This window comes from Oncorhynchus masou, chromosome 24, assembly GCF_036934945.1.
Source record: "Oncorhynchus masou masou isolate Uvic2021 chromosome 24, UVic_Omas_1.1, whole genome shotgun sequence".
NCBI classification, from domain to species: Eukaryota; Metazoa; Chordata; class Actinopteri; order Salmoniformes; family Salmonidae; genus Oncorhynchus; species Oncorhynchus masou.
In genome coordinates, this window is record NC_088235.1 from 82,575,526 (window position 1) to 82,809,454 (window position 233,929).

The following is a 233,929-nucleotide window of genomic DNA, read 5'->3' on the forward strand; positions in this document are numbered from 1 at the left end:
ATATGTGGGATCTCCTTCAAGACTGTTGGAAAAGCATCCCAGGTGAAGTTGGTTGAGAGAATGCCAAGAGTGTGCAATGCTGTCATCAAGGCAAAGGGTGGCTACTTTGAAGAATCTAAAATCTAAAATATATTTTGATTTGTTAAACAATTTTTTGATTACTACATGATTCCATATGTGTTATTCCATAGTTTTGATGTCTTCACTATTATTCTACAATGTAGAAAATAGTAAAAAATAAAGAAAAACCCTGGAATGAGTAGATGTTTCCAAACTTCTGACTGGTACTGTATTGTAGCTCAAATATTTTTTGAGCTATTGAAGTTTGAATGTCCGAATATCAAAACGCATACCAATTTTACCACGGTATGGCTGTCTTCTACATTATCCTTCCTCCATCTCCTGTTTCTTCAACTCCTCCTCTCCTGCTCTCGTGTAGGGTACATCATTACTCTGCACAAGCCCCTGTCTGCATGCCTCCATTCCCCACTTCCTCATTCTCCCCATCCCTCTGTATTTCCATTCTTTTCCCATTCCTCCTCTCTGACTGACTGTTTATTGGATGGTGTAGCTGCAGCAGCAGCAGGGTTCTCTAAGTACCATGAAGTCATCAGTGACATCAGTTTCAGTCCCAGCTGCAGACAGACAGACACCCAGCCAATCTCACTCTCTGACTAAACTCAGCCCTCTGCTTATTTGCATAAGTGTGAAGCCACCTGTTGATGTTTTCATTCCTGATTGAAATGTTCTAATGAGTGTACAATACCATTAACCCTGTAGTTGGATGGATGTTTCTGATGAAAGATGTCTGGACAGGAGTACTAAGTAGAAATGTCTGTCTGTCCATTGTGCTGAGCAAGGTCAATCTCCTAGCTCCCTCTAGTGTGCCTATAGAGACAGTAGCAGAGGTTGAATCCATCCATGTTCCTTCACACAGTAGCCTAACATGCTGACCACACCCCTCACGTCACGTGCGCGAGCGTTGCAAAATAAATGTACACATACATGTTATTCAATCATTGCACCCAATGCGCGTCTGCATAGCCAGGCACTAAAATAGAACTTGGTTCTATTTGTGACCAATGACGCTTCTGCAAGTCCCAGTTGGTAGAGGTAATGCACCTTAAAGGTGGTTGCCAACCGCCATATAAATTCCAAAGAAGAAGAAGAGATCACTTGCTGTTGCTAGCTAATTTGTCCTAGGATATAAACATTGGGTTGTTATTTTACCTAAAATGCACAAGGTCCTCTACTCCGACAATTAATCCACAGATAAAAGGGTCAAAGTTTGTTTCTAGTAATCTCTCCTCCTTCCGGCTTCTTCTTCGGACTTTATATGGCACTTTGATTTTTGGTTGCGATGGAGAGGTAAATCCAACATGTTAATTATTAACCTGAATATTAAATTAGAAATCAACCTAAGCTTGAAACCCTAAGCCTATATGTAGTATATTTTTAGTTGAACCCTGGGTTGAATTTAAAACAAACGCTGTTGATGACTTTGCTATATATAAATGCTATATAGACTTAAATAGTATCATTGATGATATGACGTATGAAGTATGGTTACATTTAATTTGCTCTGTTAAACCTACCGTTGGAATTACTTTGATAGTAACGGTGAATCTATTTAGTTATGAGATTCCTCAATAACTTTCACGATAGAACATGGGTAGTAGTCAGTGACAAATATCAAAGCCACGGATGGGAGAACAAAATGGATAACTGAACCCCCCCAAGCAGGTGCTGCCCAGCCTACCTTTTTTTCTGATAGTGGATATATATCGTTGTAGATCTGACATTGTTTCAAAAGGTACAAATTCAACATACAGTATGTTAAACAAGGTTTATTATCTATGTTGAAAATTGATGACCATGAGGACATAATCCTGTGGTTGAAATTTCACCCTGAAAACAGTTGATGACCTTTATCAAATCCAATGTATTTTCCACGTCACAATACTTTGACAAATGATGTTGAAACAACACTGACACAACCAGTTTGTGCCCAGTGGGATACCTCCCAGCCTACTCTGAAATGTTACCATATGGTCTCAATTTCACCCCAAAGCATTTCCTTTGTAATTGTGGTTACTTACATACAGTGCCCACAGAAAGTATTCAGACCCCTTGACTTTTTCCACATTTTGTTACATTACAGCCTTATTCGATAATTAATGAAATTGTTTTTTCACCCTCAATCTACACACAATACCCCATAATGTCAAAGCAAAAACAGTTTTAGTAAATGTTGCACATTTATTTCAAATAAAAAGCTGAAATAACATTTACACAAGTATTCAAGTATTCAGACCCTTTACTCAGTACAATGTTGAAGCATCTTTGGCAGCGATTACAGACTAGAGTCTTCTTGGGTATGACACTACAAGCTCGGAACAGCTATATTTGGAGAGTTTCTACCATTCTTCTCTGCAGACCCTCTCAAGCTCTGTCCGGTTGGATGGGTAGCATTGCTGCACAGCTATTTTCAAGTCTCTCCAGAGATGTTCGATCAGGTTCAAGTCCGGACTCTGGCTGGGCCACTCAAGGATGTTCAGAGACTTGTCCCGAAGACACTCCTGTGTTGTCTTGGCTGTGTGCTTCAGGTCATTGTCCTGTTGGAAGGATAACCTTCGCCCCAGTCTGAGGTCTTGAGCAGGTTTTCATCAAGGATCTCTCTGTACTTTGCTATGTTCATCTTTGCCTCGATCCTGAATAGTCACCCAGTCCCAGCCGCTGAAAAACATTCCCATAGCAAAATGCTGCCACCACCATGTTTCCCCATAGGAAGGTTTCCTCCAGACGTGACGCTTGGTATTCAGGCCAAAGAGTTCAATCTTGGTTTCATCAGACCAGAGAATCTTGTTTCTCATGGTCTGAGAGTCTTTAGGTGCCTTTTGGAAAACTTCAAGCGGGCTGTCATGTGCCTTTTACTGAATAGTGGCTCCCGTCTGGCCACTACCATGAAGACCTGATTGGTGGAGAGCTACAGAGATCAGAGTTCCTCTGTGGAGATGGGATAAACTTCCAGAAGGACAACAGAGGTCTGTCAGAGTGACCATCAGGTTCTTGGTCACCTCTCTGACCAAGGCCCTTCTCCCCCGATTGCTCAGTTTGGCCGGGCGGCCAGCTCTAGGAAGAGCCTTGGTGGTTTCAAACTTCTTTCATTTAAGAATGATGGAGGCCACTGTGTTCTTGGGGACCTTCAATGCTGCAGACATTTTTTCGTACCCTTCCCCAGATGTGTCTTGACAAAATCCGGTCTCGGGGATCTACGGACAATACCTTTGACTTCATGGCTTGGTTTTTGCTCTGACATGCACTGTCAACTATGGGACCTTATATAAACAGGTGTGTGCCTTTCCGAATCATGTCCAATCAATTGAATTTACCACAGGTGGACTCCAATCAAGTTGTATAAACATCAAGGATGATCAATGGAAACAGGATGCACCTGAGCTCAATTTCCAGTCTCATAGCAAAGGGTCCAAATACTTACGTAAATAAAGTATTTATAGTTATTATTTTTAATACATTTGCTAAAATAGATTACTTTGTCATTATGGGGTAGTGTGTGTAGATTGCTGGGGATTTTTAAAATTAATCAATTTTAGAATAAGGCTGTAACATAACAACATTTTGAAAAAGTCAAGGGGTCTGAATACTTTCCGAAGGCACAGTACTTCACATGCAATCCATTGTCCTTTTCAGCCTTTGTAAATGCAGAGCTGCATTAACGGCTGTCATTTCACTTCTGTTTGGGATAAATGCATAGTTCCATTTTGTCTGGAAGGGAGACTAATTCTAACTTGCATGCTCCATCCTGACTCCTGCCAAGTTTATGATGTTCTAAACTGTGGTCAAAACCAGAATTTCAGAGCCACTCAAAATAGCAGGGTAGATTCTCATAGCTTTGTAAATGTAATTAATGGATGGTTAGAAGTTGGCATGGTAGTAATGTGCCTTATTTCCCTAAAATAAATCTCATGTTTCCTTTGGAAGGAAACAGCACAATTCTGCAAGAGCACTGAATATTGTAAGTCTACAAACATTAGCATTCAGTCAACATGACTCACACAATTGAGTGCAAACCAAGTGATTTCAGTAGACAGGCATGTAGTGTGATTATAAAACCAATGAGCTGGGTTATATAAATCTCTCTGTGTGGTTGAGAGGAGAACCGTCTTCCTGCCTGTCCATCAGAGTGATGGAGCCACTAGAACAGGGGGGAGAGGAGAGGAATTATGCACATCCAACCATTGCTCACAAGCTGGACAGAAAAATATGCCCACAGAAACAGGATAAAATGTCTGTTCTCTGTTTCCCGGCTTCCAAGTGTGTTTTATGAAAGATCACTGGAGCAGGCTGTCCAGCAGAAGGAGCTCTCGGTGTGGCCGGTGCACACAGAAAGAGGGGGAGGGAGAAGGGGGGGGGGGGATCTGAAGTCCCATTCTTTCAATCTTCCAGGGCTCTCAGCCACAGATGGTGGAAGAAAACACTCCATGTGGTCAGAGGGCAGAGGAGAGACTCAGACACAAGTAGCCTGTCACGTACAGCCTCCTCTCCTCTCACAGCTGTACATACAGTAGGGCCTATGTGCACTATATTAAAGTGGATGTTACAACTCCCTCCTTAATCATTTTAAAGTAGATACAGTACTTGTATGACAGGGACTATTCCCAGGAGAATGCTACTGATACATACTGGCAGTGTATGACGCAAGTTCTCTGACATCCCATGTGAAGAGCATTGAATACTTGGAGAGGCCCTCTGAATGACAATGCATATCAATCCATTATAGTGCATCTGTAACTGTGGCTCCTCTGATTGGAAGGGTGTTGGCCTTGGTAGTCATATGGATCAGCATCACAAAGTTTCACAAACAAATAGAGAGACAGTTGGAGAGGCAGAGACAGCTACTGCAATGGAGATGGAGCCAGGAACTAAGAGCTGCCTGCGGGTGTGTAAGTTGGGTTGAAGGAGAGAAATGGAGAGAAAGGCAGAGTTAGAAGCTGCTGGATTGAGTTAAGAGTAATAGCTGAGTGAAGTCAGACTGGCAGAGCGTTGACTAGACGGAGCCAGCAGTCTCACTGGGAGAGACTAGCCAATGGGGACAGAGCTAGAGCCTGCCAGTCATCATAAAGCCCCTCCCCTAGCCAGGCACCACTCCATCACTTACTTCCACTAGGATCTCACAGTGGCTCACAGAACCAGTAGCCCCTTGTCCACACACCATTCCAGAAGATAAACCTCCAGTAACTGTGTGTGTGTGTGTGTGTGTGTGAGACACACTGCAAACTGGGGCTCAAACCTCTCAGCCAGACTGCTAGAACATGCTGTACCCTAATGAGAGCACACTCACACGGGAAGGGAGGGGTTTATTGGGTCCTTACCTCATTGTGGAAATAACAATGTCTTGCCCATATTCCTGTCTGGGGTTAACAGGAAACATCAGTCTCTGTCACTCCCTCTCTCTCCTTGGCTGGCTGTAGGAACTAGGCCCACTGGGACACTCTGTGCTGCTGTACAGTGGCTGCTCATTATTATTATTATTATTATATGTGCCCCTGTGAGCGAGAATATGAATGTGAGTGTGTGCACTATAAACTAACACTCAAAACCTGTGCTGGTTTCCAAATTAAACAAATCCATTTGTGACCCACTAATGACCCAAGGTAAATTGAAAGATCTCTATCGATAGTTGTGAGTATACAGTGGTGATTGGAGGGGGGGCATTTTTGACAATATACACAGTGGCAAGAAGAAGTATGTGAACCCTTTGGCAATACCTGGATTTCTGCATAAATTGGTCATAAAATGTGATCTTCATCAAGATCACAACAATAGACAAACAGTCTGCTTAAACTAACAACACAAACAATTATACGTTTTCATGTATTTATTGTACACAACGTGTAAAACATTCAGATTGCAGGGTGGGAAAAGTATGTGAACCCTTGGATTTAATAACTGGCTGACCATGCTTTGGCAGCAATAACCTCAACCAAACTGTAGCTGCGGATCAGACCTGCACAACGGGTCAGGAGGAATTCTGGACCATTCCGCCTTAGAAAACTGTTTCAGTTCAGCAATATTCTTGGGATGTCTGGTGTGAATTGCTCGAGGTCATGCCACAGCATCTCATTTGGGTTGAGGTCAGGACTCCAGAAGGCGTAGTTTCTTCTGTTGAAGCCATTCAGTTGTTGATTTACTTGTGTTTTGGGTCGTCGTCATGTTGCATCACCCAAATTCTGTTGAGCTTCAATTGGCAGACAGCCTAACAGTCTCCTGAAAAATGTCTTGATACACTTGGGAATTCATTTTTCCATTAATGATAGCAAGCAGTCCAGGCCCTGAGGCAGCAAAGTAGCCCCAAACCATGATGCTCCCTCCACCAAACTTTACCTTTGGGATGAGATTTTGATGTTGGTGTGCTGTGATTTTCCTTCTCCAGTGTTGCGTGTTCCTTCCAAACGTCTCAAATGTAGTTCCATCTGTCCACAGAATATTTTGCCAGTAGTGCTGTGGAACATCCAGGTGCACTTTGGCAAACTTCAGACTGTTTTTTTTTGGACAGCAGTGCCTTCTTCTGTGCTTCTTCATGAACACCATTCTTGTTTAGTGTTTTACGTATCGCAAACTCGTCAGAGACATTAACATGTTCCAGTGATTTCTGTAAGTCATTAGCTGACACAGTAGGATTCTTCTTAACCTCATTGCGCATTCTGCGCTTTACTCTTGCAGTCATCTTTGCAGGACAGACACTCCCAGGGAGAGTAGCAACAGTCCTGAACTTTCTCCATTTATAGACTATTTGTCTTATCGTGGACCAATGAACATCAAGGCTTTTAGAGATACTTTTGTAACCCTTTCCAGCTTTATGTAAGTCAGGGCTCTGTTCTAGGCCCTCTCCTATTCTCGCTATACACCAAGTCACTTGGCTCTGTCATAACCTCACATGGTCTCTCCTATCATTGCTATGCAGACGACACACAATTAATCTTCTCCTTTCCCCCTTCTGATGACCAGGTGGCGAATCGCATCTCTGCATGTCTGGCAGACATATCAGTGTGGATGACGGATCACCACCTCAAGCTGAACCTCGGCAAGACGGAGCTGCTCTTCCTCCCGGGGAAGGACTGCCCGTTCCATGATCTCGCCATCACGGTTGACAACTCCATTGTGTCCTCCTCCCAGAGCGCTAAGAACCTTGGCGTGATCCTGGACAACACCCTGTCGTTCTCAACCAACATCATGGCGGTGGCCCGTTCCTGTAGGTTCATGCTCTACAACATCCGCAGAGTACGACCCTGCCTCACACAGGAAGCGGCGCAGGTCCTAATCCAGGCACTTGTCATCTCCCGTCTGGATTACTGCAACTCGCTGTTGGCTGGGCTCCCTGCCTGTGCCATTAAACCCCTACAACTCATCCAGAACGCCGCAGCCCGTCTGGTGTTCAACCTTCCCAAGTTCTCTCACGTCACCCCGCTCCTCCGCTCTCTCCACTGGCTTCCAGTTGAAGCTCGCATCCGCTACAAGACCATGGTGCTTGCCTACGGAGCTGTGAGGGGAACGGCACCGCAGTACCTCCAGGCTCTGATCAGGCCCTACACCCAAGCAAGGGCACTGCGTTCATCCACCTCTGGCCTGCTCGCCTCCCTACCATTGAGGAAGTACAGTTCCCGCTCAGCCCAGTCAAAACTGTTCGCTGCTCTGGCCCCCAATGGTGGAACAAACTCCCTCACGACGCCAGGACAGCGGAGTCAATCACCACCTTCCGGAGACACCTGAAACCCCACCTCTTCAAGGAATACCTAGGATAAGATAAGTAATCCTTCTCACCACCCCCCCCCCTTAATGATTTAGATGCACTATTGTAAAGTGGCTGTTCCACTGGATGTCAGAAGGTGAATTCACCAATTTGTAAGTCGCTCTGGATAAGAGCGTCTGCTAAATGACTTAAATGTAAAATGTAAATGTCAACAATTCCATTTCTTTTGTTCGAGGCATGGTTCACTTCAGGCAATTCTTCTTGTGAATAGCAAACTCAAATTTTGTTATTATTTTTTTATAGGGCAAGGCAGCTCTAAGCAACATCTCCAATCTCATTGATTGGACTCCAGGTTAGCTGACTCCTGACAATTAGCTTTTGGAGAAGTCTTTCGCCTAGGGGTTCACATACTTTTTCTAACCTACAGTGTAAATGTTTAAATGATGTATTCAATATAGACAAACTAATAACACACATTGTTGTTTTTCTTAAGCACTTTGTCTATTGTTGTGACCTAGATAAAGATCAGATCAAATTTGATGAGCAATTTCTGCAGAAATCCAGATAATTCCAAAAGGTTCACATACTTTTTCGTGCCACTGTATATTGTATTGTCTTGACAATATCGCATTCATTTTGCGCTGGTTGGCTGTTCCTGCACGAAAGTTCCAGTAATTTTCCTTCATAGCTTGTTGTCCAAATGTTTTTCAACACTTTTATTTCAATGACTGATCAAAACTTGTTTGCGCATGGGTCTCTCGCCTCTCTGCAGCAGACATGAGCCATATGTTTGGGACATCAAATCGCAATAAAAATCACAGTATCAAATCACAATACATATAGAACCACAATACATATCGGCACCTAAGTATCTGTGATAATATCGTATCGTATGTTCCCCCAGCCCTATTGAATAGGCTTTGTAATTCATGACGCCTCAGGTGCAATTCTGATATTCAACCACCAGATGGCACAAAGAATCAGTCTGGACCAGAAGGTGTCTACACTCCACATGCACCATGGCTTTGGGAACAGTACCCGAGGAAAATCTACTGACTCTTCAAGCCAACAGTGATGTCAGCATGAAACGACTTTCCTTACTCTGTTAACCACATACCACCTTAGAGTCACACAGACACCAGTGGTTAAAAGTACTAAAGTAGGTTTTTGGTATCCGTACTTTCCTATTTATATTTTTGACAACATTTACTTCACTACATTCCTGAAGGAAATAATGTACTTTTTACTCCTTACAATTTCCCCCTGACAAAGGTATTTCTTACATTTGGGATGCTTAGCAGGACAGAAAATGGTAAAATTCACACTTATCAACAGAACCTCCCTGGTCATCCCTACTGCCTCTGATCTGGCGGACTCACTAAACACAAATGCATCGTTTGCAAATTATGTCTGACTGTTGGGAGTGTGCCCCTGGCTATCTGTAAATAAAAAAACTGTGCAGTCTGGGTTGCTTAATATAAGTTAATATAAGTTAAGTTAATATAAGTTTCGGGGCGGCAGGGTAGCCTAGTGGTTAGTGTTGGACTAGTAACAGAAAGGTTACAAGTTCAAATCCCCGAGCTGACAAGGTACAAATCTGTCGTTCTGCCCCTGAACAGGCAGTTAACCCACTGTCCCTAGGCCGTCATTGAAAATAAGAATTTGTTCTTAACTGACTTGCCTAGTTAAATAAAGGTAAAATAAAAATAAAAAGTTAATTATTCATACTTTTACTTTTGATGCCTAAGTATGTTTAAAACCAAATACTTTTACTCAAGTAGTAATTTACTGGGTGACTCACTTAAGTGAGTCATTTTCTATTAAGGTATCTTTACTTTTACTCAAGTATGACAATTGGGTACTTATTCCACCACTGATAGATACACACAGCAGATGAACAGCTCCTGTGTTTTTATTTTTAATAGAAAAACAAAAAGTACTGAATCAAATGAAAAAGGAACGATTGAGTAATGACAGAATAACGTTGAGGGCTGTGTCTCCCAAGCAACCACACCTCTTTTCCTTTAAATCTCACTTTCACTCCATGAAAAGGCGGTGTGTGTGTGTGTGTGTGTCAACAGAGTGTGACTCCACGCTGCCAGTAAGCGTCAATACTGCTGAGTTGAAGAGAAGTGGAGGCTGGGCTACCAATGCAGAGGAGAGAGTAATAAACACTAGAAGTGCACATGAATAAGTCCAGCAGCAGAAACCCATAGCTGCTGCTTCCAACATTCACCCAAAACATCACAGTCATAACACGTGGCTAAAGAATGACAGGAATACAATGGCATATATATATATATATATATATATATATACACACACACACACACACACATACAAGTCTATCTGCATTGGTCTGTCTGTATGAGCGTGTGTCTGTATGTATGAGTGTGCACTTTGTGTCTGCATCTATGCATATGAAGTTGAGTGTGTTTCACATAGCCAGGGTCTGGTATATTAGCGTTGAGGATATATTTAAGAGGACAGGTTGTGTAGTGACACAGGAACTCTGACCTATAGAGCTGTAGCCTGCAGGAGGTGATGCACTAGGATAGAAGACAAAAACAAAACAAACTAAAAACATTTTAAAAAACTAAAAATAATGAACTGGATCAACATAATAAAAAAGTCCTTCAAAAAGGCAGGAGTTCAGAGTTTCAAAATAAGCCACTCACTGACTCTTCTTTCTCTTATTAAAATATCTAGGTTTTTCTTTACCCCCCTCCCCTCCCCTCTCGCAGGTCCTCTGGCCCACTGCAGCAGCGAGCCTCCGTTGTCTGATGGGGGTTATGGAAGTGCCTCCCCCTCCCCAGCACCTCTCTTTCTCTATCCACATCTCTGCTCCTCACAAGCAAAGCACAATAGTCAGGGCCATGGAAACCAGGAGGGTGTCTCCCAGACTCCCATAATGCTCATTCTTCCTCTGTTCGTGCTCCTTCTCCATGTTGTAGTCATGGGGTGGTATACACAAAGCTGGACCAGGGACCACAGTACAGTTCACTGGGGTGGTAGTTGCGGTAGAGGGGAGGGTCCCACCATAGTCCTGCAGGGCAGTGAGTCCACATGTCGGTTTGCATGTCCGTCTCTCCACAGTCCTGCAGGGCAGTGAGTCCACATGTCTGTCTGTATGTCTCCTCGTTCGTCTCTCCCTACAGTAATCCACTCAGGGGCCCAATGGGACGACAGCCAAGAGGGGGGCAACAGTCTTTGAGAATAGCTATCCATCTCGCTTTCACACACAAAAAACCTACATGCTCACACAGACACATACAGAATCACATACAAAGGCAGTGGAACATACATACACTGATTCAGACAAACATGCACTCGCGCACACACTCTGGGAGGCTCTGTTGGGGGTTGAGTCAGGCCTTGTTTGCTATGTCCCATCCTCTGCCTCTTCTTCCTCTGAACAGTAGTCCTGTCCCTGTGGGCACACCACAGATGAGAGAGATGAGACAGAAGAGAGTGATGAGAGGCAGGACAGATAGCATCTCCGTAGGATAAATGGAAAAGTTAGATAAGACAGGGGTGAGTTGATAGGACTAAAGTAGTCTTTTAAAGTCCTAATCTGAATGCATCTCAATTTGAAGTATTTCCTGCCTGTCAGAGTTGGCTTTTAGCAGCCCCCAATCTCACAGGAGACGGTCTCTTTAAAATGTTCAGGTCCTGCTGGCTGGTCCCCCCCCCCCTCACCTTCTCAATCTTCTCATCCAACATCCTGAAGAACTCCTGCTGGCTCTCTGATGTGTGGATACTGAGAGCGAGGGAGGGAGAGAAAGTGAGAGCGAGGGAGGGAGAGAAAGTGAGAGAGAAAATGAAGGAGGAAGTTAGAGGGAGAGGAAACAGGAGGCAACAAACACACCACTAGAATTTTCCATTACACCCCCCACACACACACACACACACACACACAGTTCTAAATCCCCGCTTCGGCAAGAGCCTTCGTGGTTGTGGAGGAATTTGAATAATCATTTTATGGAGTACTCCCAACAAAGGTCTATAATCCAAACGCAAACTAAATACAGCTCCAGCACCCATGCTAATCCACTCACAATGTCACCAAACAGAAACAGAGCCACAATACATGTCTGGAAACAAAAGACACTAGCCACTCAGCTCCACTAGTGATAACACTGATTTAATCACACTGCCTGAAACCATTTATGAATACATATAAAAAGCGCAGTAACACCAATGACTAGCCGATAACATGTGCACACATACTCAGTGGTATTACACACATTTTATTATTACACTCACTTTGTCACAAACAAACATGTTATTACTCACTTTGTCCTGTTGGCGTTGGCTCCAGAGCCTTCTTTGTGCATTTTCCCCCTGTACTGTAAAGAGGTCTTCTCCTGAAACACACAGATCAGCTCATAGTTCTGACCCACGACACTGCACACAGAGCCCCCACGAACCCCAATCTGCCCATGTAGTAGGCCTGGGGGGATAGAATCTCTGACCCACCAGCCAGGGCCATAAGGTTGGAAACATCCGTACCCTGCTGTGTTGTGTGTCCTTATGGTTAGGGGACTGACAGGTCTGTGGCTGGAGGTTAAGAGTTACCAGGCCCAGCTGTGGCCCTGGTGCTGGGAAGAGACAGGCTGCCCTACCCCTGGTGCTGGGAAGAGACAGGCTGCCCTACCCCTGGTGCTGGGAAGAGACAGGCTGCCCTACCCCTGCTACTGGAGCCTTGGTGCTGGGAAGAGACAGGCTGCCCTGTAGATCTCGTGCATGAGAGCCTGGTCTGCCCTGTATATCTCGTGCATGAGAGCCTGGTCTGCCCTGTAGATCTCGTGCATGAGAGCCTGGTCTGCCCTGTAGATCTCGTGCATGAGAGCCTGGTCTGCCCTGTAGATCTCGTGCATGAGAGCCTGGTCTGCCCTGTAGATCTCGTGCATGAGAGCCTGGTCTGCCCTGTAGATCTCGTGCATGAGAGCCTGGTCTGCCCTGTAGATCTCGTGCATGAGAGCCTGGTCTGCCCTGTAGATCTCGTGCATGAGAGCCTGGTCTGCCCTGTAGATCTCGTGCATGAGAGCCTGGTCTGCCCTGTAGATCTCGTGCATGAGAGCCTGGTCTGCCCTGTAGATCTCGTGCATGAGAGCCTGGTCTGCCCTGTAGATCTCGTGCATGAGAGCCTGGTCTGCCCTGTAGATCTCGTGCATGAGAGCCTGGTCTGCCCTGTAGATCTCGTGCATGAGAGCCTGGTCTGCCCTGTAGATCTCGTGCATGAGAGCCTGGTCTGCCCTGTAGATCTCGTGCATGAGAGCCTGGTCTGCCCTGTAGATCTCGTGCATGAGAGCCTGGTCTGCCCTGCTCTTGCCTGGACCCAGACACTGGCTGAGATGCTAAAAGGGACTGACCAGGGGAAAAAACCTCCTCACTGGCCTGGATCTTTAAAGGTGCTGGCTGTGCTTTGGAGGAGCATGGCATGCCAAGGGTTTAGCATGTTTTAAACTAGGAGCTGCCCTCTCCACAGCCTTCAGATCACTCTGCTACTGCGTATGCTCACTACAGGCATTTCATGGATATGCAGCGTCACAAATAAATCTATTTGTTGGTGTGTGCGCACTTTGACTCTGCAGGATTAAAATGTGCGTCTGTGAGAAACAGTCCCCTGTGAGTAGTTCCCATTAAGCTTTCTAAAAATAGTAAAAGTCACTTCTGAAAATGACATTTGTTCTGCTGCATGTTTTAAGCCAGCTGTCGCATATGTCGAAACTAATGCGACTATGACGACGGCAGCACATTCACAACACTGGTGGAATAAAGAGACACTGAAATGACAAATCAACAGTAGGGTAGGAGTTTCATTCCTCTCGAGTTTTGATTCCTTTCCTTCAATCGTTACCTCATCCAAAAGGGTGTGCACTTTTTCCTGGTTATTTTACAGTGTTTGTAGGAAAGAATAAATCGTATCTATTGCTCACAAAATATAGGCCATGGAGGAAGGGGTTAAAACAGCCTTTAATGAAACTGCCACATTCCAACACGTTGTCTCTACCTGCTCGGGAGGCACCATGGCTGTGTGTGTTGGGGGGGGGGCTTCTGTGGACATGTGCATTTAGCACAAACACTGTCTGTTTGCATGTGTTGATAGAATGTCAAAGAGGACTGTTTTCTGTGTGTTGATGAACAGTCAGACTGCGTGTGTGTGTGTGTGTGTGTGTCTCCTCACCAGGTTCTCCTGGTTGCGTGCGTTCACCCGGTCCTCCTCTCCACGCATGTACTTCACCTCCTCCACTCCTTTCATCTTGTACTCGTCTGTATGGAGAGAGAAAAACCAGAGAGAACAGTTAGATAAATAAAACTACTCCTGTATACGAGTGGCACTGCACATACACAGAGAAACCCCACCCAACAGTGGACACAAAAACAGGTAACTATATTCCTGAGGAGATATCCACAGTTTTCTGAGAAAGCAACACAAGCCATGTATTATCAGCTCGATTCTGTGTATTTGGCCCTTTCTTTGAAATAGACTCATATGACTGATGGGAAGGAGTGGGAGGGTAGGATGTGCAGTCAGTCTATTTGAATTGTCTCTGCAGCCTGTATGCTGTTCTACTCCTTATCCTCTCACCGTCCCACACACTCTATTCATCGCTCTCTCCTCACACGGTCTCGCTCACTCCATCCTCTCGTCGTCTGTCTGTGCTTCAGTCCCTCAGACGCAGCATCCTCCCTGACACCTGTATCACCTGTGTGTGTCACACTGTGCGTCATCAGTGTGTGAAAGACATCAACATCAGATCAGACACCCTAGAGGGCAGACAGGACTAACTATGAGGAGAGACGGGGGATGGAGAGAGAGAGAGGGAGGATAAAGAACACGTCGTTTTCTCTTCTGCTGCCTGGGGAATGTAAACATGCCAGAGCAAAGCAGCCCGCCTGAACACGCCTACACACACTACCTCAAACACACAGTGAATCAACCATCAGTCACTGTGGCTTAGTAACAGAGACAGGTAACAGGAGAAAAAAAACAGCTAACACTGAGCAGACATTAAAAGGCACATGAATACATGAAGAATGAACCTATAAGGACGGAGGAAAATGACTATATTGCATGGATAATGTTTTTATCTATTCCCATCAGTCTTTTAGCCTGGTCCCAGATCTGTCAAGGTATGTCCTTGTATGGCATGACAATAACAACAACAGGCAGTTGGCTAAAGCACAGAGATCTGGGACCAGGTTGCCTACATTTGTCCATGTTGGAGTGGATGTGTATCAGTGAGTGTGCGTCTCAACTGGCACTGACTGTGACAGACGACGGGGTGAAACAGAGGCGACAGGGCTGCTTGCTTCGTCTTGATGATGATAGGGCCATTTTAGGGACAATGACAGAGAAAGCGATTCTATTTTGAGAAAAACTGATTCTCTAATGTGGACATCTTTCTCATTAGGAGCTGGAGCTCTGTGTCGACCTTTAAGAGCTGACTGAGTGGCTTTGTGTGAGTTGGAACTAGTGTGTGTGTCAGTTTGAGCATGAGTGTGTGTCCATTCCCAGTCAGGCTGAGTGGTCAGGGAAGGCTGTCACTCTCTCCTTTCTGCAGTCTGCCAGTCAGAGCCCCCTGCCTGGTCAGGCTCCCTCCCAGCTCAAACTGGGTCTCCATTGGACTGAAGCAGACATGACATTTACACTAACCCTGCCCTGTCTGATAGAGAACGACCGATTATCGTCCGAGCCGATATATCGGGACGCCTTTGGCCTTTTCTTCTCTATCAGCCCTTCTCGATCGTCCATCTACATAGCAAAACTGCTGCTATGCCAGTCACCACTCACTGCCTGAGCCACGAACACTGCACAATGCTGTGGAATGTCTCTGGGTCTAGGACCAAAAGGCTACTCAACAGCTTTTACCCCCAAGCCATAAGAGTCCTGAACAGGTAATCAAATGGCTACCCGGACTATTTTCATTTTGTCCCACCCACCCCCACCCTCTTTTATACTACTGCTGCTCTCTGTTTATCATATATGCATAGTCACTTTAACCATATCGACATGTACATACTACCTCAATCAGCCTGACTAACCAGTGCCTGTATTATAGCCTCGCTACTGTATTATAGCCTCGCTACTGTATTATAGCCTCGCTACTGTATTATAGCCTCGCTACTGTATTATAGCCTCGCTACTGTATTATAGCCTCGCTACTGTATTATAGCCTCGCTACTGTATTATAGCCTCGCTACTGTATTATAGCCTCGCTACTGTATTATAGCCTCGCTACTGTATTATTGCCTCGCCTGTATTATAGCCTCGCTACTGTATTATAGCCTCGCTACTGTATTATAGCCTCGCTACTGTATTATAGCCTCGCTACTGTATTATAGCCTCGCTACTGTATTATAGCCTCACTACTGTATTATAGCCTCACTACTGTATTATAGCCTCACTACTGTATTATAGCCTCGCTACTGTTATTTTTCACCGCCTTTATTTCTTTACTTACCCATTGTTCACCTAATACCTATTTTTAACTTAAAAATTGCTCTTTTGGTTATGGCCTGTAAGTAAGCATTTTACTGTAAGGTGTATTCAGCGCAGGCAACAAATAAACTTTGATTTGATGAGGGAAAAACCAGCAGCAGCAAGCTAGCTCATTCTCCAGTAGAAAGGTGCAGTACTGAGAAACGGATTAACAGACTGACTAAAATCGAACTCCTGTTGCAAGTATCACTTTAGTTTAATCCACTAATAATAAGGCTCACGCTGACGTGCCTGGACATGCAATAAGCAAGCTAGCTAGCTAAGCAGAAAGCTATGTGACCTGTTAGCAAAGATTACAGATAACTAACCCTTTCATCTGATGTGTTCGCTACTGTGCTAGCAAGCTGACTAGATGAGTCGTTTTGAATTTCATCCTGGCTGTTACTTTTTCCAGATCACAGATGACTGAAAATAAGCATCCATGATCACAAATCATGACATTGGACCCACTTGCACTGAATAGATGTTCATTTAGATTGTCAAACTAACTGTGCCTATACGATGTCCTTCCATACAGTTGTGACATGTTGGAGTGATGCTTCTATGCAAATGTTGTTGATCAGTACACTAATATACACAAGAGTGTACAAAACAGTAGGAGCACCTTGCTAATATTGAGTTGCACCCCCTTCTGCCCTCAGAACAGCCTATATTCGTCGGAGCACGGACTTCAAGGTGTCGAAAACGCTCCACAGGGATGCTGAACCATGTTGACTCCAATGCTTCCCACTGTTGTGTCTAGATGGCTGGATGTCCTTTGGTTGGTGGACCATTCTTGATACACACAGAAAACTGTTGAGCGTGAACAACCCAGCAGCGTTGCAGTTCTTGACACTCAAACCAGTCCGTCTGGTTCCTACTACCATACCCTGTTCAAAAGGCACTTAAATATTTTGTCTTGGCCATTAACCATCTGCCTGGCACAGACACAAGCCATGTCTCAATTGTCTCAAGGCTTAAAAATCCTTCTTCAACCGGCCGCCTCACCTTCATCTACACTGACTGAAGTGGATGGAACAGGTGACATCAATATTTTTTATTTTTTTAAATTCTACCTTTATTTTACTAGGCAAGTCAGTTAAGAACAAATTCTTATTTTCAATGACGGCCTAGGAACAGTGGGTTAACTGCCTGTTCAGGGGCAGAACGACAGATTTGTACCTTGTCAGCTCGGGGATTTGAACTTGCAACCTTTCAGTTACTAGTCCAACACTCTAACCACTAGGCTACACTGCCACCCCAATAAGGGTTCATAGCTTTCACCTAGTCAGTCTATCATGGAAAGGTGTCCCTGAAGTTGCGTCCACTCAGTGTAAGTCCCACATTGAAGACAAACAGATTGTTTGTCATGTGTAGCACCATTGACTCCACTGATCAGTCAGAATAAGCTCAATAACTCAATGTAATGCACACACTCCTATTGAATATGCAATCACCTGTATTGTGAGAGTAGGCTTATGCCATCTTAAATCTCTTGATAAACTGGGTGAATTTATCATTCAAAAATAAAATTACAATTATTACCATTATGTAGTTAGATTGTTTTTACCAAAAATTGATGTCACTGGGACATTTTGTCACCAACATTTTCCAATTTAATGATATTGAATATCGGCCATCGGCCTCCTTGACCCTAAAAAAAACTGCCTGGGTTGGTTCCCTAACAATATACTATGTCAGACCACGAGTCCTTATTACTGCCCTGCAAGCCCGCCTGGCCAGGTAACAACACTATATTCCACTATTTTCCTAGCCGTTTTGAAATGAAAGGGGCTTATGGGATCTCATACTAGGAGAGACTATTACTCTCATATTACTTACAGCTCAAGTCTAAAGAGGATGTTTCTTAAACACACAATCTATACTGAACAAAAATGTAAACGCAACATGTAAATTGTTGGTCCCATGTTTCATGGGCTGAAATAAACGATGCCAGAGATTTTCCATACCCACAAAAGCTTATTATTTCGCTCAAAATTTGCACATTTGTTTACGTCCCTGTTAGTGAGCATTTCTTCTTTGCCAAGATAATCCATACACCTGACAGGTGTGGCATATCAAGAAGCTGATTAAACAGCAAGATCATGACACAGGTGCACCTTGTGCGGGGGACAATAAAAGTCGACTATAAAATGTGCCGTTGTGTCACACAACACAATGCCACGATGTCTCAAGTTGAGGGAGCGTGCAATTGGCATGCTGACTGTAGGAATGTCCACCAGACAATTAACATAAACTGCCCCTAACATTGTTTGAGAGAATTTCGCAGTACAATCAACTGGCCTCAACCGCAGACCACATGTAACCACGCCAGCCAAGGACCTCCACATCTGGCTTCTTCACCTGCAGGATCATCGGAGATCAGCGACCCAGAAATTTGATGAAATTGTGGGTTTGCAAAACTGAAGAATTTCTGCACAAACTGTCAGAAACTCATCTGCACGCCCATTGTCCTCACCAGGGTATTGACCTGACTGCAGTTCGGTGTTGTAACCGACTTCCGTGGACAAATGCTCACCTTCAATGGCCACTGGCACAGAAGTGTGTTCTTCACGGATGAATCCAGACTGTACCGGCCAGATAGCTCTGAAGCAACGAGTACAACAGCATGTTCCAGTTCCCGCCAATATCCAGCAACTTCGCCTAGCCATTGTAGAGGAGTGGAACAAAATTCCACAGGCGACAATCAACAGCCTGATCAACTCTATGCGAAGGAGATGTGTTGTGCTGCATGGGGCAAATGGTGGTCACCAGATACAGACTTTTTTATGCACACACCTTTTAAGGTAGCGTGCATTCGGACAGTATTCAGACCCTTTGACTTTTTCCACATTTTGTTACGTTACAGCTTTATTCTAAAATGGATTAAATAATTTCCCCCCTCATCAATCTACACACAATACCCCATAATGCAAAAACAGGTTAAGACATTTTTGCAAATGTATAATAAAAATGTACTGCGTTGAAGCACCTTTGGCATCGATTACAGCCTCGAGTCTTCGGTATGACGCTACAAGCTTGTCACACCTCTGCAGATCCTCTCAAGCTCTGTCAGGTTGGATGGGGAGTGTTGCAGCACAGCTATTTTCAGGTCTCCAGAGATGTTCGATCGGGTTCAAGTCAGGGTTCTGACAAGGCCACTGAAGGACATTCAGAGATTTGTCCCAAAGCCACTCCTGTGTCGTTTTGGCTGTGTGCTTAGGGTCGTTGTCCTGTTAGAAAGTGAACCTTCACCCCAGTCTGAGGTGCTGAGCAGGTTTTCATCAAGAATCTCTTTACTTTGCTCCGTTCATCTTATCCTCAATTCTGACTAGTCTTCCAGTCCCTACCGCTGAAAAACATCCCCACAGCATGATGCTGCCACCATCATGCTTCACCATAGGGATGGTGCCAGGTTTCCTCCCGACTTGACACTGGGAATTCAGGCCAAAGAGTTCGATCTTGGTTTCATCAGACCAGAGAATCTTGTTTCTCATGGTCAGAGTATTTTAGGTGCCTTTTGGAAAACGCCAGGCGGGCTGTTATGTGCCTTTTACTGAGGAGTGGCCTCTGTCTGGCCACTCCACCATAAAGGCCTGATTGGTGGAGTGCTGCAGATATGGGAGAACCTTCTAGAAGGACAACCATTTCCACAGAGGAACTTCCTTAGCTCTGTCAAAGTGACCATCGGGTTCTTGGTCACCTCCGTGACCAAGGCCCTTCTCCCGCGATTGCTCAGTTTGACCGGGCAGCCAGCTCTAGGAAGAGTGTCGGTGGTTCCAAACTTATTCCATTTAAGAATGAGAGGCAAACGTGTTCTTGGAGACCTTCAATGTTGCAAAAATGTTTTGGTACCCTTCCCCAGATCTGTGCCTCAACACAATCCTATCTCGAAGCTCTACTGACAATTCCTTCGACCTCATGGCTTGGTTTTTGTTCTGAAATGCACTGTCAACTGGGCGTGCCTTTCCAAATCATGTCCAATCAATGGAATTTACCACAGGAGGACTCCAATCAAGGTGTAGAAACAACTCAATGATGATCAATGGAAAGAGGATGAACCTCCTAGCAAAGGGTCTGAATACTTATGTAAATAAGGTATTTCTGTTATCACTCATTAAGGGGTATTTTATTTGTAATAAAATAGAAAACATGACTAAAAACCTAATTTCACTGTATGGGTTATTGTGTGTAGATTGTTTTCTTCATCAATGTATTTAATCAGTTTTAGAATACGGTTGTAACGTAACAAAATGTGGAGGAAGGGATCTGAATACACTATCTGTGACCATCAGATGCATATCTGTATTCCCAGGCATGTGAATTCCATAGATTAGGACCTAATTAGTTGATTTAAAGTTCAGTGATTTCATTATATGAACTCTAACTCAGTAAAATCTTTGAAATTGTTGCGTTTATATTTTTGTTCAGTGTAAAATCAGTTAGATACGTCCTGAATTACATCATGTAGTGAGTTGCGTGAGGCTACATATTGCATTCGCAGTTCTGAATGTCCATTCAACAAAAGCCCCATAGTGACTATATATAAACTACAATACAACCAACACACCCACTCACAACAGTCTGGCCAACTACAAATCAAATCGTAAAACTGCAACAAGACAACAAGTGACGTGCTAAAACAAACAAGGCAACACAATTAATCAGAAAGTGTTGCTATTTTCTCTCATTCCCCCAGTGTTTGTGTAAAGGAGCTCAGCCTTTCCTGTTGTGCGAGTAAGGTATCGATGGATGGAGGAGGGCAGGGAGCCGTGAGCCAATGCTGCGATAAGGGAGAGAGGAAGGAAAGGGAGGGGGAGCGGAAGAGGGAGTCGTTGAACAGCCGGGGAGGACACGGAGAAGAAGGGAGATGTTTTAATACGGAGAGGAAGGAAGGAAGACAAGAAAGTGAGGCCCTGTAGAGGAAAGGGAGGAGGAGATAGATGAACCGAGAAGGGGAAAAAAGAGAATCTTTCATCCACGTCATCTTCCTCTCGAGGAATATTTCCCTTACTCCTCCAATCAAGTGTCACGATGCAGCCATTCCTTAAAAGAAAAAGAGGAGTGACTAATAGAGGGAGGGACAGAGTGATAGGGGAGGGTCAGAAATAGTCAAAAGGAGAGAGAGGCACAAAGGTCAGACCAATAACTATGGGTCCAACAGAGAGAGGGAGGGCGTAGAGAGTAATAGAGGGAGGGAAAGAGTGATAGAGAGCTAGGGAGGGAGGAATATAGTGATAGAAAGGGAGAACAGACCGATGCCGCCTGTGGCTCGTCATCTGCCATTTCCGGTGTGGGTATTCCAGCGTGTTGCTCCTAATTCTTAATCTGTCTCTAATCCCATCTCTCTAATCCTATACACAGCACCCAACCTGCCCAGCAAGCAGCTAGAATTGATGCTGTTAACTAGATACACTTTCTTAACCCTCTCTCTCTCCATGTCCAAGCTCTAAAACATGAAGTACTAAGAGGACAGAACACCCAAACCACTCAGCCATCCTAGAGGCTACTGCACCAAGTAGCATTCACACAGGGTAGGAGGGAGGAAGAGAAATAGAATGGGTAACATGACACATATTGACGTTTTCTGAAATCTGCACTGCCCGTGTCAGCAACTTGGCATTCATTAATAAAATATATAGCCTGATGTACTCATTTAAAAACGTCAGACTAAAAAGGTGGAATAGTCAAGCTGCCCTTGTAGAATAGAGATTGGGTATAGAGTGAGACTAGAGGAGCGGTAATACAGATAACATAGCCAACAGGCCAGTGTGTGTGGAGTGGACATGCTACAGATGTGTAATTCTACGGGACATGCTACAGATGTGTAATTCTACGGGACATGCTACAGATGTGTAATTCTACGGGACATGCTACAGATGGGGACGATGTTCTACAGGTAAAGGAAGCCTGGTCAGCAGCTGGCATAGAGTGGAGAGAGATTAGACAGGCAGGTGTGTATAGAGACGGCTACAGGTGCGGCTGGAATGTAGATGGTGTACTTTATGATACCGTGTACTGACCGGTGAACAGGTCTCCGTTGCTGTAGGCCTTGCCCCGGCCCTCCTCGTCGCTGGGCACGGCCGACACCTGCTTAGCAGAGGTGCAGCCCATCGCCTCACTCTCTGGCTCCTCTCCTCATCGCACTCTCACCTAGAGATGGAGAGGAGAGAGTGGTGGAGGTGGGTGGGAGGAGAGAGTGGAGAGAGAAAGTTAGAGTCCATAGCAGCTGTTGACAGATAATTACATTGGTTGACACAGGCATTGTATTTTAATGATGACTGGGAGAAAGCTACACAATCCCAACCTCTGAGCCTGTCACTGAGGAGAAGGGGTGTCAGTCACACGCACAATGTCACAGGCACAGAGTATCAGACTGTCAGTCACGGGCAATATACTGTCACAGACAGACTGTCAGGAACACACACACTACTGGCACAGGCATAAAGGAAAATACTGTCAGAGACACAGCATGGCAGCATCAGCCACCACCAACACCTAGAAACCAACAGCCAGTCAAATAAAGAGAGAGATACTTGTCTCTCGCTCTGTGGCTCTCCCTCTCTGTGTGCATTCTCTCTCTCCCTCTCTGTGTGTGTGTGTCCCTCCCTTCCCCCTCTCTGTGTGCGTGTCCCTTCTCTCTGTGTCACCCCCGTTGCTGTCCCTCTCTCTCTGTGTGTCTCAGAGACAGAGACACAGAGCGGTCCGACAGAGAATTAAAAGAGGGTCGGCTAGGAAGAAAAAGGAGAGAGGTAGAGGAAAAAGGAGAGAGGGAAACAGGTTGGAGAGAGGTAGAGGAAAAAGGAGAGAGGTAGAGGAAAAAGGAGAGAGGTAGAGGAAAAAGGAGAGAGGGAAAAAGGAGAGAGGGAAACAGGTTGGAGAGAGGTAGAGGAAAAAGGAGAGAGGTAGAGGAAAAAGGAGAGAGGTAGAGGAAAAAGGAGAGAGGTAGAGGAAAAAGGAGAGAGGGAAAAAGGAGAGAGGGAAACAGGTTGGAGAGAGGTAGAGGAAAAAGGAGAGAGGTAGAGGAAAAAGGAGAGAGGTAGAGGAAAAAGGAGAGAGGGAAACAGGTTGGAGAGAGGTAGAGGAAAAAGGAGAGAGGTAGAGGAAAAAGGAGAGAGGGAAACAGGTTGGAGAGAGGTAGAGGAAAAAGGAGAGAGGTAGAGGAAAAAGGAGAGAGGTAGAGGAAAAAGGAGAGAGGTAGAGGAAAAAGGAGAGAGGTAGAGGAAAAAGGAGAGAGGGAAACAGGTTGGAGAGAGGTAGAGGAAAAAGGAGAGAGGTAGAGGAAAAAGGAGAGAGGGAAACAGGTTGGAGAGAGGTAGAGGAAAAAGGAGAGAGGGAAACAGGTTGGAGAGAGGTAGAGGAAAAAGGAGAGAGGTAGAGGAAAAAGGAGAGAGGTAGAGGAAAAAGGAGAGAGGGAAACAGGTTGGAGAGAGGTAGAGGAAAAAGGAGAGAGGTAGAGGAAAAAGGAGAGAGGTAGAGGAAAAAGGAGAGAGGTAGAGAGAAACAGGTTGGAGAGAGAAACAGGTTGGAGAGAGGTAGAGGAAAAAGGAGAGTGTAATGGGAGGCCAGAGAATAGATCAGTAGAGAGAAATGGTCCAGAGCATCAAAAGGCTGTTGACACTCCTCTGTGTCCCACCCCTCATTTGAAGCTGACAGGAGGACATTGTTTAATTCAGACCCAGCCTTCCTCCAGCCAGCTGTCTGACCACTGCACAAAGCACCAGGTGTGCAGAGAGGAGTGTGTGTGTGTGTGTGTGCAGACTGAATAGCGTGAGCGTATGTTGTTTACATGCGTGTTTGAGAATTGTGTGTGTGTACGTGTCTTTCACAGCTTTCTTGGCTAAATAGCATTCATCTTCTGAGGTTGAGGGGAGCTTACACAGGTCTTTGTTAAAGGTCCAGAGAGTGAGAGGGATGATTCTTCGAGGGGGGGGGGGGGGCTAGAGTCACAAACAAACAGCTCTCTCATTGGCAGCAGCCCAATTCTGCCTGACTACAGAGGATGGGTTGGTAGCCAACAGAGTCACCTGTGGCCTGGTGGCGAGGCCCACCTCAGATAGTCCCTTATCACTGCAGCCCAGGTTGCTCAGGCACTGAGAACTGCATGTTCGTGTCTGAGCTGGAGCAACTCAATTATGGCTCAGACCATGGAGTCTGGCTGGGCACATTTCTTAAGCGTGCAGACGGGTGTGAGGTAAGAGAGAGAGAGAGAGAACCTCTAGCTCTCTTCCTGACTGAATCGTATGCCATAAGTGTGTGAAAATTCCAGTTCCAATGAATGGATGTCTAGTTAGGAATCTCACTGTCCTCGATGTGCCATCATAGCCAGGTCAATAGTGTTTGGGCTGTGTGTTAGTAGAGCAGAGCGTTGAGTTTGCAGAGGGGATGTGGACAATGCAGGCCTGTCAGCTAGGAACAGATGCGGAAGGGTGTCAATGGGACAAGCTTACGCTGCCAGCTAAGACCCTGACACCAGCCAGATCCAGCACTCACACACACACACACACACACATCTGATATCAATACACACACACGTTGCAAGGGCAGAGATAGTTAGGCCTAACAAATATGCAGGTTGCAAACCCACTTCCAGTATTTTGCCGTTAGGCCTCTCTCTGCATTATACCAAAGGTCTACAACTACTGTACACCTGCTTACATCATGCTTTTTACTCAAGGATCAACAAAAAGCTACAAGCCACATTCTAGTGTTTTACCACACACACACACAGTCTCAGTCTACCTGCAGGTCTGTGAGTAGTGGAGCTGAGGGGTATGTGTACATGAACAAGCAAGCTTGCATAAACACGTGCACACAAGCTCCCTGTTTTTAGCCTCGCTATTGTTGTCATTTTCTTACTTTCATATTACATTGTTTACTTTAGTTAATTTAGTAAATATTTTCTTATCTCTATTTCTTGAACTGCATTGATGGTTAAGGGCTTGTAAGTAAACATTTCACGGTAAGTTCTACTACACCTGTTGTATTCGGCAAATGTGACAAATATAATGTGATTTGATTAGTGAAGCTTGTGTGCACGTGTTTATGCAAGTGCACTTCTACACATATCCCCTCAGCTCCACTACTCACAGACCTGCAGGTAGAGTAATGCTCTGTGTGTGTGTGTTGTAAAATGCCATGTTCGAAGAGACACACGCTCAGTAGTGTGTGTGAACCTTCTCAAATGCACAGCTGTGCCAGGAGCTTTCAGCCACCATAGAGCCTGAAAAACTGGCTGGGCGGGCCCGCCTATCCTGGAAAGGGAAGGAGCGAAAGGAGGGCCTCAGAGTATGGTTAAAGGCCCGGTCTCTGAGGCCTATCGTCAGCCATGATGACAGTGACAGGGACAGAGTCAGCGGTGGGACCTGGGCTGAAACTAAGAAACCCTGCGTTCTGTCTCTCTCTGACACAAAAGGACAACTCCTGAGCCAAATCACCATAATATTTACACTAGCCAACAGCAAACCCATGTACCTCGCCGCTTTCTCGTCTCAGTTTAAACACTACATCAGCCTGACAAGCCGGCAAGCTGTGCCAACACACACACACACACACACACGTAACCTTGTACACCCTCAGAGAAAGAATACCTCTGAGTGTGGTGTTATTGTTCTTTGTGCACGTCTCCATTCTCATGTTCTGCTTGGAGCACCTCTTCTCATTCTCTCTCCATTGTAGTGGGCACAAGAAGAAGTGGCTGTGAGGGAGGGAGGACGATGTACAAATAACAGATCCTCTGTTTGGGAGAACTGTCATGTGACAATGAGAGAGAGAGAGAGAGAGAGAGTCAGTCAGTCAGATACAGAAAGGAAACGGAAAAGTTTCAAGACATATTGTTGCGTACACGTTGGCACCAGGACAGGAGTATTTTTTGGTTTGGCCAATAAAACCAGCCAAATTGAAAATGAGATGGCTGTATGGCTCACTGTATTTCCTGTGCTGTCTGCTCTGTGGCTTAGGGCATGACAGAGAGAGGGGGAGAGAAGGAAAGAGAGAGAGGAGTGAATGACCAGAGCTCAGAGGCCACTGTTAATAACCTCATTAATCAGAAGAGTCATTGAAATCTAATGTCGAGTTAAAGTTCAGATTCATTTGACCTAGTGTTCAGTCACAGCCCGGAGGAGCGAAAGGAAATATGGACAATTTCTTAGGAGAGAGAGAGGTTCAGAAAAAGGAAAACGTACAGTTAAGAAAGGAACGAGGTACAGATTGGCGAGGAGGACTAGCTCCGCGGACTCTTAATGTCCAGAAGTCATTTTACCATTGGGATCTGTACAGTTGCTTTTTTCCCTTCACAAGTTTGTGTCAAATTAACTCGTGACATTCCTGGATTACTCATATTAATAAAGTCTGATTTAAATCACCAAATATGATAGTCAGTTGAAAAAAGGTTATGGGCACAAGAATGCGTACATATCTGGCTATGTTGGAAAAATCACTACATATTCCATTGAGCCAAGAGGGGAGATGCTACCCATTGTCACAGTTCCAAGACCAGTCAGAAATGTCCAGCCAATGACGCCGGTGGTTCTTAAAACTGAACTTGGATCCGCTTTAAGTAGCAATGATATCAGTCTCGATCCATTCACGACTATACAACAAAACAATACAGAAATGTAAGTTTCTTTCCAGCTCATTTTTTGTTACATGATTGTATAGCTAGCATGAGCTTTGAAGGGTACAGTATTTATAAAGTTTGGCAATGAGGACAAAAACTAGCATAGTTCAGCTAGCAGGCTAGTTTAGCCAGGGAAAATGGTAGACATGTTTGTGTGTGCGCCAGCTGGGTACACATGCACACAAGGCCAGTTCAGGAAACAGATTGTAGGTTCTATGTCCTGATATCAGGAACTGGCGGCGAAAAGTTAGATGAAACAATTCAGAGATTGAAACAAATAAAATCAGATGGCATATTTAAGGAGAGCAAATCGATATACAATCCCAAAATCAGCTGTAACTGCCAATAGTAAAACAAAGCTTAAAACAATGTTTGAGTGAACCTTGTAAACAGAAAATGAATGGTGAATTTGGTTCCGGACACACTATAGGGAGTCAACAACTGATCATATTCACCGGAACGAGCAAAAAACCCCTGACGGCGCGGTCCTAAAAAATGTCATACCGCGTTCCCTCCTTCAGGGAACAGGGGTTATATTCACGTTCCCTTTCAGTCGGTCACTCTGTAACATACTATGGGGACATACAATCATGCTGCAAGACGGCTGAGAGGGTACCAGGATAGGAGGCCCACGGTAGCCCAAGCACACAGGCTCCAAAATGGCGTCAGAGCCTCATGACACTTGAATTGTCAGAGCACCATACAGGGAACCAGAACCTGCTGCAACTTGGCTATGCACACTGACCCGTTGCCACTGCAGCCCATGTCCAGAGACCCCATGGATCCAAAAACAACACTTACCTTGCGAGCCTGAAATGTCAGCGCTCAGACAAGGAACCGCAAGTCCAAAACAACAGGACATCTGGTCGTGACTTAGTAAAAGGTGCACATCTTCTGCATAGCATTGACCAGTCTATTGTCCACGGCATAAACCCACAGGTTCCAGCAATAACCTGGAAACTGTGTTATCACGCTCAGCCACGAGAGTAGGGCCGTCAATCGGGACATGCCGAAATGGCAGCCATATAAATCTGCAATGTGGAAAAAGAAAGGCCCTGTTGGAAAAGCAAAAGCAACAAAATGTCTACCAAAGAACTCTGAAAAGGATAAACCAACCCTGAAACGCACGCGACTTAGACATATACAACCCTCTCGTAGAAGACACACGCACCGACTGTATCGTCGTAATCACGGTCGAGGGTAAACCCCTAGCCGTCAAAATTCAACCTTTCAGGGGCTAAACACAGCTCTCGTCTGCCGTCGTGAGTGGCAAACACTCCCTCCCGTACGCCTGGGATAATAGATCACCGACATGGAACCCACCACGGGTCCCCGACCAAACGCTCCCGTACGCCTGGGATAATAGATCACCGACATGGAACCCACCACGGGTCCCCGACCAAACGCTCCCGTACGCCTGGGATAATAGATCACCGACATGGAACCCACCACGGGTCCCCGACCAAACGCTCCCGTACGCCTGGGATAATAGATCACCGACATGGAACCCACCACGGGTCCCCGACCAAACGCTCCCGTACGCCTGGGATAATAGATAAACGACATGGAACCCGCCACCACGACCAAACGCTCACCGGGATAATAGATCACAATGGAACCCGCCACGGGTCCCGTCCCGTACGCCTGGGATAATAGATCACCGACATGGAACCCACCACGGGTCCCCGACCAAACGCTCCCGTACGCCTGGGATAATAGATCACCGACATGGAACCCGCCACGGGTCCCCAACCAACAGAGGGACGGTCTCCGGGAACCAGGGTTGTCACTGCTCTTAACGGGGAGCCACCAGCCACCTTTTGTCAATCTTTATGTCCTACCACCGGCACTGGGTTAAGTCTGTGTGTGCCGATGCCACAACACTATACACGTCAGCTACCACAGCAAGTGAAATCACTGCAACAGAAGAGCTGCAGTCAGTTTTAGAATTGGTGGCAAGAAGTGAAATATTTTGGACTAGTTTAAACACTAAAAGTATTGTATTTGGGACAAATCATCCACTAAACCTCAAAAAGAAATATTGTAATGAATAATGTGGAAGTTGAGCAAATTGAGATTAAACTGATTGGTAAATCCCTGCATTGTAATGCTGTCATGGTCAAAACATATTGATGCAACAGTAGCTAAGATGGGGAGAGGTCTGTCCGTAATAAAGCGCTGCTTTGCTTTCTTGACATTGTTATCAACAAAACAAATTCGTTTTGTCCCACCTGAACTACTGCCCAGTCATATGGTCCAGTGCCACAAAGAGGGAGAGAGGCAAATTATAGTTGGCCCAGAACAGAGCAGCACAGCTAGGCCTTAAATATACACGAGATAGTTAACTTCAATAACATGCATCTCAATCCCTCTAAGCTCAAAGTTGAGGAGAGATTGTCTGCATCACTACCGGTCTTTGTGAGAGGTACTGACATGTTGAAAGAACTGAACTTCCTGTTCAAACGACGAGCACACAACTCAGACACCCATGTACACCCCACAAGACATGCCACCAGAGGTCTCTTCACAGTCCACAAGTCCCAAACAGACTATGGAAGACGCACAGTACTACATAGAGCCATGGCTACATGGAACTCTATTCCACATCAAGTAACTCATGCAACCAGTAAAATGTGAACAAAACCACTGAATAAAACTAAACCTTATGGAACAGCGTGGACTGTGAAGAGACACTGAGGCACACACACGCAAGCTAGCATACACTCTACACACAGGCACACTAACATTGTTATACTGCTGTATTATGGATTCTGGATTGTAGATATGTTGTGGTAGAGTAGTGTGTAATGTGTTGTGTGATGGTTTATTTTGTTTATAAGGCGAGCTGAAGCCACAGAATGAATGCGAGCCCCAGTGTTCCCAATGGGGCAGTTTTGAGGATTAGGGACAGGAGTTTTACAGTAGGGCCAGAGATCTCTCATGTCATGTGGTCAGGGTTACACTCTTGACCCTATTTATGGACTTATTATCACAGTGGCCTGGCCTGTGTATCAGACTGTATCACCGTCCTGGTACAGTAGTGTTTTAACTCATTTACCATGTTATCACCTTCTCTAGAGTGGCTCCCTGCTCCCTCCTAGACATGCCCTCCCAGATCAACAAACAGCAGAGCTCAGGTCAACCCCTCGTTGCTCTCTTTCACTCAGCTGCTCCAGGTCCGTTCGAATCACTCTGACAAGTCTGGGCGGACAAACACAGTATGGCCATGAATGTTCATTAGAAATCATTACCACTGCATCAGATACAGTATATTTCAATCTGGATCTAATGGAGTCTCTGCAGCAGGATAATTGGTGAACCAGCTTCCTGTGTGTGACTGACCAGGGTGGGTTTGTATGGTAATTATTATTTCATTTACAGGGTGGAAAACCTGAATAATAGAATAGAGTTGGAAGATGGGCTCCCTTTAAGTAGGTGCAAGCAAGCAGAATCATGTCTCAAAATGGTGTTGCATATTTCCTGTCAAATTATAATAACATTTTGTGAGAAGATCATGTCACTATCTTGTGTTGTTGCACTGCAAACTAGTAGGCTCTCTGTGTCCCATCTGCTTATACTCTGAGATCCATATATAGCGTGTGGTCCAGGTTATCTGGCCTGCAACAGAGCAACACCCATTTTCTGTTCTGGGGCCCTGTTCTGCAACGCCTCCAGGCTCCAGCACTACTCTGCACTGCTGGTGTACATATTACCTCAACTAACATGTACATTGACTCGGAATATAGCCTTGTTATTGTTACGCTTTTCTTACTTTAGTTTATATTTTCTTAACTCTAATTTTTCTTAAAACTGCATTGTTGGTTAAGGGCTTGTAAGTAAGCATTTCACGGTAAAGTCTACACCTGTTGTATTCGACACGTGACGAATAAAAGGTGAATTGGTCTCTTGCTACAGCAACAAGCAATATGTGCAAAGTCCCTCTGCCTAGGGTTGGGTGACATCCAGATGTCCATACCGTTTCTGTACCATACCAGGGTATACGGTATTATCGAATGTGCACACAAGGAGCACTATAAATAAAATACCTGGATCTTGAACCAGGAGGGGATTGAATGTCTCTGCTGTAACCACGAGGCTTGATCTGGACATCTAGACACTTAGCAAACCAAATGCATATCCCTGAGCTGGATATAATTCATTTATGTTAAACTTATCGTACCTAAGAAATCTAAGTTATAAGCAGTAGCTTGGCACGCACCACAGCAGACCCCGCAAGGCAAAAATCATACCATATATTTTGATATATACCGTTTATAGAGGTCGACCGACTATGATTTTTCAACGCCGATACCGATTATTGGAGGACCAAAAAAGCCAATACCGATTAAAAATCGGGCAATTTATAATAAAACAAATTTGTAATAATGGCAATTACAACAATACTGAATGAACACTTATTTTAACTTAATATAATACATCAATAAAATCTATTTACCCTCAAGTAAATAATGAAATATGTTCAATTTGGTTTAAATAATGCAAAAACAAGTGTTGGAGAAGAAAGTAAAAGTGCAATATGTGCTATGTAAGAAAGCTAACGTTTAAGTTCCTTGCTGAGAACATATGAAAGCTGGTGGTTCCTTTTAACATGAGTCTTTAATATTCCCAGTTAAGAAGTTTTAGGTTGTAGTTATTATAGGAATTATAGGACTATTTCCCTCTATTCCATTTGTATTTCATTAACCTTTGACTATTGGATGTTCTTATAGGCACTTTAGTATTGCCAGAGTAACAGTATAGCTTCCGTCCCTCTCCTCGCTCCTCCCTTGGCTCGAACCAGCAACACAACGACCATTAGCGCGCGCTAACTAGCCAGCCATATCACTTCGGTTACACCAGCCTCATCTCAGGACTTGATAGGCTTGAAGTCATAAACAGCGCAATGCTTGACGCACAATGAAGAGCTGCTGTCAAAACGCACGAAAGTGCTGTTTGAACGAATGTTTACGCGCCTGCTTCTGCCTACTACCGCTCAGTCAGATACTTGTATGCTCAGTCAGATTACATGCAACGTAGGACATGCTAGATAATATCTAGTAATAGCGTCAACCATGTATAGTTAACTAGTGATTATGATTGATTGTTTTTCGCGTAACAGGCAGTCTCCTTGTGGAGTGCAACGAGAGAGAGGCAGGCCGTTATTGCATTGGACTAGTTAACTGTAAGGTTGCAAGATTGGATCCCTCGAGCCGACAAGGTGAAAATCTGTCGTTCTGCCCCTGAACAAGGCAGTTAACCCACTGTTCCTAGGCCGTCATTGAAAATAAGAGTGTGTTATTAACTGACTTGCCTAGTTAAAAAGGTTTTAAAATAAATAATAAATTGGCGCCCAAAAACACCGATTTCCGATTGTTATGAAAACTTGAAATTGGCCCTAATTAAATCGGCCATTCCGATTAATCGGTCGACCTCTAGTTTATACCAGGTAGGCTTGGGTGTTGCTCAATCCTACCTCTGTCCAAAAGGAAGAGACATACATGGGGCAGGCCAGGGTACCACTGGACTCTATACACACACCGACTCAAGAGTGGGGGGAGAGACAAACACTCACAGCAATATGCATCATGCAGTGCCTGAGCTTTGTGAGTCAGTACCTAGAGGGATCCGGTTGTGCTGGCCTAGTGCTTTCTGTACTGCAATACACCTAACTTGAAACCAAATGCCACTCAGCAATGCCAATGACCGACTACCACAAATAGCATGTGCAGAGGTACTAACACACATGCAGTCAGGACACACAGAACCCCAATAATAACAGTATGTACCACCTACTGTATGTACCACATTAATTGATTGTGCGCAAGTACAATAGCTTTGGTCCAGTTTTCCACAAATACTCATTTTTGCTAGTGGTTGTACCAAATTATTCTCCAATTAATAAAGTTGCTTTTGTTTACAATGTGAACCTAGCTAGTCAATGTAGCTGGCTAGATAGCTAGTAGTAGCAGCTTATTGACTTCATAAATCTTAGTAAAATGCCCAGTGGTGTATAATCGAGGCCATATGCAACCAAAATCAACTTGATTTCATTATTCCAATTCACAAGATAGAATGAATGCGAGTGTCAGCCATCAAGAATTGAACCTCGCGATTCTTTGACCCTGGCCATTGGACGTGAAGCAGCTTTCATTGACTTCAAAGGAAGAGTTTCCTCAACGGATGAGGACCAGGGGCATATGGGCTTTTCGGTGAGCGCTGATGCCGCCCGGTGATAAACAGTGCCCACTGTCAAAAGCAGGGGTGCAAAGTATTTTGCTTGTCCATTCCCAGCACTCCTCTCCAGGGTGCTGTTGGAGAGATTTTGCTGCTGCGCTCCACCAACGTTCTGGCAAAAAGAAACATAAATCATGTCGCAGATATAAGGTATGGTAGAAAGAGTATGTGGACTTTTCTGTAGCCTACAGGCTAGAGATAAATGTACGACAACGCAATGAGACGGGCACTTTTTACATCATGCAGGTTTCGCCAATCAAATAGCAGAACCTAAATGGTGCACAATTAAATAAAAAAAACTGCTGTGTGTTATTATGTTACAATTAAGTCTATGATTTGATAGAGCAGTCTGACTGATCAATGGTAGGCACCAGCAGGCTCGTAAGCATTCATTCAAACAGCACTTTCATGTGTTTTGCCAGCAGCTCTTCTCAGTGATTCAAGCACAGCCCTGTTTATGACTTCAAGCCCATCAACTCCCGAGATTAGGCTGGTGTAACCGATGTGAAATGGCTAGCTAGTTAGCGGGATGCGCGCTAATAGCGTTTCAAACATCACTCGCTCTGAGACTTGGAGTAGTTATTCCCCTTGCTCTGCATGGGTAACGCTGCTTCGAGGGTGGCTGTTGTCGATGTGTTCCTGGTTCGAGCCCAGGTAGGGGCGAGGAGAGGGGTGGAAGCTATACTGTTAAAGTGCCTATAAGAACATCCAATAGTCAACGGTATATGAAATACAAATGGTATTGAGAGAAATAGTCTTACAATTACTACAACCTAAAAAAACTTCTTACCTGGGAATATTGAAGACTCATGTTAAAAGGAACCACCAGCTTTCATATGTTCTGAGCAAGGAACTTAACCTGTTACATCTATGGGGGCGCTATTTAATTTTTGGATAAAAAGACGTGCCCGTTTTAAGCGCAATTTTGTCACAAAAAGATGCTTGACTATGCATATAATTGATAGCTTTGAAAAAAAAAAACACTCTGACGTTTCCAGAACTGCAAAGATATTGTCTGTGAGTGCCCCAGAACAGATGCTACAGGCAAAACCAAGATGAAACTTCAACCCGGAAATGAGTAGGATTTTTGAGGCTCTGTTTGTCATTGTCTCCTTATATGGCTGTGATTGCGCAAGGAATGAGCCTGCCCGATCTATCGTTTTCTCAAGGTGTCTGCAGCATATCATTGGAAGATTGACCATAAGAGACTACATTTGCCAGGTGTCCGCCCGGTGTCCTCCGTCGAATTTGGTGTGTCATCTTTAACTGCACCTCTTTTTACAAGCGATTCACCGGAGAAAGGAGACTACCACGAACGATATATCAATGAAAAGATATGTGAAAAACACATTGAGGATTGATTCTAAACAGCGTTTGCCGTGTTTCAGTCGATATTATGGAGTTAATTTGGAAAACCGTTCGCCGTTTTGATGACTGAATTTGTTTGTTTTTTTGGTACCCAAACGTGATGTACAAAACAGAGCGATTTCTCCTACACAAAGAATCTTTCAGGAAAAACTGAACATTTGCTATGTAACTGAGAGTCTCTTCATTGAAAACATCCAAAGTTCTTCAAAGGTAAATGATTTTATTTGAATCCATTTTTTTTGTGCAAATGTTGCCCGCTAAATGCTACGCTAGCTATCACAAATGCTTGTTTTGTTATGGTTCAAAAGCATATTTTGAAAATCTGAGATGACAGTGTTGTTAAGAAAAGGCTAAGCTTGAGAGCAAGCACATTCATTTCATTTCCGATTTTCATAAATAGTTAACGTTACGTTATGCTAATGAGCTTGAGGCTATAACTGGATACAGGTTTTTTTCATAGCCAAACGTGAACAAAACGGAGCGATTTGTCCTACACAAATAATATTTTTTTGAAAAACTGAACATTTGCTATCTAACTGAGAGTCTCCTCATTGAAAACATTGAAGTTCTTCAAAGGTAAATTATTTTATTTGAATGATTTTCTTGTTTTTGTGAAAATGTTGCTGGCTGAATTCTAGGTTTATAGCTATGCTAGCTATCAACACTCTTACACAAATGCTTGTTTAGCTATGGTTGAAAAGCATATTTTGAAAATCTGAGATGACAGTGTTGTTAACAAAAGTCTAAGCTTGAGAGCAAATATATTTATTTCATTTCATTTGTGATTTTCATGAATAGTTAACGTTGCGTTATGCTAATGAGCATGAGGCTATAAATAGAATCCCAGATCCGGGATTGCTCGACGCAAGAAGTTAAACGTTAGCTTTCTTACATGGCACATATTGCACTTTTACTTTCTTCTCCAACACTGTTTTTGCATTATTTAAACCAAATTTAACAGGTTTTTTTATTTACTTGAGGCTAAATTGATTTTATTGATGTATTATATTAAGTTACAATAAGTGTTCATTCAGTATTGTTGTAATTGTCATAATTACAAATAAAACAAATGCTTTTAAAAATCGTCCGATTAATCGGTATCGGCTTTTTTTGGTCCTCCAATAATCGTTATCGGTATTGAAAAATCATAAAATCGGTCAACCTCTAGTCTGGACAGGCCTTGATTTGGTCCAAACATAAGCATCTATAAATTACACAAAAAAAACCTTCATTCAGAAACAAAAATACACCTGATGTCAACATCTGGAAAATATGTATTTTCAACATCCTGGAAAATATGTATTTTCACCTTTTATTCAGAGTCTGAATTGAACCAAACTTCAATGTCTGGAAAATAAAAAAATTCAATGGCGACACATCATTCATGTTTAGCAAAAAAATGTAATATATTTTAAATATTATTTTGGCATTAATAGTTGTCATAACAGTTTGCAAACAATTTAAAAAAACACATCTTTGAGTTAATAAAGTTACATACAAACATGGTCTCTTTTCTGCTTTCTTGAGTAAGGCAGATCCAAAACGCAGGTGTTTCAGCCTGGCTCAGTGCTTTATGTGGGGGTGGGGCAGCAAGCTGAAAATATGGAGTGTAGGGGTTGGTAATGTTCTCTAGTTGCACCGTGATTGACTCAGTATTCTGTCACTTATGGGGACCCTACGTCACCGCAAAAGCTAGGGGGAGAGGTTAGGCCATTTGATCTGAAAGTGGTTGGGCTCAAAATCTAGGGGGGAGAGCTAAAACAATTCAGGCCACTTGGGTGCTGCCATAAAGTTACATTAGAAGTGTACATCAAAGAAGGTTCAAGGGCATTGGCCACAGATATAACATGATTTGAAATCATTGTATCTACAGTAGCTTACATTGGACTGATCATTTTCAAAATCTTAGTCATCATAATGAATAAAGTTGACACTATACTGGCAAACCCTTTTCAATCGAAGAGAAATGATAGATAAAACGTATCGGTACTCATCGGCCATTGGACATAAACATTAAATAAGTTGGTAACGGACATAAACATTAAATAAGTTGGTAACCGCAAATTCAACAATGAGCGGTTTAGAAGGAATCAGTGACTAACTGCAAGCACTGCAAAGCAATCACTAGCCTGCTATTAATTTGAGTGGGTGTGTGGTTTAAGTCTGGGTTTAAGCGTCTCTTCTACAAGCTTAAAAGGATAAACACGCAACACCATGGGTCAGAAAAGGTTGAATACATTGGCCATGCTATCAATCCAGCATGACTTCTGCCGTGTTCAAAACAACTGGAAACTCGGAAATCTCAGACTCTAGCGAGTTCAAGACAACCTGGAAAAAGTCAGGAACTCGGGCCTCTTTCTAGAGCTCTGACTGACTTGAAGATCACCGACGTCATGATTCAACCTTGTTTATTTCCAGTTGTCTTGACAGCACTTATAAATACAGAGAACGACAGACTTTGATGACAAAGTTTGGTGACAAAATTTGCCCACAAGGACCGCCACACCACCTTCCTGTTCAAGTGAGGACAGCACAACAAGGTGAGTCCAAAAATGAAAGCAGCTGCATTAATGATGTAATATACATATTTTTATTTCACCAGGTAGGCTAGTTGAGAACAAGTCTCATTTACAACTGCGACCTGGCCAAGATAAAGCAAAGCAGTGCGACACAAACAACACAGTTACACATGGAATAAACAAACGTACAGTCAATAACACAATAGAAAAGTCTATATACAGTGTGTGCAAATGTAGTAAGATTAGGGAGGTAAGGCAATAAATAGGCCATAGTGGCAAAATAATTACAATTTAGAAATTAAACACTGGAGTGATAGATGTGCAGAAGACAAATGTGCAAGTAGAGATGCTGGGGTGCAAAGGAGAAAAAATAATATGGGGATGAGGTAGTTAGGTGGGCTATTTACAGATGGGCGATGTACAGGTGCAATGATCGATAAGCTGCTCTGACAGCTGATGCTTAGTTAGTGAGGGAGATGAGTCTCCAGCTTCAGTGATTTTTGCAATTCATTGGCAGCAGAGAACTGGAAGGAAAGGCAGCCAAAGGAAAAGTTGGCTTTGGGGGTGAACAGTGAAATATACCCGCTGGAGCGCGTGCTACGGGTGGGTGCTGCAATGGTGACCAGTGAACTGAGATAAGGCAGGGCTTTACCTCGCAAAGACTTATAGATGACCTGGAGCCAGTGGGTCTGATGACGAATATGAAGCGAGGGCCAGCCAATGAGTGCATACAGGTCGCAATGGTGGGTAGTATATGGGGCTTTGGTGACAATATGGAAGGCACTGTGACTGCATCCAATTTGCTGAGTAGAGTGAAGCTATTTTGTAAATGACATCGCCGAAGTCAAGGATCGGTAGGATAGTCAGTTTTATGAGGGTATGTTTGGCAGCATGAGTGAAGGATGCTTGTTGTGAAATAGGAAACCAATTCTAGATTTAATTTTGGATTGGAGATGCTTAATGTGAGGCTGGAAGGAGAGTTCAGTCTAACCAGACACCTAGGTATTTGTAGTAGTCCACGTATTCTAAGTCAGAGCCCTCCAGAGCAGCAATCGGTTGAAGGTAATGCATTTAGTTTTGCTTGCATTTAAGAGCAGCTGGAGGCCACGAAAGGAGTGTTGTATGGCACTGAAGCGCATCTGGAGGTTAGTTAACACAGTGTCCAAAGAAGGGCCAGAAGTATACAGAATGGTGTCATCTGCATAGAGGTGTACCAGAGAATCACCAGCAGCAAGAGCGACATCATTGATGTATACAGAGAAAAGAGTCAGCCCGAGAATTGAACCCTGTGACAACCCCATAGAGACTGCCAGAGGTCCTGACAACAGGCCCTCCGATTTGACACATTGAACTCTATCTGAGAAGTAGTTGGTGAACCAGGCAAGGCAGTCATTTGAGAAACCAAGGCTGTTTCCGAAATGGTCGGTGATCTGTTTGTTAACTTGGCTTTCAAAGGACTATAGAAATGCAGGGAAGGATAGATATAGGTCTATAACAGTTTGGGTCTAGAGTGTCACCCCCTTTGGAGAGGGGGATTACCGCAGCAGCGTTCCAATCTTTAGGGATCTCAGACGATACAAAAAAAGAGGTTGAACAGGCTAGTAATATGGGTCGCAACAATTGTGGCGGATACTTTTAGAAAGAGAGGGTCCAGATTGTCTAGCCCAGCTGATTTGTAGGGGTCCAGATTTTGCAGCTATTTCAGAACATCAGCTATCTGTATTTGGGTGAAGGAGAAATGGGGAGGCTTGGGCAAGTTGCTGTGGGGGGTGCAGAGCTGTTGACTGGGGTAGGGAAAGCCAGGTGGAAAGCATGGCCAGCCATAGAAAAATACTTATTGAAATTCTCAATTATTGTAGCTTGATCAGTGGTGACAGTGTTTCCTTGCCTCAGTGCTGTGGGCAGCTGGGAGGAGGTGGTCTTATTCTCCATGGACTTTAGTGTCCCAGAGCTTTTTGGAGTTTGTGCTACAGGAAGCAAATTTATGTTTGAAAAAAGCTTGCCTTTGCCTTCCTAACTACTTGTGTATATTGGTTCCTAACTTCCCTGAAAAGTTGCGTATTGCGGGGGCTATGCAATGCTAATGCAGTACACCACAGGATGTTTGTTCTGGTCAAGGGCAGTCAGGTCTGAAGTCAACCAAGGGCTATATCTGTTCTTAGTTCTACATTTTTTGAATGGGGCATGCTTATTTAAGATGGTGAGGAAAGCACTTTTAAAGAATAACCGGGCATCTGACAGAATGAGGTCAATATTCTTCCGGGACACCCAGGACAGGTCGATTAGAAAGGCCTGCTTTATGAAGTGTTGGTGGTGCACATGTAGCCTATAGCCTGTTTTAGAGAAATGTTATCACATAATATGGTAAGGGCTTTCGCTGGCTGCTTATATGCCCCCTTTATTTATCCTACAGTTCTGACTTAGTGTACATGGAGAATACTCTAAGAATGGCACAGTTCTGAATGTCACTATACATTTCAAAACTGCTGAACAAATAGTTATATATACTATGTCTGTTCAAGCTCACTCATGAATGTCTTAATCGAAATTACGGATTACCTCTCAATTGTCAGTAGAAACCACATTTGTTTAATTAAGTAGCTATATCAGCTACTGATAGCCAGGTGTAGGCACGGTAAGAATTCACTCCATGGTGCTGAAAATAAAGCTCTGCTGTTGGGACAGCTTTATGTATGCCCTAACTGTTTGTGGGCACAGTTTGTCACTGTTACAGTGAAATTAATGTATTGTTTAGTGTTGTGGCTTGCTGGCATGCACGAACATAAATTATTGAGTTTGCCCCACCAAAATGTACATGCTAAAATCAACATATTTTACACATAATTTTGCTTAGTGGGACTATTCTAGTTGTTGGTCTGCATTTTTTGATCTTGCCTAGGGCGGCAGAACAGCAAGGACCGGCCGTTAAAGTGATGTCACGTTAACATTGCATCATAGCAACCCCAATTAGGGTTGCACTCCACCTCTGCCAAAGACATGCGAAAATCACCACCTGAGATTCAGACAGTGGCCAGATAGGGGATGAAGTGTGCGAGAGCACAAATTGAGAGGCAGAGAGATGGGTAGATGAGCGAGGACAGGACAGCTAATAATAGATCTCTCTCTCTGCCTGGAGGGAGACGCTGACTTCAGAGCAAGCTGTGCGCTGTATTTTTCTGCCGCCGGAACAAAAGCCATATGCGAGCGGCGAATCATACATATCGCATTCACGGATGAGGACTGCAGATGGAGGCATACAGATAAAGTCAGACAAACGTAGATTGCATGGTCATCTAATCACAACAGTGCAGGACTATATTAGCCAATGTACAAGCTGCTAGCAGAATATCGTGGCTAAGCAATAAAGCAAATACACCTATGTTAATGCATGTGCATCGGTCCAATTACTGCAGTGGACCAGCAGCAGGGGATAGCGTCCAGCGACTAACCAGCAAATCAGTCAGCTGTTATATTATTGTCAAACAGAAGGCTAGATCCTTATGGCGACGTAAGGTAAACACTAAAAATTATCCTACGTTGCTCAATACTACGTTACCCAATAATATGGTTGCTGAAGCCACATCACTAAAGCACATCAGTGGCCAAGACATATTGATCTGTATGTGTCTCGATATGATCGCCTGTGAGCTCATGGAGCAGTGACACTGTCAGGTAGTCATATACATACAGACAAGTACCTCGAGCACCGCCAATTCACGTTCAGTCTCAGAGGAGCCGTAAATCTCGACACAAGTAATGTGTTTGAATTAAGGCGTCAATTAATAGTATAGCTGCGCCGCATGCCCAGATTTAACGTGGCGGAGCAAAGTTGATCCTCGCCTCAACACACAGTTGTGTCCAGCTGTGCTGCAGAGACACACTGGGCGCATTGTTTCCCGCAAGGAAAGATAGGGTAACGTCTCGACGTGTGTACACACAGAGACACACATGCCTAGATAGGTGATTGTCTTTAAAAACAGCCCAGGTGTCTTATGTTCATGTTGCTTCAAGTCCAGAAACAAACGGCATTGCAGACGAGGGAGAAAAGAGAGAGCGACAGGGCAAGGGGACCAGCGTGAATGATTTTTTATATATTTTTTTACAAATTGGTAAAGCTTTAAAGCCATCGAACTGTATCCAACCTGAGCATAATGCTAAACGGTAAACAAAACACATACCTACTAGGGTACTCCATTTCCCCTATAGTCTCCTTTCTCCTGACGCATGCAGATTTGTCTAAGAGACATGTCCGAGAGCCGAACCCCAAGACACAGGAAGGAAAGCGCCAGGCAATCACAGCCCGAGTCAAAGAACAACAACAAAAGAGAAGGCTACGAAAGAAATCATATATGCACGTTCATTTAAGACGCTAATAACGTTTTAAAACTAATAGCGAGTATTTTATGAATGTAGCTACTTACTTTACTGAACCAGTTCCTTCACGGTCCACTTGAGATTCGCCGAGCTTTACGCAGACAGTCAGGCGGGAGCTGGCGCTACAGCGTGTGGCTCGGAGCCGTATTACCACTTCACTGAACGTAAACTATGGTTTGCGTCATTTTACCAGGATGCCACTATTTCGCGCAGTAATGCAGCCATCTTGCTTAGGACTTTAATGTAAATATTCTGTTCATTTTTTGGCAATAAGAATATAGAAGGGTTATTTTTTTAATTAAAAAATATATTTAAAAGGTGGCTAAATAAATTAATACATTTGACAACAGAAGCAAGTAGTAGCATGTGAGAGGGACTACTTTTCTGGGAAATGAGATTGACAGGTACATTATCGCTGCGTTCAGACAGGCAGCCAATTCTGATCTTTCACTAATTTGTATTTTGACCAATTAGATCAACTCTGCAAAAGATCTGTGAAAAGATCTGATGTGATTGGTCAAAATACCAATTAGTGGGGAAAAAGACCAGAAATGTGCATAAATACTTTTTTTAATGCATGATATCGTGTTACTTGAAATTGGCCAAGATGCATGATCATGGACGGAGAGGTATAGTTAAACCATGCCAGCTCAGCAGTTGTTCTCTCTGGAGAGAAAATAAGTAGTTCTGTGAAAAATGTGAGCCATTGATTCTAGCACAGAATGAACGCAATGCCTGAAACAGCATAGGGCCCATAGACCTAAGAGAAAACGAGACATTCTATTAAAGATGTGAGGATAGGGGTACAAGCCACAGGAGGTTGGTGGCACCTTAATTGGAGAGAACAGGTTTGTGGTAATGGCTGGAGCGGAGTAAGTTGCATGTTATTAAATATATCAAACACATGGTTTCCAGGTGTTTGATGCCATTGCATTTGCTCAATTCCAGCCATTCTGAGCCATTCTCTCCTCAGCAGCCTCCTGTGGTACACGTAATGATGTGTTTTAACCCTGGTTTTCTGATATGTAAAATGGCCAATAAGAGGCTTTGACGCCATCGGCCACCATATTGGCACTCCGCAGAAGGGGCAGTCCTCCATAGGAATGAATGGAATTCTACAGTATTGCAATGAAATGTTTCAAGGACAAAAGTATTTGTTGTAATGGGGACACTGATATTGTTTTTTACAAATGTTATATGTATTGGGTACACAGCATGATCTATGCAGATTAAGCATCAAATTCATAAATAGTATAATAGTAACCCATAAAAAATATTGAAACACCTCTGATGTATGTCTCCATTCCCTTTTAATCCCAACCCAGTGAAGAGGTTATCAATACAAATACTGTATGGTTCCACTATCATTTCAGTCATGTAATAGTCTAAAACCAATAGAAACCATTAGTCTAACACTGCCTGAAAAACGTTTTAAAAAATTGAGATGACAAAACACTTGTTAATTTCTTTATCAATTTTATTAAAAGTTAATTACATTGTTGGCTTTTTTGTTTGCTTGGTTTTCCAGTCAGTCAGCAAGCTCCAGATCAGTATGATGCCCCAAACAAGGATCCCCTCTGCTGGCCAGTCAGTGGTACTGTCTACCATAGATATAGAACATGGTATACCCAAAGACAGTACAGTATTTTATATCTTGATATAGTTGCGCAACAGTCGGTTTTGTTGCTATACAACCAACCCTTCTATGCGGTCTGCCCTCCTGTCTCCATGACGACACAGAGGGCAAGGGTAGGGCCGGTTCATCCCATGTGGACCAGAGGGGTGACCTCTCACACCGACCAGAACCTGCACTTTATTTCAAATGACCTTGGAAATAACTGACAAATACATAGACAGTCACACTAATAACTTCATATCTTCCTGGAGAGTGCCAGTGCTAAGTCATTCTCAGTACTAGCCTTTTAGACTGCTTCTCACTGCATTCCCTTACAGCCAAGTAGCTTAATATTGACCCCATAAATTAGGTCCACAAAATAAAATAGTAAAATGTTCCGACAACATATCACAGTTAAATAAACCAATCATTCAACCAGTTAGTCAGTGGATTATTATTCAACCAGCACTCAGAATCTGCTCCCATATGTCAGTGACCCAGAAATGTATTTCAGAGGAAGATAAACGTAAAGTTTTTAAAAAAAGACCAGAAAACAGTGAAACTAGACCAGATGTCCATGGTGACATACCTGGACTGCAGTCTGTTCTGTTATGAGCCAAAAGAGAGAAGACCCCCCAGAATCTGAAATATGAGATGGGCAGATGTATGCCAGGGGAGCAACTGGCACGTTGACACCTGAGAAACTAGAGACAGGTGAAGAGAAAGAACAGAGTGGAAGTCACTGTATTCAATCCTGGTAACCATTCCTTATAAAATCATCTCCCCACTTAAACGTTATCCTTTAGGAGGCACAGTCAGCTGTCCTCCAGGCCAATACTGTGGCTGGGAAAGATCAGTGGGAAGGAGAATAAGGGAGAGGGGGGGAATGTGGAGGCTGTCAAAGCTCATCCTTCTCCATCTGCTGGAACGCCTCTAAGTCCTCCCGCCAATCAGCCATCATGGCCTTCACTGATTTGCTGCTAGAGTCCTTGTCAACAGCAGGCTCCTCCTCTGGCTCAGGGTTACTCTTAATGGCAGGTCCCACATCCTCCTCAGGAGTCCCTTCCTCATTGTCAGGAGCCAATTCGGGAGCTGATTCGTCCAGCTCCACAGTGCTCACGTGTGACCGGTCAAGTGTTGCGGAGGTGGGTGAAGTTTGGTCCTCCTCCTGAGTGTCCCCACCTGAGGAAGGAGAAAGGGGTGAGCTCAGTTTATTTTCAGATCACATTCCACCACAATAAATAAACTGTAACCTGCACAATCATCCATATAGGTTCCGAGTATCCATCCAGCCATCCATGTCCTACTCAGCATGTACAGTGGGGTATTGAGAAACTTTTGTTATTGACCAAATACTTATTTTCCACCATAATTTGAAAATAAATTCATAAAAAATCCTACAATGTGATTTTCTGATTTTTTTTAATCTCATTTTGTCTGTCATAGTTGAAGTGTACCTATGATGAAAATTACAGGCCTCTCTCATCTTTTAAGTGGGAGAACTTGCACAATTGGTGGCTGACTAAATACTTTTGTCCCACTGTATGTGCACTACCAGTCAAAAAAAGTTTGGACATATCTACTCATTCAAGGGTTCTTTATTTTTACTATTTTCTACATGATAGAAGAGTGAAGACATCAAAACTATGAAATAACACATGGAATCATGTAGTAAACAATTAAATTAAAATATATTATAAAAGTAAAAATTCAAAAGGAACTCATCTGAGCTCTCTTTTTTGCAGGTGCATGGTAACAGTTGAATAAAAGGAGAGAAAAAAAAAGAAACCCGCACACCGCTCGATAGCATCACTGTTCTTTAATAAGCTTTACGTATCGGCCTCACAGACATCGTCAGAGCTTTTGTGCGTTTTTTAAAATGAGCACCCAAATAGCCCCACCCACATCCATTCCATGCATCAAATGGGGTTGAGTCGAGGGAAAATACACACAAAATATATATATATATAAATAAAAATGCACATTGTTATATTTGGTAGCACTTATGTGTTTTCCCTCGACTCCAACCCCATTTGATCCATGGAAAAGATGTGGGTCGAGCTGTCTACATAAGGGTGTTAATTTAAAACACACAAAAGCTCTGACGAAGGCCATGTGGATGAAACGTAAGCTTATTAAAGGACAGTGACACAATCAAGAGCGCTGTGCAGTTTCTTCCTTTTTCTCAGATTCTTCAAATTAGCCACCCTTTGCCTTGACAGCTTTACACACTCTTGGCATTCTCTCAACCAGCTTCACCTCGAATGCTTTTACAACAGTCTTGAAGATGCTCCCACATATGATGAGCACTTGTCTGCTTTGCCTTGGCGCTGCGGTCCAATTCATCCCAAACCATCTCAATTGAGGTCAGGTGATTGTGCAGGCCAGGTCATCTGACCCAGCACTCCATCACTCTCCTCCTAGGTCTAATAACCCTTACACAGCCTGGAGGTGTGTTGGGTCATTGTCCTGTTGAAAAACAAATGATAGTGGGACTAAGCGCAAACCAGATGAGATGGCATATCGCTGCAGAATGCTGTGGTAGCCATGCTGGTTAAGTGTGCCATGAATTCTAAATAAATCACTGACAGTGTCACCAGCAAAGCACCCCCACACCATCACACCTCCTCCATGCTTCACGGTGGGAACTAAACATGCAGAGATCATTCGTTCACCTACTCTGCATCACAAAGACACGGCAGTTGGACCCAAAAATCTCAAATTTGTGCTCATCAGACCAAAGGACAGAATTCCACAAGTCTAATGTCCATTGTTTGTGTTTCTTGGCCCAAGCAAATCTGTTCTTCTTGTTGGTGTCCTTTGGTAGTGGTTTCATTGCAGCAATTCGACCATGGAGGCCTGATTCACAGTCTCCTCTGAATAGTTGATGTTGAGAGGTGTCTGTTATTTGAACTCTGAAGCATCTGAGGTGCAGTTAACTCAAATGAATTTATCATCTGCAGCAGAGGTAACTCTGGGTCTTCCTTTCCTTTGACGGTCTTCATGAGAGCCAGTTTCATCATAGCGCTTGATGGCTTTTGCGACTGCACTTGAAGTCCTTGAAATTTTCCACATTGACTGACCTTCATGTCTCAAAGTAATGATGACTGTCATTTGTCTTTGCTTATTTGAGCTGTTCTTGCCATAAAATGGACTTGGTCTTTTACCAAATAGGGCTACCTTCTGTATACCACCTACCATGTCACAACACAACTGAATGGCTCAAATGCATTAAGGAGGAAATACATTTCACAAATTCACTTTTAACAAGCCACATCTGTTAATTTAAATGCATTCCAGGTGACTACCTCATGAAGCTGGTTGAGAAAATGCAAAGAGTATGCAAAGCTGTCATCAAGGCAAAGAGAGGCTACTTTGAAGACTCAAATATATTTTTCTTTGTTTAAAACTTTTTTGGTTACTAGATGATTCCACGTATTTCATAGTTTTGATGTCTTCACAATTATTCTACAATGTAGAAGAAAGTACAAATAAAGAAAAACTTTGGAATGAGTAGGTGTGTCCAAACCATTCAGATGTAAATATATCACTAGCCACTTTAAACAATACTACCTTATATAATGTTACTTACCCTACATTATTCATCTCATATGCATACGTATATACTGTACTCTATATCATCGAGTGCATCCTTATGTAATACATGTATCACTAGCCACTTTAACTATGCCACTTTGTTTACATACTCATCTCATATGTATATACTGTACTCGATACCATCTACTGTATCTTGCCTATGCTGCTCTGTACCATCACTCATTCATATATCCTTATGTACATATTATTTATCCCCTTACACTGTGTATAAGACAGTAGTTTAGGAATTGTTAGTTAGATTACTTGTTGGTTATTACTGCATTGTCGGAACTAGAAGCACAAGCATTTCGCTACACTCGCATTAACATCTGCTAACCATGTGTATGTGACAAATAAAATTGGATTTGATTTGATTTGAAACCTTTGACTGGTACTGTATATCTAACACAAGCACCCACACCGGTCATTCCCAGACAGAAATAGAGCAGTGTTGCAGTTCACAAGAGGCAGCGAACTATAAACAGCACGGTACTGATGAGTCATGTGCAGTACAGACCAACAGTACCATGCTTTTGATGAGTTCTGAGATGGCCAGCTATTTACGCAAGACTAACCTACACCGAGCTGCTCTACCACACACAAAATAATGGAGGAGAGGGGAAAGAGGGCGATACTTACTGCTCTCCAGCAGGATGCCGGGGAGAGGTTTACCTTTGAATATGGAGGCTGTTCATCCAAAGGGTGAAGGGAAAGGAAAGAAAGAGAGCAGAGGAAAGTTACTGTTACAGTCCACTACAGGGAAGGAGAGAAGGAAGACAAATGGAAAAGGAGCTGTATCCTGTATCACACAGGGTGCTAACCATCACCTATCTCCACCAAGCTGCTACTGTATAGTGGCCACAGGCCCACTATTTAGAGTCACCACTGAACCCTGAAATGCTGGCCATTTTGAAATCTTCACAGAATCAAATCTAGTCTCTAATGAGCTGAAATAAGGACCCATGTTCTGAACATGCCTCCAGTCAGTAGCACCCTCCTGTTCTGTCCAGTGGATCTCACCTCGGTCTCTGGCCTTGTCGCTCAGCAGCACCTCCACCTCCCTGTACTCCTTAAGAGCCTCCAACAGGATGTTTCCCTCCTTGTAGAACAGGAAGAGCAGGGGCAAGGTGACGTCGTCCGTGTTGCGTCCATCGCCGGCCATCTGGAAGAGGGGAGCTGTGTCACTGCTGCTGCCCTCGTTGTCATCTGTTGGGGAGAAAGAGGGGGTAGTTAGCAGGGTAAAAGAGGACCCTATAAATGGTAATACATCAGTTTATTAAAAAGGTTATATACATAAAGTGTTATGAACATGTATAAATGTCAGAAGTATGATGAGAGTTAGTGAAGCCTTCTTGAAGTAGATTAATTTGTTTAAATTAAGATCCTGTGTTAGTTGGTCTCCTTACCGATGACGATGCCTCCGATGGCACCAGCCTTCATGATGTGTCTTGCCTTCTCAGCGAACATACACTGCCCCCGTTGCAACAAAGCGATGCGGCCCTGTACAAAGGCAGCGTTGCTCAGCTCCGCACAGCCACTGTAGGGCTCAGCCACTGTCACAAACCCACGCACCTACAGACAGACAAAGAGAGTACATGTTCAAACGTCACTCGGAACGCTGAGAATAGAGAACGTCTGGTGCCAAGGGGCAAGACAGTATAAACAAACAAGCAGACAGGTGCCCATCCATTGGAAATTGGCACACTGAAACACACTCACCCCAGTGATGCTCTTGGAAAGGTCTGTGCCAAACTGTGCTGGGCCAGCAGTCAGCACCACTCTGCCGAAGAAGGGGTGGGAGATGATCTGTACGGCGCGCGGCGGGAGCTGCTCCTTCTGCTGCTGGCTGGACAACTCCATCATCTCCTGCATGAAGCGCATCCCGTCCTCTGCTGCTACAGCACTGACCGCCTAGAGTGAGGAAGTAATGGGAGAGAGAGGGACGGAGATGGAGTTAGAGAGGAGAGGGCAGTAGATGGGGAGAGACTGAATAAGACTCATATGGGGGGGGGGGGGTTGCAGTTATCTTATGACCCCATTCAAATTGATAGCAAAAACGTCTCCCGGCTTGTATTGTGCATGATTATTTACCTGTGTAGCGTGTTGGACTAGCTGCACTCTGCCGTCCTTCAGGTGTATAAGGCTAACTCCCATCCTCCTCAGCAGCTCCAGGTGATCAGGGTTGTTGGCCATGAAGTCCTGAGCCCTCAGAGGGGGCGACCCATCCCTGGCTCACTGGACGAGAAGGTCATTAATGTTGGAGGGCATTAATGTTCACATTCAGTATGGTTGTGACAAGAATAATATTCTACCATATTTCAGTACAAAAAGCACTTAACATGATTCCTCACGTTAGGCATAATGTCCCTTACCGGTGAAGGGCAGGGCGGGGACAGCTCTTGTCCACAGCACTTCTGATTGGATCTCGGAGGTTCCGAGGAAAGGCAGGGTCAGGGAAAAGGAGGCGTGTGTTGGGGCAGGTCCAATCAAAGTTGGAGTCATCCAGCTCTTCCTCTGACTAAGACAGGTGGGAGAGAACAAACATGACCAACTCGATCATCTGAATATTATAAGTAGTATCATTAGAACTATAGTTGGTTATAGCATGTGATTTTACTATACCCACCCAAAGAGATTTGACAGAGGCGGACAGATGAGGCAGAGATGCAGCCTGTACCGTGGAGTTGGCTGGAGGAGAGGGGGCGTGAGGGACAGTGGACAGGGACAGGGGCAGGAGGTGAGCCTCGGTGGTGAAGATGTAGTCCTCAACATTAAACGGCAGATCTTCCTCCTCTGCAAACAGCAGGAACAGGTACTTGAACATCTCCGCAAGGAAGAAGGAGTCCATTCTGAGAGGAAGCAGGCCAAATTTGGAGCAGCAGAGTAGACACCACATAAACCAGTTTGATTTAACTACCTGCCTGGCACACTGTTGCTCAGCCACTTAAACCATCCACCTCTGTTTCCCACCCATCATTAAATGTCAGTCAGACCCTCCCCGTCCCTTGGCTATTCCCCTGGATCTGGGCTCTCACCGGTCCTCGTGGCTCCCGGTGCGAACGTCCTTCATGGCAGCAAAGCCGCAGGGGACCCGGGCAAAGCGATTCAGGTTGTCCAGCACCGTGCGGCCTACCTCTAGGTAGTAGGGGTCTTTGGTGGCCTAGAGAGGGAACAGTGGGACCAGGGTTAGACACTGTACAACTGGATTAGGCAATAATGAAGGCCACTGAGATCAAAATGTACAGTGCATTCAGAAAGTATTCAGACCTCTTCACGTGTTCACAGCCTTATTCTAAAATGGATTTAAAAGAAAATAAAAATCCTCTACCTACATGAGCCAGTTATCATAATCATAAAGCGAATACATGATTTTTGAAATTTTTGCAAATGTATTATAAATAAGAAAACTGAGATATCACATTTACTTAAGTATTTAGACCCTTTACTATGTACTTTGTTGAAGCACCTTTGGCAGCGATTACAGCCTCGAGTCTTCTTTGGTATGACGCTACAAGCCTGACACACCTGTATTTGGGGAGTTTCTCCCATTCTTCTGTGCAGATCCTCACAAGCTCTAGAAGTTTGGCTGGGGAGCGTTGCTGCACAGCTATTTTCAGATCTTTCCAGAGATGTACGATCGGATTCAAGTTCAGGATCTGGCTGGGCCACTGAAGGATATTCAGAGAATTGTCCTGAAGCCACTCCCTGCGTTGTCTTGGCTGTGTGCTTCGGGTCATTGTCCTGTTGGAAGTTGAACCTTTGCCTCAGTCAGAGGTTCTGTTCTGGAGCAGGTTTTCATCAAGGATCTCTCCCTCAACCCTGACTAGTCTCCCAGTTCCTGTATGGATGGTGCCAGGTTTCCTCCAGACGTGACTCTTGGCATTTAGGCCAAAGTGTTCAATCTTGGTTTCATCAGACCAGAGAATCTTGTTTCTCATGGTCTGATTCTCCTTTAGGTGCCTTTTGGCAAAACTCCAAGTGGACTGTCATGTGCCTTTTACTGAGGAGTAGCGTCCGTCTGGCCATTCTACCATAAGGGCTTAATTGGTAGAGTGCTGCAGAGATGGGAGAACCTTCCAGAATGACAACCATCTCCACCGAGGAACCCTGGAGCTCTGTCAGAGTGACCATCGGGTTCTTGGTCACCTCCCTGACCATGACCTTTCTCCCATGATTGCTCAGTTTGGCTAGGTGGCCAGCTCTAGGAAGTGTCTTGGTGGTTCCAAAAATCAGAGAGGTGTGGGGGGCTGCCTTAAATCGACATACATTTCTCAGGGGCAGAACAACATTTTTTTACCTTGTCAGCTTGGTTATTCGATCCAGCAACCTTCGATGGAGGCCACTGTGTTCTTGGGGACCTTCAAAGCTGCAGAAATGTTTTGGTAAACTTCCCCAGATCTATGCTTCGACACAATCCCGTCTCAGAACTCTACGGACAATTCCTTTGACTTCATGGCCTGGTGTTTACTCTGACATGCACTGTCAACTGTGGGACCTTATATAGACAAGTGGGTGCCTTTCCAAATAATGTCCAATCAATTGAATTTACCTCAGGTTGACTCCAATCAAGTTGAAGAAACCTCGCAACGGTGATCATTGGAAACAGGGTGATCATTGGAAACAGGGTGATCATTGGAAACAGGGTGATCATTGGAAACAGGGTGATCATTGGAAACAGGATGCACCTCAGCTCAATTGAGTCTCATAGCAAAGGGTCTGAATAGTTATATAAATAAGCATTGTTTTTTTTTTCAATACACTTGCAAAAAATGTCTAAAAACCTGTTTTCGCATTATCATTGTGGGGTATGGTGTGAAGATTGATGATGATTAAAAAAAATGTATATATATATATACACACACACATTTTAGATTAAGGCTGTAACATCACAAAATGTGGAAAAAGTCAAGGGGTCTGAAAATTCTGACTACTGTATGTTCATGGATCTATGTCAACTTCTAGACTGCATGTCTGCATAGTTCTTACCTTGTACAGGAAATAGGTGCTCTCTGCAAACTCAGGTCTAAGTGGATGCTGAGCCCAGTGTACCCTGAAATCAGTGGTGAACGCCTAGGGAACAAAGAGGGGTGTTAAAGGCTACAACCTGAGTGAGAGAAAAAGGAGGGAGAGGAAGCAAAAAAAATTGAGCTAACCTCTGGGAGGAAGTTGTGTTTCTTGGTGACTTGATACAGCATCTCATGGGTCTCAATGGCTGGCCGGATATCTCCCTTCAACACCTGGGGGATTCATTAACAAGGTTAGGAGGAAAATACATGTTTACATTTGTCTCCATAATCTCAGCAATATCTTTATGTACTAAAACCCCTGCTTCGGCAGCTGGTCTGTTAGTGACGCCAGGCTGAGTGTCTCACCTGCAGCCCAGGGAAGAAGGCCAGGAGGGAGTCCATCCAGGTGCGAGCAGGCAGCAGAGGCTTGTGGATGTGAACATCCAGCAGGAGAGGAGGCTGGCTGATGTACTTCATTATAGACGCATAGTGCTGGAAACAAATAATGAGAAAATATGACAAGCTGAGGATGAGAATGGAGCATACTTTCTGTATATTGAATTCCATCATAATAAAGACATAATATCCTTTCATGATTTCGGCTGGAGAATGGTTACAGCGTGTGATGTCACTCACAATGTTGAAGCGCTGCAGAAAGAGGTCATCTCCCAGGAGAATGTAGGCTTTCAGCAGGTACTCATAATACGAGTCGATCCCTGCTCCAACTCCGCTGTCTGGAACAATACAACAGTGTACCGTTTCATACCTCAGAAACATTTCTACAAGTACAGAACATCAGCGCCTACCCCCTTGCCCATTCACTTCTACCACCTCCAATACACTGTCCTTTGCGGGAAAAATCCATGTAAATCATCCTTTATCATACTAGTTAAGGCCTGGGACGGGTTCTCTCCCTCACCCCTGCGGACCCACTCTCCTGAGTGGATGTTGATGGTTGTTCCCACTAGGTTGCTGTTCCTCTGTCTCTTCTCCCACAGGAAGTTTAGGGCTCTCCGTGCATGGACCTGTGTTTGATGAAATTAATTGTAAAATTATTATTTTTAAAATCTATTTAGCAAAATATTTCATGCAAACTTAGGCATGCATGGATAAAAACAACGTAACACGGGTGGTCCTGGGACTCAAAATCCACTATCCTGGCGTGGCAAGAGCCTTGTTCTACCAACTGAACTACAGAAGACCATGAATCAATATCATTCAGACACAATGGGATCTCCGAGAGTCAACAAGCTGGACTAACCCTTTAAGGTCTAGTACCGCTGCAGTCTAGTCATGCATCAGCCGTGATCTGAACACACATTTTAAAGTAAAAGAGACAAATGTCTTATACCTCAAACACAGGGTCCCCAGTGAAGCGACTCAAGGCAGCGAACTCCAGAATAATGGTACCAGCACAAGCTGTGCAGGTGTCCGTCTCTGTGCCCGTCCGAGACTCAGGACCCCTGACACCATGCTTCAAGTTTACCTGTTGAGTGGAATTATAAGGCTCAATATAGATGTCATAGACTGAAATACACCGCTGTGTTCCAAGTCATTGTCCACGTGAACTACACAGCCATAGAAAACTCTGCCTCTGAAAACTATGGCAGCTGCAAGCAGAGCACTGAAGCAGAAAATTAAATGATGCAGTCATAATCTGAGAGGGCTGCTGTACTCTTACCCGCTAGCCGACGGCATCCTTTTAGCTAATGTGCTTGCAAAAGGTTGCCCTCTAACCTTATGGGTGTATGTACATGCTTGTGTGGGTGTGTGTGTGTGACATATTATGGTAAAAACACAACAGCCGAAACCTTATGTTAAGTCTATGTATAGGCTGCATGTATAGTCAGAGCTCACCCTGGGGTAAGGCAGGCCACTGCTGGTGTTGAAGGCAGGCAGGAGTCTGAGACCCAGGTCTTTGGCCATGTGGAGCAGCTCATCCTGGTACCACTGCATGTAATGCCCTGCATCCTTCAGCATCACAGCCATGGAGTGGCCCCCTAGCAGCCCCCTGAAAACATAAGGAAAGTCACAATAGTTACAAGCACACATGATGTCCAGCCAGTCAACTGGCTTTTGTTTTTTCTTACCCCAGCACACGGATGTTGGTCTCAAAGACAGACACCACAACGTCATTGTCGAGTCGCACATCTTTCAGCACTCTCCTCACTGCTGCTTCAAACTCTGCTGTCTTGTTTAAGAGCTGGAAGTAAATACAGGAGGAAATCAATTAAAATCAAAGCATCCCTAAAAACAGAGACTGAACAAAACCAACAAGGCAGCTTACTGGTCGGTGATACAAACTAAAGAGATTTTACTCACCACTAGAGTGTCCAGGGTGTCGATGAGGGTGAGAGAGAACCTTAAAAACACACGGAGACAATTCAATCAAATCACTGTCCCTTATGGCGAGAAGATATCAACATAGAGACTCAAGAGTATTCCAGTGCCAACAGAACTGTTTCTCCCGTTACCACATCCTACTCAGGCCTGAAGGCAGGCAGGCAGACAGGCCCTTACATCCCCAGTGCGTCATCCACGTCTCCCCGACTGGGCTCCAGCCCACGCACCCTCCCCCGACACGTCAGAGGCATCAGCTCATCTGCTGGGTACGCATGGTCCTGGAGAACACAACCAATAAGGATCAATAGTAGTGTGTAAATGTTGAACATATGTCAGACAATACTTGACATACAGTAGGCATAAATAAGGTTCAATTAGTTTCCTTGCAAAACTCTACCACACCAAAATCAATACATTCATATCTGTTCCTGGCAAATAAAGCAGAAATGTAAAACACTTGCCAAGCACTAATTTAATCTGAAAGGACCCACGAGCACCAACATGAGAAGTTCATAGGAGCATGTCAATGGAAAGCTTAGAGTCTATATAGGCATACAGTGCATTCGGATAGTATTCAGACCCCTTGACTTTTTCCACATTTTGTAATGTTACAACCTTATTCTAAAATGGTTGAAATTATTTTTCCTCATCTACACACAATACCCCATAATAACAAAGCAAAATCAAATAGAGAAATGGTTTCAATTTTTTATTTTTTTATAACCTAAAACACAAATCAATTTTCAAGACTTGAAAATGGCTGTCTAGCATTTTTCTTCCAATTTGATAAGAGTATTTTTTGTAGATCGTCGACCAAAAAAAAGAAGAAGATTTCAATCAATTTGAATCCCACTTTGTAAAACAACAAAGTAGAAAACGTCATGGGGCTTGAATACTTTCTGAAGGCACTGAACCGAATAAATAGTCATTAAACACTGGTCACCTTAATGTTTAGATACGGTTTTACCCACTTATATATATATATATATATATATTGTATTCTAGTCATGGCTCATCCTATATAACTACTGCTATACACACACATACCTTTTCTATTCACATACTGTCCATACACACACATCACATATACACTCAGTGGCCAGTTTATTAGGTTCACAAAAATGGTTTGCTCCTACAGACAGTGAGTCACCTGGCCGTAGCTTGCTATACAAAGCAGGCAGACATGCAGTTCAATTACTGTTCGATTGAGTGCTAGAATGGGCAAAACAAGTTACCTAAGCGACTGAGTGTGGTATGAGCGTCGGTGCCAGGTGTGTCGGTTCCAGTATCTCATAAATGGCCAACCTCCTAGGCTTTTCACACACAACAGTGTCTAGGGGATTTACTGAGAATAGCGCGACAAACAAAAAGTCAGCGAAGGTCCTGTGGGTGAAAACAGCTCGTTGATGAGAGGTCAAAGGATAATGGTAAGAATCATGCAAGCTAACAGGTGGGCCACAAACAGGCAAGTAACAGTGCAGTACAACAGTGGTGTGTAGAATGGCATCTCGGAATGCACAACTCGTCGTTCCTTTTCATGGATGGGCTATTGCAGCAGACGATCACACCGGGTTCTACTCCTATCAGCTAAAAACAATAAGTAGCTCCAGTTGGTTTGTGGTCACCAACACTAGACAGTTGAGTGATTTAAAAAAATAAACAAAACAAATAAATTGCCTGGTTGGTGTTTGCGAATCCCAGTTGCGTCATGCTGATGGCAGAGTCAGGATTTGGCATAAGCAACATGAGTCCATGGCCCCATCCCACCTGGTGTCAACAGTATAGGTTGGTGGCGGTGGTGTAATGGTTTGGGGAATCTTTTCCTGACACACATTTGGTCCCTTGATACCAATTGCGCAACGTTTCCATGCCCCGAAGAATTCAGGCTGTTTGAGGCAAAGGGAGGGTCTGACCCGGTACTAGATGGATGTACCTAATAAACTGTCCACTGAGTGTATATTTATATTCAGGACTCTGGTCCGGAAGCTAATTTCCAGAAATTCTATACATTCTTCCATAGGGTTTTGTACTGTGTAATTAAATACTGTTTGTAAACAGATCATTCTAATATTGCTACTACTGTACCATGCATTTTAGTTACACTGTTTATACACTGTATATTCATTTATATACTGGAATCTTAACATAGCTCACTAAAATAGCTACTGCTGTACATACCATTCTTAGTATATCTTGTGTAAATACGTATAGATTGCATTTGGATGTGTTACAGTGCTATTTGGGTTTTTATTTATTTATTTATTTAGTTTGGACATTTCTTGATTTCTTGTTGTGGTTTTTGTAATCTTTAAAATTATTATTATTTGTGTACTTGTTTGATATTTTAATGCATTGTTAGAAACTAGTAACACAAGCATTTCACTGCACCCGCTAGAACATCTGATAAACTGTGTATGCGACCATTGAACTTGGATTTGATCTCAGTTATATTAATGGGGCAGGTGCGGTGATGAGACTTACCATATAATTTGAATAAGCATGGTCAAACATCTCAACCACTTGGTTCCTTGAAGGGAAAGAACAAGTCAGCTTAGCTCATTCTCCTTTGTCTGAGGAATTCAGGACTTGTCACACATCTAGCCCAGAACCAGACCATCATTCTCACTCACCTCAGTTTGAGCTTCTCCTCTCGTGACATAGATTGTCCAAGCCTGCATAAGGTGCTCAGCAATAGCAGCAATGAGAACAATAGGGCCGACATTGTTGCAGGGCGAAACCACAACACTGTCCACATAGCTACAACCTGGCTTTTTCAGTTAAGCGCAACTGTAACTGATCATCACATTAATATTGGCCTAGACACCACAACACTCTCTGATAAACACAAGCACTCAGATCTCATGTTCACATATTCAGCAGTCTGTCTGCCCAATGATTACTTAACGCTTTCAAACAACACATTGAGGCAGTGCTGTTTATAAGGCCAACAATATTGTTACAAATAAGCTTATTAATGCCCATTTAGACACCATATTTGACTCACTCCACCTCACCAAAGTCATAATGTACAAATCCCGGTATATGGCAGTATCTAAAAAAATCAGACTCATAAGTAATATATTTGCCAGAATGCAGGAATGCTGTAGTATTATTTAAACTAATATTAGTGATCTGTCATAAAATGCGTCTTAATATCTAAGACAAAGTTATACCAAGACGTTCGCGCACACTCCTTCCTTGACTCAGTGTCAAATCCCTTAAAACCGCGTTCACCTGTTGGTCACACCTGTTTGCTTTCCAATCACTGACACGCGCGGCACCCGGACCCTACCGTAGCGTGTGACACGTTGGCAACGCTTCAGTCAACACAAAACATTCACATACTGTTAAACCCCGCTGTCTGTGGCGTTTATTAACACATTATTGATTACTGAGTGTAACATTCTTCAAGTCAATCAAAACAAACTCTCCTTTCCTATTAACGTTACTTGACATCCGTGTCTGGTTAAGCGGACACCATAAACGCTGAGCTACTGCCAGTAATACCGAAGAGGTAAATTCTCGCTTTCAGGTCAACTTAAAACTACAAAATAATTAGCTAATCATTAACTAAATCTGATAACGTAGTTGACTACAAAGTTGTTCCGTTATCGACAGTTGCCCCATAGAGAAGATCTAGCTAATGTTAGCTATAACAATTAGGATATCCGTAAAGCAAGCTAGACGAGAAAGCTAATTAACCAGAAAGCTAACTTTGTTGGCTGTTATTTCCTTCCTCCTTTGACTGTTCCCTTCTTTCGTCCGACAGTTGTGGAGCCTAACGTTACTAGCCAGCTAGCTAGCCAGCTTGTCCGGTAAATGACAGTCCAAAAACAAGCGAAGTAGGAAAGGCACCGAGTCCATTCCAGCCGTTGAGTTAAGCCCCTCGGGCAGTGTCTTCTGTTCTGCTTGTTATATTTGGCCGTTCTCTGTAACCTGAACCCTTAGCCGCCAACTGGACGTGAAATAAAAGCAAAGGTACTGTTAAGATAAACGTCAACAACATCCGCATCCGGTTAGGATGTAGGTCCCTCAGCCCCTTCCAACACCTAAATGTTGTAGTTTTGTCATGCAATACTATTAAATGTACATTTATTCAGTCAGTCGTTATACATTTGGAAAGAATATGCCTTAAAAAATGTGATGGTAATATACATAAAGGTGGACGTTTGTCAGTTCCTTGAATATTGTCAGACATCAGAATGAATGTCCCACCTTTGTTGGTAGTCACTACATTTCCCATCAAGCCTAGTAAAGTCATGTGCAACGTCTGGTCTCACATGACCTACTTGAGCTTTGACGTCAAATCCATGTTGAAAACTCTCTGGAAGAGGCAGAAGGTAAGGCAGGCTCTCTTCAACAAGATAACGAAATAAAGGCTTGCATCATATTTCCACCTATTGTGCAGGATCTACTGGAGGAACAAACAAAACGGGTAACTAAATATTTAGTACTGTATGCATTGCATGCCTAACATGATGAACTGATAGTTTAAGTTTCAGGTTGTATTGTCACGTGCACAAGTACTGTGAAATGCCTTTCTGGCAAAACTCTTACCCAACAAATCAGTAATCAATATCCGTAGTACTATAGAGTAAAGTAGAACAAAAACACACGACCAATAGAAATAAGAAATACACGAGATCGTCAGTAAGCTATGTAACGTTACAGGGGTCAGTGCCAGTACCATTGTTCACTGTTTGCTTGGTAAGTTAATGTCAGTCTTTGGGGAGAGTCACTATAGGCTCAATGTAGTTTGAAGAATCAGACCTATTATTGTAAAGCTATGAAATATTATCCATTCCATGGTTGTTTTCATATTGTAGTGCAGAATTCTACTCTACCCACTGGGCACAGACATTAGTTCAATGTCTAATTTACATCTGGTTGAGTTGTCAGCAATTTCATCAGATTTTGTTGGGGTTGAAATTGTGGAAACATTGATTCAACCAGTTTTGGTATTATTTTGTAGTGAAGGATTCAATTCAACTCAGGAAATTAACAGACCTCCCCTCCCTCCCACCCCAACCAACCATGCACAGTCAGCATATTTTCTCTCACACAGCCATGACTCCCGTTGTTGGCAGGAAGGCCACCGGCCTTGTAGCTGCCACTTTTACACCTCTCACTCCTGAAGGGTAGGTGATCTAACTTGTTTTATGGGTTATGTATGCATGTATGATTAGAGCTGTTGTTGACTTTACATTCTTCAACTTACTGTACTCTTTATCCAATCTCTCTCCCTCTCTCCCCACAGTGAAATCAACCTTTCAGAGATCAGGCCCTATGTTGACTACCTGTTAGAGCAACAAGGTGTTAAGAGTATATTTGGTAAGCGCTACCTCTTTACCTGGCTCCTTGAGGGGTATCCCCTCCGTTCAAACTTGTACCCCCTCAGTTTTATGCCCCTTCAGTAAATAAAACGCCAAATGATTGAGTGACAGGTTGACACAAAGAAAATATCAGCTGCACCGTGTCCGCACAATGGACAGAGCGGGCCGCAGTGTGTGTAGGGGGGTGATTAGGTATGACTCGTTTGGGTTTCTGTAAAAAGCGTGAAACACTTCTCATTCTTTTGAATGTTCCTGGGTGTGGCACGGAAGTTGTCCCTGTTTTGAGGTCTGGAGACAACCCCAGTGCCTCTTGTGCATCGTTTGGGAGAGAATGCTCCCTTACCTGCTTCAACAATGGCTCATGCGAGGAAGTTTGCCACTACATAGCCAAAAGCTTAGTCTACATTGTTTAGGGCCTGGGCAAAGTGTTCATCTGCCTCAGGGCAACTGCTATGATGTTCCTTTATTTGCTCTGACAATCCACATTCACCAAATGGACATACATATTGACCAACAGGGTATCACGTAGCAGTGGTTGTTTGAAATGTGCCAAGCTGTCACATGTCCATGAGTTTGGGTAGTGTGCGTTTAAGCGGGGTGGTTAGAAATAGTGAACTGTGGGCCTCCCGAGTGGCGCAGTGGTCTAAGGCACTGAATCGCAGTGCTTGATGCATCACTACAGCCCTGGGTTCAATCAGTTGAAGGGAAAAGGACCACTGCTACATCCTGACAATATTTGAGGTTACTGCTTACGTGTGAGCAGTGTCTCAAGCATAATTTTTAAATGTCCAGACAAGAATTAGGGGAGGGTTGTGTGGCGAAGACATGCTATAGGCACATCTCTCTCAATTTTTTTTGTTTCTTTGTGCCAATTATTTGTCAATATTTTTAAATGCCCTATGAAATAAATAAATATATGCACATACACACAGGCAAGAAAAAGTATGTGAACCCTTTGGAATGACCTGGATTTCTGCATAAATTGGTCATCACATTTGATCTGATCTTCATCTAAGTCACAACAATAGACATAATAACACACACATTATTGTATTTTTCTTGTCTATATTGAATACATAATTTAAACATTCACAGTGTAGGTTGGAAAAAGTATGTGAACCCCTAGGCTAATGACTTCTCCAAAAGCTAATTGTCAGGAGTCCGCTAGCCTGGAGTCCAATCAATGAGATGAGATTGGAGATGTTGCTTAGAGCTGCCTTGCCTGATAAAAAAACAATAACAAAATTTGAGTTTGCTATTCACAAGAAGCATTGCCTGATGTGAACCATGCCTCACACAAAAGAGATCACAGAAGACCTAAGATGAAGAATTGTTGACTTGCATAAAGCTGGAAAGGGTTACAAAGTATCTCTAAAAGCCTTGATGTTCATTAGTCCACAGTAAGACAAATTGTCTATAAAAGGAGAAAGTTCAGCACTGTTGCTACTCTCCCTAGGAGTGGCTGTCCTGCTAAGATGACTGTAAGAGCAAAGTGCAGAATGCTCAATGAGGTTAAGAAGAATACTAGTGTATCAGCTAATGACTTACAGAAATATCTGGAACATGCTAACATCTCTGATGAGTTTGCGATACGTAAAACACTAAACAAGAATGGTGTTCATGGGAGGACACCACAGAAGAAGCCACTGCAGTCCAAAAAAACTGCTGCACGTCTGAAGTTTGCTGAACTGCACCTGGATGTTCCACACCGCTACTGGCAAAATATTCTGTGGACAGATGAAACTACAGTTGAGTTGTTTGGAAGGAACACACAACACTGTGGAGAAAAAAAGGCACAGCACACCAACATCAAAACCTCATCCTAGCTGTAAAGTATGGTGGAGGGATTATCATGTTTTGGGGCTGCCTCGGGGCCTGGACTGATTGCTATCATCAGAGGAAGAATTCATTCCCAAGTTTATCAAGGCATTTTACAGGAGACTGTTAGGCTATCTGTCTGCCAATTGAAGCTCAACAGAAGTTGGGTGATGCAACAGGACAACAACTCAACACACAAGTAAATCAACAACAGCAGAAAATACGCCTAATGGTGTCCTGACCACAACCCGATTTCAGTTGCTCTGGCATGACCTCAAGAGAGCAGTTCACACCAGACATCCCAAGAATATTGCTGAACTGAAACAGTTTTGTAAAGAGGAATGGTCCAAAATTCCTCCTGACCATTGTGCAGGTCTGATCCGCAACTACAGAAAATGTTTGGTTGAGGTTATTCCTGCCAAAGAAGGGTTAACCAGTTTGGTTTCTCCAATGACTGTCTCGCCTGGTTCACCAACTACTACTCAGATGGAGTTCAGTGTGTCAAATCGGAAGGCCTGTTGTCTGGTCCTCTGGCAGCCTCTATGGGGGTGCCACAGGGTTCAATTCTCGGGCCGACTCTTTTCTCTGTATACATCAATGATGTCACTCTTGCTTCTGGTGATTCTCTAATCCACCTCTGCACAGACGACACCATTCTGTATACTTCTGGCCCTTCTTTGGGCACTGTTAACTAACCTCCAGACGAGCTTCAATGCCATACAACTCTCCTTCCGTGGCCTCCAATTGCTCTTAAATACAAGTAAAACTAAATGCATGCTCTTCAACCGATCGCTGCCCGCCTGCCTAGCATCACTACTCTGGACGGTTCTGACTTAGAATATGTGGACAAATACCTAGGTGTCTGGTTAGACTTCCAGACTCACATTAAGCATCTCCAATCCAAAATTAAATTTTAATTTGGCTTCCGATTTCGCAACAAAGCATCCTTTACTCATGCTGCCAAACATACCCTCGTAAAACTGACTATCCTACCGATCCTTGACTTCGGCAATGTCATTTACAAAATAGCCTCCAGCAGTCTATCACAGTGTCATCCATTTCATCAACAAAGCCCCATATTCTACCCACCACTGCGACCGATATGCTCTCTTTGGCTGGCCCTTGCTTCATATTCGTCGCCAGACCCACTGGCTCCATGTCATCTATAAGTCTTTGCTAGGTAAAGTCCCGCCGTATCTCAGCTCACTGGTCACCATAGCAGCACCCACCTGTAGCATGCGCTCCAGCAGGTATATTTCACTGGTCACCCCCAAAGCCAATTCCTCCTTTTGTCTTCCTTTCCTTCCAGTTCTCAACTGCCAATTACTGGAATGAATTGCAAAAATCAATGAAGCTGGAGACTCATCTCCCTCACTAACTTTAAGCATCAGCTATCAGAGCAGCTTACCAATCATTGCACCTGTAGAAAGCCAATCTGTAAATAGCCCATCCAACTATCTCATCCCCATATTATTTATTACATTTTTATAGATATATATATATTTATTTTAAATTTTGCACCCCCAATATCTTTACTTGCACATTCATCTTCTGCACATCTATCACTCCAGTGTTTATTTTAGTTTAATAAAGACATATAAACGTATAATTGTTTTATTAGTTTAAGCAGACTGTGTTTGCCTATTGTTGTGACCTAGATGAAGATCAGATCAAATTCTATGTCCAATTTATGCAGAAATCCAGGTATTTCCAAAGGGTTCACATACGTCTTGCCACTGTATATACTGTACTTATCTGCAAAGTTAATCCCAACCTACTCCCCCATTTGGAATGTATGGTTACGGAAATTCTACAAAAAGACACATTGTTTGGAGACCTCACAAACTGTGCAAAACATTTAACAGTTTACTGTCAATTTCTTCATTGTCTTTGTTTGGGGAGCATGTGTCCAATTTCTCCATGTTTAATGTTGTGTGAACGCGCACACTTTAGTTTGCATAGATATACCTGGCCTGTGTGCCAAGAATAGGTGTTCTAGTTAGTTCACTTTTGGGTAACCCAAGGGGAGGCTGTATCTGAGCGCCTGCTGGACCCCACCTGTTGGGTAACCCAAGGGGAGGCTGCATCTGAGCCTGCTGGACCCCACCTGTTGGGTAACCCAAGGGGAGGCTGTCTGGTGGACCCCACCTGTGCTTTATTAGTTAAGTCAGAATGTGCCTCATGAGAGGGTTTTTCTTTTGAATGCTGACATTTTGAATTCAGAATTTTGTATATGTGTGAATACAGTGGGGTAAAAAAGTATTTAGTCAGCCACCAATTGTGCAAGTTCTCCCACTTAAAAAGATGAGGCCTGTAATTTTCATCATAGGTACACTTCAACTATGACAGACAAAATGAGAAAAAAAATCCAGAAAATCACATTGTAGAATATTTAATGAATTTATTTGCAAATTATGGTGGAAAATAAGTATTTGGTCAATAACAAGTTTGTTATATACCCTTTGTTGGCAATGACAGAGGTCAAACGTTTTCTGTAAGTCTTCGCAAGGTTTTCACACACTGTTGCTGGAATTTTGGCCCATTCCTCCATGCAGATCTCCTCTAGAGCAGTGATGTTTTGGGGCTGTTGCTGGGTAACACAGACTTTCAACTCCCTCCAAAGATTTTCTATGGGGTTGAGATCTGGAGACTGGCTAGGCCACTCCAGGACCTTGAAATGCTTCTTACGAAGCCACTCCTTTGTTGCCCGGGCGGTGTGTTTGGGATCATTGTCATGCTGAAAGACCCAGCCATGTTTCATCTTCAATGCCCTTGCAGATGGAAGGAGGTTTTCACTCATAATCTCACGATACATGGCCCCATTCATTCTTTCCTTTACACGGATCAGTCGTCCTGGTCCTTTTGCGAAAAAACAGCCCCAAAGCATGATGTTTCCACCCCCATGCTTCACAGTAGGTATGGTGTTCTTTGGATGCAACTCAGCATTCTTTGTCCTCCAAACACGACGAGTTGAGTTTTTACCAAAAAGTTATATTTTGGTTTCATCTGACCATATGACATTCTCCCAATCCTCTTCTGGATCATCCAAATGCTCTCTAGCAAACTTCAGAAGGGCCTGGACATGTACTGGCTTAAGCAAGGGGACACGTCTGGCACTGCATGATTTGAGTCCCTGGCGGCGTAGTGTGTTACTGATGGTAGGCTTTTTTACTTTGGCCCCAGCTCTCTGCAGGTCATTCACTAGGTCCCCCCGTGTGGTTCTGGGATTTTTGCTCACCGTTCTTGTGATCATTTTGACCCCACGGGGTGAGATCTTGCGTGGAGCCCCAGATCGAGGGAGATTATCAGTGGTCTTGTATGTCTTCCATTTCCAAATAATTGCTCCCACAGTTGATTTCTTCAAACCAAGCTGCTTACCTATTGCAGATTCAGTCTTCCCAGCCTGGTGCAGGTCTACAATTTTGTTTCTGGTGTCCTTTAACAGCTCTTTGGTCTTGGCCATAGTGGAGTTTGGAGTGTGACTGTTTGAGGTTGTGGACAGGTATATTTTATACTGATAACAAGTTCAAAAGGTGCCATTAATACAGGTAACGAGTGGAGGACAGAGGAGCCTCTTATAGAAGAAGTTACAGGTCTGTGAGAGACAGAAATCTTGCTTGTTTGTAGGTAACCAAATACTTATTTTCCACCATAATTTGCAAATAAATTCATTAAAATCCTACAATGTGATTTTTCTGGATTTTTTTTCTCATTTTGTCTGTCATAGTTGAAGTGTACCTATGATGAAAATTACAGGCCTCATCTTTAAGTGGGAGAACTTGCACAATTGTTGGCTGACTAAATACTTTTTTGCCCCACTGTGTGTGTGTATATTTGTAAATATTAGCGTCATCTTTGAAACACCAGCGCTGTGTAAATAAATCCAACAGTTATTTGCACCTCTACCTGCCTGCCTCCTGCTGAATCTTTGGTCTTACCACTGCTATAAGGACCCTATTTTACACGGATACAGGGCAGCGGAGACGGGCTAGATTTCGCGCCAACCTGTCACTTCAAAATCACTCAGTCTGCGTTTGAACTTTGTTTGTTGTGGTATAGCGAAAGCTAAGCAGAATTCAATATAATTCTATTGCAAGAATGCCCAGAAATGTAGCTGCCTCGCCGATTACAACTGCCTCCTTAGTCACTTTATCCTGCCGCGGGGTCTGGCTTCCTCCTTACAGTTATTGCTCATGTTCCCCCATTCGATCTGTGCAAAGTCATAGTGGTAATATCACTTTCCTACCAAGCTCAAGCACAGCTGTTAGTTATGCCTCTGTTCTTTTCCCCAACTGCTCCACCAGTAAATGGCACGACAGGAGAAGGTATGTCTCTCACTGTGGAGGAGAGGAAGCTGCTTGCAGTGGAGTGGTGTCATCAGGGCAAGAACAAGTAAGTCTGTGAAATGCCATTCTTGCAAGCTCTAAACCCAACAAGTAATACAGAATGTGGTTATCAATTGTGTGTAATATGGTTTATACACTGAGTAGACAAAACATTAAGGAAAACTATTTCCATGAGACTGACCAGGTGAATCAAGGTGAAAGCTATGATCTCTTATTGATGTCACTTGTTAAATCCACTTCTATGAAGGGAAGGAGACAGGTTAATGAAGCATTTCTAAGTCTTGAGACAATTGAGACATGAATTGTGTATGTGTGCCATTCAGAGGGTGAATGGGTAAGACAAAAGTGCCTTTTGAACAGGGTATGGTAGTAGGTGCCTGGTGCACCGGTTTGTCAAGACCTGCACCATGGGCCAGTATCCCTGTGGAATGCTTTCGATACATTGTAGAGTCCATGCCCCAATGAATAGAGGCTGTTCTTAGGGCAAAAGGAGGTGGGGGTGGTGCAACTCAATATTAAGGTGTTCCTAATGTTTGCTATGCTCAATGTATGTGGCAATACTGTTTCTCTGTGTGAATGAGTCACTGATAAAGCCTTGCTGGCTTCTTGGCACACTTTGTCTTCACAGGCTGGAGCAGGTGATAGTGCACGTGGGCTGCATGAGTCTGAAGGACTCCCAGGAGCTGGTGAGTCATCCCTGCCACAACCTGCTGGGACTCCTGCCTGCCCATAACTAGTCTAAACTCAGCACAAGGCCTTGGAACAGCTCACAGTGTAAGGTGTCATACTATCTCCGTGTCCCCCATGCAGGCACGACATGCTGCTGAAATAGGAGCCGATGGGATATCAGTGATCTCCCCCTCTTTCTTCAAACCCGCCACCGCAGGTGGGTTGAGCCTATTTTTTTGCGTTGTGACGTATACTTGTGGTTCTGTTTGCTCATTACGGTATGCCTAAGCCATTCCACTCGGATCAACGTTGCAGTGAAATTCACTGTAGGGATTTCCTTTCCTTACGCTGTTTCCTTCCACTGAACTCAGATGCTCTGAGGATGTTTCTCCAGGAAGTGGCTGCAGCCGCCCCAGCCATGCCCTTCTACTATTATCACATTCCAGCTGTGACCGGGGTCAACTGTGAGTACTCTGCTTTCAGTTGATATGATACAGTCGGTCACTCCTTGATGCACCTCTGCATGTGATACTCTAATATTCAGGGTTTGAATTAAAAGGATGTTGATTCTCAGCCACTCTTTTCTCCTGTCAGTGCGATCAAGGGATGTGTTGGAGGGGATAGCGAATCAGATCCCCTCGTTCCAGGGGCTGAAGTTCAGTGGCAGCGACCTGATGGACTTTGGCCAGTGTGTCAGCTATAGTCCATCTCACTGGTCACTCCTATATGGTATAGATGAGGTCAGCACTTCATCTTTCTCCTCCCTCTCTGTGCTTGTCTCTCTCTGTCAGTATGAAGATAACTTATCCTTAGAGCAGTGTTTCCCAACTCCAGTCCTCAAGTACCCCAAACAGTACACATTTTTATTGTAGCCCCAGACAAGCACACCTGATTCAACTTGTCAAATAATCATCAAGCCATCGATCATTTAAATCAGGTGTTTTTATTTGGGGCACCAACAAAAATGTGTCCTGTTGGGATACTCGAGGACTGCCTTAGAGGCAAGTCGTGTTCAGTATGTTATGTTTATCTAATTAAAGAATGTTTTACTCTTTAACAGCAACTGCTAGGAGCTTTGGCAATGGGTGCCAATGGGGCTGTAGGCAGGTTGGTCTCTATTTGATATCATACTTTAACCCTGAGAACTAGGCTCTGTGTAAAGTCAGTCCATTAGGCAGACACTTACAGTGCATTCTGAGGGTATTTGGACACCTTGACTTTTTCCACATTTTGTTATGTTACAGCCTTATTCTAAAATTGATTACATGTTTTTTTTTCATCAATCTACACACAATACCACATAATGACAAAGGAAAAACAGGATTTTATAAAAAAAATTGAAATATCACATTTACATAAGTATTCAGAACCTTTACTCAGTACTTTGTTGAAGCACCTTTGGTAGCAATTACAGCCTTGCGTCTTCTTGGGTACGATGCTACAAGCTTAGCACACCTGTATTTGGGGAGTTTCTCCCATTCTTCTCTGGAGATCCTCAAGCTCAGTCAGGTTGGATGGAGAGCTTCACTGCACAGCTATTTTCAGGTCTCTCCAGAGATGTTCGATCGTGTTCAAGTCCGGGCTCTGGCTGGGCCCCTCGAGGACATTCAGAGACTTGTCCCAAAGCCACTCCTGCGTTGTCTTGGCTGTGTCCTGTTGGAAGGTGAACCTTCGCCCCAGTCTGTGGTCCTGTTCTGGAGCAGGGTTTCATCAAGGATCTCTCTGTACTTTGCTCTGTTCATCTTTGCCTCGATCCTGACTCATCTCCCAGTCCCTGCCACTGAAAAACATCCCCACAGCATGATGCTGCCACCACCATGCTTCACTGTAGGGATGGTGCCAGGTTTCCTAGGAATAGTCTTGGTGGTTCCAAACTTCTTCCATTTTAAGAATGATGGCGGCCACTGTGTTCTTGGGGACCTTCAATGGTGCAGTAATGTTTTTGGTACCCTTCCCCAGATCTGTGCCTCGACACAATCCTGTCTCGGAGCTCTACAAACAATTCCTTCGACCTCATGGCTTGATTTTTGCTCTGACATGCACTGTCAACTGTGGGACCTTATATAGACAGGTGTGTGCCTTTCCAAATCATGTCCAATCTGTTGAATTTACCACAAGTGGACTCAAGTTGGAGAAACATCTCAAGGATGATCATTGGAAACAAGATGCACCCGAGCTAAATTTCAAGTCTCATAGCAGAGGGTCTGAATAGTTATGTAAGGTATTTTTGATTTGTTTTTTGTTTTGTATTTTACCCCCTTTTTCTCCTCAATTTCAATCTTGTCTCATCACTGCAACTTCCCAACGGGCTCGGGATGCGAAAGTCGATTTTCATGCATCCTCCGAAACATGACCCGCCAAACCGCACTTCTTAACACCCGCCCGCTTAACCCTGAAGCCAGCCGCACCAATGTGTCGGATGAAACACCGTTCAACTGACAACCTGGTCAGCCTGCAGGTGCCCAGCCCACAACAAGGAGTCGCTAGAGAGCGATAAGCCCTTACCTGGACAACGCTTGGCCAATTGTGCGCCGGCCTATGGGACTCCCGATCCCAGCCGGTTGTAATAAAGCCCAGAATCAAACCCGGGTCTGTATTGACACGATGCAGTGCCTTAGAACGCTGCGCTACTCGGGAGGCCCCGATACCCTTTTTATGAATTAGCAAACATTTCATTATGGGGTAGTGTGTGTAGATTGATTAAATAAAACATTTTCCTCAATTTTAGAATAAGGCTGTAACATAACAAAATGTAGAAAAAGTCAAGGGGTCTGAATACTTTCTGAATGTACTGTATGTCTTAGGAATGTCACTCTCTCCCCAGCACATACAACTACCTGGGCAGCAGTGTGAACCGACTCATGTCCGCCTTTGATAAAGGGGACCTCCTCAAGGCCAGGACTATACAGGTACACCTTCTTTTCAGCCTCAGACAAAACAACAACTCAGGACATCATTGTAGTTTTCCTAAATCTGTGATCATCTGATTGATTCATGTCTTTGATCTCCCTTTGCAGTTCCAGGTGCAAGATATCCTCTGTTATGCAATAAATCTAGGTGAGTGAGTGCAACATTTTCACCCACAAGTCATTCCCATGTGTGTCATCTGTGAGATTAACCTAGAGTGAGTCTGTGCCTTTTGTGATATGATACATTGTGTGTGTGTGCAGGGTTTGATTTGGCTGTGAATAAGCAGCTGATGAGTGAGGTGTCAGGATTGGCTCTGGGCCCTCCCCGCCTGCCCTTGCTGCCCTGCCCCCATCCCAAGGCCCTCTCCATAGCACAGAGACTCCAGCAGATCCTCGGGGAGCAATGACAGCAGCATGGAGGCTTGGCTTTATAGGCCAGCCTGGGAGCATCAGTCGGTTTAAACAGTCATGCATTTCTCTGTTTATCTAGACTCTCCCAAGATGTCAACTCTGAAATCTCCTATTCTGTTCTCCTGCTTCTAACTGATTTTAATAAGGAGGAACAGAAAACACTAACACTGTACCCAATAAGTTTGATTTATCGTTTTATTGATCTATCGCCTGCACATGTATTCAAATGTAAAGAAACATTCCACTGCCAGAAGCCCAAAATGCCCAAAAAGAACACAGACATGCAAGAGGTGGAATCAAGCATCATGTAGTTGGGCATTAAGAGCATCGCCTACTAGTGAGCTGTTATAAATACTTTTAGCACATTGTATCTTAAAATGGTTTCTGATATGTCATCTATATTGTTTTTATAGTGAGACCTGCAGGGTTGTTTTCTTCATACTTTATTTGTTTTTACTCTTTGCCGTTTACAGGAGCAACAATGCATTGTTGTGTGGTCGATACCTTTTCATATAAGTACTGTATTAGACTGTAACCTAACCCTGAAGTAAATCAGTACATCTATAAGTTGAATTGCCACTGACCTCAAAAGTGTGAACTGCATTCTTTCCAGTATTGTAGTCTTGATATTATCTTGAAAGTGAATTACAGTATAACTGAACTTGTATGTGAGTGACAGGGAAATCTAAACAAAACTTGAATCATTTTTTTCTAAACACTCTTGGACATTGCATATGAAATAAAAGATCAACCGTTTCGGAATGTTATGCCATATAGATTTACCTGTTATTCTCCCAAGTTTCATGTTCATTTGTTTGTCTCTATCTTTCTCTGTTATGATTCTGGGGTCTGCAGTGTATGACTTCAGTTTCAGATCTCTTTCAGTACTTGTAAACCAAAAAGCAGAATGATCTCAGAGGTTGTGTGCCTGCCTGCCTCTGTCAGACAGAGAAGTGCTTTGTCCATGTCAGTCCCTCTTGGCTGTGGTGTCTGCGGTCTCTCTGTGTTCTTAGTCGCTCCCGTCCTCCCTCCCCCTCTACTTCCCTGACCCTCTACTTCCCTGACCCTTTCCATATCCGCTATTGACTATACTACACATTCCACCCGTGATCATACACACTTTTCACTCTTCTGACGTGAGAGGCGAGACCAAGCCAGCCTTTCTACTCAATAACAGTATCGCCAACTCTTGGACAGAATGAAACTTTGGACATGTTTTCTTTGAGCATAGCTGTTGTGAAATCTATTGGAATTTGATTAAATGTGTACAGGAGAGAGAGACCGGGACAGACAGAGCCGGAGGGAATGAGAGGGGTGTGTGGTTTTGGCTGGGATAAGAAAAGAGATGGTTGGTCAGAAATCTGGCTGAAGGACAGTGGGAGGAGGAACACATGATGTTCAGAAGTCTCTCAGAGGAACTGAAGCTCTCTTCGAGCCTATGCTTTGGTACGGTAAGTTGGGTTATTGATAACAGAGCAATGGTTTGGCTTTATCTTGGGCTCTGGGTGTTCTTGTTGGGGTGTAGCCCCTCACAGCTGCATGGGCAGGTTATTCTAGGTAAGGGGGAAGTGTGTGGAGGGGCAGTGGAGGGCCAGTGTGACACCAACCTCACATGTGTGTCTGTGAAGCCTGCTGACAAGGAGCAAACACCCAGTACTGGACTCTGCAGCCGTGAGTCTACCTGTTACTATTCCCAATATTATGTGTTCCATATTTGGACTTTTATTTATTTTATTCATGAGTGTATTTGAAAAGCAGTTAGATAAATAGTTATTTGCATTCTCTAGTGAACTCCACTTTGGCTATGACAATGGAATTGCAGTATTGTAACTAACTACAGAGGTGCGTGCAGTGCATCATACTGTCTATCGCCCACAGCTCCCCTTGCCCCAGGCTGTGTGCCATGCTCTGGAGTGCTGTGTCCCCATGCCAGGCGAGTCTGCCCTGGGGGACATGTCACTGAGCCGTGTGGCTGCTGCCCACAGTGTGCCCGTCAGATGGGCCAGGTGTGTGGAGGCCCCCACTGGGAGAAAGGCTACTGTGACAGAGACCTCACCTGCACCCTGTTCACCGGACGCAGCCCTGCCAGACCCCCACACACCGGCGTGTGCAAAGGTAAGAGGATTGGTTCTAACAAATGGGGCTTAAGAGGGTAGATTGAGGTAAGGCCCCTGTACAAATTTAAGCATTGCATAACAGCCACAGTGATGAAAGTGGTGCATGGTTGTGTATTATGTAACAGCTTACGTTTGTTAATGGGTGACTGTGTATGTTTGCCTATAACCTACTTAAACTACATATTCATTCATAATTATTACATATCTATGTATAAATCTGTTTTATCTATACATTGTCAGGACAGAACGGTGGTGTCGGGGGAGGGGTGTGTCTCTTAACACCTGGTCTCTAATATGAAGGAAGCCTCGAGTTTCTGCTCGCCAGAGTTAGAATACCTCATGATAAGCTGTAGCCTGTACTATTTACCAAGAGTTTATCTATATTTTGCTATCTATTTACCACCACAAACCGATGTTGGCACTAAGACCGCACTCAACGAGCTGTATAAGTACATAGGCAAACAAGAAAATGCTCATACAGTGGCAGCGCAGGGAAACTGAAATCTGTTTTACCTAATTTCTACCAGCATGTCACCTATGTAAGTAGAGACGAAAACATTCTAGATCACCTTTCCTCCACACACAGAGACGCATACAAAGCTCTCCCTCACCCTCCATTTAGCAAATCTGACCGTAACTCTATCCTCCTGATTCCTGCTTCCTGCTTACAAGCATAAACTCAAACAGGAAGTGGTCTGATGAAGCAGATGCTAAGCTACAGGACTGTTTCGATAGCACAGACTGGAATATGTTTTGGGATTAATCCAATGGCATTCAGGAGTTTACTACATCAGTCACCGCCTTCATTAATAAGTGCATCGATAACATTGTCCCCACAGTGACCGTACATAGATATCCCAACCAGAAGCCATGGATTACAGGCAACATCCGCACTGAGTTAAAGGCTAGATCTTCCACTTTCAAGGAGTGGAAGAAACGCTTATAAGAAATCCCGCTACGCCCTCCAATGAACCGTCAAACAGGCAAAGTGTCAATAAAGAATCCAATTACATCGACTCTGATGATCGTTGGATGTGGCAGGGCTTGCAAACTATCACGGATTACAAAGGGATACCCAGCCGCAAGCTGTCCAGACAAACTATATACCTTCTATGCTCGCGTCGTAGCTAGCAACACTGAACCATGCATGAGAGCACCAGCTGTTCCAGACGACTGTGTGATCACGCTCTCCGTAGCCGATGTGAGTAAGACCTTTAAACAGGTTAGCATTTACAAGGCCGCAGGACCAGATGGATTACCAGGATGTGTACTCAGAGCATGCGCTGGCAAGTGTCTTCACTAACATTTTCAACCTCTCCCTGGCCCAGTCTGTAACACCTACATATTTAAGCAGACCACCATAGGTTACCTTGGCATTCTTGGGCACAGGTACTATCTAAATGACTATCGCCCCGTAGCACTCGCATTTGTAGCCATGAAATGCTTTGAAAGGCAGGTCATCACCACCACCATCCCAGACACCCTGGACCCACTTCAATTCACATATCGCCCCAACAGATCCACAGATGACGCCATCTCTATTGCACTCCCTACTGCCCTTTCCAACCTGGACAAAAGGAACACCTACATGAGAATGCTGTTCATTGACTACAGCTCAGCATTTAACACCATAGTGCCCTCAACTCATCACTAAGCTAAGGACTCTGGGATTAAACACCTCGTCTGCAACTGGATCCTGGACTTCCTGACGGGCTGCCCCCAGGTGGTGAGGGTAGGCAACAACACATCTGCCACGTTGACAATCAACACGGGGGCCCCTCAGAGGTACGTGCTTAGTCGCCTCCAGTACTACCTGATCAACATCGAATGCGTGGTCGTGCACAACACCATCATTAAATTTACCGACGACACAGCGGTGGTAGGCCTGATCATCGACGACGATGAGACAACATGGCAGTGTGGTGCCCGGACAATAACCTCTCCCTCAATATCAGCAAGACAAAGAAGCTGATTGTGGACTACAGGAAATGGAGGGCTGAGTATGCCCCCCATCCACATAGACAGGGCTGTAGTGGAGCAGGTTGTGAGCTTCAAGTTCCTCGGTGTCCACATCCCTCAGGAATTATCATGGTCCACACACACCAACACAGTTGTGAAGAGGGCACGACAACACCTCTTCCCACTCAGGAGGCTGAAAGGTTTTGGCATGGGCCCTCAGATCCTCAAAGTTATACAGCTGCACAAGTGAGAGCATCTTGACAGGCTGCATCACCCCTTGGTATGACAACAGCTTGGCACCTGACCGCAAGTTGCCAAGCAGTGAGTGAGAAAGTTAGACGCACAAATATCAAACCCCCACAAAAAAATGCTAACCTCCCATGTTATTGGAATGTTGAGCAGTTAGCATGTCTTGGGGGTATGGTATTTGTGTCTAACCTTCTCACACATCATTATTCATGACTCATTCAGGTAGCATCCACATTAATGTATAAGTGGTTAGAAACATTATATTCTTATTTAGAATAAAAGTGACTCAAATTACACTGTACATTATTTACCATTCAATTATTTTGGGCACAAAATTATCTTGGTTGTGGTTGGGTATTAAAATTACACAACGAAAACCAACAGCAAATACATCCGACAAGTTTGTAGAGTCACAAGCTTGATGTAGTCATTGCCTGCTATGAATATGGGACCCAAATACTTTACTTTTTTACTACTTTACTACTAAGTGAAATTGTCCCAATACTTTTGGTCCTCTAAAACGGGGGAGACTATGCACAAAAAGTGCTATAATTTGTAAACCGTTCACCCGATATGGATGAAAATACCCTCAAAGATGACATTAAAGCTGATTTTAACCTCAGTCATTGTATAATTTCAAATCCAAAGTGCTGTAGTACAGCGCCAAAATTACAAAAAAACATTGCCACTGTCCCAATTCTTTTGGAGCTTACTGTATCTACCTCAATTACCTCATACCCCTGCATTGTTACCGTGTATATAGCCAAGTTATCGTAACTCATTTTGTATTTATTTATCAATTTATCTTTTTTTGTGTCTCTACATTGTTGGGAAGGGCCCGTATGTAAGCGTTTAACTATTTGTTTACGAAGCATGTCACAAATAAAATGGTATTTTATTTGACATATATTATAACAGATCTTCAAATAAAATGGTATCTTTCTCGTTACCTTATCCCAGTAATCTCACCCTTTCTGTGACTCTCCCCTGTCGTGTTCCAGTGTTACATGGGCATCAGGCAGACCCCCTGGCAGACCCCCTATGCCCCTGGATGTGGGGCTGCAACGTCAGGGCAGGGGCCTGTGACTGCTACTCCCTACAGACTTGCCACGCTGCCTTCTCCTATCACAGTTTGGACCAATGTCTCAAAACAATGAGAGGTGAGATACATAGACCTAGGCATCCATATATACGGACACACACATACTGATAAGGTTGGAAAGTACTGTAGCCTTTCAAAGTTTTGTAGAATAAGCTCCAGCTGTATGTGCTTTTGATGTTTTAGGCATATAATTGAAACTTGGCTATCGATTTTCCAGGGGATGAGCTCTGGAGTGAGAGGGACGAACAAGGGGAGCATACATGTGTGGAATGGGGCTGTGAGTTGCAGGGAAGCCAGTGTGTGTGTATGGAGAGGAGCTGCTACTCACCCACACCATTATTCTCTGAGGACACCTGTGAAAACATGCTGCGTGAGTTTCACCACAAAAATTATAACCAACTGCTGCAACACAATAGAGTAAATCGATATTTCGCAAACAATATGGTATTCAAAAACCAAAATGTGAACATCTATACATTAATCTCCGTTCCTCTTTCTCTCCACATCTCTACCTCAGAGAGAGCTCGCTGCAGCAATGTAAACTGCCCTGAGGTCCAAGTCCCTTCCTGCCCTGCTGATTCCTTCCTTACTGAGCCTTACATTCCTCATGGCCAATGCTGCCCCCTGGTGCCAGCTATCTGCACATGCAACTTCGATAAATGCCCGTTGGCACCCCCGACCTGTCCTCCTGGCCAGCAAGTCCACGGTGTGGAGAGCAAGGATGGTCTTCCAGGGGCTTGTTGCCACCAGTACCAGTGTGTGTAGGGTTAGGCACTGCTTAGGCAGCAAAGTTTGATGAGATGACAGACAAAGAGAGAGAAGGGGTAGATAGGCCAAAGGAAAGTGCCAGGACCTCAAACAGAGCTGGACTCGAAAGACAGGACTCCACTGGTTAATAGCTGATGGATTGCATGGATTGCATGGGCAATTTTATATGCATTATGTCTCACACATTGCCTACAGTTGTTATTTCTGAAATCATGGCATTAATCGTTTTTTTGGGCAACGTTGCCTAAATGTAACTAAAACCATTTAACTAAATTCTAATACATTCTAATACATCATTGATAATGGGTTGGGAGGAATAGGCTACTGTGCCCGTGGTAGGATACTGGATGTCATGTGCATATTTTCATAATAAAGGAAACAATATACCCCTCTATTCAAATGAAATGAGTCGTGATTTATATTTTATGCATCGTGGTCATTTTATTTAATCCCAGAGGCTATTCGATTATAATAAGTGAGGGAGTAACGCGGAACCTTTGAGGCATTCCTGTCTGGGATGGACGGTCCGATTTGAGCGACACCCAAAGCACTAGCGTTTCCGGCCAGCTCAGCGCGTCCGGAGTGTTGTGTTGTCAATCTAGCTACTGCCTGTCATTAGCCACTCACTTAGCGACACTGTGGCGATCACTAGTGGTGGACAATAACAAATTCAGTTCCAAAATGGTGCTGCTGACAATGATCGCTCGGTTGGCGGATGGACTGCCGCTTGCCGCCTCAATGCAGGAGGACGAACAGGTTCATATTTTATGGTTTTCCTAATGCCATGTATGTTAGCTTGAATTGATAGTGCTAGCTATCTATCGTCCCACCTACTATTGGCAAATCGTTTTTCCGCTAGTGTGCTACGTGTGCAATATGGACCTTGTCATCTATGCAGGCCTACTTTCTTCATAATAAAATCATATTATATGAGCTTGATTGTGTCTGACATTTAAATCCAGATGGACAGGCAGCTAATAATTGAATGGCCTAGCTACAGATGTGTTTATATTGTTGGTATCCGTTATTGGGAGTTAGAGGATAGGTACTGTTTGGTGTAGCTTGGCAATGCTTTCTTCGTCCTCGATACGTAGTAACAGGAGTCTCATAAAATGGCCATGTCCAGTTGCACGGGGTCCGTTCGAATTCAGAAAATGCACCTTTATTAAATTAAGTACTTTCTTTGCTACATTTAGTAATCCAACACTGCAATCTTGTCTATTTCAAGTCTTCTCTAATTGACCGAGACAGGTGGGTGTCTACCCCGAAGTGCCGCATGTCTTGATCAATGAGCGAAGACTTGAAATATACAAGATGGTGGTGTACACGTTGTTGGATTACTTAGACCCCCCCAAATTAATTATTTTAATAAAGGACGATTTTCTAACCTCAAACGTACCCCGTGCAACTGGACATGGCCATTTTGAGACTCCTGTTTCCACAACTCGAGGACGAAGACAGTGTCCCCAAGCTAAGGTTGGTCGAAAATGCTCTGCTACACCAAACAGTACCCATCATGTAATGTATACCAAAAATCTGAGGTTAAATCACATTATCTGGTGTAACAATCTCTAGCCGCTAATGGCCAGGCTTAGTCAGATCATGTGATACCGTATTCCAACATTCAAAATGTATCTCCTTTGGTTAATAAAGTAGGTCCATTGAGTAAATTCTGCTCAAGTTAATTTGCGATTTGTGACGGTCTACTGTACTCCCACAAATTGTTTATCAAAAACATCATTCATCCTTGTTATTTCCTTGTAGTTGTAGCAAATAAGGCAGCAATGTATTACCGAGTTGCTGTAGGCTACATGTGAGTCTTGCCACCTGCTGGAAGAACTCTAACATGTTTCCCTTGCTTTCCTAACTGCTCTCCCAAAGGGAAGTGAGAAGGTTGGTCTTTTCTCTGCACTGTAACCGATGCTTGGAAATCATACACATTGTTCCTGTCATGTGTTACTGTGTTTACCATACCCAGACCACCCGCTTCTTTGTTAATGATGTTTATACTGATCCCAATCATTGGTTCAGTGTCCTTGTAAATCTTCTTGGATGCTGAACCTCTTGCTCTGTCCTGTGTTTAGTTGGGTCGGGACCTGCAACAGTACCAGAGCCAGGCTAAACAACTGTTCAGGAAACTGAATGACCAGAGTCCCACACGTTGCACATTAGAGGCAGGATCCATGTCCTTTCAGTGAGTTCAAACCACACTCTCTTGACAAAACACTAGTCATAACACACCTTTCTCAAATGTTTTTTAAAGCGTAATGACTTGCACTAATAAGCAGGCATCCACTGACCGTTATGCATCCCAGACACTGACTCATGTTTCCCTTATGTTTCTCCCTCCAGCTACGTCATAGAAAAAGGAGTAGTTTACCTAGTGCTGTCTGAAGCAAGCTTTCCCAAAAAACTTGCCTTTGCTTACCTGGAAGACCTGCAGGCAGAGTTCCATGAACAGCACGGGAAGAAGATCCCCACTGTGTCCCGGCCGTACTCCTTCATTGAGTTTGGTGAGATTCAATGAAATATATCATTGTTAGAATCCCTACTAACAACCCAATGTTGATTTAATAGGAAACCCTAGCATTAAATTATGAATAAATATGCCATAAAGTCCTGTAACGTTCCCATGTCTCTTTTTATGGAGTTTTTCCCTCTGTCTACAGACACCTACATTCAGAAGACCAAGAAGTCCTACATAGACAGCCGAGCCCGTAGGAACCTGGGCAGCATCAACACAGAGCTGCAGGATGTCCAGAGGATCATGGTGGCCAACATTGAGGAAGTATTGCAACGAGGGGAGGCCTTGTCTGGTAATGTCTACTTCTTGTTCTTCCTTTACATAGATTTACAGTGATAATGGTTCATGTAGGTCGATGTATAACTGAAACACCTCTATTATACAAACCTTTTCTCCGATGTCTAACTAGGGCCGGGTTTATTTCATTAGCATAAATGCATATCATTGCAACAGAATGATAATAGGTAGAATGTAAATGTTAGGTAGAATTCACTAGATTCACTAATAAAAGGGAGTATCACTTCTGTTACATACTGTTCGTCAAGCTCTGACAAAGAATAGTGCTTCAGAGGAAGAGGAAGCAGATGCCATTCTCACTTGTGTTAAATGAGGATTTGTTCTGGTTTCTGTTCCCTCTGATCACCTGGATCCACTCCTATCACATCCAGCTCTGGACTCCAAGGCCAGTAATCTGTCCAGCCTGTCAAAGAAGTACAGAAGCGATGCCAAGTACCTGAACACTCGTTCCACCTATGCTAAGCTGGCCGCAGGCGGGGTCTTCTTCATTATGCTTATCGTCTACGTCCGCTTCTGGTGGCTCTGAGAGAGGGGAGGGGTTGGAGAAGAAGAGCTGGAAGAAGTTGAGCTCTGGTCTCACATTCTATCCAATATGGGATCCCTCCTTTTAACACAAGACTGTTGAAGACTTGTTTTTCCCAACTGTCTGTCCATATATCTATCAAGTAATTACATGTTATGTTTTATTAGCAATTAGGTAGTCATCCTGTAGTGGTTATACCTTGGAGTTGAAAGAGTGTGAGTATTGCATGTGAGAATGTGACAGAGGAAATGTTTGTTTTGTGCGTGTGTGTGTTTTACCAAATCCTGTATGATGACAAATCTTCTCTTATCAATTTAGTTGTGTATAGCAGTAAGAAAGAAAAATCTACATAGTTATATTTACCCAGAGGATATCATAAGGGCTTTGCTGTTAATAACACTACTATTATTATGTTGGCATTGTGGTTTGGTGGAGATTTCTTAATGGTTAACCTGCTGTTCTGGGGTGATCAATCACATTACATGTGATTATTGGCTGCAGAAATAATATTCCTCATTCACCTTCATCTTCACGCTGAAAGATTGGAACAGTTTAACACCAGACCAGACACATTCATCGGTTGATGTCTAAAGGGGGGCATCTTTTATTTTGTAAAAAGTTTACAGAAGTGAAGACACCATGTTAAAAAAAAAATCAGGATGAGAATTGTAGCTAGTTTATGTTATGAAGCTGGCTTATGCTAATCGGTGGCTGGATAGGGTAATGAATTTTAACTTCACTGTTTCGTCTGCTATAAATAAAATGATTTTCACTAAAGTATTGAATTTCTACTACAGAATGCAAACTTGGTAACAAGTCAAGATTCTTTGTTGTATCGTTCTATTGAAACACTTGTATTCCTGCTCTGTGCTTGGTCATGAACTTTGGACACAGCCAGTGGTAGTCCATGCATACCATCAGGTCAAAGTCAGACCTCTAAATACATAAGAGGAAGGTGTGTCATCAGCTGTGTTTCGTTCAAGTGTTTGTTTAAAAGAACCAGCAGCTACTGGTAGGCCTGGTTCATGCATCAGCTCATGCTATACCTATCCCAGCCAGCAGTTGGTGCCCTTTGCTTATGATAATGTTGCAAGTGAAAATGGCATTCCTTTGCAACTTGTACTGTTGCGGCGAAGACTAATGCACAAAATCTTAGGGTGATATTGGAAGAAGAATATAGACTGCTGCTTCCGGGGTAGAAAAAACAATCTACATACTTTTAGAAAGTGCTGAAGCCTGTTTCTGCTCACATAGTTTGAACAGGAAGTGGGCATAACAGAAATGAGAAGCAGCAGAGGGTAGCGTCAGTAGTAGCATGCAAAGCTAACCACAGGGCACAGGCTAACCTTTTCACCTCTCACCATACTCTCATCTTCAAGGGAAGTGTGTGTGTGTGTGACTGACCTAGCAGAGACAGTCTTTACAGGAAGGACACATCAGATACCGATGACACTTAATGGATTCAAAATGATAACGCAGCCTGTTACATCGCTGGAATCAGCCCATATGCTCAATGCTGTAAAACAATTTCATACTGTTGATGCCTCTTGTCAAATAACTCTCTTGCTAGTCAAATCACTCTGTCTTGTTGGAGGTGTGTTTGAATGGGTTCCTCAGGCCTTTGGCCATGGCTGAGAAGACCCTGATGAGAGTATTGGTTGGGCTCCTCCTTCAGCTGAAAGATGGATGAAGAAATGTCTTGAACTGAAGGCTCAGCACCATGAGGATCAATATGAGGGGCTAAAGACAGGAGAGGGTGGGGGGTAGACAGTGAAGGAATGAGAGCGATGTATTTATCATTGTTCCGTAGCAACTGCTATTTACATGTTCCTAACACACACCTAGACAAAACTCCAAATCTAGTTACAGTTGAGCTCTCAAATATTGTTAACGTGGCAATTTCCATCAGCAGAGGAAATATTGTCCTGGACTGACTGGCAGTTCTTGTGTCCTCTCTTGGAAAGCTAGCGGTTGAAACAGAAATAAATTACAAAGGGAGTATGTAAATAAATGTAACTCCTCCTAATCCCAAAGCCAACAATATAGTGTTGAATAGCACATGCCACTCTTGTATTTCTCTCATCATCCCCACATCAATAACACAACCTAATTGGAAAAAACAATAATCCATCTGATGTACCTTGAAGATCCTGAGTTTAGTCATTGGAAAACAAAGGAAAATCCTTCCTTTCTGCTGAGCCTCGATTCTCTGCAATTTATTTACGCCCCTGAAAACCTTGTGGATACGCAGGATTCATGGAGCAGCCGGACACAGAGCAGAACTCAGACAGGACTCGTCTGATGAGCTGCTGAGATGTAATGTCCGCTGACTATTGGGAGGGTCCATTTAGAACTGAGAGTAACACGAAGTACCTGAGATGCTGTGGTTCAACACACTATGGGATGGTCCTACCAGATCCAACCCCCATGATGAGGGGGGAATCAGAGATGGCAGCAAACAGTGCTTCACCGACTCCTCTGCAATGGTGTATAGGTCATCAGAGGAGGCAGTAAGGTATGAGAGAGGAGAGCTGCCCTGCCATCTCCTCATCGGCTCCTTGGACCAGTATTTAATCTCAAGAGCCAGCAGCCTTCTGTCCTCTGGGATAAGGCTCCACTCCTCAGGTTCACCCCCGTCTGGGTCACGATCTTAATGATCTTCAGGCACAGCATGGATAGCTGCTCGAACGTCAGCTTTAGCCAACAACAGTGTAGGGTTTTGTCAATATCTTAATTTTGTTTTGCCTCAGATGACACTCTATTCCCTATATAATGCACTACTTTTCACTAGAACCCTATCTAAAGAGACTTACGTTATTCTTCATGCCATGCTTGATCACTCTCCATTGGCTGGATAAAATATATATATATATATATACATATATATATATATATATTAGTTGGTGTTCACTGGTGTTAATGAAGTTACCGTGTCGCCAGATAGCCATTAGCTACAACAAGTGTCTATTCCCGTTAATAGTGATTACCGTGTACATGAGCCATTTGTTCTAGGCTTATGGTTAGAGTGAAGGGTACGGTTGAGGTTGTGTGTAGTGATTGCTGTTATTGTATTTGCGGTTAGTGAAAGACATGGGACGTACTCATCAGTTAGACTTCAACTTCTCAGGTAGTTGAGGAGGATTGGAACACAGCCTTTTGCTATGTTGAGAGAAGGCATTAGAGTCCTCTGAGCCTCTTTCTCCAGCGGCTCAGTGGTAGACCTCTGGTCCGTTTTAACCACACCTGGGTCCCTGAGAGGACTCTGGGTACCACACAGAGTTGAATATGGAGTAGAATCTTAAGTTATATGGCTCCCTCTCCTCGTCTTATTTCCTTCAACTGTACTGATTTGATAGCACTGGACAGGTGAAAGCATATCCAACATCACCATAATGCACTGAACACACCTCAGATCGGTAAAACTCGTTGTACAAAAGGCCTAGTCTCTGTGGGTTTTCACTCCTCCCTTGGACTTGATTGATGAATTACGGTCACTGATTAGTAAGGAAATCACCTAACCTGGTTGTCTACGTCTTTATTGAAAGGACAAACCAAAAACCAGCAGACACTAGACCCTCCATGAAATACGTTTGCAACCCTGGTCTAGACGATCCTATCTGCCAATCAGGGCTGAGTATGTAAATATATTTAAATTTGTATAAACACGCCCCACATGATCAGACAGCATTTCAATGGCAAAAGGCTGCTCAGGGAAATAAATAATAAAAAATATGTTGTTTTAATTAAACACACACAACACACAAAATGGTTTATTAGACATAGTGATAATTTAAAACTTTCAATGAATTATAATAATAAAAGAATATATACAGTTGAAGTCGGAAGTTTACATACACTTTAGCCAAATACATTTGAACTCAGTTTTTCACAATTCCTGACATTTAATCATAGTAAAAATTCCCTGTCTTCGGTCAGTTAGGATCACCACTTTATTTTAAGAATGTGAAATGTCAGAATAATAGTAGAGACAGATTTATTTCAGCTTTTATTTCTTTCATCACATCCCAGTGGGCCAGAAGTTTACATACACTCAATTAGTATTTGGTAGCATTGCCTTTAAATTGTTTAACTTGGGTCAAACTTTTTGCGTAGCCTTCCACAAGCTTCCCACAATAAATTGGGTGAATTTTGGCTGATTCCTCATTGGCTAAAGGTTTGTAGGCCTCCTTGCTTGCATACGCCTTTTCAGTTCTGCCTACAAATTTTCTATAGGATTGAGGTCAGGGCTTTGTGATGGCCACTCCAATACCTTGACTTTGTTGTCCTTAAGCGATTTTTCTACAACTTTGGAAGTATGCTTAGGGTCATTGTCCATTTGGAAGACCCATTTGCGACCAAGCTTTAACCTCTTGACTGATGTCTTGAGATGTTGCTTCAATATATCCACATAATTTTCCTCCCTCATGATGCCATCTATTTTATGAAGTGCACCAGTCCCTTTTGCAGCAAAGCACCCCCGCAACATTATGCTGCCACCTCTGTGCTTCACGGTTGGGATTGTGTTCTTCGGCTTGCAAGCCTCCCCCTTTTCCTCCGAACATAACAATGGTCATTACGGCCAAACGGTTCTATTTTTGTTTCATCAGACCAGAGGACATTTCTCCAAAAAGTATGATCTTTGTCCCCACCTGCAGTTGCAAACCGTAGTCCAACTTTTCTTTACGGCAGTTTTGGAGCAGTGGCTTCTTCCTTGCTGATTGTCCTTTCAGGTTATGTCGATATAGGACTTGTTTTACTGTGGATATAAATCCTTTTGTACCTGTTTCCTCCAGCATCTTCACAAGGTCCTTTGCTGGGGTTCTAGGATTGATTTGCACTTTTCGCACAATAGTACGTTCATCTCTAGGAGACAGAACGCGTCTCCTTCATGAGCGGTATGACGGCTGCGTGGTCCCATGGTGTTTATACTTGCGTACCATTGTTTGTACAGATGAACGTGGTCCTTCAGGCGTTTGGAAATTGCTCCCAAGGAAGAACCAGACTTGTGGACGTTTACAATTTGTTTTGAGGTTTTGGCTGATTTCTTTTTATTTTCCCATGATATCAAGCAAAGAGGCACTGAGTTTGAAGGTAGGCCTTGAAATACATCCACAGGTACACCTCCAATTGACTCAAATTATGTCAATTAGCCTATCAGAAGCTTCTAAAGCCATGACATAATTTTCTGGAATTTTCCAAGCTGTTTAAAGGCACAGTCAACTTAGTGTATGCCAACTTCTGACCCACTGGAATTGTGATACAGTGAATTATAAGTGAAATAATCTGTCTGTAAACAATTGTTGGAAAAATGACTTGTGTCATGCACAAAGTAGATGTCCTAACCGACTTGCCAAAACTCTAGTTTATTAACAAGAAATTTGTGGAGTGGTTGAAAAACGAGTTTTAGTGACTCCAACCTAAGTGTATGCAAACTTCCGACTTCAACTTCATTAGGAAACTATTCAGACCCCTTTACTTATTCCACATTTTGTTACGTTACAGCCTTATTCTAAAATGGATTAAATAGTTTTTTTCCTTATCAATCTACACACAATACCCCATAATGACAAAGTAAAAAATATTTTTTAGATATATGACATTTACATATGTGTTCAGACCCTTTACTCAGTATTTTGTTAAAGCACCTTTAGCAGCGATTACAGCCTCGAGTCTTCTTGGGTATAATGCTACAAGCCTGTTTTGGGGGAGTTTATCCCATTCTTCTCTGCAGATCCTCTCAAATTCTGTCCGGGCTCTGGCTGGGCCACTCAGGTACATTCAGAGACTTTTCTCGAAGCCACTACTGCGTTGTCTTGGCTGTGTGCTTAGGGCCGTTGTCTTGCAGGAAGGTGAACCATCACCCCAGTCTGAGGTCCTGAGCACTCTGGAGCAGGTTTTCATCAAGAATCTGTCTTTACTTTGCTCTGTTCATCTTTCCCTCGATCCTGACTCGTCTCCCAGTCACTACTGCTGAAAGGCATCCCCACAGCATGATGTCACCACAATGCTTCATCGTAGGGATGGTGCCAGGTTTACTGCAGACGTGACGCTTGGCATTTAGGCCAAAGAGTTCAATCTTGGTTTCATCAGACCAGAGAATCTTGGTTCTCATGGTCTGAGCGTCCTTTAAGTGCCTTTTGGCAAACTCCAAGCGGGCTTTCATGTGCCTTATACTGAGAAGTGGCTTCCGTCTGGCCACTCTACCATAAATCCCTGATTGGTGGAATGCTACAGAGATGGTTGTCCTTTGGGAAGGTTCTCCCATCTCCACAGAGGAACTCTGGAGCTCTGTCAGAGTGACCGTCGTGTTCTAGGTCACCTCCCTGACTTAGGCCCTTTTCCCACGATTGCTCAGTTTGGTCAGGCGGCCAGCTCCAGGAAGGTTCTTGGTGGTTCCAAACTTCTTCCATTTAAGATTGATGGAGGCCACTGTGTTCTTGGGGACCTTCAATGCCGTAGACATTTTTTGGTACCCTTCCCCGGATCTGTGCCTCAACACAATCCTGTCTCGGAGCTCTACTGACAATTCCTTTGATCTCATTGCTTGGTTTTTCTCTGACACGCACTGTCAACTGTGGGACCTTATATAGACAGGTGTGTGCCATTCCAAATCATGTCCAATCAATGGAATTGACCACAGGTGGACTCCAATCAAGTTGTAAACATCTCAAGGATGATCAATGGAAACAATATGCACCTGAGCTCAATTTCGAGTTTCATAGCAAAGGGTCTGAATACTTTTCTAAAAACCTGTTTTTGCTTTGTCATTATGAGGTATTGTGTGTAGATTGATGCAACAAAAAATAAATCATCAGTTTTAGAATAAGGCTAAAACAAAGTAAAATGTGGAAAATGTCATGTGGTCTGAATATTTTCCGAATGCACTGTATATATATATTTTACAAAGTGCAGAAAACCACCTTCTCTTTTAACTCTAGGTTATATTGGTTATATTGGTTATAGTGGTTGTATTATAAGCCACAAGCTGGATGTCAACATTCCAAACAACAGCCCTGTTCCGTCTGTGACATGTACTCTGTAGTTAGAGCGTGCATGATTTGTGTGCCCTTCTGAATTTCCTGTCAAATGTCCTTTTTAATATGTATCAGCATCTCGCAACTTCAGCAATTCCTTCCTCGCCCTTCCTTCTTTGCAAATCTCAAAGCTCCCATGTTCCCCTTGCTGCTTGTAAACCATCAAGTCACAATGTTTTTGAGGCCTGCAAAATCTCTCACTGCCCTGTCTCCCCTGTTACATCTTTCCATATTCGGTAAGTTCTCATACTTCACCTCAGACACAGATCCACTATGTAGCATTAGCAGGGAATGGGGAGTAGAATTTCACCACATGGGAAAGCTGAAATGTCAAATTGATAAAAGGATCGAAGGAGTTGAGAGAGTGATGTATTGCTCCCCCTCCTGTCCTTTCTCTCACCCTCCTCTGTATGTTACCATGGCAGCAGGGGGTGCGTGACAGTCATGTGAAAACAAAGCTGATTGGATTAAAATACTTAGAGTGATCAGGGGTCAGGTAAAACTGCACATGCACTAAACACACCATAAACTGATTATATATACACACAGACGCAGGCAGACACACACACACAATCACATTAATGGCATAGAGCTTGGCATACAAATTTAGACCACAGCGACATAGATACAATAGACAATGCATGACACGCTAACTTGATTGAAGACGTTTACTGCAAAAGACTCGCAAACACACAAATAGATACACATAGTCCCTCATGTCCCCTGCACATTTTTTACTTTAAAAAGCAACAGCACCTTTAATTGATGACATCTAAGCCACATGCTGTAAACCTTGTTTGATGGGAAATTCAATGACAGATTGTTGTTCCAAGCTTATGAAACATGGATTCATTCAGTCCAGGCCAAGAGCCTCACTAGACAGGATGTGAGAATAAAGGCCCACACACACAACTGTCCTATGTAAAGTACCATGACTTTAAATGATGGATGTGACTGTGCAACGTACATGCAGTGTTACCAGTTTCTACTACAGTAATACAAGCCCCTCTATTGTAGTTCTACAACTTAGACATAATCATATTTACTATAACAGTATTGAATAATATCAATAACAATCAATGTCATTAAACCAGTGTGTTTCTCTTCTCCCAGCTTCCCTTATGCTTCCCTGTCTCTTCCTGTTCCTCTTCTCTCACGCTCCCTCCCATTCAGCTCCCTCCCATCCAGCAGCTGCACGGTAGTGGACGATGGGGTTGTAAAAGCGAGGGCCGAAAGAGGAAGTCAGCGGGACCTTGTGAGTTATTATCCCCCCAACCCCCAACGTACACATAGGGGCCTGGGAACTGTCCTCTTCTCATAGAGGACCACAGTGCTGCGTGGAGCAAGGCTGTTCTCCGGGCCTACTTCCTCCATCCCCATCTGTGTACCTTACCACCCGATCACAGGCCTGCTATACGTCCACAGCCGTCATAACAACACATGATCGTATGTGTACAACAAGACAGCATTTTCTTCATAATAAATCCACTTGCTCACCATTGCCTTACAACAGATAAGTTCCCACCTTGATCACTTGCGGGAGCTCTACCACTGCCCAAGGTGTCTATTGCTGTGTGGCCCTAAACACGTCACAACGTGATAATTCATGGCAAAGCCATGGGTCTGCCAACAGAAATAGAAAATGTACGTAAATGTATAACTCAATAGGTCGGACATTATACGGGGTACACAAAGATATAGACCATTTACAACACAGTCAGATTGCACCTGTGGAGGCCCATGGTTATGGTGTTGAGATGCACCATCTGGGTTTATTAATAGTGTCCTATCTGGATCCCTGGCCTCTGGTCTGAGAGAAAACTGTGAGGTGTGAATACCAGTCATGCCTTTCCTCTAACAGCTGGTGATGATACAATTAACCTCCGCCTGGAGAAACGCCAGTCTCACTCACTTTACACTCGGAACTCCCGAGTGGCGCAACAGTCTAAGGCACTGCGTCTCAGTGCAAGAGGCGTCACTACAGTCCCTAGTTTGAATCCAGGCTGTATCACATCCGGCTGTGATTGGAAGTCCCATAGGGCGGAGCACAATTGGCCCAGCGTCGTCCGGGTTTGGCCGGGGTAGGTCGTTATTGTAAATAATAATTTGTTCTTAACTGACTTGCCTAGTTAAATAAATAAATAAAAAACACAATTTCTCTGTATGTCAGACACTAACTCACAAACATGAACAAACACACACACCAGTGCTTTCATCTCACTTGCACCTCACTGATAAACACTCATCACTGATATAGAAGAACATCTGACTTACAACAGCAACACTTTTTGTACCCCCCCCTCTCTCCCCCACTCTCCCCTCCCTCCCTTTCTTTCTCTCTCTCTCACTCACTTTCTCACCCAGTCTGTGTGTCAGTGTGGTTAATAGGCCATGGACTATGGCAGATTAGTTTGACCTTAGTGTACTGACAGGATATGACTCCAGAGGGGAGAGAGCTGGCACCATGAACTCCAACTCCAGCCCATATACCAAGTCAAATGACAAACATACACATGCATTTGTTATTGTGTATTACAGAGGTCCTGGTACTGACCTGAGAACCTCAGGGCTCCCCATATTCCTCTAACTAATCTGCTCCAGTCATAACTGTTCCAACTCTACCATACCACAAACAGACCTTGACCCAGCTAGGAGCTGGTTCTATGTATCATGTCTTTGAGTCTCCAGGTCATAAATATGACAGGGAAATAAACCCTGCAGAACCCAGCTCCCACTGCTGGGGCCATCCTTTTCCCACAGTGCAGTATAAATAGCCCAGAATAGTGTAGGCTGGGTGACAGCATGGCCACTCAGGGAAGGATCCCACACGCAACAGCACATTCCAGCCCACCTGGCCTTGACAGCGCCCAGGTCACCTTTCAGGATATACGTCCCCCTCCCGGCTACCCAAATAACCTCACACCTTCAAACCGCTTCCCCGCCGACCCTCTGCTTTCTCCACATCCCCCTCAGTAGGACCCCTTTGCAGTGAAGGCATCCAGGCTACCTCATGCCTGCCTGGTTACTGGGTCCTCGGCTCACGCTCAATGACCTTCCAACCCTGACCACTGTGGAACGCCATGACATGGCACGTTGGCGAGCCCAGGGCAGTAACTAGGGTTTGAGTTTTAGTGAGGTCTGGAAAGAAGGGAGGGGGGTTTGAAAGTTGAAATGTTTTGAAAGTTGAAGCTCATTTATTGCATTTCTATTAAATTAAATAAACTTTAAAATGCTATTTGGAAAACCCTATCCATTATCACCTTAACTGCTGTAGGTTCATTCACCTCAGTAAATCTATAAAGTACACATAGACTATTAGCTATACAATTGTAATATAAAAAATGGGGGGAAATATATCGGACATATCTGTAAGCGACTATTTGTTTACTAGTTGTGCACTCATTCTCCGAGAGTCGGTTTTTGTTTGTTTGTGGGATGTCCATAGACACCGCAGGAGTCGCGGGACAAGTTTAAAATAGCTTTTTGCCCGGCATCTTGCCAAAACCGTCAGCAGCGTCTCTAGACTGTTGCCCATTGCGCAGACTGCGCGTTGGGGTAGTTCGTTTTACGTCCGCGAGAAGGCGAAGATAGCCGTTTTAGAAAGTGGTTAACGTTTTGGTAAAAAGGCACATCCAGGAGGCAAATCCGGGGGACGCAGGTGAACATAACGAACTAACCACTGTTGATGATTCCATTCGTGAGCACAGATGCAAGCGCTAAGTCAGATCAATAATATAAGAGTTCTGAGCTTTGATCAACTGGGAACAATGTTGACCGGTAATTTATTTTCAATATATATTTTTATTGTATTTATTTTTTCGAATGAGAAAAAATTACCAAGGTGAGGTCCGGACTTCGGTGTCTTCATATGTAGGTCTGGTTACGGCAAAAGCGCGCCAATGACAACACAAGCACAAGTAAGCGCCTCACGCGCTTCTCACCAACTTGTTGTGATGTGGTTGTGAAGTAGCCTTAAGCATATTTGCATGATGGACATCAAGTGCAAAATGATATTGTGTGCTGCTGTAGAACTTGATTGGGTTTTGTAGGTCACACTGCATATCTCAGTCAGTGTGTGGAGGCATTGTGGAGACCCAGGCCTAGTCACTTATCTATAGTCTAGTCATAACAAATAGTTGATGGAATCAGTGGTTAGTTGTTATTTAAGGTCTGAACTTGTGACTTGACAAGACCAGAATTCAACAGTATTTATCTAACTTTATTATCCAACGTGTATTGTCAGTCAATGTCAAAAGTCAGCAAGGTAAAGGAATACCACAATGTGTAAATAACATTTGATATGGGTTTCTGTCAAGTCAATCATGTACTGTAGTTGAATTATGAACATGTTTAATGATCTGGGTCTTCTCCATTTCCTGACATTAACATTGGCTCATGTAACCTCAAGTCACACCAACATGATTAATGCAATGTGCTTCTTATTTTGGAAGTGCATTTCTGCTACTGTATCACTTCATCTCTAGCATAGACTAGAAACACTGAAGATATGTTAACGGTACAACATGAAAACAGTTGCTTCCAATGCTGGGGGGGGGGGGGGTTATAAGGCACTGCATCTCAGTGATAGAGGTGTCACTACAGACCCTGGTTCGATTCCAGACTGTGTATCAAAACTGGCCGTGATTGGGAGTCCCATAGGGCGGCGCACAATTGCCCCAGCGTCGTCCGGGTTAGGGTTTGGCCGGGGTAGGCCGTCATTGGAAATAAGAATTTGTTCTTAACTGACTTGCCTAGTTAAATTAATAAAATAAATTAATAAAAAACTATCACCAACTGTATAATTATTTCAATCTTTTGGTCTGTGTTCAGATATTTTCTGTGGATTAGTCCAGGAGCCTACTAGTGGCCATGTTTCATAGATGAGTGTCGTGAATTACATGTAAACAACTCCACCAACCATCATTGTCTATATGTTTACCTCAGAGGAGGCTTGTGGTAGGAGCTATAAGAGGATGGGCTCATTGTAATGGCCAGAATGGAGTTCATGGAAGGAGTCAAACGTGGTTTCCATATGTTTAATACCGTTCCATTTATTCCATTCCAGCCTCCCACCAGCCTCCTCTGGTATAACTATATATTCCTCTCACTTGCCAACTATGCCCCTACAGAAGGTTACTTCTTTCTAGAATGACAACCAGTGATATGGTTTCCCACGGCTATGAAATTGGGGTGGGAAGGTACCAATCCACGGGCAATCACTCTTCAGCCCTTTATCTGCCCCCTGACACCAATGTCCACCGCTATAAATCTTTTGCCTGGGAGCTAGAGTCTTCCTGGTAATCCCTACAGTGGTGTGAACCACACTACTCCAATATTGACAAACACACACATTGAATATCCAGAACTATACACACACAGAACTATACTGAACAATTCAATATATGTTGGTCTACATCTTCCTCAATTGAACAGATCAATTTATCTTAGTTTGTATCCTTGTTATGCCTCCCGAATCATTAAATGGGTACTACATTACATTACATTTAAGTCATTTGGCAGACGCTCTTATCCAGAGCGACTTACTACAGACTCAAATACATAATTTGTGACACTGCACTGTTCAATCAAAGACTCTGAAATGACTGGGGTAGTTTCCATGTGTATGTCCTTGGTTATTAAACATATTTGAGTTGTTTATAAAAACAGTCATTAATAAACATATTCTAGACAGACACCAATGCATCAAGTGAAGGATGAACAGCAACCAGGTTGAAGCTGGTTGAGAGAATGCCAAGAGTGCGCAAAGCTGTCATCAAGGCAAAGGGCAGCTACTTTGAAGAATCTCAAATGTAAAATATATATATATATTTTACTGGTATTGTATGTCTCACTTTCAAGTAACTTATGGTCTTGGGATAAAGTGCCATTTTACGATCCAACTCATGATGTATCATAAAACTATTTTGATATTTGTTGCATGAAATGTTTCTACAGCAGTGAATTTGTGTCCTGTCTGTTAAAAGAGAATACAACGTGTTTATCGAAGGCAGATGGGAGAACTGAGAGAAAGAGAAAGTGGTGGCTCTATAAATGAATAGTAAGTGAGCAAATGTCTTCTTTTTTTGTTGTTGCTTTACATTGCATTAACCCTGCTGCCAAAAGGCTTGTCTTGACATTGATTACCACTACAATAGAGTTAGGTGGAATCCCTGAGGAGATCAATTTGCTCCCCCTGGACCCAGCTCTTTCATGAGCAGTGAATAGGTACAGCGGGAAGTCCCAACAGCAGGGGTCCTGCAATGTTTCTCTAACAGAGTGTGAAGACAAACACATCACTGTGATGAGCTCTTTGTTTAGGTCACGAGTCTGTTATTTACACCTGGATCAGAATGATATGACCACGTCAACCTGCAATAATTTTTGTAATTATCTGTGGATACAGTAATATATAATTCAGTTTGTTGTTATATTGGAGGTTGAATGATACCAATAAAGTGATGCTCTTTTGCTCAAACTGCATGATGGAAATAGGATTTTGATAAGATCACTAACCTGTTTCTAATATTGAACTATGTCAAGACCTACAATAACTCTAATGTATGGCATATCACCCACTATTTTACTGTAGACGACCAGATTGCTCTGTGACTCATTTTTATTTACATTGCTTTTTTACTAATCTATTTAAAGTCATTTTGTTCATCAACATTGACAGTAAATACTATGGTATACCTATTGAAGGGAATATTCTTTCACAAATACCAGTAAACCTGCCGATGAGGGCAACCTATAGTTGCACAATGTGTAAGTGGAAGTTAAAAGGCAGAACGGAAAATCGTCAACGTCTATTCGGAGAAAAATACAAATAAATAAATCAACGGGTTCGTTTAGAATCGTACGAAGCTTTGAGAAGTTGAAAAGGAGTGAAAATTCCTCCGCCGCGGCGACAGAAAAAAAAAATCAATTCGAAAGTTGGGTTTTTAAAACAGTTCTACAATTAAAACCACTCAAATATCTCAGTAATCCAATTGTAATGCAATGCTGGTTGGGTGAGTGTCAAGTGCATATTAAAATGTGACGACACTCAAACAGATAGGCCAACTCCTCAGATAGATCCTCCTCTGCAACTTCTGCGGAGGAATATATTTTCCTTTGAGTGACTTCAGTAGTGACGGGGTGAGGGGATAGTAGTGAAGAAACTTTGAACAGGGTGACGTTGTCTTTTATAGGAAAATATAAACAAAAACGAATATTTTAAAGTTAGAACAGACGCGGAAGAAATAAGGGGAACGGGTGTTTTATTATTTTTACTCAGTAACAGTATTGTTCTTGGCGACAGACTTTGAGTTAATTTCACCTAACCAGAGACGGAGCTCAGCCTCGCGCTGGCGACTCTATGTGGATTTTACAGAAATCATGGGCCAATTACCCGGTTTTGCTTCGGACAAAGTATTAGTCTTCGTCGTCTGCTGCATTCGGCTTTCTTTGGGTAAGATACTGCGATGTTTTTTTTGTAATACCTTTTTTTTGACCTAAATCGTATTCTCTCGCTAGTTTCTTAGCATCTCTGCACACATGTCTGCATAACAACGCAGATGTGATTTTGACTTATTGATTCGCAAGGTGATTGGGCTACGTTTGATACAAAGTAACACATTTCGATACTTTGAAACTTTGTCACTTGCTTCTATATGTCAGTTTAGTAAATAGCCAGAAATAACGTTGTAGTGGTTACATGGCCTTAGCAGCTCGAGAAAAGGTGAAGAATGGGAAAAAGTTGAAGGACAGCTACTGTTTTCTTTAGCAGTTTATTGTTCAGGGTACATTGAATAGGCCTATTTCTATTTGAAATATGTGATATAGTACACACAATATCACGTAAAGATTGATAGATGGTGTTTAATTATAAATTATATTTAGTTGCCGAAATTGAGCTATATTGACTTTATTCTCTAGAGCTCGCACCGCTGCCCAGATGTTAGCTAACCATTGCGCTCGTCCATTATAGCTAGGGCTACAAGTGAAAGGAATTCAAAATGGTTGTGTTGTGTTAGCTGTGAAAGTCGGAATTAAAATGTACGAATAAATCTCTTCTTTGTCATTTAATTGAGTTTGATGGAGTGTAGATTTGAGATGTCCATATGGTATTTTTTGTACTTTTTTTGTTTTGGCAGTATGTGTTTAATGCTTATTGCTGATTGGCTCAAACAATATTGTTTTCTGACAACACGCATATTGTCACATATTGACGACAATCACAACAATCATCGTGATAACAGTACCGATGAATTATTAGACTAATACCAATGATATACATACAGAAATTGTTATTGTAAGGGACAGATCGAAATATACAGGGGGGGTGGTCCAAAATAGCGAGAGTTGTCAAACTTTCTTTTTAGCTTTGGGGAGGGTAGTGCTTTTTCCCCGTTGGTTTACATTTGCTCTTCTGCTTGTATTTTCCATATAAACAATGGCTCGAGTTATTTTTGATATTACCCTAATAAAGTTGAGAAACATTTGTGAATGTTTGGTATTGTGTTGCTATTACTATCTCTCTTGGGTTAGGCCTATGCTTCTATTCCTTTGTACAGTTGAAGTCGGAAGTTTACATACACCTTAGCCAAATACCATGTCTTAGGTCAGTTAGGATCACCAATTTATTTTAAGAATGTGAAATGTCAAAATAATAGTAGAGAGAGATTTATTTCAGCTTTGATTTCTTTCATCACATTCCCAGTGGGTCAGAAGTTTACATTCACTCAATTAGTATTTGGTAGCATTGCCTTTAAATTGTTGAACTTGGGTCAAATATTTTGGGTAGCCTTCCACAAGCTTCCCACAATAAATTGGGTGAATTTTGGCCCATTCGTCCTGAGGAGCTGTTGTACCTGAGTAAGGTTTCTAGGCCTCATTGCTCGCACATGCTTTCTCAGTTCTGCCCACACATTTTCTATAGGATTGAGGTCAGGGCTTTGTGATGGCCACTCCAATACCTTGACTTTGTTGTCCTTAAGCCATTTTTCCACAACTTTGGAAGTATACTTGGTGTCGTTGTTCATTTGGAAGAGCCATTTGCGACCAAGCTTTAACTTCCATGTCTTGAGATGCTGCTTCAATATATTACAAAAATGTCCTCCCTCATGATGCCATCTATTTTGTGAAGTGCACCAGTCCCTTCTGCAGCAAAGCACCCCCACAACATGATGCTGCCACCCCCGTGCTTCATGGTTGGGATTGTGTTCTTCGGCTTGCAAGCCTCCCCCTTTTTCCTCCAAACACAACGATGGTCATTATGGCCAAACAGTTCCATTTTTGTTTCATCAGGCCAGAGGACATTTCTCCAAAAGTACGATGATCTTAGTCCCCATGTGCAGTTGCAAACCGTAGTCTGGCTTTTTTATAATGGTTTTGGAGCAGTGGCTTCCTTGCCGAGTGGCATTTCAGGTTATGTCGATATAGGACTCGTTTTACTGTGGATATAGATACTTTTGTACCTGTTTCCTCCAGCATCTTCACAAGGTCCTTTGCTGTTGTTCTGGGATTGATTTGCACTTTTCGCACCAAAGTACGTTCATCTCTAGGAGACAGAATGCGTCTCCTTCCTGAGCGGTATGACGGCTGCGTGGTCCCATGGTGTTTATACTTGCGTACTATTGTTTGTACAGATGAACATGGTACCTTCAGGTCGTTTGGAAATTGCTCCCAAGGATGAACCAGACTTGTGGAGGGCTACAATTTTTGTATGATGTCTTGGCTGATTTCTTTAGATTTTTCCATGATGTCAAGCAAAGAGGCACTGAGTGAAGGTAGGCCTTGAAATACATCCACAGGTACTTCTCCAATTGACTCAAATGATGTCACTTAGCCTATCAGAAGCTTCTAAAGCCATGACATAGTTTTCTGGAATTTTCCAAGCTGTTTAAAGGCACAGTCAACTTGGTGCATGTAAGCTTCTGACCCACTGGAATTGTGATGCAGTGAATTATAAGTGAAATAATCTGTCTGTAAACAATTTTTGGAAAAATTTGTTGTGTCATGCACAAAGTAGATGTCCTAACCGACTTGCCAAAACTATAGTTTGTTTAACAATAAATGTGTGGAGTGGTTGAAAAACAAGTTTTAATGACTCCAACCTAAGTGTATGTAAACTTCCGACTTCAACTGTATATACAATACTAGTCAAAAGGTTTGGACACACCTACTAATTTCAGTGTTTTTCTTTCTTTTTACTATTTTGTACATTGTAGAATAATAGTGAAGACATCAAAAATATAAAATAACACATATGGAATCATGTAGTAACCAAAAACGTGTTCAACAAATCAAAATATATTTTATTTTTGAGATTCTTCAAAGCAGCCACCCTTTGCCTTGATAGCTTTGCACACTCTTGGCATTCTCTCAACCAGCTTCATGAGGTAGTCACCTGGAATGAAGGAGTTCCCGCATATGCTATCATGTAGTAACCAACAAAGTGTAAAACAAGTCAAAATATATTTTACATTTTAGATTTATCAAAGTACCCACACTTTGCCTTGATGATAGCTTTGCACACTCTTGGTATTCCCTCAACCAGCCGTATGTTCCCACATATGCTGAGCAGTCGTTGGCTGCTTTTCCTTCACTCTGCGTTCCAACTCATACCAAATCACCTCAATTGGATTGAGGTCGGGTGATTGTGGAGGCCAGATCATCTGATGCAGCACTCCATCACTTGCCTTCCTTGTCAAATGGCCCTTACACAGCCTGGAGGTGTGTTGTGTCATTGTCCTGTTGAAAAACAAATGATAGTCCCACCTGTCTAATGTCCATTGCTCGTGTTTCTTGGCCCAAGCAAGTCTCTTATTATTATTGGTGACCTTTGGTAGTGGTTTATTGCAGCAATTCGACCATGAAGGCCTGCTCGAACGCATTAAGAAGTTAATAAATTCCACAAATTAACTTTTAACAATGCACACTTGTTAATTGAAATTTATACCAGTTGACTACCGCATGAAGCTGGTTGAGAGAATGCCAAGAGGCAAAGGTTGGCTACTTTGAAGAATCTTAAATAAATAATATATTTTGATTTCTTTAATACTTCTTGGGTTACTACATGATTCCATGTGTTATTTCATAGTTGTGATGTCTTCACTATTATTCTACAATGTAGAAAATAGTAAATATAAGAAAAACCCTTGAATGAGAAGGTGTGTCCAAACCTTTTACTGGTACTGTATGTCTCATACAGTGGACACCTAAGCCTATAGGCCTATGCATACAATGCCCTGATACATTTTGTCCTTAAATCTCTGACAGATGAACTGTGTGTTGGGCAATTATTCTTTTAGGAAAGTAGTCTAAAAAACAAAACACAAATAGGCTATAAAGTTTTGCATATGCTACACATTGAAAACACAAGGAATGGTGTTTTTGTAATTCGTTATAGCTGTTTTTAAGAACACATAAATGTGGCTCATATTGCCAACATCCCTCGTTTATTGATGGAGCTGTCTGCCCCAGGTCAGATCTGAATGCATATGGATGTCTGGTAAATTAAAATCTTCCCTGTCATGTTGTCTGACGCAAAATGTTCCTAAAAGTAACTCTGAAAAGGTATTGTTTTTGTGACGATTTTTGAATAGTCAAATGAAAATCTGTCACCATTTGGATGGAACCTAGCTATAGACACTAAAGACTCTTGCAAGTGAGCTAGTCCAGCCCCAAACATCTAAAGAATAAGCTACCAGCCAAACAAGCTTGTAGGAATTGTACTCAAACTCCCCCCTCGTACTCATCTGGAGAGGTGGCATTTTTTCGTGTCTGTATCTATGTAATGTGTCTGTATCTATGTAATGTGTCTGTATCTATGTAATTGTTTTCATGTAAAAAAATAGGGACCACAATGGAAATAAGTCCCTGACTTTATTGTGCAATCCTGATCACTTTATAAAACATCTTTGTGTGTATATATATAAAATCGGTATCGGCTTTTTTGGTCCTCCAATAATCGGTATCTGCGTTGAAAAATCATAATTGGCCGACCTCTAATCTGCACTGTACTATTACTCCTTTGTGATATTAACCAGATTCAACAGTCCTGGTGCAGACACAGGCATAGCACAGAAATGGTGGTCAATAGAAAAACACATGAATTCCAGCCAGGTAAGGGACACTAACATAAAAGTGATTACATGTGACTGTAATTTATCAATTTTACATGGACTCTCACAGTTTACAACAGAGGAGTCACACAAAAGAACACAAGAGAATGCAAAACTGCTGCATGTAGGAGAAGAAGCGGGTGGAATGTTGCTGTTGGTGTTTCACATTCCTCCCCCTTTCTTTCTCTCTATCCCTCATGCTTTCTCTCTTCACTCACTCTCACAGTGCAGCACTCGGCTGTAACCTCCCTATTGTGTCAAGCAGATGATGCTGTCTTCTGTTGTGCTGTATTAAGTGTCATCCCTTGAGTAGGAAGCCTCTGCCTATTTTTGTGGCACACGACCTAGTACTTGCTCTTAGTGATGGCTGCATATATTTACTCAGTCCAGAAGGCATGTGTGGGCACTGAAAAAGCCCAGTGATTGTGCCTGTAACTGCATTGCTTGTTCTGCAGTCCGACCCATGCTGGAGCGTGGTGTGAAATGTAATTTATCTGTGACATGCTGCACCCTCCGCATGGAACACAAGAATCTGTTTATTGACCTGCCCACAGTTCTGCATTACTGAGCAGCTGGTGGCTGAGCGCCTGCTCTTTCCACTGCCAGTGGTGGGCACCGTGGTCGGCGCATCAATCCGTCCCAGCTCTGAGTCTGCCTCTACAGACAATTTTTGATATTGTTCTGTTTGTTGCTCCTTCCTCTCAACCCTTTCTCCTTCCTAAGCTATAATGCTCATATTAGAATAAAACACCACATGTGTTTTTGCCCTGTTCTTTTGGTTGGGGTAGTAGTAAAAAATAATCAAGTGGCGTTACAGCAGAAAAGAACAGAGCTGTGTGACGAGGTCAATGGGCAAGAAGCTATGGTGCTCCAGATGTGTTTTTAGTCAAGTAGAGGGGGTGCGATCTGATGGGGGTCTTGGTCTGGTTAATGCATACATCAAAAGCACAGGCTGCCAAACTGAGCCTGAAGTGGTATCAGTGTTGGATGAGTGAAATAGCAGAGGATGTGAGAGAGCAGAATGGAGTGAGAGAAGGGGGTGCTGCTGTGAAAGGTGGGGGGATTACAGAGTGTTGTCTGCATTGTTGAGCAGGTTAGCAAATTAACAGGGAATTAAGATGTCCTGCATTCCTGCCCTAGCAGAACCCAGTAATCCTGGAGCCAACAGGGCAGAGAGCTAGTGCCCATGTCCAGGGCTCTACAGACTGTACACTACACCCCTGCCCGCAGTGTGAAGGCCACTCCACCAGCAGAGCATAGCCCTCCTCTGTGTACACAGCTTTAGATCAGGGGTGCTATCTGGATTTGGGTGAAGGAGAAATGGGGAGGCTTGGGCAAGATGCTGTGGGGGGTGCAGAGCTGTTGACCGGGGTAGGGGTAGCCAGGTGGAAAGCATGGCCAGCCGTAGAAAAATGCTCACTGGTACAGGAAACTCTGAGGGACCAGAATATTTTATACAATGTTGCAAGTTCGCTAGTGCAAGCTTCAGGCCAGACCCAAGTTAATAGTTGATACAATGTTTCAAGTTCATTGAAGACAGGCCATGTGTAGCCAATGTGATTTATAGGATTTTTATCAGGATAATTTCTACCTGCAGGCTGCAATGTTTTTATTTGTTGGTTTTATGTAGGCTATTTTTACAAAGCTGGCAATGGAAATAAAAGTTACTTTTTAGGTTTGTATCATTTCCGTTTAGATTTTGGATAGAGTTTTGATTAAACACATGACAATTATTTTGAGATATGAAAACGGCGCCCTCGAGGCGTTTGTCTTATTTAATCCAACCGTAAACTTAAAGCATCAGACAAGCTCAATGCATATAGAATGCATATAGTTGATTTTATTGAAACACATAGGGTGTGTCTATATACGAAAAAATAGACATTTAAAAATGTCAACCAATCAATTGGTCAAAAGAACAGATGACTTCCGGCAGACCAATACTTATTTCATTATTTTGTCAGGGACAGCCCTTGAAGCAGGCCACCGGCCCGGGCCTTGTCTCTGGGAAAGGAAGGAAAGGAGGGAGGGAGGACTCTGGGAGAGGGAGGTGAGGGTCCTCCCCACTGCAGCTTGGCCCCACTCCTCTCACACAGACACAACAAACAGTACCACCACACGACCACACACCCCGCTGATAAAGAACTTTTACCAGCCTATTGTAACTACAAACTGACATTCTTTCTTCCCCCTAATGGAGGCTCTCCTATTCAGTGAAATGTGCTTTAGGGGAATTCCCTGACATTGTAGACATGATAAGAACCAGGCAGCTAAGGAAAACTGGGGTCAGTTGGACAGGAGAGGGAGAACACAAAGGGTATTAGATGACTAAAACATACCCTTCCTCCTTCCCTCACATACTACCAGAGCTATATTTGTATTTATTTTCCTCACCTCCTCCATCTAGTTTCCTCAACATTGCAACTGAATGAGGGATGGCTAAAGTGAGCACAGGAACAGAGATGAAGAAGAAAAAAAGAGATGGCATGACGGGAAAGGAGAAGAAAGGAAGAACAGATGAGATTTACAGTGTCTGGGTGGGAGCAGCCTGTGATCCCCGCTGATGTGAGTGTGAAGCTGTGAGGAGCTAATGTGAAGCAGAGGCTGAACGGAGGGGCGACTGGGGCAGGCGTCTATATAGCCCAGTCCCGACTGCCTCTCTCTCCAGGAGCTGATTGCCACCAAAAACATTATTAATTCACTAATTCAGTCTCTCTCTCACATCTCTCCCAGAGATTATCTATTGCCTCAGCAAACTGACTGTGCTCTGACAGGCCGCCCCCCTCTTGCTTCGTGAATGATGTAATTACTTGTTAAAGATACAGCTCACATTTTTACAAGAGAAACTACATCTATGCAAACGTTGTTGATCAGTAGACCCATGAAATCAGCCAAAACCAGATCAATAACTCAATGCATGCACACACACTCCTATTGATATGCATTTGTTTTAAATACAAACATGTAACCCTTATTTAACTAGGCAAGTCAGTTAAGAACAAATTCTTATTCACAATGACAGCCTACCGGGGAACGATGGTTTAACTGCCTTGTTCAGGGGCAGAACGACAGATTTTTACCTTGTCAGCTCGGGGATTCGATCCAGCAACCTTTCCGTTACTGGCCCAACACTAACCACTAGGCTACCTGTACTGTGAATAGGTCTAGGCTACATGTTGATTTAACATTCAAATACAAGTTATATTGGTAAAACAAAGTCAAATTGATTGTATTATTGTATAATTGATTCATTAACGCATACACACAAGTTGACATATACTTTTTTTATTTTTAAATGCAATTCAAAAGATGCCCAATGATTGAACAAAGCAGTAGCTGAGTTTATCTGTCTGTATCAAGTCCCAATCTATGACTTTGGCTAATATGCCTTCTTTTTTTGCTGTGGTATAGTGTTTTGGTATCGTTTCAGTATCGCGTATCGTGATGGTATAGAGTATTGTGATACTAAACCTGGTATTAGTATCAAAGTCAAACTTCTGGTCTTGTGACAACACACACACAGAGAGCCAGTAATGACTCCTCCACCACACGTGTAGTGATGCGAGCAGGTGCATGTGTGACTGCGGTGTGGGCTGGACAATGAAATGACCACATGAGTAGAAATGGAAGTGAATATCTATCGCTCCCTTTTCCTTACGCTCCCTCTTCCCTTCTCTCTCTGTGCGTGTGTGCATGCGCCTGCATTGGTCTGTGCACTGTAAGACATTTGACAACCAGAGATCTCTGTCCATTTCAGAAGTTCAATATTAACCAGTTCCATGTCTATTTCAGAAGCTCTAATGAGGATATATAACAGGACAGTCATTAATGAAAATATTTTGGAACAAATGGGAATTGAAAAAAGGGCACAGATCAAACAAAGACTGTGTCTCTAGTCAGGGCCAGGGGCCTTGGCATGTTGCTGTGCAGTTGGCTGGCACACGTTGATTCCCCCCTCAATGCTCACCACTGCTTTGTTACTGAAACCACTACAAACCCTGGGGAGGGGAGGCTCTGTTAGTTGGGTCCCATTGCGGAGAGGGAATGAGTGACGAAGGGGATTTGAACTAATGGCTGAGGAGTGAGATGGGGAAGTAATTATGAAACACTGACAAAGGGTGCACACACATGGGCGTCCCCGAGCACTGGCTCCAGTCCAATATTGGAGGACAGGAAGTTGTTCGCACCGACTGAGGAAGTAACCCAGTTTCCTGGAATTGCTTTAACCCAGTGTTTCCTAACTCCAGTCCTCGAGTACCCCCAACTGTAGACATTTTTGTTGTAGCCCTGGATAAGCACCCCTGATTCAACTTGTCAACTAATCATCAAGCCCTCAATGAGTTGAATCAGATGAGTTTGTCAGGGACTACAAAAAAATGTGTACTATTAGGGGTACTCAAGGACTGGAGTTAGGAAACACTGCTATAGCCCATATCCAGGGGCCAAACAGTTGCCATGGGAGCCTGCAATTATATACCCTGGCTCAGCATGCAGAGAAACTAAGCTCAACAACTTTGTCAGAGGGTTACTTACATCTGTGGCCCGCACAAACAGCAGCATCAACATCAAGCTAGGTTTGTACTAGGACTAGGTCACATACAGCGAGGGAGACGACTTTAAAAAAATGCAGAGTGCCAATAGCAACAATTAAGTCCCAATGATAATCTTGAAGTTTCAAGTAGTTAGCTGATGTTCTGAAAGATCTGTAAAATATGGACCCCTCCAAATCAGCTGGGCTAGAAAATCTGGACCTTCTCTTTCTAAAAGTATCAGAGAGTAGTACCCTGAACAGCTAATCAAATGGCTACCCAGACTATTTGTATTGTCGTCCCTCCCCCCTTTACACTGCTGCTACTCTCTGGTTATTATCCAACTTTAACTCTACCTACATGTACATGTTACCTCAATTACCTTGACGAACCTGTGTCCCAGCACATTGACTCTGTACCAGTACCCCCTGTATATAGCCTCGCTACTGTTATTTTACTGCTACTATTTAATTATTTGATATTTACAGTGGGGCAAAAAAGTATTTAGTCAGCCACCAATTGTGCAAGTTCTCCCACTTAAAAAGATGAGAGGGGCCTGTAATTTTCATCATAGGTACTATGACAGACAAAATGAGAAAAAAATCCAGAAAATCACATTGTAGGATTTTTAATGAATTTATTTTCAAATTATGGTGGAAAATAAGTATTTGGTCAATAACAAAAGTTATATTTTGGTTTCATTTGACCATTTGACATTCTCCCAATCTTTTGGATCATCCAAATGCTCTCTAGCAAACTTCAGACAGGCCTGGACATGTACTGGCTTAAGCAGGGGGACACGTCTGGCACTGCAGGATTTGAGTCACTGGCGGCGTAGTGTGTTACTGATGGTAGGCTTTGTTACTTTGGTCCCAGCTCTCTGCAGGTCATTCCCCCCGTGTGGTTCTGGGATTTTTGCTCACCGTTCTTGTGATCATTTTGACCCCACGGGATGAGATCTTGCGTGGAGCCCCAGATCGAGGGAGATTATCAGTGGTCTTGTATGTCTTCCATTTCCTAATAATTGCTCCCACAGTTGATTTCTTCAAACCAAGCTGCTTACCTATTGCAGATTCAGTCTTCCCAGCCTGGTGGAGGTCTACAATTTTGTTTATGGTGTCCTTTGACAGCTCTTTAGTCTTGGCCATAGTGGAGTTTGGAGTGTGGCTGTTTGAGGTTGTGGACAGGTGTCTTTTATACCGCTTATATGTTCAAACAGGTGCCATTAATACAGGTAACGAGTGGAGGACAGAGGAGCCTCTTAAAGAAGAAGTTACAGGTCTGTGAGAGACAGAAATCTTGCTTGTTTGTAGGTAACCAAATACTTATTTTCCACCATAATTTGAAAATAAATTCATAGAAAATCCTACAATGTGATTTTCTGGATTTTTCTCTCTCATTTTGTCTGTCATAGTTGAAATGTACATATGATGAGAATTACAGGCCTCTCTCATATTTTTAAGTGGGAGAACTTGCACAATTGGTGGCTGACTAAATACTTTTTTGCCCCACTGTATTTACCTAACACTTATTTTTCTTAGAATCGCGTAGTTGGTTAAGGGCATGTAAGTAAGAATTTCACTGTAAGGAGCATATGACAATTTCACTGTATTCAGAGCATATGACAAATACATTTTGATTTGATCAGGTAGGCCTATTTTTTATGACGTTTCCACTGGATCAGAGCATGACATTTGAGTGGTTATCGAAAGGGAGAGAGCTGGATAGATTTTTCAAATACATTGAGGAACAAAGTATTGTCGTTCTCAATGGATGTAAAAACAGACTTTGTTTGCTTGACGTTTGAGGTGAAGAAAACATTACTTTGAGAAGCTCCACAGGTCAATAGTGGAGGTGCGTTAAGCCAAGCAGAAATACTATCAGTTCCCCAAATGGCCACATTTTATATGCTTACGCAGGCCAGGTTGCCTATAGACCCACTTCTATGTGTGTGCGTCCTTACTCAACATTGACAGGGGCACTCCAAACAAAAGACTGACTAAATTGACAAAACTCGTAAATGTAATGAAATAAACCTAAATTTGTTTCTCACATTTTCTAGCGTAGGTTGTGCACTCTGCAAACAATGGGTCCACTCCTACAATGAGAACGGAAAGACCGACTAAATAAACTAAATATAACAATATTGAATGCATTAACAGAAATTACCATAACCAAAGTAACAAACATTGTAGATTAGAAATGATAGGAATTAACGGTAATGTACTACTGGTAATATATGTAATGGGGAATTGATATACATTAACAATCAAACGCAAACAAAAACAATTCACACAATGAAGTTATGAAACAATGAATGTGCACAAATTGGCAGGAGAGAGCGCATTCTAGACTGAGAAGTGCATTATGCATCTGGGCGCATGGTCAATCTGAAGTCTGCATTGGCCATGCAGCATTTACGTGATAAAGTCTCAGCAGAAGTCAGGGCAAGAATGGCCTCAGCAGAAATCAGGGCATTCATACTTTTTGCGCTTCACTGAGTAGTACAGATCTGTTGTCAAGGAAGTGAGTTTGTGTTTTCTACAGGATGTACCATCCCCCTCTACTGTCAACCAATCATGTCAATGCAGAGCTATACATTGTTACAACATTTGGGGGGGTGAATGGTGATGCGGTACAGAGCTCGATTTGGCCTCTGCATGCCTCTGGAGGCTCCGCAATTGCGTCACACCCTTTTATATGGAGCCTCCGACCACATTTTCGGATCAAGTATTGGCTTTTAGTCTAGGCCTCAGCAATTGATTAGTTCACCGAGATGGGCACAAATATATATACTTCTGGACTAAAACAATCTCGGTTGACCAACAGCCTAAAAACCAAGCAATCGACCAGTCAACTAATTGGGGTCAGCCCCACTTGCTTCAGAATGGAAATGTAGTACGTAGTGACAGCCCATCCCAAATCCTGAGAGCATTGCTCCTGCTGTGTTTCCCCTAGGATTTTCTTCAGCAGCGGTGGCAAAGTTAGCTTGGGATAGTGGGCCTGGCCAATTGTGCAGTCTCCAACCAAAATGTTTTGAGATTGGCCTCTTGGCCACAAGAAAGACAAAGAGCTAATTTCCTGAAATTATATACTTTGCTATGGGCAGAGAGAAAATTATACAGTTTTAAAGCTAGTTTCCTGCAATTTGTCACATTTTGACATGGCTTATGCAGTGTTCTTATGCTATCTGAGTTACTCAAACATTAAAACAAAATCAGTGGGGGCCCCATGCCATGACATTTTTTGAATTTTAGATTCTCCCTAATGGAGAGTAGTTAGTTTTAATTTTGTGATTGTTAGTTCTCAAAGATGTTATTTAAAAATATATAACTCCTTTTCTACATACTTTATATCTGGTTTTAGTCATTTAAGTTTACACTGAAAATGTTTTACCGACCACTGGTAAATTAATATAGGGTAAACACTGGCCTGGCATTGTGACGGCGTGTATGTGGAGCTTGTCAAACCAGCCAGGGGAAAGATCACAGCTGCTAACTCGCTCACTCTCTCCCTCTTGTTGCTCTTTTTAGCGCTCTTTCTTGTCGCTATACTTTGCTATTTTTTCTGTCCTCCTACTCAGTTCTGTTTTTCTCTTGTCTTTTTGCTTTCTGTTTCTTTACCCCTTTATATTCTACTTCCTGCTTTCTGTCTATTTCTCTCCTTCGTGTCTAAAAATGTGTGAATTCTGGATCAATGTGGTAGCTGGCTTGAGCAGTTTTTATTGAAGAATTTCCTATTAATGAGCCAGTGTCTGTAGAGTGAAGCCCCAGACACGAATTTCACTGTTCAATCATGTGCATATTTTTGGCCCCTCTTTTTTAACCACAATGACCACAAATGAGACAGGACAGGAAAAGTATGTCTGCCTGCAGCACTTCCAAGTGTGTTTCTGTCACAAGAAGGCTAATAAGCCTAGCATATCGTTTTAGAAATGTTTTGATTTGCATTTTCTTGCAAATATCCTGTTGATAATAGCCTCTTTATGCCTATCTGTGGTTAATGCACAAGTAGGATCAGCCTTGAATCATCAGTCACATGGGGACAAAAGTGAAGGATCCAGACAGAGAGTCACCTCAGTGTGATCTGTAATGTCTTCGTGTCTAAGTAGCATGAATAGTAGGTGTATTATTTTCGTGTTCAGTTAACATGCAAAGTCACACATGGTATCACAGCATAGTTGTACACTGTACAGCAGTATCTGGTCTGATATGTCAGCTGATGAGTGTGTGTTTTTGCCTCAGGTGTTCCAGGCTCATTCGGTTGCCCTAAATGGTAGTGGTAATTTCCATGTAAAAGGACTAGGACTGTCAAATGATTAAAATAATGAATCGAGTTAATGGCATTAGTTAAATCGCGATTAAGTGCAATTTTTGAATTTGCTTATGTGGACCTAAATAAACCATTTTCCATTTAAAAAGCTGTGCATTGAGTTATAGACATACTAGACTGAACACAAATATAAACGTAACATGCAACAATTTCAAAGATTTTACTGAGTTACAGTTCATATGAGGAAATCAGTCAATTGAAATAAATTTATTAGGCCCTAATCTATGGATTTCACATGACTGAGAATACAGATATGTATCTTTTGGTCACAGATATCTTTTAAAAAAGGTAGGGGTGTGGATCAGAAAACTAGTCAGTATCTGGTGTGACCATCATTTGCAGCGCGACACATCTCCTTCACATGGAGGTGATCAGGCTGCTGATTGTGGCCTGTGGAATGGTGTCCCACTCCTCTTCAATGACTGTGAAGTTGCTGGATATTGGCGGGAACTGGAACACGCTGTCGTACACGTCGATCCAGAGCATTACAAGCGTGCTCAATGGTGGTTACGTATGGTGAGTATACAGGTCATGGAAGAACTGAGACATTTTCAGCTTACAGGAATTGTGTACAGATCCTTGCGTCATAGGTCTGTGCATTATCATGCTGAAACATGAGGTGATGGCGGTGGATGAATGGCACCACAATGGTCCTCAGGATCTCATCACGGTTTCTCTGTGCAATCAAATTGCCATCTATAAAATAAAATTGTGTCCGTAGCTTATGCCTGCCCATACCATAACCCCACTGCCTCCATGGGGCACTATGTTAACAATGTTGACATAGGGCAAACCGCTTGCCCACACAGCACCATACACGCTGTCTGCTATTTGCCTGGTACAGTTGAAACCGGTTACGACACCGAACTGCAGTCAGGTCAAGACTGGTGAGGACGACTAGCACGCAGATGGTATTCCCTGAGACAGTTTCTGACAGTTTGTGCAGAAATTATTTGGTTATGCAAACCCACAGTTTCATCAGCTGTCCGGGTGGCTGGTCTCAGATGATCCCGCAGGTGAAGAAGCCGGATATGGAGTGTGAGGCAGGTTGGACGTACAGCCAAATTCTCTAAAACAACGTTGGAGGCAGCTTATGGTAAAGAAATTAACATTCAATTATCTGGCTACAGCTCTGGTGGCCATTCTTGAAGTCAGATTGACAATTGCAACTGTGTAATGATTATGCTGTTTAATCAGCTTCTTGATATGCCACACCTGTCAGACAGGAGTGGATTATCTTGGCAAAGGATAAATGCTCACTAACAGGGATGTAAACAAATTTTGTGATGTAATTTTTTTTGTGAGAAATAAGCTTTTTGTGCATATCTAACATTTCTGGGATCTTTTATTTCATTTCATGAAACATGGGACCAACACTTTACATGTTGGGTTGATATTTTTCTTCAGGTTACACTACCGTTCAAAAGTTTGGGGTCACTTAGAAATGTCCTTGTTTTTGAAAGAAATGCACATTTTTTGTCCATTGAAATAACATCAAATTGATCAAAAATACAGTGTAGACATTGTTAATGTTGTAAATATTTTAATGGCTGATTTATGGAATATCTACATAGGCATACAGAGGCCCATTATCAGCAACCATCAGTCCCATGTTCCAATGGCACGTTGTGTTAACTAATCCAAGTTTATCATTTTAAAAGGCTAATCGATCATTAGAAAACCCTTTTGCAATTATGTTTGCACAGCTGAAAACTGTTGTTCTGATTAAAGAAATAATAAAACTGGCCTTCTTTAGACTAGTTGAGTATCTGGAGCATCAGCATTTGTGGGTCCAGTTACAGGTTCAAAATGGCCAGAAACAAATCACTTTTTTCAGAAACTTTGTATTCTGGTTAGAGCCAGTTTGCGCAGGGCTGTGAAGGCAATATTACACAGCGTTGTACGAGATCTTCAGTTTCTTGGCAATTTCTCGCATGGAATAGCCTTAATTTCTCAGAACAATAATAGACTGACAGGTTTCATAAGAAAGGTCTTTGTTTCTGGCCATTTTGAGCATGTAATTGAACCCACAAATGCTGATGCTCCAGATACTCAACTAGTGTGTAGAATAATACCCAAATATGCAAAGAAGGATATCACATATCTATATAACCTTTGTGTACCTATTCAGGATACATCACCATGAAGAGATTCATTCATATCCATAATTATGCGTTTATATGTAGTACAGATCAGGGACCCATGATGAAATTCCGTTACTGGGTGTAAATCCACTTCACTTACTGTAGTTCAATAAACAAAATAGTTTTTTTTTTCAAATTCAATGTGTCGTGTCATAGCTGACACCCCATTCTTTCGACAGACATAGTTGAATCTTAATTCAGAGCAGATATTCAGGAGTTTTTGGAAAACGTGGACACGTAAAAAACGGAGGGAGAATTTACCGAAATTATGTTATCAAACTTTTCGTCTGAACATTTCTTCCAGTAAATGTGTTTTATGTAAAATGTTCAGTGTAAATTGATAAAAGTAGTCCTTGAGCATAGAGTTGGTTAGTCTTTTTTTCTATGGCACACATTTAAAGTGAAAAATCTGAGTCAGTGCAATTCCATTTTTGTGGAATTGCCCTAGTGTGGTTGTGTTGATCACAGTTGTTCATAGAAACTCAGTGATTATTAGTTAATATCTATTGCTTACTGGACCTCAGTCTGATTCCCTTCTTTGTCCTCCAACCATCACTCAGTTGTTTAAAATATTTTTGACAAAGATCTCGGCTTTTCCTTTAAATTGGTAGTAGCTTTGGATTTGTATGTGAGTCTGCATTGTGTAATTCCTTTCAGAATGGTATGCATACAATATGTGACAGTCTTCTCACAGGAAGTAGTGTTAACGCTGAGCACACTTCCTGTGCTGTGATGACTGTCCTGTCACACGAGGGTTGGCGTTGCTGTGAAGTCGTCTGACCTGCCCTCTTTCTTCCTGGAAAAGCTCCCTCTGGGTTTTGGCAGTGACTCATCCACTGGTTGATTATGGCAGTGAACCCCAGGCAAATACTTAGACCACACTAAATTAGGCATCAATTTAAAAGACTTACACTTTATTTTTTAACGTTGTCTTTCCAGCAGCTAAAGATTTTCACAAATGCATGTTCTGTTCCTTCCTGTTGAAAATACACATTTTTAGAATGGTGCATACATGGTGATCTGAAATGCTGTCAGCTTTTTTCATACCTTGAGTTTAATAAACACTATCAGCCCTCATATTAAATTTGACAATTGATATTGGCAACTAACATCATCATTCTATTTGGCATGTGCCACCACCTGGTATTCATCAGAACCACTTGAGTTTAGTCTCTGGTTGAATCCTCACCACACGATAGAGGATGTGTTTGGGCCTAAGTGTCTGATTGGCAGCCAGATAGATGAGCTTTGTGGTCGCTGATGTCTCTGTCTGCTGTGTGTTCACTCGCTGAGCTATCTGGCTCTAGTAGTTTCCTATGTTGCTATGATCCCCTGGGGATGGGTTTTGCAGTACTGGTGAGTTATACATGAGTTTGATTGGCATAAGACTGTTGAAATATATATTAGGATAATTTGATCTACACTACAGTATGTGAACACCTGCTTGTCGAACATCTCATTCCAAAATCATTGCCATTAATATGGAGTTGGTCCTCCCATTTGCTGTCATAACAGCCTCCACTCTTCTGGGAAGGTATTCTAGTAGATGTTGGAACATTGCTGTGTTGAATTGCTTCCATTCAGCCATAAGAGAATTAGTGAGATTGGGCACTGATGTTGGGCGAGTAGGCCTGGCTCGCAGTCGGCATTCCAATTAATTCCAAATGTGTTCGATGGGGTTGAGGTCAGGGCTCTGTGCAGGCCTGTCAAGTTCTTCCACCCTGATCTCGACAAACCATTTCTGTACGGCCCTCGCTTTCCTGTTTCAGCATGTCAATGCTTCTGTGCACAAAGGGCCTCCCCCCAAACTGTTGCCACAAAGTTGGAAGCACAGAATTGTCTAGAATGTCGTCGTATGCTATAGGGTTAAGATTTCCCTCTGGAACTAAGGGGCCTAGCCCGAACCATGAAAAACAGCCCCAGACCATTATTCCTCTTCCTTCAACCTTTACAGCAGTATGTATTGAGGCAGGTAGCGTTCTTCTGGCATCCGCCAATTTCAGATTCGTCCGTCGGAGTGCCAAGTGGTGAAGCGTGATTCATCACTCCAGAGAATGCGTTTCCACTGCTCCAGAGTCCAATGTCGGCGAGCTTCACACCATTCCAGTTGACACTTAGCATTGTGCATGGGGATCTTAGGCTTGTGTGCGGCTGCTTGGCCATGGAAAACCATTTCATGAAGGTCTCAATGAACAGTTCTTGTGCTGACGTTGCTTCCAGAGGCAGTTTGGAACTAGGTAGTGAGCGTTGCAAACCGAGGACAGACGTGTCCCATTCTGTGAGCTTGTGTGGCCTACCACTTTGCAGCTGAGCCATTGTTGTTCCTAGACTTTTAGTGTATGTTTTCAAGAGGGTTCTGAATAAACAGATATTGGAAGGCCTATAGAAAAATATCAATAACATTATTTATCATGTTGCGTGTTTTACACATGTTCCTTCCCAAGAAAATTGCAAGAAATTACTAGGCTTCCTGATATTCCTGTTCAAAGTGCATATGCTATTTAAAAGCATATAATACCTGCAAATTCTGTCATTGTTGATATTGCCTAGTTTTAACGGGCCTATGAAGCACTGTTGGCCGATTGGTCAAATATTATGAAGTTATTACATTTAACATCATTTACATTTACATTTAAGTCATTTGGCAGACGCTCTTATCCAGAGCGACTTACAAATTGGTGAATTCACCTTATGACATCCAGTGGAACAGCCACTTTACAATAGTGCATCTAAATCATTTAAGGGGGGGTGAGAAGGATTACTTTATCCTATCCTAGGTATTCCTTAAAGAGGTGGGGTTTCAGGTGTCTCCGGAAGGTGGTGATTGACTCCGCTGTCCTGGCGTCGTGAGGGAGTTTGTTCCACCATTGGGGGCCAGAGCAGCGAACAGTTTTGACTGGGCTGAGCGGGAACTGTACTTCCTCAGTGGTAGGGAGGCGAGCAGGCCAGAGGTGGATGAACGCAGTGCCCTTGTTTGGGTGTAGGGCCTGATCAGAGCCTGGAGGTACTGCGGTGCCGTTCCCCTCACAGCTCCGTAGGCAAGCACCATGGTCTTGTAGCGGATGCGAGCTTCAACTGGAAGCCAGTGGAGAGAGCGGAGGAGCGGGGTGACGTGAGAGAACTTGGGAAGGTTGAACACCAGACGGGCTGCGGCGTTCTGGATGAGTTGTAGGGGTTTAATGGCACAGGCAGGGAGCCCAGCCAACAGCGAGTTGCAGTAATCCAGACGGGAGATGACAAGTGCCTGGATTAGGACCTGCGCCGCTTCCTGTGTGAGGCAGGGTCGTACTCTGCGGATGTTGTAGAGCATGAACCTACAGGAACGAGCCACCGCCTTGATGTTAGTTGAGAACGACAGGGTATTGTCCAGGATCACGCCAAGGTTCTTAGCGCTCTGGGAGGAGGACACAATGGAGTTGTCAACCGTGATGGCGAGATCATGGAACGGGCAGTCCTTCCCCGGGAGGAAGAGCAGCTCCGTCTTGCCGAGGTTCAGCTTGAGGTGGTGATCCGTCATCCACACTGATATGTCTGCCAGACATGCAGAGATGCGATTCGCCACCTGGTCATCAGAAGGGGGAAAGGAGAAGATTAATTGTGTGTCGTCTGCATAGCAATGATAGGAGAGACCATGTGAGGTTATGACAGAGCCAAGTGACTTGGTGTATAGCGAGAATAGGAGAGGGCCTAGAACAGAGCCCTGGGGGACACCAGTGGTGAGAGCGCGTGGCGAGGAGACAGATTCTCGCCACGCCACCTGGTAGGAGCGACCTGTCAGGTAGGACGCAATCCAAGCGTGGGCCGCGCCGGAGATGCCCAACTCGGAGAGGGTGGAGAGGAGGATCTGATGGTTCACAGTATCGAAGGCAGCCGATAGGTCTAGAAGGATGAGAGCAGAGGAGAGAGAGTTAGCTTTAGCAGTGCGGAGCGCCTCCGTGATACAGAGAAGAGCAGTCTCAGTTGAATGACTAGTCTTGAAACCTGACTGATTTGGATCAAGAAGGTCATTCTGAGAGAGATAGCGGGAGAGCTGGCCAAGGACGGCACGTTCAAGAGTTTTGGAGAGAAAAGAAAGAAGGGATACTGGTCTGTAGTTGTTGACATCGGAGGGATTGAGTGTAGGTTTTTTCAGAAGGGGTGCAACTCTCGCTCTCTTGAAGACGGAAGGGACGTAGCCAGCGGTCAGGGATGAGTTGATGAGCGAGGTGAGGTAAGGGAGAAGGTCTTAGGAAATGGTCTGGAGAAGAGAGGAGGGGATAGGGTCAAGCGGGCAGGTTGTTGGGCGGCCGGCCGTCACAAGAAGCGAGATTTCATCTGGAGAGAGAGGGGAGAAAGAGGTCAGAGCACAGGGTAGGGCAGTGTGAGCAGAACCAGCGGTGTCGTTTGACTTAGCAAACGAGGATCGGATGTCGTCGACCTTCTTTTCAAAATGGTTGACGAAGTCATCTGCAGAGAGGGGGAGGGGGGGAGGGGGAGGAGGATTCAGGAGGGAGGAGAAGGTGGCAAAGAGCTTCCTAGGGTTAGAGGCAGATGCTTGGAATTTAGAGTGGTAGAAAGTGGCTTTAGCAGCAGAGACAGAGGAGGAAAATGTAGAGAGGAGGGAGTGAAAGGATGCCAGGTCCGCAGGAGGCGAGTTTTCCTCCATTTCCGCCGGCTGCCCGGAGTCCTGTTCTGTGAGCTCGCAATGAGTCGTCGAGCCACGGAGCGGGAGGGGAGGACCTAGCCGGCCTGGAGGATAGGGGACATAGAGAGTCAAAGGATGCAGAAAGGGAAGAGAGGAGGGTTGAGGAGGCAGAATCAGGAGATAGGTTGGAGAAGGTTTGAGCAGAGGGAAGAGATGATAGGATGGAAGAGGAGAGAGTAGCGGGGGAGAGAGAGCGAAGGTTGGGACGGCGCGATACCATCCGAGTAGGGGCAGTGTGGGAAGTGTTGGATGAGAGCGAGAGGGAAAAGGATACAAGGTAGTGGTCGGAAACTTGGAGGGGAGTTGCAATGAGGTTAGTGGAAGAACAGCATCTAGTGAAGATGAGGTCGAGCAGATTGCCTGCCTTGTGAGTAGGGGGGGGAAGGTGAGAGGGTGAGGTCAAAAGAGGAGAGGAGTGGAAAGAAGGAGGCAGAGAGGAATGAGTCAAAGGTAGACGTGGGGAGGTTAAAGTCGCCCAGGACTGTGAGAGGTGAGCCGTCCTCAGGAAAGGAGCTTATCAAGGCATCAAGCTCATTGATGAACTCTCCGAGGGAACCTGGAGGGCGATAAATGATAAGGATGTTAAGCTTGAAAGGGCTGGTAACTGTGACAGCATGGAAGTCAAAGGAGGCGATAGACAGATGGGTAAGGGGAGAAAGAGAGAATGACCACTTGGGAGAGATGAGGATCCCGGTGCCACCACCCCGCTGACCAGAAGCTCTCGGGTGTGCGAGAACACGTGGGCGGACGAAGAGAGAGCAGTAGGAGTAGCAGTGTTATCTGTGGTGATCCATGTTTCCGTCAGTGCCAAGAAGTCGAGGGACTGGAGGGAGGCATAGGCTGAGATGAACTCTGCCTTGTTGGCCGCAGATCAGCAGTTCCAGAGGCTACCGGAGACCTGGAACTCCACGTGGGTCGTGCGCGCTGGGACCACCAGATTAGGGTGGCCGCGGCCACGCGGTGTGGAGCGTTTGTATGGTCTGTGCAGAGAGGAGAGAACAGGGATAGATGGACACATAGTTGACAGGCTACAGAAGAGGCTACGCTAATGCAAAGGAGATTGGAATGACAAGTGGACTACACGTCTCGAATGTTCAGAAAGTTAAGCTTTGTTGACTTTGTAGGCTAGCTGGCAGTGGCTGCGTTGTTGACACTACACTAATCAAGTCGTTCCGTCGAGTGTAATAGTTTCTACAGTGCTGCTATTCGGGGGCTAGCTGGCTAGCTAGCAGTGTTGATTACGTTACGTTAAAAGAACGACAATAGCTGGCTAGCTAACCTAGAAAATCGCTCTAGACTACACAATTGTCTTAGATACAAAGACGGCTATGTAGCTAGCTAGCTAGCTACGATCAAACAAATCAAACCGTTGTACTGTAATGAAGTGAAATGAAAATGTGATACTTCCTGTGGAGCGAAGCGGAATGTTGATCGGGTTGTTGAAGTTCTATTCGGTAGACGTTGGCTAGCTGTTGGCTAGCTAGCTAGCAGTATCTCCTACGTTAAGGACGACAAATAGCTGGCTAGCTAACCTCGGTAAATTAAGATAATCACTCTAAGTCTACACACTCTAAACTACACAATTATCTTGGATACGAAGACAGCAAAGACAACTATGTAGCTAGCTAACACTACACTAATCGAGTCGTTCAGTTGAGTGAATAGTTTCTACAGTGCTGGTATTCGTTAGCTAGCTGCTGGGCAGATAGCAGTGTAGACTACGTTAGGACGACGAAATACGATAATTACGCAATTATCTTTGATACAAAGGCGGCTATGTAGCTAGCTAAGAAGAAATTGCTAAGATTAGACAAATCAAACCGTTGTACTATAATGAAATGTAATGAAAATGTAATGAAAAGTTATACTACCTGCGGACCGAAGTGTAGATGCGACCGCTCGCTCCAACCCGGAACAGTCTAGTGAAAATTACAATTTGTTTTAGCCTACCTTTGTTACCATGTGAACTGCAACTAAAGGTTGCTTGTACAGTTTCACCGTAAACAATGCGTGCACTTTGAATTAAGGGCGACTTTGTGTAAGTAAATACAGTAAGATACAACAACGTGCGCACACACACACGCCCTGAGTGTTGATTATTGATTATGCAGAGAGCAGAGAATGCCGAATGAAGACCGATTTAGACATTGATTGCATATCCTTTCCATTTCACGTCATGCTGTTCATAGAAATAATGTATTATAATTTACTGTTTTTTCACAATTATTTATCCCGGGAAAGGGGAGTGGGTTAGGATGGAAAATCCCAGTAAATTTTGGTAACCCAGTTCCAACCATTAAACCCTATTCTTGACTGATGTGTTGTATTCCTGTCTGTTACAGCTCTTCAGTGTCTGGATGCTGTTAAGCCGTGTGTGAACAATGCTACGTGTGCCACCTTCACCAACGGGACAGGGTACTGCAGGTAAGACTGGCTTGGCTGAGGGGGAACCCCTCAGCTGATTGTTGATTCCAGGACTAACCCAACCCAGGGGATAAATCCAACCCCATCTTTCACAGGCACAGGGAACACTGACTAATACCAACACGGAGAGCACCACCAAACATATACTTATACCTCCAAAGAGATCTCAGGGGATCTCCCAAGTTGTTGACACGTAGGTTATAACCTGTTGACACGTAGGTTATGGTGTAATGGAATGTTTTGCCTTGTGTGGTAGGTTTTGTGAGTTTTGACACTTATGTATGTGTCATAACCAGCCATAAAATAATGCAGGTGTAAATATATGTTGTGACAGTGTTATGACCATATTATGACAGGTTATGTCAGCTGTTATGACATAAAGACATGGTATTGACTGTGTCATAATGTGTTAGGTGGCTGGATGTCAAGTACAGTGCTACCTAATTTTCATTGGAAATGGTTAAGTAGACCTTTTGCATAAACAAACCATACAATTTTAACTTTGCAATCATTGGTTTTTATTCGACATACATTTTACAGTGAAAAATCTGAGTCTGTGTCACTCTGTGGAATTGCCTTGTTCTGTAAAGGTCTGTAGTTATTTAGGTTTGTCATGACATAGTCCTAAACCTAATTCCTTTGAAAGTGCTTGTAATTATGACAGAGAAAGAACAGATACTCCCAATCTGATCACCAATTATGGAAGCACACAGCTGGGTCATAAGCCTATTACGTTTAATTTAATGGTATGTGAATCACACTCTGTTTCTGTTCCCAAAGGTTTGCTGCTTTCAAAATAAATAGAAAACATCTAGGCTATAATCAATGTTTGCAAATACACTACATGACCAAAAGAATGTGGATACCTGCTCGTCAAACATCTCATTCCAAAATCATGGCCATTAATATGGAGTTGGTCCCCCCCTTTGCTGCTGTAACAGCCTCCACTCTTCTGGGAAGGCTTTCCACTAGATGTTGGAACATTGCTGAGAGAACTTCGATGGGCTTGAGGTCAGATCTCTGAGTAGGACAGTCAAGTTCTTCCACACCGATCTCGACAAACAATTTCTGTATGGACCTCGCTTTGTGCACGGGGGCATTGTCACGCTGAAACATTAAAGGGCCGTCCCCCAAACGGATGTGACAAAGTTGGAATCACAGAATCGTCTAGAATGTAATTGTATGCTGTAGCACTAAGATTCCCCTTCACTGGAACTAAGGGGCCTAGCCAAATCCAAGAAAAACAGCCTCAGATCATTATTCCTCCGTCACCAAACTTTACAGTTGGTGCTATGCATTGGGGCATGTTGCGTTCTTTTGGCATCTGTCAAACCCAGATTTGTCCTTCAGACTGCCAGATTGTGAAGCGTGATTCATCACTCCAGAGAACGCGTTTCCACTGCTCCAGAGAGCAATGGCGACGAGCTTTACACCATTTCAGCCGACGCTTGGCATTGCGTGTGGTGATCTTAGGCTTGTGTGTGCAGCTGCTCGGCCATTGAAATCCATTTCATGAAGCTCCCATCGAACAGTTATTGTGCTGACGTTGCTTCCAGAGGCAGTTTGGAACTCGGTAGTGAGTGTTGCAACCGAGGACAGATGATTTTTATGAGCTACACACTTCAGTACTCGCCGGTCTCTTACTGTGAGCATGTGTGGCCTACCACGTTGCGGCTGAGCCATTGTTGCTCCTAGACATTTCCACTTCACATTAACAGTAGTTACAGTTGACTGGGGCAGCTCTAGCAGGGCAGACATCTGACCAACTGACTTTTTGGAAAGGTGGCATTCTATGACAATGCCACGTTGAAGGCCATTCTACTTTCGATGTTTGTCTATGGCTGTGTGCTCAATTTTATACACGTGTCAGCAACGGGTGTGGCTGAAATAGCCAAATCCACTCATTTGAACTGGTGTCCACATACTTGTGTATATATAGTGTATGTTACTCTACAGGTGTAGGGAGTCCATTGTGTGTCTTCTCCTGGTCTAGAACACGACACTGACCGTGGTAGCTTTTTACCATCAGTGGTTGTAATGAGAACAACTAGGAGGATAAGGGAGCCGAAGGAAAATAACACTGAACTTGAGTCAAACACACTGGTTTTAAGGGTGACTATTGAGTAACTGGCATTGACTGCCCCAGAGGGAAGTTTCAACATTCGAGTTTGTCCCTCTTCTCTATTATCTAAAAATATAAATGTACTCCTTTGTCCCATATTGAATGTCTATGATGATAACGGTAGCAGCAGAGTTGAGTATGTGAAGGCTGAGGGGCCTGGCAGCGGGCTGCGCCTCCTGAAGAGAGGAGTCTTTCAGTCCAAGGCCAGTCAGGTGACCGAGAGCAGGGCAACTGTTAGACTGATTAACCAATCAGTCTATGTGCCGTCGTCACACAGTCACGGCTCCTTCCCGCCGGCCGACCTCAAAAGAGTCATTGTGTGAAAATCCCATTATGTATTTATTAGACTTCCAACATATTAAAAGGCAAGCAGTGAAAAATAAACAGCGACCTTCCATTCCCCCTCAAGGCATGTGTAATTATGGACTGTTGAGCAGCCCAGGGGTGAGAGAGATAATTATGATGACTACTGTTGTGTTGACATGCTGTCTTTTGGACAAGACCGGACATTGGCAGGGGACGAGGAAGGCAGGCTGAAATGTGCTTGAAGGCGGATTGATGGCTGCCTGTTGGCTTTTGTGCAAATGGAACAGGAAGATTCAGAGAAGGGAACAGGAGCATTCAGAGAAGGGAACAGGAGGATACAGAAAAGGGAACAGGAGGATTCAGAGAAGAGAACAGGAGGATACAGAGAGGGGAACAGGAGGATACAGAGAGGGGAACAGGATGATTCAGAGAAGGGAACAGGAGGATACAGAGAAGGGAACAGGAGGATACAGAGAAGGGAACAGGAGGATACAGAGAAGGGAACAGGAGGATACAGAGAAGGGAACAGGAGGATTCAGAGAAGGGAACAGGAGGATTCAGAGAAGGGAACAGGAGGATTCAGAGAAGGGAACAGGAGGATACAGAGAAGGGAACAGGAGGATTCAGAGAAGGGAACAGGAGGATACAGAGAAGGGAACAGGAGGATTCAGAGAAGGGAACAGGAGGATTCAGAGAAGGGAACAGGGGGATTCAGAGAAGGGTACAGGGGGATTCAGAGAAGGGAACAGGGGATTCAGAGAAGGGAACAGGAGGATACAGAGAAGGGAACAGGAGGATACAGAGAAGGGAACAGGAGGATTCAGAGAAGGGAACAGGGGGATTCAGAGAAGGGAACAGGGGGATTCAGAGAAGGGAACAGGGGGATTCAGAGAAGGGAACAGGGGGATTCAGAGAAGGGAACAGGGGGATTCAGAGAAGGGAACAGGGGGATTCAGAGAAGGGAACAGGGGGATTCAGAGAAGGGAACAGGGGGATTCAGAGAAGGGAACAGGAGGATTCAGAGAAGGGAACAGGAGGATTCAGAGAAGGGAACAGGAGGATACAGAGAAGGGAACAGGAGGATACAGATAAGGAGATAGGGGTACATTCAGCTGATGTTTAGTAATGCTTTTTCATTGAGGTGACACCTAAGCATTCCTCTCTCTCTAACATTTTACTTACTGGGAACGTATGAGAGAGATGAGTCTGGGAGGGAGAGGCTGGTTGGCTGGCTGGCAGAGCAGAGTCTGGGAGGGAGGGACTGGCTGGCAGTCTGGGAGGTAGAGGCTGGGAGGGAGGGAGGGAGGTAGGGAGAGGCAGGCTGGCTGGTTGGCAGAGCAGGGTGTGTTTCAGCTGTTGGACCGGTGGGACTACAAACCTTCAGCCAGGGTGTGTGAAAGAGGCGTGTGTCACCGCTGTGTGTTTTGTGTCGCCTGTCCGTTGAGCCTGGGCCCAAGTGTACCTATATGTCACAGCACAGTGTTGATCTTAACATTTAGAAAACATAAGCTACGCTAGACCAATAAGGCCCAAAGAGTATGGCCGTTGGATGATGTTCCTGTTTTTAGGAACATTCACAAGATACTAGAGCCTAGTACCTGAGCACAGCAACCCTAGGGCGAGTGATGGCATCAAAACTTTTTTTTCTTTGCTGAACAAAATCCCTTTGTCTACTGCAGTGCCATGGTGCAAACTGATTATTTCTCCTCTCACTCTCTTGGTCTCCCTTTCTTTTCTGGCTAGAGAATTGAGTGTGTAGTTTGTTTGACCTGACAAGTAGAATTTGCCTTGGGGCAGAGGGAGGAAGAAAGAGAGAGTAAAGAAAGGAGGATGTCTCTTTAGCAGTAATTTGAGGAGAGTATCTCAGCGCAGACTCGTCACTGATGAGCGGGGAGGAGGGGAGAGAGAAATTACCCTGTCACTGCCCCTCACTCATCACTCTGTCCATCAGTCATCTCTCAGTCTGCCGGGCTAGATGCCTCTGGACACAACTTACCTGGCTTCTTAATCCTTTGCTCTCTCTCTCCCTCAATTTATCTCCCTTTTCATTATTCCCACCATCTCCTCCCTTTCTTTTCATTTAACCCCTCCACCCTACTTTTTGTATCTCTGTCTCAGTCCCTCAATCACGCTGTTACCCCTTGTCTTTGTCCCACTGACTTAACGTTACCCCCTTTCTACATGTCTGTCAGTCCTTTCCCTGCAGAGAGCCATGATGTGATTTCCTATCCCAATGGAGCATCACACAGCCTCAGGTGAAACAGGAGAGAACCAGAAACTCTAGCAGTAAGGAGGGAGAGCAGAGTGGCGGAGCACTGCTGTAGCTCAATCACTTCCTCACTTCTTTCACTGCACTCTACTCCATACCTCTACTCCACTCCAGCAGACTAGCAAGCACACAGCCGCAGTAGCTGATAACACACACACACACTGAGTGGCCAGGCAAACACATGACCAAAACCTAAGTCAATAAAACCCTGTGATTTTGAAGAAACAAACCCAAGGCGTTGATTTTTCTCTTCATATTCTCGAGTCATCACAGTCCTCTTACCACCACAGCTCAACTATATGCATTGATAGTGTGGAACCACACAGATAAGAGGCTAAAGCCAGGCCCAAGGGCACCTTGAGACTAGGGAGTGGCTGGCCTGGCACTGGGACAGTCAAGCAGGGAAAGAGCTGAAGTGTGGCTGGCACAGAGGGCTAGGAGGAGGTCTGTCGGTGGGGGTGTTGGTGAATGTTAGGGAGGGGTATGACTGGGGGCTGTGTGTATGGTCTATGGGAAGGTTCAGGATGGGGTGGAGATGAGACCATTCATCATTATCAACTCTTGTCAACATGACCCGCTAGCCAAGAGGGACTGTCCCTTTTGAGGGTGTGTGTTTGTTCCTGCCACACGCACACACATGCACCCCCACCTCCCACATGTCCACACCCACTCTCACCCTCAATGGGAGGAAGACTTACAGAATAGTGGGGAATATAACAACCAGATTCTAAACCCACAAGACACTGCAGTGACAAGTGGAACTCTGTGACAAAGATCTGTGGTGATAATGGCAATAATGAAGAGGTGAAGCCACTCTGAAGCCATCCCACTGTGGTCTCATGTCCCATCTCTGAAGCCAGTACAGTTAAGCTGGGCTAACCATGTGAAGTTTAAAATGAGAGCCTTTTCAAAGGCCCAGTGGTTGTATGACCTCAATGAAATATGTAGGCCTCGTAGACCTTAATAACTAAATGACACCACACAACAGAGGAAAGCAGATGGAGCATACAGACTCAAAATGGATTCCTCCTGTCTGTCAGATCTTGATTCTTTTGGAGTGTGCTTTTAAATACAGTTTGCTATTTTACCACACAGCCCAACATTGGACTCCACCCTCCAACAGTCTCTTTTTCTCTCCTCTCTTCCGCCTTTCATTCCCCTCTCCCGTCTCCCCGCAATCCACCCTTTTTCTCTCTCTATTAATTACTTTCCATTCGCACTCCTCCCCCTTTCCCCCCCATCAGTCGTTGTTTTTGCAGCCTTTCTTTCTTCTCTTTATGAAAATAGGTTTAAGCTGAAGCTGAATGAGACCAAGTGTTTACTTCCAAAAATACCACTCTGACATGTCTTCTGAGTAAAGAGCATAGAATGCAGTGAGCAAAAAGGAATGGGAGAGTTTTATTGTAAAGAAGCCAAGAAAAGCAATACCTTTTCTATTATGCCCATGGAGTGTCATATAGCCTAGATCAGGTGTGTTAAACACACAGTCCCACAAGGATGATACTGTGATTCAATTTTTTCAGCTAGGAAATATAGCACATTTTCAATGTGGACCTCCAGACCTCATTGAATACCAAATGTGGCCCCCGGGGAAAATGAGTTTGACACCCCTGGCTTAGATATTCTAAAAAGAGGCACACATCTCCCAATATGTTCAACCTACACCATCATTTTTGGTTTTGAATTGTTACTCTACTGTAGAATATATACTACATACTTGCACCAGAGGGTCCACCTACGCTCCAGTCCAACCAGCCAAAGCTAATGAGTCGAGTGTGAAATGTGAACAGGAACTCTGTTTGTGCAGCCCAGTCAGTGTGTGATGGCCAGAGGGAGAGAAGGGAGGAGGAGGGCATGACAGAGCTATTAGGCATTAGTGAGCGGGCGGGGATAAATGAGAGAGTTAGAGAGGCGAAATCCTCCCCTCAGCCCTCACCCACGCCCCAGTGGACAGGGCCGGGAGAGGTCAGCCATCGGAGAGCCAGAGGTAGAGGGAGAGGGGGTGCAGGAACTGGACGGGGGCCTCTAATGTGAACCAGCTGTAGAAACCTGACACCACGAGAAGAGAGAGGAAAGCTGCAGGGAACTGAACTGAGAGAAGGAAACAGGGAGGGAAAGAAAAATCCCACATTGAGGTTAACAAAGAATCCTATAGATGAGTTTGGCTGCAGAAACTCTGGGTTATTCCTGAAAGTAGAGCTGACTACAGTCTAGCTATGTGGTGAGGAGCAGTCTGGACCGTATTTGACTGAAGGGCTTTGTGCATGATTTATACAATTAATTTTTTTGTTCGAGTTCAAAAAAATGTATTTGTTCAACATTTCAGTGAACAGACTTCACAGGCCAACATGTTTTGTTGTATTATATACACTGAGTATATCAAAAATTAGGAAACACCTTCCTATTGAGTCACATCCCTTTTGCCCTCAGAACAGCCTCAATTTGACGGGCATGAACTCTACAAGGTGTTGAAAGCGTTCCACAGGGATGCTGGCCCGTGTTGACTCCAATGCTTCCCACAGTTGTGTCAAGTTGATTGGATGTCCTTTGGGTGGTGGACAATTCTTGATGGAAACGGTTGTGTGGAAAAACCCAGCAGTGTTGCAGTTCTTGATACACTTAACTGTGTGCCTGTCACGTATTACCTTAACCCGTTCAAAGGCACTTAAGTATTTTGTCTTGCCCATTTACCCTCTGAATGACACACACACACTCCATGTCTCAATTGACTTAAGGCTTAAAAATCCTTCTTTAACCTGTCTCCCCCTTCATCTACACTGATTGAAGTGTATTTAACAGGTGACATCAATAAGGGATCATGGCTTTCACCTGGATTCACCTGGTCAGTCATTGTCATGGAAAGAGCCGGTCTTCCTAATGTTTTGTACACTCAGTGTAAGTCATTTTAGGTCCTCTCCCCTAATAGTAATGATGTGTGTCATGCACAGCCTTGTTCTTCTGTTGCAAGGGGTAGGTACTGATTTGGTTAGGGGCAATATTATACTGAAGTGCAGCATGCAACAATTTCAAAGAGAGTTACAGTTGATATAAGGAAATCCTTCAATTGAAATAAAATCTGGTGTGACCACCATTTGCCTCATGCAGCGCGACACATCTCCTTCACATAGAGTTGATCAGGCTGTTGATTGTGGCCTGTAAAATGTTGTCCCACTCTTCTTCAATGGCTGTGTGAAGTTGCTGGATATTGGCGGGAACTGGAACACGCTGTCTTACACATCAATCTAGAGCATCCCAAACATGCTCAATTGGGGACACGTTTGGTGAGTATGCTGGCCATGGAAAAATTGTTTACAGATCCTTGCAACATGGGGCTGTGCATTATCATGCCGGAACATGAGGTGATGGCAGGGGATGAATGGTACGACAATGGGCCTCAGGATCTCGTCATGGTATCTGTGCATTCAAATTGCCATTGATAAAATGCAATTTTGTTCGTTGTCCGTAGCTTAGGCCTGCCCATACCATAACCCACCGCCACCATGGGGAATTCTGTTCACAATATTGACATCAGCAAATCATCAGCAACAACGCCATACATGTGGTCTGCGGTTGTTAGGCCGGTTGGACATTCTTACAAATTTTCTACAACTATGTTGTAGGCGGCTTATGGTAGAGAAATTAATATTAAATTCTCTGGCAACAGCTCTGGTGGACATTCCTGCAGTCAGCATGTCAGTTGCATACTTCCTCAAAACTTGAGACATCTGTGGGATTGTGTTGTGTGACACAACTGCACATTTTAGAGTAGCCTTTTATTGTCCCCAGCATAAGGTGCACCTGTGCAATGATCATTCTGCTTACTCAACTTCTTGATATGCCACACCTGTCAGATGGATGGATTATCTTGGCAAAGGAGAAATGCTCAGTAACAGGGATGTAAACACATTTGTGCACATCATTTTATTGAAATAAGCTTTTTGTGTGTATGGAACATTTCTGGTATCTTTTATTTTCACTCATGAAACATGGGATCAACACTTGACATGTTGTGTTTATATTTTTGTTCAGTGTATTTTGAATAGAGCACAAAAACCTGAAGGACAACCTATGTATTGCTGACGCTGTGACATTTCATTTTGTCAACACCGGTTTGATAATCCCAATTTAATTCAATCAAATTTATGTCATCTTTTCTTTCAACACTGTTGAATTTCAGACAAATTTTTCAAATAAGTGCACATTAGTTTATAGCCATCTACACAGTAAAACATATTGTTCCCTTTAATCATACAGTATAGGTCTTACTGCTGAAACATAAAACAAATACTAAGGTGGACATGGTCGGCTTTGTTTGACAGGCTGCTAATGTGATCTATGTCAGGGGAGCAGGGGCCGTGTCATCATTCTTTCAGAGGGTTGAGAGGTTGTCATGGAGTAGAGGGGAGTGCACATTCCCAGGGCATTAGCATTGTTGCGATACCTCTTAGTACAGCCTGTCGATGGTGTGGATAGTGTAACTGGAGAGAACTGCTGAGACAGGGAGGAGACAAGATGGAGGGATGGGGAGGAGTTCTGGGGAAGTAGCTATGCCTGTGGAGCATGTCCAATCGGAGAGAGGTGAGGTGAAGAAGTCTGTGTCACAGCTCTTTGAAGATCTGTTTTCCTTGTCTTTCTAGGGGTTGTGTGTGTGAAACAACAAGTGTGTTAAAACAGGTGTGTGAACCCTCGGACTGTGTGATGAATACTTGGGTGAAGACAACACTTACACACTTTCTATTGATCTATTCTGGGCTTCTCTCTGTCATTAATCATGACAGCCGGAGTTTCCCATGCTCTCCCAACCTAATATTTTCAAGCTGCATTTAGTGCAGAATAAATATAGTACGTGTGAGACTCCATTTCAAAAGATTCAAATTATTCTCATTTACTGTGGTCCTGCATGTTTGTCTGTCAATTATCTGCTGGGGAAAAAATATTACCGGTTTGAATAACTGTGTGTATGGGGTAGAGGTCGACCGATTATGATTTTTCAACGCGGATACCGATTATTGTAGGACCAAAAAAGCCGATACCGATTAATCGGCCAATTTTTTTAATTCTTTATTTGTAATAATGACAATTACAACAATACTGAATGAACACGTATTTTAACTTAATATAATACATCAATAAAATCAATTTAGCTTCAAATAAATAATGAAACATGTTCAATTTGGTTTAAATAATACAAAAACAGTGTTGGAGAAGAAAGTAAAAGTGCAATATTTGCCATGTAAGGAAGCTAACGTTTCAGTTCCTTGCTCAGAACATGAGAACATATGAAAGCTGGTGGTTCCTTTTAACATGAGTCTTCAATATTCACAGGTAAGAAGTTATTATTGGAATTACAGGACTATTTCTATCTATACCATTTGTATTTCATTAACCTTTGACTATTGGGTGTTCTTATAGGTTCTTTATCCAGTGTAACAGTATAGCTTCCGTCCCTCTCCTCGCTCCTCCCTGGGCTCGAACCAGGAACACAACGACAACAGCCACCCTCGAAGCAGCGTTACCCATGCACAGCAAGGGGAAACAACCACTCCAAGGCTCAGAGCGAGCGAGTGACATTTGAAACGCTATTAGCGCGAGCTAACTAGCCAGCCAGTTCACTTCAGTTACACCAGCCTCATCTCGGGAGTTAATATGCTTGAAGTCATGAACAGCACAATGCTTGACGCACAACGAAGAGCGACTGGCAAAACGCACGAAAGTGCTGTTTGAATGAATGATTACGTGCCTGTTTCTGCCTACTACCGCTCAGTCAGATACTTGTACGCTCAGTCAGATTATACGCAACGCATGACACGCTAGATAATATCTAGTAATATCATCAACCATGTGTAGTTAACTAGTGATTATGATTGGTTGATTGTTTTTTATAAGATAAGTTTAATGCTAGCTAGCAATTGACCTTGTCTTACTGCATTCGCGTTACAGGCAGTCTCCTTGTGGAGTGCAACAAGAGGCAGGTCGTTATTGCATTGGACTAGTTAACTGTAAAGTTGCAAGATTGGATCCCCCCCGAGCTGACAAGGTGAAAATCTGTCGTTCTGCCCCTGAACGAGGCAGTTAACCCACCGTTCCTAGGCCGTCATTGAAAATAAGAATGGGTTCTTAACCGACTTGCCTAGTTAAATAAAGATTAAATAAAGGTGTAAAAAAATTAATCTGCCACTCCATTAATCAGTCGACCGCTAGTATGGGGGGGGGGGGGGTGAAAAGGCTGTGTTTGTGTTCCTGTCATTTGTTACCTGAGCCTCCTCAGGGAGATAGGTGTGGTGGCCTGTATCTGTGAGGCAGCAGTTCACTCTATGGTTGAGAGTCTCTCCACAATATGTCGGCAGTGTGCCAGACACACACACACTCAGCAGCACTGAGGAGCAAAAGGCCCCTGAGACAGTGTCTGTCTAGAGCAGGGTGACTGACCACTGATGATGCTTCAACATCAGTCTCTGACCACAACCCGCAGATAGAGCATAAGAAAATACAGACACAACCAAGACAAAATACGAGACTTAAATACACACGTCTAGCTGACTACAGTACAAATTACACTGCCAAATAGAAAGAGACAAACTGAGAGGGAATTGTCAGACCGAGAGAAGCGAAAAGTGAAAGTAGGGGGTGGTGGGACAGGGGTAGGGGATTGAACGGGTGGAGTGCAGGTTTTCATTTTTCCTCTTGTGCAATATTGTAATTCCCTCTGTGCTGTTCGTCATGTGGTTAAATCACTTTACAGAGAGAGAAGAAAAGAGAAATGTATTTCCTATGTCTTGTGACCTAGCACACACACACACACACACACACACACACACACACACACACACACACACACACACACACACACACACACACACACACAGGTTCCAAGTGTTTGTCCAACTCCATATACGATTGTTCTTGTTTTTAGTTTTTGCCACTTGGGTAACTTCCATGTAAAACCACCTCGTCACATCCTTCTGCTTTTTGATATTTCAAAAACTTGACCTTGCTGTCAACCTTTCCCCCGCTCAGTTCTTTTCAAATGTTTTAGCTCCAGCAAAATGTACATGACTAGGCCAAATAGTATTTTCCCTGTATGAATCACACACACTCTCTCCAACATAAGATTCTCACACTATGACATGTACTGTCCACTATTACTGCTTTTCTTCCTCTTTGATGTATAGTGTTTGTTGTGTAGGTTTCTATAGCTGATAATATGCTGTCGTTAATGTAGTAGCTAGCTGAGAAAACACCTATTGTCCTCTGTCTACAGGTGTGCCGCAGGCTTCCTGGGTGAGTACTGCCATCACAAAGACCCGTGTCATCCTGGTTACTGTCTGAATGGAGGGAACTGCTCAGTGGCTGTGTCGGGCATCCCGGGCAGCCCCACCTGCTCCTGTCCCCTGGGCTACACCGGGCAGCACTGTCAGACCCCCCAGAACTCCACCTGCTATCCCAACAACCCTTGTGCCAACAGAGGAGTCTGCACCTTGCTCTCCCTCGACAAGTACAAGTGCCAGTGTGCTCACGGATGGACAGGTCAGCTCCTCTCTGACTCAAAAGTACTACTGTACAATCCATTCCTGACAAGTGCTATGCAGTTCACTAGTCGAAACCCCAATACATTATTTCCACTAGTCGTCATATGTTTGGTACACGGATTCAGGACAGTTCTTGGCCTTTGCATTGATCATAACTCTGTACTGTATGTTGTGGTCATGATAAGTAACCAAGGTTACAAGGACATGAGGCTCTGTTTCCTCTATTTTTCTGTTTTATAACCTTATATAAGCCCACTCATCTCTCTCTCTCTCTCTCTCTCTCTCTCTCTCTCTCCCTGTGCATCCAGGCATACGATGTGAGCATGTGGACACCTGTCTACCAGTACCCTGTGCTAACGGAGGCACCTGCAGCTCTCTGTCCGGGAGCAAGTTCAGCTGTACCTGTCCTCCAGGCTACTGGGGTCCTCGCTGCCTCAACGACACTGACGAGTGTGCTGCCTCCGCCCCGGTGTGTCAGAACCAAGGGGCGTGTGTCAACACCCCCGGCTCCTACGGGTGTAACTGCGCCCCCGGGTTCACTGGCCGCCACTGTGAGACCCCCTACATCCCCTGCGCCCCCTCGCCCTGCCTCAACGGGGGCACGTGTCGCCAGACTTCTGAGACCAGCTACTGGTGCCACTGCCTGCCAGGTGAGAGAGAGAGCGAGGGAAGGAAGGAAGGAAAGAAAGAACGAGAGAAAAGATCTAGAGAAAGGCTTCATGAGGCCTGTATGCATGCAGCATATTGTTGCAATCAATGTTTGAGGTGCAAGCACTAGAATCCTGCTGGCGCTGCAACACTATTCACCATGTATTGAAACCCTACTGTACCCAGCAGAGCTATGGGCACAACAATCAAGCACTGTCAACCATAGCCCATATTATCTTTTTACATTATAACTTGTTATCACTATGATAACTGATACATGATATGACAGAGGTTGCCAGCCAGGTTGATAGCAGTGAAATAATAAGTATCATTCCTATTTTTGACACTCATGGAAGGTTTCAATGGGACTAACTGTGACAACAACATTGACGACTGCCCCGACCATCACTGCCGAAATGGAGGGACCTGCATGGATGGCGTCAATACCTACAATTGCAAATGTCCCCCGGAATGGACTGGTAAGTATAAAGAATAGTCTATGATTTTTTTTCTGTCTGTCTTTTTTTCTTTGTTCAGTGTCTGTGTTTCTGTGTCTGTCTGTGGTTTCTCTCTGTGGGGGGACTTTTTTCTACTCTTATCTCACGTATCCAACTCTCTTCCCCCAACCCCATACAGGTCAGTCCTGTACAGAGGATGTGGATGAGTGTCGCCTGCAGCCCAACACGTGTCAGAACGGAGGGACCTGCAGCAACATCCAGGGCAGCTACACCTGTGTGTGTGTCAACGGCTGGAGTGGCCTGGACTGCTCTGAGAACATAGATGACTGTGCTACGGCTGCCTGCACCAAGGGCTCCACCTGTATCGACCGTGTGGCATCCTTCCTCTGTGTCTGCCCCTACGGAAAGACAGGTGTGGACAAACAGCCTGTCTGCTGCGTAGACATATACAGCTGTCTCCTATAGACTGATCAATGGATAAGTAGAAAGATAGTGTATGAATCCCCAAGGGGAAACTATAAGCACAGAAAACACAGGCCAAGTGACTGTTGAATATTCCCTGCCAGGTTTGCTGTGCCACGTGAACGATGCCTGCATCAGTAGCCCGTGCAGGGACGGGGCACAGTGCGACACCAACCCCATCAACGGCATGTTCAACTGCAACTGTGCCCCAGGCTACAAGGGAAGCACCTGCAATGACGACATCAACGAGTGCATCATTGGTGAGGGACAGATCAAAGCACATGATGCCCAAAGTGTTTTGTGAATAGACTATACAGACTATTCTGTAAGAAGTATCCTTCCTCTCTGTTTGATACTTTCTGTACTCCTTTATAGTTCTGTTTAACTAACCTCTCAGGCTTCCCCTCAGGTCCAAACCCCTGTGAGCATGGAGGATTGTGTGTGAACACGGATGGCTCGTTCACATGTAACTGTGCAAGAGGTTATGGTGGGCCGCGCTGTGAGACAGACATCAATGAGTGTGTCTCCAGCCCCTGCCAGAACGACGGCACCTGTCTGGACCGCATAGGAGACTACAGCTGCATCTGTATGGAAGGTAAGTGTGATCAGTGATTCCCTATCTCTCTTTCTCACACACACACACACACACACACAATACTGTTGTGTAATATTCTCTCTCTGTTTCCAGGATTTGAGGGAACACACTGTGAGATTGACATCAACGAGTGTGCCAGCTCTCCATGTCTGAACCAAGGGATCTGTCTGGATCAAGTCAAACGCTACGTCTGCCAGTGCCCTCTAGGTTTGTCTGCCTTTTTCTAATCAAATTCATTTCTCAATAGTGTTTCAGAAGGTGTCTAGCTACAGTATTTGACGCTGAGTTCCATCCCTGGCCTTTAGGATTCAGTGGGGAGATGTGTCAGATCGACATTGACGAGTGTTCCAGCACGCCCTGCCTCAACGGGGCCAAGTGTATCGACCGACCCAACGGATACGAGTGTGAATGTGCTGAAGGTACTAGCCGTGCGTGCGTGCGTGCGTGTGTGTATACACACTAATGTTCAAAGGTTTGGGGTCACTTAGAAATGTCCTTGTTTTTGAAAGAAAAGCACCTTTTTGTCCATTAAAATAACCTCAAATTGTTCAGAAATACAGTGTAGACATTGTTAATGTTGAAAATGACTTTTGTAGCAGGAAACGGCAGATTTTTTAATGGAATATCTACATAGGCATACAGAGGCCCATTATCAGCAACCATCACTCCTGTGTTCCAATGGCACGGTGTGTTAACTAATCCAAGTTTATCATTTTAAAACCTACTTGATCATTGGAAAACACTTTTGCAATTATGTTAGCACAGCTGAAAACTGTTGTCATGATTTAAAGAAGCAATAAAACTGGCCTTCTTTAGACGAGATGAGTATCTGGAGCATCAGCATTTGTGGGTTCGATTACAGGCTCAAAATGGCCAGAAACAAAGACCTTTCTTCTGAAACTCGTCAGTCTATTCTTGTTCTGAGAAATTAAGGCTATTCCATGCGAGAAATTGCCAAGAAACTGAATATCTCGAACAACGCTGTGTACCATTTCCTTCACAGAACAGCTATAGGCTCTAGCCAGAATAGAAAGATGATTGGGAGGTCCCAGTGCACAACTGAGCAGGAGGACAAGTACATTAGAGTGTCTAGTTTGAGAAACAGAAGCCTCACAAGTTCTCAACTGGCAGCTTCATTAAATAGTACCTGCAAAACACCAGTCTCAACGTCAACAGTGAAGAGGCGACTCCGGGAGGCTGGCCTTCTAGGCAGAGTTGCAAAGAAAAAGCCATATCTCAGACTGGCCAATAAATAGAAAAGATTAAGGTGGACAAAAGAACACAGATACTGGACAGAGGAATTCTGCCGAGAAGGCCAGCATCCCGGAGTCGCCTGTTCACTGTTGACGTTGAGACACCCGTACCCTGTCAGAACTCAACTGAATTGCTCAAACGCATTAAGAAGGAAAGAAATTCCACAAATGAACTTTTAACAAGACACACCTGTTAATTGAAATGCACTCTGGGTGACTACCTCATGAAGCTGGTTGAGAGAATGCCAAGAATGTGCAAAGCTATCATCAAGGCAAAGGGTGGCTACTTAGAAGAATCTCAAATAAACAAATCAAAATATATTTTATAACTATTGTTTTGGTTAATACAATATTCCATATGTGTTATTTCATAGTTTTGATGTCTTCACTATTATTCTACAATGTAGAAAATAGTAAAACGTCGAAAAACCCTTGAATGAGTAGGCGTGTCCAAGCTTTTGACTGGTACTGTGTGTGTGTGTGTGTGTATACATATACATATGTATATACAGTGCCTTGCGAAAGTATTCGGCCCCCTTGAACTTTGCGACCTTTTGCCACATTTCAGGCTTCAAACATAAAGATATAAAACTGTATTTTTTTGTGAAGAATCAACAACAAGTGGGACACAATGATGAGGTAGAACAACATTTATTGGATATTTCAAACTTTTTAACAATTCCAAAAACTGAAAAATTGGCCGTAGGTGGAACGACATTTATTGGATATTTCAAACTTTTTTAACAATTCAAAAACTGAAAAATTGGCCGTGCAAAATTATTCATTATTCAGACATTTGTGGAGTGGTTGAAAAATGAGTTTAAATGACTCCAAAATAAGTGTATGTGAACTTCCCACTTCAACTGTATATGTATATGCATTTCTTGCATGTTAAAACCATGATGTCTAAACTAAAGCTTTAACACAGGGAATATTTAACCATTACTCAATGTGTGGTTTCTTTCCCCAGGCTTCTATGGGCCACTGTGTAAAGAGAACATAGATGACTGTGACCCGGAGCCCTGCCACCATGGTGTGTGTCGTGATGGCATCGCCACCTTCTCCTGTGACTGCGACCCGGGCTACACCGGCTCCATATGTAACATCCAGGTCATGGAGTGCCACAGCCTCCCCTGCCAGAACCGCGGACGCTGCATCGACCTGGTCAACAAGTACCAGTGCAACTGTCTGCCTGGCACCTCAGGTGAGTGCAGCGAAAGAATGGGTGAAATAGTTTTCGTATGTCTTTGTTTTTGGGTTACAAAAAAGTTCGTAATAAAGAGGAAACCAGTACAATAACAGAATGTTTGGGCAAACAAAAAACTCACATACACTGTGCGGTGTGGACGGTGCATCTCTGTCTGCAATCTATTTGTGAAACTTTGGTCTAGACTCTAGACCATGACTGATTTCTAGTTTGTGAAACTGTAGAAGACCATGACTTAATTGGTGTTTGTTATGTATCTCCAACTGACCCTTTAAATGCTACTCACTCAGTGCTGTCAGCCCCAAAGCTTTGTGCTGTGCTCCTGTGAACTTGAAACACCAGCAGCTTCTACTCTATTCTCTGGAGTAGAGCAGAGCTCTCAGCTCAGAGCACCCAGACAGGAGGGGATCAGTCATAAGGGTAGGCCCAGCTCTGCTCTGCCCAGTACGCTGCCCTGGCCTGGGGGATTTGTGCAGGCCAGTGCACTGGTACTGTACACACACACACGCAGGAGACAGCTTAGGTCAGACATACTTTCACTCGCTCAGCTAGCTCACTGTCTTTGGAACACACCTGTTAAACATGGGCAGCTAGTCCACTGCTCCCCCTGGTGGATGCCATTAGAACTGCAGCCAACGTAATGGAGTGCCTATTCAAAAAGCTTCCAAATGCATCCTTCCTTTCTTACATTTGACTCAAAGCTAAGTGGTTTGTCTTCTGGTTTTCTTCTCAGGGGTGAACTGTGAGATCAATGTTGATGACTGCGCCAGTAACCCCTGTGAGTATGGAGAGTGCCAGGATGGGATCAACGAGTACAAGTGTGTCTGTGCTCCAGGGTACACAGGTAAACACACACACTTTCCCCTCTCAACTAATCAGATGCTTCTCCATATTAATGACAGTACATGCCTGATTGTTCCAGTGAATTAATTAAGTCATTTCTGAATTATTTCTCTCAGGTGCAAAATGTGACGTGGACATCAATGAGTGTAATTCTAGCCCGTGTATGAGTGGGGGCACATGTGTAGACAAGGTGAACGGCTTCATCTGCCAGTGCCCCCCTGGCACCCACGGCCCCCTGTGCCACTCTGGCACTGACCACTGTGCCCCCCGGCCCTGTGTACACGGAGACTGTGTAGAGCAGCAGAGCGGGTACGCCTCTCCTCACCTTATCTCTTTCTCTCTGTCACTCTAGCTCTCTATCACTCTTTCTTGAGTCATTTTTCCTACCTATCGAACATATATGATTTCAAGGTTATATGATTGAAAATGTTGAATTGTATTAGTAGCCCCATTAGCTGACACCATGACGTCAGCTGATCTTCCTGGGCTCCAACACATAGTTCATATGATAGAAATGCATACTTTAGGTTACTCTCTGTCTGTCATGAACCCTTACTCCCTCCCTTGGTCTGTGTGTAGGTACCATTGTGAGTGTGAGTCTGGCTGGGTGGGGCAGCACTGTGACCAGGAGAAGGATGAGTGCCAGTCCAGCCCCTGCCAGCACAGTGGCAGCTGTGTGGACAGACTCAATGGATACTCCTGCCAGTGTCGCCCCGGATTCACAGGTCTGAATCAGGCTTTTCTAAATCCTTTATTAATTATACAGATGATCCCATTAAACTGCAGTCCTCAATAGAGTAAAGTGTTATTCTGTTCGCTTTTTTTATTTAAAAACCCACTAATTTCCTTCCTCCTTTTCCCCTCAGGTGTGAATTGCGAGGTCAACATAGAGGAGTGTGCATCAAGCCCGTGTGAGAACCATGGTACCTGTGTGGACGGAGTCAACAGCTACACCTGCCTGTGTGCCGCCCCGTACTCAGGTAACAATACCATCCGCTCTACGGTACTACCCAGGACATATTCCCTCTGGTGGAGCTGACGTTGATTGTGTCATGGGCATTTTGGATATGAACAATATTGTGTCCACAGGAAAACACTGCGAGGAGGAGTTGGTTCCCTGTGCGTCCCATCCATGTGAACGGGGAGGTGTGTGTCAGCCAACCCCAGACTACACCTTTTACACCTGTAGATGTCCCAGCGGCTGGCAAGGTGGGTATTCACACAGAGGGTAAAGGTGTGAGTGTGTGTTGGGGAGATTTTCTACCATGATGTTCATTAAAATGGGATGTTTGAATAGGCCCTCGTTGCACTGAGGATGTGGATGAGTGCAGGAAGAACCCGTGTCAGAACAGCGCCCGTTGCATCAACAGCCAGGGCAGCTATGTGTGCAAGTGTCAGCCAGGCTACAGCGGTCTCAACTGCCAAACCAACATCGATGACTGCTCCCCCAGTGAGTTATCACCCAGCTCTTGTGCATACTCCCACGGAAAGCCCAGACATACTCACACTACATATTGTGTATATTCTCTATGAACATCTTGTGTACTGTACTCCTCTGGAGCTAATGTATCAATCTTCACAAACCGCTTCTATTGTGGGTCTGTTGAACTTCTTGTCTCTCTCTTGCTCTCTCTCAGACCCGTGTCTGAACGGTGGTTCCTGTGTGGATGGAGTGGGAGGGTTCTCCTGTGACTGCCGGCCAGGGTTTGATGGGGAGCGCTGTGAGGCAGAGATGGATGAGTGTGCCAGTCAGCCGTGCCGGAACGGAGCCGTGTGCCGGGACTACGTCAACAGCTTCGTCTGCGAGTGCCGGCCAGGTTTCGACGGAATCCTATGTGAACACAACATCCCAGAATGCACTGAGAGGTGGGTTACAAAGGACTGTAACTACAGTCACTGTGTTAGTGTTTGAAATTGATTCACTCAAAATTATTCTTCAATGAGTTTTCTTTTTTGATATGTGGCTACATGTGGACTGGGACGCATTTAGTAACAAGTATTGAACATTGATTTCCGTTGCAAAACACAATGACTTCCATCATGCGTGACCACATATCTTTGTTTCTCTCTCTCCCTCTATTTCCCTCAGTTCCTGTCTGAATAACGGGACCTGTGTTGACGACATCAACACCTTCTCGTGTCGTTGTCGTCCTGGTTTCTACGGGACCTTCTGTCAGTATGAGCAGAATGAGTGTGACTCTCAGCCCTGTAAGAACGGAGGGACCTGTACAGACGGCCTAGGATCCTACCGTTGCACCTGCCCTGTGGGCTACAACGGGCAGAACTGCCAGGTAGAGAGAGAATGTGTAAAATGGCGTTGAACTGAAAATGAAAAATGACTTAAAGTTATCTGATTATAACATCTCTCTTTGTCTGGTTCTTCATATGAAACTCAACACTAACATTTCCTACTCCATTTGTCCCATTGCAGAACTTTGTGAACTTGTGTAGCCAGCCACTGTGCAGGAACGGGGGGTCCTGTTCCCAGTCACAGACCACCTGGTCATGTCACTGTCCTGTGGGCTGGACTGGTCTGTACTGTGATGTCCCCAACATGTCCTGTCAGGACTATGCTGCTCGGAATGGTGAGCATTCCATGTCTCTACAATCCACTGTGTTTTATTCAGTCACCTCTCTCAGTAAACGGTCAAATAGCCCACAGTCAACCAAAGGGAAAGTTCAGGATTCTGGCAATGAGGCCTACTATCTACTTCCCTAGATTAACCAGATTAACCATTTTTATGTATCTGCGTCCACTATGAAGGAAGTTAAAGGTAGTTTTGCGAGCCAGTGCTAACTAGCGATGACTTGTTATCAACTTCCTTCAAACTGCATGCAGATACATAAAAATGGTCTCCACGAGTTCATCAGACTCTGAGGAAGTAGATAAACGGCCTCATTGCCAAAATACCAAACTATCCCTTTAATCAAATGACATGTTTACAAAGACAGATGGATGAATATAAAGAACATGACGATATAAAGTTATTTATAAACTGGGTGGTTCGAACCCTGAGCACTGATTGGCTGACAGCCGTGGTATATTTAAGAAATAAGGCCCAAAGAGGTGTGGTACATGGCCAATATACATGGCTATGGGCTGTTCTTATGCAAGACGCATCGCAGAGTGCCTGGACACAGCTATGGGTGTATTGGCCATACATCACAAACCCCCGAGTAACCTTATTGCTATTATAAACTGGTTACCAACATAATTAGAGCAGTAAAACTAAATATTTTGTCATACCCGTGTTATAAACTGGGTGGTTCGAGCCCTGAATGCTGGTTGGCTGGAAGCTGTGGTATATGAGACCGTATACCACGGGTATGATAAAACATGTATTTTTACTGCTCTAATTACGTTGGAAACCAGTTTATAATAGCAATAAGGCACCTCGGGGTATATCGCCAAAATACCACGGGTAAGGGCTTTTTTCAGGCTCTCCACATTGCGTCGTGCATATGAACAGTCCTTAGCTGTGATATATTGGCCATATACCACACCTCCTCGGGCCATATTGCTTAAGTAAACCATGCTGATTATGGCTAATATGTTGTGTGTGTGTGTCTGTCAGGTATTCCAGTGGAGATGGTGTGTAAGCACATGGGTCGCTGTGTGAATGTCGGTAATGCCCACCAGTGTCAGTGCCAGCCTGGCTACACAGGCAGCTACTGTGACAAGACTGTGGACGAGTGCCAGTCGAACCCCTGCCGCAACGGAGCCACCTGCATGGACTACCAGGGCACATATGAGTGTATGGTAAGTTTTGTGTGTGTGTGTGTGTGTGTGTGTGTGTGTGTGTGTGTGAACATCTAACAATATGTCTCTGTTCCAGTGCAAGGCTGGCTACCAGGGGGTAAACTGTGAGTATGACGTAGATGAGTGTCACTCTAACCCTTGTCGTCATGGAGGAACCTGCATCAACCTCATCAACCGCTTCTCCTGCGCCTGCCCACCTGGTACACATGGTAAGCAGATACCAGAAGATTATTTCTTGTTTTATCTATCTCTTTCGCTCTCTTGTTTTCTCGCACATTGGTTTTACATAATGTACAACTACAACTCTGACCTCAACTGATGGTCTTTCCTCTCTTTCCCCTCTCCATTTCCTCTCTCTTTAATCTCTTTCCTCTATTTCCCCTCTCTCTTTCTTCTCTCTTTCCACACTCTCTTTCCCCTCTCTCTTTGCCCTCTCTCTTTGCCCTCTCTCTTTGCCCTCTCTTTCCACACTCTGTTTCCACTCTTTCCTCTCTCTTTCCTCTCTCTTTCCTCTCTCTTTCCTCTCTTTGTCCTCTCTCTTTGCCCTCTCTCTTTGCCCTCTCTCTTTGCCCTCTCTCTTTGCCCTCTCTCTTTGCCCTCTCTCTTTCCCCTCTCTCTTTCCCCTCTCTTTCCCCTCTCTCTTTCCCCTCTCTCTTTCCCCACTCTCTTTCCACACTCTCTTTCCACACTCTCTTTCCACACTCTCTTTCCACACTCTCTTTCCACACTCTCTTTCCTCTCTCTCTTTCCTCTCTCTCTTTCCACACCCTCTTTCCTCTCTCTTTCCCCTCTCTCTTTCCTCTCTTTCCTCTCTCTCTTTCCTCTCTCTCTTTCCTCTCTCTCTTTCCCCACTCTCTTTCCCCACTCTCTTTCCCCTCTCTCTTTCCCCTCTCTCTTTCCCCTCTCTCTTTCCCTCTCTCTTTCCCCTCTCTCTTTCCTCTCTCTCTTTCCCCTCTCTCTTTCCTCTCTCTCTTTCCTCTCTCTCTTTCCCCTCTCTCTTTCCCCACTCTCTTTCCCCACTCTCTTTCCCCACTCTCTTTCCCCACTCTCTTTCCCCACTCTCTTTCCCCACTCTCTTTCCTCTCTCTTTCCACACTCTCTTTCCTCTCTCTTTCCACACTCTCTTTCCTCTCTCTTTCCACACTCTCTTTCCTCTCTCTTTCCACTCTCTCTTTCCCCACTCTCTTTCCCCACTCTCTTTCCCCACTCTCTTTCCTCTCTCTTTCCTCACCCTCTTTCCACACTCTCTTTCCTCTCTCTCTTTCCACACCCTCTTTCCTCTCTCTTTCCCCACTCTTTTTCCCCTCTCTCTTTCCTCTCCCCCTCTGTAGGTGTTCAGTGTGAGGTGAACATGGATGACTGTGCTCCCAAGCCTGGCTCCTGGGGGCCTCGCTGTCTGAATGGGGGCCAGTGTATGGATGGGGTGGGCCGCTACACCTGCTCCTGCCCCCCTGGCTTCGCTGGGGAACACTGTGAGGGGGACGTCAACGAGTGTCTCTCTGGACCCTGTCACTCTTCTGGCAGCCTGGACTGTGTGCAGCTGGCCAACGACTACCAGTGCCGCTGTCGCCTGGGCTACACCGGTAGAGAACTACACCCCTCTGTATATGTTATAAGACACATCAACAACTGTTATCTAGCTTACCCCACACTCATGCTGTGTAACATGACATCGGTCTCTTTTTTAGGACGCCTCTGTGAGTCTATGGTGGATCTGTGCCAGTCTAAGCCGTGCCATAACAGTGGCACCTGTTCCATGAACATGAGCTCAGTGCATGGATACTCATGCACCTGTCAACCAGTAAGTCATTATAATGTTACTCTACCCTTTTATAATGTTGGTTTTCCAATTGCCAGACTGCTGTGTTTCTAAGTACTCCATGTACCAGCTTGCTGATCTTTATCTCTTTCTTTTGAATGGATTGGCAGCCCCATTGATATTACATTGTGCTGTATAACATTGTATTTACCTCAAATGTAGCTATGGATTGAGTGGCTGAGTGTCTATTCTTTCACTACTGGCTTGTTTTCCTAACTACTAACCATTCTCCTCCTCCTTATTCTTACCTTTGCTTCAGAGGGCGAGACAACATAGTTCAGGTATGACTGAGAAACAGCAGTGTTCTAGGAAGAGACCAAACATTCTCACAGGTTTTCTGACTAGTCAACTGTAGGAATCGGGGTTATGAATGTAAAACCCAGTCCACAGGTGTCTGTCTAGCCGGTCAGTTCACATGTCTGACGCCTTCTCTGTCTCATCTCTTTACTCAGAGTTTCACTGGCTTCAACTGTGGAGAGGTAGAGGGCTACAACTGTGCCCAGCTGCGTTGTCAGAACGGCGGGCACTGCCAGGATTCTCAGGGTGGTCATCTGCACTGCCGTTGCCAGCCAGGCTTCAGTGGGTCGCGCTGCGAGACCGTGCACAGCTGCCAGAACCGACCCTGTTTGAATGGAGGCACCTGTATGAAGGACCCACACAACCCATACCAGTACAGCTGTCGCTGCCCAGCCCACTTCTCAGGCAGGCACTGTGAGAATGTCATCATCGACCAGTCCCCCCGCACCCCTTCCTGCCCTTATGTAGAGTGTGAGCAGCGGTCCGGGGATAAGATGTGTGACCCCCAGTGCAACAACCATGAGTGCCAGTGGGACGGAGGGGACTGTTCTCTACATTGGCGCCGGCCATGGGTCAACTGCACCGCCTCCGTGCCCTGCTGGGAGCTGTTCCGCAACGGCCGCTGTGACCACGAGTGTGACAACTCTGGCTGCCTCTTCGACAGCTTTGAGTGTCAAGAGAGCACAAAGTCCTACTGCAAGTATGTACAAATGTTGTTAACAACATAAACACATCAATACACATGTTTATTAGGTACACCCATCTAGTACTGGGTCAAACCCCCCTTTGCCGCCAGAACAGCTTGAATTCTTCAGGGCATAAAAATTGGTATCAAGGGACCTTAACGTGTGTCAGGAAAACATTCCCCAAACCATTACACCACCACCAGCCTGTACTGTTGACACCAGGTGGGATGGGGCCATGGACTCATTATGCTTACGCCAAATCCTGACTCATCAGCCATCAGCATGACGCAACAAGAACCGGGATTCATCGGACCAGACAGTGTTTTTCCACTCCTCAATTGTCCAGTGTTGTTGATCACACGTTTTGCCCATTCTAACGTTCAATCGAACAGTAACTGAATACCTTGATGCATGTCTGCTTTATATAACAAGCCACAGCCAAGTGACTCAGTCTGTAGGAGCGAGCCATTATTGTGAACCTAATAAACTGGCCAATGAGTGTACATGTCTTATTAAGATTATTACGAGAAAATTAATACAATAAATTCAGATTGAAATGCTTTTTAACCCATAAGAACTCCTAGAGTCTTCCAAATTCCATAACCCCTCCCTCTCCCCTTTCCGATCTACAGGTATGATGACTACTGTGCGGATCACTATGCCAACAAGATCTGTGACAAGAGCTGTAACACAGAGGCATGTGGCTGGGATGGCCTGGACTGCTCTGAGGACACCCCTGCTAAGGTGGTTGATGGCACTCTGGTGATCGTAGTGTTACTGCAGCCTGAGGAGCTGCTGGGAGACGTGAGAGGCTTCCTGCGCTCCCTGGGAACCCTGCTGCACACCAACCTCCGTGTTAAGATGGACGCCCAGAAGAAACTCATGGTGTATCCTTACTATGGCCTGGAGCACGACAACTCCATTGAAGGACCGTCTGCTACAATGAAACGTAGAGGCAAACGGGAGCTGGACAAGGAGGTTATCGGGTAAGGAAATGTCTTTATCCTGACTGTCTCTCTCTCTTTCACTGCTAGATAAGATTAAGTGTGTATAGTCCTCCATGTTGTGAAGTAAGCCTAACCGAAGTTTTGTTTGCTGCAGGTCTAAGGTTTACCTGGAGATCGATAACCGAGAGTGTGCTGAGAGCTCCATGGACTGTTTCTCCAGCACAGAGCTGGCTGCATCCTTCATCGCTGCAGAGTACCTGAAGTCTGCGCTGCCCTACCCTGTGGTCTCTGTCGACAGTAAGTCCCTCTCCTTTTTCCCATTGTGACACCTCTAAACCACCCTAATGGTAATGTTACATCAGCACACACTTCATTATCTTTGATTATAGACCTGATTAAACTCACTTATCATGTGCTTTGGTAAAAATTGACACTTTGCTCCATTACTCATGCTCTGAATGCAGAGCCCATTTCAGATAGCGTCAGCTAGTTAAGAGTTCCATGTCTCCTCCTCTTCCAGGTGACCATATGGAACCCCCGAAGCCCCCCTTCATGCTGTACCTGGCTGTGGGAGCAGCTGTCATCATCCTGCTTATCCTGGTGCTGGGTGTGCTGGCCGCCAAGAGGAAACGCAAACATGGCATCCTCTGGCTCCCCGATGGCTTCCTGGCCAAGAAAGACGACAAGAGGAGAGAGCCCCTGGGCCAGGACGACTTCGGCATGAAGTGAGTGTAGAAAAGACAAGGGTTGCTTCCGAAACGGCACCCTATTCCCTGTACAGTGCACTACTTTTGACCAGGGCCTGCGTATGGTCCATATATACTGTGCTTTCGAAAAGTATTCAGACCCCTTGACTCTTTCCCCATTCTGTTACTTTACATCCTTATTTTAAAATGTATTAAATGTGTTTTTCCCCTCATCAATCTACACACAATACCCCATAATGACAAAGCAATTTTTTTTAGCATATTAGTATATATAAAAAAATATTTTAAAAATGAAATCACATTTACATAAGTATTCAGACCCTTCACTTCATTGAAGCACCTTTGGCAGCGATTACAGCCTCAAGTCTTCTTGGGTATGAGCCTCAAGTCTTCTCAGGTACTCGTTACAAGCTTGGCAAACTGAATTGGTCCACTCACACAGACAGCATCGTGAAGAAGGCGCAGCAGCGCCTCTTCAACCTCAGGAGGCTGAAGAAATTCGGCTTGTCACCAAAAGCACTCACAAACTTCTACAGATGCACAATCGAGAGCATCCTGGCGGGCTGTATCACCTCCTGGTACGGCAACTGCTCTGCCCTCAACCGTAAGGCTTTCCAGAGGGTAGTGAGGTCTGCACAACGCATCACCGGGGGCAAACTACCTGCCCTCCAGGACACCTACACCACCCAATGTTACAGGAAGGCCATAAAGATCATCAAGGACATCAACCACCCGAGCCACTGCCTGTTCACCCCGCTAACATCCAGAAGGCGAGGCCAGTACAGGTGCATCAAAGCTGGGACCGAGAGACTGAAAAACAGCTTCTATCTCAAGGCCATCAGACTGTTAAACAGCCACCACTAACATTGAGTGGCTGCTGCCAACACACTGACACTGACTCAACTCCAGCCACTTTAATAATGGGAATTGATGGGAAATGATGTAAATATATCACTAGCCACTTTAAACAATGCTACCTTATATAATGTTACTTACCCTACATTATTCATCTCATATGCATACGTATATACTGTACTCTATATCATCGACTGCATCCTTATGTAATACATGTATCACTAGCCACTTTAACTATGCCACTTTGTTTACATACTCATCTCATATGTATATACTGTACTCGATACCATCCACTGTATCTTGCCTATGCTGCTCTGTACCATCACTCATTCATATATCATTATGTACATATTCTTTATCCCCTTACACTGTGTATAAGACAGTAGTTTAAGAATTGTTAGTTAGATTACTTGTTGGTTATTACTGCATTGTCAGAACTAGAAGCACAAGCATTTCGCTACACTCGCATTAACATCTGCTAACCATGTGTATGTGACAACTAAAATTTGATTTGATTTGTATTTGGAGAATTTCTCCCATTCTTCTCTGCAGATCCTCTCAAGCTCTGTCAGGTTGGATGGGGAGCGTCTCTGCACAGCTATTTTCAGGTTTCTCCAGAGATGTTCGATCGGGTTCAAGTCCGGGCTCTGGTTGGACCACTCAAGGCCACTTCCAAGCGGGCTGTCATGTGCCTTTTACTGAGGAGTGGCTTCTGTCTGGCCACTCTACCATAAAGGCCTGATTTGTGGTGTGCTGCAGAGATGGTTGTCCTTTGGGAAGGTTCTCCCATCTCCATAGATGAACCCTGGAGCTCTGTCAGAGTGACCATCGGGTTCTTGGTCACCTCCCTGACCAAGGCCCTTCACCCCCAATTGCACAGTTTTACTGGGCGGCCAGCTCTAGGAAGGTTCTTGGTAGTTCCAAACTTCTTCCATTTAAGAATGATGGAGGCCATTGTGTTCTTGGGGACCTTCAATGCTGCAGACACTTTTTGGTACCCTTCCCCAGATCTGTCCCTCGACACAATCCTGTCTCGGAGATCTACGGACAATACCTTCGACCTCATGGCTTGACTTCATGGTTTTTGCTCTGACATGCACTGTCATCTGTGGGACCTTATAGAGACAGGTGTGTCCCTTTCCAATCATGTCTAATCAATTGAATGTACCACAGGTGGACTCCAATAAAGTTGTAGAAACATCTCAAGGATGATCAATGGAAACAGGATGCACCTGATCTCAATTTCAAGTCTCATAGCAAAGGGTCTGAATACTTAAGTAAATAGGGTATTCCTGTTTTGGTTTTGCAACAAATTAAAAAAAAAAAAAAAAATGTTTTCGCTTTGTCATTATGGGGTATTGTGTGTAGATTGATGAGGATAATGTTTTTTTTAATCCATTTTAGAATAAGGCTGTAATGTAACAAAATGTGGAAAAAGTCAAGGGGTCTGAATACTTTCCAAATGCACTGTATATACTGAACGAAATATGAACGCAACATACAACAATTTCAAAGATTTTACTGAGTTACAGTTCATATAATGAAATCAATTGAAAATAAATTCATTAGGCCCTAATCTATTGATTTCATATTACTCTGAATACAGATATTCAGCGGCAGGGTAGCCTAGTGGTTAGAGCGTTGGACTAGCAGCTGAAAGGTTGCAAGTTCAAATCCCAAGCTGTCGTTCTGCCCCTGAACATAAGAATGTGTTCTTAACTGACTTGCCTAGTTAAATAAAGAAAAAAGAAAAATATGCACCTGTTGGTCACAGATGCCCTTTAAAAAAAAGTGGGGGTGTAGATCAGAAAACCAGTAAGTATCTGGTGTGACCACCATTTGCCTCATGCAGTGCGACACATCTCCTTCACATAGAGTTGATCAGGCTGATGATTGTGGCCCATTGAATGTTGACCTACTCCTTTTCAATGGCTGTGCTAAGTTGCTGGATATTGGCGGGAACTGAAACGCTGTCGTACACGTCAATCCAGAGCATCCCAAACATGCACATTGGGTGACATCTCTGGTGAGTACACAGGCCATGGAAGAACTGTGACATTTTCAGCTTACAGGAATTGTGTACAGATCCTTGCGACATAGATCTGTGCATTATCATGCTGAAACATGAGGTGATGGAGGTGGATGAATGGCACAACAATGCTCCTCAGGATCTCGTCACGGTTTCTCTGTGCATTCAAATTGCCATCAATAAAATGCAATCATGTTTGATGTCCATAACTTTTATTTCAGCTCAAGAAATATGGGACCAGCAACTTCACGTTGTGCTTCTTTTGTTTATATTACATTTCGGCACTATACTGGGAATGAAGACAAATAGTGTACCTCTATAGTGTACAGTACCATACTCTAGTATGTTCAAACTGGTACTGAACTGAGAAAAATGTTTGACCAATGTACCATAATGTAGAGCCTCATTCTCCTGATCCATACCCTGTCTTCTTCTTCCTCTCCTCCCTGCAGGAACTTCAAGACCCAGGATGGAGGGATGATGGACGGAGGCCAGAGATGGATGGAAGAGGAGGCTCCGTCCAAGAAACCAAGGGTGAGAATGAGAAAGGAGAGAGACATTTTGGGTCAGAAGGCTCACCAGTTGCATACCAGCATGATGTATTTAGTTAGTATCTAAACATCTCCTCTCCCCCAGACTGAGGACAAGCCCCTGCTGCCACTGGGTGTGGATGGAGGAGTGGACCGACGGGAGTGGACTTTACAGCACCACAAGGCTGCTGACATCTCTCTCACTCCACCACAGGCTGATCTGGAAGCAGACTGCCTTGATGTCAATGTCAAAGGACCAGGTAGAGTTTAAGGTTGATTAGGATTGTTGTCAATTAAGTATAAGGATTGCCCTTGGTGTAACTGTATAATTCTTTACTCTGAACCAAATTGAAAAATTCTCTTCCAGATGGCTTTACCCCCCTGATGCTGGCTTCTCTACGAAACGGGGGGGCGTCTGATTGCGGCCTGCATGCAGAGGAGGAAGAGGAGAGTGGGGGAGATGAGCCGGGACCCAACGTCATCTCAGACCTCATCACCCAGGGTGCAACACTCATAGCCCAGACAGATCGCACCGGGGAGACGGCACTCCACCTGGCTGCTCGCTATGCCCGGGCCGATGCCGCCAAAAGGCTGCTGGATGCCGGGGCAGATGCCAATGCTCACGACAACATGGGTCGCACACCTCTCCACGCTGCCGTGGCAGCCGATGCCCAGGGAGTGTTCCAGGTAAGAGGCTTGAAAGACACTCTTATTAGAGCAGTTGATTAACTAGTGCTGGTACTGTGCTCACATGGGCAAATGTTGAAAAATCATATCGAGCTTATTGAGTTAACACTGTTCCCTTCTCAGATCCTGATCCGTAACCGGGCCACCGAGTTGGATGCCAGGATGAACGATGGCACCACACCTCTGATCCTGGCTGCCAGGCTGGCTGTGGAGGGCATGGTGGAGGAACTGGTCCACTGCCACGCGGACATCAATGCTGTCGACGACCACGGTGAGCCCTGGCATTGTTTTTACATGTAAATTGTATATCAAGGGTCTCCAACAGGTTGATTGTGCGCTACCAGTAGCTCGCAGCCCACCTATGAGTAGCTCGGGGAAAAAATCTGAAAGTACATGGAATTTTTCACGTGCTCCACCGCAAAGTATCATTAACAAATCTCACAAGTATCAGACACCCCAAGGTCCCAGCTACTATCAAATCTATGCAACATTGATATTATCCCACCCCTGGTTAGCCACTATTGGTTTAAATAGCCAAATCTAACACAATATATGCCAATTAATTTCCAGCGATATTAGCCCCAGTCTGTCTGTGTGTTATGTGCTTTTGTCTATCACTCCATGTGTAGCCAGTTGATGTGACAACTGTCTTGTAGGTTGACTGAAAAATACTTTCCCCAAATCCTCCTCAATTAAAAGTTAGCTGCAAAGTAGGCTTACCAGGCTTAAGTATATATTTTGTATCTATTGTTATTTGCTAACTTTGCCATGAAATTAGCGTCGGCAGTACAGAACCATCGCTAGACCGGCACATTAGATGGAACATTCCTCACTCATTAGATGTGCAATTAAAGGGGAAATAAACAAAAAATATAAATGTGTTAGTTTTCTTCCAGACCCCAAAAATGTGTCTTCCGGTGTGATTTAAGCATTGATATGGACTCAGAACATCCTTTTACATTGTTTCTCTATGAACAATAGTAATTTTGAGTGAAAAACTAACTAAATCTCAAACCAGGAAAAATAAAACTGAGAACATAATCTGGGAAAATATGAAACTGCATTTGGGGGGGAAAAAATAACAGATTTTATAGGGCCCCCTTAGAGTTGTTTATGAACCATTATTTTACCAGGTATATTGGCAGAAAACAGTGCACTACTTTCTATTGTATACTAAGGACCTGGGGAAGAGTTGGAGGGGAGAAGAGAAGAATGTGCCAAATTGAAAGCTTTAAAAAAAATGTTGCTCTCATGCTAGAAAAGGTTGGAAAGACCCCTGTATGTTTTTACATTATTTTATACAGTTAATCACATTGGGATGAGAGACTTGTCCTAAACTGAGACTAACTGTTCAGTAATACTGTACATAGGAAATATTGTTTCAGACATTTTCTCACTGAGTGGTGCCATACAGAGCAAGAAATAGGGAAACAAATAGGAATGGAGTCCAATTACCATTATAGTACGATTAGAGCTGGGTCTTTAGTTTGCTTTGCGGTTTTGTCATTTGCATTTCCTTCATGCTATTGCTCGAGAACTATAACAGAGCAATTTGCATATTTGTCTCAATGACCAGTATTATTCTCTCTCTCTCTCTCTCTCTCTCTCTCTCTCTCTCTCTCTCTCTCTCTCTCTCTCTCTCTCTCTCTCTCTCTCTCTCTCTTTTCTCTCTCTCTCTCTCTTTTCTCTCTCTCTCTCTTTTCTCTCTCTCTCTCTTTTCTCTCTCAGGTAAGTCTGCTCTGCACTGGGCAGCTGCTGTCAACAATGTGGAGGCCACCCTAGTGCTGCTGAAGAATGGAGCCAACAGAGACATGCAGGACAACAAGGTTTGTATTTCACATCCCCGTCTTGTTTTACACGAGTTTTCCTACCTCAAACGTAGCTTTTATGTCAAGCTTTGTCCCGTATTCTATCACTTTAGTATAATTTTTTATTAGCTCTGTACATTTACACGTCTTCATGGGTTGTTTTGCCTGTTATGTTCCTCCAGGAGGAGACCCCATTGTTCCTGGCAGCCAGGGAGGGTAGTTTTGAGGCGGCCCAGGTTCTGCTGGACCACTACTCTAATAGGGACATCACAGACCACCTGGACCGGCTGCCCCGTGACACCGCGCAGGAGCGCATGCACCATGACATTGTTCGTCTGCTCGATCAGTACAACCTGGTCCACAGCCCTCACAACGGCCCCAACCACATGGGCGGGGGAGTGGGACACTCCCTGGTCTGTGGGGGCAATGGAGCAGGCTACATGGGCATGCGGCCCGGGCCCCAGGGAAAGAAGAGCAGGCGGGGCGGGGTGAAGGTTGGAGGTCCTGGCGGAGGTACAGCCAAAGAGCTGAAAGACATGAAGGCTAAGCGGAGGAAGAAGCCAACAGGAGGAGAAGGGCCTGCAGTGGGAGCTGTTGGAGGAGCCAGTGGCAACGGCACTAAAGCTGCAGGAGGGCTGTCAGAGAGCTCAGTCACCATGTCTCCTGTGGACTCCCTGGAGTCTCCACACTCGTACACAGGAGATGCTGCCGTGGCATCCAACACGGCCAACTCTCCTCCTCTCCTGAGCAGCCCTTCCTCTAGGCCCCTGCTGCCTCCCGTCAGCCACATGCTGGGCCAACAGCAGAGCTGGCTGGGTTTGAAGCATGGATATGGCGGCCACATGTTCAGCCTCCTTCCCCAGCAGATGGGTAACGGCCATTCTGGTATTTCCCAGCACCACGGCCAAGGCCTGCTCACCCCCATGAATGTCACCATGAGCCGAGAGCAACTGCCTCCCATCGTTACCTTCCAGATGATGGCACCGGGAGGCGGGCAGTCCCTGCTGAAGCAGCCCCAGCCTGGGCAGGTGCAGTCACAGGGGCAAAACCAAGGCCAGCCCCGCTCTCAGCAGGGTCCTACTCACCTGCACTGCACCCAGGGCATGATGTACCAGATGCCCGGCGTGGGCCTCCAGCACAGCCTGTCCCACAGCCTACCCCACTCTCACGGCCTGGCCCACAGCCACGGCATGGTGCATGACGGCCAGTCCCGCCAGCAGCTCCCTCCATATCAGGCTATCCAGAGCCCCGTGGATAAGTACCCCACCCCTCCCTCTCAGCACAGCTACGCCACCGCTGGCTCGGAGGGCACCACCCCGGGGCACCCGGCTCACCCGCCCAGTGAGCACCCGTACCTCACCCCCTCCCCCGAGTCCCCTGACCCATGGTCCTCTTCCTCCCCCCACTCCAACTCAGACTGGTCTGACGTCACCACCAGCCCCACCCCCCTGGGGAACCCCCATGCACTGCCACCTCCCCGCCACACACATATTCCGGAGCAGCCACAGTCCCAGCAGACGCAACAGAACCCCCAGCAGTCTCAGCATGGCAACATGCAGGTGTTTGTATAGATGAGGACTCTCTTAAAGCGCTCAACTCTTTAAATTTTTGTTGATCTTTGTAGTTAAACTACAACACTTAAACTCTTATCCGTCACTTCTTTCATAATTTGTTTTTGTCTTATCGTCTCTCTGGTTACAGTAATCACTTTTACACTTCATTGTTACATGCTTTTCTTACGTTTTGCACTTAAAGATAGAGTGTATAGTCTGGTTTGAGCATTGCTAACTAAAACAAAAAACTGTTTGAGTACCTTGGACAGTTTGAAAGTGACTGATCATCAGAAATCAAACAAGGAACCAGAGCCAAGCAGTGATCATGTCATGTAAGGAAAATGGACTGTTCAAGAAGGCACCAAGACAGAATCAACATTAGATATTCTTCATTTGGCTTAATCGGCTTCTTTTTGTCATCCCCTTTGGGCCGTTTCTTTTGGCTGAGCCTTATTTTTGACATTTTTGAAGGACATATTTGCTCATTTAACATTTTATCGTTTTCATTCACTTTGTTTTATGTAGACCTGCCAATGACATACTAATGTTTCGTTGAAAATTAACTCTACTTTTTATATGATGAGTCCGTTCACTTATGTTAAGTTGTGTTCTTTAAGCAAAAACGTAGGATTTGTATTCTGGAATGTTTCTTAGTAGGATGTGGTGAGGCTATTTTGAGGGGCTGTCGTCGTGTGGTTAGCAAGATACACACAACCTAAAAACATATAGATACATCTCTTCAATGTTTGGTTCTAAGCTAAACTGTGGTGTAAATAGTTGTCATATAAGTCACTGTATTCTTTTTCATTCTTGCTTCTGTTACAGTGTAGCCTCTGTACTCCCCCACACCCTGGGAGGGATGTTAGTAAGTTGTGGCTGTGGTGTTTCTGTGTCAGGAGAATCTGTGTTACTGAAGAGTTTAACATTTATGGTACGTTTATGGATACAAAAAGAATATATGGTGACTGGTGAAATACCAGATGAAAGAGAAGGGCATAATTGGATGTTGCACTATGTCTCTCTCTATAGATGGTCTTTCACCATAGGGGTTTCACTATGGTGTGTGCAATACGATGAATATGCTTTACACCACCAAGCCAACCACCTAAGTAAGTCCCCACTGTTAAAGAACAAGGTTTGACTATGATACCTGTTACTTTTACAGCTGTTTTTACTATTCTATTTTACATGAATATTGTTGTATATTATCACTTCTCTCAACAGTTTGACTGGTTCTGAAGTTGTACTTTTTTTGTTTGATATGGCAGTTGCTTTTCCCCCAAAATCATTTAATCGCCTTTTTGCTCAATTACAATCGGTGTATTGGTGCACCTTCTTTAATTGTTTTGTGATTCATAAGCCAAGTCTGAATATGTTTAAGATCTTTGTTTTGTAATGAATATTTTTGTTTTCATAATGTTTCTCATATGAGCACAGCCTTATGTGACCACTCTGTGACTACAGACAATCATTGATTGTTTCTATTTTGCACCGTTAGATGGTACATCAATGTCTCCAAGACCAAATTTACTTGTTAGCCAAAAACTACTTGCAAATCATTGTATATCCACAACATTGTTCACAGTTTAAAGTGTTGATTGGAAATGTTGCATTTGGATGTATTGTCTAATCAAAGTAGATTATTGTCACAATGTATTCTAGATTCATGTATTTTGACAGAGCAAGATCCAAATACACACACTCACACCTAACAAGGTGATTTGCAGTCAACCATTATAAGTCTGTTATAAGGTATATTGTTTTGTGAAAAGTGCCTCCATAAGCAAACCACAAACCAAAGTCATTTCTTATTCCCCATCTCTGGCACTTAATATCCTCCACTACAAATGACTTCCAATGTGCTATCTCTGAGTCCAGGCCTTTTGGCTCATTGGACCATCAATCCACGTGATCAAATCAGCAGAGCTCATGGAGCATGGTATTTACACTTAAATGCCTCATTATTCAAGGCTATTTTTTACATGCTGTATATAAACTATTTTTGTATGTTTATTGTTCTTTATTTTTCTGTTAACCATATACATGTTATATGAATGAAGTAGCTTAAATGTAAATGTAGTTTCCCCTCATGTTTGTATAATGTAGAAGGTGCCTGTTTATAAAGAACAAAACCTATCTAATTGAAATAAACCAAACAAATTATCAAGTGCATATTATATACATAAATAAAGTCAAACTTGTCAGATCCATCTGCCTATTGTGCATGTGTCATTCTTTCATGGTTATTCACAGGAATTGTTTTAAGAAATGAAAATAAATAAAAACGGTTTAATTACAACAAATTGTGCTCTGTATTACACTGAACAAATTCAGTGATAAAGCAATCAATTCAAAGCATTGATATTATGCTGCCTGGCAGACAATTTTATCCAAAGTGACTTACACAGTTTAAATGTATGCACTCACTGTACTGTATGTGATCTTTGGGGGGATTGAAGCCATTACTTTACCAAATGGAGCCAGGGGGAACACGCAGGATGTAAACCATCGTTGCCTCAAACCACATTTCATGTGACCTTACTTTCCAGTATGAGCATACTTGAATGATGCCTGGACAGAAATCTTACATATAGTAAAGACCCGATTATTCTAAAACTCAGAGACAATGCCACCACAGTTTGCAGCAGAAACCTGTCCACCGGATTGAAATATAATGAATTGTATTTCTATGGTCCACCCATCCAGCAGACGGCAGTAGAGAGCGGGCTGAAGGTTAGTTCTTAGTGTTCTGAGCAGATGAGGAAGCAAAAATACCGTACAAGGAAGTAAAATAATATGAAATGCTTTTGACTTGGCTATGTCGTTGCAACTTTAGAATATATACTGTCATAATGCAGACAACAATTATGGTATTATGGACAACAATATCGGTATGAAGGGGCGATGTTAGAATCCCGTTGCCGTTAGCCAGCCTGGGTCAATGGACGCGAGGACTTGAACTGTGGATAAGTTACCTGGCTAGCTATTAACAGACAGCTGAGCTCATTAGCTAGCGCTACAGCTCTCGCTTGAAGAATTACAGCTCAAGTTCAACAACTTTTGTATTACCTAGCTAGCTTTCCAGTGCTACCAGGTAGGTCTGCTAGTCTTGCACTATCAAACTGTATGAGAATGGGTCAGTGTCTCGAGCGTAACGTTATCTTGCCTGCTTCCTTGTTGATGAATGATTAGACACCTGCGCTAGCTAGCCAACTTTCTTGGAATGTGTCACTTGCTTTGACTGTAATCAAACTGAATTAAAAGTTGAAGTATTAAGTTGATCATTAAATGGTTAGCTTTCTGTCATTTGTTCAATGTAGCCTGACTTGTTTTGTCTAATCCTCATTGAAAGGGATTCTCCAATCATGAGAAGGTCCAAACGCACCTCTCACACTACAAATGAAAGGTAGTTCGTCTTTGATACAAGGAAACTGTCAGTATGGCATTTGCTGGTGCCCTTGATCTTGTGGACAAAGTGACAATTGTGTGTTGTTGTTTGTTAGCCAGCAGGAGGAGGCCAGCTTGGCTGCCAGGCTACAGTGTCAGTGTGAGCAAATGTTTCTTCACAGCCACTGAAGCTTATTCCAGTGCCAGACCACAGGAGCCAAAGAGTTGCAGCCATTTGACCCATCGGTCCTTCCTTTGAATGTTTTAAGACTGTCCCCTCTCCCTGCAGACTGACTCCCGTCTGTCCCCAACATGGCATCCTCCAGGCTGAAGTACCTGTCTCTGGGGGTGCTGGTGTTCCAGACCACCTCTCTGGTGCTGACCATGCGCTACTCCCGCACCCTGCAGGGGGACGGTCACCGCTACCTGGCCTCCTCGGCTGTGGTGGTGGCTGAGTTCATGAAGATCATTACCTGTTTGCTGCTCGTCTTCAAGGAGCACAGTGAGTGGTCTGGATAGAGCTGCTTCCCATCTGCTACTTCCCATCTGCAGTATAGGAAAATAAGACTTTGTGTTTATGTATACATTTAGGCCTAGAGGAAGACACATGGAAGGGTTATGCAAGTTATATCTCGGTATCTAACTTTCCCTCTATCTACACCTCTCCTTTATGGCACAGGCTACAGTGTTCGGGCTCTGAGCAGTATTCTGAGGCAGGAGATAGCCCACAAACCTATAGAGACCCTGAAGCTGGCCATTCCTTCTGGGATCTACACCCTACAGAACAACCTGCTCTACGTGGCTCTGTCTAACCTAGATGCTGCCACCTACCAGGTAGAACAACCTGTTATGGAGTGTTTTTTTTCTCACCATCTCTACACACAATGCCCCATAATGACAAAGTGAAAACCTGTTTTAGACATTTTTGCAAATGTATTGAAAATTAAATGCACAAATACCTCATTTACATAAGTATTCACACCTGTGAGTCAATACATGTTAGAATCACCGTTGGCAGTGATTTATAGCTGTGACTCTTTCTGGGTAAGACTCTAAGAGCTCCTGGATTGTACAATATTATTCAGTGTCTGTCAAGTTGGTTGTTCATCATTACTAGACAGTCATTTTCAAGTCTTGCCATAGATTTAAGTCAAAACTGTAAATAGGCCACTCAGGAACATTCAATGTCGTATTGGTAAGCTCCTCCAGTGTATATTTGTTCTTGTGTTTTAGGTTTTTGTCATGCTGAAAGGTGAATTTGTATCACATTTTCTGTTGGAAAACAGACTGAACCATGTTTTCCTTTAGTATTTTGCCTGTACTTAGCTCTATCCCACTTCTTTATATCTGAAAATAACTCTCTAATCCTTGCCAAGTACAAGCATAACCATAACATGCAGCCTGGTCTCTTAGACTACACATAACATAGAAATTGTAAATCCAGAACAGTCAAATTAGTATGATATGTTACATTTGTTATGGTTACATAAGACAGACACTAACTTAAGGCAAAAACAAAAGGACTGGAACATCTAGCAAACTAAAGGTTGCGTGTTCAAGTCTCATCACGGACAACTTTAGCAATTTAGCTAGTTAGAAACTTTTTTAACTACTTACTACTTTTTAGCTACAGCTTCGATTGCCCTTTGCTTGAATTCCCTCCAAAAAAAATCCTCACTGAATACATTTCAGGTCTGCTGAGTGCAAACTTGAACGTTGTGAAAATTCTGTGCAACTTCCAGCGCATAGAGGCCTACCATAAAAAGCAATGTTAAAATGTTATGAGATACATTTTTAACATAGAAATAGCTGTTCTATCATTCAGCCTACAGTAGCAGCCAATGTGTGGTGTTAAATGTCGGCCTACATTCCATGAGACATTTGAAAGAAACATGCAGGGCTTGACATTAGAGGTCGACCGTTTATGATTTTTCAACGCCGATACCGATTTATTGGAGGACCAAAAAAGCCGATACCGATTAATCTGCCTATTTTTATTTTTTTTAATTTTTTTTTTGTAATAATGACAATTACAACAATACTGAATGAACACGTATTTTTACTTAATATAATACATCAATAAAATCTATTTAGTCTAAAATAAATCATGAAACATGTTCAATTTGGTTTAAATAATGCAAAAACAGTGTTGGAGAAGAAAGTAAAAGTGCAATATTTGCCATGTAAGAAAGCTAACGTTTAAGTTCCTTGCTCAGAACATGAGAACATATGAAAGCTGGTGGTTCCTTTTAACATGAGTTCAATATTCCCAGACGTTTTAGGGTGTAGTTATTATAGGAATTATAGGACTATTTCTCTCTATACCATTTGTATTTCATTAACCTTTGACTATTGGATGTTCTTATAGACACGGACAATACCAAAGTGCAACAGTACAGCTTCTGTCCCTCTCCTCGCTCCTCCCTAGGAACACAACGACAACAGCCACTCTCGATGCAGCGTTACCCATGCAGGGCAAGGGAAACAACCACTCCAAGGCTCAGAGCGAGCGAGTGACGTTTGAAACGCTATTAGCGCTCGCTAACTAGCCAGCCATTTCACTTCGGTTACACCAGCCTCATTTCGGGAGTTGATATGCTTGAAGTCATAAACAGCGCAATGCTTGACGCACAACGAAGAGCTGCTGGCAAAACGCACGAAAGTGCTGTTAGAATTAGTGTTTACTTCGCCTGCTTCTGCCTACTACCGCTCAATCAGATACTTAGATGCTTGTATGCTCAGTCAGATTATATGCAACGCATGACTCGCTAGATAATATCTAGTAATATCATCAACCATGTGTAGTTAACTAGTGATTATGATTGATTGTTTTTTATAAGATAAGTTAAATGCTAGCTAGCAACTTACCTTGGCTTACAGCATTCGCGTAACAGGCAGTTTCCTTGTGGAGTGCAACAAGAGGCAGGTCGTTATTGCGTTGGACTAGTTAACTGTAAGGTTGCAAGATTGGATCCCCCCGAGCTGACAAGGTGAAAATCTGTCATTCTGCCCCTGAACAAGGCAGTTAACCCACCGTTCCTTGTCCGTCATTGAAAAATAAGAATGGGTTCTTAACCGACTTGCCTCTTTAAATAAAGGTGTAAAAAATAAATAATAAAAAAACGGCAAAATCGGTGTCCAAAAATACAGATTTCAGATTATGAAAACTTTAAATCGGCCCTAATTAATCGGCCATTCCAATTAATCGGTCGACCTCTACTTGACATTAACCTGTTTATCCACTTGACCTTCAGACAAGGAGGTGGCTGAATTTGTTTTATTTGGTGCAAGAAACCACTTTACACAGTAAAATACATTATTACAGACAATCAGACACATTTTGCTACCCACTGCCTATTGGTTACTTAGCTTATTCAAGGCTGTCTCAAAATACAACACTGCCTCTTTAAGTCAAAAGAAAATCTCAAAACAGGCAGCATCTACTCACGACTGCTCATGCTGTAAACACAGTACAGTTCAAAGTAAATGGCACAGATCCATATAAACAATGGTCTATTTGCATATATGGCTACTGCAGCGCTGATTGTTTATGCTGCACTGGTCTGTGTAGAATGTCAATGCATATGGAATCCTACTCCCATGCATTATGCCTACAACAATCTCGTGAATTGTTAGTTTTGTTTCAGTATGTTGCGTTTGAAAGTGGCTAATATTGCATTTATTCGATGACAATTGCTGCAGATTTTCACCTTGTCAGCTCAGGGGAACCAATCTTGCAACCTAGTTACTGCAGACACTCATCTGAGCCATCCGACTGGCCAGCGGTAGGCCTATGGTGCACTTGATTTGCTCTCCGGGCACGTCGGGAGGGCAGAGTTTGTACCTTCAGACATATGTAATGTTTCAAAATGGCAACAATTTGCGCGCAGGGCAGCTGAATTGGGTGCACCTACTGCCAACATCCCCAGACTAAATAAAAAAATGTAGGAACACAAAGCTTTTTATCATTGGGTTTTTTACAGAAATGTTTGGTGATCGACTAGGAATGCTTTGGAGATCAGACCACTGGATTGTGATCGACCAGTTGGTGACCACTGCTCTAGAAAGTTGAGTGAAGTTCAGTCTCGTGCTTCTCTCTGTGGGCTGATATTTCTTCTGCGCCGTAGTCTCGGGGCTACTGCGTGCTGCTTTAGAGGGAACATTGTTTGCAACTACTTAGCATGTTAGCTAACCCTTCCCCTAACCATAACCCTTTTAGCTAACCCTTCCCCTAACCATAACCCTTTTAGCTAACCCTTCCCCCTAACCTTAATCCTTTAACATAATACAATACATAATACCAGCAAACATTAGCCACTACAAATTGGAATTTGTAACATATCATACAAAATAGATGCTGGACATCCAAAAATGAATACATACCATACGAAACGTAACATATATCATACTAAATGGAGTGTCTCGGATTTACGTGTACAGAATAATACGAAATCTTCTGAGACCAGGTTGTAACATGATGAAGCCATCATCATACTTGAAAAAATAAAGAGTTGGGTTTGCCCCAAATATACCACTTTGTCTTCAGGACATAAAGTGAATTTCTTTGCCACATTTTTTGCAGTTTTACTTTAATGCCTTATTGAAAACAGGAAGCATGTTTTGGAATATTTTTTTATTCTGTATAGAGTTTCTTATTTTCACTGTCATTTTAGATTAGAATTGTGGAATAACTGCAAGGTTGTTGATCCATCCTCAGTTTTCTCCTATCACTGCCATTAAACTCTGTAACTGTTTTAAAGTCATCATTGGCCTCCTGGTGAAATCCCTGAGTTTCCTTCCTCTCTGGCAGCTGAGTTAGGAAGGATGCCTGTATGCTTGTAATGACTGGGTGTATTGATACACCATCCAATGTGTAATGAATAACTTCACCATGCTCAAAGGGATATTCAATGTATGCTTTTTATTTTATTTTTTACCAGTCTACCAATAGGTGCCCTTCATTGCGAGGTATTGGAAAACCTACCTGGTCTTTTTGGTTGAATCTGTGTTTGAAACCTTACAGATAATTGTCTATGTGTGGGGAAATAGAGTCATTCAAAATCATGTTAAACACTATTGCACACAGTGAGTCCATCCAACTTCTTATGTGAGTTGTTAAGCAAATGAACTAATTTAGGCTTCTCCATAACGAGTGTGTTTGAATACTTATTGACTCCTTTCAGCTTTGAATTTTTAATAAATTTGTTACAGTTTCAAGAAAACAATCCTGTTTGACATTATGGGGTATTGTGTGTAGGCCAGTGACAAATAGTAAGTTCAGGCTGTAACACAACACAATGTGGAAAAAGTCAAGGGGTGTGAATACTTTTTGAAGGCACTGTATTAGTGTCTGGAGTAGTATATTGTTTTATGGTGTCCCCTGTTTTCCCCTTGTCTGTCTCCACCAGGTGACCTACCAGCTGAAGATCCTTACCACAGCTCTCTTCTCAGTGTCCATGCTGGGCCGGAGACTGGGTGTGTACCAGTGGCTCTCCCTGCTCATCCTCATGGCTGGGGTTGCACTTGTGCAGGTAAACTCTACTCTTAACTCCTTTACAATCTACCTTTTTTTTCAAACCTGCATTTTACACACTCCAGTATGTTTGTGTGTGTCCAATGTCTAGTGGCCCTCTGAGTCCCCTGGGACCCCTGAGAAGGAGCAGCTGTCTGCGGGGTCCCAGTTTGTTGGCGTGGCGGCGGTGCTGGTGGCCTGCTTCTCCAGTGGCTTTGCTGGCGTTTACTTTGAGAAGATCCTCAAAGAGACAAAACAGAGTGTCTGGGTCCGCAACATCCAACTGGGTCAGTATGAAATGTTATTATCAAATAAATATTATTTATGACAGAGCTCTAGTACTGTGTCTTTGAAGTGAGTTCTTAGTGTTCCTTCCTCCTCACTGAAACCCTGCGTTTTTCTCTCAGTGCCAAATGAGTCTTCCTGCTGAGTTTTTATTTTTTACAGCCGAACATGTGAAGCGTGTGTTAATTTTCCTGCGATTAATTTCCTGGTGTGAACTTGTGCTAGTTTTCTGTATAGAGTTTCTGCATCAAGAAAATGCTGCATTCATCCTCATACACATTGGATGAGACTAGTGTTTTAACATTAATGTCTGTGGATGTAGACGTAGTTTTTTTTCAGTCAATCAATGCAGGATATTGTTTTTGGTGAAAGCTGGCAGGGTTACGTTAAATCCATTTTCCTATCATTCATATTCAGTTCAAACTCACATCATCTGACCTGTTTGTCTGTGTGTAGGAATGTTTGGCCTGGTGTTTGGTCTGATGGGGATGTTTGCGTACGATGGGGAGAGGGTCCAAGAGTCTGGGATGTTCCAGGGATACAACACAGTCACCTGGATAGTGGTGGCTCTGCAGGTACATCTCACTATTATTTGTTTTTAATTCACCTGTGAGCTGCAGGTCAAATGTAGTCAGTATGTACTGTTAGTTCACAAGCTACAAATGTGAAGAAATCGCGTTGTTAGATTCTAAATAAACAAAGTAAAACTCACCACTAGTAAAGATCAAACCAAGTTTATTCACCCACTGGGTCACACCGCTGCGTAAGACAAAGACATATTTACACAGGCACTGGTATTTAAACCGTCCTCCTATGCTGAGGCATCTCACACATCTGGACAGCCAAAACATCTCTGTTTCTAGACTGGACTTTAGTGATGCCTGTTCTTTCTCACTTCATCTGGCTTGACCTGACCTTGGCCCAAATTCCTCAATCCTCCCCAACTCACGGCTGTCCTGTTGACTTGTACCAGACTGTGGCCCTTAGGGTACCTGAACAATAACATGTTCTGACAGAATGTAAACATTCTGCGTTCCCCTTTCTCCGTCAGTAACATGGAATAAGGATATTTCAAGTTTAAAAGTCAGAACCAGTCGTGGCCAAAATTTAATTTCCACAAAGTTTGCTGCTTCAGTGTCTTCAGACATTTTTGTCAGATGTTACTATGGAATACTGAAGTATAAGTACAAACATTTCATGAGTGTCAAAAGCTTTTATTGACAATTACATGAAGTTGATGCAAAGAGTGAATATTTGCAGTGTTGACCCTTCTTTTTCAAGACCTCTGCAATCCGCCCTGGCATGCTGTCAATTAACTTCTGGGCCACACCCTGACTGATGGCAGCCCATTCTTGCATAATCAATGCTTGGAGTTTGTCAGAATTTGTGGGTTTTTGTTTGTCCACTCGCCTCTTGAGGATTGACCACAAGTTCTCAATGGGATTAAGGTCTGGGGAGTTTCCTGGCCATGGACCCAAAATATCGATGTTTTGTTCCCCGAGCCACCTAGTTATCACTTTTGCCTTATGGCAAGGTGCGCCATCATGCTGGAAAAGGCATTGTTCGTCACCAAACTGTTCCTGGATGGTTGGGAGAAGTTGCTCTCGGAGGATGTGTTGGTACCATCCTTTATTCATGCCTGTGTTCTTAGGCAAAATTGTGAGTGAGCCCAATCCCTTGGCTGAGAAGCAACCCCACACATGAATGGTCTCAGGATGCTTTACTGTTGGCATGACACAGGACTGATGGTAGTGCTCACCTTGTCTTCTCCGGACAAGCTTTTGTCCAGATGTCCCTAACAATCAGAAAGAGGATTCATCAGAGAAAGTGACTTTACCCCAGTCCTCAGCAGTCCAACCCCTGTACCTTTTGCAGAATATCAGTATGTCCCTGATGTTTTTCCTGGAGAGATGTGGCTTCTTTGATGCCCTTCTTGACACCAGGCCATCCTCCAAAATTCTTCGCCTCACTGTTAGAGGTCGACCGAGTATGATTTTTCAACACCAATACCGATTTAAAAAAAATACAATTTATTTATTTGTAATAATGACAATTACAACAATACTGAATGAACACTTTTATTTTAACTTAATATAATACATCAATAAAATCAATTTAGCCTCAAATAAATAATGAAACATATTCAATTTGGTTTAAATAATGCAAAAGCAAAGTGTTGGAGAAGAAAGTAAAAGTGCAATATGTGCCATGTAAAAAAGCTAACGTTTAAGTTCCTTGCTCAGAACATATGAAAGCTGGTGGTTCCTTTTAACATGAGTCTTCAATATTCCCAGGTAAGAAGTTTTAGGGTGTAGTTATTATAGGAATTATAGGACTATTTCTCTTTATACCATTTGTATTTCATATACCTTTGACTATTGGATGTTCTTATAGGCACTTTAGTATTGCCAGTGTAACAGTATAGCTTCCGTCCCTCTCCTCGCCCCTACCTGGGCTCGAACCAGGAACACATCGAAACCCTAACCCCTTGCAGAGCAAGGGGAACAACTACTTCAAGGTCTGAGCGAGTGCTGTCACCGATTGAAACGCTATTAGCGTGTTCCCCGCTAACTAGCTAGCCATTTCACATTGGTTACACCAGCCTAATCTCAGGAGTTGATAGGCTTGAAGTCATAAACAGCTCAATGCTTGAAGCATAACGAAGAGCTGCTGGCAAACGCACGTAAGTGCTGTTTGAATGAATGCTTACGAGCCTGCTTCTGCCTACCACCGCTCAGTCAGACTGCTCTATCAAATATCAAATCATAAACTTAATTATAACATAACACACAGAAATACGAGCCTTAGGTTATTAATATGGTCAAATCTGGAAACTATCATTTTCGAAAGGAAAAAAAAAATGTTTTCTTTCAGTGAAATATGGAACCGTTCTAACGGGTGGCATCCCTAAGTCTAATTATTGCTGTTACATTGTACAACCTTCAATGTTATTTCTTAATTATGTACATTTCTGGCAAATTAATTACAGGCTTTGTTAGGAATAAATGGTTTTCACACAGTTCACAATGAGCCAGGCGGCCCAAACTGCTGCATATACCCTGACTGCTTGCACGGAAATCAAGAGAAGTGACAAAGTTAAAAGAAAGTCATGTTAACAGGCAATATTAACTAAATATGCAGGTTTAAAAATATATACTTGTGTATTGATTTTAAAGAAAGGCATTGATGTTTATGGTTAGGTACACATTGGTGCAACGACAGTGCTTTTTTTCGCCAATGCGCTTGTTAAATCATCACCCGTTTGGAGAAGTAGGCTGTGATTCGATAAGAAATTAACAGGCACCACATCGATTATATGCAACGCAGGACACGCTAGATAAATAGTAATATCATCAACCATGTGTAGTTAACTAGTGATTATGTTAAGGTTGATTGTTTTTTCATAAGATAAGTTTAATGCCAGCTAGCAATTTACCTTGGCTTCTTGCTGCACTCGTGTAACAGGTAGTCAGCCTGCCACGCAGGCTTCTTGTGGAGTGCAATGTAAGGCAGGTGGTCAGAGCGTTGGACTAGTAACCGGAAGGTTGCAAGATCGAATCCCCGAGTTGACAAGGTAAAAATCTGTTCTGCCCCTGAACAAGGCAGTTAACCCACCGTTCCCAAGCCATCATTGAAAATAAGAATGTGTTCTTAACTTACCTTTATTTAACTGGGCAAGTATAAAAATGTTTTAAAAAATCATCCACAATCTGTGTCCAAAAATACAGATTTCAGATTATGAAAACTTGAAATCTGCCCTAATTAATCGGACATTCCGATTAATCGGTCGACATGTACTCACTGTGCGTGCAGATGTACTCACTGTGCGTGCAGATGTACTCACTGTGCGTGCAGATGTACTCACTGTGCGTGCAGATGTACTCACTGTGCGTGCAGATGTACTCACTGTGCGTGCAGATGTACTCACTGTGCGTGCAGATGCACTCACTGTGCGTGCAGATGCACTCACACCTGCGTGCAGATGCACTCACACGTGCGTGCAGATGCACTCACACCTGCGTGCAGATGCACTCACACGTGCGTGCAGATGCACTCACACGTGCGTGCAGATGCACTCACACGTGCGTGCAGATGCACTCACACGTGCGTGCAGATGCACTCACACGTGCGTGCAGATGCACTCACACGTGCGTGCAGATGCACTCACACGTGCGTGCAGATGCACTCACACCTGCGTGCAGATGCACTCACCCGTGCGTGCAGATGCACTCACACGTGCGTGCAGATGCACTCACACGTGCGTGCAGATGCACTCACACCTGCGTGCAGATGCACTCACACCTGCGTGCAGATGCACTCACACCTGCGTGCAGATGCACTCACACCTGCGTGCAGATGCACTCACACCTGCGTGCAGATGCACTCACACCTGCGTGCAGATGCACTCACACCTGTGTGCTGCCATTCCTGAGCAAGCTCTCTACTGGTGGTGCCTCGATCCCGTAGCTGAATCGACTTTAGGAGACGGTCCTGGCGCTTGCTGGACTTTCTTGGGCGCCCTGAAGCCTTCACAACAATTGAACCGCTCTCCTTGAAGTTCTTTATGATCCGATAAATTGTTTATTTAGGTGCAATCTTACTGGCAGCAATATCCTTGCCTGTGAAGCCCTTTTTGTGCACAGCAATGATGACGGCACGTGTTTCCTTGCTGGTAACGATGGTTGACAGAGGAAGAACAATGATTCCAAGCACCACACTCCTTTTGAAGCTTCCAGTCTGTTATTCAAACTCCATCAGCGTGACAGTGATCTCCAGCCTTGTCCTCGTCAACACTCACACCTGTGTTAATGAGAGAATCACTGACATGATGTCAGCTGATCCTTTTGTGGCAGGGCTGAAATGCAGTGGAAATATTTTTGGGGGATTCAGTTTATTTGCATGGCAAAGAGGGACTTTGCAATTAATTGCAATTCATCTGATCACTCTTCATAACATTCTGAGTATATGCAAATTGCCATCATACAAACTGAGGTAGCAGACATTGAAAATTAATATTTGTCATTCTCAAAACTTTTGGCCACTGTACAGTTTTTTGCACTGTTAATCATGTTGAATGAATATTTTCATGCCTCTTGACTAAGGTGCTATTGCTTGATCTCGTTCCAATTGTGTGAGCTTTGTAGTATTATAGTGTCCCTTTGCCCACTGCTCATCCAGTCCATATCTGGTGTGTGTTTCTCTAGGCACTAGGAGGGCTGGTTATAGCAGCTGTCATCAAGTATGCAGACAACATCCTGAAGGGTTTCGCTACGTCACTCTCCATCATTCTGTCAACACTCATATCCTACTTCTGGCTGCAGGACTTCGACCCAACTAGGTTCTCACACAACACACACATTCTCTCTTGAGCCAGGTTATTTTAATTACCTAATTGAATGTCGTTTGTCTCTGACACGTGTAATGCTGTGTCTTGTCTTGTGTCCTCTCCAGTGTGTTCTTCATGGGTGCAGTGCTGGTCATCACGGCCACCTTCCTGTATGGCTACGAGGGCAAGCCCTCCCCCAACCCCAGTCGTGCCTAGGGGACATCGCAGAGGGGGGAAAAGGAGGTCCGAAAGAGAGATCAGGTAAAAGAAGATATGAGAAGAAGAAAGTGGAGAGGAAGAGAGAAGTGGAGTGAAGGACACTAGACTAGTGGCATTGAGATGGGCCTCTGACACCATGAAGTGCATCAACTATGAAATGTGACCAGGAAATAGCCAGACAAGGCTGTTCCTCACCATGTTTACCACTACAGAGAAATACACCCATGAGTCATGACCAAGATGAGCAGTGTACTGGTCAGCCAGCTTACCGCACTGGACCAAAACTAGTTGGGGTGGTTCCCCTGTCTTAATGTTACTGTCATCAGCTAAATCATGAAGATGATGGGTAAACAAAGACACCATAATGTTCACACATGACTTGTGACAATAGTCCAGATGTATTGGACTCCACAGACATACTGATGAACTATGTTGCTGTCTCACTGCTGTAGAGACTGTTTGTGGGTCGTTCCACAAAATGTGTGCCTTTTGCGCCCCTTTGATATTTTAAGTAAACATGGTGCACCAATATAACATTTTTAAAAGTCTTATATTAATTGAAGTGCTCTTTTGTGTATATACTGTATTTCTAAAGATGATTATTTATTTAATGTGATTAGTTATTAATTTACATCTTTCCCTAATTTTAAGGTCAACCATGTTACCTGAACTTCATTCTCATTTTAAATATAAAGAAACACTGAACATCTAATAGTCAAACCATAGTGTAAAAAAATCTGGTTCTACTCTTTTTGGCCATTTTCTGTCACTTGGGGTTTTATGGCTGTTTTTGAGATTAAATCGTCAACCCTGTTACTTTAATTGGCCTTAACTGTAGTATTTTTTTTAGATGGTAAAAATTGCTTTTATGAAGTTGAAAATGTGGTCTTTGACAGAGTGTTAAATTACGTGAAATCAAACACTTTTTTTCTCAAAGTTACACTACTCAAAAGGCACCCAATTGGTGAAACGACCCTTGTGCTTTTCCTCTCCTTGTCACTTGATTTGTTATTTGGGGAAGCGGGTAAGGATGACTTTGTTACTGTATTTACCAATCATGAGGAACGCACGTCCATAAAGAAATTGTTTCCTACATCAAAGACGAGTGTGTCATTTAGAAATTCTACAAGTGCTCTGATGCAAACACAGTCACACTCATGCTCTCCCTATAATATCTGACAGTAATGCATCTTCTGAGTGGATATTGTGCATGAGACCTATAGCTCAGAGGATGAACTGATTCCACTGACCCTCTGTCAACACCGAAACATGAATACGCAGCAGCTGTGTGTACACTGGCAATGTGGGACTGAGGAGAACAACTATTACACTTGCAGATTAATTGAAAGACGTTCTTATAACAAGCAAACATGTTTTACCTTCATTTTATTGAACTAAAAACAATGCTTGCATGCTAAATCTCCCACCCTTCCATAATGAAACCCTTTGGAATACCTGCCTACGTTGTCCCACTGTACATATGATTGAATGTACAGTTCTGTACATCCTCCAGTCCGAGTCATTCTGTTCTCAGGCACATCTGTTACTGTGAATGACTGGCTCTCAATGGACGTTTGTCACCATACACAGTATGTGATATGACCTTCAATATAAACAATTGATTTGTAATATCCTATTCAACCCACTTGTCCCTCATAGAATTATGGCTTGGGTGTAGTCACAGAGGGGGGGGGCATGCGTGTGTAGTCGCAGAGGGGATGTGTGTATCAGTGTAAAGGCTAGTATGGTTTGCACCTCAGTAATGAGCAGCATGGGGAGTTCATTTTGTTACATTTTCAGACTGTCTCCTCTGTACATCATACCTGACTTGGCCCACACTGCTGTTCTCATTGGCCATTCTGTAGGTGGCTGTAGAGAGCCTGTCTTCCCCTTCTACCAGTAACACATTCATCCTTGTCTGTAACTGTACTGAGCATGAAGGCTGCATTTAAATGGACTACAATCTTTGTTCTTACATATAAAATACATTATACTCCCCAATCAATGTATTATACCCATAAAGCCACATACATGTACTGCTGGGCCTCTCACACCTCGGGTTAGTCTCAAATGGCCACCTATTATCCACATAGTGCATTACCTTTAACCAGAGCCAAAGGGTAATGGGGTTCCATTTGAGACACAACCCTCTACATCACTGTCATAGAGCCAGAACAGTCTGTAATTAAAGATGGCTGCTCTCATCTCGGTGAGGCAGCATGGTGTGCAGTAGGCTACAGGCTGCTCCCCGAGAGTGTAGCCTACTCTGAGCCCTGCTGGGCCTGGAACACTCACAAAGGACTAGTCCTCTCTGCTTCTCCAGGACAGAGGATGTTATTAAGGCAGAGGTCCCTCTGTGGGTCTGGTCTGTATTTAGGCTCTGGTCCAGGCAGCAGTCCTCTCTCTACTCAAAGGCAGTGGTGGGGATTTAAGGTGGCTGTCCCCCAAGTCTCTGTCCATATTGATCTCATAATGGCAGGATTTCTGGGCCCCAGTTACACCTCCCTTCCCTCTCTCTGCTACTTAGGAGGGATGACCACTAGGGGTGGGCCCTTCCTGGGCCTCCACATCAGCACCTGGGCGTCGTTGGCGTTGGGCCTCCCCAGGGCGTTGGGGGGGATGGGCTCCATGTGGGTTAGGACGCGGGGCTGGTCCTGGTGCGTCCAGCCCGTCAGGGTGGCTCTGGAGCCCAGGGGCATGGAGGGGTCCACCAGGATGTCCACCCTCATGCGCCACTTGACCGTCTGCAGCAGGATCTTCTCCCGCGTGGCCGTGTTGAGGGCCACCAGCCAGGTGGTGAAGCTCTGGTCCCTCTTGATGCGGGTGAGCAGGGGCAGGTTGCTGTCGCTGATGGGCACGGCCCAGGTCACACTGGGGTAGAAGTTATCGTTCATGCTGACGGTGAAGCGCAAGGGCTCGGAGGTGGGCCCCGCCAGGGTGACCGTCTCGGTGGTGTTGCCGTACCAGGGGTAGCTCACCCCGTCTGAGTCACTGATGGCCCTCACAAGACCTTCACGCAGCTCTGGTAGTTCCCAGCTAGACCTGCAGGAGGACAACAAGTCAGAGGTAAAACTGCAGTTGAATAGATGATGGGTTGGAACCTGTTCTTAGTGGGTCATGGATTAGCACTGTGTTGAACTGTAGGTTCACAAGGAGATTCAAAGGGCTTTAGCTGTCTCATGCAGCACATTACATTTGGGAGCCTCTGTGTTAGACATTCTCAAAAAGAACAGAGTAAGACATACAAACACATAAAAGATGTTTGATAAATGTATTTCACCTCAGGGCTCCATACTGTAGACTATGTATGATAGATAGATAGATGGTTCAGTGAGTCAGTGGAATAATATCTTGTGTTTTCCGGCCAATGAGAGGGTGTCGGCTGGTGTGATCTGATGCCACATTCTCCCCTTCAGATCAGATCCATTTGTCATGTTTTTCTGCTGCACCCCTAGACCCCCCCATCCCCAGTCAGGATTAAACACCTCCTCACATATGCCTCCTCCAGAGAAAAACACCCCCAGGCAGTGCTGGAGAAGGCTGTATGTGTTACTCGTCAGTGGGTGTGTGATCCTGTCTCCTGGAGAGAAGGGAGCGTGGGAGTGTGTCAGTGCATCTCTCTCTCTCCCTCGTTTCTGTGAACACAAATGTATGTCTAGGAGCAGTTGTGTAGCTCCTTTGTCATCTCTATTTTGATGGTGAAGTCACAGGAACAGAATCAATTGGAACAGAAGCAATTGGTGGGGGTTTGAATGTTGGAGGGTGAGTGCATAGTTAACCTTCTGTTTGCACAAATGCTTTGCTACACATACACTCACACATATCCACATATCAAGTGTTGCATTGCATTCATGTCAATTTTGATGGCACACAAAACACACACACTTCCTACAGCACCAGAGAAGTGACAGTTTGGGACAGAGCAGCAGAGGGAGGTGGGAGCAGCTGGGGAGCTTCAATCAGCAGCCTGGAGGAGAACTCAACTCACATGCCAATGTCATTGTAGGTGTTGTAGAATTCCATCTGTGTGCATGCCTGGATCCAACCCACCACCCAAGTCTCATTACGGGGAATAGGGGGCATCACTATCCGTGCAGAGGCCTTGAAATAGGCCGTCTTGTAGCGCAACACTATAGGAGAGTTCTCCTCAATGATTGTCGGGGAGTGATCGATAGTGGCGGAAACGTCATAGACCACTATGTTTTCGCGTTTGATGCGCGATTTACAGGCGATGCTCTGTATGCAGCCCATGATGAGATTAGGGTTCTAGTCAGTTGGACCAGACAGGATGATAACACTGTCACGTCCTATCGACTTACAAACAATATGCTTAATATGTCACATTAGTCAATGCATTGTATGCATCCAAAAAGGCAATCAGTACCATTTACATTTATGCACAAAGATAAAACAGATAGGTGGTCAGATCTTAGGATAGGGAAGCAGATTCATTAAATAACAGCAGTTGGTGGTATTGGATCCTCTCTACGCCTCGGATCGCAAGTGTAGCCTATCGGTGTCTGCGTGGCACTGCCCTCTCTTCCAGTCCGGGCTTCCGTGGGCTCCAGCCCCTCAAAATGATTCAAATCCATACGTCCTCTTGCAGGTCTGTGCCGGTTGATGCTCTTCTTTCGTCCCCGGGCTGTCATGTCACAAGCCGGGGGAGAGCGGCACACTCAGAGGCGTCGTGTCAATGGCCCAGTCGGGTGGTTGTCGTGATGCATGATGATGCGGCGCTGGCGGCTCACGAGGCGCGCTTGAAGCGAGCGATGACCTAGACCACCAGGCATTCCTCACCATGAGTGTAAAACGAAGGATAAAACACAGTCAACGCAGGGAGATCCCCCATGTTTTATTCAACGCTTCCTCTGCAGAATTGGCTGAACAACAGACTCGCGCTTTGATAAATCAGCGGGTGAAAAACAAGTGTTCAAGAACCTAGAAATCATAGACAACAGTTCTATCCAATCCGACAATCAGTGTATCGAATTGTTGCTGCATGGCTGATAAAATCCCCGTATGGACACATTAAGGATGCTGTCTTGTCTCCTCTCCCAAGGCGATGCATCGTCTGGCGCTGTTCAGCTTCCTTGGTGCTGATGATGCTGAGTGGACCAATGAACAGCAGAGGGAGAGGGAGCGCGTGGGAGTGCCGGGAGTCCTTTATTTGGCGGTAACAGTCTGTGCATTTCCTCCATGTCTTGAATGGCTATAGCCTATGACTGCTAGGCTACTCACATTCATCAAGTGTCTGCCTGGTGATAACAATAGACCAATTGATGGTTGAATTTTTTATGAGCTGCATATTCACAATCATGCAATGGCAATCTATTGTCAAATCTAGTTCCATTCTTTGATGGCAGCAGAATTGATAAGGTCCGGACATAATTGTATCATATGATTTTAGGGCAAATCAAAATAGGTACGAGGAAAGCTTGATATTGTTATAAATATATAGTACTTTTCCTAAAATAATTTATAGCCTTCGTCACTAGACTAATCTTTGTTTGACATGTTGATGAACCACTGTCGTTTTTTCCCTAGCTAATAAATCAACAAAGCTAAGCGTGGCATTATGAGCAGACAATACTGACCATTTTCAGCTAATAGGGACAAATAGGAGGTTCTACAGTTCATTTATGCCACTTGGTATCACATATGCGATCGGCTCTGCGAGTGAATCTGATGTGTACAGTGGACAGAAGTAGCAAAGCACCTCCCCTTAATGACACACTGGAACTCAGCTATCATCTTTCAGTGATCCATTTGCCTTGGAGTTGGTTAAAGATCACTCCTGCCTCCGAGTAGGCCTACTTTTAATTAACAAAATAATTTTTGCGTGTTCCTGATGATCCTACAGGTTGTGTTTCTACTTGAAGGACTGGGCGCAGGGAAATGAACCCAGTGTGCCAAAATTGTGGAAGTATGTGAACATTTGAAATTAGAGGCTATCAGTCTAAAAGGCTTACTTTCAAAGTCTCAGCTTGCAGTCATCATTATGAATCAAGTTGACAATTTACTGGCAAATCCTTTTAATCCTTGTCAAATGAAGAGAAATAATGAAGATAAATTATAGATAAAATGTATCGGTGCTCATCGGCCATTGGACATAAAGATTGCGCAACAAAGTTGGAAATCGCATATTCAACAATAAGTCGTTTGGAAGGAATCAGTGGCTAACTGCAAGCAGTGCAAAGCAACCAGTAGCCTGCTATTCAATGGAATGGCTGTGTTTTTTTCCAGAGTTCCCACCATAAATACAGAAAATACCAGAATTTGATTTGATGACAAAGTTTGAATACAAAACCGCTGCGCCACCTTCATGTTTAAGTGAGCACAACACAAGCTAAGGTGAGTCCAAAAATGTCTTGTATGCTGCTGCATAAATTATGTAATATGCCATGGAGATATGTATACTGTACCTAAGAAAGTAATACTAAGTGTATGTTGTGTAGTAAGCTGTTAGTAGCCCATGTGCCTCACCCTAATAATTTGGTCTATTTTTACCTCTTAATTTCACACAATGTTGCTGTTCTGACTCGGTGGTGCTGCCTGCACATTTAGCCTATAACCTGTTTTATAACATTGTCTGTTTATATGGACCCTTTATTTATCCTATGGTTCTGACTTGGTGTACAGGGAAAATACTGTAAGAGCAGCCGATGTGCAGCATTCTGTCGCTGTACATTTCAAAAGTGCTGAACACATAGTTAAATTGACTACGTCCTTCGTCACTCGTTAATGTCTTTATCGAAATTACAGAACGCCTCTTATCCGCTCATTGTTCCCTTATGCCATAGTTTGTACATTTCAATTGTCAGTAGAAACCACATTTGTTTAAGCAAGTCAGCCATATCAGCTATGTTTTTTTAAAGGCAGTAAATGAGGCTGAATGAACTGTTTCGCTGCCAGACAAGGCTCCGCTGATAGCCAGGCGTAGCAGTGGTAAGGTGTTGGCACTGCTGTTGGGACTCTGCTGTTGGGACAGGTTTATGTAGGCCTTAACAGTTTGTGTGCACCGTTTGTCACTGTTATAGTGCTATTAATGTATTGTTTAGTGTTGTGCCAACCAAGATTTACATGCTAAAATTGCCAGTGATGGTATGGTATGTACATCACCCATTTCCTATGACATGTAACAAATTACAATAAGTATTACATGTTTCGAATTTGCATTACATATATGTAACAAATTCTAGCTAGATGGTTAGCTGGCTAATGTTAGGTAGGCTAGGAGTTAGGGTTAGGGATAGCTAAAAGGGTTAGGGTTACTTTTATTAGGACCCCCATTAGCTAACGCCGTAATGCTAGCTAATCTTCCTGGGGTCCAACACCAATTAACAAGACATTACATTTAAAGTACCTGACAGGAAACACATTTAACATTCAGTTGATGCTTTCTATTTCCTGTCCAGTCATATGGTCTATTGCATTAAATGTCCTTTTATTTTTTTCTTGAAGGTGGATTTACTTTTTGCCTGAGAAATATGGATTGGTAAATAGTTCCATTCAGCTATGGCTCTATATCAAACTGTAGATTTAAGGCGATTTGTCTTAGTTGGGTTGTCTTAGCTACCCTGAATTTGCCTTTCTGGTTTGGTGGTTATGCGTGTTGCTAGTGTGTACTAACTGGCGATGAAAAATACTGTGTTTAAGAATATATATATAACATTTCAAAAGAAAATCAGAAGACTGATAGTAATTTGTTTTCAACGTGAAGCCATGAGAGATTCTGATGCATTTGGATAATATTCATCTGGTTAGAGCAATGAAGAGCAAATCTGGCAGCCTTGTTTTGAGCCATTTAGAGCTTTTTATCTCTTTCTTTGCTGCAGCTGACTATATACAGTTGAAGTCGGAAGTTTACATACACTTAGGTTGGAGTCATTAAAACACGTTTTTTTCAACCACTTCACTAATTTCTTGTTAATAAACTAGAGTTTTGGCAAGTCGGTTAGGACATCTACTTTGTGCATGACACGTCATTTTCCCAACAATTATTTACAGACAGATTATTTCACTTATAATTCACTGTATCACGATTTCAGTGGGTTAGAAGTTAACATACACTAAGTTGACTGTGCCTTTACACAGCTTGGAAAATTCCATAAAATTATGTCATGGCTTTAGAAGCTTCTGAAAAGCTAATTGACATAATTTTAGTCAATTGGAGTGTACCTGTGGATGTATTTCAAGGCCTACCTTCATACTCAGTGCCTCTTTGTTTGACATCATGGGAAAATCAAAAGAAATCATCCAAGTCCTCAGAAAAAAAATGTAGACCTTCACAAGTCTGGTTCATCCTTGGGAGCAATTTCCAAACGCCTGAAGGTACCACGTTCATCTGTACAAACAATAGTACGCAAGTATAAACACCATGGGACCACGCAGCCGTCATACCGCTCAGTAAGGAGACGCATTCTGTCTCCTAGAGATGAACGTACATTGGTGCGAAAAGTGCAAATCAATCCCAGAGCAAAGGACCTTGTGAAGATGCTGGAGGAAACAGGTACAAAAGTATCTATATCCACAGTAAAACGAGTCCTATATCGACATAACCTGAAAGGTCACTCAGCAAGGAAGAATCCACTGCTCCAAAACCGCCATAAAAAAAGTCAGGCTACGGTTTGCAACTGCACATGGGGACAAAGATCATACTTTTTGGAGAAATGTTCTCTGGTCTGATGAAACAAAAATAGAACTGTTTTGGCCATAATGACCATCGTTATGTTTGGAGGTAAAAGGGGGATGCTTGCAAGCCGAAGAACACCATCCCAACCGTGAAGCACGGGGGTGGCAGCATCATGTTGTGGGGGTGCCTTGCTGCAGGAGGGACTGGTGCACTTCACAAAATAGATGGCATCATGAGTCAGGAAAATTATGTGGATATATTGAAGCAACATCTCAAGACATCAGTCAGGAAGTTAAAGTTTGGTCGCAAATGGGTCTTCCAAATGGACAAATACCCCAAACATACTTCCAAAGTTGTGGCAAAATGGCTTAACTTCCTTGCACTTCCTATCTTACCATGTGGCTCTGTTATTATGATTCTGGGTAATACATTTTTTAAAAAGTTTTTCACACTTTGTTGTATGCATGTTTGAAGATAGGAAAGTATACATCTATATTAGTATTAAGCAGATTGTTGTGCCATGAGGTATAATGTATCATGATGAACGGATATCAAAACCGTGAGGCAAAACGGCGTTCAATGATGAGACGACCCATTCCCAAATTACCAACTTTTAATGGTAGAGGCAAATACAGTATCCTGCTGTAAAACCTACAGTCACCGCTGGTGGAAGGAGCACTGTGCTCAACGATGCCTGACAAAATGGGTTAAACTGACAAATGATCAGATACCTAAATCAATGAAAATACTCCAGAATAAGTTATCTAATTCTGCACTAGACAGGGTATTAAACACCATAATACTATTTAGAAGCTTTAGAGAGAGGAAACAACACCAAAAGAGAAGGTATCTAATTCTGCACTAGACAGGGTATAAAACACCATAATACTATTTAGAAGCTTTAGAGAGAGGAAACAACACCAAAACAGAAGGTATCTAATTCTGCACTAGACAGGGTATTAAACACCATAAAGCTTTAGAGAGAGGAAACAACACCAAAAGAGAAGGTATCTAATTCTGCACTAGACAGGGTATTAAACACCATAAAGCTTTAGAGAGAGGAAACAACACCAACAGAGAAGGTATCTAATTCTGCACTAGACAGGGTATTAAACACCATAATACCATTTAGAAGCTTTAGAGAGAGGAAACAACACCAAAAGACAAGTTATCTAATTCTGCACTAGACAGGGTATTAAACACAATAAAGCTTTAGAGAGAGGAAACAACACCAAAAGAGAAGGTATCTAATTCTGCACTAGACAGTGTATTAAACACCATAATACTATTTAGAAGCTTTAGAGAGAGGAAACAACACCAAAAGAGAAGGTATCTAATTCTGCACTAGAAAGGGTATTAAACACCATAAAGCTTTAGAGAGAGGAAACCACCAAAAGAGAAGGTATCTAATTCTGCACTAGACAGGGTATTAAACACCATAAAGCTTTAGAGAGAGGAAACAACACCAAAAGAGAAGGTATCTAATTCTGCACTAGACAGGGTATTAAACACCATAAAGCTTTAGAGAGAGGAAACAACACCAAAAGAGAAGGTATCTAATTCGACACTAAACAGAACTTGAAACACTAAAATAGTGTTTTGAACCTTTTCCGGTAGTGCTCCCAGTCCCTGGCAATGTGTTGCACAACACCTGATTAAGTGGTGTTGCAACACCATGTGTCATGTTTCAAAACATCTCAGGGTGATGTGTTTCAATACTCCAGAAAAATGAAGGTTTTGTCTCCTTTGCATTGGTGACAGCTCAGTTGCCATTAGTTTTGGTGTTACAAAAGCACTTTGTTTTAACAGTGTACCTCGTCATGTGATGTTTGCTATTCATTTGTTTGCACTTAAAGAGGAACTCCATTTTGGTATTTTTTCCAATGAATCCACTGTTGATACAGTCCCAAAATGTTTGCATCTCAGCAGTCATGTTTTTAAGATATTGGACTGTCAAGAAGCAAAGTGTCAACGGCCACATCATCATGATGATGTAAAATGCAACCCTACATTATTTCTTTTGATTTTTTTTTTAAATTGCTACAAATGTGGGATCTTAATTCTATCACCCTGTTGCAGGATAACTTTCCAACATTGCAGAACATTTAAAACTTGTAGTGTATTTGAGGTTTAAAAAGACTACTGAAATGTGTTATTTACACTTTGAAATTTCAGACATGATTTTCCCTCACGAAAAATATATTAACCCCTACAGAATGTCCATGAATTATAATCCATATAATAATTCACATTTCCAGTTTCTGCAAGATTATTTTCCTGCTGTAGCAAACTGGCTCAAATTAAGATCCTAGATCTATACTGGGCCCGAGTAGAAAGGCTTGACAAGGCATTATTTTGAAAGGAATTGAGTAAAACACTACATACAGTCATCAGATCCTGTTTGAACCCTTCCAAATCCTCTGCCCCCGTCCTCTCCCAGGCGATGGAGGAGACGATGTAGTTGAACCAGCCATAATTCAGCAGCCTAATTGATGGCTTTCCGCGTAACCAAGACAACCTCCAGGGATGGACCCATGTCATGCATGGGACTGCTGACGTCCGATATGTTCTCTTCTTTGACTACAGTAATCAGATGGGAGGCAACTAACTACAGCGCCTTGAATAGCAGGGAAAGAGCAGTGTGCTCTTGGATACTTTTCTTCCAAATGAAACTGTCCATGTGAGGAAATGACCTGATCCCAGAGAAGGTGGTCAGTTACATGTTGTATATGCAAGTGTGTATTGACAGGTGTCTGGAGAGAGGGAAAAGCAGTAGATGCTCAGATGACAACAGAGACAGTCTACAGAAGCAATAAGACCCCATCTATCCCAAACCACCAGACATGTATTCTTGTTGTACTGAGATGTTCTGTGTTATGGATGTGCCAGTTTGTGTGTGTCATGTACAGGTAACTGCCAAAATAAAGTAAATGCGGGATAAACAAGTATATTGAAATCACGTGCTTTCACACAGGTGTGGTTCCTGAGTTAATTAATCAATTAACATCCCATCATGGTTAGGTTCATGTATAAAATGCTGAGCAAGCCATTATGCTGGCCATAATTTTGCATACCGTGTCTATGCCCCCCACAGGATGAGAATATGCCCATCCACAAGGCACAAGTGGTCACTGAATGGTTTGTTGAGCATGAAAATTATGTAAATGATGGCCATTTTAGTCACCAGATCTCAGCCCAATTGAACAGTTATGGGAGATGCTGGAGCTACGATTGAAACAGCGTTTTCCACCACCATCAACAAAAAAACTAGAATGCTGTCGCATCCATCCAATAAATTTACAGATACTTGTAGAATCTATGCCAAGTTGCATTGAAGCTGTTCAGGCTTATGGTGGCCCAGCACCCTATCTCAGGGAACATCAACTACAGTGCCTTGCGAAAGTATTCGGCCCCCTTGAACTTTGCGACCTTTTGCCACATTTCAGGCTTCAAACTGTATTTTTTTTTTGTGAAGAATCAACAACAAGTGGGACACAATCATGAAGTGGAACGACATTTATTGGATATTTCAAACTTTTTTAACAAATCAAAAACTGAAAAATTGGGCGTGCACAAATGCTCTCCATCCAACCTCACTGAGCTCGAGCTGTTTTGCAAGGAGGAATGGGAAAAAATTTCAGTCTCTCAATGTGCAAAACTGATAGAGACATACTCCCAAGCAGTCAGCTGTAATCGCAGCAAAAGGTGGCGCTACAAAGTATTAACTTAAGGGGGCTGAATAATTTTCTCTGCCTCAATTTTTTAGTTTTTGATTTGTTAAAAAAGTTTGAAATATCCAATAAATGTCGTTCCACTTCATGATTGTGTCCCACTTGTTGTTGATTCTTCACAAAAAAAGCTACAGTTTTATATCTTTATGTTTGAAGCCTCAAATGTGGCAAAAGGTCGCAAAGTTCAAGGGGTGTCCGAACTACCTTGTATCCTTTTCCCTCTGCAGCTCATCCAGATTTTTTCTTGAGGGGATGGTAAGGGGGCCGCAACATAATTAGAAATAATTTATAGACTGCAAATTGACCGCAAGAAGCCCAAACAGATAACTAATACACTTCAAACATGGGTTACATTTCTATACAATCACATACACACTTCATGATCAAAAGTATGTGAACACCTACTCGTCGAACATCTCATTCCAAAATCATGGGAGTTGGTTCCCCCTTTCTAATATTACATCCTCCACTCTTCTGGGAAGGCTTTCCACTAGATGTTGGAACATTGCTGAGGGGACTTGCTTCTATTCAGCCGCAAGAGCGTTAGTGAGGTCAGGCACTGATGTTGGGCGATTAGGCCTGGCTCGCAGTCGGTGTTCCTATTCATCCCAAAGGTGTTCCATGGGGTTAAGGTCAGGCTTCTGTGCATGCCAGTCAAGTTCTTCCACACCGATCTATGCAAACCATTTCTGTATGGACCTCGCTTTGTGCACGAGGGCATTGTCATGCTGAAACAGGAAAGGGCCTTTCACAAACTGTTGCCACAAAGTTGGAAGCACAGAATCTAGAATCTCATTGTATGCAGTAGCATTAAGATTTCTCTTCACTGAAAAACAGCCCCATACCATTATTCCTCCTCCACCAGACTTTACAGTTGGCACTATGCATTGGGGCAGGTAGCATTCTCCTGGCATCCGCCAAACCCATATGCCAAACCCGCCAAACCCAGATTTGTTCGTACTTTTGGTCATATAGTGTAAGTTCCCAGGCTGTTCAGTCACACAGAGAGTGTCACATATCTGTTTCACTGTCTTCATATGACCACATCTGGATTGCTGTTTCAATATTAGCAGCTTTCCAAAAATTAGACTGGGGCAACTCAGCAGGCCAACCCAGCTGTCCAAGCACGTGTGGCAGACATGTGCAACACTCCTCTCATTCTATCCATATACAGAGTTGTGTGATTGTGGTGTTGTTAATTGAATGGAAATTCATTAATATCCCCTAATTAATTGTATCTTGTCTCCTCCAGGTATTTGCTGAAGTCAAGAGAATGTAACATCAAGTTGGGTCCATTGAAGTCATACCACCAAGCCAATAATTTGTTTTTTGAATGAGTGCGTTATGCAAAGGAGTTTAAATATGAGGATTGTTGTAAAACTGTGGCCATTGGTGTGTGGGGCAGACTCCATTGTGACTTGTTTTGAATGAAGGCTCCAGGTTTTGCAATGCTGCCTGCCTGCTGCACCAAAATAGAGTTTGTGTTACGTTCCCCAGTTTCTGTGTTGTAGTTTGTATTTGAGTGTGTTTCAGGAGATGGCCTCCTGAATTCTCCCCAAGCAGCTGATTGGTCAGCCCCACTGATGATTGGCGCTGACCCCGCCCCATCGTCAAGTTACAGCTGTATCCGATTAGACTCCTTCTGAAGCTATATAAAAGCCAGTGTTCTGTTCAGAGGAGAGATCATTGCTGGGACGTCATTGCAGAGATATAGATTGGAAACGATACAAGAGTCCTTAGGGTTCAGCCCTGCTGACCTTGTGTTTGCACACACTCCACGGGGTCCACTGAAAGTTTTGAAGGAGCATATCTTATCTCCTACACCCAGTAGCGGCCCTAAAAACGTGTTGGATTATGTCAGTAAGATGCGGGAGAGACTGCACGCCGCCTGTGCGTTAGCCCAAAAGTCTCTCTCCTCGTCTCAAAAACGCATGAAGTTGCATTAAGACAAAAAGGCTGTTGGCTGTTCTTTTGCACCAGGGATCAAGTTTTAGTTTTGTTGCCAATCCCTGGCTCATCTTTGTCAGCACGTTTTTCTGGATCATATCTGGTGGAAAAGAAACTCAGTGACACCAATTATGTGATAAAGACCCCAGATCGAAGGCGTTCTTCCCGTGTGTGTCATGTTAACATGCTGAAAGCATATTATGAGCGTGATTCTCCCAACAGTTCCTCAGGTAAGCCGGTCCAGCCCGCCGTCTCCAGTGTGGCTGTGGTGGTGCTGAAGCCTGGCTGGGACCTGGAGGAGGATAAGGAGGACGGGTTGGAGTTACGCCATACGTTACAGCAGTGTGAACGCTTATGTAATTCAGAGATGCTGAAGAAGTTACCCTCTCAAATGGAACATTTGGATAACGATCAAACTAAGGATCTTATCCTATTGATAAACAGATTTCTCAATGTGTTTAAGGATGTTCCAAGTCGCACGTCCATCTTGGAACATGAAGTGGATGTGGGGAACGCTGCTCCTATACGTCAGCATCCGTACCGGGTTAATGCTAAGAGAAGGGAGGTAATGAAAAGTGAGGTAGCTTATTTATTACAGAATGACATGGCAAAACCCAGTAACAGCTCCTGGAGTTCCCCATGTATTCTTGTCCCTAAGCCTGATGGGACGTCCCGCTTATGTACGGACTATCGTCAAGTAAATGCAGTTACAAAGTCTGATTCTTTTCCTCTACCTCACTTAGATGACTGCATTGATAGAATTGGCTCTGCTGCTTAAGTTAGTAAGTTAGATTTGTTAAAAGGTTATTGACAGGTGCCTCTGACCTCTCGAGCTTCTGACATATCGGCTTTTGTTACGCCTGATAACTTTGTACAATACACTGTGATGCCCTTTGAAATGTGTAATGCACCTGCTACTTTTCAGCACCTAGTTAACATTGTGTTCGCGGATGTGCCAAATTGTACTGCTTACCTAGACGATGTGGTGATTCATTCGTCTACTTTATCTGATCATCTCTCCACCTTGAAAAATGTGTTTCAGCGGTTGGAGAATCCTTCTTTAACCCTCAACTTGGCCAAGTGGGAGTTAGGGAAGGCTACTGTGACTTAGGGAAGCAAGTGGGACGAGGTCAAGTGCGCCCAGTATCTGGCAAAGTGGAAGCAATTGTTGCTTTTCCTGCTCCCACAACTCGCCACCAGGTGCGCAGATTTCTGGGGATGGTAGGGTACTATTGTACATTCTGTAAGAATTTCTCGGTGGTAGTAGCTCCCCTTTCATCTCTGCTTAGTCCCAAGGTACCATTTAAGTGGTCCCAGGACTGTAACTATGCTTTTGAGTCCGCCAAAGCACTACTTTGTAGCTCCCCAGTGCTCGTCGCCCCCAAATTTGACAAACCTTTCAAGTTGGAGGTAGACGCTAGTATAGTTGGGGTGGGTGCGGTTCTCTTACAGGAAGTGGATCGGCCCGTCAGTTCTTCTCCCGTAAGTTCAACTCGTGTCAGTCAAGGTACTCCACCATTGAACAAGAGACGCTGGCTTTATTGCTAGCCTTACAGTTATTTGAAGTATGTGGGCTCCAGTGCCTTGCCTATACTGATCTCCATGGACCATAATCTTTTGGTGTTCTTGAAGGAAATGTACAATCAGAACCGCCGCCTTATGCGGTGAATGTGGTTGCCTACGCTCTATCACGGGTTTACTAACTGGGGATGCGATATGTTTTTTTGTTATTGTAAACTGTATGTTTGCATTCTTTGTGGTGGGCGTGTTACGTCCCCCAGTTTCTGTGTTGTAGTTTGTATTTGAGTGTGTTTCAGGAGATGGCTTCCTGAATTCTCCCTAAGCAGCTGACCAACCATTGATGATTGGAGCTAACCCCGCCCCCTCGTCAAGTTACAGCTGCATCCGATTAGACTCCTTCTGAAGCTTTATAAAAGTCAGTGTTCTGTTCAGAAGAGAGATCATTGCTTGGAGGTCATTGCAGAGATATAGATTGCAGAAAGATCATTGCTGTGTTGGTTGTTCTCAGAGGGAGATGATTAGTGTGTCCTGTATTGGTTGAGTGAGGGAGCTGATTGGTTATGTCTGTGTCAATAGGACGCAGTGTTTTGATTATTGAACTTGTTTGTGTTATTCTGTTTCAGTTGTTCCCAGGTGGGTAATGGGAAGGCACCTAGGGAGTGCTTAGGCAAGAGGCCCGCGGGCATACATATACCCATAGTATATTCACTGTCTAGGCACACTAGGTAAGACCTGGGAAGACCACCCCCTGTATTTTGGTTAGGGCACCAGGTGGTGCTAAATTAGGTAAGTAGTGGGTAGGCAGGTTAGATAGGAGAGGGGGCTTTGATATTTACTTTCTTTGCTTTGGTTCCGTCCATCCCCCTTTCCCCATATTACCGTGTGAAGGAATAAATTCCTTGTAAATGGTACCACATTCTGTCTGTTGTCATCCTTACTCACACCTACAGTCCATACCTCTTTCACTTCACGGAGAGTTGAGTTGTTGCAGGGTGTTGCGTTCCCTCTTCATAGAGGTGTGCGTAACAGTTAGTTCTTGTTTTATCTATAAAGAGGTCCATAGCAAATAGCAACAATATGTTTTTATGTATGCTTTTATTCTGCTAATACAGAATCTCTGCTCTAGTAGCAACTCTGCAATCAAAGTTTATGGTTTTAAATTAAAATCAAATCAAATCCAATTTTATTTGTCACATACACATGGTTAGCAGATGTTAATGCGAGTGTAGCGAAATGTTTGTGCTTCTAGTTCCGACAATGCAGTAATAACCAACAAGTAATCTAACTAACAATTCCTAAACTACTGTCTTATACACAGTGTAAGGGGATAAAGAATATGTACATAAGGATATATGAATGAGTGATGGTACAGAGCAGCATAGGCAAGATACAGTAGATGGTATCGAGTACAGTATATACATATGAGATGAGTATGTAAACAAAGTGGCATAGTTAAAGTGGCTAGTGATACATGTATTACATAAGGATGCAGTCGATGATATAGAGTACAGTATATACGTATGCATATGAGATGAATAATGTAGGGTAAGTAACATATAAGGTAGCATTGTTTAAAGTGGCTAGTGATATATTTACATCATTTCCCATCAATTCCCATTATTAAAGTGGCTGGAGTTGAGTCAGTGTCAGTGTGTTGGCAGCAGCCACTCAATGTTAGTGGTGGCTGTTTAACAGTCTGATGGCCTTGAGATAGAAGCTGTTTTTCAGTCTCTCGGTCCCAGCTTTGATGCACCTGTACTGACCTCGCCTTCTGGGTGATAGCGGGGTGAACAGGCAGTGGCTCGGGTGGTTAATGTCCTTGATGATCTTTATGGCCTTCCTGTAACATCGCGTGGTGTAGGTGTCCTGGAGGGCAGGTAGTTTGCCCCCGGTGATGCGTTGTGCAGACCTCACTACCCTCTGGAGAGCCTTACGGTTGAGGGCGGAGCAGTTGCCGTACCAGGCGGTGATACAGCCCGCCAGGATGCTCTCGATTGTGCATCTGTAGAAGTTTGTGAGTGCTTTTGGTGACAAGCCGAATTTCTTCAGCCTCCTGAGGTTGAAGAGGCGCTGCTGCGCCTTCTTCACGATGCTGTCTGTGTGAGTGGACCAATTCAGTTTGTCTGTGATGTGTGTGCCGAGGAACTTAAAACTTGCTACTCTCTCCACTACTGTTCCATCAATGTGGATAGGGGGTGTTCCCTCTGCTGTTTCCTGAAGTCCACAATCATCTCCTTAGTTTTGTTGACGTTGAGTGTGAGGTTATTTTCCTGACACCACACTCCGAGGGCCCTCACCTCCTCCCTGTAGGCCGTCTCGTCGTTGTTGGTAATCAAGCCTACCACTGTTGTGTCGTCCGCAAACTTGATGATTGAGTTGGAGGCGTGCGTGGCCACGCAGTCGTGGGTGAACAGGGAGTACAGGAGAGGGCTCAGAACGCACCCTTGTGGGGCCCCAGTGTTGAGGATCAGCGGGGAGGAGATGTTGTTACCTACCCTCACCACCTGGGGGTGGCCCGTCAGGAAGTCCAGTACCCAGTTGCACAGGGCGGGGTCGAGACCCAGGGTCTCGAGCTTGATGACGAGCTTGGAGGGTACTATGGTGTTGAATGCCGAGCTGTAGTCGATGAACAGCATTCTCACATAGGTATTCCTCTTGTCCAGATGGGTTAGGGCAGTGTGCAGTGTGGTTGAGATTGCATCGTCTGTGGACCTATTTGGGCGGTAAGCAAATTAGAGTGGGTCTAGAGTGTCAGGTAGGGTGGAGGTGATATGGTCCTTGACTAGTCTCTCAAAGCACATCATGATGACAGAAGTGAGTGCTACGGGGCGGTAGTCGTTTAGCTCAGTTACCTTAGCTTTCTTGGGAACAGGAACAATGGTGGCCCTCTTGAAGCATGTGGGAACAGCAGACTGGTATAGGGATTGATTGAATATGTCCGTAAACACACCAGCCAGCTGGTCTGCACATGCTCTGAGGGCGCGGCTGGGGATGCCGTCTGGGCCTGCAGCCTTGCGAGGGTTAACATGTTTAACTGTTTTACTCACCTCGGCTGCAGTGAAGGAGAGACCGCATGTTTCCGTTGCAGGCCGTGTCAGTGGCACTGTATTGTCCTCAAAGCGGGCAAAAAAGTTATTTAGTCTGCCTGGGAGCAAGACATCCTGGTCCGTGACTGGGCTGGATTTCTTCCTGTAGTCCGTGATTGACTGTAGACCCTGCCACATGCCTCTTGTGTCTGAGCCGTTGAATTGAGATTCTACTTTGTCTCTGTACTGACGCTTAGCTTGTTTGATAGCCTTGCGGAGGGAATAGCTGCACTGTTTGTATTCAGTCATGTTACCAGACACCTTGCCCTGATTGAAAGCAGTGGTTCGCGCTTTCAGTTTCACGCGAATGCTGCCATCAATCCACGGTTTCTGGTTAGGGAACGTTTTAATCGTTGCTATGGGAATGACATCTTCAACGCATGTTCTATTGAACTCGCACACCGAATCAGCGTATTCGTCAATGTTGTTATCTGACGCAATACGAAACATGTCCCAGTCCACGTGATGGAAGCAGTCTTGGAGTGTGGAGTCAGCTTGGTCGGACCAGCGTTGGACAGACCTCAGCGTGGGAGCTTCTTTTTTTAGTTTCTGCCTGTAGACAGGTATCAGCAAAATGGAGTCGTGGTCAGCTTTTCCGAAAGGGGGGCGGGGCAGGGCCTTATATGCGTCGCGGAAGTTAGAGTAACAGTGATCCAAGGTTTTTCCGCCCCTGGTTGCGCAATCGATATGCTGATAAAATTTAGGGAGTCTTGTTTTCAGATTAGCCTTGTTAAAATCCCCAGCAACAATGAATGCAGCCTCCGGATAAATGGTTTCCAGTTTGCAAAGAGTTAAATAAAGTTCTTTCAGAGCCATCGATGTGTCTGCTTGGAGGGGGGGGATATATACGGCTGTGATTATAATCGAAGAGAATTCTCTTGGTAGATAATGCGGTCTACATTTGATTGTGAGGAATTCTTAATCAGGTGAACAGAAGGATTTGAGTTCCTGTATGTTTCTTTCATCGCACCATGCCTTGTTAGCCATAAGGCATACACCCCCACCCCTCTTCTTACCAGAAAGGTGTTTGTTTCTGTCGGCGCGATGCGTGGTGAAACCCGTTGGCTGCACCGCTTCGGATAGCGTCTCTCCAGTGAGCCATGTTTCCGTGAAGCACAGAACGTTACAGTCTCTGATGTCCCTCTGGAATGCTACCCTTGCTCGGATTTCATCAACCTTGTTGTCAAGAGACTGGACATTGGCAAGAAGAATTCTAGGAAGTGGGGCACGATGTGCCCGTCTCCGTAGTCTGACCAGAAGACCGCCTCGTTTCCCTCTTTTTCGGAGTCGTTTTTTTGGGTCGCTGCATGCAATCCATTCCGTTGTCCTGTTTGTAAGGCAGAACACAGGATCCGCGTCGTGAAAAACATATTCTTCGTACTGATGGTGAGTTGACGCTGATCTTATATACAGTAGTTCTTCTCGACTGTATGTAATGAAACCTAAGATGACTTGGGGTACTAATGTAAGAAATAACACGTAAAAAAAAAAAAATGCATAGTTTCCTAGGAACGCGAAGCGAGGCGGCCATCTCTGTGGCCACTGGAGTGCTCCTGGAGTGCTCCTCTGAAGGACCACACCGCACCGGCTACAACAGTCCAGTAGAGGGTAGTATGGTGTGTTTTGCTATCTGTTGTTCATGTTCCGACAGCATGTCTGCTGACATCTTTACTATTGGGCCTAGTTTTCAAATCCTGACCTGTAGCAGTACAGTGTTACTGACTCAGCCACATGCTTAAATTTTTTAAATTTCCCATCTCAATGTTTGATGGTGCTACTGACCAACATTTGAGAAAAGGAGTGTGTCTGCATCTGGTTGTAATAAATCTACATTTAAATTAACCCTAGAACTCATTCATCTAATACATTGTCATGCACATTTTTGTTTGAACCAAGTGATAGTAAAGAAATTAGCTTTGAGTGCAGTCTACAATTCCTGAAATGCTGGAGTTACTCGGAGTCTTATGATTGAATGTTTCACTACTTTGGAACTTTGCACTTCAGGAAGTGAAGTCTCCCCATTCCATATGACCAAATGGATGTCTCAGACTGGGATGACATGCTCCAGTGGAACGGAACCCCTGACACTGCACTAAGGAGGGAGGGGGTGGGGGGGGTGTTGGAAGCTAGCTGGGAGTCTACCAGGTGAATGGCCATTTGTGTGCCTAGGTTTTGTGGAACCTAATGGGGGCTGATCCCACCTGTCTGAGCTGGGCTTGGGCTCTACAGGACAATGGAAGGGAGGGACAAGGGATGTAGGGAAGATAAAGACGTAATGGGGGAGGGGCACACTGACCACAAGCAAAATGGTTTTAACCACAGGTGAGTGAGAGAGCGAACGAGAGTAGTCTGCTGGCTGGCTGTTAATTAATGAGGGGTTAAAATGACCATAAACCTGTGAGGGGACAGATATAATTTATTTAAAAACGGGAAATACTTATCATAAAATATATATATTTGTACGGTTTTTAATAGGTGTCCAGATAATGCCATTGAACTAGGGAGGTGGGGTGTACAAGGCGTAATCGCCGAGCCTGCCTGCCTGTGAAACGTGTTTGCTGCTGACCTTTTTGCTTTAATGAAGTTTCACAAAGACAAAGGTTGAACACTGGGACTGGAGCTTGGCCCTCAGTGTGTGTGTTTTTGCATGCACACACATGCCTCCCCCTGCTCGTGTGGGGTGAGCATGTGTACATCTGTGCAAGCATGAATATGTAGGCTGGGATGGGACATTGTGATTTCTTGTGGAAGTGTGTGTAGCTCTCCCTATCTTGTCTGTGTGTATAACGGCTGTGTCTTATCACTGCTCCTCCCTCTGCTGTTTGTCTGCCGATGGACTGTCTATCTGTCATCACCAGGCAATGCCAGGGCCAAGGGATGCTTTGAGGTGAACAACTTATGCTGCTGATGATGTCTAGGATGACAACAATAGGCTAGATTGGCAATCATTTAATCAATTGGGCCTTGGGTTTAATGAATTATAGATAGATACACAGTGGCTTCGGAAAGTATTCAGACCCAATTACTTTTTCAACATTTTGTTACTTTACATTCTTATTCTAAAATTAATTCAATAGTTTTTCCCCCTCATCAACCTACACACAATACCCCATAATGACAAAGCAAAAACATGTTTTTAGAATTTTTAACTAATTTATAAAATAATAAAACTGAACTATCACATTTACATTAGTATTCAGACCCTTTACTCAGTACTTTGTTGAAGCACCTTTGGCAGTGATTACAGCCTCAAGTCTACTTGGGTATGATGCTACAAGCTTAGCACACCTGTATTTGGAGAGTTTTTCCCATTCCTCTCTGCTGATCCTCTCAAGCTCTGTCAGGTTGGATGGGGAGCGTTGCTGCACAGCTATTTTCAGGTCTCTCCAGAGATGTTTGATCGGGTTCAAGTCTGGGCTCTGGCTGGACCACTCCAGGACATTCAGAGATTTGTCCCTTAGCAACTGCTGCATTTCATTGGCTGTGTGCTTAGGGTTGTTGTCCTATTGGAAGGTGAACCTTTTTGAGGTCCTGAGAGGTCTGGAGCAGGTTATGGTCAAGGGTCTCTCTGTACTTTGCTCCGTTCATCTTTGCCTCGATCCTGTCTAGTCTCCTAGTCCCTGTTGCTGAAAAACATCCCCACAGCATGATGCTGCCACCACCATGCTTCACCGTAGAGATGGTGCCAGGTTTGCTCCAGACGTGACGCTTCGCATTCATGCCAAAGAGTTCAATCTTGGTTTCATCAGACCAGAGAATCTTGTTCCTCATGGTCGGAGAGTCCTTTAGATGCCAAACGGGCTGTCATGTGCCTTTTACTGAGGAGAGGCTTCCGTCTGGCCACTCTATCATAAAGGCCTGATTGGTGGAGTGCTGCAGAGATGGTTGTCCTTTTGGAAGGTTCTCCCATCTCCACAGAGGAACTCTAGAGCTCTGTCAGAGTGACCATTGGGTTCCTGGTCACCTCCCTGACCAAGGCCCTTCTCCCCCAATTGCTCAGCTTCTCCCCCAATTGCCAGCACTAGGAAGAGTCTTGGTGATAACAAACTTCTTTCATTTAAGAATGATGGAGGCCACTGTGTTCTTGGGGACCTTCAACGATGCAAAACAGTTTTGGTTCCCTTCTCCAGAGCTATGTGTCGACACAATCCTGTCTCGGTGCTCTATAGACAATTGCTTCGACCTCATGGCTTGGTTTTTACTCTGACTTGCACTGTCAACTGTGGGACCTTATATAGACAAGTGTGTGCCTTTCCAATCATGTCCAATCAATTGAATTTACTACAGGTGGACTCCAAGTTGTAAAAACATCTCAAGGAATGATCAATGGAAACAGGAGCTCAATTTCAGAGCTCAATTTCAAGTCTCATAGAAAAGGGTCTGAAGAGTTCTGTAAATAAGGTATTACTGTTTTTATTTTTTAATACATCTGTGTTCGCTTTGTCATTATGGGCTATTGTGTGTAGAGAGCAGATTTTTTTAGATATGTAATCAATTTTAGAATAAGGCTGTAACGTAACAAAATGTGGAAAAAAGTCAAGAGGTCTGAATACTTTCTGAATGCACTGTATATATAGTATATTGCAATGGCAAGATAACTTTTTGTCTACTTTCTTGTATGATGCATGCGGTAGAATCATTTCATTTGTGATGAGATGCTGTAGATATTCAGTAAAAAGACATTAATACTCATAAATTGTAGGTAGGAAATATTGCATGTTATGATAGAACAACAAGAAGGTTTTGTTACCTTCTTTTCAGTGGAGAATAGAGGGAGCAAGGGAGAAGTGCCTGTTGATAGCTATGAAGAGACAGTGAGGAGAGGGGTTTGAAAGAAACTCCTTGTCCCCTCTCACAGAGTGTGGCTCTCCCTCATCTATCTGCCCTCTGAAACTCTGACGTCTAACGCTGTGTCTACCTGCGTCACCTCACTGATACCTAATTTAGCCCCGTGGAACATTATTGGTTAATGAAATGGGGGGGGGGGGGGGGGTGTAATAAAACTCCCAAATTCAGAACCTTGTGTTCTGACATTTGAACGGTAGGTTAGGCTACTTTCATAGATATTCAGTCGACAACCCCTCCCCCTCTTTACACATGCACACACCCAAAAAGACTTCCCAGACACCCGACCCAAACCTCATCCCATCCACCCCTGCCACAAGCTCTTACTCATCCTCCTTCAGTCTGGGCCACATAGCCCCCCAGGAATGCTCCACACAGACACATCCATATTTAGCTACCTCACAGCTTGGAGGAAGGTTTTGGGAGTTTTCATCTCACAGAAAAGGCCAAAATCCTATTTTTGAGAAAATAGTAAGATCTTAAGATATTTTTTTTAAACTGTTCTTCTTCCCCTATGATCTCTTTGATACAGTATGATCCTCTTGTTTGTCCTTCTCCTTGGTGACCCTGTGAAGAGCAGGTAGGCCCACAAATACCCACCCTGTCAGACAGGAGCTCAGAGCTTTACGTTATTAGGCCCTTTTTGTTGGTGTGTGTCTATTTCAAAACATTTATAAATGTTATTTTTAACATATTATTCAGATGATACATTACCTTTGAGTCATAACATAAGACAGGCCTACGTGAGGCCTATGTAGATTAATGGTTTGGCTACATTAGGGAAAATCTAATTTTCCCAAAATCAAAGACTATCTTCATACAGACCTATAAGTAAATGTACTTACAGTAGCTAGGTTTCATCCAATTTGCAACAGATTTTCATGTGAATATTATAAAATCTGCATTTAAAGCATATGCGCATTTTTCTACAAGTTTTGTGTCCATTAAAACTGATTTGTTGCGGATAAATGCCTGTACGTGATGGCGTAGTGCAAATAAAAAAAAATTTGCCCTAAAGTTTTTCTGTACCGAATAAAAAAACATATAAGTTCAACGTGTTTCGATTGCATTTTCCACTCTATCGATGGTTTCGTCACACAAACTGTTGAGATACTGTAAATGGCAAACAGTTCGCTGATAAAGTTGACAGGTTAGGTTTTATGATCATCCTCATGTGGTAATTGGCAGCTTTGAGTCATAACCCATCGTCATGTCACTTGCATACAAATTAAGACCCTCCATGTGTATCGTAAAAGAGCATCAACCTTATCACCGTGCACTTTCATCACTCTGTGGAGTTTATCGTAACTTGTTTTATCTGTATTTTTTTTCTATACAGTATGTCTTTACTTGCATGGAAACTTGGTTATTGATAATGTTCATGACAGAACTTTGGAGTTGATATTGTTACAGGTGGAAGGAATCATAAGAATAACAATGTCACATGACGAACTTTCCAAATGCTTATATTACAACTAAGTGACACATGTCACAGGTGGAAAATACCAGAAGTATTTTGTCAACAATTAATAAATCGAACGTGTAAACAGCAGACAATTTTTGTAGTGTTGTGACATTTAACTAACAAATTGAACAAACAAATGTATGCCTTAACTGCTTGTTTGAAAAGTAGGCTATTGCCACCTGCTTACTACTTAAACGATATGTGGGAGCATTTTGCCATGAAATGGTAACCCTATTACTGGTATCCAATTGTTCCTACCAGGAGATTGATTTGAATGTGACATAACTGTTCACTCGACAAGGTGTGTATTTAGCTTTGATATAGTCCACAAAAACCATGGTTATGCAAGTTGGACCTGTATTTAATTTCAGACCAAATAAAAGGTGAGGATGTAGGTTTATGAGCTAAATTGGTTAGTATTGAAGAGTTTCTGGGAGCCACAGCAGGTGACTAGGCCTACATATGCTCCACAACAAAGACATTAAAGGTCCAATGCAGCTGTTTTTATCTCAATATCAAATCACTTCTGGGTAACAATTAATAACCTTTACTGTGATTATTTTCAATTAAAATGGTCAAAAAGAAGCAAATAGCTTCTTAGCAAAAAAACTATTTCTCAAGCAAGAATTTTGCTGCGACTGTCTGGGAGTGAGGGACCTAATTGGAGGAGCCTAATAGGAGGGATATATAACCTGAAACAATCTGTTATTGGCAAAGAGGCTAGAAACTCTCTTTGTTATTGACAGACAAACTCCACCCATGAAAAATGAGCTGAAATTCAATGTGGTCTTTTCAAACAGCTCTTTTCACAATTTCACAGTATTATTCCAATCTCATAGTGGGAAAATGTATATAAAACACAGGAAAATCAGCCTAGCTATTTTTTTTACTGCAGTGCCCCTTTAACCATAATCTGTAATTGCTTGTCAAGAGCTAGACTTTATATGTAGGAAAGGGAGGTTGAAAATGACCCAAAAGCATCATTATAAAGTAAAACATGCCCAACAGGGCCTGATAACCCCAGTCCTTCAGTTGCCAAATCCTGGGGATCTTCCACATTTTGCTTTCCCCCATCGTCACCTGATTGCTCAACTGCTCTGCTTCCCTGTAAGCAGGATTTCACCTTATTTGTGGTGTCAGTGGATCATTCCTCAGACATGCATGAGGCGTTGGAGGGTGGGAGTTGCTCGCCTCATACCTGTCATAGGGGGTTTCCTGACCTGATAAAGACCTTGGGGACTGAACACATCAGTGTCTGAACACATCAGTGACCAGTGGATTATTCATCACCCTTGTTTTGTTTTAACATTTTGTTGCTAGACAAAATGCATTAATGAAAAATGCAACTAATAAATCTTGATTTGATAAGTATTCACCCCCTGAGTCAATACATGTTAGAATCACCTTTGGCAGTGATTACAGCTGTGAGTCTTCTTGGGTACATCTATAAGAGCTTTGCACACCTGGATTGTGCAATAGTTGGCCATTATTATTTTTCAAATTCTTCAATCTCTGTCAAGGTTGTGACTAGACAATTTTCAAGTCTTACCATAGATTTTTTCAAGCAGATTTAAGTCAAAACTGTAACTTGGTCACCCAGGAACATTCACTGTCTTCTTGGTAAGCAACTCCGGTGTAGATTTGGCCTTGTGTTCTCAGTTATTGCCTTGCTGAATTAATCTCCCAGTGTCTAGTGGAATGCAGACTGAACCAGGTTTTCCTAGTGGATTTTTACTTGTGCTTAGCACCATCCCGTTTCTTTATTTAATTGTATTTTTACCCCAATTTCGTGGTATCCAATTGTTAGTAGATACTATCTTGTCTCATCGCTACAACTCCCGTATGGGCTCGGGAGAGACGAAGGTCGAAAGCCATGCGTCCCCCAAAACACAACCCGCACTGCTTCTTAACACAGCGCGCATCCAACCCGGAAGCCAGCCGCACCAATGGAGGAAACACCGTGCGACCTGGTTAGCGTGCACTGCGCCCGGCCCGCCACAGGAGTCGCTAGTGCGCGATGAGACAAGGTTCTCCCTACCGGCCAAACTGGCCCTAATCCGGACGACGCTAGGCCAATTGTGCGTCGCACCACGGACCCCCGGTTCGCGGCCAGCTGCGACAAAGCCTGGGCGTGAACCCAGAGTCTCTGGTGACACAGCTAGCACTGCGATGCTGTGCCCTAGACCACTGCGCCACAAATTCCATCCCATTTTTTTAATCCTGAAAAACTCCTCAGTCATTGCCGATGTCAAGCATACCCATACCATGATGCAGCCACCCCCATGCTTGAATATAAGGAGGCAGTTACTCAGCGATGGGGTGTTGGATTTGCCCCAAACATACAGGGGGATACCTAATCAGTTGTACAACTGAATGCCTTAAAAAAATGTGTCTTCTGCATTTAACCCTAAATCAGAGAGGTGCGGGGGGCTGCCATAATCAACATCCACGGCACCCGTGGAACAGTGGGTTAACCGCCTTGCTCAGGAGCAGAACGACATATTTTTACCTTGTCAGCTCATGGATTTAATCCAGCAACCTTTAGGTTACTAGCCCAACACTCTAACCACTAGGCTATATGCCGAAATTCAAAACTTGACTGAGGGACCTGACAGATGTTGTATGTATGTGGGACAGAGAAAGGGTTAGGCATTCAAAAATCATGTCATCCCTTATTATTTTGAATTGTTTGAATTGTTCTTCCACTTTGACATTACAGAGTATTTGGTGTAGATCAATGAAATTAATTTCAATCACAATTTGTAATGGAACAAAATGTGAATAAATAGGAGGGGGTGAATTCTTCTGATACCCACTGTATATATTATAGGTTTCATAGAGATGCATTGACAATCTTTGTTAGTATTTATTTAATTTCTATATTAACTATGACCCCAAATCACCCAGATGTTTGCCTGTTGGACTTGGCTCTGAGGCAGTAGCAGTGAAGCTGAGTAACAGAACAAGTCCTTTATCTCACTTACTATCTGACCCTGTGTTCACTCTGGACATTCAGTTCTTTCTGTGTCTGGTCTTCACAACGTGTGTGTGTGTGTGTGTGTGTGTGTGTGTGTGTGTGTGTGTGTGTGTGTGTGTGTGTGTGTGTGTGTGTGTGTGTGTGTGTGTGTGTGTGTGTGTGTGTGTGTGTGTGTGTGTGAGTGTGTGTGTGTGTGTGTGTGTGAGAACCATATGCGGTGCTATAGCAGGGCAGTGTAGCGTGCAGTGCAGGAGCGAGCAGGGCCTAGCCGGCCCAGGAGAGCCCCAGTACTCTGGTAATCCCTGTGTTTTCAGGAGCCCTGGCCCGTACTTGATGAGCTTGGGCAAGGAAAGGGGTAGCGTTCTCTCTAGTGCGTTTCTCTCTCTTTCTCCCTATCCCTCTTTCATTCCCCCCTCCACCCCTGGAGCCACTTCGCGAATGAATGGGTTCCAAGTATTAACTCAGCAACTCTCTCTTTCTCTCTCTTCTTTTCCTCATTTTCTCCCAAAGAGGGGAAGAGAGCCAGATGTGGGGATGCTAAACGCGTACCCAGAGAGAGAAACAGAAGAGAGATTCTTATCCTCTTTCTAGCTGTGAACATTCTAAATGTTGCCGTGAAGTCTGTGTGAGTTGAAAATGCCATTCAGACATGTTGGACATATCTGACACCTTGAATTATTTTTAGCTGTACATGAATTATATGCAGAATCTTAAACGTTTCTAAACAGAACTATCAATATTCATGTTAATTTGTAATTTTCTAAATTAATAACCAATTGAAGATTTGAATTTAGATAACACTTGCATGTTGCACATACCATACATGTGTTGCTCCCTCAGTGCCTGGAGTGTGTTGGTGCAATGTGTTGGTGGTTAAGGGGTTAAGGGGCAGACTGTGTGTGTGCACGTGCGTGCATGTGTATGTGTGTGCACAGGGAGGTGGGAGGGTATAGGGATTACTGTGAGGCTCTAGGCCCCAGGGCAGAGTGGCTGTTTCCTGGCCATAGCCCCTGTTTGTCCTGCCTGACCTGGCAGCTCTGGGGCCAGATCCTGCTTGGATACACCCCCGCTCCCACGCCTGTCTGAAGCTGTTAGCCACTAGCTGTGAGTGGCTAGCTGGGCTTAGTGCGTCTGAGCTATGGGTGGGGTGGGTGCTGGGGGGGATGCAGGGGACTTTGTGTTGGGATGGCTTAGTGGGGAAAGGAGGGGTGTAGAATGGGGTGGTTATGGTTTATGACTTTGGTTTGATTCATTACACCATTTATTTAATATCAGCCTGTGAGAGAGCCAAGTGAATGAGCCCTGTTGGTGTAACCTTTGCCTAAAACACAGTGTCTCGCTGCCCCTCCATCACACACGCTCTGACTGTCCCCCCTCTCTTTTTGTCTCTCTCTATCATACTCACACTCACACTCAGTCACACTCAGATAAACAAATCTTCCGAATATTTTTCTATGTATGACCTCCATCTGAAAAGATAAAATGCATTTTCATAATTTTGTCATAAAGCTATTGAAGCAAATTAGGATTAATTGTATGTTGAAAATGAATATGAAAATAATTGTCTTGGAACATTGTCTTCTGTGTCTTTGATTGGGTTGTTAATGTAACACCCCCAATTTGACCTATCATGAATCATGTGATATCCAAGCTTGTCTATAGGGTGACTTTGTGCAGTATGCTGTTGTTACTACAAAGTCCCGAAACATAACACCTCCCTCTCTGCTTTGAGGACTGTTTGATTATCAATCTCAAAAATTCCTAATGAAATGGAGGGATATTTACCTTTTCCCCAAAAAAAGCTTTCACAGCTCAATTGTTTGTTTTTAATGGGTTGTTATTATTTTTCAATTGGTGGATTGAGCGTTGGGTTTTGAATCCCATAGAGCAGCCCTGTCCGTGTTTTTCTGGCCTAGATATACACTGCAGTCCAGAGCAAACCCACAGAGCCTCAGACACATGGAGAGAACAGAGAGGGAGGGAGCGCTCCCTGGTTCTTCACTCACATACTAACTTGTGATTGGAGCACTTACACCGACTGTGCTTGTGCCAACAATTTAACACCATTTTGACTTTTTACATTCATACTGTAATTGAAACAGTTTAGTAGTATCTAACATGTAAGTATAGGCTTCTTGATCTGAATATCTGAATGTGACGGAGCCTATGCATTCCAACTTCACATTATGCATTATGTCAAACAAATGTGTTTTAGCTGTTTTAATATAACTGACATAGGTCACAATAATTTTAAAATTAAGATGTGGTCCTTTCTATGAAAGAGGCTAACTTCATCCTACTCTCGAAATAAAATGGTCTAGTATCATTAAGTTATTACTCCTAGAGTTACAGTGCGACCTAACGCGTATCATTTTGAAGTGTAGATAGGCCTACTGGAAATCATGATCTGTCAGGGGCCTGGAGCCCCCCACCCCCACGCACACACACATTGTCATAGGGTAGCCAGTGTTGTCACTCGAACCCTGTTTATAAAACTGTCCACGCCACTCACCTGGCAAGAGAGAAAGCTCATTGACGGCGACGGCGACAGGGACTCAAATCCAGGCTCTCAAGTTAACATAGGGAGGGACCCAAAAGGCAGACACTGTCTCTGAGCAAAACAATACATCCCTTTTAACTTCATGGTGCCTGCATTTTTTTCAGCTGCTATTTGAAAAAGCTATTTCATTTCAAGCATACATAAAACATCTTTTTTATGAATCTTGAAAATTTCTCTTACTTTTCGGGCATGTGTAACATGACGGCCGAGTCACAGGACTCACCAGCCGAGCTGGCCAGCCCGCTGGTCATGTCGCCTAACGTGAGTCTGGACTCCCCTTTACCGCCATCGCCTCTGATGCTGCAGGCCCGGATCAAAGATGGGGTTCTGATCAAGTCTGAGCCACGGGCAACAAGTCCGAACGCGGATCGAGAGGAGGGAGCTACTCTGGGCCAAACCGAGGAGCATCTGCCCACTGGGAGTAGACGTAGGAAGAGGCCCGTTCAGAGAGGGAAACCACCCTACAGTTACATCGCTCTCATTGCCATGGCCATCGCCAACTCCCCCGAGAGAAAACTCACACTTGGGGGTATTTATAAATTCATCATGGAACGTTTTCCCTTTTATCGAGAGAACTCAAAGAAGTGGCAAAACTCCATCCGCCACAACCTCACCCTCAACGACTGCTTTGTCAAGATTCCCCGGGAACCTGGAAGGCCTGGTAAGGGCAACTATTGGACTTTGGACCCCGCTGCTGAAGACATGTTCGACAACGGGAGTTTTCTGCGGAGGAGGAAAAGATTCAAGCGCACTGACGTAAGCACCTATCCAGGGTACATGCAGAGCTCTAGTGCGTTCACCCCGAACCCCATGGGCAGACCGGCATACCCCAACACCATGTACCCAGGAATAGGATCGGGTTACGGCTCGCAGCTGGCAGGGACCCCCCACCCGGTGATGCTGCATCATTATCAGACCCCTGCCGGGGTCAGTCAAGGACAGCCAAGGATGTTCAGCATCGACAACATCATCAGCCAGCAGTCGGTGATGCAGGGAGGAGAGCTCAACCCGCTGGGGTTAGGCGGTGGAGACTTGGGCACCATGTCTGCTAGCTGCTCCCTCACTGGCACTGACCCCTCCAACTGCTTCCAGATGCAGACTGTCAATCCCTCGGGGAATTCACTGGGCAGAGGCGGTGGGGGACTGTCATCAAACCTGGCACCCGGGTATCCTTACTCTTCCTCGGCATCCCCCCCACACCTACCTTCCATGATGCAGTCCAGTTTCTCTCCAGGTAGCTCTCAGGTGTACTGCACGGGGAACCGTCTGTCTCTACCCGCCGTGCGCTCCGGGTCTTGCGCGGAGCACACTGAGCAACTACTGGGTCTCTCCAGCACAATGAACTCTTACAACAACTCTTACATGAGACAAGCCAATTTTGCATCAGGATTAGATCGGTATATGTGAAAAACTGATTTTTATAGAGACAAACAACGATAGAGCCTCAATTACATTCCATTTGAAATAGGTGTGAAACCTCATCTTTGTTTGAAATGCAAATCGACATTCCATTATAGTTGTGTTCATATCTCAGTGCTATTGGTTCGTTTATCCTATGTGTTTTATAACATCAATATTGATGGGTTTTTAGATGTTCTGTAGCCTATCTAATTGTACTTCCTTGTCCGAGAACAATTCCAATTACCGAACCTTACATTTTTGTCATTGTCACCTGTAAAAAAAAAAGAGTTCTCAAACAATATTATTAGCCATATACCTGTATACTGTTCTATTTTGTGAAATGTAAATAGTATTTCTTTGTGAATTAATATTGAAAGGCCTACATTGTTATTTACCGTGTTTGGTTGGTGTAATAAATACATTTTTTGATAAGTACGGTCTTGTTGCTTGCGTTTGTTGAACTGAATAGGTCTACATGGTTGATACTCGCCTCTCTGATAAGAATTATGCCTACTTTAAATGAATAGTTGATCGTTCATTAGACTTTAAATCCAATTCCCATAAGCCGCATACTCATAAATGAGTGTTTAATTGCATACCTATACATTTATATTAAGCGAACAAAATCTTTACTGATTTATTCACGATTGGCCTGCTTGGGAATTTTCGCAGACTCTCTCTAAGTTATTAGCTTCATTTATAAAGTCGCTAATTATGTTGATATGATTCGTTTCCCACCTGCTAATAAAAATGACCAAACCAGAAATAGATTGTCAAATGTATAGGATTGAATTGGCCTAAACAAATGTCTCCTAATTTCACCTTGTGTTCTATTGCAAACTTCTAGGGAATATATGCAGTATTTAATTTGCCTGATTTGTAAGATCATTTATATGCATTGTTGGTAGTAGCACAGAAACGACATGCTTTACAGTTATTTGAAGTAATGTCACAGTATACATATTTGTGGTTGTATCATTATGAATCCACGTACACACGTGGATATCCATATATGCACAGGTTTTGGACTTGACCTAGTTGATCAAGAAGATTGTAGGGCAAACGGACTTCTTAGTCTAGCCTTATTAAGGCCTAAAACGTATTTAGAACACATGTGTGTTGCTGTTATCTGCTTTTGTAGATTAAAATATATATATACATTTGGAACATTGGATTGGGCCAGAACTGTTTACTATCGTCTCGAGTCTGCATGCATGCGTAAAATAGCGAAGTCTGTTGACTACATATAGAGTGCATTAGGAATTTAGAGTTATTTGTTAACTTTAGCTGTGAATGATACAAACCTTAGCATTTCTTAGAAATATACACACAGTGTCTTAGGAAAGTATTCAGACCCCTTGACTGTTTCCACATTTTATTACGTTACAGACTTATTCTAAAATTGATTAAATATGTTTTTTTCCCTCATCAATCCACACACAATACAATAATGTCAAAGCGAAAACAGGTTTATAGATATTTTTTGCAAATGTATTCAAATTAAAAACAGAAAACCTTATTTACATAAGTATTCAGACACTTTGCTATAAGACTCGAAATTGAGCTCAGGTGCATCCTGTTTCCATTGATCATCCTTGAGATGTTTCTACAACTTGATTGGAGTCCACCTGTGGTAAATTCAAGTGAATGGACATGATTTTGCAAAGCACACACCTGTCTATATAAGGTTCCACAGTTGAGAGTGCATGTCAGAGCAAAAACCAAGCCATGAGGTGAAGGAATTGTCCGTAGAGCTCAGAGACAGGATTGTGTTCTGGGGAAGGATACCAAAACATATCTGCAGCATTGAAGGTCCCCAAAAACACAGTGGCCTCCATTATTCTTAAATAGAAGAAGTTTGGAATCACCAAGACTCTTCCTAGAGCTGGCCGCCTGGTGACCAAGAACCCGATGGTCACTGACAGAGCTCTACAGTTCCTCTGTGGAGATGGGAGAACTTTCCAGGACAACCATCTCTGCAGCACTCCACCAATCAAGCCTTTATGGTAGAGTGGCCAGACGTAAATCACTCCTCAGTAAAAGTCACAGCCTGCTTGGAGTTTGCCAAAAGGCACCTACAGACTCTCAGACCCTGAGAAACAAGATTATCTGTTTTGATGAAACCAAGATTGAACACTTTGGCCTGAATGCCAAGCGTCACGTCTGGAGGCAACCTGGCACCATCCCTAAGGTGAATCATGATGGTGGCAGCATCATGCTGTGGGGATATTTTTCAGAGGCATGGACTGGGAGACTAGTCAGGATTGATGGAAAGATGAACGGAGCAGAGTAGAGAGAGATCCTTGATGAAAACCTCCAGAGCGCTCAGGACCTCAGACTTGGAAGAAGGACCACCTTCCAACAGAACAACAACCCTAAGCACACAGCCAAGACAACGCAGGAGTGGCTTCGGGATAAGTCTATTCAATTCAATTCAATTCAATTCAAGGGGCTTTATTGGCATGGGAAACATGTGTTAACATTACCAAAGCAAGTAAGGTAGATAATATATAAAGTGAAATAAACAATAAAAATTAACAGTCTTAATTAATTAAGTCTCTGAATGTCACATCAAAAAAGTTGTGAAAAGGACAACCCTCTTTCCCCCTCAGAAAACTGAAAAGATTTTGCATGGGTTCCCAGATCAGCTACCTACGTACATGTACAAATTACCTAAACTAACCTGTATCCCCGCACATTGCCTTGGTACCGGTGCCCCCTGTATAAAGCCTCGTTATTGTTATTTTATTGTGTTACTATTTATTATTTTTTACTTTAATTTATTTGGTAAATATTTTCTTAACTCTTTCTTGAACTGCATTGTTGGTTAAGAGCTTGTAAGTAAGCATTTCACGGTAAGGTCTACACCTTTGTATTCGGCGCATGTGACAAATAGAGTTTGATTTGATTTGACATCTCTGGAAAGACCTGAAAATAGCTGTGCAGCGACGCTCCCCATCCAACCTGACAGAGCTTGAGAGGATCTGCAGAGAAGAATGGGAGAAACTCCCCAAATACGGGTGTGCCAAGCTTGTAGCGTCATTCCCTAGAAGACTTAAGGCTGTAATCGCTGCCAAAAGAGCTTCAACAAAGTACTGAGTAAAGGGTCTGAATACTTATGTAAATGTAATAATTCTGTTTTTAATTTGGAATACATTTACAAACATTTCTAAAAAACAGTTTTTGCTTTGTCATTATTGGGTATTGTGTGTAGATTGATGAGAGAAAAAAATGATTTCATCCATTTTAGAATAAAGCTGTAACTTAACAATGTTGAAAAAGTTAAGGGGTCTGAATACTTTACAAATGCCCTCTAGCTTGCTTCCATTCAGCCACAAGAGCATTAGTGAGGTCAGGCACTGATGTTGGGCGATTAGGCCTGGCTCGAAGTCGGTGTTCCAATTCATCCCAAAGGTGTTCCATGGGGTTGAGGTCAGGGCTCTGTGCAGGCCAGTCAAAATCTTCCACACCGATCTATACAAATCATTTCTGTATGGACCTCACTTTGTGTACTGGGGTATTGTCATGCTGAAACAAGAAAGAGCCTTTCCCAAACGGTTGCCACAAAGTTGGAAGCACAGAACCGTCTAGAATGTAATTGTATGCTGTAGCGTTAAGATTTCCCTTCACTGGAACTAAGGGTCCTAGCCCGAACCATGAAAAACAGCCCCAGACCATTATTCCTCATCCACCAAACTTTACAGTTGGCACTATGCATTGGGGCAGGTAGTGTTCTCCTGTCATTCGCCCAAACCCAGATTTGGACTGCCAGATGGTGAAGCGTGATTCAACACTCCAGAGAACGGGTTTCCACTGCTCCAGAGTCCAATGGTGGTGAGCTTTACACCACTCCATCCGATGCTTGGCATGGTGATCTTAGGCTTGTATGCGGCTGCACGGCCATGGAAACCCATTTCATGAACCTCCAGATGAATAGTTATTGTGCTGACGTTGCTTCCAGAGGCAGCTTGGAACTCGTAATGACTGTTTTAATTCAGGACATACAATTTTTACAAGTTTCAGCACTCGGCGGTCCCGTTCTGTGAGTTTGTGTGGCCTACCACTTAGCAGCTAAGCCGTTGTTGCTCTTAGATGTTTCCACTTCACAATAACAGCACTTACAGTTGACTGGTGCAGCTCTAGCAGGGCAGAAATTTGACAAACAAACTTCTTGGAAATGTGGCATCCTATGTCAGTGCCACATTGAAAGTCACTGAGCTCTTCAGTAAGGCCAATCTACTGCCAGTGTTTGTCTATGGAGATTGCATGGCGGTGTGCTCAATTTTATACACCTGTCAGCAACTGGTGTGGCTGAAATAGCTGAATCCACTAATTTGAAGGGGTGTCCACATACTTCTGTAATTATAGTGTAGCTAATAGGCATATTTGAGTTTAGGAGACATGTAGGGCCTACCTGTAGGGCCTACCTGACTATGAAATTGAATCCATACACCTGTGCTGTGCTGTTCTAATCATACTTCTGGCGAGTCTATACTAAGCATTATTGGCATTTATTATTTTTTAAAGACAATTTATGCTATATCTGAAAATGTGGTCTGAGGCACCATATGGATGGTGTGACGTGTTCGCGGAGCCTCGGAAGGTAAGCAGAAAGCCAAATTGAGCTCCTTGCTGCATCGCCGTGCTCCACCCAAACAATGTGGAGGGCTCCAGATTGACATGATTGTTTGACGGTAGGTGGGGGCGGGAGGTCCTGTATAAACACAAACTTACTTATTTGACAACTTCCTTCACAACCGTTCTGCTCAACAGCTCTGCTCTGCTCCGCGAAGTGCAAGAAGTATGAATGTCCTGACTTCTGCAGAGGCTATATCACCGTCAATTCTGCACGGCCAATTCAGATGTGGAGGTTTTTATTTTATTTTATTTTACCTTTATTTTACTAGGCAAGTCAGTTAAGAACAAATTCTTATTTTCAATGACGGCCTAGGAACAGTGGGTTAATTGCCTGTTCAGGTAGCAGAACGACAGATTTTGTACCTTGTCAGCTCGGGGATTTGAACTTGCAACCTTTCAGTTACTAGTTGACCATGTAGCGCCTAGAGATTATGGAGTTTACCTCAGTCTGGAGGTGGAGCGACACCTGGCGGTTTTAATGAAAAGTTCGTTTGCTGTGATTTGTAGATTGAAATTGGAAACTTATTCTACAGTTTGTCCACTAGGGGTCATGTAATACTAAGAAGTCACAAACTGACAAAGCATGGAATAAAAATGAAAGGGAATGTCTGTAGCAATGTCATATTGTTGAGGTATGCAACATTCGGATGTTTTGTTTGTTACGTTTCCAGGCTACACTCCAATATGGATGGAAGTGAAATCTGTTCACCTCCCTTGAAGAAAATAAAATATTTTGAGGCAAAAACAAAAATCGTTTAGGCTACCATGTCCACGACTATAAAAGCTGCACAAAACACTATTTTCAGTTGACTGTCCATGGTCCCAAGCAATCCAGACAGAACTGTTGGTTTATATCCTGCAAAAGCCATTCTACAAACAAGTTTTTTTCTCATGTGATTTTGAAATAGACTAAGGTTTATTCCATGATTAGCCCACAATAGAGACTTCTCTGTCGCCCATCCCTTGTATTTTATCTCAATACATGTCTGATCCAGGTTTTGTCGTGGCATGTAGAATAACGAACAGGTGAGCACACCTCAAGAGTAAGAACTGGCTCCTACGTAGTTCGTTTTTTCAGTGTCAGTGTAGGCCTGTGGTGGAAATGCAGACCCGTGAGACTGCGAAATCCAAGTCTTGGTTAGGGTGATCAATTGTAAATGTGCGTCTACAGGTAACTACCAAAATAAAGAAAAGACTTGAGTAAATGAGGGATACAAAGTACAGCATATCGAAAGCAGGTGCTTGCACACAGTTCTGGTTCCAGGGTTTGGGGCGGCAGGAAGCCTAGTGGTTGGGCCAGTAACCAAAATGTTGCCAGATCGAATCACCGAGCTGACAGGGCAGAAATCTGTCATTCTGCCCCTGAACAAGGCAGTTAACCCACTGTTACTAGGCCGTCATTGTAAATAAGAATTTGTTCTTAACTGACTTGCCTAGTTAAATAAAGGTTAAAAAAAAATTTTAAATGCCCTGTTGCTTATTCTTTTGGCTGCCATGGTTAGAAGAAGGGTGTATGTTACCCACTTGTGGGAGATTCTGGAGCGGCGCCTAAGACAGCGTTTTCAACCACCATCAACAAAACAGCATATTATAGAATTTATCGTGGAAGCATGGTCTCGCGATCCCTTCTGAAGAGTTCCGGACAATTGTAGAAGATAAGATAAGGCGCATTAAGGCTATTCTGGCGGCTCGTGGTGGCCAAGCGTCCTATTAAGACGAATTATGTTGGTGTTTCCTTTATTTGGTCAGGTACCTGTATAATCAGCCTATACATAATGTTATTTATCGCCAAATCAACTCAAGCCTAAGATGGCGAGATAGCTTCATGAGTGAACAATTATGAAGTTAGATTTGACATTCCTCCCATGCAGCTGTCTGTGTCCTCGGCTGAGCTCAACGATGTGAGCAAGGCAGCCGCTGCCAGCTGGAGGGTCGTCCTGCCCAGGGCGGTGGAGGGTTCGGGATGGGTAGGGGTTCTGTGTCGGACTAGCTGTGAGTGTGTTTAGATAAATTAAAATTGAGAGGATCTCACGGTCGACTCTGAAAACTTTAACTTCCCCACGGTTAGGCTACCTTCACCTGCTCTCCACCTCAGTAAAAACTGAACTTGAGTCATGAGTCATCAACAAATTAAAAAATGTGGGCCTATAGCAATTTGACTTGGCCTGAATTAAATATAACTTTGTTTATCATTGATATGCTATCTTTTGCAGATAGGGATAGCCTAAAATGTAAGTCAAATGAATTTCATAATTTATTTCGAATGACATTTGGGTCTGTATCGGGGAAATCGTGAAAGGCTCATTGAAATATCGATTTGAATATTATATAGATGAAAGAAAGCCATTTTAACCCACCCAAACATTGCCAATACAGTTTATGTGGTGTTTTGGGCAAGATAAGCCTGTGCTTGTAACGTGGAGGGCCCTGTTATACAGTTAGCTGATAGTCCTGTACAGAGATGGATCAGGTGCTGATGTATGCATTACAATAACACCATGTTTCTGCAACACAATGAACTGGAATGCAAGCGCTGCTCCCCTCCTGTCATGGAACACATAGACCCTTACACATTAGGCGTACATGCCATGTCATCTGTTCTGCCCAGAGCATACTCTGACAAAGACCAATTGGAGCAGGTTGCAGGCGCATACATTTGTGTTTGTCTGTGTGAATTATGTAGAAAATGTAGATGGATATTATTGTTATGACTTCTTGACAAGTAACACATAAAACCCTTGAGAAGTGATCGAGGAATGAATGGTAGCCCTGGAAATGGATTCCATAGCTTGTGCTGCCTTTCTCCTCTGAAAATACATCATAAAAGGTATTAGTAAACATTGTTATTATTATGATAATTATACTATTATTCGTATAATTATGATAATTATTATTAAACAGTAGTCATATATTATTTTATAATTCAAGGAGGATTCTTTCATTGGAAAAATGCATCCCATAGTCTCATTTCTGAAAAACAGTGCTTTCAATAGTCACACTTGCATGTGGATTTAAATAATATTTACCGGTCAATTTCGCTTGTGAATTAGTATATCAGCCCCATGTTTCAGTTAAATAATCAGTATATGTATACATACTGTATATAGCCATAAGTGAAACTGAGGAGATCTCTCTTTCGATAACATTTTGTTTACAGAAGTAACAAGTCATACGTTTGTTTAAACCCAATGGACTCAATAATAATAATAATAATATCAATAGGCCTAATATTAATCCTATCATTAATAATAACAACACAATTATATTGTTTAAAAAATATGTATTGATTTGACTGGGTTAGAGTTGGGGTTTCAATAGTGTATTATTTACAGTCAATAACGTGTATAATTATATTGCAATGACTGTGCATTATTACTGGTTAATAGTATATGTGGCCATCATGGTACAGGTTTATAATAACATGGGACAATATTTGACCCAAACGTATACCATTAAATAACTGAATAACCACTTATTTAATTAACTGTAATGATAATAAACAATTATTTAAGCACTTTTAAATCGTAAGCCTTGGTTTAAGCGATTGTGGATATTTAATTGCATCTATGGCATTGTCTTCTGTTTGTTTAGAAGGGTACAATAGTGTGCAAAATTGCAAATTGCAAAACAAAATATTTAGGATATGTTATACATCAGATTCAAGTTAGAACTAAAATAATCCACCGAGTAACAAACAATTAAACTAACTGGTTTTCGACTTGAAAGCCGTGACCATAAATATGCAAATTATATTGTACTGGTTCTGGACGTATGTATTGTTTAGCCAATCAACTTACTCAGATTCTTAAGAATTGACCACTATGAGATTTCAACACTACTGACACTGTGTAAACGTCCATACTGTTTTTATAAAACATGCATCAACATAAAACCAATACTTTTGATGATATTCCATATTTAGAAGATGTACGCGCAGTAGAGAGAGTATCGTTAACCCAAGATAATGTGTAAGGTAGCGCACTCACCACTCCTCACCTTGTCCGTCTTCTCTTCCCTTTGCCCTATCCTTCATTTCCTGGTAACGGTGACACGTTAACCACGTGATATAGATGGCTGAATAAATAGCTTTTGAGCGCTATGAAGAGGAATAGTATGAAGCTCACGCAGGATACTTACTCCGTGCCTGTGGGTAAAGATTTTCATACAGATATACAACAGTAAATTAACGACCTAAAATACAAACGCATGCAAGAAAGAAATACTTAATTAATGATTAATGTACCTATTAATGAATAAAGACAGCTTGTAGTGAACCTCAAGTAAATAGCCTTACTGATTTATGACTTTTCCATTCAAGTTTGGTTTTCCTGCGCTTGAAGTCAGAAGAGTTTCTTCCTCGGTGAAACGAACCATAGCCCCCATGCCAACTGGTTGGAGTGGCGTTACACCTGGTTACAAGCGCCGTCTTGCTCTCTTCTATATTCCAGTAATGTTTCTATGCAGCTCGTCGAATTAAACAGGAGTTAACTGTGGTCCTCCGAGGAGCTGGAGAGTGCTATACGCACGGACTGAGTACACCCAGCGTGGGAGCTGAAAAAACACAGTACGGAACGAGAGGGAGGAAGAGAACCAGTCTCTCCAAGGATGACTCTAGGGACGGATATGTCCGACAACTCTGCTTTGTCTGATGATGTGGACATAGATGTGGTTGGGGGAGACATTTCCGTTGGCAAGGATGGGAAATACCTTCATCGCGATTTCCTAGACAATGACTCGGACGATAATTTGTCTCAGAACGCGGGAGAGAGGGGTTCCTCTCCCGGCCTCAGCAGCTCAGAGTGTCCGGCTGACCAGGTTGGAGTTGGTGGAGATTCAGGGGCCATGATAGGAGATAAGCCTGGTAAGAACGCTCTAGTCAAGCCCCCGTACTCCTACATAGCCCTGATAACCATGTCTATCCTCCAGAGTCCCAAGAAACGCCTCACTCTCAGCGAGATCTGCGAGTTCATCAGCAACAGGTTCCCGTACTATCGGGAGAAATTCCCTGCTTGGCAAAACTCAATTCGTCACAATCTTTCTCTCAATGACTGCTTTGTCAAAATCCCACGTGAGCCTGGCAACCCCGGAAAAGGCAACTACTGGACCCTCGACCCAGAGTCCGCCGACATGTTCGACAACGGGAGTTTTTTACGCAGGAGGAAGCGCTTCAAGAGGCACCAAGCCAACGAAATCCTCAGGGACGCCGGGGGGTTCCTGCCCGGGTTCGGATACGGCCCTTATGGGTACAACTATGGACTCCAACTGCAGAACTTCCATGCTCACAACCCTTATCATCCTCACCTTACAGCAGGCGCTTTCCCTTTCCATAATACACCTTGTGGACTCCCCTCGCCAGCCTCAATATTCCCCACGCCACATCCCCTGCCCTCTCTATTAGGGGCTGATTTACGAAAGCCATTCTACCCTCAACTAAGCCCTACCTTGCCCGGCCTGGCGCCTCTCAAGACGGACACTAACACGCCAATTCGGCCTTCTTTCTCGATAGACAATATAATCGGTGCAGCTAACTCCGTGGCCTCCCCGTACAGCGCACAGTCGGGCAGCCACAGTCACAGTCAGGCTCAGATCCTGGCCATGTTGAACCCTGCACTCACCTCAGCTTCGAACCACTTGAACCTCTCGCATGAAACCATGCTTCAGCCTGGTTCACAGACATTCTCCAGCAAAACTGCAAATCTTAACATTTGTCATTTCTAAACTGGCAGCAAAAACAAAACTCGCAGAAATCCTACCGGTTATGGTTCTGTCGTCTTATGTGAAGGTAGGATAAACGTTCTTTGAGAAATAAGAGTGTTGCTCTACCCCCCCCCCCCCTTTCTGATCGGAGAGAGGAAAGTTAAATGTATATTTATGGATTGTAAATATGTATAGGATACAATAAATGGAAGAAGCATGATGGTCAGATAGCAAATTCTAAGACAACATTAAGTGTATTCGTTGTCCTACGTTGGCCCAGGCCCTCAACTATCTGAGCAAAGATCCAGCTATTTTAACACAAGTTAAATGTCACGTATCTCACTCTGTGGGGAATATTTAATTGTTTCTTAACTATAATAGAGATTTTATTATGATTTGTATTGTTATATATATATATATATATATATATATATATATATATATATATATATATATATATATATATATATATATATATATATATATATATATATATATATATATATATATATATATGTGTGTGTGTGTGTATATATATATATATATACATATACAAATGTATACATATATATATATATGTATACATTTGTATATGTATACATTTGTATACACACACATATATATATAGATATATTCTGCGTTGTGAGATAAGAGATAAAGCACTGTTAATACCGAGACCGCAAACTCAGGTTTTAATTGTTAGAAAGCACATTGAGACAAGGAGGGTTATTAAATACAAATCTAACCTTTCCCACTGCCCCTCGTTCCCTTAAAAGCGGTGTTGTGGTGACTTTGTATGGATATTATTTCATGTTGTCAGTGGACAGATATGTGGTTTTGGTGTAAAGCGCATTACCTCACATCCTGTTAAACTGTTGTGCTTTAGTTCCTATCTATTTCATTGAAATTAATATGTGAAACGTATGTTATGTGTATAGACAGAGACGCTTAATGTTCATCGGTCATTTTTGGTTGTAATGACAAGAATAATAAATGTTTGTGAATTTAAAAAGACTTTCGTTAACTTGTTTATTGGAACGTTTTATTGGCAATATGCCTGCACACATGTCTACTCAAAGCCTAAAATCACCTTAGGAAATATAGAATGTGTGCGCCTACGTTTTTAACTTGTATTTTTGCATTTATCTAAGTCATCATTGTTGACCCGAGATCAAAGTTCAATCTTTATGTGTAGGCCCAGTTTGAACCGTTTAGTCTTTGAGAGGCCTACAAGCGCACTTTCTGAAACGATTATGAGCATACATGGTAGTTTACGCATTGGTGCCATAGGTTTAAATCTGCAGTTACATTTCGCGTGGAATCTGTAGGAATTAGGAGCATTTATTACTAGTCTATTATCAATTTAAATATCACCAGTAGCCCATAAATTTGGCGATATACCGCTACAACCAACAAGTGTTATGATGACAGACGTGCACATATAGATACAGATTTGTGATGTCTGAACTCCCACAATCTGCTGTGAGAAATATTCTGGAAGGGTGCGCATGTATTCCTCTAGTGTGTCTCTAAGGGCGTTAATAATGGACTTTTTTTGGCAAGTAACAAAGGGTTAAATGAATGGGGACATCAGGAATTTTGAGGCCTGTAATTGATTGTGAGCGTTCTGCATGAATACTCCGATTTTTGGGGTTTGGTTGCTAATTTGTAGCAGTATTGTTCATCAGGATCCTAATCCACGATAATGCGGATTTTTGCCCACTTGTTGATGTTGTCACTGAAGACCGAGTGCCCAGGGGCCTCATTTATAAACCGTGCGTACATACAAAATATAGCCTACGCCAAAATGTGCATGGGCCTGTTTTCACGCAAAAGTTGCATTTATAAAAATGTAATTTAACGTGAGAATGTGCTCACCTACCCGCAAACTTTAGTACGCACATCTCTAGTAGTGGTTGAAATATTGTAGGCCTATTGCAAGCGGGCAGGTAAGTAGGTCTACTTTGTTCAGATGGGGGATAGGGTGATAACCTTATTCAATAAAAACCCAAAGACAGGAAAACATATGAACAAGAATGCAGCAGTTTTCCATGAATGAGAAGAGCTATAATCGGTGTTTAACTTTTAGAATCCGATATATTTCCTTTTCATAACCATCGCAGAAAAGATTCCTCTCATTTTCTGTCTGTGATGGGTTCATGTCCTCGTAGCAGCCATGCAACAAATTGCAATGCGCATCTCTCACTTAATTTGATCAAGTAGCCTATTTGAAGTTTTGCAATCCCATAGGTAGCGCGGTTTATAATATACAGTTGAATTTAAGACGTGAACAGTTGATATGTTATATTGAAGTAGGCCTATGTATGCTCCTGTAAGTACTGTAATTACTTGTTTTGATTAGCCTGCCTTAGACAACGTTTCAGAATTCGCAGGCAGTCCATCATATTTAGGTTGGGGGAAAAGTCGATGCAAAACATTGTGGAATTCACAGGTTCTGCTGACAGGTCCACAACAATGGTCCATTGTTTTCTTTTCAGAAACTGACACAGTCCTTTGCCAGATACAACATAAATCACTGGAAAAGATGAAAACCTTCTGCCAACACAGTAGATAGTCTGGTATCTTATGTAGAATATTTGACAGTATAGGTAGGCTCCAGTATTGATGTGCCATAGGAGCGTGACATCATTGCCTATTTAATCTCAGAGTCTATACCAAGGCAGGATATGAAAACCAAATAATCTATTGATAAAATAAACATTGAACAACAATGAATCTGTTGCATAGAAGTGTGGGCTGTAGCGTTTAGCCTACTTTTACGTAGTTTACAATATCCAATCAATATCAATACTATAACACAATACAATCAATAAAATGCAATCAATCTGGCAGAATGTGCTGGACAGTCACTACAGAACTGTGATCAAAATTACCGTTGCAATTTATTTTTAAAACTGCCATGGCCTATCAAATAGTTCCAAATTATAAACCAAATGAAGGGCGCTATTGTCACCATAAAAGGTTAATGGGGGACATTTTTCAGGTGGAGTTTTCATGCACAATTTTGCAACAGGTCGGATTTATAACTGGAAACATGGTATGTAATGGCGTGTACCAAGTTTATACATCTCAATATTTTTGTGGGCCTACATGACTTAGATGTGTAGTGTGAAATGTACGCAAGGGCTATAAATGAGGCCCCTGGGCATAAATGCGCCCTGCAGCTAGTGGTCCCCTCCGAGACAAGCCACACACATTTGCCTCTGAAAAGCGATCTTCTCAAAAGGCGCGCGGCTCTCCGCTTTCATTTCATCTGTGTTGTCTGTGGACAGATACAGAGGAGTCAGCGGGACTCATCCCGGTGTAGAAAACAGACCGATGATTTCATTTTGTAGTTGACTAAGCACATGTTCCGAGGCAGAGGGGGGTGTAAAACCTTATTTTATTTACCAGATCTGTGTGCAAATGGTTAAATGACTTGGTGTGGTGTTTTTGAGAGCTGATTATTAAGGATAAAGGGTGGGAGGGCTAACTCCTCTGTTCCACTTTCCTCTTCAGCTCACCCAAAGCCTTTGAAGAGAACGCAAACATGATGGTTTTACTTTTATGAAGTCTCATGCATTTATTTTGTTGGTGTTAAAAGCCCTCAGAGTAGCCTATACCTTTTATATTATCTTCCTTCATTTCGGTTTCTGTGATGGTGCAACTTTAAGAAATAAACTAAACCAAATCTGATTTGATTTGACGTACAGTGGTCCTATACAGGGAAATCTCCCTTTACACATTGTGAAAAAAATCGAAAGGCCCTTCATTGGAACTTTCCTGCCTGTGATATTAGGCTGTCAATTAATTCACTTAATTCTCTATTCATTGCCGATGCACTTGGTCTATGTTCGCCCTTCATGCAGAGGCTATGTGATAAACAGATAAAAACAATCGACATGACGATACTGTTTGTTTTATTGAAAATGAAAACACATGACTAAGAGCGACTTACAGCACAACTGTCTTGCAAGTAGTGCTTGCAATATTTTTGTTCAATATTGAATGGATTATTCATAAATTAATGAATAAGAGGTTAATTATATGCCCTGCATTTATTTTGTGCATTGGAGTAGCAGGAGACAAAATGACCGTTATGACAAATACTTAAAGACACATATCACTAAATCGTCACGCCTGTACCTTAATTATGGTGGGAAGGAGTTCATTTGATTACGATTAAAATGGTAAAAGGAAGGTCGAATAATTTTATTATGATTAAAATTATAAAAGGAAGGTCGAATAATTTGATTACGATTAAAATGGTAAAAGGATGGTCGAATCATTTGCTGACAGGGTAAGATTGTTATTTTATATCCGCACATATAGGCTACCTCTGTCAAACGTAGATAACTACAGGGCTGCGCCTCCTATTCACCCGACGGCATATTGAATATGTTAGTAAATGTATTGAATAATATCTTCATATAGGTTTGAGTAAAATATTAACTATAGGCTAACTAACACAGGGATCAATTGCATGCACCACCGTCGATAGCCTCGTGCAACAAAGGCTGCTATCTATCATCCAGAGAGCACTTATCATTGGAAAAGATGGTGTACCGAAATGGTGTCTCATCTCCTTCTTTACGGTGACCCACAATAAAAATTGGATTACTAATAATACGTCTTGCACAGGTCACAAATCACACAGACGTCCTTTAATCCAATTATATGTAAGACAATTGGTTATCGTCTTAATAGCATGTTCCTTCTGCTTTCATTTGTTCTACATGCGGTGTAGTTGTCACACGAGGACCACCCACAGTCTCCGGACCGAATGTGTTTCTTTATATGTCTCTGCGACAGTCCTCTGTCCTACAATTACGGTCTTGTGTCTTGGCTCACAAAAATTTGTTACATGCTTTGAGTAGATTTAAAACATGATGACGAGGCCCACTCCTCGCCTTTCTGAATAAAATAAATGTAGCCTAATCTTTGACAAGGATTTGCTTTTGATTGGAATGTTTTCCTCACTATGGCACCTCACCAGTGTCTTTCGTCGAAGTGTGCAGACGATAGTTCTTGCTCCTATTCAGATAGGAACAGGATAATTAGGCCAACCAGTGTCCTCCAATTTTTGATATGGGTGTTGATTATGGCAAATTAGACTAGATTATCGATTTTTATTTGTGTCATTGAATGTCTTAAACATATTTTGTTTGGGGAGACCAATGGGCTATGACTTTACCCAACACCACATATACTTTTTGCCCGTGTCACCTTGCTACAAAATATTGCAGCCTCGCCTTTCCTTGGCGTGCAGGGGATTACACGAAATCGTTGTGCTTAAACCATCCATATCCCACTCTCGCTCATATGCTAATTACACCACCAATCAATTTGCCACTGCTAGTTGTGCTGTAAAGGACACTAATGATTTTGTAATTAGGGGCATCAAGATGTGTCTCTCTCCAGTAATGCCTGGAGAGAGAGAAAATGGATATCAAGGCAGCTAATATTTGACACAACGCCCAGTTTTGTTTTAACCTTATATTGTAATACAATATTCCAGAGAACACATCTCTCTGTAGGACTACCTACACGGAAATGATGCACCATAATAGGGACAGAACGGTGAATATTCAGAACGGGTATAGGGGATGGATTTCCATGCACTTGTTCCAAATGTTAACCTCTATATTATGTTACAAAAACAGCAATATTATAGGCTGTAGCCGAATTTTCATAAGCTATGGATAAAACATATAATAAAACGGCCAAACATAAACAAAAGTATCATCCTTCTTATTATTATATTCATAACGTTACAATTGCTGTTGGTTTAAAAATAAATTGAGCACGTGTAAAATAAATCGATATGCAGGCAGTTGCATATAGTCCTAATAGTTATAATGTCAAAATGTAATCTTATTATTTTGTCATGTAAGCCTACATCAATAATATCCTTTGCTTGAACAAGGTCTACATTTATTTTAATGTCTTGAAATGTATCATAGGCAAGCAATCTTTACTATAACATTTTTCTGTGGTCAACTGGGCTATATTCTTTTGTGGGGGGGGATTCCTGGTAACAGAGAGAGGCAGTGTATTGGTATTGCTTTATCAAAAACACTTATCATATTATCATGGCTTTGGTTAAAGTCTTTATGAAAAATGGTCAAAGTTCCTGTTCAGCTTTGTCTTAACATTAGCGTCTGTATTATGAACTATCTGCAGCGCGAGGCCAGACAGCCCTGCTTTACTTTTTCATGGACTCCATTTCAAATTGGGGTTACGAAGTGAGTTTAGCCATGTATACAATTTTCAATGCAAGTTTATTATTGCAATATGGTCAATGCAGATGACATCCAAGGCTTGTTCCATTAAAATCCGCATTGCAGTAGGCTATTGACGCAGTGGAAAAAATGAAATCCCAGAATGGAATAAACCAACAACGTAAAATATAGGAGAATACAATATAGAAAATGAATGAGAACTATTGTTTTGATCACATCAAATGTTTTATTGGTCACATACACATATTTAGCAGATGTTATTGCGGGTGTAGCGAAATGTTTGTTTTCCTAGCTCCAACAGTGCAATAGTATCTAACAAGTCACAACAATAGACAAATCTAAAAGTACAATAATTTAATAAAGAAATATAGAAATATTAGTATGAGCAATGTCGGGGTGGCATTGTCTAAAATACAGTAGAATATACGACAGTATATATATATGAGATGAGTAAAGCTGTATTTAAAAAGGATTAAAATGACCGGTGATTCCATGTCTATATATATATAGGGCAGCAGCCTCTAAGTAGCCTGGTGGTAGCTGGCTAGTGATAGCTATTTAACAGTCTGATGGCCTTGAGATAGAAGCAGTTTTTCAGTGTCTTGGTCCCAGCTTTGATGCACTTGTACTGACCTCACCTTCTGGATGGTGAACAGGCAGGGTAGCCGAGTGGTTAGAGTGTTGGACCAGTAACCGTAAGGTTGCGAGTTCAAACCCCCGAGCTAACAAGGTACAAATCTGTCGTTCTGCCCCTGATCAGGTAGTTAGCCCACTGTTCCTAGGCCGCCATTGAAAATATGAATTTGTTCTTAACTGACTTGCCTGGTTAAATAAAGGTAAAATAAAAAATGGCTCAGTTGGTTGATGTCATTGATTAAATTTTTGGCCTTCCTGTGACATCAGGTGCTGTAGGTGTCCTGGAGGGCAGGCAGGGTGCCCCTTGTGACGCGTTGGGCAGACCGCACCACCCTCTGGAGAGCCCTGCGTTTGCTGGCAGTGCTGTTTCCGTACCAGACGGTGATACATCCCAACAGAATGCTCTCAATTGTGCATTTGTAAAGTTTTCTGAGGGTCTTAGGGGCCAAGCCAAATTTCTTCAGCCTCCTGAGGTTTAAGATGGGCTGTTTTGCCTTCTTCACCACACTGTCTGTGTGGATGGACCATTTTAGATCTTTAGTGATGTGAAAGTCGAGGAACTTGAAACTTTTTCCAATTCTCTACTGTGGCCCCATCAATGTAGATAGGGGGCTGCTCCCTCTGCTGTTTCCTGAAGTACATGATCAGCTACTTCATTTTTTGTTGAAGTTGAGGGAGAGGTTATTTTCCTGGCATCTTTCCGCCAGGGTCCTCGCCTCCTCCTTGTCGGCTGTCTCGTCATTGTTGGTAATCAGGCTTACTACTGTTGTGTCATCTGCTAACTTGATGATTGAGTTGCAGGCATATGTGGCCACACAGTCATGGGTGAACAGGGCTGAGCACGCACCCTTGTGGGGCCCCTTTGTTGTGGATCAGCAAAGTGGAAGTGTTGTTTTCACCTTCACCACCTGGAGGTGGCCTGTCAGGAAGTCCAGGACCCAGATGCACAGGGCAGGGTTCAGACTCAGGGCCCAGAGCTTAATGATGATCTTGTAGGGTACTATGGTGTTGAATGCTGAGCTACAGTCAATGATAGTTGTAAAGATTCTATTGAGGTGTTTCCTTTGCTGCGGATATAGGCCTACCTAGCCTGCAAAACACTTTAGTTTTCAAACTATTTAACTTTGGCCTTTGTAGACTGTGAGCTGTTAGACTGTGAAAGAGGCAAGCAGATGAGAGGTCCTCTGCGCCCACATAGTGCAGGAATGCGTTGGCCGGGGTCCCCAGGCACCTCGAAGCCTGGAGGAGAGGAGCCGAGGGCCTACTGCTACAATAAATCAGGGCCTCCCTTCTCTGCTCCACATCGCCCCCTCTGTGTTTTTACAGCGGACAGAGGAATCCTCTGCTTAATTAATTTAGAATGTGTAAATAAAGCAAAGACAGTGAACTCCCCTCATCTCTGGAAGCAAAATATTAACTTTGGAAGCGCTCGCCTCATCGACTTTTGACACAGTGTGAAACAATGACGGACACCTGCTGCTGGTTTGGCATCCCACACACAGAGAACACAGGGGGATTAATTATAGTGGATATTAAACTGCACCGATTACCAGACTATGATAACAGGTGATCCAGCCCGCCGTTCACGTGCATGTCTCGATGCACAGCTCCTTGTCCCGTCCCTCTCAGAGAGCACGCGCGGGTTGAGGGGTAAGACATGGGATAGCTCAGGGTGAGGGGTGTGATGTATACTTCTTTAATATGATTATTATCTCCATGACAACCTAGCCACCCCTGTCTTTCTTTTGGAGTGGGACGTTTCTTCGAGTTGTTGTTGGCTTATTGGAGCAGCGCCCAGGACTTGAGAGAGCGAGTGTTGTGACCTTCCAGGTATTGCTTTGATAGAGAGGCACAGCTGTTGGCCGTTCTCGAACACACTAAAATTACTATCGGAAGTAAACAACAGCATACGTTAGTAGAGTAACCTAGCAGGGCCATTTTATGCGGGGATGTTGATAGGCTACACGTCCCTTGGCACTTCGATGAGGGTGTGAATGGAACAAACTAGAATCAATAGAAGCTGGAAAAAGGCGCGTCTTAGGAGTTGGAATGAAAAGGCTTCCGAAATCTGAATGCATAGGGCCTAGGCAAGAGCAAAACATACTAAACTCTTAGAACTGCAAATTAGTTAACCTCTATATTATGAGGGGCAATGAGGCCTTCCTTCTTCGTTTATTAGCCTTGAGGTTAACTGTTGCAGGCCTAGTTTTCCCATAACTGCTGTGGCCTATTTGTTAACCTATTACGCACAAAAGATAGGCCTGTTACGCACGGAGTATAAGCCTAATCATACATATAGGCTCGTTGTAATTTAATGTTCAGTAATTGCCCATTGAGAATATTAAATAATCAGTATATATTTTTTTATGATGCAAATTTACTTTCTAGCTGGTAATTCTTAAGACTTGATCTTTGAGCTCTCCAAACATAATTTTTTTTTTTTACGCACAATGGAACATTTCTAAATTAATTCTGACACTACACCAAAACATTTGAACACGAAAATGTGCACTTAATAATGTGTTGATCAACTTTTCCCCAAAATGTCTACCCCTTTAAATAAATCACGCGCATGTGCACTCCTCAATGTTCTTCCAGTTGTTGCATAGCACAACTTGATTTATTCCCTGCAGTTTACACAGGCTAGACTTATATGGGTCTTATATATTATTTGTATTAACATTTATTTATTTGTGTATGTGTTCTGTTTCATTTTGAAGAATATTAAGGTGGACAATATGAATAGCCTCTCAAATTAGGTTTACTCGACTAAGGAACATGTGGTATATTTTGGTACACTAAATAAAACGTTTTTTATTTTTTATTTTATTTTTAGGTCTATTCTTCCAATATATATTCCAATCAGTATAACAAAACACAAGTCTGTGCTGCATTTTATATTTTGCAGAGAAAATACCTCAAGTACAGTATCTCCCCAAGAAAGGTGAAAAATCAACTTTGTTTAAGTTGACACGTAATATATTTTCGAATGTGAGCTTGTTTTCGGAAAGAAGCGGAAAACCTCGCGATAAAAAATATAGTTTACTATCCAGAGTGAAATGCGATCATGATGGGGTCGAGGGGCCAAACTTTTTAAGACTAATGTTTATTTAGAGAAGTGAGCGCTGTCTATGCGACTCCCGGTTCTCCTAGAATTGTAGCACTAATGTCTTTAGCAGAGTAGTGCAGACCACGGCTTGAAAAGCCCACCACGGTTACAAGGCTCTGCTGGCTGCCGCGCTGTACAGAGCCGCACGAGGGGACTGCAGTGTCAAAACAACGAGCTGTAGCCTACATGCAGAATCGATTGTCGACTGTATAACTTCCATGAAGTTACATTCATTCGAGTTAGTTAGTTCCTTTCAGTGTCCAAAGATGTGCGAATGCGTAACGAAACAAGAACGCGCCAGATGCTGATTACACTCTCATTCCATTTGAGGAAGAACGCGTCTGTAGCCGCTACTATGTTGTACCCGGTGTTTTCTTACAGTTTGTGAAATTGAATTAGTAACGGTGGGGATCTGACCTTTTACCATACCCACACATTTTTCCACACCCCCAAGTTTGTGGTGTTTCTGGGTGTTTTTGTTTGCTCAGCTGGAATCTCCACCAGACACTGTGTCCGAGTCGTCCATGTCTATCTCTCCTATATCCTCCCCTCTTCTCTCCTCTCCTACTCTACTGCACTCTCGCCCTAGGTCCCAACGAACTCACCCCACACGCTCGCAGCCGGGCCTCGCCACCAACATGGATCTGAGGGAGGGCAGATGTGGAAGAAAACACAGACACACAAAGAGAGCAATAATGGTACCTTGAACAGCACATACATTTATTTGATTTGTATTTATTTATTATTGTTAAACTTTTCAACAAAAATAAAGCAATGTATTATTCTTGAAGGTAGCGCCATAATAAAACGTTTACTAGTACTACCTTATTCTGCTGCTACTTGTGTTTGATATTAGAAGGGTCTTATTATTTAAGAACTCATTATGTTTAAAAGGCAATTGTCAAAGTAACTGTTTCTTCTTTCACAATCTAACATGCTGTTATGCACAACACTTGAAGTTGTGTAGCAGGCTATTTACAGCATCACTCTGAGACATTTTGTTTGGTAACACTATTGAATAAATCTATTTTGTTATGGTTACAATCCAAGTACTTTGTATGCTTTTACACAACATTTTTGTACACAGGCAGATTCATGCGGCAAAAGTAGGAGTTTGTTTTAGATATTATTGTGTACTGTCAGAATACATAACTGTGTATTCTAGGAATTTTGCTCTTGAAAGACAGGTTTCCTATTCCATGCTGTTCCAAGTGATTTGTTGTTTTCCTCAAAAGTGCCACTGCAATTTGACAAAATGTCGTTCCATATGATGCCGCATCAGATAACAGCACAGAGCAACCACAACAGCAGCTATAGAGTGTCACGTCACACCCCAAGAACACACTTATGTGAAGAGGCAGTGGTGGAGAATACAGCATCCAAGCTCTCTCTCCATCCCAACCTCCTCCCCACCACACACCTCCCTCCTGCCCCATTTTCTCAAAACCGTCAGGTCGAGGTGCACAGGCTCTGACTGAACCCTGAGTAGGTGCACAAAGGGAACTCAAGTTCTCCGGGGGACTCAAGACTCTTAATGTTCCACCGCGCTCCAGAACCTTTCCCCTTCCCACTCGTCCCCCTCCGAGACAGCCTCAATGGGAGGCAGTTGGGTGAAGTAATGAGAAAAGAGAAAAGGGGAGAAGAGGGGGAAGGGTTAGAGAGTACAGAGAGCCTCTCATTAATAACTCAATAACGCATCATCTGCTTGGGCAGGACCTTCACTGACAGGGTCTGCTTTGGCATTGTGTGAAGTGGCAGCAACCCCCTCTTCTGCAGCTAGCATGTCCTGGTTTAGACATGTGAAGTGTGTCAGCTGGCCTAAATATATCCAGTTGTTTTCAAGAAGCAGAGGTTTGACAAGACTCAAGAGCACTTTTTATGTGGTTCAGCACCTTGCGAAAAATGTATGCAGTCAGACAAAACATGTTTGAAGTCAATTTGAATTACATTCTTGTTGGAGTTTTCAATGATAGGAAGTTAGGAAAAGCTGTTTTGATCTACACCACTACTGTTTGTATCAATTCCATGAAGCCAGATCCAACGAAAAGCCTTGAAGAGATTGAATGGATGATTTATGAATGCAAGCCTGGCTTACCTCAGAGAGACAACAGGCTATAATTAGTGCATGTTAGCTATAATCTGCAAGGAAAGTCTAAAATGTCCCACCTGGAGCCAAAAGTAAAGCATCTTTGAGTCACAGGGTTTGTGTAGGCCATATGTATTTATGCAGGAGTGGATGTTGGCAGGATAGGTCATATGACAGTGGAAGCTGAAAAGATACGTAGGCCACACATGCAGACGTACACAGACACATTATACACACACAGATCAATATCCTTCTTTTGTGTGGCTGATCGAACTAGACTCCTGGGCTAACACTTGTTATGCAGTTGGAAAGGGAGAGAGGGGGGCGCAATGTCTGTCATTCCCAGAGTGAGCTCTCTTCTCTGTTCACCTCCTCTTTCCGTTGCTGTTATTCATCCTGCTGGATCCACATAATAACACAAAATAATGACTGCTGCCTGCTATACGTGTGCACGTGTGTTTGTGTGTGTGTGTTTCACATCTGTGTCTGCCCTATTAGCACCAATTCAACGTATTTCTAAGCGCATTAAACAAGATGGCGGTGAGGTATCATAAATGGTATTGTGTGCGTGTGACATGCCTGGTTTTGAAGAGGGTTGCGGTGGTAAGCTCCCAAGTTCAAAGCTAAAGAGAGTAAAAGGGGGGAAAGATGACAAGGCCACTCTAATGCTTCTTATTTAGAGAGAAAAAAATGTAGATAAAGAAATAAGAGCTGTAGGGGAACAATGGCGTCTGTGGTGAATGGCTGATACAGAGGTGAAGTGGCCTGAGATTGCAGCCTCAACAGCAGTGTGGAGGGGCATCTGGTCGTGTGTGTGTGTGCGTATATGTGTGGTGGGGGGTCATAATGCTCCTCATTATTAATGCTCAGAGTCATTTCAGTGAGGAGTTTTTTCTGATGGGAATGGATGAATGAATAGATGGATTGAGAGAGGAGGCTGAAGTGTTGGGGGGATGGTAAGGAGCAGAAAAATGGAGGTTAAGTGGAGGTGTTGAGATGCTGCAGATGCAGAGAGGAGGGAGAGAAAGAATAGGAGAGTAGACATCACAGGGCTGTGTGTTCTCAGTGTGTGAGTAGGACCCCAAATAGGATAATTGAGTACAAATATCCTTATTTTAGCATTGAGCCTTTGGGATGGTAAGGATATCTTAGGCCACTCTGAGTGTAGAGCTCATTGATGAATACATCTTCCTCCATCTCAACAGCAATAAGACAGAGGCAATGCTGATAGGCACCCCACAGCAGATCACTAACATCCTCCCTGCCATAGATGGCCATACCATTCCCCTCTCCTCAGTCATTAATAACTTGGATGTGAAATTCAACCCTACTCTCTCCTTCAATGCCCCTATTACTCACTTCTGTAAAACTGAATTCCTTCACCTGAAGAACATCTCCCGCCGAAGACTCTCTCTCACCACGTCTGACACAGAAAAGCTCCTCCATTCATTCATTTTCTCCAGAATTGATTAGGGGAACACAGTACTTGGTGTATCTGCCCGCAAATTCATTTCACAAATTACAGCTCATCTAAACGGTGCCGCAAGGATTTAGTCAAAACCCCAAAGTATGCCCAGATCACCCCCATCCTTGTGGATCTGCATTGGATACCTGTCCCTCAAAGAATTGACTTAAAAAATTAAGAGTTAAAAAAAAAGTAAAAATAGAAAATAGTTAAACTAAAGAAAAAACCTGGAATGAAGAGGTGTGTCCACATTTGTTTGACTGGTACTGTATATAGATATACAGTTGAAGTCGGAAGTTTACATACACCTTAGCCAAATACATTTAAACTCCGTTTTTCACAATTCCTGACATTTCATCCTAGTAAAAATTCCCTGTCTTAGGTCAGTTAGGATCACCACTTTATTTTTACAATGTGAAATGTCAGAATAATATTAGAGAGAATGATTTATTTCATCACATTCTCAGTGGGTCAGAAGTTTACATACACTCAATCAGTATTTGGTAGCATTGCCTTTACATTGTTTAACTTGGGTCAAACGTTTCAGGTAGTCTTCCACAAGCTTCCCACAATAAATTGGGTGAATTTTGGCCCATTCCTCCTGACAGAGCTGATGTAACTGAGTCAGGTTTGTAGGCCTCCTCGCTCGCACACGCTTTTTCAGTTCTGCCCGCAAATGTTCTATAGGATTGAGGTCAGGGCTTTGTGATGGCCACTCCAATACCTTGACTTTGTTGTCCTTAAGCCATTTTGCCACAACTTTGGAAGTATGCTTGGGGTCATTGTCCATTTGGAAGACCGATTTGCGACATGATGCTGCCACCCCTGTGCTTCGCGGTTGGGATGGTGTTCTTCAGTTTGCAAGCCTCCCCTTTTCCTCCAAACATAATGATGGTCATTATGGCCAAACAGTTCTATTTTTGTTTCATCAGACCAGAGGACATGTCTCCAAAAAGTACGATCTGTGTCCCCATCTACAGTTGCAAACCGTAGTCTGTCTTTTTATGGCGGTTTTTGAGCAGTTGCTTCTTCCTTGCTGAGCGGCCTTTCAGGTTATGTCGATATAGGACTTGTTTTACTGTGGATATAGATGCTTTTGTACCTGTATCCTCCAGCATCTTCACAAGGTCCTTTGCTGTTGTTCTGGGATTGATTTGCACTCTTCGCACCAAAGTAGTTCATCTCTAGGAGACAGAACGCGTCTCCTTCCTGAGCGGTATGACGGCTGCGTGGTCCCATGGTGTTTATACTTGTGTACCACTGTTTGTACAGATGAACGTGGTACCTTCAGGCATTTGGAAATTGCCCCCAAGGATGAAAAAGACTTGTGGAGGTCTTCAATTTTTGGCTGATTTCTTTAGAATTTCCCAGGATGTCAAGCAAAGAGGCACTGAGTTTGAAGGTAGGCCTTGATACACATCCACAGGTACACATCCAATTGACTAAAGCCATGACATAATTTTCTGGATTTTTCCAAGCTGTTTAAAGGCAGTCAGCTTAGTGTACGTAAACTTCTGACCCACTGGAATTGTGATACAGTGAATTATAAGTGAAATAATCTGTCTGTAAACAATTGCTGGTAAAATTACTTGTGTCATGCACAAAGTAGATGTCCTAACTAACTATAATTTGTTTAAAAAAATTGTGGATGGGTTGAAAAACGAGTTTTAATGACTCCAACCTAAGTGTATGTAAACTTCTGACTTCAACTGTATATACAGTGCAATTGGAAAGTATTTAGACCCCTTGAGTTTTTCCAAATTTTGTTACTTTACTACTTAATTACTTATTCTAAAATGGATTAAAATGTTTTTTTCCCCTCATCAATCTACATACAGTACCCCATAATGACATAGCAAAAACAGTTTTATTCGACATTTTTGCAAATATATAAAAAAAAAATGAAATGTCACATTGTTTAGAGCACTTTTGGTAGATATTACAACCTCGAGTCATCTTGGGTATGACGCTACAAGTTTGGCACACCTGTATTTGGAGTGTTTCTCCCATTCTTCTCTGCAGATTCTCTCAAGCTCTGTCAGGTTGGATGGGGAGCGTCGCTGCACAGCTGTTTTCAGGTCTCTCCAGAGATGTTTGATCGGGTTCAAGTCCAGGCACTGGCTGGACCACTCCAGGACATTCAGAGACTTGTCCTGAAGCCACTCCTGAATTGTCTTGGCTGTGTGCTTAGGGTTGTTGTCCTGTTGGAAAGTGAACCTCCGGCCCAGTCTGAGTTTCTGAGCGCTCTGGAGCAGGTTTTCATCAAGGATCTCTCTGTTCTTTGCTCTGTTCATCTTTCCCTCAACCCTAACTAGTCTCCCTGCTGCTAAAAAACATCCCCACAGCATGCTGCTGCCACCACCATGCTTCTCCATAAGGATGGTGCCAGGTTTCCTCCAGACATTTCGCATAGCATTCAGGTCAAAGAGTTCAATCTTGGTTTCATCAGACCAGAGAATTTTGATTCTCATGGTCTGAGAGTCTTTAGGTGTCTTTTCTAAAAAAAAAAAGATTTGTTTTAATAGGGTATTGTATGTAGATTGATGAGGGAAAAAATCTATTTAATCAGTTTTAGAATAACGCTGTAACGTAACAAAATGTGCAAAAATGAAGCGGTCTGAATACTTTCCGAATGCACTGTATACTGAAAACAAATATAAACACAACATGTAAAATGTTTGTCCCATGTTTCATGAGCTGAATTAAACAAAATGTACAAAAAGCTTATTTCTCTAAATTTTGTGCACATTTGTTTACATCCCTGCTAGTGAGCATTTCTCCTTTTCCAAGATAATCAATCCACCTGAGGGGTGTGGCATATCAAGAAGCTGATTTAACAGCATGATCATTACCCAGGTGCACCTTGTGCTGGGGACAATAAAAGACCACTCTAAAATGTGCCATTTTGTCACACAACACAAAACCACAGATGTCTCAAATTTTGAGGGAGCATGCAATTGGCATGCTGACTGCAGTAATGTCCAACAGAGCTGGCGCCAGAGAACTTAATGTTAATTTCTCTAAGCCACATCCAATGTCGTTTTAGAGAATATGGCAGTATGTCCAACCGGCCTCACAACTGCAGACCGAGACCATGCCAGTCCAGGACCCCACCTGCGGGATTGTCCGAGAGAGAGATGATTAGTATTTTGTGAGAAAAACTTGTCATTTAATTTTTTATTTATATATATATTTGTTTACCCCCTTTTTCTCCAATTGGTAGTTACAGTCTTATCCCATCGCTGCAACTCCCGTATGGTCTCGGGAGAGGCGAAGTTTGAGTGCCGTGCGTCCTCTGAAACACGGCCCTGCTAAGCCGCACGGCTTGTTGACACAATGCCCACTTAACTCAGAAGCCAGCCACACCAATGTGTCAGAGGAAACACCGACACCTGACAACCGTGTCAGCGTGCACTGTGTCCGGCCCACCACAGGAGTCGCTAGATCGCAATGGGACAAGGACATCACAACTGGCCAAACCATCCCCTAAACGGGACGACGCTGGGCAAATGTGCACCACCTCATGGGTCTCCCGGTCGCAGCCGGCTGCGACAGAGACTGGACTTGAACCAGGATCTCTATTGGCACAGCCTTAGACCACTGCGCCACTGGATAGGCCCGGAAAAACTCCTTCTGATTGGCTGGGCCTGGCCCACCCATGGCTGCGCCCCTACCAAGTCATGTGAAATCCATAGACTAGGGCATAATTCATTTATTTTAATTTATTACCTTACATGAACTTTAACTCAGTAAAATCTTTCAAATTGTTGTACATTATATATATATATATATTTAAATTTTTTGACAATTTTTCAAGTTTTTGTTTTATTTTATGCACTTAAGAGAGTATACTTGTATAATACAAAGTTATTTACAAATGTAATAAATTATTATTATTATTTTTGTCCAGAGTTTTTCAGTATGAGTAGGTCAAAGGAAGAAACTACACAGACTGACAGCCTACCTCTCTTCTGTCCCTATACATCCTTCTCTCCATTCCAAACTTCTCTCTTTCTGTGCCCACCCAGGCAGTCTCTCTCTCATTTGCTTTCTGTCTCCATTTTTCTCCTTCATCCCTTTTTTCCCCTGCACCTCTCATTCTCTCCCCTGTCATTCCTCCAGTGTTTGGGTTGGGAGCAGGAAGTTTGTCCTGGGGATGTGTGCGTTGGGAGGATGTGGTGTGATGGGCCAGGCCGGGTGAGAGCTGGGCCTGGCAGAGTGGGGCCCGGCGGAGTGGGGCCTGGCGGAGCGGGGCGATGCAGCACGGGGAGGGGGGGGGGAGCTGCGTGCCCATGGCTGTTTGTCTTCCTCATTGCACTGCTTGGCGATGTCACGGGCCATTGTGGCTGGCCAAGATTGATGAGGAGCAGGGGCAGGAAGCCCAGGGCTGAAGGGCTGGTCCTCGTGCTGGCGGTTTGGTGCTGAAGGACTGGAGCGCTGGAGGGCTGGAGGGCTGAAACTGGACAGCTGGAGCTAGAAAGCTTGTGCTGGAGGGTTGGGTCTCTAGTGGTCTCTTTGTGTAGTCTCATAGATCTAAATATATATCCCTGCCTCTTTTCTATCTCTCTTTCTACATCCCTCTCTCTCTCTCTTTCACCACATTTCTTTTTCTTTTTCTTTCTGATTGGCCTCTTTTGTATTTCTGCCACTGTACAGCAGGGTTTCCCAGACTCAGTCCCTATCTCTCCTTCTCCATCATTCCATCCGTGCCGGTACCATTTCCTCTCTTTCTGGACAGATTTTTCAGCCTCAGGGGATGTAACGGCTGATGTTGAAATGGTAATGGTCCTCCTCTTCCTCCTCACACCCCTCCTTTCCTCTCTTGCTCTCCTCTGCTTGCTCCCCTAATTCAATTCTACATGCTTTTCCTGGCATGACTGCCTAGAGCACCCTTTCTTCTAAACCCTCTCTCTGTCTTTCTCTCTCTCTCTCTCTCTCTCTCTCTCTCTCTCTCTCTCCCTCTCTCCCCCCTCTCTCTTTCACTCTCTCCCTCTCTCTTTCTCTCTCCCTCTTTCTTTCTTTCTTTCTTTCTTTCTTTCTTTCTTTCTTTCTTTCTTTCTTTCTCGCTATCTCTCTTTCTCTCTCTCTCTTTCTCTTTCTCTCTCTCTCTCTCTCTCTCTCTCTCTCTCTCTCTCTCTCTCTTTCTCTTTCTCTTTCTTTTTCTCCTTCTTTCCCATATCTTTCTCCCTCACACCACTCTTCTCTTCCCTCTTTCTGTTGTCCTCTACCCCCCTCTCTCCCCTGCTTCTTTATCTCCCTCCCTACAGTTGTTCAGTTTTAGTGCTGCTCTGTCTGATTTGCAGCTCCTGGAAGGTCTCCATCTCTCTCCCCTCTCTCTGCTGCCTCTGTGGGAGCTGCTTATGAGGGCTGGAGACGGGTCACTCCTGGGTGAGTGATGTCACTGCTCTTTTCCTCCCTCTCTCCCCATCTCTCTTCCTCCCTCTATCTTTGCTGTGTGGATTACCTGCAGGCAGAGTTCGCCACCAACACAGTTCCATGTTTCCATTAGAGTTTCGCCTGAAAGCAAATGCTTGTATGGTGACACATTTTACGACATTTATCTTAGTACACAATAAAAAATTGTGCAAGTGTCTGCGTGTGCTCACGTGCATGTGTGTGTTGGCATTTTGTGTTGACCCAGGGCTGATATAGGGAGAAAGGCCTGCAAGTGAATGAATGAGTGAGTGTGTGTGTACGTGTGAAGGGGATCCTGTTGAGAGGGGTTGTGTACACAGATGCAGATCAGGGGGAGAGACTGGCCAGTGTGTTACTGTGGGGGCAATTGAGGGGATCGTCTTCCCCCCTCAGCCCCTCCCCGGCCCCAGTCAGGAGCCTCCAGGGGTCCCTGGGTTCTTTAGGAAAAAGATCCCGGCCCCCATCACCCCTGAACCTAGCGCTGGGCTGTTTACCTTGGCTGGGCTGGCTGACAGCTTTACTGATGTTACATACAGGCACACAGGGAGGGAGAGAGCAGGATGACGAGAGGAGGAGGAGAAGAGGAGAGAGGTAGGGGGAGTTAGTTTACTCAGAACTTAATCAGCACATTTGAGGGAGCCATTTTTAGACAACCTGCAATGGCAAGACTAGAAGAAGTGTGTTTGTGTGTGTGTGTATGTGTGTGTGTGTGTGCGTGTCTGAAGGACCTCTCTCTCTCTCTCTCTCTCTCTCTCTCTCTCTCTCTCTCTCTTTCTCTCTCTCTCTCTCTCGTGACTACAGGCCCAGCTAGCACAGGGAAAGACAGACGGGGCAAATGCCCCTCTGCTCACCTCTGGACCTGAATGTTACATAATTACTGGCTGAAATACCAGAGAGGGAGAGAGGGTGTGTGAGAGAAAATGAGAGGAAAACACAGACCGGAAATGCTTTTCTAATGGAGCAATTTTCTAAGAAATATACTCTTTGTTATCCATCACACAGAAAAAAAACAGTTTCCTGCTCTTTGGAGTGACACTTGTCTCTCTGTGTGTGTTTACTTGTCCATCCCTGGGCAGCTGCTAAGGAGTGTCCAGAGTTTTGGGCTAGGGTGTGCTGGGGTGGGAGGTCTGTATCTCGGAGCACTAAGTGTTTGTCTGTTCTGAGCAGCTGGGCAAGCTGTAATAACACAAACAGGCCTTTGAACAGGGCCGCGTATTTTGTTGGCCGGGCTTTAGTTACGTCCCTGCAGCCTGCAGCATACTAGCTCTGGCCAGGGGAACCACTGGATCATTCATTACACACCAATCAGCAGGCCTTGGTGTGATCACTGATCACTCTGCTCGTGTTACTCTGATTGATCACCACTGAGCCTGAGCTGAACTCAGACGTCACTCTGTCGGTCTATCGTTTGGTTTGTTTGTTTGTTTGTTTGTCCGATGGCTTGTTTGTTGTTAGCTTTGCGCTGATCATTATCATGATAAATGATTTGAAAAGTCTCCAGAGCCTAAATTTGAAAAAAATCGAACTCAATCTTATTGGACTTTCGAAAACGTGTCCCCTGTCACTAACGCTCATCGGAAACATCAGCTAAAGACACCAGAAATGGATCATCTCATGTTAGCCCTGATATAGTGTGTCACAGTTCAGCGCCATCCTAGAGCATTGCATTGATGGATGATGTCCTCCTTCATTACATAACACATAACATACCGCAGGGTCTCACCTGCCCTGAGCCCAGGATCACTATACATACACATGGGGATGGCTGGATAGGGAATAGGGCTACTGAGTCTGTTGACTGGTGGAACGTCAACGCCCACACACACTGAGCCTCACTACTCTGTCACCCCCTGTCTGCAGGGCAGAGAGTGGTATGGTGAAGTCGAATAGCAGTGGTGTAAAGAACTTAAGAAAAAAATCATTTGAAGTACTACTTAAGTCGTTTTTTGGGGTATCTGTACTTTTTAATTTTATATTTTTGAGAACTTTTACTTTTACTCCACTACATTCCTAAAGAAAATAATGTACTTTTTACTCCGTATATTTTCCCTGACACCTAAAATTACTCATTAAATTTAGAATGCTCAAGCAGAACTGAATTAGGGCACCTATCAATATAACGCTTTGTCATCCCTACTCCCTCTGATCTGGTGGACTCACAAAACACAAATACTGTGTTTTGTAAATTATGTCTGATTGTTGGTTCGTATTTAGTAATAATACGAAAATCGTGACGTCTGGTTTGCTAAATATAAGGAATTTGATGTATAGCATTTACTTTTACTTTGTACTTTTACTCAACTATGACAATTGAGTACTTTTTCTACCACTGTACTTAAGTACATTTAAAGCCAGATACTTTTAGACTTTACTCAAGTAGCAATTTACCGGGTAAATTTCACTTTTACTTGAGTCATTTTCTGTTAAGGTATCTTTACTTTTACTCAAGTATGACAATTTAGTATTGTGTCCGCATTGTGACCAGATATCCTGGTCGTTTCCTGTATGCAAATTATTTGACAGATATTCTTTCAAAATAAAGGGCGGGATAATGATGATTTAAGTAGTTTCACTGTACAGATCCATCTACACAATACGTGTCTGACAATCTCTGGAGGTTGTCAGGGCGATCTGATCACAATCGTCTACACTTGTCCAAAGCTGTGGGCACAATCAAAATGTGGACAAGATCGGGACAAAGGATGCATGTTAGAACCAGGTATAAACAGGTCTTATGACATCATGGGCTCTTATGGACACAGGGAAGGGAAGTGAGGGTGCCAGTGGGGAAAGATAGAGGGTCAGGCAGGGGAGACGTGATGCAGGCAGGCGCAGGGAGCTGTCTGGATTAGCCTGCCATGGGTTATGCAGAGTTTAACATCTGGTGAGGGCCTGAAGAGATAGTTACTCATCCCAGAGACCTATTCCGGGGAGGATGAGCGAGAGAGAGCGAGAGAGAGAGAGCGCAAAGATACCTCCAGGTCTCCTCCATACATGTACACACACACACTTCTACCTATGTCTTGTCACTGCAGGCCTTCCTTTCAATTTCTCTGACACCAGCTGATATAGAGGTCCTATATGGCAAGGAGCTTACACCCTAGGCAGTCCGCACCTCCCTCTGTAGCGCTTTGCGGTCAAAAGCGGAGCATTTGCCATAACAAGCAGTGATGCAGCCAGTCAAGATTCTCCTGATGGTGCAGCTGTAGAAAGCTTTGAGGATCCAAGGGCCCATGCCAAATCTTTTCAGCCTCCTGATGGGGAAGAGACTGTTGTGCCCTCTTCATGACTGTGCGGGTGTGTGTGGACCATGTTTACTGCATTGTTAGGATCTAGTAACACAAGCATTTCGCTGCACATGCTATAACATTTGCTAAACTGTGTAAGCGACCAATAAACTTTGATTTGATTATTTGATGTTAAGTGCTTAGTGATGTGGACAAGAAGGAGCTCTCAACCCGCTCCACTACAGCCCCGTCAATGTGGATGGGGGTGTGCTCTCCCCTCTTTCTCCTGCCGCCCCTCTTTCTCCTGCCGAGGTCTTTGACCTCCTCCCTGTAGGCTGTCTCATTGCCGTCGGTGATCAGGCCTACCACGTCATGTCATGAGCAAACTTGAAGATGGTGTTTGAGTCGTGAGTGGACTGTTGGAGTCGTGGGTGATCATGGAGTACAGGAGGGGACAAAGCACACACCCCTGAGGGGCCTTCGTGTTGAGGGTCAGCGTGGCAGAGGTGTTGTTGCCTACGCTCACCCCCTGGTGTCGGCCCGTCAGGTAGTCGAGGATCCAGTTGCAGAGTGAGGTGTTTAATCCCAGGGTCCTGAGCTTAGTGATGAGTTTGTGGAAGACTATGGTGTTGAACAAACGCTAAGCTGTATTTTATGGACAGCATTCTCACATAATTATTTCTCTGTTGTCCAGGTGGAAGAGGGCAGTGGGAAGTGCAATTGCGATTGCTCCATCTATGGATCTGTTGAGGTGGTATGCGAATTGGAGTGAGTCCAGGGTGTCTGGGATAAGGGTGTTGATGTGAGTCATGACCAGTCTTTCAAAGCCCTTTATAATGACAGATGTGTGTGCTAGAGGGTGATAGTCATTTAGGCAGGTTACCTTGGAGTTCTTGGGAACAGGGACAATGGCGGTCGGCTTGAAACATGTTGGGATTACAGACTGGGACAAGGAGAGATTGAAAATGTCTGTAAAGACACTTGGCAGCTGGTTGTGCAAGCTCTGAGAACACGCCCTGGTATTCCATCTGGGCCCGGCGGTCTAGGGTTTACTCACACTGGCCACGGAGAGCGAGATCAAACAGTCATCCTGAACAACAGGGGCTTTCATACAAGATTGTGTTGTTTTTCTTGAAGCGAGCATAGGAGGCATTTAGCTCGTTTGGGAGTTCTGCGTCACTGTGCATCTCACGGCTGGGTTTCTCTTTGTAATCCATTATCATCTGCAAGCCTTGCCACATCCGATGAGCGTCGAAGCCAGTGTAATAGGATTCCACCTTCCTCCTATATTGTCCTTTTTCATGTTTGATGTCTCGTCAAAGGTCGCAATGGACTTTCTTGTATGCGTCCATGTCCCATTCCTTGTAAGCGGTACCTCTAGCCTTTTGCCAAGTGCGGATACTGCCTGTAATCCATGGTTTTTGGTTTGGATACTTTCGTATAGTCACTGTGGGGAGGACGTAGTCTATGCATTTATTGATGAAGCCTGTGACTGTTGTGGTAAACTCCTCAATGCTATCAGACGAATGCCAGAACATATCCCAGTCTGTACTAGCAAAACAGTCTTGTAGCCTCGGACCTGCTTCCTTGGACCACTTTCTTATTGAACATGTCACTGGTATTTCTGGTTTGAGCTTTTGTTTGTAAACAGGAAGCAGGAGGATAGAGTCGTGGTCTGTTTTGCCAAAGGGAGGGCGAGGGAGGGCATAGTATGCATTTCTGTGGGTAGAATAGAAGTGGTCTAGAGTTTTAGCGCTCCGAGTGGCGCAGGAGACGTGTTGGTAGAACGTTTAAAGTCTCTGCCCCCAGAAACGCTGCCTCTGGGTGTGAGGTTTCCTGTTTGTTTATCACCCCAAGCAGTTTGCTGTGTGCCAATTGGTGTTGGCTTGTGGAGGGATGTAGACAGCAGTGATAATTACACATGAGAATGCTCTTGGTAGATACAAAGGTCTGCATCTTACCATGAGGTATTCTATATCAGTTGAGCAAAAGCTAGAGATTTCCTTCACACTGGAAGCAGCGCATCAGTTGTTGTTTATGAAAAGGCACACCCGAGGCCAATGTCGTCCAATTGTGCTGCTGCATGGATAAACCACTGAGTGCCATGTTCTTAGATTCAGCCAATCACGTCTCTGCAAGGCATATCATATTGCAGCTTTTCAAGTCTCTCTGATAGGATCCTCTTGTACGATGCTTATCCATCTTATTCCTGAGTGACTGGACATTTGCCAATTAAACGGAGGGGAGAGCCAGACAATTTTCTCACCAGAACGCCAGCCCATCTACTGCAGCTACGCCTGCAGCGTTTTGGTAGCCCATGAAGAAAGGAATAGAGTCCGGTGTGAACAAGGGAACATCTGAGTCGGAGTTGAAGTCGGATTTGATGTCCAAAAGTCCTTGGCGGTCATATGTGATAATAGTATGAACTTTCTGTACCAAAAATAAATAAAGATAAACACAAAAAGTCAATACATTTCAAAGTCGAGTTGGAACTCATAAGATGTCGGCCTTCTCCGTCGGCGCCATCTTGTACCCCATCTCCCACCTCTTTCACCACCCCCTGTAATAAACCCATACAGACAGTGACACCTAGAGCCAACTCTATGAGCTATTTGGAACAGTATCATAACACACAGATGATTTCTCTGGTGTGTCGTTCCAAAGTACATAAATGTCATCTGTTTGGATTTTTGTCTCTTTGTTTATTATCTGTTTTTGATTTGAGTGTGTGTGTGTGTGTGTGTGTGTGTGTGTGTGTGTGTGTGTGTGTGTGTGTGTGTGTGTGTGTGTGTGTGTGTGTGTGTGTGTGTGTGTGTGTGTGCATGTACACATATTTGTGTAAGCGTGCGTATGTGGGTGTGCTTGTGTGTTCCTCTTTGTACCTGTGTGTATGTGACAGTTTGTATGAGTGCTCGCTGTGTGCACGACTGACTGCTCTCTCTCCTCTGTCTGTCCTACTCCCCCACTATTTTTCTCCTCTGTGTTTTTGTTTGATAAGCTCAGAACGTTGTTATTCTGTTTGTGTGTTAACTCCCAGCTCAGAGATTTTCATTAGATAGTGACGTTAAGCCATGGTTTGGCGTAATGTTACAAGGTCAAGGTCGCGTCAGAGTTTAGTGTTAACATGTATGGCTTATCTGCTAACTGTTCTCAGCTCTGCAGCTTTTGACGAGTCTGCAAGTACTGCATATTCCTAACGCATAATTAGGGCAGGGCGGTTCTGTGTGTGATAGTGTGTTTCAGCTAGGCTCTACTTGGGTGCATGTCTGCCTGGGTGGACCTCCGCTGTGTTCCCAGGGGTCTCCCGTGGGCCTCAGTGCAGTGGTGTAGGAGTGACATCACTTTGGTCCTCCCAGCCCTCTGCCCCCGGCCTCCCCTGACACCCCAGCTTAAAAGTCCACCTGCATTGTTTGTTTAGTGTTTGTCAAGTTTATGATAGCTGTGCTAATGCCGAATAATAATATGTATGTTCCACATTAGGGCCAGGGGGTGGGACCCCAGAGAGACAGTGTAGAGGGGAGAAAGAAAGAGAGAGAGAGAGAGAGGGAGAGAGAGAGGGAGAGAGGGAGAAAGAAAGTGGGAGAAAGAGATTGAGGGGGAGAGAGAGAGAGAGAGAGAGAGAGAGAGAGAGAGAGAGAGAGAGAGAGATAGTGTGCCAATTTGCCTGCGAGTGACAGATGAGATGGAAGGAGGAACAGCGAGGGAATGAGGGTGAGAGGGAAATAACTATGAGAGAGGGTGAGACGGAGAGAGTCCGAGGGCATTCCGAGGCCACACCAGCCAGGAAAAAAGGGTGAGATGACAAATTTGATAAAGTCAAGTTGAATAGTGGGGGCCAGGCGGCTATCAGGAGCAGCACATCTGCAGAAACCATTAAGGACTGTGTCCGTATGTTTTCTCTACCTCGCAGGCTCGGGCCGCGCAGCAAAGCTGGGCTTGGGTTTCGCCTGTGTGCAGTAGGGGGCCGTCTCTAGTTGATGCATGATGATTTAGTCAGGTGTGAGCGTACACTTTCCAATTTGGGGGGAAATAAATTAGAAGTGATTTTTTCTGAGGCCTACGTCGTGGCTCTCCCCAGCTCTCTCTAACCCCGCTGTGCTCTGTCAGCCCGACTGATGTGTTTATAAAAAGAGTGCCTCTCTCACCACACACACACACACAATCGCACAATCGTACACACCCAGGCAGATGCTGTTACGTACATGCCCTTCCACAGATGTCTGTTCATGTGTGGTTGAACACGAGGAGCTTCTGCATGTCCGGTAGTGAGGAGTATAGAGAATGGATGTGCCTCTTTCCTCTGTGTGTCGCTTCTCTGGAACCCAACCCAGTATCATGGCCACGGCTCAGACAGAAGAGGAAGAGAAATCCCCCTCTCTCTCCTTCTCTCCACTCTTCCCTCCTTCTTTCCCCTATCCTCCCCATGCTGCTTCAACACTAATATTATTCCTTGGGAGGGAGCTTGGGCTGTGGGGTGGTGGAGGAAGGGTTCTGACTGGGCTCTACAGGAGGCTGTGAGCAGGAAACCCAAACCCTCCCTGACCCCTGACCTCTCTCTGCTGTGTCTGCTACTGCTCCTACATATGGCCCTGCCACGATCACTCTGCCTGTCTGCCACGATCACTCTGTCTGTCTGTCTGAAGCCACGATCACTCTGTCTGTCTGTCTGTCTGTCTGTCTGTCTGTCTGTCTGTCTGTCTGTCTGTCTGTCCTGCCTGCCTGCCTGTCTGCCTGTCTGCCTGTCTGCCTGTCTGTCTGTCTGTCTGTCTGTCTGTCTGTCTGTCTGCCTGTCTGTCTGCCTGTCTGCCTGTCTGTCTGCCCGTCTGTCCATCTGCCTGCCTCCCTGTCTTTCTGCCTGTTTGTTTGTCTGCCTGTCTGCCTGTCTGTCTGTCTGTATGCCTGTCTGTCTGTCTACCTGCCTGCCTGCCTGCCTGTCTG

At 43.6% G+C, this 233,929-nt stretch overlaps 10 protein-coding genes across 16 annotated transcripts; 7 read left to right on the forward strand and 3 right to left on the reverse strand.

Moving 5' to 3' along the window:
• Positions 1–9,667: 9,667 nt before the first annotated feature.
• On the reverse strand, positions 9,668–41,530 carry zgc:92140 (uncharacterized protein LOC447854 homolog). Of its 3 annotated transcripts, XM_064935258.1 has the most exons (7): positions 41,420–41,530; positions 25,850–26,008; positions 22,283–22,412; positions 13,962–14,047; positions 12,068–12,138; positions 11,471–11,531; positions 9,668–11,201 (listed from the first exon to the last, which is right to left on the reverse strand). In XM_064935258.1, exons 3-7 carry the CDS (start codon positions 22,371–22,373, stop codon positions 11,154–11,156), a joined length of 357 nt encoding a protein of 118 aa, XP_064791330.1. In that variant the 5' UTR covers positions 22,374–22,412; positions 25,850–26,008; positions 41,420–41,530; the 3' UTR covers positions 9,668–11,153. The 3 variants fall into 3 exon arrangements, with proteins under 3 accessions (XP_064791330.1, XP_064791331.1, XP_064791332.1); XM_064935259.1 differs by lacking the exon at positions 25,850–26,008; XM_064935260.1 differs by lacking the exons at positions 25,850–26,008; positions 41,420–41,530 and adding an exon at positions 41,177–41,383.
• Positions 41,531–42,828: 1,298 nt separating this feature from the next.
• Positions 42,829–57,953, reverse strand: LOC135512831 (ER degradation-enhancing alpha-mannosidase-like protein 3). Its single transcript, XM_064935261.1, is given in 22 exon segments — positions 42,829–44,169; positions 47,224–47,271; positions 47,605–47,790; positions 47,991–48,156; positions 48,304–48,495; positions 48,676–48,800; positions 48,803–48,819; positions 48,957–49,102; positions 49,211–49,433; positions 49,620–49,744; positions 51,571–51,654; positions 51,738–51,821; positions 51,957–52,082; positions 52,227–52,324; positions 52,510–52,615; positions 52,942–53,076; positions 53,448–53,601; positions 53,681–53,793; positions 53,913–53,952; positions 54,111–54,211; positions 56,415–56,460; positions 56,564–57,953. Coding segments are annotated over 22 exon segments (2,724 nt in total). The 5' UTR covers positions 56,689–57,953; the 3' UTR covers positions 42,829–43,885.
• A 259-nt stretch (positions 57,954–58,212) lies between these two features.
• Positions 58,213–70,175, forward strand: npl (N-acetylneuraminate pyruvate lyase (dihydrodipicolinate synthase)). Of its 4 annotated transcripts, none has more exons than XM_064935264.1 (12): positions 58,213–58,368; positions 58,976–59,071; positions 59,191–59,264; positions 65,389–65,476; positions 66,059–66,116; positions 66,241–66,316; positions 66,471–66,563; positions 66,694–66,839; positions 67,160–67,206; positions 68,924–69,008; positions 69,117–69,156; positions 69,270–70,175. In XM_064935264.1, the coding sequence occupies exons 2-12, from the start codon at positions 59,001–59,003 to the stop codon at positions 69,413–69,415; spliced, it is 924 nt and encodes a 307-aa protein (XP_064791336.1). In that variant the 5' UTR covers positions 58,213–58,368; positions 58,976–59,000; the 3' UTR covers positions 69,416–70,175. The 4 variants fall into 4 exon arrangements, with proteins under 4 accessions (XP_064791336.1, XP_064791337.1, XP_064791340.1 ...); XM_064935265.1 differs by having other exon boundaries at positions 58,999–59,071; XM_064935268.1 differs by having other exon boundaries at positions 58,218–58,273; positions 58,999–59,071.
• Positions 70,176–70,543: 368 nt separating this feature from the next.
• LOC135512834 (cysteine-rich motor neuron 1 protein-like) lies at positions 70,544–76,008 on the forward strand. 2 transcript variants are annotated; one of them, XM_064935263.1, is made up of 5 exons: positions 70,544–70,870; positions 71,298–71,534; positions 74,746–74,904; positions 75,064–75,216; positions 75,364–76,008. In XM_064935263.1, the coding sequence occupies exons 1-5, from the start codon at positions 70,858–70,860 to the stop codon at positions 75,609–75,611; spliced, it is 810 nt and encodes a 269-aa protein (XP_064791335.1). In that variant the 5' UTR covers positions 70,544–70,857; the 3' UTR covers positions 75,612–76,008. The 2 variants fall into 2 exon arrangements, with proteins under 2 accessions (XP_064791335.1, XP_064791334.1); XM_064935262.1 differs by having other exon boundaries at positions 70,548–71,090.
• A 163-nt stretch (positions 76,009–76,171) lies between these two features.
• sec22bb (SEC22 homolog B, vesicle trafficking protein b) lies at positions 76,172–79,735 on the forward strand. The gene is made up of 5 exons (XM_064935269.1): positions 76,172–76,370; positions 77,699–77,808; positions 77,967–78,127; positions 78,284–78,430; positions 78,807–79,735. Exons 1-5 carry the CDS (start codon positions 76,296–76,298, stop codon positions 78,959–78,961), a joined length of 648 nt encoding a protein of 215 aa, XP_064791341.1. The 5' UTR covers positions 76,172–76,295; the 3' UTR covers positions 78,962–79,735.
• A 13,383-nt stretch (positions 79,736–93,118) lies between these two features.
• On the forward strand, positions 93,119–151,792 carry notch2 (notch receptor 2). Its single transcript, XM_064935273.1, has 34 exons — positions 93,119–93,442; positions 116,131–116,212; positions 128,171–128,436; positions 128,747–129,088; positions 129,443–129,565; positions 129,723–129,956; positions 130,111–130,266; positions 130,416–130,601; positions 130,695–130,808; positions 130,907–131,020; positions 132,825–133,058; positions 133,795–133,905; positions 134,021–134,213; positions 134,484–134,629; positions 134,771–134,884; positions 134,994–135,113; positions 135,202–135,354; positions 135,542–135,770; positions 135,994–136,195; positions 136,336–136,489; positions 137,480–137,664; positions 137,741–137,873; positions 138,996–139,247; positions 139,353–139,465; positions 139,936–140,480; positions 141,099–141,452; positions 141,568–141,710; positions 141,934–142,138; positions 145,457–145,538; positions 145,641–145,794; positions 145,902–146,221; positions 146,345–146,492; positions 147,950–148,047; positions 148,212–151,792. Exons 1-34 carry the CDS (start codon positions 93,370–93,372, stop codon positions 149,598–149,600), a joined length of 7,467 nt encoding a protein of 2,488 aa, XP_064791345.1. The 5' UTR covers positions 93,119–93,369; the 3' UTR covers positions 149,601–151,792.
• Positions 151,793–152,318: 526 nt separating this feature from the next.
• On the forward strand, positions 152,319–165,411 carry slc35a3a (solute carrier family 35 member A3a). The gene is made up of 8 exons (XM_064935270.1): positions 152,319–152,676; positions 153,259–153,471; positions 153,649–153,803; positions 158,378–158,500; positions 158,594–158,768; positions 159,223–159,341; positions 163,971–164,104; positions 164,218–165,411. Exons 2-8 carry the CDS (start codon positions 153,282–153,284, stop codon positions 164,306–164,308), a joined length of 987 nt encoding a protein of 328 aa, XP_064791342.1. The 5' UTR covers positions 152,319–152,676; positions 153,259–153,281; the 3' UTR covers positions 164,309–165,411.
• Positions 165,412–165,680: 269 nt separating this feature from the next.
• Positions 165,681–169,357, reverse strand: fam78bb (family with sequence similarity 78 member Bb). The gene is made up of 2 exons (XM_064935271.1): positions 168,300–169,357; positions 165,681–167,353 (listed from the first exon to the last, which is right to left on the reverse strand). The coding sequence occupies exons 1-2, from the start codon at positions 168,560–168,562 to the stop codon at positions 166,831–166,833; spliced, it is 786 nt and encodes a 261-aa protein (XP_064791343.1). The 5' UTR covers positions 168,563–169,357; the 3' UTR covers positions 165,681–166,830.
• Positions 169,358–195,231: 25,874 nt separating this feature from the next.
• On the forward strand, positions 195,232–196,482 carry foxe3 (forkhead box E3). The gene has a single exon (XM_064933202.1). It carries the CDS (start codon positions 195,232–195,234, stop codon positions 196,480–196,482), a length of 1,251 nt encoding a protein of 416 aa, XP_064789274.1.
• An 8,759-nt stretch (positions 196,483–205,241) lies between these two features.
• Positions 205,242–207,231, forward strand: foxd2 (forkhead box D2). The gene has a single exon (XM_064935272.1). It carries the CDS (start codon positions 205,720–205,722, stop codon positions 206,830–206,832), a length of 1,113 nt encoding a protein of 370 aa, XP_064791344.1. The 5' UTR covers positions 205,242–205,719; the 3' UTR covers positions 206,833–207,231.
• Positions 207,232–233,929: the final 26,698 nt, after the last annotated feature.

Excerpts from the sequence above, each read along its gene's own strand:
- zgc:92140 (XM_064935259.1), bottom strand. The coding sequence starts at position 22,373 with ATGGGCTGCACCTCTGCTAAGCAGGTGTCGGCCGTGCCCAGCGACGAG. Across the intron at positions 12,139-13,961 it reads CACGCAACCAGGAGAACCTG|GAGAAGACCTCTTTACAGTA; the intron begins GTGAGGAGACAC and ends TGTGTGTTTCAG. Across the intron at positions 11,532-12,067 it reads GCCAACGCCAACAGGACAAA|TATCCACACATCAGAGAGCC; the intron begins GTGAGTAATAAC and ends CCTCGCTCTCAG.
- npl (XM_064935264.1), top strand. The coding sequence starts at position 59,001 with ATGACTCCCGTTGTTGGCAGGAAGGCCACCGGCCTTGTAGCTGCCACT. Across the intron at positions 65,477-66,058 it reads TGTCATCAGGGCAAGAACAA|GCTGGAGCAGGTGATAGTGC; the intron begins GTAAGTCTGTGA and ends TTGTCTTCACAG. Across the intron at positions 66,317-66,470 it reads CTTCAAACCCGCCACCGCAG|ATGCTCTGAGGATGTTTCTC; the intron begins GTGGGTTGAGCC and ends CACTGAACTCAG.
- LOC135512834 (XM_064935262.1), top strand. The coding sequence starts at position 70,811 with ATGATGTTCAGAAGTCTCTCAGAGGAACTGAAGCTCTCTTCGAGCCTA. Across the intron at positions 71,535-74,745 it reads ACACACCGGCGTGTGCAAAG|TGTTACATGGGCATCAGGCA; the intron begins GTAAGAGGATTG and ends GTCGTGTTCCAG. Across the intron at positions 75,217-75,363 it reads CACCTGTGAAAACATGCTGC|AGAGAGCTCGCTGCAGCAAT; the intron begins GTGAGTTTCACC and ends TCTCTACCTCAG.
- sec22bb (XM_064935269.1), top strand. The coding sequence starts at position 76,296 with ATGGTGCTGCTGACAATGATCGCTCGGTTGGCGGATGGACTGCCGCTT. Across the intron at positions 76,371-77,698 it reads CAATGCAGGAGGACGAACAG|TTGGGTCGGGACCTGCAACA; the intron begins GTTCATATTTTA and ends TCCTGTGTTTAG. Across the intron at positions 78,128-78,283 it reads GTACTCCTTCATTGAGTTTG|ACACCTACATTCAGAAGACC; the intron begins GTGAGATTCAAT and ends CTCTGTCTACAG.
- notch2 (XM_064935273.1), top strand. The coding sequence starts at position 93,370 with ATGGGCCAATTACCCGGTTTTGCTTCGGACAAAGTATTAGTCTTCGTC. Across the intron at positions 129,566-129,722 it reads ATGTCCCCCGGAATGGACTG|GTCAGTCCTGTACAGAGGAT; the intron begins GTAAGTATAAAG and ends AACCCCATACAG. Across the intron at positions 135,771-135,993 it reads ATCCCAGAATGCACTGAGAG|TTCCTGTCTGAATAACGGGA; the intron begins GTGGGTTACAAA and ends TATTTCCCTCAG.
- slc35a3a (XM_064935270.1), top strand. The coding sequence starts at position 153,282 with ATGGCATCCTCCAGGCTGAAGTACCTGTCTCTGGGGGTGCTGGTGTTC. Across the intron at positions 153,804-158,377 it reads TAGATGCTGCCACCTACCAG|GTGACCTACCAGCTGAAGAT; the intron begins GTAGAACAACCT and ends TGTCTCCACCAG. Across the intron at positions 159,342-163,970 it reads GGATAGTGGTGGCTCTGCAG|GCACTAGGAGGGCTGGTTAT; the intron begins GTACATCTCACT and ends GTGTTTCTCTAG.
- fam78bb (XM_064935271.1), bottom strand. The coding sequence starts at position 168,562 with ATGGGCTGCATACAGAGCATCGCCTGTAAATCGCGCATCAAACGCGAA. Across the intron at positions 167,354-168,299 it reads ACCTACAATGACATTGGCAT|GTCTAGCTGGGAACTACCAG; the intron begins GTGAGTTGAGTT and ends GTCCTCCTGCAG.
- foxe3 (XM_064933202.1), top strand. The coding sequence starts at position 195,232 with ATGAATCTTGAAAATTTCTCTTACTTTTCGGGCATGTGTAACATGACG.
- foxd2 (XM_064935272.1), top strand. The coding sequence starts at position 205,720 with ATGACTCTAGGGACGGATATGTCCGACAACTCTGCTTTGTCTGATGAT.